General features: G+C 40.5%; 4 protein-coding genes, 1 long non-coding RNA gene and 1 other non-coding gene across 15 annotated transcripts; 3 read left to right on the top strand and 3 right to left on the bottom strand.

Moving 5' to 3' along the window:
- The first annotated feature begins 54,415 nt into the window (after positions 1 to 54,415).
- On the top strand, positions 54,416 to 199,784 carry SRGAP1 (SLIT-ROBO Rho GTPase activating protein 1). Of its 3 annotated transcripts, none has more exons than XM_014888581.2 (22): positions 54,416 to 54,626; positions 128,801 to 128,996; positions 131,420 to 131,582; positions 139,674 to 139,736; positions 149,688 to 149,870; positions 150,256 to 150,384; positions 156,514 to 156,735; positions 157,528 to 157,629; positions 159,210 to 159,407; positions 159,527 to 159,611; positions 163,883 to 163,910; positions 166,881 to 166,914; positions 170,060 to 170,120; positions 170,287 to 170,364; positions 171,868 to 172,002; positions 181,211 to 181,316; positions 184,548 to 184,772; positions 185,844 to 185,923; positions 193,622 to 193,802; positions 194,372 to 194,506; positions 194,631 to 194,976; positions 196,703 to 199,784. In XM_014888581.2, exons 1-22 carry the CDS (start codon positions 54,560 to 54,562, stop codon positions 197,078 to 197,080), a joined length of 3,195 nt encoding a protein of 1,064 aa, XP_014744067.1. In that variant the 5' UTR covers positions 54,416 to 54,559; the 3' UTR covers positions 197,081 to 199,784. The 3 variants fall into 3 exon arrangements, with proteins under 3 accessions (XP_014744067.1, XP_014744066.1, XP_088021783.1); XM_014888580.2 differs by lacking the exon at positions 166,881 to 166,914 and adding an exon at positions 166,265 to 166,367; XM_088165657.1 differs by lacking the exon at positions 54,416 to 54,626 and adding an exon at positions 82,006 to 82,125.
- Positions 189,060 to 228,701, bottom strand: KICS2 (KICSTOR subunit 2). 5 transcript variants are annotated; one of them, XR_015803996.1, is made up of 6 exons: positions 228,433 to 228,701; positions 226,116 to 226,404; positions 220,864 to 221,676; positions 210,141 to 210,300; positions 189,450 to 189,562; positions 189,060 to 189,349 (listed from the first exon to the last, which is right to left on the bottom strand). XR_015803996.1 is itself a non-coding variant. In XM_088165661.1 (4 exons), exons 1-4 carry the CDS (start codon positions 228,665 to 228,667, stop codon positions 189,556 to 189,558), a joined length of 1,344 nt encoding a protein of 447 aa, XP_088021787.1. In that variant the 5' UTR covers positions 228,668 to 228,701; the 3' UTR covers positions 189,060 to 189,555. The 5 variants fall into 5 exon arrangements, 3 of the variants coding, with proteins under 3 accessions (XP_088021787.1, XP_088021788.1, XP_014744071.1); XR_015803994.1 differs by lacking the exon at positions 210,141 to 210,300; XM_088165661.1 differs by lacking the exon at positions 210,141 to 210,300 and having other exon boundaries at positions 189,060 to 189,562.
- LOC106860649 (uncharacterized) lies at positions 228,582 to 230,403 on the top strand. Its single transcript, XR_001403994.2, has 2 exons — positions 228,582 to 228,894; positions 229,095 to 230,403. It is a non-coding gene; the product is annotated as an uncharacterized LOC106860649 (long non-coding RNA).
- Positions 230,404 to 230,546: 143 nt separating this feature from the next.
- Positions 230,547 to 234,131, bottom strand: RPL18A (ribosomal protein L18a). The gene is made up of 5 exons (XM_014888591.2): positions 234,006 to 234,131; positions 233,461 to 233,640; positions 232,746 to 232,875; positions 231,117 to 231,226; positions 230,547 to 230,696 (listed from the first exon to the last, which is right to left on the bottom strand). The coding sequence occupies exons 1-5, from the start codon at positions 234,021 to 234,023 to the stop codon at positions 230,604 to 230,606; spliced, it is 531 nt and encodes a 176-aa protein (XP_014744077.1). The 5' UTR covers positions 234,024 to 234,131; the 3' UTR covers positions 230,547 to 230,603.
- On the bottom strand, positions 232,005 to 232,136 carry LOC148223697 (small nucleolar RNA SNORA68). The gene has a single exon (XR_015804213.1). It is a non-coding gene; the product is annotated as a small nucleolar RNA SNORA68 (small nucleolar RNA).
- Positions 234,132 to 235,194: 1,063 nt separating the features above from the next.
- On the top strand, positions 235,195 to 261,933 carry XPOT (exportin for tRNA). 4 transcript variants are annotated; one of them, XM_014888588.2, is made up of 25 exons: positions 235,195 to 235,357; positions 238,814 to 238,947; positions 240,755 to 240,837; positions 242,480 to 242,536; positions 243,997 to 244,066; positions 245,175 to 245,393; positions 245,966 to 246,150; positions 246,504 to 246,672; positions 247,911 to 248,147; positions 248,443 to 248,481; positions 251,010 to 251,072; positions 252,047 to 252,171; positions 253,040 to 253,184; positions 253,337 to 253,456; positions 253,633 to 253,727; positions 254,499 to 254,568; positions 254,857 to 255,095; positions 255,570 to 255,855; positions 257,090 to 257,279; positions 258,476 to 258,592; positions 258,678 to 258,793; positions 259,285 to 259,332; positions 260,223 to 260,294; positions 260,819 to 260,875; positions 261,355 to 261,933. In XM_014888588.2, the coding sequence occupies exons 2-25, from the start codon at positions 238,888 to 238,890 to the stop codon at positions 261,379 to 261,381; spliced, it is 2,889 nt and encodes a 962-aa protein (XP_014744074.1). In that variant the 5' UTR covers positions 235,195 to 235,357; positions 238,814 to 238,887; the 3' UTR covers positions 261,382 to 261,933. The 4 variants fall into 4 exon arrangements, with proteins under 4 accessions (XP_014744074.1, XP_088021784.1, XP_088021785.1 ...); XM_088165658.1 differs by having other exon boundaries at positions 235,211 to 235,357; positions 242,435 to 242,536; XM_088165659.1 differs by having other exon boundaries at positions 235,211 to 235,357; positions 242,435 to 242,536; positions 245,175 to 245,397; positions 245,970 to 246,150.
- The last annotated feature ends 3,694 nt before the right edge of the window (positions 261,934 to 265,627 follow it).

The raw sequence follows: 265,627 nt of genomic DNA, 5'->3' as shown, positions 1-265,627 counted from the left end.
AAGGGACCTTGGTAAAGAAAGGATGAAACTAAAGGAAGAAAGACAGTGTGGATTGCAAGAAAACGGAGAGGATGTCTTACAGTGGTAGAGGAAACTGGTTAAAACAAGGGAAGTGGTTAAGCCACTGGCAAAAAAAGATGGCATGCTGTTAGGAAGGATGAATTAGGGAAACCTTATAAATACGAGTGCCTAGCAAAAGACTTTGAGAATATGGAAAATATAAGCGAAATAGAAATGATAGCAATTTTCAACTCTGTGGCTGAAAGCAACTAAATGCCTGAAGGCCCCTTTGTTTAGATAATGTTAGATGCTGCGAACACCAAAAAACAAGCAGACATCCTCCCTAGGCATGGCAGGAAGGGTTTGAAAAAAATTTAGATATAAGAAAAGCAGTAAAACATGGTAATATAGTGATTCCTATAGGATGCATGCAAATGTTAGAGAATTTGTATCTTGTATTAGATTGGTTAGTGGAAATTAGAATATTCAACATAAAAGAAGATTTATTGTATTGTAAATGGGAAAATCACTCTCTTTGCTCTTGCTCTCTTGGTCTCTTACTCTCTTGCTCTCTTACTCTCTTACGCTCTCTTCTCTTACTCTTGCTCTATCCCTCTCTCACTGTCCTGCTTTGAGCTGTGGCTGCAGTTCCTAGCAGGGCCTTATATATACCTACGCCTTACGAAATAAACTGCAAACTTCAAGACCAGAATACAGAGAGAGCCTGAGTTTGTCCCGACTGTCCCAATGCAGTAATTCCCACAGCATGCCACATCCACCTAGGAGTAGATAACATCTACTGTCAGTGAGAAGATGATGAATCAAATCAGTTGTTTAATACTGAGAGGAGAATGAATACTCTGGTTTTGCGCTTAGCCCTCAGGTTCAAGACTGGAATCATGAAACATTGTTTTCCAGGCACAGAACAAAGCCTCTTGTAACTGTGCCTGGTGTTCCTTGGAGAGATGCACAGAACCAAGCCTATCTGGGGTCTGAATGCCAACTGTAGCTCCAAATGTTAGACAGATTGCTAATTATGTGGTGTTTTGTATCATGCTTAGATTGGTGTGTGGAGTATATAACTTCACCAGTTTCATTATCAGAAGCATTTCCTGTTGATGAAGATTTCACAAATTAAGCTGAATTGCCTTGCTATAAGAAGAAAGAGATCCAGCTTCTCCCAACCTTAGTCTAACTCTCTTTCCTACATTATTCTGAGCCCACTGAGTGGCTATGAACATATGGCATAAATGGTTTAAAAATCATCTTCTAGAGAGCAGTATGATTCTAAAGAGATATAACCAGTCTTCATAACTGTTTGTAATCCTGTAGATAAGGATGTGGCTTGCAAAGGACCCATCAGCCATTTGCTTACTATTCTTGGATATTTAAGTTGTGATAGTGTATTTCAATTGTTAAGTTTACCATCTTTCCATGGCTGAAACTTACACAGGGGATGATAAAATGGAGAGGTTTCTAGAAGCCTTTCTCACAGCAATTAATAAATTTGAATTAGGATCACTGCATGCCGGAGCACCAGTTCCTCTTTTGGCTTACTGCCCTCACCAAAACACTTGCAAAAACACAGAAATAAATCCTGTTGCTTCTTGGCAAATGCTACATGTTAGTAATAGCCACCAAGAACCGTGCAAACTCAGGAGTAATTTCATACTACTGGGTCCTTAAATAGTTCCAAGAATTCTTCCTACTGTGATCAGAAAAATGAAGGATGAGTGAACAAGATTATGCTTATTTTGGCCTGTTCATAAAGACTGATGTTGGGAGAGGCAAAAGTATTTCAAATGCAGTTCCAACTGTGCTGTCAAAAACTGTTGCTTCCAAGAAAACTGCTAGCATGAGGCACGTTGAGACTGACATTTCCCAATAGCTAAGAAGAGCTTTATGTAGTGCTGTGAATGCTACACAAAGCGTTTTATGAGTAAGATGAAAAGAAGAGCTGACCTGATGAAAATGTGCCTGAAAGGATGGTGTGCAGTTTGCATTGTATCCCAGGACTCCATGTTGGTTGGTTTTTATTGCTTTCTGAGTCCACAAAGTTAAGTTAAATAGTTTGTACTATAAACTCTTCAGGGATCACTCCAAAGTGATGCTATAAAAACTGTGTGGTGCAGTAGAAGTGACAGTGGATCTAAAATCTCATTTAAGCAGTTTACACAGTTAAAAAGAATTACATGGAATTCTTCCCCCTCACCAGTCCATAAATCATAACTCATATTCCTCTTGATAAAGAAACAGCTGCAGAAGGTCATGTTAGCAGTAAATAATTAAACTATTTGGGTGGGTCAAATATCAGGATTTCTTCAATACAAACCAGTAAATGGTTTTCAATATATCTTACCAATGTAAATTCCTTTTGCTGCTAATCTGAGCATGGAGAATTGCTTTGAGTGTTAAAATTTCTCCACATTACTCTAGTTTTAAAGAATATAAAAGCTGAAAGGGCACTAGTGGCAAAATCTGAGGACCAAGAAGAATGCTAAAGAGAAAAAGTTTAATGCTTATATACATTTGGATTTTGGATTTATTTAATTCAAGGATTTAAAGAGAAAATCCATCTTAGACTACATGGCAGTAAGATGGTAAAGCAAAAATTTTCACAGAAGGCTATGTGTACCATTAGCACCCTAGGGTCTGATGGTTCAGTTTGGCTACTTGACTACCATTTCAAGTATCTTGATTCAAAGTCCCATAAAGAGGCCTCAGTCTTCAGAGGAAACGGCTACACATATTAAGAATCAAGAACCTGTTCAAATTGCTGTAGTTTAGTATCCAAAAGCCAGTGCCTGGTGTTCAGAAGCTGGCCACCCAGCCAGGTGGTGGTACAGTACCATCTCTTACCTAATTGTGTGTCCTGGCAGCACAGGTGTTGATATTCACATTTTCTTCCCTGAACACTCTTGGATCCTGAGGGCAAGTCCATGAATGCTGCTATAGTAGAATGCCAGATGTTTCTGATCCATAGTCCCACAACACAGTTGTGTTTAGTCAAGCATGCCATGAAATAACATGACTCTTAGCCACTCTTACACCAGCTTAATCACACAAAGATTGCTTGAGGTAAGAATCCTCAAACTGCTATAATCAGCAGTCCCATTTGACAGTGCAAAATGTCTGGATTTCACATGACAGTATACACCCTTCCTATAGTCTTAATTTTTTCCATCTTCAGGAATATATCATTTGTAGCTTGGGCTGCATTTTAAAACAAACAACTGAACTATTTCACACAGTTTCATTAAATATGTGCTTTCAGAAGATACAAGATGCAAAGCGAATGCATCAAACAGAAATGAGTCATTCACTACGATCCAGATGAAGACACAACCCATTGAAAGACAGCAAGTTGAGCAGGTGGCCACAAATGAAATAAAATAACTCTTGGAATGACTGAAATTAGTCTGATTCATTCAGATTAAGTTTTTCAAACAGCACCAAACTGTTAAATGTCGTATTTTGAGTTTGCTATATCAAAGGGATTTTGTTCAAGGCTCAAAATGTAAGGTTGCTACATAAGTGATTATTTTCATGTTTTTTCCTCTGCAATGGAGTTCTTTGATGAAGAATAAAGCTAGTCTGTGGTCATGAGTGAAGATCCACTTTAAGTAATATTTTCATAGTAGATGCTGAAACATCTTCCTCTGTGGCTGTTTATTTAATTCATTATTGTATTTGTGACAACCCTTGTCAGCAATGGGACTGCCATGGTGCTATATCTTATTGCACAGACTTCTCTAGGATGTGAAGTAATTTTGGTTCAGGCATTCCATCCAGCCTGGATACTGCCGCTGCCCAGCTGCTATTTCAGAAACCCAACCACAAGGAACTTCTGTGTTGAATCTCATTGCTCCTACTTTTGACAGGGGGCTGGGGAGGGGTGGGAGGGGATGGTAATGGGCTCCTGGGGTATTTACCCTCATTCTCACTGAATAGGAAAACGGAGAATTAAGGGCAGATGTTTCCCCCAGGGGAAATGGAGTGTACTGATTAATTGCTGCAGGAATTTAACTGGTGCTTCACACTTCCTTCAAATGCTAGTATAGCTTTAAGACAGCCAGTGATGTGTGTTTTCTAGTATCAGTCTTTAATTCCATATCTTTTTTTGCTGGAGAGTTCAATTTATTAATTTAATAGTGTTTTAGCAATCTCTGTCAATGCAACCCTTTGCTGATGACTGTGGAGCATCATGACTGTTTTACAGTAAAAACTAAATAGTTGTGGGGGTTGAATGCTTCCCTTTTCTTTCTGTGGAATTTCTCCCACTGTTATGGTAAGTAGTTGTGGCTACACCTTAAAACGATAGATAATGTTCTCTCATGGGGGGTGGGTGGAGGGGGAGGGAGGGGGACGGGAAAAGGAAAGGTGGGACGGGGGGTCTGGAGCAGGGGACTCTCTCTCGCTTGGTTCGTGGAGTGGGAGGACGGCCCAGGTTCCGATCTGGCATCTCCTCTGCCATCCCAGCGCTGAGATCCATGCTCCCTGCTGTTGGACATCACTCTGCTGCTCTCCCACCTCACCCTGCTATCTCCGGACACTCTGCCGAGCACCACGACTGACACCGTGAGGGGGGAGTCACTTTCCCATCCTGCTCACCCCTGGGCCACTGCCGCCATCACCCAGCCCTCTTCGACTGCGCAGGACCTGCCCTGCCCCCACAGCACCGCTAACTGAGCACAGGGAGACGGCCTGCGGCCAAAAGGGACTGGAACTGAGTTATACTGTTCTGTTCTGTTCTGTTGTCAATTTTTATAGCTGTAGTTGTTTTCTGCCTTGTTAGATATCAGTAAAGAACTGGTCTCCTTATCCTCACATCTCCTGCCTGAAGGCCTCTGATTTAAAACTAAAATAATTAAAAGGGAGGGGGTTGCATTCTGCATCTCAGGAAGGCGGCTCTTGCCTTTCCTTAGACCATACCTGTCTTTCAAAGCAAGACAGATTTTTGGCGCCCAGAACGTGGGGCATTGCCTGAGGGCATTGAGAGAGGGATAGGAAAGGGGATAACAGTTCTTCAGTTACCCAAGTTTGTGGTAGGTGACACCATGCTGTCCAGCTTACCCTGGATTGGCCTCCAGGTGGTCACTGCTATATCTCTCCCATTTGCAAGCCCTTTTTTAAACATGAGTCTCATAACCAAGGCTATTATCTAGTTCATTTTGTGGGTTGATCAGTTGAGGAATTCATGGATTTTTAATTTTCTCTGGAAGATGGCCACATGGATTCAGAGCTATCGCACTTTCTAAGTGTCTGTTTCTGGGGCTACTTCAATAATGGTACTTACTGTGAAGAAGTGACAGCAGGTGATATTTTCTCCCAACCCATCACGTGGTGTTTGAAGTTCACCCCACCAGTCTTCAAGGGGTTCAAATCCACTCTAAATGCTAATGACATTATACTGTGGCTGGTGTTGCTGATATCCCTGTTAAACCTGTTCTATCTAACATTCAGAGATAAGGGAAGATTGACTTGGATAACAACCCTGATACCTACACCAGGAAATAGTGATGCTGCCCCAGAGCCTGATCCTGTCCAAGAGACTAGGGATATTACCCCAGAATTTGACCCTGCCCCACAGCCCACCTCAGAAAGGAACCACCTGGAGTAGGTGGGGTTTCTAGCTAAGGAGATACATGAGATGAGCCAGATGCTGAAGGAGTACCTCTCCCCAGCTGGTGAGAAACCCTCCCCCTGCCTTAAAGAGGGAGACTCTGATGGTGCAGCAGTGGGACCCACAGACATTACATCTGTCCAGGTTCCAGCTGAACTGCAAGGGCACTCAGCAGCAGCAGTTGCCCCTGTGGAAACTAGGAAGTCTAAGATGAAAACAAGGCACCTCGATAATAAGGGTCAGGAAGGGGGCCCCTCACAACCAGCATGGGAGCCAGAAGTTGAGATCATCACCGAGTCCCTGTCATACGAGAGTCTCCGAAACCTGCCAAAAGACATTGTATGACGGGGCTGTGAGCCTTTTACAACCTGGTTACTGTGGGTCTGGGACCTTATGGGTACAGGTGTGCAACTGGATGGTACTGAGGCAAGGAATTTGGGAGCCTTGACCCAGGACTCAGGTGTGGACCAAGTATTTATAAGGGAGACAGGTCTCCTTTCCCTCTGGGAGCGACTTTTAATGAGTGTGAGAGATTTGTCCACAGGGAAAGAATGCAGGAGTACCACCAGAGAACACATTGGAATACCCTTGAGGAAGGGATCCAACAGATGAAAGAAGTGGCAGTACTGGAGGTGCTCTTTGGGAGGTATGGACAGCATGACAATGACCCTGACAAGGTCAGGTGCACAGGGCAGATGTTGTGGAATCTGGCAAACCTGGGCCCATCTCAATATACCCCCTTTATTGCAATGATTGATGCTGATACCAACCAAGTGACAGTGGGTTCTGTTGCAAACAGGCTCAGGAATTTTCAAAGTATGATGGCTGGCCCAATGCAGGCTCATGTCTCTGCTGTGGTTAAGGACCTCAGAGAGGAGTTTAAGGAGGAGATGAAGGAAATAAGGGAAGACGTGAGGAAGATCAGTGCAGCACCAGTGTGAGGCATGGACCCCAAACTTAGAGCCCAACACCCCCCAGCTAGGGAGAGAGGGTACACCCCACGTGCTGACCTGTGGTTTTTTCTACGTGACCACGGGGAAGACATGAGAAGGTGGGATGGGAAACCCACTTCTGTCCTGGCAGCACGGGTGCACCAACTCAGGGAGGGGAACACTAACAGAGGGAACTCTACTAAAGTGAAGGTAGCCTCAGCCTCCCATGACCAAGCTGCAGGGTATTACAGAAGGGAGGATGATCTGTCAGATCCCCTTGAAGGAACCTCCAGTATGTATGCCCAGGAGAGAAATAATAACAATCAGGACCAGAGGGGCCATGCCTCTAGCCAGGTAGAGGCACGGGAAAACCAGATCTTTTGGACGGTGTGGATCCGATGGCCTGGCACATCAGAGCCACAGGAACACAGAACATTGGTTGACACTGGTTCACAGTGTACATTAAAACCATTGGGACATGCTGGGAAGGAACCTGTTTCAATTGCTGGGGTTACGGGGGGATCTCAGGAATTGACTTTGCTGGAGGCTGAGGTGAGCCTGACTGGGAAAGAGTGGCAGAAACATCCAATTGTGACTGGCCCAGAGGCACCATGTATTCTAGGCATAGACTTCCTCAGGAACGGCTATTACAAAGACCCAAAGGGACTCAGGTGGGCTTTTGGAACAGCTGCTGTGGCGGCAGAGGACATTAAGCAGTTGAACATCCTGCCTGGGCTATCATTCCCATCTGCAGTGGGACTCCTCAGGGTGAAAGAGCAACAGGTGCCAAATGCTACCTCAACAGTGCACTGCTGGCAGTACCGAATGAATCGAGATGCCGTGATCCCCATCCACAAGATGATCCGTGAGCTGGAGAGCCAAGGGGTGGTCAGCAAAACCCACTCACCCTTCAACAGCCCCATCTGGCCTGTGCGTAAATCTGAAGGAGAATGGAGATTGACCGTGGACTATCGTGCATTGAATGAAGTGACTCCACCACTGAGCACTGCTGTGCCAGACATGCTGGAACTCCAGTACGAGCTGGAGTCCAAGGCAGCAAAGTGGTACGCCACCATAGACATGGCCAATGCATTTTTCTCCATTCCTCTAGCAGTAGAGTGCAGGCCTCAGTTTGCTTCACATGGAGGGGTGTGCAATACACGTGGAACTGACTGCCCCAGGGGTGGAAACACAGTCCCACCATCTGTCATGGATTGATCCAGGCTACACTGGAGAAGGATGGAGCTCCAGAACATCTGCAGTACATTGATGACATCATTGTATGGGGGGACACGGAAATGGAGGTATTTCAGAAAAGAGAAAAGATCATTGAGATTCTGCTGGGAGCCGGCTTCGCCATTAAAAAGAGCAAAGTCAAAGGGCCTGCCCAAGAGATCCAGTTCCTGGGAGTAAAGTGGCAAGATGGATGGCACCAGATTCCCAGTGAGGTCATCAATAAGATCACTGCAATGTCTCCACCAACCAGCAAGAAGGAAACACAAGCCTTCCTAGGTGCCATAGGCTTTTGGAGAATGCACATTCCTGAGTACAGCCAGAATGTGAGCCCTCTTAACCTGGTCATCCGCAAGAAGAACAATTTCCACTGGGGCTCTGAGCAGCAGCAAGCCTTTGCCCAGATCAAGCAGGAGATTGCTCATGCGGTAGCCTTTGGCTCAGTCAGGACAGGACCAGATGTGAAGAATGTGCTCTACTCTGCAGCTGGGAACCATGGTCTGTCCAGGAGCCTGTGGCAGAAGGTGCCTGGTGAGATGTGAGGATGACCACTGGGATTCTGGAGTCGAAGTTACAGAGGGTCCGAGGCCAACTATACTCCAATGGAGAGGGAGATCTTGGCCACCTATGAAGGAGTTCAAGCTGTCTCAGAGGTGGTTGGCACAGAAACAAAAGTCCTCCTGGCACCCCGACTGTCAGTGCTGGGGTGGATGTTTAAAGGAACGGTTCCCTCAACCCATCATGCCACTGACGCCACATGGAGTAAATGGATTGCCCTCATCACACAACGCGCCCGTATTGGAAACCCGAATCGCCCTGGGATTTTGGAGATAATTACCAACTGGCCAGAAGGGGAAGACTTTTGCCTTGCCGACCAAGAGGAACAGGAACAAGTCACCTGGGCTGAAGAAGCCCCACCGTATAACCAACTGCCAGCAGATGAAACATGCTATGCTCTTTTCACTGATGGTTCCTGCTGCATCGTGGGGATGAACTGGAAATGGAAAGCAGCCGTATGGAGCCCCACACGACAAGTTGCACAAGCTACCGAAGGAGAAGGTGGATCGAGTCAACTTGCTGAACTCAAAGCTCTTCAGCTGGCCCTGGACATTGCTGAAAGAGAGAAGTGGCCAAAACTCTACCTTTACACTGATTCATGGATGGTAGCCAATGCTCTGTGGGGTTGGCTGGAAAGGTGGAAAAAGGCTGACTGGCAACGTAGGGAAAAACCAATCTGGGCTGCCAATGAATGGAAAGACATTGCCACCAGGGTAGAGAAGCTGCCTGTGAAAGTCTGTCACGTAGATGACCATGTCCCCAAGAGTTGGGCTAATGAGGAACACCGACACAATGAGCAGGTAGATCAGGCGGCACAGATAGAGGTGTCGAAGATAGATTTAGACTGGCACGAGACCGAGGGGTGGATCTAACCATGGACAGTATTTCTCAAGTTATCCATGACTGTGAGATGTGCGCTGCCATCAAGCAAACCAAGCGGGTGAAGCCCCTCTGGTATGGGGGGCGATGGTCCAAATATAAGTATGGAGAGGCCTGGCAGATTGACTACATCACACTGCCTCAAACTCACCAGGGCAAGCGCTACGTAATGACCATGGTGGAAGCCACCACTGGATGGTTAGACACCTACCCTGTGCCTCATGCCACTGCTCGGAACACCATCCTGGGCCTGGAAAAACAAGTTCTTTGGATGCATGGTACCCCTGAGAGAATTGAGTCAGACAACGGGACTCATTTCAACAACAGCCTTATAAACACCTGGGCTAGAGAACAAGGCATTGAGTGGGTGTACCATATCCCCTACCATGCACCAGCTGCAGGAAAAGTTGAACGGTGCAATGGCCTGCTTAAAACCACCTTGAAGGCACTGGGTGGGGGGACTTTCAGGAACTGGGAGATTAATCTACCAAAGGCCACATGGTTAGTGAACACCCGAGGTTCCACTAACCGAGCAGGCCCTGCCCAATCTGAGCCCTTGGGAATATCAGATGGAGATAAGGTTCCAGTGGTACACATGAGAGGTATGCTAGGAAAAACTGTTTGGGTGAATCCTGCCTCCAGCAAAGACAATCACATCCGTGGAGTTGTATTTGCTCAAGGACTGGGCTGCACCTGGTGGGTGATGCAAAAGAATGGAGACCCAATGCATACCCCAAGGAGACCTTGTTTTAGGGTGAAATACCTATAGTACTGTGCCTATATCTCTAACTGCATGTCTGTATATAATGTAACGGTTTAATTTGATATAGCATATTAGTATGGGAGAAATTCAGGGGTGGATAATGTTGGGGGTTGAATGCTTCCCTTTTCTTTCTGTGGAATTTCTCCCACTGTTATGGTAAGTAGTTGTGGCTACACCTTAAAACGATAATGTTCTCTCATGGGGGGGTGGGTGGAGGGGGAGGGGGGAGAATGGGAAAAGGAAGGGTGGGACGGGGGGTCTGGAGCGGGGGACTCTCTCTCACTTGGCTCATGGAGTGGAAGGACGGCCCAGGTTCCGATCTGGCATCTCCCCTGCCATCCCAGCGCTGAGATCCACGCTCCCTGCTGTTGGACATCACTCTGCTGCTCTCCCACCTCACCCTGCTATCTCCGGACACTCTGCCGAGCACCACGACTGACACCGTGAGGGGGGAGTCACTTTCCCATCCTGCTCACCCCTGGGCCACTGCCGCCATCACCCAGCCCTCTTCGACTGCGCGGGACCTGCCCTGCCCCCACAGCACCGCTAACTGAGCACAGGGAGACGGCCTGCGGCCAAAAGGGACTGGAACTGAGTTATACTGTTCTGTTCTGTTCTGTTGTCAATTTTTATAGCTGTAGTTGTTTTCTGCCTTGTTAGATATCAGTAAAGAACTGGTCTCCTTATCCTCACATCTCCTGCCTGAAGGCCTCTGATTTAAAACTAAAATAATTAAAAGGGAGGGGGTTGCATTCTGCATCTCAGGAAGGCGGCTCTTGCCTTTCCTTAGACCATACCTGTCTTTCAAACCAAAACAATAGTCTTACTAATGCTAAAGTTGAAGACAATATTCAATCTGATGAGCACACAAGCAGGGATCTGTACCTTATGCCATTTTGTATGAATTTTGCTTCCTTCCCCTCTGTAATCAGACTCTGACTGTTTCTTCTTCTGTGACTCTTTTCTTTGCTGACCCTCTTCTTACATTGTTATTTTCAGATTAGAGAAAATTGCTTTCTGTCTGGTAGGGATATAATTTCTGTGTATACCCATGGAGAATTTCACTGGGTACCCAGTCTCAGAGTAGATGTAATTAGGCTTTTGCTGAATTCCTACTGTAGCAAAACTCAAGCTATTTCACAGCATGCTGCCAAAATATCTCTCCATAGGATATTATGTCTTCTGAGTGCTTATTTCTTAAACATTTAGTCTGTTGTTTAAGATTTTTGACTGTGTATTAAGAGTTCAGTAAAAAGGATTGTTTGTAGGCGAAAAAAAGAGGACTAACTTCAAATATGTCTTTGTTTTCCATCTTACAGCAAAGAATGCTCCTCATTCCCTGAATGAAACTTCATGTGCAACTATAGATACCTGAACACAGTTTATGGTGCTTGATACCAAAGTCTCAGACACTGGGTCATGACTTTTGGAATCTGAATTCAGTTCCCCACAGCATAAGTCACCAAGGGCCAAATCCACCAGAGGATATTCTCATCCAGGACAAAGTCTAGGGCAGGGCAATTTTGCTTAGATTGAGTGTCCAAAGGACCAATGCTTTCAGCTATTGCTAGACAGCCTGTGGTCCTTGGCCTGCTGGTGAGCTGTGAAACACCACAAAGTAATCCTTAAAACTATTGCTTTTTTTGTTTCTCAATTGCAAATGCATATTCCTCACATGCAGGTAAACAAGAAGTTCCCCAGTCCTTGTGCTATACATTCTGAAACTTGGAGAATTTGAGTGTGCTTTGCTCTCACTGTCTGTATTGGTTTGAAAGTAAAACCAGTGCGAGACTCCAAGTCAGTAATACCATTTAATAGGAGAAAAGAGAAAAAATAAAATACATGGAATAATATAAAAGAAACAACCACCAACACAGTCAGAAACACAACCTGACACCCTGTCAGTCAGGGTGTTGGTAGCAGTCCGTATAAATGGTGGCTGCAGTCCTCCTGGATGACAGATGTGGTTCAGTTGAAGCAGTGCTCCTGTAGAAGGTGCAGTTTTCCTCTGAAGATCCAGCGATGATGTGGAAAAGGTCCGACTTTCCTCTGGGATCCAGTGGAAAGGTCTGCCTTCGCGTCCCAAACCCCAGTTTTTTATCTAGGTAGGAAAGGCCTGGCTCCTGCCCCTGGTTGGGGCATCTCCCAATGGGATGATGTAATCTTATCAGTCACACAATAGGACTTAATGGCCCATTAAGGGAATATATCTTCTGGAGGAAGGATGGGTTGTGAATAGATAACGATGATCATCCCCTGATCTTATCAGATGGCACATCAGCAGAGGATATATCCCACAGAGATAAGGATCACCACCCCTCCCACATTTCAACAGATGGTGATAGAATACACATTTTTGCATTGTACCCCAGGACACTGTCCCAGCAATTTCTACACTTGGTTAGTATTTTCTGATTGTGATTTTATCTATTGTTTACAAAAGCTTTTAAAATATTTTTTCTTAAACAGCTGACGACTGGATATAATACTTTTCTGTTTAATACTTACATCCAGCACTTAACCTGCTTCTGGGTCTATAATCAGGACATTTCTGCTGTATATAGCAACTACCAATCTTACCCTGTTTTTCTATTGACTTTAATGAGAGTATTTCACTTACCAACTGAAGCTCCTTTGAACATTAAATTGTTTTATCAAAGGAGCATAGCTTCTCTCTGTTGAATTCACAACTACCAGTAACACCACCTCCCTCTACCATCTTGATTGCTCTGATCTTTAGAGATCTTTTCTTCTCCTTCAGGGTTTTGACTAACTTTGGTTCCTCAGACTGCAAGACTAATCATCATCATGGCTATCCTTCTGCTACCTTCTGCTACAAATACGAATAGGGGTTACAGATGATCCTGAAGAGAGATGATTTTGTTATGATTTGACATCTTGGAATGGCCACACATCACTGTAATATATCTAGTCTCAATATGAGAAGTATAAATCTTTCAAAAACTTTGTAACAATTTGTCAGCTGTTTAATGCAGCAAGAGTAATGTGATATTCACCTGAAGCTTCTGCTAAATGGTTGACTTAAAACAGTTCAGAGGCAGAGAAGCACTCACTGAATATTATATGAACTTGCAACTACACTTGACAAAGAAACATGTAAGTTACTAAGAAATATATACTACTGCACCAAATTAAATATGAAGTTTTTAATTACCTGCAATCAAATTGCAGTCTGAGTTTTGGTGACCCTTTTTAAAGTTTTTTGTAGGTTGGATTTCACATGGAAGAGTCAAGGAGACAACACTGAAGGAGCGAAAGAAGTACAGAAAACTGAGACTGGAACAGCATGGGAGAAATGAGGTCTGGGAACAGCAGTAGCAATCTTTGCTTCAAACATTTTCAAGCACTGCCCAAGGCAATAGCTTCACTCCTTGCTGTAAGAAACTCAGCAGTGTGATACTTGTACTACTCCCATTAAGTGTATTTCCTGGAGAGCATTGTTTCAATAGTCACCTGTGAAGTGACTCAATAATGTGGTGTAAATGCACTCTTGCTAGAGACAAAAGACTGCCATGGTTTGAGTAGATTTTACCTGGGTTTATCCCAGATGTGCTTCACCTCCTGTGTTGTGCTGGCTGAAAGCTGGGTACATAGGCTCTGAAGGGAGCTCTGCAACCATCTAAAGGCCAAACCATGTCTCAGGTAAGCACTCATCAGCACTCCCAGATACATCTGCATGAAGAAAACTATAGACATAGACAGTTACTGTGTGTTGGCCATGGCCTGCAGCTAAGCGCCCACATATCCTCTCATCAGGACAAGAGAGATAACAGGAGGAGTGAAAGTAAGAACACTCCTAGGTTGAGATGAGAACAGTGTAATAAGTGAAGGAAGGAGGAAAAAACAACTAACACAGCAGCATTCATTCATCACCTCCCACAAGAGAACAAGGCCAAGGTAGTCTCAGAGCAACAAGTGATTTGGAAGGAACCTTTCCCCGCCCTTTCCCCCCTCATTTCTTAATGCTGAGCATGGCATCATCTCACAGGAAATACCCTTATGGCCAGTTTGGGTCAGGCACAGGGTCAGATTTTTTACCCACTCCCATCCTACTCCCTGGGGGGAAGAGGACAGAGTGGAAAAGAGAAGAGCAAAAACACTGTGCAAGCTCATTAAGTGCTCATTAATGGACATAATACTGGTGGTGTCAATTGTTTTAGTCACAAACACAAACCAAATCAGGGGGGCTGTTATGTCAAACATTTACTTTATCTCAGCCATAGCAAATAAATCTTGTGCTGTCTACCTTCCCAAAGCATCCTCCTTTTCTCTAATGGTCAGTGGTTGTTTTTCATGGCTGCCTACTATTCATGTAATTTCAGGTAGAGAGAGTTGAAGAGCTTTTGCTTCAATGTATTTATTATGTGGCTTTCACCTCTGGCAGAAGTGATTTTCAAGATATTCTGAAGAGAAGCTATACAGGAATAATTACAAAAGTGTCTCTCTTCATCACAATAGCAAAAGACTAGCCTTGCCACGTCATCCCGTGCTGTTCAGTGAAAGCTGAATCCACCGAGGCTGCAGTGAACATAATGGCATTTAGAGAAGGACAGTGATCCAGAATAGGCATTATTAACTAATCATAACACCCTATATGCAAGAGCTTTTGACTCAATTCGTGAAGAAGTTCTTCTGCTCCACAGATCCAGTAGCGGGCCTGCTGCAATTTAAACATCCCTGGTAGGTACCTGAAGGACAAACTACACTTGGAACAACAAAGGAAAAGTTAGCCATTTCACGACATGAGATCTTTGTGGTTTAGAGTAATCAGTCCAGATTATCTTTAGGTACATCGACCAGATGGACAGCTGGTCACAGGGGCAGCTCTGTGCACACCACAGGCTTGTATGTCCCTCATAGCAACTCTGAGGGAACAGTGTGACCTCAAAGATGCCAGCTGTGCTACTACATCCATTCCCTGTTCATCATCCAAGCTTCTTTTTCCTGTTGTACTTATGGCTGGTAATTCCAGTCCATGCTTCTCCTGATAAAAGTGGAATCAGAAATGAGGAAAAAGTTTTTAGAGGTTTCTTGTTTGAAAACATATTCAATTTCTTTCATTGAACGTAGATTAACCGCTTACCTTTTCTTACCCTCCCCTGCTGAGTTTTCACAGAACTGCTTTGCTGGAGAAATAGAATCTAAACTGCAGAGAGCAGAGCTGTAACTATTTTTTATTTAAACAATAAAAAAGCAATACTGCAATCCTTAATTTAAGCAAGTTGAGACAACTATGTAGTTAAATTACCTGGTAGAACTCCTTGTATTACAAGAAGAGCTACATTTGTCAAGACAGGAACAATCAGGGAAATATATCTTGTTTCTCTCACAGAATGACTATTACCTCCTGAAAATAGCAGAGTTCTCCATTTTAGGAAGTGCTGTTAGATTTGGCTTCTGAGTCCCCTCTTTGTGCCCCTGAGTAAATGCATGTGGTAATTTTTACACAGGAGTACTCTCAGAAGATGTGGAGCTGGCATCACTGCTTGGTAGCATCTATTCTCCTTCATCACTCCATCCCAGTAAGTTAGCCATGCCAGATAATAAATCACAGCACTGTAGAGGAGTATTGCAAAGGGCACTTGGTGATTACGTGTCACAGTGCAAGCTGGCTTGAACTGAGCAGTTAATCTGACGACAGATAGAAGAAACAGCCTGGCTTAAAAGGCAGGCCCTCAAAGAACAGAGATAGGACAGAATTGGAGACAGACAAGGATTTAATCCTTGTGAGTGAGTTCCAGCCCTGGCTGCAGAGAGCTATTGGTCAGAGGGCTGGGCAGCCTGATCTGTGAACCAATCACAGGCGCTTACCCAGGAACATTGAAAGGCATATATAAAGCGAGGTCGGAAGTGAATAAAGGCTTTTTGTCACATGGATTACAGAGTGTAGCATCTTCTGTCTCAGACACTGCGCTGTCACACTCAACATTTGGTGAGTCCCGATGTGATCCAACATAGCCATACTGCCGCGAGTGGGGGAGACAGGCCGTCCTTGAGATGGGAAAGACACCCAGAGGTGGGAAAAGTGCTGGCCAAAAGCCAGGGCCGTCCTAGAGATGGGTGCTGCCCCAGAGGCAGGGAAGTGCTGGCCAGAGTCAGGAAATTGCACTAGATATAGACTATTGGACTAAAATTGGAGAAGAAATACTAAATGCTGCATTAAAAATGATAAAAATGCAATTAAAGCTTTAAAACCTTGGAAAACTATCTTAAAGTTGATAAAAGAGATAAAAGCTGATTTATCTAGTGACAGCATGGAAGAAAATGTGCTTACTCCATGCAGAGAGACTTTACTGACCGGCAAATCCTAGGTAGCCAGCTCAAAGACCCCTAATCCACCCCAAACCACTATGGGGAAACCCGAGGAAAAACCTCAAGATGGCCGTGACCTCGTGGCTGGGGCAGAGGTCCGGGAACAACCCTAAGATGGTGGAGATCACGTGGTCACGGGCGGGAGAAGACAAACTCAGTCTGGCTCATGCGGTGCATCTCTACCCCTAGCCCAGCCCTGGTGGGACGTGCCTCCCGCTCCGACCACGCCTTGGTGGGAGGTTCCACCTCCTTCAACCCAGCCTTGGTGGGTGGTTCTCACAGTCTAGGCCTAACCTCAGGAAAGCGGGGTCCCGACACAGGGCCAGCCCCAAGCAGGCGTGCATCGACCCTGAGAAGCCCTGCCTCCAGGGGGAGGAGTTTCAGCCCAGCCCAGCCTTTGTAGGGCGTGTCTTCAGCCCGGCAAGAGAACCTGTCACCGCCCCAAGTCGTCATGGAGACCCCCCAAGAAGAGGCACGCTGTGATGACATCACACAAGGAGCGACACACGACAAACCCGGAAGTGCCTTGGGATCGAGAGATACCAACACCAAAGCTCTGAGAACCACTCCAGAACCGAAGTTTAGCCCTGATCCTGCAACACCCACAGCTTCTTCACATCAGAAGCCGAGCCTGGAACAGCTCCAAGAAGCCACTGCACAGAGGAACAGCCAAGACACCCAGGAATGGGACACAAGCCCTCCAGCTACTAGCCTCCAAACAGCAGCTCCAGCCCCACTGATGCTCCAAACAGAAACCATCCCTATTAAAGACCTGGTAAACTTCTGGTTAGAGGTAAAACAAAGGGTGATAGGAGGTGGGGATATAGAAACAGCTGCATTGATTTCTGTGCCAGTGTATTCACCACACCAGAAAACTGGCAACAGGGGGAGGGAACAATTGAAGCTTTCCCAGTTGGTAATGGGATGACACCTAACCAATATGTACCCTTTAATTGGAAAATCCTTTTAGAGCTACGCCAAATGGCTACTAAACATGGGTTTGGATCCCCAGCTACTGCAAAATTGCTTCAGTTTATAGCTTCTAGTGAATTAACCCCTTGTGATATAAAGCAAATTGCAAAATTACTCTGTACTCCACTACAATACATGATATTTGAATCAATCTGGAGAATATATGCAGAGGAGCAAGAGTTACAGAACTCAGGATTATCACGGCAAGATCCGTGCTTTGGGGTGGGTGTCCCCCAACTAAAGGGAGTACGTCCCATGGAGGATCCTCAAACCCAAGGACGCTTAAATTCTGCAATATTAAACCAAGCAAAACAATTAGGGATGAAAGCCCTAAATAAGGTTATAAACATGTCTGTGCCAACCCAAGGATATAGAAACATAAAACAAAGCCCAAATGAACTATATACACAGTTCATAGAGCGATTGCAAGATACCATAGAAAAACAAGTAGGTAATAATGATGCAAAAAATCAAGTATTGCTACAATTAGCACGAGATAATGCAAATGAGGACTGTAGAAAACTCATAAATGCATTCCCCAAAGAAAATCCATCCTTAGAAGAAATGATTAATGCATGTGCTAAAGTCGGAACTGCATCACATAACGTGGAAATGCTAGTTACTCCTATTGCAGCTGCAGTAAGACTGAGAGCACATTGCTTCAATCGGAGACAGCAAGGCCACATGAAGGCAAACTGTCCCGAAAACCTGCCTTACAGAAGAAGCCTCGAGGACAAGGTAACATCAATTCTCCCTGTATTCAAGGTGGAAAAACCAGAACAGTAAAAATGAAGATGAGAAAACTTAACCACTCCAACCAAGGCAATGCAAACAGCAATGTTTACCTTCAGCAGAGCTCAACAGCTGCTTCATCCACCTCCAACTTGACTTTGACAAAGCCTGCATATCTTGCAAGTTTTATTAAGTTAATATTTGCCTTGTTAACCTGTTTTCTTACAGTTGCTAAAGGAATATTTTATCAGAGTTGCAAATATAGTCTACAAATTTTTAAGTGTGTATTGAAGTTCACAGTTGAATGTTTGCTGACTTTATTCATATACGTTGCAATAGCATCATACTCAATCAGCTATCCTGAGAATTGAAAACCTTGCTTACTCTAAGTTCAACAAAACAGATCTCCATGGATCAGTTTAGTAAAAAGTATTTCATTGGCAAATCACAGTTGCAAAATTTCTAAAGTACCTACCTCTTGTCACTTCTGCTTACAATGTTTAAAATTTATTAAAAGTTTGTTTTAAAATATCATAGAAAATTTTGCCTAGTCTAAAGTCTCAACTCTGGCCACGTTGGGATTTTAACTAAGCAAAAGGAAATGTGTATCATCAAAGCCTTTTCAGTCTATTTCAATTGTGGCCAAATTGGAATTTGACTGACAAGGAGAGAAAATTATAAAATTCAGATATTTCTGAGTTTAAAATGGAAAGAAATCATTTTGACTATCTAATCTAGCTTTGCAAAAGCTAAAACTCTTTCCTTTGGGATAAACATGACGAATCTTATCTGGAGAAGATTCTCTTAAGTTATCATTTAAAGGAAAACTCCTCAACAATATTAAACACTAAAATTGGATTGTAACATATCAACAATTATAATTCTCACCACAGTGAAGCAATTAAAAAGTGCAGGTTTTCTTTCTTGTTCTAAATTATAAAAACAAAAAAGGGGGAGAAAGGATAGGTAGAAACGTGTGTTTTTAATTGAAACAGTTTTAAGTTGAATAGTGTATTGTTTTTTAAATAAAACAAAAAAAGGGGAGTAAGGAATAAAGGAAATACATATGTTTTTCTTTGAAATGGTTTTAAGTTAAATGGTTACTTGTTTTTTAAAATGTTAATGAGTTGGAACTAAGTAGTTCTTGTTTAATGTTGAATAGTAACATTGTAGTTATTAAGCACTGAGCCTGTAACATGTCAAGCTAAAAATTATGTTAACAGTTTTATAAATAAAAACACCACAACAATACATCAAGCACATCAACAATTTGGAATACTAAGCTTATAAAACTCAATAACAAAAATTTAAATTTTAAGGAATTATGGCAGTAAATATTGCAAATTTTCTAAAAGATACCATTTGAAACCCAGGCAGCCTGTTAAGCAGGCAAAGTACCTGAGTGAAAATCCCAGTTCATCTATTAGACCTTAAAAGCTCATGTATCGTTAGTTGAGAAGGTAAATGACAGAAATTGCACCTACCTCACAAAGTTATAAAAGACTGAAATAACAGAGTTGTTTGTTTACAAAATGTTTTACTGTTTACAAATTGTTTTGTTAAGTTGGAATTTTGCACAGTTCTAAAACTGAATGTTATATTAAGTATAATTTCAAAAGAAAAGTTTAAAGTTTTATGGTTATAGAGTTAAGTTATATTTCTGTGTTAAGCAGTTAAATTGTTATATGTGAAACCAAAAGTGTTTAATTCACCTGACTGCCCCTGAACAAAAACATTGCAGCTTCTGGTATGTGGAACTCATCACTATCCAAAAAAGCCAAATTTATTAAGCTAGGTAAAACCCCATTCCAATTGAATTTATGCTGTCAATGTCATCTTGCATGCAAAAGGGCCCTTGCAAGCAAGATTACAGAGAACAAGCTACACATTTGTGTTTCAAAATTTTTCTTCAAATTAATAAAAAAGAAATGGGGAATTGTCACAGTGCAAGCTGGCTTGTACTGAGCAGTTAATCTGACGACAGATAGGAGGAGCAGCCTGGTTTAAAAGGCAGGCCCTCAAAGAACAGAGATAGGACAGAATTGGAGACAGACAAGGATTTAATCCTTGTGAGTGAGTTCCAGCCCTGGCTGCAGAGAGCTATTGGTCAGAGGGCTGGGCAGCCTGATCTGTGAACCAATCACAGGCGCTTACCCAGGAACATTGAAAGGGGTATATAAAGTGAGGTCGGAAGTGAATAAAGGCTTTTTGTCACATGGATTACAGAGTGTAGCATCTTCTGTCTCAGACACTGCGCTGTCACACTCAACAATTATGGACTACTATTCTGTGAAGTTACAGGACTGTCTCTCAACCCCTCCTTTGCTCAGCTCTCTTCAGCTCCTTATCCTCCAGGCCATACATGTATGAGTTGCTTCTACACATCAAGGTGTCTTCTGTCTCCACAATGGTAACATATTCTATATCTCAGGTCCATGATCTTTCCTGAACAGCCACTTGCCTATGAATAGGAATGGGACTTGCAGAAGCTCACTCATTTCCTGCTTTGTCCAGAGGTGTTCTCCTGTGATGCCTCCTGTGAGCAGCTGAGACTAATCAGAGCAGTATTATGCTCAGTGAAGCAACACCTTGTGTCCTTAAATGTTGTTTTGTCCTAAAAGAGAATTGAATTTGTCTCTTTTTTATAAGCACAATGCCTTCCTCAAAGCAGCAGGTGACTGGAACCATTTAGTCAGGTATGTAAATTTCCTCTGATGATGACATTTACTAATGTTTAGCTCCTGGGAAGCTAATGAGACACATGGCCATGGTATCAAGAGCATTCTGCCAAAGGCTGGGAGGTATGTTCTCTGCTTTCATGCTTTTAAGGAACACAAGCACATGCCAACCCTGCCAGCTGGATCAGATAGGATAAGGAGAGGCTTATTGCTGGAACCTCTCTAGCTCATGAAGAGTATCTTTAGAACTATTTTATGAATAGAATGTACAAAGTTGAAAACACACATCAGAGAATTTTTTTTTTTTTTTACTAATCATGTCCTTTTGGGAATTCCCATAACTGCTAGGATATTGGACTACAGGTTTTTCCTTATGGGATGAGTAGGAAAGACATATTTTCAGCGGTTACAAACTGGTACCAACTAGTAATATTGAAGCTGGTCTGGGTTTCTTTTTAGATTTTCAAACAGAGCAGTTCCATGATGAATATTTAGAAAAAAAGGTGTGTAGTCAGGCCAGTTTTCATATGGCACCTCTTCATCAGAGGGAAATAGCACCTTCTGATAACGTGCTTTTCAAAGAAAATTTTTAATGTGTCCTTTTCTGCAAGGCCTCTCTCCATGCATATTTTGATGTAAACCTCATTTGTCTTATACATATTTACATAATAAATTCAAGCCTTTTATTTCAGAAGGCTTTTGCAGATATTTGACACATCCATACAGTGGAATAAAAAGATCTGACCAGATCAAATGTAGTAGATCTGATGGGTCTGCTCAATAAGGCCTGAGATTAACTTTCATATCTGAAAACTAAGCAGTTAAATTAAACTAAACAGGAGTAAGGCTGAGTGCTGGATGTATTGCTGACCAGGTATGCTCATGATATGAGACACAATCAGCCATGGGGAGAGGAGAGCAGAGCATCTGCCTTGCCAGATGCACACAGGGTGCCCAGCATGGATACTTGAGCTGGACACTCAATATGGGGCTTGATTGAGGACTGCTGCCAGTCAAGCAGGTGAACTCTACTGGGGTATGTGTTCTGCTAGAAAGAACAAAGCAAATCATCCCATATAAGGTGAGCAGATAGCAAGAGGGTGCTCAGGGGTTCTCAGGGCTGGCTGAGGCAGAGATGAATGTATTTTGAACTGAGAAAGAGTCTGTGCTGGTGGTGTGCTGTGTGCCATGGCCCTTCTGGACAGCCCATGCTTCGGAGGACTGTGGGAAGCAGGGGAATATTGGGACTACTTTGAAGCTTCCTCTGTGCCTCTGTAACCAGAGAAAGATTAAACCCATTTGTAGTTGTGGAAAGGGGTTTTAACCCTTTAAGTGCGGCAGAAAGAAGATACACAGCTACATCGTCGTCTTTCATGATAGAACGAAAGAGACAAGTTTATTCAGAAACACACTTGGTTTTATAGCATGACTCGCAATTCCAAGAGTAGAAAAAAGGTGATTGGTTCAGAGAGAAGACACCCCATTCCCAGGGCCTGGTCACGCACCACAACATGTGTTCTGTCTTTGTTATTAATTCCTTTTTATTTTGACCAAGATATCACCCTGGGAGAAATTCTCCCTAGCTTTGAGCTGGACCATCTTATCAGCTGAGAATAGAGCTGAGAAGCTCCGGCCTGGAATATTTTTCAGGCTGTAATTTTCTTGCTATCTCAATATGTGTCCCTACACCCCCATTCACAGTCAGTCCCTGTGGAATGTAAACTGTTGGTGCAGCACAGCCAGTGCTGGAGACACTCCTGGCTCTTTCCTCCCCTATCCCAGTTTCCACTGCATCCTGGCAAAAAGGTAAAAATTAGCACCAATTTCACCCGAACTCAGGATGTCAAGAACAAGAACTAATCCAAATGCCAAGAAATATAAAGGAAACAAAGAAATAATTTGCAAGACGAATTACAGCTTTAAGAACATAAATTCTAGCTCCTTGGTGTTTTTCAGACATGTAGGATGATTCGGATGGTTAGACTAACAGTGTCCAACAGCCTGCTGAAGAAATACAGAGAAGGCAAAAAGGAAAATTGTGTAGGTCTCTGTATGTCAAACATCAAATCACAGAACCACAGGATATGCTGGGTTGGAAGTGACCTGCAGAGTCATCAAGTTCAACTCTCAGCCCTGCACAGAACATCCCCAAGAGTCACACTATGTGGCTGAGAGCATGTGACCATTTCTTTCCAAGTTACTAACAGCTTGAAAAAAAATCTATGGTTACATCTGCTCTGCGAAGGCAGAAAGAGCCTTGCATGTTGATACTTGCCACAGACCAGTATATCACTTTGGTAAACATGATCACCAGTACATAAACAGCTGTTGGTAACATGCAGGGAGAAAAATCAGGGACACTGTGAGGGGTTTTAACATCAGTAACTTAAACAAAAGATTCACAAAGCCAGAATGAAACGTCCTTGAAATTCTTCAGCACTTTAAATGATGATTTGCTAACTAGCAAAATAGTCTAACCAGTATTGTAGTCTTGTCAAAACTTCATCTTGAAAAGGAGAGGAGAAACATCTGTGCAATAAAAAAGCAATAGTTGTTTAAGTTACACTGACTGTTTGGCCATAAAGAGACTGTTTGCTGTGGAGCATAATCTCAAACAGCTCTGCAGACCTTGGTGACTGCCCCCAGAAAATACTCTCTGGGTTTGAGGGGGTTCTATCACTGCAAGTATTTAAATCAAGATTGGATCTTTTTTGAAAAAACACATTCTGTTTCAATTTGAACTATGAGACCTGAAGCAGCCATTCCTGGTATCTCTGCTTTGTATAATGCAGTAGATCAACCTAGGACATCCACAGTGACTTCTTAGCAACTCAGACTTAATAACTATGACAATTAATGTAGGCAAATGTCATAATTTAATGGTGATGCCATATGCCCAAGCACTCGACATTTTCAGTGGAAATACTATAAGCGAAATTCAGGAATGTAATTTAATTGTAGTGCTCGAAATTTTTATGTACATTTGCCTCTAATAGAAGGTACTCAGTTTACATTTTGCTATATATGCTCCATTTTACTTAGAGAAGACCAATCTTTTTAACACCCAGATGATGTGACATATCATGGCAAAAAAAATTTGTTTTCATATAAGTAAGACTAATGAAATACACAGGTAGTCAATACTCTATTGACAAGTAATCCTAGGGACCATAAGCCATCATATTTACAAAAATAAACAAGGAGCTAGCACGGTGTCAAGCTGCTCTAGAACCTATACTCATCTGTCACTTGCTTTTCATTGTCTTCTTTGACAGCTTTAATTTTTTTATTCCTGGTGAAGACAGAATATCAGGTACCCAGAGATTTAAGCAAACATTTAGAAACTATGTGCTCTGTTAAGCAAAGCAAACAGCTTTAGTCTGACATTGTAAGTTCAGCATTGTGAGGATGAACTAGTTATCATCCTAGTTGAGCACTGAGATGTCCAAGTTCTATAGAAGATCATTCCATCAGCAATATGTGATCTTTACTGTTACAGATGAGTATCACAAGGAGCTTGAAACGTTAGGAGAATTGGTGATTTTGTTCTGCTGGCAAAACAGGTTCCTGTGTCTATCAATCAACCAGGTCAAGTAGTCAAAACTCCAAATGCTCTTTCATTTGTCTGTAACTGTTGAACCATTGTTTTAGAAGATACTATTGTGCAACTTGGTGCAGTCAGAAATACTGCCTTGACTGCTGTACAAACAACACCTATATTTTCCATCAATTCTACTTCCTGATGCATTTTTACCTTAATTCAGTTACAGGGAAAAAAATTTCTATGAAACACTCAGTTTGAGCTGTTTGAAATAAGCAGGAACCTGTTGATAATGGTATAAAGTGAGCTTTAAGCTTTTGTACTCAGATTCAATTCTTGCTCAGGAGGGTCTCTTAAATGCAATTTGTGGGAGGAAAAGCTCAAGTCACCCTGAAATGAAAGAAAAAAGATTATGTCCTTTCTGGAAGAACCTTTTCAGAAGCATTTCTTGTATCTTAGCAACAGTATATTTAACAGTGCACTGACTTTTTAAAACTTTTTTTTTTTTAAATCTTGTTTTCTGCTGGTTTACTAACCGGGCTTAATGGGTGAGATCAGACTGTGCATAGGCAGTTGGAGGAAAAAGATGCTTGCCTTAGCATCTCCAGCCCAGCTGTGGTGCTCACAGCACATTACTCTCAGCCACTAAGGAACCACCACAGTACTTTGCTGTTGTATCTCTACAGAGGAAAAGCTGGCTGAAAAGTCAGTTTATCATTACTATTTTTAAGCTGTATGGGATGATTTTTAAAAAATTGTTTTATTTATGATATTAAGAGCGAAAATCAGTAGATTTCCTCATTTCACAAATATTCCTCATGCTGGGTATTCTTTAGAGATTAATGCTCTAAACCTGCTATAAATTATGACAGGATATGTGTAATCTATCAGTGATGCACTTCAATGCTTGAAAGTCTTTGGCCTCCAGCCTCGGCCATATCAAGGATGAAGCATGTTTCTCTTAGATCATCCTGTTCACTCCCTCATGGCGCACTCCTCGAGAGCCCAAACCTGCCCCCACTGAAATAGAAGGTAAAGCTCCAGCCTTAATCAGTGTTTGCAGAAGTTTAAGCCTTTTGGCAACAGAGACTTTTTTTGTTTTACAAACAAGGTTGAATTAAGCACAGGGAAGTCTTGTAGCTGTTTGTGAGGAAGACTGGGATGATGGAGAAAGACCCATATTTGGCAAGAGTTTGGGGTTCTGCTAAAGGATCTCCATAATTTACTCATACCAAGTACAGCTGTACTACTAATACAAGACTGGGCTGGCTTGTTGTAGCTGTTCAATTGAGAGAGACAGCTGCATCTGAATTTATGTTATAGATGTTGTTCCACAGCACAACTTTCCACATAGCAGGTGGTTTTCTAGCGAGATGACATTTTCTTCCTAATTAATGTATGCAGTTCTTTGCTCAGGATAGGTGATCAAAACAAGCTCTGTCAAGACAAAAGGAAAAAAACAATTCACAGCATAAGCGCTGGGCCAGCTTTCCTATTTCAGACGATTAGTTCTGAAGCTGATGTAAAATGTGTCCTTCCTTTCTGTTCCTCTTATATCTGCTAGATTATGATTATATTGCCTTCTTCATAATTGTGGACAAGTGAGACCACTGGGTGGCAAAGCTGCTCTGGGTGACCTGATATGCCAAGAAGCCTCGCTGTTCTTCCTTTTCTTCCTCAATGAATTTTCATTCTTATATCATGAAAATTATTGATGTACTGCGGCCTATCATCAGAGAACTTACAAGTCCATCCATGGAAAGGAGATTTTGAAAGAGGATAACCTTTCCAAGTGCATGATCCCTCTTGGATGGGAAACCATAAGATAGTAGGTGGCAATAGATGCTGACTAAATTAGCAGAGCTCTGGAAAGCCACTGGAAACAAGGTCTACATAATTTAGAAGCTGGGAAAGTAGAATTGGTGTAACATTTTGCTTACCAAATCCTGGCTTCCACTTCTGACTTTCAGATGATCGCTGCGTGGCTGGGTGATGCCTTAGCACCACTCCTGTATAGCCCAGTGCAGGTTGCTCATCCTAAGCAATAGCTTAATTTTCTTTCCAGGAGTTCAAAGTCCACAAAGCAAGCTAGAAGCGACTATATATGTTCTGGTATATTTTGAAACTGAAGTGAGGATTAGACAGCATGCGTGTAAACAAAGTCATTATTCACATGTGAGCAAGCAAACGTGACTCTGCTACAGCCTCTCTTCAAGCTTGTCAGGAAGGAAACACAAAACACCAGCACAGGACCGGGTATCCTCACACAGCATGAATTCAGCCAGCCCCAGCTGTGCCAGGTACAGTGCGGGCCAGTAAATCATTTGACCCACATTTAGATTTCAGTACAACAAACATGATACAGCCAGGATGACAGGTCCTCAGTCCAGGCAGAAAGCATACAGTGACAGCTTGGTGTCCTCCTGAGGAGGTCAAAGTACTAACTAAAACTGAAGACAGGACTTCTGTGTCTCTGACTGCTGTTCCTAAATGGAGCATTGAAGAATTTGTCTCTTGTCACCAGGCCTCAGCAAGGACCACCACTTAAAGAGCTTCAGAAGCTCAGAAACTGCTTTGGTAAGGGCCCTGTAAATACCACAGACACAAAGTATCGCCGTTCCTCCTTATGTTTAAAGGTTTGTTGCTTCCCCTGAACTGTTTCTCAACTGTGAAGTTTGCATTGATCACCTGGTTAGTGCCATCACTTTCCAGTAAAGACAGAAATCCATGCGCCCCCTGCCCTGCCCTCTGATAAACAAAGCATGTGCCACTCCGCCTCAATGCTTGTAATTCCTAGCCAGACACTTGGAGGATACTTCGGGCATCAGCCTGCAGCTAGCTAAAAGTCCTGCTCCCTATCATGCTCTGCCTCACTCTGTGCCATAAACCAGAGAAAGAGACTGCTGTGACCCTCCCTGCAGCTAAGGTAGCACAGCAGAGAGTGACACTGGCCCCTGGGCTGATGGATGCTCTGGTTCTGCATATTTGTACTTGGCAGAGCCTCGGCACACCAGACTAGCCAGGCCAGCAAAGCAGCACAGCCATGTTGCTCTACTCACAGCTCCTTCACTGCTGAGGCAGGAATGGCAGCTGTTGCAGTGATGGATTCAACTTAGTGCAATTAGCAGGAAACCTCATTTACCCCTGGAAAATGGAAGGTACTTCCTATCTTCCCAAGAGAGGATGGTCCTTTGTAACATGCTGTCCTAGGTTACAATGTAAAGATGTGCCCAAAAGTATGTATTCTATCACCATCTGTTGAAAACAGGTGGGGCAGTGATCCTTATCTCTGTAGGACATACTCTCTGCTAATGGGTCATCTGTTAAAAAACAGGTGGACAGTCATCTTTAGCTTTCCTACAACCCATCCTTCCTCCATGAGGATATCTTCTGTTAATGGGCCATTGAGTCCCACTGCATGACTGATAAAATTACATCATCCTATTGGGAGATGCTCCAGCCAGAAGGAGGAGCCAAGCCTTTCCTACCTAGATAAAAACTGAGATCTGGAACACCAAAGCAGCCTTTTTCCACTGGATCCCAGAGGAAAACCAGACCTTTCCACATCATTACTGGCCCTTCAGAGGAAAACTGCACCCTTCTACAGGACCACTGCTTCAACTGAACCACATCTGTCACTCCAGGAGGACAGCAGCCACCATTTAATCAGACTGCTACCAACACCCTGACTGACAGGGTGTCAGGTTGTATTCTGACTCTGTCAGTGGTTTTCTTTTGTACTATTGCATGTATTTTATTTTTTCTCTTTTTTCTTATTAAATTGTATTTCTGACTTGGAGTCTCTCACTGGTTTTGCTTTCAAACCAGTACACATGCAGTGAATGAAGAGGTCAGGGTAGGTGTGTGGTGGGACAGATATGGGCCAGAAAGAGTCAGAAGAGGAATTGAACTGACTTAACAGACCTGGTGACTTGGGCTTATCACATACCTGGAGAGGTCAAATGGCAGGTGAGTGCCTGTGGAGGCACAAACACCCTGCAAAAGGTAAAATACACAGAGGGGAGGGCAGCATAGGAGAAAGGTGAAGCAAATTCTCGGGATGAAGGGCAACTGTTATTCGTTTAATGCTGCAGCCTTTCCTCAAAGGGTTTTTCTCTTTAATTCCTCACACTACAAAGGAAGTTATTAAAATATTAAAAGATGCTAGAATAAGCCATATTCATCACTGTATGCTCAATTTTTAAAATCTTCACCGATATCCTAATGAACTTTTAGCTAAGGCACTGCAGTCTTTTCTTCTTACCTACTGCTGTGAGGAAATTCACCTTATTTATCCTCAAAGTATGAGTCATCAACAAAAAAGGAGATTATTGCGTGTATTTGCCATAATTAATGACATCCACATAGAATGAGACTTTTTCCCCCTCTGTGAGCTGAAGCTTAACTTGCAGAAGGATCCTTTTGAACACAATGGCACTAAACTTATCAGTGACTGAGTGCAAAGCATTTTCAGCTAGTTTTGAAGCCATTAATGAGGGTCTTGCAGAAAGAGAGAGTAAAGTTACCTTTCTCTCCTATATGCTCCTTCATTACAAACTCCCCAAGGATCATGGAGAAGCAAGAAAATAATGAATAATCATTTCCAAAAGTTCAATTACAGTTGTGCATGATGACTTTCAGCAGATATATGCAAAAGCACACTGGAGACTTTCCTTATTTGTGGTACATAAAGCCAAAATATTAAGAACTCAGAAACTACATGTCTCTCTCTAAATTGAATTACAAGACCTTATTCCTCATCTACATCATGCTTTTATTATCAGAAAACTTTCATCTTGAGAATATTACACGGTACAGTGGACTAAATATAACATGCAATAAGCCTTATAAACTTTTCCATAGGACTATGGGTGGAACTGCCTCTCTTCAATTATTTTTATACCTTGAGAAATTTCTTCTTTAAAGCATATGTGTTGTCTTCTTCATTAAAGTTAGTAACCATGCTGAATCACATATTTTTTGTCATATATTATGCAGAATAGATTTTTTAAAATGTGACTTCTCATTTAATCCCTCATCTGCCTGGCTAGGTTCAGTCCAAGTGTCTGAGCAGTACAGCTTTAATTCTTTGCTTTCTTCTCAAGAAGAAACTCTAGTTTCTTCTTTTTTTTCCTAAAAAAGGGAAAAAAGTACAGATCTTGTATTTTTTACTTTTTTATTACTTTCAGTAATAAAGGACTTTCAATTTTCACTATCTAAGCCACTTTTCATGACACTGCAAAATTTCAGACAAGACAGCATTTTGAGCTGGGCTTCCATGACATGCCTAGTACCACCACCATCTCCTTCAATCTTACCCATGAGGTGGCTTCTCAGGCAATGGAGCATCCTGAAGTCCCCAGCTGGAATCCAGCCACTTGGCATTCTTTGCTCTTCCAGCTCCCAAACAGGCAGGAGCCCTGTTCTTGGCTGATTTGAGGGAAGAGAAGTCTGTGGATATCTTGTGTCAGTGTGACAGGTCCAAGCTACAGGCAGGAATCCAGAAGGATGGTGAGATTCACTGTGGTTTTGTGGTGGGGTAATTTCTTGGGGCACAGTGTGACAGGAAGGTTTAAGGGTAGCGTGATGTTTGCAGAGGTGCAGGAAAGTGGGCACTCTCTCTCCATGGGTCTGACTGCTAAAGCCAAGAGTGGTGGAAATACCACTCCTGGGCTCTGCTCCTCAACGGGGTGGTGTTGGGGGAAGGAAGGGAGATGGATCAGAGTTACAAGAGCTACCTCCTGCCTTCTCTTCTTGGCCACCCCAGGAGCTACATAGCTTTAGCTCCAATGAGGAAGTGTGGTGCTGGGAAGAACTGAACCTATGTCCCTCTCCTTATTTTGTTTCACTCGCCAGGAATTCATCTTGAAAAACAAGAATTAAAAAGGCTTAGTGTTGAGTCTGCTTTAAGATGAAAGGAAAGGCTGCTGTGTAAGAGTAAGACTTTGAAAAATTTGAACAATATGGAGAGCAATATGAAAATTTTAGTATTGTGGCAGGACACAGTGATTGAAAATGAGGTGAGGTCTCAGGTTACTGAACTAAAGTTAAATGTTACAAGGGCCCTGATCCAACAAAGACACTTCACACAGGCACAGCAGCTTCTGTGCTCTGTTCTGAAAATAAGCTTTGGCTCAGATACTGTGATACCATTTATTGTCTGGTTTAATATCTTACTGCATGAGCTACTGATGCCATAGCAGAAGAGGGGAAATATGCTTTTCCTAGCAAAAATAATATGGAATATTGACAAATACAGAACTGCTCTAACCAGAACTTAATTTTCTCTCCTTTGAGGGCCTGCTTTCCATAAAAGGCATTAACTTCACACTGCCTTGGCAAAATCAACCACAACAGACATCCTCAGTTTGAGTTGTGCAATACAGGAACTCTGAAATGTTAATTTTCAGAAGAGTTATTTCATACTCACATTATTATTTCAGTTGCCATGTTAAAAAAGATTAATGAAATTCCTGACAGTGAGAGAAGCATCTAGATAAAATGCTTTCTAAACATTAGATATAGCCTTATTGTATTCCTTTCTAAATAGGAGTATCAAGCCCTTTCTTCCCAGTTCAAGATAAGTTGTAGCCATACATTCAGTGATTTCCTGGGTTGACTCAAGATAACAGAAACTGCTAAAAAGAAAAGTTGTCACAATGCAAACTGGCTTGTACTAGGCAGTTAATTTGGCCACATATGGGAGAAGCAGCCTGGCCTAATAGATAGGCCTCCAGGGAACAGAGATAGGACAGAATTGAAACAGACCGGGATTTGACCCAATGAGTCCCAAGCTCAGCTAAGCTGAGAGGCTAAGCTACAGAGGCTATTGGTCAGAAAGCTGAGCAGCCTGAACTTTCAACCAATCACAGGTGCTTACTTGGGAACATTAAGAGAGGTATTTAAGGTGAAGGGAGAAGAATAAAGTGCTTTTTGTCACATGGATCATAGAGTGCTGTGTCTCTGTGTCAGGCACAGACAATGTCTGTGCCAGACAATGTTACAAAGTGACAGAGGATTTTTTCACTATGTCTGTTTTTTTGAAAGAGCTAATAGAAAACAAGCTGGTTGAGATTCTGTTTGCCTGAGGTAATCAGTTTTTAGATGTGTGAGTAAGGTATGATTTTTTTTTCATCATAGTAAACATAGGGTGAGTAGGACTGTGAGCGTAGGCTTGCAAATTTTCATGACAGGTTTGCATACTGAAATGATACATGTAGTGAAATAATGCTGGAAGTTAATAAAAGAAACAGAGCTTCTCCTGTCATTCCAATGCTCTCCAAGATATGGAATCCTACAGCCTCTTGAAGTCAGTAATTTTATATCAAATGAGTTCAGCAGTTTGGAACATACACATAAAGACCAATTCAAATTCTCCTTCCATGTTGGTACCTGCTCTGCAGGATTACTTATCCAGGGCACTGTTCTAGCAGAAGGTAAGTAAAATACTTGTTTAACACTAAAGATAAATTAATCACTTCTTTGTTTCATTAGCAAATTAATAAAAAGGCAGGAAAAGACAGAGTCTAGCTCTAAATACCAATCTGGACATGTGCCTGCCCTAGAGGAGGACTAAACCATTGGCCAAGTGCCTAACCTTGCTGCATACACACTTGTGCGCCTGCTGATCTCCTCCACTCCTGCTCTTGTACAGAAGTGGTTTGGCCTGTAATTAAAAACAGAAGCTGCATACTCAGAGAAAGAAGAAAACAGAGGGTTTAATTTCTACAATTTACACAATGATCTCAAATTTATGCACTGCAGGGATTAATGTTGGATGTCTGGGACCCATAACAGAGTCCAGGAGCCTCCTACAGCTTCATATTGAATGCCCAGAGTAGGCCATGTATCCTATGCTGGCCTGCTCACACATGAGTTTTATAGCTCTCCAGTCTGATATAATTCATTCTCCACAGGCACAGCTTCTTACCTGTGCAAACTTGAGGGATGCCTGTCACAAGCCTTGGGATTCTGTTTTTGCATCCCAAATACTTCAAGGCCAGTACATTATCTGACTCAGCAGCACTCAAGTCCTCTCTTGTATTCTGCCAAGGCAAGTAGCAGTTTAAATCCATCAAACAGAAAATTGGACCTAAGAAGAGAAAATTTTAACTGCATGGATAGATGTCAGTATGCTATGGGGCCTTTGGGGAAGCTGCAGCTTCTTGATGTTCTTGAGGAGCTGTCAAAAGCTGCTGCTCTGCAAAGTGAACTTGATGTAACTTGTTCCCTGTGGCTCCCAGAACTGAGTCATCCTCTTCAATATGTCCTGCTTTGGTACAAAACCCGTTCATTACATCACCTCCAGATCAACTATGCAAGTAAAGTGGGTCTGACACACATTTTTAACTTGCAATGATTTTTTTTTGCCAACTTTTTCTAATTGGTGCAGATTGTCTCTCTGACCTATTTTCAGGAACTGAGCAGTTCAGTCAAGCCTGATGATAAGAGCCTGTGTTTTTACTTCTACTAAATAATGTAAAGCTCATCTATAACTTTAAGTTTCCCTTTAGGTGCTGCTGTTGCGAAAAACTTAGAGGTACAAAACAGGACACTTATTTTCAAAGGTAAATCTTGAATGTTCTCCAAGTCCTCAGCACTGAAGACCTTTTTAATCAGAGAATCTCTTCTCTAGTTCATCTCCACATTATATCTATAAAGCAGATGTGAATCTCTCACCTCATTCCTTGCCAGTCTTGCTGTAGAGGAAGACGTGCTCTCATTTTCTCTCTTGTGGTCCTGCCTGTTTGCTCTTCAGTGAATCTTATTATCCGTCTTAGAAGCCATACATGTTAAATGACTAGGGCAGAGACTACTTCCCTGTCTGGCTGCTGCCTAGGATCTGGTGTTTCTAGTTACATTCCTGGGCACTAAGAGATGTGGCTGTGAATTCCCTAGTCTATAGCAGGTATGCTTTCTCCAAAACACCCACTCACACACTGGAGAGCTGAGGAGGGATGCCAGGCTTATTACCATTGCCAAGTCTTCTAGCCCACACAAGGCAGCTCCCACACAGCACACTGGATTTCCTGGGCAGTCGCTTCTTCCCACGCACTATGAAAGGGAAGTGGACAGCTAGGACTGCATTTGGCATTAGCCACTGCAGTGCTTGAGTTGTAGGGACTAAAATCTTACACTGAACCAATTTGATGAATACAAAAGAAAACCTCTGAAGTTCACTGATAATCTATTCTTTACAGTTCTCTTTACGAAAAGCAATATAAAGTCCTCCCAGTCTAATACAATTTCAAACCAAAGCAATAAACTCTCCAACCAAAAAAAAAAAAATATTTTGCTAGATGGTTCTATCTTGCTCTGACCTGACTGGCCAGCTGGGAAGTATCAGCTGCTGGTACCTCAGCTCAGTGTGACTGCTTGGAAACTGCCTATCAGGCTATGAATTTAAGGAGGGGTTTTTTCTTTCTGCTCCACAGGCTGAACTTGCCAACTTCTGAGCCATGTCCTATTGCCATGGGTTTGGGTTTTGATACTGATTTTTTTTCTCTATAGGTACTTTCAAGTTAGCTGAGAAGGTCTGGGGGAAGGGAGAGACAGGTAGCAATTGGGTCATCTGATCAGACTCCCTTCACTGTAGATTTCACAGAATTGTAGAATGGTTGAGGTTGTAAGGGACCTCTGGAAGTCATCTGGTCCCAACCCCCCTGCTCCAGCAGGGCCAACTGTAGCTGGTTGCTTGGGACCATGTTCAAGTATCTTCTTATTATCTCTAAGGATGGAAACTCCACAACCTCTCTGGGCAGCCTGTGCCAGTGCTGAGTTTAATAAAGTATATGTTCACACTCATATTATGTTTAGTGCATTTCTTACATTTTGTAAAATTAGGTAAGGACTCCATACACAGAACAAAAAAAATCCAGAAAGTGTAATATGAAACTAAGGTCCAGCATTCTGAGTATGAAGTAACAGTACCTGAGGAAATCTTTGTTCCTATGTAACCATACAGTGAAAAAGCTGTACAGGACTGAGTATGACATGAGCGACTACTCTTAATGCCATCCTCTCTTAGATGATCTGCCAGGGCTATTTGTAAAGGCTGAAAGCCTCTCAGCAGAAGAATCTGCCACTCTCCCCTGGAGGTTATGCCCTCAGGCACTCCCCTGTCATAATGGTTACAAAAAGTTACTCCCAGCATGCCTCCCTGCTTCATATAAATTGCCTGTACCTCATTGGCCCTTCCCCCTTTGTACCGCCCCTGAGCCCTCAGATGATTCGCTAGTTGCTCTACCCCGCCCCCTGGCTTTCCTATAGCAACCCTGCTCCCTCAGACCCCATTGAGCCAGTTCGTCCCTGGACCTTTTCAAGGAAAGAATAAAGCTTCACCTTGGATCACTACATGCGGCTCCTGTCTCTTCCTCCTGCGTTGGCTGAAGCAGAGAGCTCACAAAAGAGCTGCAATCACTCTCCACCTGGGAGTGAACAAGGAGGATGTGCCTGTGCCTTGAGGACGTCCTCCCCAGGATGCTTCTCTAGAAGGTTGCGGCACTCCACCAGTACCCCAGGGCTCGCTGCGACAGCTGATGCCCAAACAAGGACCTCTCTTGAGGGTTTCCTGAAGGAGTGTCTCCTTCAGCCTTGGAATTCCTTGATTACTTGATTCCTGCAGGAATCAAGTAGCTCTCAGGTAGTCGGGTCCCCAAGGAGGGCTCCTCACATTTAAGTGACAGCCATCTGCGGGGTGACCGGGACCTTCAAGCAACACCACAGAAGACTGGTCGACAGCCTGACGAACCCCAGCAGCGTTGCTTTGGCCCAGCAGGCTTCAATAGGCCCAAAGTAAAAAGAGTGAGATTGAGATTTTAGGGCCTTTTCCTTTCAGTTTTCCTTTGACTGCTGGGTGGGAAATAGGAGATTTGAGGATGGGAAACAAATTGAGCCATCCTACACTCAGCCCTCTTCAACGAGACGTATACCACCAAGTTGTGAGCACCCTTCTTCTTAAGTTGTCAAAAGGGGAACTTAAAAGATTTATTCATTGGGTTTTCAAACGTTTTCCTAATCTGGTCATTTGGGTTCTTTTTGGGCTTTCAGTTGCAAAGTTCTTTCCTTTATCTTGTGAATCAAGTGCTTCAGGTTCCTCGTTAAAAACCCCTTCCCCTCTTTCCTCTCCCCATGCTCCTAAACCCTCATCCCTGCCTGAGGGGTGATTGGCGGGTGGTGGTCTCTATGACATACAGGGTTGCCTCCGCTTCTGACACCCCCTGATCCCTTCTCTCCCCTTGCCAGAGTGGCACTGGCCATGCTGCTCTGGATCAATCCCTCAACCTCCCACCTATGCCTACTTACCCAGTTTTGCCCACTGTTAATTTCCCACAAAAAGGCACCAGCAACGCAGCCAGACCCGCCATTTTGCCTCCTTATTATCCAAGTTTTCCTGCTCTTTCACCCCAAAATGGCTGCTTTCCCACCTCTCCTCCACCACTTCCCACACCCTCCATCATGCCTGGCTCCTCCCCTTTCCCTGTGTCTTCAATAGGTGTAACTGTGTCGGGACCCTCCCTCTCCTTCAGGAAACCACTCCCCATTGCAGACCCCATCCACGCCTCCTCCACGGTTGACACCTCCACCATGGCCCAGCCCACTTCTGGTTCCCATGACACTAAGACCGGATGTGGCCCTGACTGGGATAGGAAAGAAGCCATCTTGGCCTCCACTGCCACCCACCACCTGGCATCTTCGGTACACCCGAAAAGGTCTTGCCCTACCATCCAGCGCCCTCCATCCTCTTCGGAGGATGAGAGTAGCAATTTCTCTGACTCAGACTCATACCCTGAGATCAAGGATCACTGGGCGAAGACCCAAAGGGAAGCCACCAGGGAGGGAGACTGGGAACTGGCTGATATTGATGCCTTTAGTTTTAAGTTTTCCTAGTCTCCTTGGATGTGCTTTTCAGATGTGCTAGGGTGATGAAGAAAAAACAGTCCTATTCTAATTAAGAACTCAAGGACAGACTCTCCAAACTTCAGGCCCCAAGCACAAACAACATGGAAATGTGGAGGGTGGGTTCATGCAAATGAACCAAAACCTATAAAAGTGTAAGATTTTGTGACCAACCTCTCCTTTGCTTCCATCTTGGAGCCATCCAGGCAGGGGTCACAACTGTAGCACTCATACTGCTAAGGTGTGGCTTTTGTAGGCCTTTCATAGGCCTCTGAATAAATACCCATTTTATTCCCCTTAACTCTGTGTGTAGCCTCTGTTCCAGCTCCTCAAGGCATCAGAGCTGGTGACTCCACCGGGACAGGGAAGGCATCTGGAAAACCCCTGGACTGAAGCCTGCCAGCAGCCCCGGAAAGGCCCAGCAGAGGTCCAGAGGTCAAAGAGGCCAAGAACCCTGGGGACAGAGGCATGTGAGTGACCAAATAAAAGAGTATTCTGTTTAGCATCTGGGTTAGGTGCTAGGTGAGTTTGTGGATTATAATTTTGTAAATTGTAAATTTGTTTTGGGGAACCTTAGGGTTCCAAGTAGAATTGTTTTGCTCTTTATCTCTCTTCTTAAAGAGCAGGTTTAAATTGCAGCACCACTGACCTAAAGCCAAAAGGTGGCACAGCTCATTAGTTTCTATGCTGAGGCTCTGAGGGTTGTGAGTTCTAATCCTGAGTCTGGAACAACTAGCTGGAGAGGGGAACTTCCAAAAGCCCACCGACCAAGCTCAATTACTACCTGAAATGACACTACAAGTTATTGCCACTGCAGCAAAAACAGCCTTACTCCTCACCCCTGACAATTCCCTCCCTACACAAAACTTTGCTAATATTAAGCAAGGGGCAAAAGAATCTTTCATAGAATTTGTTGATAGATTGAAAATTGTACTTGAAAAACAAATTGAAAGTTCCGAAGGACGAAAAGAAGTGTTAAACAAAATTGCCACGGCAAACGCCAAGCCAGAGTGCACAGCAATCTTAAGGTCTCTACCCCTAGACTTGGAGCCCACCATTGAACAAATGGTTGAAGCCTGCACAAAACATGCCTCCACTGAAAACACCGTGGCGCGGGCAGTATCAAAGGGAATTGCACATGGGGTGACGGGAGCTTTTGCAGTGGGTGCCGCAAAAGACAGTCAAAAATGCTTTCACTGTGGAGAACCCAGTCACTTTCTAAAAGACTGTCCTGAGACAGTAACAATTCAGGACTGTCGTCCCTGGACCCACAGTCGCCCCACCAGTAGCACTCAGGAAACTTCCAGTGGAGTGTGGAATGGCCCTGCGCTACAACAGCAAATCAGAAGCCGTTTCATCCCGCTCTGCCCACCATCCCAGAACATCGGGATAATCAGTCATCTGCTCCAAAGATTCCACTGCACATCCAGAAGACCGTCCATACGGAGCGATTCAGGTGGGAACCCAGCACCAATTGGTAAGCGCTCTGACCATCCACTTTGTTGATGAGTGTGGTTTCAGAATCCCAACAGGGAAATATGGGCCACCAGAAAGTCCTCCGGACATTTTAATCATTGGTGACTCTGTTTGTGGACCAGACAATCTCCACATTCTCCCCGAAGTACAGATGGTAGGCCCTGAGGATGAGATCCTCATCTCTGTCTGCTGTAAGGACCCACCACTCAAACTATACCAGGGAACTCCTGCAGCTGTGGAAAGGGGTTTTAACCCTTTAAGTGAGGTGGAAATAATATGCACAGCTACATGGTCGTCTTTCATGATAGAAAGAAAGAGACAAGTTTATTCAGAAACACACTTGGTTTTATAGCATGACTTGCAATTCCAAGAGTAGAGAAGAGAAGACACATCATTCCCAGGGCTTGGTCACGCACCACAACAGGTGTTCTATCTTGTTACTAATTCCTTTTTATTTTGACCAAATTATCACCCTGGGAGAAATTCTCCCTAGCCTTGAGCTGGACCAGCTTATCGGCTGGGAACAGAGCTGAAAAGCTCCAGTCTGGTATTGGAGTCAGTAAGTCAGGAGTCTCTCTGATTTCTTCAGAGAGAAATCAGAGGGCACGGATTGAATTAAAGTCTTTGAATGGAATGAGTAAGCGAATAGATGGAGTGAATAAGTAAGTAAGTAAACGGAATAAGTTTTAAGTGCTTTTAGTGAGTAAAAGATCTTAGATGCCTGAGAAGTAGTACATGAAGTAGTAGAATGTTCTAGTGAAGGTTGAAAAACATACTAGTGTTTCCTTAGAGGCTCCAAGAACCTAGCTTCAGACATAATAGAGTTAGAGTTAAGAATATTGCTTACATTTTTCAGTTAGAACAAGATAGGCCATGCACATAGTCTATATGTAGCCTGGCGTGCTAAGAAACTAGAATTCCAATAGGTTAAGAAATAGTGGTCTGAGTTTGTGTCTTAGCTAGTTGGAAAGTTTCTATAAAAGAACATGCATTGTGCATTTTGCCATTGCATTTTCTCACTGCAGTTTTGCCATTGCTTTATGCCATTGCTTTGGCCATTGATTTTATGCCATTGCTTTGCTTTGTTTTTGACTTTGAGACTGATGTGCTTCTGTAATAAATAACTTTATAGTAACTATTAACTTGCTTGGCTTTTTAAAGAAGAACATAACCTGGCAGTGTGGGTGCCCCAGAGGCACCCGGAGGTTTTCTTAAACCTCACACCTGGAATATTTTTCAGGCTGTAATTTTCTTACTTTCTCAATATGTGTCCCACAGACTCCAATTGCACAAGTTTTCTTATTGCCAAAAGACTATTCGGAACAGGTTCCTATTAACCCGACAATTATGTGGGTACAGGTTGTGGTCTGCAACTATCATTGAATGTAGTATCTTTTGCAAAGGGGAAAATATCCTCCGCCCAGGGATGATGGACACTGGAGTGGATGTCACCATCATTGCCTGATCCGAGTGGCCATCAAACTGGGAACTCCAACGTGTGGCGGGGATGATTTCAGGGATTGGAGGGGTCACAGTCTCAATACGCAGCAAGAGCAACATCATAGTGGAAGGTCCTGAGGGAAAAATGCCCACCATTCAGCCGTATGTAGTGAGGGCACCTATCACCCTCTGGAGCAGGGACCTCTTGGCCCAATGGGGAGCCTCCATAAAAATCCCCTGTAGGGATTTTTAGTGGGGGCCACTGTTGAGCAGCACTCACCACTTACCACCCCTTGGCTCACCTGGAAGCAAGACCATCCAGTGTGGGTCGATCAGTGGCCCCTTTCCAACCAAAAACTGCCTGCTTTGGAGGCTCTCATGGAGGAGCAGCTTTCCAAGGGCCACATAGTCGAGACCACCAGCCCTTGGAACTCTCCTGTCTTTGTTTTAAAAAAGCCTGGCAAAGACAGATGGAGGCTCCTCCATGACCTTAGAAAAATCAATGATGTCATAGAAGACATGGGTCCCCTGCAGCCTGGTCTGCCCTCACTATTACCCTGAGACTGGAAACTTGTGATCATTGACATAAAAGACTGTTTTTTTAATATCCCCCTCCATCCTCAAGATGCCCCAAGGTTCGCATTTTCTGTACCATCACCCAACAGACAAGCCCCTTTAAAATGTTATCATTGGCTTGTACTGCCACAGGGGATGAGGAACTCGCCCACAATCTGCCAATGGTATGTGGCAAAAATACTGTCACCAATTAGGAGCCTGTTCCCAGACGCCATAATTTTACACTACATGGATGATATACTTGTATGCGCACCGGACTTGACTTACTTGAACTCAACTCTAACTAAAACCATAAAAATCATTGAGTCTTCAGGATTTGAAATCAGTAAAGACAAAATCCAGTTCTCCAGCCCCTGGACTTATCTTGGCCTCTGGATCCAGGAACAAACCGTCATACCTCAGCAACTTGCCATCAAAGACAGCTCCAAGACCCTGCGAGACCTCCACCAACTCTGCGGGTCCATTAACTGGGTGCGTCCGCTCCTGACAATTACGACGGAGGACTTCGCCCCTCTCTTCAATCTTCTATGTGGCAGTGAGGACCTCAACTCATTGCACGCACTCACCCCAGAAGCCCGAGAATCAATCCAAAAAGTTCAGGAAGCCCTGACATTGAGGCAAGCCCACCGCTACGAGCCAAGCCTGCCCTTCCAGATGGCAGTTCTAGGTAAGGCCCCTCGGTTCCATGGGCTCATTTACCAATGGGACAGTCAATTAAGAGACCCTTTAATTATTCTGGAGTGGGTTTTTCTGCACCATCAACCTACAAAACAATAGCAATGCCACAAGAACTAAGAGCCGACATAATAAAGAAGGCTAGGGTTCGCCTCTGCTCTCTTGTGGGGTGTGAGTTCACATGTATAATACTACCATTGGCCACAATTGGAGATTTAGAGCATTTGCTCCAGTCCAATGACAGACTTCAGTTTGCCTTAGACAGCTACCCAGGCCAAATTTCAATCCATTTGCCAGGTCACAAGTTGTTCAAATCAGCTTTCAGTTTGGTCCCAAAATTTATTCAAAGTAAATTACCCCTCAAAGCCCTGACCATTTTCACTGACGGCTCTGGGTCGTCCCACAAGTCAATAATGACATGGAAGGATCCCAAGACACAGAAGTGGGAGTCTGATGTCCAGGTGGTTGAATGGTTGCCACAGATTGCAGAACTAATGGCCGTCATCAGAGCTTTCGAGAGATTTCAAGAACCAATTAATGTGGTCACAGATTCGGCTTATGTTGCCGGTGTAGCTATGAGGGTAGAACATGCACTTTTAAAGGAGGTCTCTAACCCAAATTTATATAAGTTGCTTTCTGAGCTGATCTAGATCATCTCCCACAGAAAGCAATCTTACCACATTTTGTATGTGAGATCACACACCGATCTCCCAGGAGCCATCGCAGAGGGAAACAGGAGAGTGGACGCACTAGCCATGTCTGTGGAAATTACCAACATACCGGATATCTTTGCACAAGCAAAGATGTCCCATGCATTCTATCACCAAAACGTCTCAGCTTTAATAAGAATGTTTAAACTAAAAAGGGAACAGGCTTGAGCCATTGTAGCCACCTGCCCAAATTGTCAATCGTATCAATTGCCATCTTTGGGATCTGGGGTCAACCCCAGAGGTTTAAACAGCTGCCAGATATGGCAGACAGATGCAACACATTTTCCAGCCTTTGGAAGATCCAAATACGTTCATGTATCTGTGGACACATTTTCAGGCACAATGTTTGTTTTGGCCCATGCAGGAGACGATGCTGCGCACACCATCAAGCATCTTCTCCTCACGTTTGTCACCCTGGGAGTCCCCAGAGGGATCAAAACACGTAACGGCCCTGCTTATACCTCCCGAAAGCTAAAAGACTATTTTAATCAATGGAGAGTTAAGCATACCACAGGTATTCCCCACTATCCCACAAGGCAATCAATTGTTGAAAGGACCCACAGCACCATCAAGCAAGTCCTCGATCAACAGCGGGGAGGGACAGAGACCATGTCTCCAGTTGAGAGACTCTGTTAAGTCCTCTATGTGATGAATTTCCTAAATTGCTCCTTTTCGTAGCCAACTCCCCCTGTACTCTGGCACTTCTCCAATTTGGCCCAAGCCAAGCTCAATGAGAAGCTGCCGGTGTTGATTGAGGATCCAGAAACCCAACAAATATCAGGGCCTTTCCCATTAATTACCTGGGGGAGGTGATATGCCTGTGTATCAATACCATCTGGCCCAAAATGGCTCCCAGGGAAATATATAAAGCCATACTCAGGGCCGACAAACACTACCACCATCACCGATAACAAAGTCTCTTCCAAGTTCTAACAAAGCAGGACTACAAGACCAAAAGCGGGCTGCATGGAGGAGAAGATGCTGCAAAGCAACAAACCAGCAGCAACCGAATCACCCCATCACAAGATCCCAGGCAAAAGATACAAAACTAGACACAGCTATGCAACCGTAGGTTAGGCACAACCTAGCCACAACTACCTCATCCCCCATGATCCCCAAATAAACTCTAATGCGTAGCCCTACTTACCTCTATTCTTAACCCTCCTGTTTCTCCTTCCTCCCCAAGTCCCCAAATACCCTTCTCCAACCCTACTTATCTCATTTCCAGTTTTAATTTTAACTGAAATTGATTTTAAGTTCAGTTTAAAATTTTCTGCCATAATGCTGCTTCCACCAGCAGTAGATCGAGCGTCCCTGCTGCGTAAAGCAATCCTGCTGGCAACATCTACCTCAAAGCTCCATCCCAACCCAACAATGAAGACCACCTACCTTGTTGCTGTCGTTGTGACTGTGTAGAAAATTCACCGATAGCTTTAACAATTTTCTTGGACAGTTGGGACTCAAGGAATGGAGGCTTTCCTTAGTTAAAAGCATTTTTTGGATCTTTGTTACTGTTTTTGTTGTGTTGCTTATGTTTTCTTGTCTTATAGGTTGCTTTAAAAAAAAAGGCTGTCAAAAAAGCTTTTTTGATTAAAAAAAGAAAGGGGAGTTGTAGAGGCTGAAAGCCTCTCAGCAAAAGAATCTGCCACTCTCCCCTGGAGGTTATGCCCTCAGGCACTCCCCTGTCATAATGGTTACAAAAAGTTACTCCCAGCATGCCTCCCTGCTTCATGTAAATTGCCTGTACCTCATTGGCCCTTCCCCCTTTGTACTGCCCCTGAGCCCTCAGATGATTCACTAGTTGCTCTACCCCGCCCCCTGGCTCTCCTATAGCAACCCTGCTCCCTCAGACCCCACTGAGCCAGTTTGTCCCTGGACCCCTTCAAGGAAAGAAGAATAAAGCTTCGCCTTGGATCACCACACATGGCTCCCGTCTCTTCCAGCAGAGAGCTCACAAAACAGCTGAAATCACTCTCTGCCTGGCAGCAAGGAGGACGTGCCTGTGCCTTGAGGACGTCCTCCCCAGGATGCTTCTCTAGAAGGTTGCGGCACTCCACCAGTGCCCCAGGGCCTGCCACGACAGCTATTTTCTCAGAAGGAATCATCTAGCACTCAGTTTCTTAATAGATAATGAGATGTTAAAACACAAAAAGAGCACAATCTCAGTCAGCACTTGGGACCATATATAAAAAAAAATCAATATAATAAAATTGGGGTTTGATAGACTATAGAAGTAAGGTAGAACTGAGTACCTATGTACAAGAATTTAATTCAAAGAACACTGAAGCAGCTGGTTAGTAATGATGGAGGCACCCCACCTCACTAGAAATTTGTCCATGCCACTTGAAAATATTTGTTTGGTGTAGCTCAATTTTCCCATGCATCTGGGATTTATTGCCTATATGCAACTAAGTATCTCTTTAAGTCTCTTAAGAGGTCCAGTCCAAATAGCTATCTCAGTTTATTTAAGGCCCTCAAATATGAAGGAGTCCAACTACAAAACGGAGTTGTGAAACTGTGACACCTTTCCTATAACCCACCTTCTGGCTGAGTTATTCACCCCCATAACAGAAGAACTATTCCTAATTCACTTCATCAAAGGGGGTTTGAGAGGTGACTCCCATGTTGCAGGGTGTCCCAAGTAGTGTGCTTCAGGGGATTATTTACTCCTTTCCTACTGAGGTTGGACCTGCAAAGATGGGTGACATTTACAATTTCTTCTCTAGGTATGTTCTTCACAGAGGATAGTACACTGAGGACTGTGGATTAGACCGTGTATCAGCTCCATGACTTTGCAAAGTGTTTTACTAATGTGTTAGTCACTCTTAGTCTTTTTAAAATATAGTGCAGGAATTACAGTTTACAGAAACCTGGGACTATAGTATATATATGGGATCTAGCTTTTCAGGTATACTTAGTTTATCTAAATCCAGCTGAAGGATGTTGTAAATTACTGATATGTGCCAACATAATCTGTATATTAGTGCCTTTCCTTACACAAGATAAAGTCCAAGCCACAGGAGAGCAAAAAAGCCCAAATTTCTTGTCTCTGTGAGCTGAAAGATGTAAGCACATTCCAACAGAGGAAAAAAAAAAAGAAGAAGCAGTAGTCCCTGACTACATGAAGGATGCTTTATAAATTCTATAAATCTTGAACTATTCAAGAAAAAGAAAACAGGTTCTGCATAATTATGCTTAAATTGCAATACTGTAGAGTATGCTTAGGAAAAATGCCAGAAGCACAGAATGCTTGATTGAGGCAAGGCATATTGATGGTTCAGAAAAGGAGTTTTATTTTTCAGTAAATGTAATTTTTAAAGCAATTAGGCAGATTCAGTGTTCTTGATTCTGTAGTCATACAGTATCACAGGAACATAATTAAAAGCAGTTACTTTTCCAAGCCCAGAGACATGCAGTTGCCAGGCAACATATTATATACTTGAGAATATATAACACTGCACATGATTTATGTAGTGCTGTTGTTGTGTCTCCACGTGCTGATACCATTGTATCTAATGTAGATTCTTATAGGCTCAGCCACCACCTATCTATAATCATCATGCTGAATCTATTCCTTGATTTGCCAGCACTATCCATCAGCTGCAAGCCCATTTTTAAACCTACAGCTTGAATCACTACTGAAGAGTCAGTGATGTGAACAGAAATTGGAAAGGAGTAGTAATGAACTGCATTAAATTACTTTCATTACTTTTCTTTTAATATCAAATAATCAATCTAATAATAATAAATCATAAATCTAAAAATTATCAATATATATGTTGGAGTTTAGTGTATTTGTGAAAATTAAAATATTTATAAAATGCTTATGTCACTAGACGTCATCTCCCAAGAAGCTAGAAAGATTTATGGGATATGAAAATCACACAAAAAATTACACTCAGAATCAGAATTATTGGAAATCTCCCAAAATAATTGTTCCGTGTTTTCAGGTTCTTGGAAAGAAAGAGCACATTTCCATTCTGGATCTGTTACTTAGCCCGGACTAGACTTTGTCATTCCCATGGACATGGCTTCATCCACTGCAACACGTGAAAACTCATAAAAGAAGGCATCAGCTCCTGTGAAGGTTCATAAGAACCCACAGTTCATGTTATAAAAACAAACCTACATGGGGTCACATACGTTCAGATGAATAGCATGTCATTTGTGTTGGACTTGTTGCAGTACTTTGATGCTGGAGAATGATAACTTGGAGAATGTAAACATAGGAAACCTTCCTTATCCTACTACACCTTAGATGTTGTGTTTTCATAGGCCATGCCACCCTAATCCAAACGAAAAACTGTATTTACATGGCAGTCAACAGGAAATTAATGGTTTTTTAAAAATGGTTTGAATATTTTCTGTTTGAGGTTTGGAAGCTTTGGGTTGGTGCCTGAAGAATCCTCCTCCTGGAAGTAGCCCGCTGGAGGGAGCTGTGACATCTCAAATACATCAACAGCCTCGGCTGGAGATTGCCCTAGAGGCCCCTAGGAATGATTTTTCACACATCTTTAGTCTTATCACTTTTGAAAACTATGAATCATCTCAAACAGATATTATCTTTGGTCAAAATGAATTTTTGAAGCAGTGGATGTTAACAGAAAGCTTTTCGTTATATGTGTCTGAAAAACAAACTCTATAAAAATAACTTAATTTGGAGACAAGTAACCATGTGCAGTTTGCAACATCTGCACACCCAATTATTGTAACATTTGATGGCTGAACAGAAACAACAAAAGGCAACTATGACTAAGAAATGTTCAATCACATGCCAAAAATGAAAGGAAAAAATTGCTCCTGAACTCCTTACTGATTTTCTTCGTCTTGGACACTGGCACAAAAGCTTAAAAGCTTTACTTTCAAGCCACAGTTGTAAGGCTACGATCATTATATTTTGTCTTTGAGCTACTGTGTGTCTCCTGTTGATGAGAGCCAGCAGCCCAGGTGTACGGAGAGGGACAGCTGCAACCTTAGGATATTACAGAAAACCAGGTTTAACAAAGGACATGGATTCCTTCAAGCACCCAGTGACTCCACACCTCCGCAGCACAGAATTGGGCATTGCGTGAGGAATCATTGGGACCTCAAAATTCACCCAGAGAGGGAGACTGCAGCAAGGAGCATCTTCCCTGTACAAAGTCACACTAGTATGAAATACGTAAAAGAACAATTTTCAAGTTAATCCTTGTCTTTTAAAATCCAGTGGCAGAAGAAGTACATCCTGATGTCTTTTAATACAGGGGGATAGCAGGCCTAGAAACAGGTCTGGATTAAATTCCTTCTGCAGCCTGAAATCATTCCAACGGACATCACCCAGCACACCCTGGAGAGCTCTCGGGCCATGCTAGTGGCTGGGATTTTGAGTGAAGTTCAAGTGGTATTAAGCAAAATGTAAAAATACTGGGTCTCCTCAGACTCAGCTTGGAGCTGGGTATCCCTTCCCACCTCTATTTCACAGTCTAAAATTCAGTTATGTTGGCATTAGCATTTCCATATAGGATTACAGAATATTTTGAGTTGGAAGAGACCTACAAGTATCACTGAGTCCCAAGTATCACCACCTTTAGCCATCTGACACCCCTCCTGCATGAGTCTGTCTTGTCTTTTTCCAATTGTGAAGGCAAAAGTAGCTAATGGAAAAAAAACCACTCAGGAAAGCAGCATCATGCTATCAACAATCAAACGAGAAGATGCTACAGAGATAGCCTTTATTTTTCCACTCTTGCCTCTCTCCACATATGCCTTTCTCTCAAGCAAGGACTCAGCCAGAGGGTAGACCAAGGGCCTTAATCAGAGAAACGAGAACACACTGCACAGACCATTAATAGCCAGGCACTTTTTTAGCCAGATAGACTGCAGTTTCCACCCATCTAGCCACATTAATGAATAAGCAGACTAGCTGGATGCTTCTGAGAAAATGAACAAGGCTGACATTTGAAGTGTCTTTGCTGGGCTTGAAAATTAATGCCCTTTTGGGATAAACGAAGGCAATTCACAGCCTTTATGCTACTGGCACAGACTGAAGCAGCCCAGAAAGCTGAGATTCCTGGATGGGAAATCTGGATGGCCCATGAAGGCCATATAAGGATAGCAAGACTGGCAGTTGTGTTCCCCTATCTAAGTCCTGAGGGTACAATCCAGCAGCCTTATTCATAGAAGCATTCCAGTTAAATTCAGATAACAGCAGCATGATGAAGTACATAGGACTGATTTTTTAAAATGTGATGTTCTTAATTATCTGATGCTGCTTCAAGCAGTTCCTTCTCCTTTTAAACATAACTCAGCTTCTAATGCTCTCCACTCAAAACCATTAGTATGAGAAGGTCAGGAGTAATAAAGTAGCAGAAGTATTTCCTTTTTAGATGAGAATGGATAGAACAAACACAAACAATACAAGTAGAAAATTTAAACCCAAAAGCTGTTTATCAGAGTTGCAATTATCTGCTCATCGAAGACTTTAAATACCACTAACACAGCCCCTTAGGCTCACTTGGAAGAGTTCTTTCAAAATATGCTGGTGTTCCCTTACAAGGCTTAGAAAGAAAAGTCAAACCAAAAACAACCTTCTTGCTTCTCTGGACAATATACTCTTACATATAAGAAGTAAGATAAAGATATAGAATAATGCTAGTGCATGTAAGCTGGCAGGTTTAAGGTATATAAAGCTTACAAATTAGGCATTCAGCTCATTATGTTCAGAAGCAGAATACTAGAGTCTCAAAGGCTACCAACAGAACAAAAGTAGTCCCACAGAGAACACAAACCCTGCAGTGGGGATGTAATTACTTCTATATTTCCACTCCTTCCAAATAGCAAGACTGCCTCAGTGTCTTCTCATTAAGTGAGAAAGTTATTACTTAAAATTTATTCCTCCTTTTAATTACTAATTGGGAAGTGAATAGCAATACCATATAAAAAAGGATAATATTCTTAACAACAGTAGAAGGCATAAAGTAGCCTCATCACTTTCTATATGTTAGTTACGTCACTAGTCCTATTAGCACTGCTCAAAATGAACAAGTTAACAAGAAAACATTAAAATATGCTTCAGAATTGTAAAACCAAATGACTAAATATTAACATGTCAATCACTTCTTTAAGGCTCATTAATTTACTCAAACAAAACAGCAATGAAACTAATGTGGGGAGGTCTGGGTTTGGTGCTTTCCTTTTTGATTTAGAAGAAACACAATGCCTTTTCAGGTCCCAGACTCTCTCAGTCCTGGAGGACTGAGATCTTACCTTATTGAACTACATGATCTCTTAACATTTCAAGTCAGTGATTTCACTTGGAAGATTTTTTTTTCTGCAATGTGAACAAATCTCCACTGGATTCAGATGTATCTCATGCTGAGAGAGCACGCATTTGAACATGGCAAATTTGCTATATGTACACACATATGCACGCACACATATATATAGAAAAGGTTGCCCAGTGGTTGTTTCTTGAATCCTCCTATTGGCCAACAGGATTACTTTCCAATGTGACTGCAATTAGTAAGAGAGAAAATGCAGTCTGCATACCCTTAGCTGAGCATTTTATTCAGCAGCAGAGGATGATAAATATTCCTAATTGTTGTTAAGATTCAGCATATCACTTTCAGGTCTCAGGTTTTGAAAAGGGTATCATTAGTGTCTTATATGACCTCTGCTTATGATACTAAGAAAATGGGAACAAAATCTATACTTAATTGTCTAAAATAAGTGAATTTCAGATGCCCACCTCTCTTGATTGACCTTTGAAGGAGGTTAAATGACTTGGTTGAATAACAGAATCACAGAATAGATACAGTTGGAAGAGACCGCTGGAGGGCATCTAGTCCCACCTCCCTGTTCAGACAGGGTCCCTAGAACATGTTACTGAGGATTGTGTCCAGACAGCTTTTGAATATCTCCAGAGGAGACTCTACAACCTCTCTGGGCAATCTGTTGCAGGATGCAGTCACTTTCACAGTAAAAGCAGCTCTTCCTCATGTTTAAGTACAACTTCCAGAACATCAGTTTCTGCCTGTTGCCTCTTGTCCTATTGCTCATCACCACTAAGCAGAGCCCAGCTCCATTCTCTCGATAACCTCCCTTCATATATTTACAGACACTGATGAGGTTCCCCCTCAGTCATCTCTTCTTGAGGATGAAAAGGCCCAACCCTTATCAACCTTTCCTTGTAAGAGAGATGCCTTAATCATCTTTGTAGTCCTCCACTGGACTTGCTCCTGGAGCTCTGTGTCTCTTTTGTACTGAGAAGCCCGCATTTGAATTGGGCATATGACTTCAGTTGCCTAAATTAGGGTGTGTGAAGCTCACAAAATGGACATTCTGATCATTGTATTCTAAAGAAACTCAGCATAATGGACAAAAAAAAGGTGACCTGAGGGGGTACATAGTAAAGCCTAGGGCTTGAAAATGGTCATGGATCTAGTAGAGCATGAACTTACAACATGTTACCAATTCTACATACTCCACCTGTAGATGCTCTTACTGCAGAAAAAGAATTCATTTTCTTCCAGCTTCTGGAAGAAATTGTGTACACTTGTCCTTACAATCAATATATCCATGCCAATGGGCAGAGTACTATTCTTGGGAACGAAAGGCGAGTGACAGCTTAGCCTTCTGATAGAGAAGGGAAGGGAAAGGTAAGGGAAACATCTCTCCTGAGCTACTAAAGTTTGGGCAGCTCGCAGTCTCATTGTTGTGAAGGTCCAGCTGAATGCTTTGGAGCGACTTTCAGGTCAGCCAGGGTGAAGTCCTGGCTCTTCTGCAGCCTGTAACAAACCCCATAAGCCCAGATTTCATCTCCATGTTTCAGGAGTTTATAAGCACATGGAGCAGCATTAAGCGCTGCAGTGGTTGGGGGCAGGGGAGAGAAAAAAAGCCTCACTGGTTTTGCATCTTAGATAAGCAACTGTATTTGCTAAAATAATCTCATTCCAAAGCAAATGGATTTGATTCTTTAGAAATACGCATCTTATCAGTGACAAACATTTGAACAAGCTCTTTGAATGGTGCCTCTTACTGTTTCATTGTTTCAATTAAAGCTTGATCTTTCACTTAGAGACTTACTGTCCAATTGTAAAATGACTGATTGACTGCAATTATAAAGCAAGATGAATTGTCTTCTTTTCAGACTAAAGAAAATTAGTGTAGGGTTTTATTGTTTAAGGGGGTCAATGTGTTTCATTATGTACTCACAGAGAATAGCTCAATGATACTCCAGCAACGTTATATGGACTATTTTTATTAGCAGCAGAAGAAAGCAAATACTGCACAGCTCATCAAGCTGTGTAAATGAAATGCAATAATGAAGTTCTGAAGCAAGCAGAAACAAGCATGCCTGTGTTGTTCCCGTTTTGCATTAAGTGTATGAAGTATTGCAGGAACTGCTCTCTGTATAAACACATCTCTGTTCTATCATACATAATTCAGGATTTCAAATTCCCAGTGGAGTAGATTATCTAACTCTATACACTGAGGTACAGTCCACAAACCCTGCACCAGAACTGTACCAGTTCTGGTACTGTACAACAGTACTATACTACATTGCATTATTGATACAACTTGGTCTCTTGCAACAACATACATGCTCTCTATCAGCTTTATCCAAATACTTTTTAAATGTCTATAGCATCCTCCCTGCCAAGACCTGGATATGCTCTACAAGAGGTAAATTAGAGTTCACAGAACACTGGATAAACATGACTTCTCAAGCATCATTCATGAGTGCACAGAGATTTATATAACAAGACTTCCACAGCTCCAGCACTTGCTGCTCTCAAAATTCATGGGAACTCTGTGGTGATCTTTGGGAACAGGTCTCAAATGACAGGCATTCTCTTCTGGGTCTTGTAAATTTGCAGAGCCCAGGCAGGATCTGTTCCTGTGCAATCACCATCCTCACAATGAGATTGCGGGCTGTGTAAATCAGTGCAGAATTGAGTCCAGAGACTTGAGCTGCCATGAACATCTTAAAAGAAGATTACACCCATGTAATAACACACAATCCTTTGCCAATCCCTAAAGAGCGGGGCGGAGGAAAGGCGAGGGAGGCAGGGGCAGAACAGGGACAGGGGCCAGTTTCAGATTTCTCAGCCAGCTCAATCCTGGTTGTTCTGGAGTCCAACCCTAACTCAGGGATCCAGAATCTTGGGAGTGCAGCTCTGAGCCTGACACACACGAGCCTGCTGGGTCCCTGGCCCATCCTTCCTCAGTGATCTTGCCATGGACACATGGCCCTGAGCTGAGTGGCAGAATACAGGGAGGTCAGTCTCCAGAGCCCAAAGGTGGTTTCTTCATCTTCTCAAGCAGTAACTTAATCTGTCTGCAGCTTCTGTTTTGGCTCTGTGGAGCCAGGCTGATCCTCTGGATGCAGGATCTAGTGCAGAGGGAATGGATGGCGTAGGCATGGGCATTCAGCCTATCTCTGCACCCTTCTCCTCACAGTCTTTCCAGCACAGGCTCAGTGGTAAGAGAGGGCTGCATCCTTCAGGACTCAGGAAAGGATGCACAGAACATTTCTACACCTTCAAACACATTTGGACATGGTTTGTATGCCCAAGTCCTAGGTAGGGGAGAAAAGACTGGCCTGGCTGGAAGTGCCAGCCTGCATGACCTCACAGAGAGCAGAAGGGGACTTGAGCACTGTTTCCTGTCCTGTTTGCAAAAAACACAGTGCTCTGAAAGGTCAGACAAGACTTAAAACTAATCTCCAGCTAGTGCCTCATGTTCCCAGGGAACATGTCCCACTGTCTTGTAAATCAGGCAGTCCCCAGCCAAACAGATGGACTCCAGGATGAACACCTAGGAGGCAAGATGTTGGCATCAAAGGTTGAGATGAAAATCAAAATGGCTGGGATTACAGAGATGACTGCTCTTTTGAGGCTGGGCTTCTTATTCAAGGGATGTAATTTGACTATCCAACTTAAATTTTTAAATTGGTTTCAGACAATAACCTTCTGTACTAAGACAGTGTTAGGTGATCTGGATTGGGGTCAGAGTGGAAAAAGATTGCACTGGGAGGGCAAGAGGAAGCAATGTAATAAAATTACAGAGAACAAAACATGAAGACGGAAAAGGGAACAGGAATCCTGTTACCCTGATCCCCTAGCAGGAAGAGCATAGTACCTGATGAAAGATGAACTGCAAAGGACACTTACTGCTGAAATGCAGTATGAACATGAGCAACTGTAACACCAATGCAACATGATTATAAGAATTAAATATAAACACAAGCAAGAATCTCGGCATGAGTACAGTTAATTGTGCCACCGCTCTCTGAGCACCAGGTCCTGAAAGCACTCAAGCTCAAATTCAGCCACTGAGTAGCTGAACCTTGAACCTTCCCAATTGCAGATGATCCCACAATTCACTTGTTTGTCCCAAAGAGTCAGGTTTTGGCAGCATCAGAGCTAGCTGTCCAGGACAAGATCTCTGGGAATTTCCACTACACAAATTATACAGCCACTATCTTTGGAAATTCACTGTAAATAGTGTGCATCTATGCTTAATCACTCCTGGACATACCTGACATCAATGGAGCCTTCTGTCTCCAGAATGTCTCCTGCCTGTTTTTAACCTCCTCAGAGCTGACCTCCCTGCAGCTCAAAGTCTGAAGCTGTGTCTTGGTTTGACTTTTGGCTTTGACCCATGAATGACAGACACATACCTTGTTCATCACAAGGCAGCAGTGTTAATCATTCTGCTTTTTCAATTTTTTTTTTCAGAAAGCTCTTCTCTGACAAAAGTAAAGCTTCAGAGCAGCTGGCAGAAAAGTGGGTTGTACAACCTGAGCCACACCTGAGCCCTTCTGCATTTCCAGCCTTACAGCCGGGAACCTTGGAGAAGCGTGGCTATCAGCACTGTGAACCACTGTGCTTGAGTCCTGGCAGGCATGGTCTCACTCCGCCTGCAAAGCTGGTGGCCAGCTCTCATCCTCCACAGTCTCCAAGGGCTGAACCAGGTTCCAGCTCTTCAGGCAGAGGAGGCCATCCCCACTGCAGCTGGAGGCACCGCAGACCAAGGGCATGCCAGGGTCACTTACGCCCTTTTGACAACTTGCCCCATGCTTCAAATTTCAGATATTCCTGCACTTCTGGATGATCTTCTTCCCATTTTCCCAGCCCCAGCTTTGCGGAAAGGGCTGTGCACCACTGCTTGCTGGGCTGGAATCCATGCTTCTAAGGCTGACATTGAACGTGACTGTCAGACATCAGGGCCAGCCTCGATGTGTGCCATGCACAGCAGCCCAAGAGAGCAGCATTTTGAGTGGCCTCCCGCCCACCTTTCCTTGTTTCCCGCAGACGATGTGGGGATTGTCCCACACAGGCATGCCGGCACTCATGCCCTCGAGAACAAGCTACATCCGCAGGGGAACACCGGGCGGACAAGGGCGGTGGAAGCAAGACCTGCTGTGCTGAGGGTGCAACTCTCCCCTTGGGTGCTGCCGCGCTCTGGCCCCCTGGGTCCGGGCCCACAGCGGGCTGCACACCGATGCAGCCGTGCCCTGCCTCCGGAGACACTGGGGAGGCACATGGGGTCCCCAAAGGCCACTTGTCCCATCCGGCTTCGCCCTCCCCGGGCAGCTTGGCGCTGACGGCAGCACGGGACTTTAACTTTCCCCGCCGGATCAAGGGCCTCTGTAACCATACCGCGACCTCACACCCCTGTTCCCCGAGAACATCCGGCCACCATGTGCTCGATGGAGGCGGCGGGGCGGGGATCTCCCTCCTCCCACCCCGGCCCCAGCCCGAGCCCCCCAAGCCTGAGGTGCCCCCGGCTGTGGGGCGGCCGGCAAGCGGGCGCTACACCCACGGGTCCAGCTCGGGGCGGTGAACGGCTGCCGGCAGGGCGGACAAGGCGAACGAAGACCGGAGGCGGGCGTGCAGGCAGGAAGGGAGGAGACAGCTGCGGGAGGGCGGGGAGAAGTTTATTCCCGGAGACACCTCTCCAGGGCGCGGCAGGGGAGCCGCCCCGAGCCAGCGACTGCTCGCTCCGCGAGGTTGGGACATGCGCCGCGGCGCTGCCGCCTGGTGTTAGTCACGGCGGGGCGCCTGCTCCGAGTTCCCACCCAGGCGAGCGCGGCGGCAGCAGTAACCAGTGTCTCTGGCGTACGGACCGAGCGCGGCCGCCTGCCTCCCGCCCACCTCTCTCTCCCTGCTTCCCTTCCCCTCTCCGGGGTGCGTGACGAGAGATAACAATGGTGGGGCGCAGCCGCCGGGCCCCCGCCCTCGCCTAGTGGAAGCGAGTGCCCCGCGGCCGCTGCTCCGCTACCCCGCCCTGCGGCATCCCCGGGCCGTGGACCGCGTTGCTGCCGGCGGCGGTGCCGGGAGGTGATGGTGCCTGCGCCGGGGTTAGTCTGATCGCCGCTCCCCGCCTCCGGTGCCGGCGGCGCTGACGCGGGGCCAGCGCCCGCCGCCTACCCGGCCGCCGCGCTCTCTCGGGCTTGCGGTCGCCTGACACAACTTGGGAGCTCCTCCAGAAAAGCAAAAATAATTAGTGATAATAATTTAGAACAAGGCGGAGAAGTGGAAGAAGCGGGTGGATAATGTCAACCCCGAGCAGATTCAAAAAGGACAAAGAGATAATAGCGGAGTATGAAAGTCAAGTGAAAGGTAAGCGCGGGGAGGCAGCGGGAAAGCCGCCGCGGGGGCCGGGTGTCCTGCCGGCGGGGCGGCCGGTCCCAGTTGCCCGAACTTCGGGGCTGGAGGGAGCGGCGAGAGGGCGGCGGAGGCTTTTCCCCCCCCAGCGCTCCGAGCGGCGCCGGTGGGTCCGAGGGGCCGCAGCCGGAGCCGGACGGCAGTTGCAGCGGCTCTTCCGCAGCCCGGCCCCGGTCGAGCACCTTCCCTTCCTCCACCGGGGGCGGGGGGGAGTGAAGGGGAAAGGGAGTGAAAAAGAAAAAAGCTTTTCAATTGCTGAGGCGAGAGACAATGCTAAGCCATACCCTTTTTTTGAGACACATGGCTGCTGTCTCCCACCCTTCCCTCAGGGCTGTAGTTTCTGTGCTGGGCTGTAGAAGATGGCTAATAAAGAATTACCCTTGACTGCTGAATGAGCCCATTCAGCCATCCCAGGAAGTATTTCAGCCTCGCACCGCCCGGCTGTATCACATTCAACTATTGTGCCAAGGACAGCGCTGGCAGATTCTGGCTTGAGCCACCGGCGCTTCCAGACTCTCGGGTTTCCTCGCCTAGTGTTTCCCCTCTGCCAGTGTCTTAGGTGGAACAGAGATTGGGAAAGTAGCGACATGGCAGTGGGGCGTGGGTCTCTTGGTGTGCATCCTTCTGAGTGCTCTTGGGGAAAATACTGCATAATATAAAAATTATAACAAATCCAGGGATGGATGCGAACCTGAAACACAGCATTCAAAAAGCTGTGCAACACCTGAACTCTGATTTTTAAAATTATGCTGGTGTGCTCTTTGCATAGGTAGGGTGTTGGTGTTCTCTCCTTGATGCTGTCCATAGTCTGCGATGTGCAGATACGGAGCGTGTCATCATGCAGGTCCATGGGCTTCAGGAGCAGCCTTCCTGCTCCATGGAGGCAAGGGCTGGGGACCTGCTTCTGGAACAGGGTGGGAGGGACCACTCCTCAGCTGTTGAAAGATTTATTGACTTTGTGTCCTTGCACAATATATTTTTCGTCTCATTGATCCTATGACATCAATTTTTCAAGGTAATGCTTGTAGTTTTGTTGGGGTTTTTCTTCGTAGAAGTAAAGAGGTAGTTTTTGAGGTTTTTTATTCCTAAGCTTAACTATTTATGAAAAATGCTTGTCACTGTTCAAAGTCTTCTTGTGTCCAGGAAAGGATCTATGCTACCTTCCAGACAGGTGGGCAGTGAGGGGTCTGAGCTGGCAGGTAGGCCACGCTTCAAGTGTCTGCCTGACATGGGCAGGGCCAGGACAGTTCTCACATGGCTGATGTATTCACTGCCATTGAGTCCCTGAAGGGTTGGCACTTTTGCCTCTCTGTGGACATGGTGCAGATTTGTCTTGGTCGCTGAGCATAAAAAATGTTTGAGATCTTAGGCTCATTGCGCAGTGTGCAGACTGTTCTTTGCTTTCTCCTAAAGGCTCAGCCTTTATTTTCTGCTGCTAGTTGCTATATATGCCAGTCTTTTCTTTTGAATAATGAAGAAAAAATGCTATACCCTTCAGCTACATTTATTGTATCATTTCAAAAGACACCAAAGATTAAGGCCTAAAGTACTGTTGATAACCTGGCTCTCCTTTGGTATCATGGTCCCCCATCACAATTGCAGAGAGAGGTGGCATTTGTAGGTACAGCTAAGTAGGAATTTTAACTTGCTTTGCTTCTTTGTGGTGGTCTGGGGTGTGTGCAGTCTGGTCCCACCCAACTGTCTTGCCGGAATTGTTGATTAGCAGCTGTTTGAAAAGGTATGCTAGGCTGGTAATCGTAGTCAGAGATGCTTTTTCTTTAACCAGCATCACTACAATTGTATTTCAGATGACAAGAACTGTCTGTGCTAAGATATAATTCTATTTGACACCAGCTCAGTGATACTATAAAAAAAGCAGTGATACCACCGTGTCATACCTTGAAAATATTTTTGATATTGAGGGTTCAAGGCCTAAAGTACCAGCCCTCATTGGCCAGCAAGGTAGCTTTAAGGGAATGTAAGTTTAGGACTGAAGTCAGATCCCTATGTACTGCTTGGAATTTCTTAGGTTAGGAGAAAGGGTGTGACCAAATAGCTTTTGCTGCCTGTGATTTCTGGTGTTTGCAATGGCTAGGTGATTTCTCACTGCTTGTGTGTTTAGTTGCTGAAGGATGTGGACAACTGGGCAGCCGACTGGCCATTTGAGGTCCTCTGGACAGGCATGTGCACAGGAGTGCAACAGCACGTCTCGTCCATACCTTGTTGTGACATTGCATTGAGCCTGGCTTGCTGAGCATCAGCACTAGTGCTTCATCAGAAGCCGTGCCACTGACGTGTGCATTTGTAAATCCTGCCCTAAGATGTCTGAATACTAATACTGAAGGAAGAGGTGCTTGAACTGTACATGCCCTGTAGGGTATGTATATGGTGCCATATTTGGAAATGAGGATTTGATAGTGCCATTCTTCACATAGCTTTTCTGCTCTTAGCTCCTCAAATAGGAAGCAGTAACAGATGTTAATTGTCGTGTCGGGTTCCTGAGTGGTGTAAACTAACATCTTCTCCTTGGATTTTTAGCAGTATCACTAGATTGGCTATTACTTTAGTAGAGATCATACAGGAACAGCAGGAAGTCCATAAATGTTACCTGTTTGTCAAGCTGAAGTAAACAAGGTCCTTTTCTCTTGTTGGGCAGAGCATTTTATTGCACCTTTTTTTGCAACTTCCTTGTTCTTCAGTCTATCTTCTGTCAAGAACTACCTCAATTGAATCAATGTGTGTTTACTTCCCTGCACGTTGTATAGAAAGCAGAATAATATTTGTTAAGGATATTTTAATACTGAAGTTAGATCTGTCTAGCTGGGTACCTATACCTGTTGTTTTGGGGGTTGTAAGAATATCATGATGGTGTGGGTACCTTATTTTGTAGACATAAAGATGCCTGGAAAATAACATAGCTAATAGAATATTCCTGATCATCCACAGTGTCAGTTGTATCTGTGTTTTTGTGAAGAATGTCGTAATTGTATTTGCACTTTGAAGTCTTTAGAGGTAATTTTACCAACCTTGCAGCTGGGGTGGAGGATACAACTAGAGCTAGAAAGTGGAAGGAACACTTTTTAGATGAGCAACAGACTGGTGGTATACTTATGAGCCAACTTTCTGCTGTATGACCCTATTAGATTTATAAACAGCATGCCTTGAGGCTCAGTTGTCTATAGTAGTCTGTCTTTTTGTGTTTTGAGGACCAGCTGCTCCTTGGTACTGCTGATAATGTCAAGTAGTGTCTATTGATAAAGTTACTGAACAATTCACAGTAGTGAAGAAATACTAGAGCATCCTCTGATGTCTATGGTTGTGTCTTGAGTATGGTAAAGGGTATGCTGGTGAGATCTTGAGTCCCTGGCTCCCTTTGGAAATTTATCCTTCTGAAAAATAAATCTCTCAGTAGCAAGAAGATTAGGGATATACTGCTCTGGAGCTTTTCGATCATTCATGGTTAACTGGCATGTGTGCCTTCTTAGGACTTGTGACTGGCCTTCCATGCACAGGAGAAATGTGCTTGACTAGGTAGGCATTGTATTGACTAATTATCGGGCCTGTCTCTTCAGAGAGATTCTCTGTTATGGTGTGAACTGTTGAGAATCATTGGAGTTTAAGTCTCAGCCTTCTTACACAGCTGCCTCTCCAGCTGAAATGGGCTGAGGGAAGAGCTGCTTAGATCCCTCCTTTTTCCACCTTCATTTTTCATTTGAAAATGACCTAGTGGAAATGCAAGTCCCAAAGCAGTTTGTGGAGGAAGACACTTCCCCAAGATTAATATTTGCATGGCCTTCTTCAGAACAAAGCACTCCTATTTTTCATCAGAAAGAACTAGGTAGCAGTCTGTATTACATTGCCTAACTAATTTTTGTGGAAAATGAAAATTCTGAATTGTGAAACTGAATTTCAACTTCACATTAAAACATTTTCTCTCTGAGAAAAGGCTGAGTTCTGAAGTACAAATTGGGCTGTTGTTTTAGTAAACTGATAGCTAGTTTGAATAGCTAGTTGTAATGAAACGTTTGGTACCTTGGATGATGCCAGAATTCTTGAGGTTTATTTAAAAAAACATCTGATAAATAGATGCCAGTTTTCAAAGTTCAAGTTTATCAAGTGTGGTTTAGCAGAAATTTTTCTAGTCAAAGAACTTGACTACATACAGGACTTTGTCTGATACAGAAAGGATATTGTTCTCCATGCTGTTTTCCAGTTGGAGTTACGTTGTGTAATGAAGTTCCTTTTCTTTTCCCCCATCATTTTCTCCCAGCTCTCTGGTCCTTCCTTTCAGAGTACAAACTCAATTGTCCGGGTAAATGTTAATGAGTTTGTAGTTGACTGTGTAGCTGAAAGCAGTATCTGCAGATTCAGACAGTTCAGTCATGTTTTTTGCTTGGTTTTGGGTTTGGTTGGTTTTGGGTTTTATCTTGTTCTGTTGTTTTGGGGCGCTTTTTTGTGTTAACTAACATATTCAGTACTCTTACTCTTCCACAGCTTTCTTGGAATGAAAACTAAGGAACTTGATTCATTACTGTGCTGTGTACCAAAGCATTTAGGGCATGAGGGAGCCCTACAGAATGCCTGCTTCCCAAAGGTCATGACTGAAGAACTTCAGCGGTTTTGGCTTCTTAGTCTTTCTATATCATTAAAGAAAAAAACCCCACCTTCATGCCTTGTTGAAAATATGACCAAGAGTCAGGAAAGTACACTTTTTTTTTCATGGTTTGACCACACTGTAGCTGCTGTGTTCCTGCACCACAGTGAAGCTGCATTTATTATTTTACTTGAATTTAAAGGTGAATAAAGTCTTGATTACTATCGCACACATGCAAAGGTAGGTAGTGAATTGATGGTCTGAACAGTGTTTCTTTCTGGCAGTATGGCAATCATAATGCATATTTAATGCATATGCCTTGAAGTTAGTCTCTAACATGCTGTTTTAACTTGCCTCTGACTCTGAAGCAATTTGGAAACTTTTTATGATCACTTCTTTAGGGCTTTTATTTTCCTTTCCAAGAATACTTTCTGTGCAGTTTTGCTGTTGCAGAGCAATGCTCTAAATCATGCTAAGGTCATTTAATTTCCTGCCATTATCTTTTATTGGTCACTTTTTCTATGGAGTTCTAGTTACTAATAAAACTAAACGTAGCTTTGAAGTGGCTGCAGTAAGACAGAATGGGATCTGAATTTCTTTCCATTTTCTGCTTCAGACTTAGCTTGTGTTAGGTTTTGCCTTTTGTGGAAACTGGTCTCCTTGTCACTCAGAGGTGATGGATGGTAGTGCTGAAAAAAAGTGGGTCAGTGCTGTTGAGATTGGATAAGAAATCCCCTCCTGACCATTACACAGCCTGCTAGAAATCACTGACCATGACTTGACAGTGCAGCATGTCTGATCTCTGCTTTGGACAGGGATAGACATGGGAGAGAGGACAAATGGAGGAGGGCAGGTGTCAATGCAAGTTTCTGTGGTATTTGTTCTTCTCTTTACCTTTTTTTTTTTTTTCCCCAACCCTTCCTACATCTACCTGTCATGCTATCCCACGTCTAATCTTTCTGGTCTCCCTAGTGGCAATCGCTGCTACCTTAGCTTGTATTAATCCCTATTAGAGTCTAATCTACTCTTACTGCTCGGCTTTCACAGGGCAAGATAGGCTTTGGAGTGTGGGGGTTTGTTTGTGTGTGAGTGATTAGGCTAAGTGTGTAGCAGGGCTGCCTGTACTCGGGGTGCTGCCACCTCTGCTTCCTGCAGAGTTTAGTCTTATGACAGTATTTCCTCTGTGAGTGGCTTCTCCCACCTTGCCATATATGGACCGGACCCGACCTTTCCAGGGATCTGCCCCGTGCTCTCTGCTGTGATCTGTCTGGGCTGATGTGATCGAGTGCTTGCCATCTCTGAGGCAAGGCTGGCTGACCTTGCACCGTGCTGGTCAGTCTGGGAGCTGCAAGTCATGAATGGCATCTTGTTCCCAAAGTTATTTCCATCTTTTCTTTCCCCACTTTTTGTCTCTTGAGCACTGTGCCACACACAGTGAGGTTCAAGAGATTGTGGGGTTATATGTGTAGGTACATACATATGTGCACGTGGAAGAAGAGCAACAGCTGAAAATTGGAGGCGGTGGTTGAAGGTGTAATGACTGGCATCACTGCTTGTGTACAAATACCAGAGATGAGCCTGGTGGGCTGTGCAGTAGCAGATACTTGGGATGAAGCACAGAGGGCCATTGCTGAGAGCATGGATCCATCTCTTGGGTAAGAGACAGAGCTGTCTGCACAGGAAAACTGCTTGCTGTGTATCTTTTACATTACCAAGGCTCTATCTGACACCAAAACTAAAGGAGTTGGTTATCACTGCTTTTTCCTTTGTTTCCGAGACTTAAACAACTGCAGGTTGTTCTGGCAGTTTGTGTGGTGGCTTGGTCCTGTGGGAGTGCTCTAAGACAAACAATTCACTTTGATCTTTTGTAATGGAGCCATAATCCTGAGGCACTACTTCCTCCAGAATCTACTGTTCTCTGCAGCTTGTGGAAGTCATCTTCTAGTAGACATTGAAGTGTGTCACAAGTGAGTTACAGCCACCTAGTAGACTAAAGATGTTTTTACCTATGCTGCGCCTACTAATCCGTCTTGTCCAGGCAAAGTACTCATATTCTCAAGCTATTTTCAGTTAATTTCAGTTTTGTAACTGATCAAGGAAGATCTCTTTAAGAACTCTTTTCCTCTCATTTTTTCGCCTCTGTCACTATTTCTCAGGTGTATATACCTGTGTGAATTTCAAGGTGTGGTATTCAGTCTTGCATTGTACAACCCACTCGAAACCTGAATTTTACCCAGAGGTGACTGATAAATCCTGAGATTGAGATATAATGTCATTATGAAAAATGAAGAGCATTTTGGAAATAACCTGGAGCAAATCTGTTGTTATGTTTCCAAAATCTTGTATGTAGGCATGGCCATGACTTCATGTTATTTTCCTGTCTTCTCTGGAAGGTGTAAATTCTTGGTTTAGTTCATAGTTGGCACAATAAAATAATCCCATCTTTAGACGCATGTTAATGAGGTAGGTGTTGCAGGTAGGAAGGGAAAACCCACTAAAAGCCCTGAGAAAATATTGTGGAGAAAGTGTATGCTTTACGATTTGACTCTTTAATAATCATATCTGTGAAATAAATTAAAAATGGCCTGTGTTATTTACTCCAGACTCTATCCAGTGCAGGACAGTGCTGTTGATCTGTCTTTAATGAAGTCTCTCCTAAGGTATGTAGGCTCTTTATCTGTGTTTACCTTGATCAGAACATATGAGGGGTTGCTTTTAATTAAGATGGTGAGAAGGGAAAATTACTTTTTCTTTGTCTATTTTTCTACTTCAGTAGAAGTGTGATCATGGATTCATCAGTTTGAATATTCCTGTTAACTTTGTTATGTTATCTATTATTGACCAATAAAACATGCTTTAGTTTCAGTTGCAGCCTCCTGAGACTTTCCTTTATAGATGCAAAAGTGACAAACAGACAAGGGAGCTGTATTAGCATATTAACCAAAACATTCTCAAAATAGACTAGACCTCAGTGGTTTTTTTATTGTAAAACAGAAGTTACAAAAAGTATAATTAGAACACTTATGGTGCAGTATTTCTTGTTAGCTATATAGGGAATAAAAAGCAAATGCAGCTGGCTTACCGGATGATGACTTCCAGGAAGTAATGATTGTAACCCTTTACATAATTAGCTGTTGTGGGAAACAAAACTGACTAGAGATTCATGTAAAGTATCCAGACTCCTTAACTGACTCAGTCATCTGAATTACTCTGCATGTAAAATCTGCTAGCAGTTTTTTGATGCTGTCTTTTGTGGGGAGTCTTTGAGATGCTGCTTGTTTCCTCCAGGGTGTCACAAACGGAGTGGTGCACACTTTTGGCTTTGCTCTGTGTGTAAAACTAAATAAGGAGACAGGCTGATCCCCTTTCACTTTGCAGTGTACATTCTTTCATACAGGAAAAGAAAGCAGTCTACTGTTTTAGCCAGTTCCTGAAAATCAGAGGAATCTGTTCATGTTTACAAAGTACAGAGGCTAATAAGATTCAGTGATAGCTCTTGCATGACTGTTCTTTCGACAACCTGTCTTTTTTCAAACCTTGCTGTTCTTTACTTTCCCCTTCTGATTCTTTTTTAAGCAGAGAGAGGATAAACAATTTAAAGCATCAGGTCAGAGGGAAGATAAAATAAGTGTTTATTCAGTACCAATATGAGTAGGCATCTCAACTGAAACTTTCTAACTCAAAAATTAAGGTACTATTTTACATAATAATGGAGAAATTGAAATGATTACAAGTGATTTAATTTAATTTTTAAAATATAGATCAGTATGATCTGTTATGCTGCTTGTTCTACTAAAACCAAGAAAAACCACCCCAGAAAGGCTTTTCCCTTTTGTCATACACTTCAATACTGGTCTCTATGACTAATTGCTGTGATTAGGTTGCTAGGCATAAAGTTACTTTTATTTCTTTGAGAGTATTTATGTAGGCATTCAAAATACATGCTAAAAAGAAAAAAGTTCTTAACCCTTATCATAGGATTCTTACTACACCAAGGTTGCTATAAGTGCTTAGACACAGTACAGCAAGCTCTACCTCTTGCAAATCACTGATTTAACGATGAGTAGAAATAAAAGTGTATAAGCTATTGTCCATAGGTGCCTCGTGTATTTTGCAAATTGATGTCTTAATTCTTGGCTTAAATAATACTAGTTCCTTGAGGAACCAGCTCTGTAGCAGAAAGCTAGCTTTTGTGTGTGTTGTGCATGTAGATAACTTGTATGTTTAAGAACTTGATGACTATGCCGTGCTTGCTGCCTCGCAGACTGCTTGAGGTTTGTTTGTATTATGTACCTTTTTCTGGGGTTGTCTTCATTTGTACCTTCCTAATTTCCAAGTAACAGTGCATAAAATTAGTGATATTCTTAACGTAATGACAGAAAATAGAATCAAAGGGTTAATCTGGTCAGATACTTTAGCATTAAAATCACAACTGTGTGCAGAGTGGGACAAGGTTCCCCTGTGCAGAAGAGATGAGAGAGCCCAGTGCAGATAGCAGGTCCCCACTTGCTAGGTGCTCCTCTCCTCCCAGGGTGCTGTGGAGGAGCCTGGTGGCAACAAGCACCTTTGTGCACGCCCAGCCTCACTTCTTCCCCAGCAGCCTGCAATGAGCAGTCTATGTGCATCTGCAGTTGAGCTCATCAGATTATTGTGGACTGCATTGTAATCCTTTAATTGCCAGCCACTTCTGATGCCATGATATTGTAGTTGTGGGTCAAATCTTGTGCTTCTTAAACAAAATTCCTATTTTACCTCTGGGATGGTGCAATGGACTGTGCCTTGTGAACTTATTGTGTGACCTTAATGAGAAAAAAACCTCACCATTCTTACAGTAAGATTTTCTTCCTTATATCTAATCTAAAGTTACTTTGTTTCGGTTCAAAGCCATTACCCCTTCTATGACTATAAGCCTTTGTAGAAATTCCAGCTCTCTTGTTCCTTTTAGGTACTGGAAGACTGCTCTGAGGTCTCCCCTGAGCCTTCTCTTCTCCAGGCTGAACAGCACCAACTCTCAGGCTGTCCTCATAAGAGAGGTGCTCCAGACCTCTGATCATATTTGTAGCCCTGCTCTGGACTTGCTCCAGCAGGTCCCCACCCTTCTTATGTTGATCACCCCAGAATGGGATGCACCCTTACAGGTGGGGTTTCACTGGTGCAGAGTAGAGGGGAAGCATCATCTCCCTTGGCCCACTGGCCATGTTCCTTTTGATGCAGTCCAGGATATGTTTGGTGTTCTAGGCTGCAAACGCACATTGCCAAATCATGTTGAGCTTCTTGTCAGTCCTTCTCAGGGCTGCTCTCAATGCATTTTCTGCTTAGCCTGTATTTGTCCTTGGGATTATCCTGACCTACATGCAGGACCTCACATTTGGCCTTTTTGAACTTCATGAGGTTTGCAGGGACACATATTTCAAGTCAATCTAGGTACCTCTAGGTGCCACTTCCTTCCAGTGTGTCAACTACACCACACAGCTTGATGTCATTCACAAACTTGCTGAGAGTGCCTTCAATCCCATTGTCTGTGTCACCAATAAAAGAAAAAAAAGGCTTGTCAAAAAGCCCTGGTCCCAGTCAAACTCCTGAGGAACACCACTCAACACCGTTGGCTTCCCTTTGGACATTGAGCCGTTGACCACAATTCTGAGTGAGATTATCTGGCCAATTCCTTACTGATCAAGTGGTCCATCTGTCAAATCCATGTGGCTCCAGGTTAGAGACAAGGATGTTGTGTGGGATAGTGTCAAGTACTTTGCACAAGTCAAGGTGACTTTGCACAAGTCAAGGTGCGTGACATGTTGCTCTTTACTTATCCACTAGTGCTGTAACCCGCATTACAGAAGACCATCAGGCACTTATTAAGTTATGTTCACCAGTTGCAGTGTTTTCCACCTGCCTTAGCATAACTTCCAGGAGGATCTACTGTATGGTCTGGCTAAGCACTGGGGAGAGACTCACATCTCTGGGAAACCTTTCTGGACAACCATAATGTTGAGCAAGAAAAACCCTCTTCTGCATATCAAAAGGGAAAAATCAATGAAAATAAGAGCCGAAGTGTAATTCCTCCAATACATATTCCCTGACAAACAAACTAGTGGGTTGCTGGTGAGAGGGTATGGGTGTTCAGAGGGACTGTTCAATGAGATTGCAAGCACATGCTTTGATGGTGGCTTGCTTGGCAGTTCAGTATAGCTCTGTATTGTTCCCTGGTGGTTCCAAGATGACCTCTGTAATTGTGGGGAGTGGGCTGGGGTCTCTGCTCAGTCCTAAGAGGACAGACTTTCAGGCTACAGTAGCAGTTTTCAGTCTTCCATGAGGGCTCAAAGAGGCTTAGGGTTTAAAATATCCCATGGGATTAAATTAATAAAAGAACTCTAGCTCTTGTGTTTGCCTTTCAGATGCCACGTTTAGTTCCGCTTTGGTTGCTACCTCACTTCTGAGGTGTTGGCATATTTGTGTGACTGCACATACTGGTCTCCATGTTTATTCTGTTAGTATAGTTTGAAATGCAACATCTCTAATATTTATAGACCAGAAACTGCCTTGCCTCCAGTTGGCAGAGACAAAGTGCCAGCCTCATCCATGCTGATGTCATCTATGCTGAGTTGCCACCAGAGCAGACCTAAAAATGTTGCTTTTCCTGCTGAGCCGTGTGAGAATATGTATGAAATTGAGGCATCAGGAATCTGATCAGTGCATCCTTCCTAGGGATCAGAACATTTGCATGAGGAGTTCAGTGTTCCTTATTTTGTTATCTTTATCTTACTCAGAATTGAGTTTTGAGTGTAGATCTCCCACATTGCAAATGATTGCTCTGAGAACTAAGGAACTGAGTATTCTTGGACAAGTCTCCCTGGTTTCTTGTTTGTTGAGGCTCTCAAGCTCTTTCCCAGACTTAATGAATATTTAATTATTTACAGGCTGATTATGAATCCATTGCCTGGTAGTTAGAGCAGGCACCAGAGAGATAGGGTTCTCTATGAATTCCAGCAAGAGTGTGTTCTGCTCTGCTTTTTTAAAGAAATGGAAAAGGAGGAGGACTGTAGGATTGAGGTAATTATGTGACCATTCTAAATTGAGAATACTTTATTAATCTGGATGGGGGAGTGTTCAGAGGATCCCTTATTTATTTATCACAGTATACAGGAAAAAACACAGCTTTGTAATGATTTTTAATCTTAAAGCCCTTTCAGGATTTGCATCAATTTTTGGCAGACTGTCTCCATTTTTGCAAATAATCTGTGAAAGAAATGTTTGCTCAGTTATTTGAAAGGTTCACAGATGAATGTCTGTTTGCTTGAATCTTTGCTTCCGTGACTCTTCCTGCAGCACTCCCTCTATACAGCGTAGTCAGTCCTCTGCCCCATGGCAATTCTGGTCCCCAAGTGCCTGAGCTGCAGATTCACAAACAGCTTCTTTTTTTGCAGCCACCAGAAACTTATTCAGCAAATATTCCTGACTTACTTAATATCTGTGAAGAATAGGGTTTGGGTTTTTTGTTTTATGTGGGGTTTTGGGGGTTTTTTGAGGGCAGAAAAATTACTTCAGCTGATGTTTAAGGAGGAAAGAAGGGCAATTGTCTGCAAATATTACCAAGGCAAACATGCAGTTTTTAGTCAAATAACAGTGAACGTTTTGGGGTTTAGTGACTAGAGGTGAATGATTACTGTGTGTTAGTATAGCCGTAAGGAGGAAAAATGAAGAACTCTTTATCAGTCATGACAGCTGATCAGCTTATTTTCTTTGCAGGACTGTTTTGTAGAGCAGCAGACAGTCCTTCAAGAAGCCAAGCTACTTGTTAACTGATTTGGGGCTTTACTTTGATATATTAATGGGGTTGTTCTTTACTTCTACTGCTGCAGCTATATGCAGTGAGGTCAGGTTGTTTGAACAGCTGTATGCGAAGTTCCATAGCTGAGAATCAGGCAAGAAGATGAAAATGTCTAAATTCTTTAACACTTAATTTAGAAGTGGATTTAAGATGACCCTTCAGGTTTGCTTCTGAACTTGTGGACTGGCGTGCTTTATATTGGAAAGGACAATTTGTTCTTACTTCTGTTCTGCACTCCATTCAATTATCTGATAATTTATATAACTACTCATGTGATGAATAGGTTTTTTTTTAAATTGTAATTGACTGTTGGGTTAAATTAATAGCCAATGCATTATGAATCAGTAGCAGTTCCTACTGAATAAGAGTATGCTTATAAGTGTATTGAAGATGCTGTAAATAACGAGATAGTATATATGTGAAGACTTAATAGGAATTTTAGGTACACTATTTACATATAATCTGTTGGTTTTTTAATTGTAATATTGGACTTGGAAAGCAAGTTTACTGTTTACGTTATATGGCTTTGTTTTTGCTTAGCATTGTTTGTGTTAGGATATTTGAAAATAAATTTAATTTAATTGCTTTTTTTACTTCCATCTCTGAAATCACTTTTTTTCTCAGTTTGTAAAATATCAGTAGTGTGGGAGATCATGGGATTAGCTATGATCACTGAAAACTCCATCTTACTCGTAGGTCTGTAGCAAAATGCTCTGGTAAAGAGCTTCTTAGGCTACAACTTAAACCGTGTGTAGTGCAGTGGGGATTCAGACCTGTTACTAGGATCATACAGGCCATTATTTCTATTACAATGTGTTTATAACCTTGGAATTACCCCTTTGAATCTCATCTGAGGACTCTGTAATTTTGGGAAGGCATACCTCTTGTACAGTTCTTGTGCAAATAAACCCGACTTAGTGGAAAATAAAAAGCTTTTGGTCACTCCTGTGTCAGGACCAAGACTCTGCTCTAACTTAAGCAAAAGGACTTAATTTATAGTGATGAGACATCTTAATTCCAGGTGAGTGAATGGACTGACAAGAGTCTCCTGAAGTGAAGTGTACTTGTACTTGAATCAAAAATGGAGTATCAAGTTCCTTGTTCACAACAGTAAATGAGTATTGATGAAACTGGTGTTTTGCTTTGGTAATTTGTTTTTCCTATAATGGGTATGATTTTTGCCTTAAATTCTTTTTAAATTAAATTCTGGTATTTAGGTGGTTTCCTAAGCAATGATGTGAGTTTTGCTGAAGCAGAGCTGCATGTGGATGGGGTGGAGCTGGTGCTGGTAGATGCTGAGGAAACTTCTCAGTTGTGTAAAGACATGTCAGTGCTCTCTAATGTGCCTTAGCTACAGGAAAAGCTTGAGACCCATTGCAGTAAAATTTCAGTCAGTTAATGGAATAGGCCTTGAATGCATTCAGTGCACTGAATAGTTCCTAACTACTGTAGAGTTGGAGGGATGAATGAAGCGGTACTGCTTTTACAAGCAGAATAGTTGAGATGTGTCCTGTTAGGACAGCCTTGCTTACTTCACACACATCAATTTGTTGACCTCACTAGAGCTCTTAACCTTCCTAGGGCTACTAATCTCCATAATATCTGAAGGATTTGGCTTAATTTTGGCATGGGAATGTGCCAAACAAATTAATCCAACTATGAGTCATCATTTTTGCAGTAGAACATTCAGACCTAATCCCACAGTCAAACGTGTCTGGCTGATACTTTCCTGAGAACTTGCAGGATCTGATCCATGCTTTTGGAATCCTGACTTCTTAAGTGTAGGAGAGACTGTTCTGAAACAAAGGAAATGTAATGCAGAATATACTGAAGCAAAGCAAGAATTGTCACTTGAATCAGATGCAATTCATAACATAAAATTAGCGTAGGTTGTAGACAGGATAATACATACATTACAGAATGTTTCAGTAGTACTCAAGATGCCTTGTGAAAACTGTAGAGGTATAGTTTTCAGTTTACTGACTGTTGCTTCCCTTTTTGCAAATAGCTTAACTAAAACATGGCCCAATAAAGTAAAGTCACTTCTAAAATTTATTGGAGGAAGTGAATTGTGGAGGTAATAGAGAATGATGTGACTGTCACTTTCATGTCTGCACTGTAAAATGCAAAAGCACAAATGTAGTAACAACAAGGCTCTTTTTGATGTTCTAATCTTTTAAACCTTTGAAATGGTGGTGTGCTTGAAAGGGCTTCTAAATCCATTGGTTAGTCTGTGCTGTCCAGTATTGTGTTCAAAATCATAGCAGATAAAGGAAGAGTGATCAGAAAGCTTAATGCAGTCAGAGCGCCACGACCTGTTATGTAAAACAACGTTTGGCAGGGCCTTCCCAGCTGCTGTAAATGAATGTTAACAGCATTTTATCATCTGCTGTCACTGTCTTTATTACATAATCTGAATATTTATGACCCTATTAATATGTTTAGCCTTGAAATTGCAATATTGAAAGAATGAAGGTTCCATAGAATAATGAACAAGAATTATTTTATTTTTTGCCTCGTGAACAAAAGTTGTGTTAATATTAAAAAGCTTTGACTTCATATTTTAAATAAGTTTACTTAATTGCTTTACAGGTATATATTATTTATTCCCTAAATGTGATGTATTTCTCTAAACATTGTCATAAGGATAGTATGTTGGTGACAGAATTGCGTTGCTGAACGTGATTCGTCTGTGTGTATATAAAATACAGAGGTCTAACCAGAAAGTGATGACTTTTGTTACTTGTAACGCAAGTCCTTCAATCAGTTGTGATGATACTCTGTAGCCTTGAACAAACGTGGTCAAACTAGACCAGATCAAGGCTATTAGAATCACCTCCACCAGAGAGCTGCTCTAGGTAGGATTCTGGTGCAAGCTGTGGGCCTAGTTATTACTACAAGGGTTTTGTGTGGGTGGGGTTTTTTTGTTGGTTGGTTGGGGTTTTTTTTTTTGTAAGCAAAATCTTGCTTTCTGCACTTCCTCACAAACATGCATGCCCTCCCTCTGTTGTGAGCTATACTGTTGTCTTATGATCTGAAATGTATATCATGCAATTAGGGTTTGTGTGTACCACATTATGTATCTGGGGATTGGTTGCAGATGCTGTCCCACTACCAAATGTACACTTTCATGTACCCTGATTTTACTTGGAATTACATCTAGGATAGTAATATGCTTGGTCAGAAGATGAACAAGGAGCTGTAATCCATTTCTGTTGGGAACCTCTTGGGTTATATTATGTCCCCAAACAGAACTGAACATCACCATTTCAGTAGTCATGTGCAAACTTCTAACAAAATGGTGTGTTCAGCAAGTGGCTCTCACTGATGGAGTTTACAAGTGATATTGTGGTTCTTTACCATCCTACAGGCTAAATAGCTCAGTTAGCTGCAGGCTCATATTTGCAGCTTGTCTACAAAAATCCAAAGTGAAAAATGAAATTTTGCATCTGAGTGAAATTAAGTTCTTGGTCATCTTGCATCTTTGAGTGCAAAATCTATAGCCTGTCTGGAAGCTGCTGTCCTAAATGTCTTCCTACTGATTGCTAAGGCTAGAGTTTGAGAGGTGCAGGTGTTTTTTGAGGTAGGTCCCTTTTGTTTCTAAAGGTCTCATGGGTATAGTGCAAATCCTGTGGTGTTTTGTGACACTGTACCTAATGAGTGACTCTGACTTGTAATGGTCTGTACTTCCACCCTCTCCATAGTTCAAACCTCATGAACTGGTACAGGAGGCAACAGCACATGACTGTAAGTGTACAAATTCTTAAAAGTTCAAAGATCAGTGATTACAGGGTGTGGAGTGTGGAGTCAGGAAGTAAGTTTAGCTTAACACATATTTTTAAACAGTATTTTATCCCCAAGCAAGGTTCTTATAGTTACTGCAGAACTCCAAATGGACTCTCTTCCCTTGTGGGGATTAGATTTAAATATGTATTGTTCTTCTGGGCAATAGTATTGGGCAGTCAAGTAAGGTTCATAATAGAACGAGGAAACTTTTAATTAGGACAGGAGTTTCAATTGCATTATTTTTTGCTTTGTAAGAAAAACTTGCGTTAAATCAGATAAATGAAACAATGGAGAGGTGAAGGAAGTTTGGAAGAAGCTTATCTGTTGACAAAGTTAAGTGCGGAGTTTACAATAAACGTAGTTTTTATTTGGGAAATTCTTAAAATGTAATTTGCCTTCTCCCAATTCCAGAGCTTCCAAGTCAAGATACTTTGAGATGTTTTTCAGCTTGTTCAGTGGTTTGGGGGTTTCTTGCTGTCTTTGATTTTTCATCCAGGAGATACCTCTATTGCAATGCAAATTTAATTGCGATGTTTACATGGTTAGGTTGGTACATGCATTGTAATTGCATTCTTCCCTTACTCAACTTTGTACTTACTTTGTGTGTCCTAAATACAATGCAGTATTTCCTTTAAAAATAAAGAATGATAATGAGTCTTTCCTGGTGTCTTCTGGGCTGTACATTGCTTTGTGTTGTTCAGGTCTTGAAGTCAGTAACCTTCTCTACAGCCTCAGCAAGTTGCCAGGGTGCAATAAATTATAAAACTGGCACTTTTAAGGAATAATACCTAATAGCTTCAATGGTTTCTTAATTTGTTTCTGACATTAACTCTGGCAAGAAAACCCAAACTAGTCTCCTCTTTCCATCAGACACTGGTAAGAGGAAGCCTAGCAAGTTTGAAGCTGGCTTTCTTTTGCACTGACTTATTTAATGTTTACTGGCATATTATGTGCGATGAGACAATGGAATAATCTGTCTGTTTTTTAAAGGAAAAGCTCAAAAAGATGGTGGTGGTGAATCTGGTCATCTGTCTTATGCCTGTCCTCTGCAGTTTAAATGCTAAATCCAACAATGACAAAAGACTGCCGTTTTCTGGGAAATGATTGATTCTACTCCTTGTTTGGGTAGAAGAGCTCTCAGACATGGCTCAAGGTAGTCCAGTTCCCTATTTACCTGTCTCTTTGGGTATTTTACAGTCTTCTGCTCAGTCCTATCAGGAGAACACTTTGCAGAGCAAAATCCTTGTCCCTTTTAAGGACCTAACCAAATTTGCTAAATTCTGAAGAAGGCAGTTGTTGACTTCATTGGACTTTGGGAAAGGAAGGCCCTTTATGTTAAATAACTGATGTGATCGTCTTTGCTCAAAATTTTATTTTGTGGAATGTTCAAGAAAAATGTTCAGAAGAACTTAAGTGCAGAACAGCATCTCAGTTGTGTAGGTGTGAAGAATATTTCTTAGTAGCAGTATACTTGAAACTTACTGAAGCCTACTGTCCTTACCTTTGTCTTGTATCCCATATGAGTAATTTTTTTGCCAAATAAAGCTATTGTACTCCCTCTCCTTGGAACAACCTCAACTGGCACATGGGATTCTTTACCAGGAAGGAGAGACAGGGACATTGTGTTGGATTTATAGAACGTGCTACTAAAGGTTGCCTGACTTCATCATGACTGGTTCTTGTTTGTCACAAGGATCAGTACAGTAACTAATACAGATGCAGGTATTAATAACCTGAGAGTGGAAATTCAAAAAGGTCTTTTTTCCCCTCTGAATATCAAATAGTGTCTGTTACCTCTTGTTCTTTCAATGGGCATTGCTGAGAAGAGTCTGACTCCCATCATCTCTCTTCCTTCCCCTTGTCTCCCATTAAATATTTTTACTCATTGTTAAGATCCACCTTGAACCTTTTCTTCTTCAGTGCTTTAATCATTTTTGTGGTCCTTTGCTGAACTCACTCTAGTATTCCCATTAGACTGGAGAGCCCAGAATTGGACACAGCAGTGCCGATGATTTGCCAATTTTAAATAAAGGCTAAAAATCTTCCTGTACCTGCTGGCAATGCCTTCCTAGTGCAACCTAGGAGGCTGCTGGCTTTCTTTGCAACAAGGACGCATTGTGGACTCATGTATAACTTGGTGTTCATCAAGACTTTTTTTGTCAAGCTGGTTCCCAGCCTGTACTGTGTAGTGATGCCTGCAGGTGCAGAACTTTGAACTTCCTTTTGGTAAATGTTACAAGGTTCACATCTGTCCATTTCTCCCACCTATTGAGGTCCCTTTGAATTGAAGTTGATTCAACCGTATGCTATATCAACTTGTTCTTCTCAGTTTTGTGTTATATGTAGGCTTGCTGAAGATGTCCTCTGACCAATCATATAGGTCATTAATGAAGATGCTAAAAGAGTAGTGGCCCTAGTATCAACCCCTGGGATATGCCACTATTGACTGGCTGCCAGCTGGACTTCATGTTTCTGGCTGTAAATCTTTGAGATTGACAGTTCAGTCAGCTTTCAGTCCACCCCAGTGTTTGTTCATCTAGCTCATACTTTTATCAGTTTTTCCATGAGTATATCATAGGGAAACAGTGCTGAAAATCAAAACAGGCAAAAATCAGGATAGGCAATATTCTGTGTTCTTCTCTCTGCCAGGGTGTCTTGGTTTGAAAGACAGGTATTTGCTAAAAGAGACAGGGCCCTCTTTTTGAAAGGGAGAGTATAAACCCTCCTCCCTTCACTTTAATTTTCAAAGGGGCTCTCAGGCAAAGATATGGGGGATAGGAATAACAGTTCTTTACTTATATATATAAAGGCAAACAAAACACAACAACAATAATTGCGAGATCAACAGCAACAGAGCAGAAAACCCAGTAAACAGTTTTCCCGGTTGTGGACACCTTTCCTCTGTGGTGCAGTTACCGCTCTGGTGCTGCCTGCCTGCTCTCGTTGAGCAGGGAGGAGATGCGGTGATCCCACGTGGCTGGAGGGGCGCTGCGGTGAATGGCGTCTGTGTCCCAGATGGGAAGAGTGGAGGGGAGACGCTGCTCACGGATCCCAATGCTCCAAAAAGATGTCTGAAGTCGGCAGGAGATGCAGGAGAGAGCGTCCCAGCGGGGAGATTGTGGGATCCCACAGCCAAGGAAGGCAGCTCCCCTGCGTCGGGATGGCAGAGCGGAGTTTCTAGCGACCGTCCTTCTCCGAGCCAGACGAGCGAGAGAGCAGGCTGCTGCCCACCTCTCCTTTTCTGGTGTCTCACCTCTCCTCAACCCCTGCGAGAGAAACTGTTACCTTAGCTATCTGAGCTAGGGTGTAGCCACAAATCCTTAGCATAACAATGGGAAAAATTCCACAGAAAGAAAAGGGAAAAATTCAACCCCCAACACAGGGGAATCATCTAATTGTCGAAGGTTATCAGATTATTCAATCCTGATTTTCTTTCATAATTGCATACTGATTCTTTGAAATCACTTTCTTGTCCTTAACATGTTTGGAAAGTATTTCCAGAATTACTTTCTCTTTTACTTTCGCTGGGGTCCTGGTGAAATTGGCTGAATTTTAGTTCCTGGGTCTTTCTTCTTTTGTCTCTTGAGTATAAGAGTTACCTTTGCTTTTTTTCTTGTCCTGAGGGACCTCTTCAGTAGTTATGACTTTGTGAAGATTCCAGAATTGCCTTGTAATGGCTCTCAGCCTTACATGGATATGTTCCATCAGGTTTGTAGGACTTAGGTTTGTCCAATTTGTGTAAGTGTTTGCTAGATGAATTTACTTGTACCAAAGGTAAGTCATGCTTGCTCCTGACTTTCCCATAGGTTTAAGGAATCTGAGAATGCCAAAGCCATATCTTGCCACTCAGGTCCAAAGCGAAGGTGCCATTGAACATCTCTGCATTTTCTCTGTCCTTCATCACCATGTTCTCTGCTCCATTCAACAGTGGTCCCACATTTTCCCCTCATCTTCCTTTTGTTGTTGATATACTTGCAGGAGCCCTTCTTGTTGTCCTTCATGTCCCTAGCCAGATGCAATATCAGACAGGCTTTGGCTTTCCTAATTTTCTCCTTACACTCTTGAATAGTGTCTTTGTGTTCTTCCTGGCTATCCCTGGGGCCTCCTCTCATATACCTCCTTCTTATGTTTGAGTTTTGCATATGTCAAGAGTTCCTTGTTCATCTGTTTAGCCTTCCTGCCACTCTTGTTTAATGTTCTGCTCACTAGGGCAGACCATTCTTGAACTTGGAGGAGGTGATCCTTGGAAACCAACCAGTTGTCCTGCTGTTAGCAAGTCCCTGAACAGACCAGAATCTGCTCTCCTGAGGTCCAGGGCTGTTGTCCTGCTATTTATTTTGTTCCTTCCTTGTGCCATCCTGAATTCCATCATCTCATGGTCATTGCAGCCATGACTGCTCCAGCTTTCACATTCCTGGCCATTTTTTTTCTCATTTGTAAGTATGAGATCGATCTTCCCTTTTTGGCTCCTTAATCACCCATGTCAGGAGGCTATTATCAGGGTACTCCAGAGACCTCCTGGATTGCTTGTGCTTGCCCGTCTAGCAGTTGCCTGGATGGTTAAATTCTACCGTGACGACTGCAGTCTGCAAGTTCGAGGCTTCTTCCAGGTGTGGAGAAAGCCTCTGTGTTCTACTTCCTCATGGTTGAGTGGTCTATAGTGCACACCCATCACAGTGCTGTCCATGTTGCTCTGCACACTAGTACTGAGCTGTAAGGTCCCACCTGACTTGTTGCCCATCCCAAGATAGAGCTTCATGCATTCCCATCCCTTTCTCATGTAAAAGGAAACTCACTCTCCTCCCTGTCCTGGCCTGTCATTTCCCAAAGGACCTATATCTGTTCATTGTAGTCCAGTTGTGTGAGCCATCCTGTTACATCTCTGTGATTCTGATGAGATTTGTAGCCTTGCAACTGTAGTCAAACTTCTTAATTCCTCTGTTCACCACCCTACAAATGTTAGTGTACAGGTGTGTCAGAAGAAGTATCCCAGTCATGCTGATTTCACAGAGTAGGTAAGAGCTTCCTTGATACCATTCCTGTAGGTACTTTCTTATTTCTCCCTCTTTTGCTGATAAAGGTCTCTCTTCTCCACAATTAGGCTGACCTTTGTTTGTCATCCTGGTCTACTGTTTTCTCACTGTATTGTAGTTTTCTTCCCCCCTCATAATTTCAGTTTAAAAGCTCTCCTTGCCACATTGGACAGAGATCCTTTTTCCACTGTTTTATGTGAGATTTGGATACAGGGATTCTTGTTATGTGGTGGTGGCATTTTGACAGAATCATAGAATGCTTTGGATTGAAAAGGACCTTCAATGATCATCTGGTTTTAATCCCCCTGCCGTGGGCAGAGACACTTTCCACAAGACCTGGTTGCTCAGAGCCACATCCCACCTGGCTTTGAACACTTTCAGGGATGGGGCAGCCACAGCTTCTCTGAGCTACCTGTTCTCATGCTTCACCTCCCTCTCAGTGAAGAATTTCTTCCTTACCTCTAATCTAAAGTTACTTTCAGTTTGGAGCCATTTCCTCTTGTCCTGTCACTACAGGCATTTGTAACAAGCCTCTCTCCATCTTTCTTGTGAGCTCCCTTCAGATACTGGAAGGCCACAGTTAGGTGATCCCAAACCTTTCTCCTTCTCAGGCTGAACAAACCCAACTTTCTCAGCCTTTCTCACAGGAGAGGTGCTCCAGCCCTCTGATCATCTTGGTGGCCTCCTCTGGACTTGATCCAGTGGATCAATGTCCTTCCTGTGCTGGGAACCCCAGAGCTGGATGCAGCACTCCAACTGGGGAGTCACCAGAGTGGAGCAGAGGGGCAGAATCTCCTCCCTGGCCCTGTTGGCCACACTGCTTTGGGTGCAGCCCAGGACACGTTTGGCTCTTTGTGCTGTGAGTGCACATGGCTGGGTCATGTCCAGCCTCTCCTCCAGCAGCACCCCCGAGTCCTGCTCAGCAGGGCTGCTCTGATCTGTTCATCCCCAGCCTGTGTTGATACCAGGGTTTGCCCTCATCCGGGTGCAGCACCTTGCACGTGGTCTTGTTAAACCTCATGATATTCCCACAGTCCCAGTTCTTGAGCTTGTCCAGGTCCCTCTGGATGGCATCCCATCCTTCAGGTGTGTCCACTCAGCTCAGTGTCATCTGCAAATATGCTGACGGTGCACTTGATCCTTTTGTCTCTCTCATTAATTAAGATATTAAGTAGCACTGGTCCCAGCACAGACCCCTGAGGGACACCACGTGTCATTCATGTCCATTGGGACATTACATGCCTTCAGTCTGGACAAGGTTTCTGTGCAAAAATTGCATTGTTTATTCTGCCTACAGGAAGAAAGCTCCTGATGCCCTTCTTTATCCACTGATTTATATTCTGCCAACTTTCCACCTGCTCACCCACTCAGACACAGAAGGTAGTACAGAGAAAGGAGGTGGCTAATTCAGGATAATCAGGAATTGGTTGCTGTCAGGGCTTTCTGTGCTGCTGTTATGGATACATTTTGACAAAGCAGGGCAGTTCTAACATGAGCTGTCCCAGCTGCTATTGGGTAATTTCCCAAACTGCACTATTCAGAAGAAAAGAGAATAATGTGTTGTTTATAAAACTTCTTGTGACTGCTCTTCAAGTAACCTGTGCAAATTAGGAGCTTTTGTTTGGTTGACTGTTTTTCCCTAGCTCCAATATAAATCAGTTTCTCGCCTTGACCCAAATGGGACAGATCACATGGTGGGGTTGCACCAGCAGTGAATGTGTACTTATGATGGATGAATTTCTGGAGCTTATTAACAAAATTTCATACAACTTAGATTACATAATTAAATCAACCAGGAAAATACCAGTATATAGCTATTAAAGCTATATACTGCACTAATACTATGGGTCTTTGGTTAAGCAGTAATTTTGGTTAAGCAGTAATATTCCTGTATAAACTTTTTAAACCTATCTTGCACTGAGTAATTTTAGAATCAATTCTATAGGGTGGATTTAGTGCAAGAATGTCCTAGGTTAGTGACATATGCTGACTGTAGTATTTGCAAGAATTTTTTCTGTAAAAAAAAAAAAGAGGTGCATCTTCCATCTTAATTGAACCCTTGAAATTTATGCCTACAAACCAAATGAAAATGGCAACTAGATGTCTTGTCAGCAAATTGTAAGCTATCAGTCACAGCTTTAGATGAAAGCTAGCATGACCTACATCTGTTGTTTTGATACAGTGGTGTCAGCATTACAGTTTCATTGTTTAGGTTTAGGGTCAAGCCTGTTGAGACCTCTTTTTATTCAGCTTTGAATGTATCCATTTTCATTAAGTTTTTCAAAGCTGTATGAAAGACTCAGCAGGGCAAGATGTGGTGATGCTGAACCTATGTTAGTCTTGCAGCTATCAAACTGTCTCGTAGTCACAGATGGTCACCGATCTACTGCTGGATCTGCTATTGAAAGGGCACAAAACTGATGGTACAAGGGGATGCCTTTTTTCCCGCCAATAAATGAAGTTAGTATTGCTGTGAACTAGCAATGTCGAAGGTTTTGTGCAGGAGAAGAATGGTCGTTGACAAACCAGTTTCTATACTGAAAAAATGCTACTCTTATTCCTAAACTTAGAGATCTTTCCTTGGTTCAGTAACTGCTAATAGCAGAGTGGCATTTTGCAAACTATTTGGATGCTGATTGTACTGGGAAGTCTGGCAGCTGTAAATGTGAGCTTCCTAAAGTAGGCATGCTTTTGTTTCATAACTCCATTAAAATAAAATCTCTTTCACTGTACACCGTTAAAAACATTGGAGGCCTTAATTACTTCATTTCTATGTTTAATCCTCAAATGTTAGTGTCTTTACATTGAAGGAGCTTGGACAGTTGTCTCTTTGAGTGAGGTAACTTGGTTAACCAAGTATCTTGCTTTTTTATGCTATCAAAATGGATAGTTTTGGAGCTAGTAAATAAATCTTCCAAGTCTTTCTTATTGGCAGTGTGAATGTGCTTTTTGTTTTGTCTTTAAACAGAACTGCTTTTCCCATTTCCTACTACCATTTTCCAAGTACCTTTTCTTCCTTTCAGGGTGGGGTGAATGACCTGCCTGTTTGTTAACAGACTGGAGAAGGTTTTTGTGAGTTTAAAACGGTTCTTGCCTGGAAGAACAACAGAAAGCAATAAAGCTGGTTCATATTGTATGGGATCCTTTGTGGCCTCTGATAGATACTTTTACCAGCGGCAAAGGAACCTTTAAAATTCAAGTGACCACAGCGATGAAATGGATGCATGTTCCTGGATAGGAAATATCAAGATTCTGTGGACACCAGTTGAATGATTCACCTGATAACAAAGTACAGAGTAATAACGAAGTACAGTTTAGAAATCGTACTTTAATTACTATAGTATGGGGATTTTGGGATGGGTTTGCCACGCCCCTTATTTCACCGAAGCTGTCCATTGGTTAGCCTCCTGTGCTACAGTGGAGTTTTTTAGCCCACTAAGACCCTGAGTAATTTCGGAGTTGCCTTTTGTCCTTGGAATTTCATAGCTAAGTACATGAATGTTTGCTTGTTTTTTGTGTTTCTTCATCTGGCCTGTCAGTCTGTAGCTACATGAAATGCCTTAGACAGGTATAAGTTACAGAAGAGTACATTTCTACATGCGAGAGGTAAGGAAGCTGGTTAAATTTGCAGTCACGAGAATAAAATACTTCTGTACCAAAGATAGAACTGAAAAAAGAAATACTTTTCCCATAAAAATGAAATCACTTGCAGAGGGATGGATTTGACTGTCACAGAAAGAAACTTCCAACTTCTTTCTGACATGATAATTCTGTTAACAAGGGAATCTAAAGAATGAGACTTTTTGCCAGGAAAGTAATGAATATTGATGGTTTTCAGATTTTGCAAGAACTAAAAGGAATTTGACACTCACCTAAAGCTGAGTCGCTTGTGTGACTAGTACTTCTTAATGACTTCAGTCCATGTGTCCTTGCTTCTGTGATCATGCTTTCTGCTGCCTTGCTTGGTCTCAGCTCTGGTATTATTTTCCCATTTCTGCCTTAAGAATATACTGCATGAAAATAAGTCCTTAAACAAACATGATGTAAATTATTTTAATTTCTCAGTAGTGATTTGCTGGAAGCTGTGTCCTGTTTGAGGCATGATTTCTAGGCTTGTGGTTTCCTTTCTCATAGCTAGTCTGTGTTTATTGTGATGTCAGTGTAACTTATGCTACAGAAGTTTTTCCCTGTTCTTTCTGATGTATCAGGTGCTTAGTAGAATAAGCAACAAATGTGCTTGAACCAAGTAGTACAAGTTTCAGTCAGCCTCTCCAGCCCGTGGACTGTGGAGCTCTGAGGAATGGGAGCAGGGAGTTGTGGTAATGACACTCGGGTGATGGGATCCTATAACCGGGCCCTCCAATGCAAGGTGGAACCAGCCATAGCTGTTCAGCAGCCTCTGTGCCAGCCAGTCCTGGCACACTCTGCACCTACATGATACACAGAAGGGCTTTTCTGACTGTGGTTGGTTCTGGGACCCTACCAACTATGGACAAACAACCTGTCAGTGAACTGGTCAGGTTTAATTACTTACTAGTTTGAGTAATACTGAAAAAGAAATGTTTTGTCCATAGTCACTATCAGAACAGAAATAGCACTTCATCCCCTCTTTTCAGCTTCAGTTTAATGTCACATCCAGAAAGAAACCAAGATCTTGCCCTGTCAAATGCACTGGAGTCAAGCAGAGGATCTTAAAGATAGGTCCATGAGTTATAGTTGTGCCAACACAAATACTTGCCATGTTTCATTTCAAGATATGTTTCATTCAAGCCATGTTTTCTGGCTTTGTAACACAGAGTTGGATTTCTAAGAATAAAGGTAGAGGGAAAAATTTTGAAGTGCAGTGTGCTCTGCTGAAGGAGTAGTTCCTGGTACATCTGGACCAGTTGTACCTTCTTAGTCTGGTTTCCAATGCAGCTGTTAAGTTATATGAAACAAAATCCCAATGAAAGATCTAAAGGGTCAGGTGTTGTTTTGGGGGATGGTGTTTTCTTTTTAGCCTTACATTGGAATTAAAGGAAAATCTATCCAATTAGTTATCTCACAGGTGTTAAGGAATTACATAAATTGTACTGGTGGTATAAGTTATATTGAAGATTAAGATAACAGCAATATCCTGAAAAAATGGAGAGGATTAAGGTTTGGATGCTTGAAGAATTCCTTTGTGAGGAACTACTACTCTGCACTTCAGGGAAAAGCCAGTGTTTACACTGCAAAATTAAACACGTTTACATTGTCCCAGTGCCATAGAAATATTATACCAATTATCTACTTAAGTTCTCAAAAACACTTGGTTTGTACTTCCTTACTAGTGGTTTAAAACGTTGCTTATATGATTCTTATATGATGTAATTTCTTTAAGAAGATGCTTGTAAAATCAGGTATGCAATTCCACACATAGAAGACTTTACTGTAACTATTTTGTAGATTGTAAAATTGCTTCTAGATGTTCATGAACCCCAGAACAGTATAAGACTTTTTACCTTAGTGATGATATAGCTGAAAGCACCTGCATGACCTTTAGAGAGGTATCAAGTTTTATGACAGAGTTAAAACCTGGCAAGTGTTCTATTTGCTGGTTATTACCATTGTGATTTCCTTCATGACACCGATTTCCAATAACTGATCCTGCATTATGGCTTTTCTTCAGAAGAGAAGGAGAGATTCTACCCCAGATAATTGTAATCACCCAGAAAATTTTCATACTGTCTACAAGCCTGAGGGATGTTTTAGCATTCCAGCCTTGTGAGGAGCATACAACATCTGAGACTTCATGAACTTGGGGCTGTAGCTACATGAGAGCTTTCAGTGTGAGGACACTTGGGAGCTCGGCAGCCAGAAAACTACGAAGACAAACCTGTAGGTAATAGGTTTATATTTGTTTCGGTATCTCTTCTGGAAAATACTTGCAGAGTTGCTCAGCTCAAGTGGGATTGAAATGCAGTGCAGCCAGGTACTGCATATCACTGTGTGCCTCAGCCTGCAATTTATTTTAACTGTTAGAACCATTTTTCATTGGTCTTTAATGCTTCCCTTCTTTTATGTTCTCTCCTCTTGCATTCTGTGTCTCAAAGGTGGTTGTTGCTACTCTTTTGCCTGAGGAATGCTGGCAGTCTCACCTCTGAGCTCTTCCACCTCAATTTTTAATCAGAGTCTGCAGCATGAGAACAAGTGTACTGCCTCTGCATCTCCTCTGCCAAGAGCACTGAATTGGTACGTTTGTCTTTCTGTGGTGGATGGACCTTGCCCAGTCTGTGTCTCTCTGGCCACAGAGGGGTTAAATGTCTTAGTTTTAAATGCCTTCCTGTGGTTTTGGGGTGCCTGCTGTTTGGGGTAAACTGTTGTTACTGCGAGTTAGACAAATTGCTGCTACTTTGAAAGCTCCTTTCCCTACATCCCTTAACTTCGTTTCAAAAATATGCAAAAAATAAATGAAAATATTTTGTGTACTGCTGTTGTTATCAATGCAAACCTTTCAAGACGTTCTCTTGAGGGAAATTAGCAACACCTGATTTATCAGTGTACATGATGGTAGTCTCACTGGCACGGGGTATGGGGAGGGGGAAAGTGTTTGCATGTTTTGTAAGTGGTTTATATCAGGAAAAACTGGAATTTGCTTTGAGTCTTTAAGCATATAATTCCTGCATAAATTGCGTATTAAGTTAAATTATAAATAGCAGCTGGAGCATTATATAAAACCGACTAATTGCAGAGAGTAAAAGACTTACAATAATACCTTGAAAGCAGTACATTGCACCTTGAGAATTGTACATTGGAGAGGGAGCTGGAATTGGGCCCCACACTTCCTGAAGTGTCAGCCAAAACTCTGTGCTGTAGTTTTGTCAGCCTTGCTGTGTGGTGCTGTCTGTTTAAAGGAAGTTGAAGTTTGATTTTTAATTTTTTTTTAAGTGGAGTTTAGACTTAAAGTTTGTCAGTACATTAAAAAAAAATATTTTTTGGAAGTGTGTGATGTAAAAATGTCAAAATGAAAAAGCACAAGGGAACTTTTAACTGCTTGAGCTGCATATGCTTAAAGTTTATGAAAAGAGGTATTCAGGGACAGGGTGCAGTGTTGTGTCTCGCATCCTCAACGCAGCTGCTTAGCAGCGATAAGGAAGCAATGCTCTATTCATGCTGACCTTGTTTCCAAAGAAGCCTTGTCCTGAGAACTACTGAAAATAAGGAAGAATTTCCTGTGACATGTTGCTCACGTTGGCTTTTTAAAAGGGAGTAGAATGAAATCTCTGAGCGTGACACATACTGTATCTAACCATACAGGATTTCCTATGCTGGAATGGAAGCTTAGTGGAAGACATGTTTTTCTCTTCCTCTTCATTCATTCATCTCTTCCTCTTCATTCATTCAGCGTCATGAATTGATATGGCTATAGTCACTGTTAAAAGCTAAGATCAGCAATTGCTAATGGATACATTGTGATGCCAAGAGGACTGCAAGGCAGATTTTTTCCCTTTGTCACAATAAGGCCTGTATATATCCTGATTACACTTTTAAACTCTCATAAAAGAAGAGTTGTGCAAATAAAAATTCCATCTCAGTGAAGATGCAAAAATAATGCATATACTGCTTTAGACTTCAGTGTCTTTTGGTAGTATTTTTGCTCTATTCAGAATTAGTTAAGTTACTGATGAATTGGAAAAGACACAGAACAGCAGTTGGATTTTGCCTCTGAAAACACAGAAAATACTTATTTTTCCTGAAATTAAACTTCATTTTATACTACTTTAGTTAAATAAAATTCCCATTGTTTTTCCTGTCTGTTGCTCATTTGCAGCGTTATCTTCCTAGGAGGGTTTCCAGAGCTTCCTGCTACAACCAGAGGGAAGGCTGGAGTTATGCAATGGGTTTTGATAGGATAGAGTGCATAAATTTTTATTCCCATTTAAAATATAATCACCCTGTTTGTGGTAGATCTTCAGAGAGTGAACTAACAGCCTGTGCATAATGGTAAGTCATCTATATGTGTTCACACTGTGTCGTGGTACTATGGAAGCTCACTTTGCTCCAGAGCCAAGCTGACCAAGCAGCCTCCTGACTGTGCTGTGTTAATGGTGAACCCAGAGCTTTCCTGGTACTTCTTGGCTTGGGTTCAGTGCTTTCAAATTATTCAGATAGTTTTATTCTTCCTTTAGTCCAAATAGTGGTCTACTGTCATCATGGAGTATGGGTGTTCACTGACTCATGTTGCTTGTTGTGACTCTATGCTCATCTTCTCCCCAACTACAGCATTCACAATGGAGGCAGATTAATTCCTTTATAGTTTTTACTTCTACTCAGTATCTTATTTGTATTGCTTTAATGTCATGCAGATTTGCTTGGACTCATGCCCATGCTTTTTTTTTTTTTTTTTTTTTTTTTTTTTCTGAGAAGCAAAAGGTTTCTCTACACCTAGAATGGTTCTGCTTCTCTCTAGCAAATCTGAGACATATTACCTTAAAGAGCCTTTTTTCAAAGGGGAAGAAGTCATCTCGTGGCCAACCTACTGTGCTTCTCCTTGGTGGAGTCCCTGTACTTCATCATTTTCTTCCACAGTATTCATAGTCTGGTACTGCAGGGCCTCAATGTCACGAGAGCCAATAAGAGGTATGTGTGAAAGGCCTATATGAATGGACTCAGCCTGTTTTTAAGCACAGTTTTGTTTGCCATACCTTCCTATTACACATACCAACACAGAACTTCAGCTGTTTTTATATGATGTCTCTGCAGTTCAGGCTTTATTTGAGTCAGGATTTACATTTTTATGTTACTGAGGGGATAGTTGGATCTTGTATGTATCATTTAATTGATTGAATATTTTAATATTAAAGCAAAATCATGAGAGGCAAACTATTAAGGAATTTTTGTGTAAGTTTTGCATGAAGACTTCTTTCTCTATTTTACATATATTTTGATTGTGTACTTATGTTGAAAGCAACTCCAGAGTACTGTTCTATTCTGCAGACAGATGGGTATTTAAACAGTTTGCAGAAGCAAATAAAACTTAGAGATCAGAATGTTTCTACTCAACTGGATGATCTGTTAAGTAGGCAGAATTTAAATGCATTTCTAAACAAAATGCAATGTATTTTTTCATCTCTTTTTCCACAATCCCCAGATTCTCCCTTGATAATTATTTGAATAAATGTTCTACTTACTACTGGAGTTGGGTTGTTAAAGAGGGAATTTGGTCTCTTTTGAGTTCACTGTAACATAGATATATACATATACATACATATATATGCAACTATTTGGAGTTGCATAAAGGTTGCATACAGGAAAGATAAGAGGTTTTCAAAGTATATTTTAGTCAAAACACATGGTATCATAGGCTTTTAGAGTAACAGCAACTTAAAAATACTATATATCTTGCAGCATATTTGGTAATTGAGGTAATTTTTCAACTTTGCATCAAAAGTTTGGTTTTCTTATCATACTGCACGTTACAATGAGGGTAGGGTGTCTTCGGTTTGAGTTGCCAATTTAAATAAACTTATTTTTTCTGTTGTGAGACAGAACCAGGAGCGAAAGAACAAGGCAGGCCTAAAACTTAAGAGAGTATAAAAGAAAATTTATTAAACTACACAAACAAAAAGAGAGGAAAAAAAAATTCAGAATAAGATTTTTCAGATCACTCCTTCCCTCCCTCTCCCAATCTTCATAACAACAAAACAAACATATAACAAATACTTCGGTCAGTGCCCAATTTAGTCTTTCTCAGTTCACTTCTGGAGAGAGAAGCCTCTTGTTGAAGTTGTAGGGATTTTTCCCACAAGAAGGAAAAAGACAGTTCTCTTGTGGTTTTATCTTTCACGATTTGCATCCGCCCGGGAACCTGCAACCGTGACGCTCCTCCCAACTCTACAGCTGTTCCAAAGTTGTAGATGTAGGCCATGTCTGTCTCATGGGGTATTCCTTTTAAGAATGAAATGTTTGACAGCAAAGATTCTCTCTGTCTCCTTTCTCTCTGCTCAGGCTTCGTCTTCAGAAAACTGAAATCCCCTTCTTTTCTCAGGGCAGAAATTCTCAACACAGGTGCTTTTTAGTCAAATCATCTATTAAATGGAACATTTCCATCCCCCCATGTCTCTTTCCATGGTTTATAGGAATATTCAGTACATCAGTTCATTCCTACAATTTCACAAAAAGATTTTCAGCCATTTCAGCATCTTCTCATTCTCCTTCCATCTTAAAAACTTAGCTCTTACATCACTGACTTCAGAAATCTTCTTATTCCCTTTCATATTCAAAGGAAAGGCTGGAGGCTTTGCAAATCTTACCTGAACACTAAAGAGTTAAAGTTTAACACAACTACTAAAGTTGGGCCAGGCTCAGGCCGCGCTTGGGGGTGCAGCTGAGGTGTCAATCAGCCTTTCTGGGGCTGGGCTGCAGCCCCACACTGCTCATGGCCACCTGGGCAGGCCCGGCCCGTCCAGCAGCAGCAAGAGTCGGCCTTCCCTCCCACGCCAGAGCCGCAGGCCCGTGGAGGAGGAAGCCGTGAAGGTCTTATCACAGAACCTTTTCTCCCCCCGGCCACTGGGTCCCCTTGTTGGCAAACGGGGCCCAAGCGGCCTCCCGAGCCTCCCCCCCCCGCATGGTGGGGGAGAGCTCGGGTTGATGTTACCTGCTCAGCCGCCGGAAAGACAAAAAGCCTCAGTTCCGGATTACCTTCCTCAAAGTGTGTGTGCAGGAGCGAACTAACTTTCTCTAATTGGCTGTTGCAGGTATCCCAACCCCCACAGAGGAAATTCCCTTAGGAAGAACCTCTTCTGAGTTTCTTCTTCCTAAGTCAACCTATCACATAGGGATAATAGCATACATTGTTCAGCAAGACTGTAGGTGTATTGGCCCAGCAGGAATAGTTTGGCAACTTAGGATAGGTCCTGGAAGTACTTCATTGATAGGAATAAAGTTTTATCAACCCTTCCAAGGGTCTTACTACTTTGGGCACCATTTCCATGCATCCTGTTTCTTTGGTCTCCAAAGGAATCACATGTCCATTCACCAGGTGAATATCCTCCTCTGAATGATATTTATAATTTTGCACAGCACAACTGAAACTAAAATGCAGTGTTTATGAGTCTGCCATGCGCTGCTCCTCAGGCAGTCATTTCTTTTACTTGCTAGTCACCTATAATAATGCAGTTAAACTTCAGTAATAGGTTTTACCTGGTCTGTAGGATAGCACCTAGTGCATTTATGCTGTATTTTCTGAATCTTTCTGTTTTACTAAAACTTAGTCATGCTAAGAAGATGTGAGTAGCCCATGTTTCAATTTATGGCTTCTTGGCTTCTGTTTTGAAATTCTGTGAGCAATGCCAGGTACAACTTGGCATACTCTTATCTGAATTACAATTTGGCCTTAGTGTAAAGTTTTATGATTCTGTACTAAGATAGTGTGATAATTATGCTCTGTACCTGCCTTTAAGGAAGTAAAAGTAGTTTTAAAGTGATAATTTGCTATTAGCAATAATGAGATAACATCCCAGAGTTGATAAAACCTAAAGTGAGATATCTAAAATTACACAGTGTATGTAAACCTGTGTGTGTCGTACTGGCTTAAAGGGAAATTTTACTACTTAAATTGCTTACCACATGCAATAAATTTATGCATAACATCAGTCCTTATTAGTCTGGTCACTGGCCTTCTTTTTAGTGAATGAATAAATGAGTTGTGAAGAATGTCTTTGCATCTGCAGGTTGGAATGAAACACTGGATTGCATATTACTATGGTGGCCTTCCTGTGTGGCATTTGTTTGCTCGGAGACACTGCCCACAATTCCCTTTGATACTTAATTTAAAAACATGCACTCCATTGTGTGTGGAATCAGATATATATATATATATGTATATATATATGTATATGTGAGATTTTTATTATGAGGGTGGCATTTTAAATATATGGTCACTTTTTACTATGTTTATGGTAACCCAGAAAACCATTTAAAAAAATAATCTAGTGTACTTGGGATTCATATGGCAAGCCTGCTGTGTCAGCACTTTTCTTGGCATTATTTGTGTGTGCCTGCTGAGGACTGCGTGCCTGAAGGCTGTGAAGGGGAAAGGTGGGACATGTCCCGACCTTTCTTGGTGTCAGACAGACTGTTACTGGGTGAATATGTTTAATGCTTGCTGTGAAGGTACTGAAGGGCAGGTCTGAACTGAGTATTATTCCAGCTCACCTTCCTTTATGTTTTTCTCTACTTGTTTGAAGCCCAAGATACCAATCGGATAGTTACTCATCTTCTTGCTTGTTAAACAGTTTATTACTGTTGCCCATCTGGGAAAGGTATAGTAGCACTGTTATCTGCTAAAGAAACGCTTATCAACCCTATGGAATAGACACAGTAGAAAGAAGACAGTAAATATTTTAAAAGTAATTTTAAGCCTTTTCAGTTTGAAAATACAAAATCATTGTTTTTACTTTGTAGTAGCAGTGGTTGTTTCATGTTACTTGTAAACAGAAAGATTCAGTAATAAAAATGTCGGTCTACTAGCAACTGCATCTGTGCAGGTACTTACAGATGATTAATGAAAGACAGTAGCATATAGGTATTAGTAAGGACATATTACCAACGTTAAAACTGGAGAATATTTTTTTGAATGATAGATGAAATGAAGAAAGAAGAATCTCTTTGTATATATACTGTGATGCATGTGTGGTGCCGATGCAGAGCAGGAAAAGTTGTATTACTGAATAGGGAATCTTTGATGTAGGAGCATGTGATAAGGATTTAATTACTTCTTTGGGGTAATACTTTGTATTTTCTCTGCGTTTTTACTGAGTTGTTGTTGCTGCATTCAGTGAAAACAATTGCTAATCTGTCTAGAGAGTCGATAGTTTTGATTTGTTTAAGTAGATCAGGGTCAACATTTTATATCTGTTTCCATTTTCATCATTGAATGCTCCCATAAATTCTGCTAGGTCCTACACACATATGCACACACTTGGATAAATAACAAATGGCAGGTGCAGCTGGTCACAGATGTTACTAGATTTGGCTGTCTGGTCGGATTGATGATGAAGCCATGACATGAAATGAAGTGTTCCCTGCACATCTTCAGGGAGCTGGTGCCTGTGAGGTGCCAAAACCTCTTTGGCAAGCTGGAGTCACAAAGTACAGGTAAAGTCACTGGAGAAAATTTTAGTTACATTCAGTTCAGGGACAACAGCATCTTCTGGTACACTGCTTATTTAAAAGAGATATGAAACTTCCTTCTAGAAATGCTCTGGTTTAGGAGAAGTCATTTTAGCAAAGCAATTCTCAGAGTCCATACCTTGTGCATTTCACCTTCTCTTTTGGACCAGGCAGGAGGGTAGGATGGAGACCACAATGAGTCATCACAGATTATGCTGTGGTTCCTTCTGTCCCAGGGGACTTGCTTCCCCTTGGCTGCCACCAGAATGCTGAGGCTCTGACATCATATGCTGAACACACGTCTTATCACATAGGCAGATGCATGTGTGAGACACCTGCATTGGGCGGATGGTAATCACAAGCAACTTCCAGTTCTGTGCCCAGCTGCACCTCCTGCCATGGCTGCTGTGTATCTGGATACAGGAGTACCTGCAAGCTATGGAACTTAACATTTATTTATCTAGAATGTTTTCTTTACTTGAAGAGTATCTAGAGCACCACTACTGTAGGCTAAAAGTTAGAGGTATCCTGGAAATATGTCAGAAATAGCATGGCCAGCAGGACTAGGGCAGAGATTGTCCCCCTCTACTTGGCACTGATGATACTGCACCTTGAATCCTGTGTTTAGTTCTGGGCCCTTTGATACAGGAGGGACATTTTGGTGCTGGTGCAAGCCCAGAGAAGGGCACGGAGGTGGTGAAGGGTCTGAACCACAAGTCTTGTAAAGAGCAGCTGAGGGAGCAGGCATTGTTTGGCCTGGAGAAAATGACACTCAGGGATACTGTTCTCTACAACTACCTGAAAGGAGGGTATAGCGAAATCAGGGTCAGTCTCTTCTCTCAAGTTACAAGCAATAGGACAAGAGGAAACTACTTCCAAGTTGCACCAGGGGAGGTTTAGACTGTATATCAGGAAAAAGGGTTTTCACACATTGGAGCAGGCTTTGGAGGGAAGTGGTGAAATTTCCATCCTTGGAAGTATTCCACCAAAAAATGTGCGGATGTGGCACTTGAGGACATGGTATAGTGGTGAAGATCGCAATGCTGTGTTAATGGTTGGTTTTATGATCTTGAGGTCTTTTCCAACCTTAATAATGCTTTGAAAAAATATTGTTACTCAATTGTTCATTTTCTTTCATTATACATTATTTTGAGCTACATCAATTTTAAGAAACTTTGAAGAACAGAAATCACAAAAGCAATTTCAATATCACTTTGAAATTTCATGTATTTATATATTAATTTATATATATAGGTCATATACAGACCTATAGTAGGCTTTTAATGTATTCTAGCCTTGAATTCTTTTTATCTGTCCTTTAGACTCTTGTCTAGTTTCTCATATTCAAAATTATTAAGGTACCAATTACAGTCTCCGGAAGAAACAGAATCAGGATTAAGAAGCGGGGAGGAGCCCCAGACAAGACAGTGGTAGGAACTTCAACAGATGAGGAAGGTGAAGAGGACCTCCTCTTGAATTTTACTTGAACTCGTGATAGGAAAATACCATTGCATACTGTTGTTCTTAACTTTTTAAAGATAGGATGTGAAGTGTGTTCTCTGTTTTTTGATGAGGACTAAAACTGTAATGACATTCTTCAAAATAGCTGTGTTTGCTTTGTAAATCAGATCATGTGACATAAATCCATCATCTTTGCACTAGAGAAGGAACTGCTCTTTGATATTATTTTATTCATTCTACGTATTACAAGGGTTCATAAAAGTTCTCAAAGTTTTAATTTTATTTTTTTTTTTTTTAGTTCATAAGCACAGTAAGTGTTTAATTATGAATGTAGCAGATCTGGGCATGGTTATTGTTGCCTCCAGCTGAAGAGACAGAGTCTCATATTCAATTATCTGATGAGAATGTCCTCATCATCAGATAAAAGCCTGTTGGGGTGAGAGCCTCCTCTTTGCCTTCCTTCTGGCAGCATTTAGTTTTCCATGGGTTCCTCGTAATTGTTAGAGGGTCTGAGCTAAAGAGAGAAAAACTTTTTAGTGATAGAAACTTTCACTATTCAGTGCAAATTTTTTTCCTAGCCCCTTAGTGGTAAAGAGGGATACATACTTTTTTTTTGCTGAAGACTAGGTATGACTGTCAGACTGTGATCACGGAGGGTTTTTTTCTCCTGATCTCTTGAGACAATCTCTGAACTCAGGCAGCGTCAAAGTGAGGCTTCTCTGTATAGGTTTTGGGACAGACTGTCTCAGTTCTTTCAAATGGAAGAATTTCAACCTAGACTGTGTTATACTTGGTGAATAGACTTCTCAACCGGCTTTTGAATACCGTCTTGTTTTATCTGCCTCTGTCAAGGAAGAGTTAAAAGTTTGAATCCTCTCTCAAAGTGAACACCTGCTGTGTATATCTCAATGCAGGAGCTGATTCTAAGCCTCAGTGCCTGCCAAGTACCTTGGCGGACTACTGTCCTACTACAGCGGAAGGCAAAAGTCTTCATTGAGGAGTCAGAAGCACCGTAATTGTATTTGCATGATACCGTGTGGGAGCAAGTAACTCTTGCTTCTCTACCCAGTCTTCTCTCAACCTAAAGACTTGGAAAACGAAATTAATGCAAGCAAATGTGTGCTTTTGGATGTTGTCTCTTCCATGGTAGAAAATGTCAAAAATTATCTGGTCAGAACACAAGTACTATCAGGAAGAAACAACCTGACAGTCTTATTTAAACAGGGCACATAAAAACAGATAATCAAACCAGCACTCAGTCTGCAAGTGCTTCTATACTAATGTCCAACCCTTACAAGCTATTACAAATGGATTGGAGTGTCTGATTTTTAGTTAGGGTATTTTAACAGTGAATATTCCAGAGTTGAATATTGGTTTATATGTCAGAAAAGCAGCAGGTTGCACCTTTGGAATAATGGCTTTGTGCTTTAAAGACAGTGAAACTGGATAGCATTAATAAGGTGCCTCAGACCATGTGGATAGAAAATAAGTGACTATATAGCCATGATCTTGGAAATATACCAGCAGTTATAACACAGAATGGTGATAATGATGCACAATATAGAGGAAGATGAGGATTGCTGTGATACCAGAAAAGCAATAATGTCCAAAAAATTTAGTTACTTCTCCATATGCAAGGGAGAAGTCACAAAAGGTATGATGTGGAAATAATGATCAAGTACAAATGAGTTTGTTGAAGAACCCACAAGAAAAATTCTGATTTTTTATTGGATATTCATTCACGATTTATACACTGAAGAATTGCAGTAGATGATGTATTTTAATTCCATTTTCTCATTAAATGAAAAGGCCTCCCAAAAACCATGGATTAAGCTATTAAACTATGACTCCAGTTTAATGTGTTCTTTGTAAGTGTTCTAGGTTAATAATATGCTACATATCAGAAAGAGCGTACTATATAAAACCATGGTGCAGAGTTTATTAAATGCTGTATATAATTATAATCTCTCTGTCTTATAACAAAGGTAGCATACTTAAAAACACAGAGGACACATGGAACCACTTGGGTGTGGAGGTGTGTCCTGGGGTACAATGCAAAAATATGTATTGTATCACCATCTGTTAAAAATGTGGGAGGGGTGGTGATCCTTATCTCTCTGGGAGATATCCTCTGCTGATGTGCCATCTGATAAGATCGGGGGATGATCATCGTTATCTTTTCACAACCCATCCTTCCTCCAGAAGATATATTCCGTTAATGGGCCATTAAGTCCTATTGTGTGACTGATAAGATTACATCATCCCATTGGGAGATGCCCCAGCCAGGGGCAGGAGCCAAGCCTTTCCTACCTAGATAAAAAACTGGGGTTTGGGACGTGAAGGCAGACCTTTCCACTGGATCCCAGAAGGAAGTCGGACCATTTCCACATCATCGCTGGATCTACAGAGGAAAACTGCACCTCCTACAGGAGCACTGCTTCAACTGAACCACATCTGTCATCCAGGAGGACTGCAGCCACCATTTATAGGGACTGCTACCAACACCCTGACTGACAGGGTGTCAGGTTGTATTTCTGACTGTGTTGGTGGTTGTTTCTTTTATATTATTGCATGTATTTTATTTTTTCTCTTTTCTCCTATTAAATTGTATTACTGACTTGGAGTCTCACACTGGTTTTACTTTCAAACCAACACAAGGTGATTCCAGATGACCTGGGGAACAAATGGCTGTGGAGGGAGATGGGAAATTATGTATTGCTGAAGTCAAAAATGTAATTAAGATCCTGGATAAGATGGCTAGAATGACTGAAGTGGCAACATTCTGGAACACATTCTTCCTGGAGCCTGTGTAGGACTGGGGAGGAATTAGACAATTATTAGCCTTCATTAGAAGTGTCCAGTGTGAGAGGTGGTGATCTTTAACCTGGAAAGCATCTGACAACCTGCAAGATTTTCAGCTGCCAGTTGAAAGAAATGTGTGTGCCCAGTGAATATGATATAATTCTGACTTGCTGTGTTTAATTTGTTACTAAGAAGAGAATATTCAATTCAAGGATGAAAACAAGTATTTAAGGCTGGAAAACCTTGTACTGTGAGAAATGTCACCTATTCAAAAGCTTAATCTCTTTTGAAGAAAGCATGTTTTCTCAGTCTTTCTGTACTTTGGTAAGGTCACTTGCTGGACATGTTTCTTATATTGACTTTTCTTGGTAGTTGTTAGTATTTCACCAAATTGCCTGCAAATACTGCTTTATAATAGAGATGGAAAGGAGCTGCTTCTGGTCCTCTTTAGGGCAGATCTTCAGGAATCAACTGGGCTTTCCTTTTAACCTTTTTTTTTTCCTTAAACTGGCCTCCATTAGGTAATTTTGCTGCTGTTTGCAGTATATTGGTTGCATACTGGAATAGTAAAATTTAGAACATGTATTACTTAAATATGAATACATTCATATTTTTATTCCTGAAGAATTTTCTTCCTAAAGCCTGAAACTTTCTGCTTACCTTCCTGCACAGACATTTTTCAGGAACAGAGGTAAAGATTTTTACCCTGAGTATTGTTAGGCTGACCTGATTGTGGTTATGTTTTTGGATTACACTTCTTCCGAAAGGTAATACACATAGCAGCATGAGTCCGTGACTGTCGACCTTGTCATACTAAAAATGTTTGAAAGAGCTTTTAAGCTGCCCCAGAGCACATCAAATAAGCATAGTTAACAATCACTGCCTTTAAAGAACTCTTTTTATTCTCTCAGGGATATCTAGATGTCTTCCTGATAAAGGCAAATTGTGTGCACAACAGCATTCAATATTTCTACTTGGACAATTATGTGTCTTATTTCCAAATGTATTTAGTATATTAGTCAATTGAACAAAATCCTTTGTTTAGAGGACTGTCTACAGTCCAAGGAAGAGTTCATCTGACTTTCCTTTATCTGCAATTGTGAAGTTAGATTATTTATTGAGAAGTAGCTGTATGTGAAGAAGTTAATATATTCACTTTGCTCATGAATGTGCAGTTTATCTTTTTAGTCCCTGTATACAATCATGATATATTTAGGTTGGGAGGCATGTCTGGAGGCAATCTAGTCCAGCCTGTTCCAAGCAGCCCCTTAGATGAGGTCACTCAAGGCTGTTTGCACTTGAGCTTTGCATACATACAAGAATGGAGATTTCACTAACTCTGTCTAGGCAACCTGTTCCCTTGTTTGACTGCCGTCACAGAGAAGACCTTTTCCTTGCAGCTAATCAGAATTTTCTGTCATGCAATTTATGTCTGCTGGTTCTCCCTCCATCACACTGCACCTGTGGGAATACCATGGGCTGCCCTCTGTATGTATGCCTTCCCATTCGGCAACTGAGGGCAACACTAGTGTCTTCCCATGTGCTTCAGTCCACAGTTGAAAGTGAAAAAACATTCAAGTTGCCATTTTGTTTTCCTGTAAGAATTGTAACATGAAAGTCTTTTGCCTCAAAAGTCCTCTGTCAGCTGAATATTCTAATTATACAAAGTTTTTCCTCCCCTTTTTAAGGAAGTGTAGGCTAATCGAAGTCAATTGGACAATAGTGGAAAGTATAAAGCACTTGAATTACAGCTCTCTGAGAATTACAGTTCCATTTTGATTCCACATACTTTCAGCTCAAAGTGAGGATGTTTTTCAGGCTTTCTTCCAACAGCATGTCAGAATCTCATGGGTGTAAAACAGTCTCTTATAGGAAAAAATTGAGCTTTGCCATTCAATATAAAATTTGGTTTTCACTAAAGTTTGCCAGAAAGCTTTTAAGCAGATGTTTAATGCATCTTAATATAGATGAATGTGTTTCTGCTGCTGCCAAAGGAATTGTACTCCAGTGTTTTTTGGAAATGATTGCCTGAATCATGGTTTCCCAAGCCTTCTAAAAGTTCATTGATTGTGTATTCTAAGTTGTGTCAGTTTTTTTATGTTCCAACTAATTTTGATTAGGTTTCAGTTGTTGACTCTTTTTAATAATCAGCTAATTTTTCTTTACTACTACACCAGAAAGTATACATAAGTGTAGTTTTCCTGTGCTTTTCGAGTATTAAACTTGAACTTTCTTTGGAATATGCAAAAGATAAAGCAAAACAAAAAGGCCGGAGAAATTGTTTTATTGAGTTGCAGTGTTTGGTTGTGTCAAATCAATTCAAACCGGTTTAATGGCATTAAACAAGATGGTCTATCTTCTAAGGTTTTTAAAGAAGCATTTTGTTTGTTGGTTGGAGGATAATGTGATTTAAAACATAAAGAATGCCACTATTTTTAACCCAGTAAGAAGGAAAAAAAATACAATCCATTGTAGCTTCTCAAACAGTGAAATTCAACTTGTTCATATTAATGAAATAAAACAAAATTCTTAGGGCCCAGTGTTTGAGGCTGATGAACATGACTCCATGGCTGTAATTTGCTTTGCATCACACCTAAATGTGCTTTACCTGACTTGAGCCTTTTAAAAGGACAAGACACCTTCATCTTCTCAAGCTCATTCCCTGGAGGGCAAGTTTTGGAAAAATCTTTTCATCTTGAAAAGTTTTAAAGTGGCTCATTGTGGCAGGAGGAGGCAAACCCTGTCCAGTGCTTGGATTCCCTGCAAAGAACAGAAAGAAAAAGTAGAAGAATTTTCAACTTATTTTTTTATGGGCAACAACATCGATAAAAGTTAATACAGCTAAGGTTAGAAGGACTGTGTGAAAGCAGTGAAAATTTATTTTCAAGTATTTCTCATTACACATACTGAAAGTGCTCATAGCAACTATCACCAGGGAGACCAATGAAATCCTGAAAACCCGTAAGGTCAGATGTGAGCACCAGGAGACACATTCCATCTTGAATAACTGGGCTTTGAACCAAACAATCCCTTTCCCCTATTTCAGTGATTTTTTAAAACAGTTGAAGAACACCATGCCTTAGAATAAAGTAATACTTAATTTCTGAAAAAAGTTACACAGTATTACATACGGCATGGGGCTGGCATTATAATGATGGCAAACCTCAGAGTAAGCTGTCAGGATACCAAATGGCTGTAAAAATTAGCTGTAATGGACGTAGTTAATGCATATTAGGCATGAGTCCACAGTCTAACAGCTTGTAGCTTCCCTGCTTCTGTAATGTATGATGGCCACCTCCTGGAGGTGCTTTTTTTTTTCTTTTCCTTCTTTTTTTTTTTTAACTTAATGGAAAATTTAAAGTAACTTTGGCAAATTTCTGGTTTGGGTACCGTGAGTTGTTAAAAGCAAAGCCTGGAGATATGCCAAAGAATGTGTTTTTTGTGTTTGTTTTATTCTTAGCTTAGAAATTGGAAGGAGGTATTTCACAATACTTTCATGAATATTAAGTAAAAAATTGTATTAGAAATTCAAAATGTGTTATTGGTAAATTCTGAGACAATTTTTCCATGATCCATGCTGGATCCAAATGCCTTTTTGGTTTATAAGCACTTAAATGGTGGGTATGGTGTTCTCAGTGGTGGTTGGGTATTTTACATTTGTTTTATTTTCTTTCGTTGCTTTCTTGAGAGGAAGTGCCTTTGCATCTACTTATTCATATCTCTTAGTTCCCTTCTGTTTTTCGAGTTTATATTGCTTTGTCCAGGGCTTCATTCTCTTTTCATTGCAGTAAGTCTTAATGTATCTTGCTGGCTTGAGGTTTATCTGTAACTTCTGCCAGATTTTTACTTGGGTTCTGGGAAATGTGTAACGATGGACGTGACACCCTGGCTCAGCCTCTCCAGCCAGTCACCGTCCTCCACTCATCTGACACATCTTCTGTTTTGTGGCCTTTTTATTGCTGCTTTTTAAACTGAGAGCATTAAATAGGCCAACTGGCATGGTGAGTGGGGATAGCTGTTTTCTGCTATTGATTAACTTACGCATGACCACATTTTTTAATTTGTGTGGATAAACAAAAACGAAGCAGCCGGTCCAGCAGCTCATTTCTTACATAACTTTGCCAAATGAGTCTCTTTGGGCTGCAGCCTGGATCAGTTGGTCTGGTGTGTATTGATGAAACTTCGCAGTAGTGGAAAGATGTGGCAGCTGTTAGTGCTGTCACTGGCTTCCTGGGTCTGTGGCCTGATGAGCTCTGTGTTAAACAAATGGGTAGAAAAATCACGGGGCTTTGTTCTGTGGTGGGAGTATCCTTTACATTCAGGAACAAATCAGATCTCACTGTAGTGGCTGCTGTATTTAAGTTTCTGCTGAGAGAATCTTCAAGATTGTTTATGCCGATGTTAACAAGAGGTTGCAGACCATGCTGTTTGAATACTTAATGCTGATGCACTTCTGCTGCTGCAGCCTTCTTGATGCCCCTGTAAATGCCCTGACAAGTTGACAGGATTTTGCAGTTTCTGGGGAGCACTTACAAGCAGCTCTGGCTGCAACCCTGCTGCACCCATGGCAGACACTGAGGACAAGGTGCTTTGTACAGAGGTCATCTGTCCAGGTGACACCAGCCCGAGGCAGGAGCAGCAGTGAGGTTGGCAAGATGATGGCAGAGGGGGTAAAGGTCTGTGTAGGAAGAGGTGGCAACTAGTGCTGTGTTCCTAGAGGGCTGGGATATATCTGCTTTCTTTGGAATGGTGGTTGCAAGAAGAAAACATAATAGGAAAGCAGAATGACTTCTTATAGAATGGACCAGATCAAATGTCTGAGTCTTGCATCACTTCTCCAGTGACAGGATGAGGTGTAATGCTAGAGACATTTTTATGCCTGTGATTGCAGGGTTAATAGCGAAGGATTTATGCCACTTTTCACTAGATTTCATGCTTATACATCTAAATTATGCAATTTCTGTGTACCAAAAAAATCAGTGTAGTTCAGAGCCATTAATGTCTACAAGGGATATCTGAGTTTTAAATTAGCAAGCTATCCCTAATATTATAAATTTTCCCTCAAAACATGTAATTAGGTGCCTTTCAAATGCTGCTGGCACCATCATAATTGTGTTGTATGATATCTTTAGCTGCCTTTTGTGTTGATAATGGTTTCAGCTTAGAACAAGGCTGAAACTTCTCACTGAAGTTAATGATACTCTTAAATCTACACTGCCTTAATTCAAGCCTAATAAACAATTGGAAAATTTTCAAGGAAAGAATTGATGTTGTTCCAGAAATCTAGATGGTTTTAATGCTGATTTTTCCATGCTGTGTGAAAGAACAAACTGATTTGGCCTTAATTTTTAATTCATATAAAACTGAAAGAAAAAAAATCTGAATTTTCCATACCTTCTATGTCATTTGTAGAACTTTGGGGTTTGGCTGCTAGGAATGGTTGTTTGGTTTTCCTGGGGATTCATAGTGGAACTGCAAAACACAAGAGTAGGGAATAGCTTTTCATGAGACTTCTGTAAATGCCTCTAATATGCCTTTTGATACCCCTGCCCAGTTCAAGCAAATAAATAGCATGATGTTTGCTGAGAAATATCTTGTACCATCTTTTACCATTTAATATTTTAGCTTTATAACGAAATGCTCATGAAAAGAATGCAAAGTTGCATAAGAATATGTTATTTGTTCTCAATAATGGGAGGAAATGTTTGTGACTTAATAGACGTATTTTATTTTACTAGTAGTGATGGTGGAAGTATGTTCTGTGAGATGATAGTCTTCTCATCCAACAGAGGAAAATAAATCTTCGATTTCACTAACTTGCTCATAGGACATCAATTTACTTGGCAGGGCTATAAGATTCAGGGAATCTAAGATAAAAAGAACTGAGTTGGATGATTAACTCTGCCTTTTAAGTATTTGATTCTTTTCTGCCTTGATTCTTAATGGGGAGGACATTGTAATTTTGCAATTAAAAAGTACTGGGGTGTCAGTGTCACCTTACTGATTAATTTATAAAATTACAAATTGCTTTACTGAATTAGTTGCATAAATTATTTATATGTCTCCAGTTCTGATGGCAACAGGGATGGTTTTGACTTCAGAAGATTGCTTTTGTTTGGATTTACAAGCTGTAGATCCAGCATTCTTCACATTGGTTTACAGTCTAGTCTTGCTTGTTAATTCACCTCCACACTTATTTATAGCAGATTTCATTCTGGTTGTATGCTCATTTTTCTGGCTTCAAGTGGTGCTTTTATGGTTCAGTGACTGCCACAAAATGAGCATCCTGAAAAATCTTGATTACTGGGTGGGCAGCAGCCTGCCTGTGCCTTCCTGGCATCTGCAGTCATGCTCTGTATGAGCAGGAGATCTTGAAACCTCTCCATCTCCAGAAGGAAGCTTGAAACTCTCCCACTCTTAGGCAGGACCCTGAATTTCAGTCTTCTAATGATAGGTTGTGGTTTCCTCACCAAGCCTAATTTATTCCCTAGACAGTGTAATTTTGGTCTTTTTGGAGCAAAAACACTCTGGATTTAGAACAAAACCTGCACTATGTAAGCTTTGGCTTTGAAATCAGTAAAATTATTTAAATGCAGTGCATGTTTACTAAAGGTTTAGCCAGCACTGGATAATCTCAGATCCCTCTTTGGAGCTTCCTTCTTTGCTACATGTCTTGGAGTGCTGACACTCTGCCAGCTCCTCCACTCTTTGCAGCAATGCCCTGTTTATCCTGTCAGGTAAGCCTTTGGTCTGCTTGTGCTAGGTTGTGTAAGGCAACATTGCACCTAACTGGAGATAGAGAAAACGAATTCCTTGAGACTAACAACTTTGTTTTTCCATTGTATTTCCATGTTTGCTCTTCCCACAGCCCCACTGAATTTCGGCTTTAAGGCATACAATAACTGCTCTATTAGACAATGCTGAGTTAGGGAGTCTCAGCAGCCTGGCTTAGGTGCAATGCCTTACCTATTTTTTTGCATAGCAACCTTATTATTCATAGCTTTATTGTGTATCATTTTTGTTTCACAGCTTTTATTATCCGTCTTTTGAATTATGGCTGATATATTGATGTTTGTTACTCCAGGGGCAGAATAGGATCCTGTTATGGCATTTCTATTAACTGTGCTGGACTCAAACAACACAATGTATTTTTCTTTATAACTACTTTGCAAAATTTGTGATACTTCTGTCTTTGTAGAAACAAAGAATGGTCTCTGTGTCTACTGGAATTTTTTGAGACCTATGTCTACTGATAAACTGCTTCCATCATCTCCAATAAAATGGGCATTAATAACCATTGGAAGGAGCCACTCATAATAAAAGCTTAAACACTTGCAGCTACAACAGAACATGACAAAATCACAGTGAAATGTATGATATACTCATGTTATTTACGGAAGAATATAATGAGGCACTTGACCACTTCGGGTTAAACAGTTGGTGACTCCAAAATGACAAATGACTCATTAGTGAGCTACAATTTAAAAAAAAAATAATAAAGGTGGAGGAGGAGATGGAAAGTGGGTTGGCAGGCTGACTACACAAGTGAAAAAGAAGCTAAGGAGATCATATCTTGTAAGAGTAGAGCACTCACTAAGGTAAGACCTCAGTTTCATCCTGCCGTGGCTGGCGATTGTGGTTAAATCTGTTGTATCAGGTCTCTGCTGATCTGGATTTCTTTCTCAGCTCAGCTGTATGGTTTGCAGCATTGTAAAGTAGGGATGGTATGTTGTGATTCTGCTGATGGTAAACTTAAGGAGAATGTTGTGTGTCACTCTGTATTTGCACATCATTTAGCACAGTGGGGTTTCTTCTCAGCTGAAGTTTATGCTTAATGAATAAAATTTTTTTTCTACTTCAATTATTAAACCATGCACATCTTCAGAAAAATGAAGATGACATCTTAAGTTTTCTTGTGCCATGGAAATAATACACTTAGCTTTTGTATTTAAATATACACTTGGTACTGAAGAACGTTAGCCTTGAATGGAAATATCCCACCAAATCTTTTGCACTCAAAGTCTGCTTTGAAAGAGAAAGGGTTTTTAGTCCTCTAATGTGGAAAGAGGTAGGCTATTAAATAATATACTTGAATCTCATTGAAAAAATAACATCAAGATGCTGTCAGTATTGGTGCATTCCCAGAGTATTCACATCAGAGATGTTCTTTGGAGAGGGCACTGGCTAATCAGGTGAGCTATAGTTTTTTCCAACTGACAGAATTAAGCAAAACCTCCTAATTACAGAGTGCAATAGAAATCTAAATCTAGGGATTAAAGTGAAATCAAGCTTCTTTTGAAAGTAACAACATTCTTTAGGGAAAGCCTCTTGCTGATTTGCATCAAGAAACCCCAGTTCTTCCTCTCTATAATAACAGGATATCAAGCTGGTGTGTTGTAAAATACAGCAGAAGTCATGTCTCCTTTATGAGACCACTGTGGTATATTCTCTGCTACCTATTTTTTCAGAGTCGATATTACTGGGAACGTAGTGCAGGTTGGATTAGCTGCTCTGATGAAAGCAACCAGCTTGTCTCCATCACGTTACAGAAATTAAGACAGTCCTCATGCATAATGGCCATTTATAAAATCACAGAACATCCTGATTTGGAAGGGACGCAGTATTCCACACAGGGCAACCTAAAAGTTAAACCATATATCGTTTAAGTGCATTGTCCAAATGCTTCTTGACCCTGACAGGCTTGGGGCTGTGATGATTTCCTTGGAGACCTTTTTAGAGTGCTTGACCACCCTCTGAGTGCAGAACTTGTTCCTAATACCCTACCTGAACCTCCTGTAATGTCCTGATGGTACAGAAGGGAAAGGAACCACGCGTCAGGAAAGAAGATGAACACATTTCCATGAAAACTGGTAATAACTGCAGGACACTCCGAAAAAATAGTCACTGGGATGCAGCTACACAAATTACTCTGTTGATGAAAGACTGTTTATGCCCAAACTCCCTCCTAGAGCTCTCCAGCATTGAACAGAAGGGAGTTAGGATTTAATGGCAGAAGCAAGTACCTGTGCTCAGAGTCACGTATGCCCTTTAACTCCAGTTCTCACAGGGAATGACCATAAAGGTGGCATATTCTGCAGACACAGGAATGACCAACTTTCCTGTAAGGTGGAGACCACCAGTTCCACCCTTTCCACCTATTAAAGGCTGTGTGGCCTACCACAACATTAAAATTGGAATCTACTGTGCTGTTACCTAGCACAATACTTGGAGCTTCTTTGATGGGCTTCATGATTCTCCAGTTATAGCTGAACCCTTTGAAATACGGTGTTTCCTGTGGAAAATCAGCTCCTAGCTGGTAAAAATCATGGAGAGATGTAGAAGCCATTTGAGTCTCTTTCTTCTTTCACTTAAAATGTCTGATTGTATTCAGCAATTGTCCCTGAGGTGCCTGTGGCTGTGCTGCTTCCTCATACGTGAGGTAATAACTTGGATTTGTTGACAGTAAATGTTCAGGTGTTAAGTGTATTCTGTCTTTAGCAAGTTCCAAAGAGCATACTGTTGGTTGATAGTAACTGATGTGTTCACATTTATGATTCTCTATCTCTTTTCTTGTCACTTTTTGCCTTGGAAAAAGAAAGGTAATGACAATTGTAGTGTTGATGGCCAGAGGCAAGACCTAGTTCTGGGTGTTGCTAGACCTTATGGAATTGAACTTGTTTCTCCACCAGATGTGAAGGTGAAGAACCACAAGTGAGGACTTACCTCCTTCAGCAAAGGTGGCAGTAGAACTTCCTTTGGTTTAATTGATGCAAAATTGGATCTTAAGTGAATAGTAGTCTCTTCATTCTTACATGTTTGTCTTGGCTTTAGTTTTCATTATTTTCTGAACTTAAATTTTTTAATGATAATTCACAGAGCTCTTTAAAAACCACAAAATCAAAACATAATGAGAACTGTAACCATCTTTGAAATGTTGGAAGAATAATGCACTGGATTTGTACTGGACTGTCAGTGGTGCCTCTTACAAGACCTGTTGTGTCTCTGAATTGCTTGTCTTGGATCTTAAATGTGTTTCTGCTTACATGAAAACTGAGATGCTTAGGTGATCTCTTGTGAGATTAGCTAAGTCCCAACACAGAAAAAAAATTCCTCTTCCTAAAACTTTCAACAAAAGAAACCATTACCATTTTAATTATTCTGTGTTTATGTACTCTGTTTTTTAATATAAGAATGTCAACACAATGCTGCCTGGGACACTTGGAAGTCTGGCTCTTTGCTCACATTGCATCACACTAACACATAGCTCTGTTAAAATCCAAATTTCTGTTTGCAGTCAGGAGCCCCCTCTTCTTGAACTGGATTTGGGGATCATGGCCTTCTCCTTTTTGTGGGAGTCAGGCTTTCCGGAGTCACTGACCAGCTAAAGAGTGAGTGCATGTTTCACTGGAAGTGCCTGTAGCCTCACTGTGCCAGCATAGCTGTGTTATTCATGTTGGAAATATATGTCTCTTCACGGAGTCGTGACTGTATAAGAAATTTTTATATTGTGTGTGAAAGTTTTTGTTGTGGTAGCTGTCAGTGAGATTTGATGACACCACTGTTATGAGCATCAAAATTAAATTATGATTTAGAAAGTGGACATCACTTTGGCATTGAAGTTCATGCTTGTTTTTCTGACTTTCTCAATATAGTGGAATTCTACAAACACAATTGTGCTGACATAGTAAGAAGCTCTCTTAAAATTTGAAGTTCTTAAATATGCAGAGCTACCCATCAGCATTCCAGTTTGCTTCTCTTCAATCCAGTTTCCATTTTCCTCCTAAAAGCTTCAGATGATGATTTGTTTCCTCTCAGCATAAAAGGAACTTCCATGTTTGTATTCCTTTATGGTTCAGATTTTTATTCTGTTTTCCCAAGTAAAGATGTACCACAAGATCCTGCTGTGTCCGTCTCTTCAGCTGCCTGCCCTCCCCTCTCGAACACCTTTTCTGCCAGCGGGCTGATCTCAAGCCACACAGGCCAGTCTGAGAGACAGGATGCCCCTGAGAGCCTTTGCAATATGCATAGCTGTCTGTAGAAAGGAGGATTTGTTTATTCCTGTTTCAGCTGAGGGATGTACTAATTAGCTCATCTTTCATTAGCTATCAGGAGACAGAAAGCAAACAGATTACATCACTTCTGCTTTTATTTTTCCCTTTCCTCTGCCCATGCCTATACTTTTTGCCATTTGTTTCCCCTCTCTGAGCAATGCCATTCTCTTGGGAGATCCTGTTGTTTGTCATCCTGTTATTTTGACCAATACTCTATCTTTGCTCCACAGCTGATTATCTTTTGAACTTTGCGTGCCTAGAAATTATCTAAGATGCTACAGGGAAACCAGCTAGGAGTCAGAAAAGTCATTGAAGCTGTAAGGTCTGTCAGGAAACAGGAAACCCAGGTTGTACTGTGGAGATTCTCTGCTTCAAGGCTGCAACCAGTGGAAAGTCTAGTGCTGCCATGCTTTACTCAAGTAACTAATCATAGTTTGTATGCTCAGGCTCTCAGTAGCCAGCAGATGCTATCTGTGTCTGTAAAGATTGCTGGACTACGTCCTTATTTTGACAGAAAGATAAATTGTTTCTTGCCTTTGGAACTGCTGTCAGCAGAAGCAGACTGCACACACTGAGAAAAAAGTTGTACTTTGGGGAGCTAATCGCTTGAATGTTCAACACATGGTTAAGTGGTAAACTTTAAGCAGATTGTGTTTCACTGAATTGTTTTCCCTGTTTGGGTTTTTTTTTAACATCAAATATATCACAATGTAATTTATGAAGACATGCCTTCGAGTAGAACCACAAACACTTATAGGGACACTTACTTTAGACAACATGTGGCAAATCCTATGAATTATGCACAGCCAACATACGGAGGATGGAGACAGCCGAAGGAAATGATTAGACCTGTTACTGTAGCAGTGACTGTACATTATTTTCACTTGACTGGGAAAAACGGAGTTTTATTCTAGGTTGGGGCTGAGATTGTTACTGCCAGGTGCAATATATTAACATGCATATGAATATTTAATGGTTTCTAGGAAATGTGGTAACTTAGTTCTCTTCTGTGCTAAACCAGGTGTCTGATGTAGTTGCTACAGTCATATTGCAAGAGCAGCAGCATAAAAATAGATCTCAATTTTTGTAAGTGTATTATTGTAAAATGTAAGTTACACATCAGCAAATATCCCACTCGAGATGGGTGGCTTTCATCACGTTTGCATATACCAGTTCCTGCTTTTCTTGTTCTGAAGAGTAGATTTTATGCTTTTGTACTCAGTTAATTGCATTGTTCCACCAACAAGATTTGTTCATCCTCCAGTGGAAATGCTATTAGTAAAATGCTGATAATGTGACGTTTGGACTCTTCTGGAGTGAAAGGCCCAAAGGTTTTTAATTTAAATTTTGTCACTGCTTCTGAGGGTTATCAGATGTCTTCTATAGCATCTACTTCCTGAAACAAACACCTAAAACTGTCTTTTCACACTACAGCCTAACCCATAGTGCTTCACTGAAACTAAAGGTGACTAGGCACCCTGGACATTTGGCCCAGCTGTAGAAGCCATTCTGGGTGGCCTTGCTGCTCCCAAAATTTCTATTACAGTTAAAAAGAAATCTGGAGGTGACATTTTAAGTTTAGATGGTTCCAGTCTGCATTACGGAAGTGAACACCTTCTGAAGCCTCATCTGTGTGATTCAAGTAATTCAAAACCAAAGAAACAGAATTCATAGAAAAAAATTACTGTCTTTTGCACCTCAGGGTTTCCAGCCAGACCTGATGTACATTGGGAAGCTGGCAGAAGTTTAAGCACCAGACTGCTGCTCTCAAGCCTATCTGGAAAGCACTTGTGCCACCCATTATCACCTCTTTTCTGATAGTGTTAGCCATTTAATTCTTCCCAGATGATGGATACTTAAATTTTCTTCAGGCTCTTAATTAGGTATGTTTCCATTCCACTTTCTCCTAGCTGGCCTCCAGGAAGTGCTGTGTGATGATAATGAGCTAAATCAGAATCCTTACTCTGTGTTAAGTCTTATTTCTTTTGCTTTCAGCGTTCTATATAGTAGAACATATGTTGGATAAAGATAATAAAGTGTCTATTTTTTTACACTGTAAATCCATAAAACTCATATGATTCCATATCAAATGTTGATAATGCCTTCTGGCTTTACGTTTCCTGAAGATACGTGTCAGAGCACAGTATAATAGCTTTCACTATGGAGAATTCACTAATTCTTCACAAAATGTGTATACAAAAAAATTACAGAAAAGCTTTTACCTCTTCTGTGGAGGAAGAAGAGCAAAGGGTGAGAAGTGCCTCAGTCAAATGATGAACATTTAGTTTCAGCAGAGGAAATTTAAAGGTAAATCTTCATGTCCTTGTGTCTAGGTCATATGGTGAAAGGTATTTAACTGATTGATTCTCTTTCTGAAAATTCAGGTCAACTTCCTTTACGAGGAGTTGGAGTGAACATGACTCTTCTCTATATGAAACTATCAAGATTTAGAGCAGTGCTGCCTTTCTCTGTCTAGGTTTATGTTAAGGCATTTGTGCCCATAATGATGTGCGAGACTAACAGATTTGGATTTCACGTCCAGCTGTAGATGATGTAAGTCTTAAAAGATGTTGAATTTATTCAGCGTGATGTCTCTAAAAATTGAGATCTTAGTTTTACTACAAGTCTGGATGTTTTCAGTTTTATTACAAATCCAGAGTCGAGGATCCTGCATGGTTTACTTTCTTGTTCATCATATCAGCATCTGTAGAAATGAATATCCAGGAAGATCAGGCAGTTCTGCCTTTTAGTATATTGAACAAAATCCATGTACAGTCAAAATTCAGCATAACATTTGAAAGATCTAAAATCAGAATAGAATATCTTGATAATGTCTTTTTAAAAGCTCTGACTGAATCAGTCTTCTACCATGTTATGTTTAGTGAGATTTTCTAAGAGATTTTCTAAGAGGAAATGTATTTCAATGTCTTTTCAATCGCCTTCACTTTTGTCTTTTGCTCTGATGCTCCTGCTGAGCTTTGACTACCCTTAGTTCTGGATTTCTTGGCATAGATAAGAGTTTCTAAAATGGAATCATATTAAATACCCTGATTGTTGTAAAAATATATACGAGTTTTAGGATATAAAGATGCAATGAACTTGGAAGTAAGTGAACAGAAGGCTTAATTGTACCATGGCACAATGACCTAGGAACTAACCCTGCAGCACTGCTGCCTGCTACAGTGCAAGTCACCAGATGGGCTTGTAATCACAAAAATTTTACTTTTGAAGGCAATATTTTATTTTACTTTTACTTTTGAAGGCAATATATTTTTCCTCTATGAGAGGTAATGAGTGTAGCACCCTACATTTTAGAGGCACTTTTTAATTGAGAGTCACAGATGGCTTTATTCCTGTGACTCTGAGGATTTGAACTTCAGCTTAGGGATTTTCCACAATACTTTCTCCACTCTGAAAAAGGTAATCACCGTGTTGAGTTTCTTCAGACAAGCTGAAAAGTTTCAGGAGGACAGTTTAATAATAAATCTTATTTGTAAATAAGAATTGTCTTTAACTGCTGCTTTTCATCTCACTTTTATATACACAAACTCTTTTCCAGATCAGACAGCATTTTTCAGACAGGAAGCAGAAAATGCTAAGGCAACTTCTTACTATCCAAAAGTGTCATTTAAATTTCTAGTCAGAATTTTAGACTTGCAGCCAAGATAATACAGAATAGCTACAGCTTCATTTTGGAGTCTTCAAAGATGAGTAAAGTTACAAACAAGCAAATCATACTGTAAATGTAGATGAGTTGAAATACTCCCTCACAATTTACTTCAGATATTTTTACATGACTGTTATCTAGTTGTGTCCTTCCTGTCTGCCTGCCTCCCTGCCTGCCTGCCTGCCTCCCTCCCTCCCTCCCTCTGTCTTTCTTGTTTTCAGGCTATTTGCCATCTGTAATGGAACATCATGCACTCTTCTCAACAGCAGCACTTATTTCCTCCTGTAGCCCTAGCTGCTGGAAGTACATGTAGAGTGCTGTAGGGCTCTCCTGCTGGTGAACTTCGACAATAAACTGCCAGTGACTAACGCAGATGTTTGGTTTGCACACTGAAGGCATCATTACCTTCACACACAATTTCCTCTCTTCGTCCTACAGATGTCTGCATGTTTGAATTGTAGAAATGGGCTTCGTGACACCCAGAACAAAACATTTTCCTTAAGGAGCAGGAGGAAGTTATTAGTATGCAGACTCACAGCACAGCTTTTAAATTAGATGTTTCGAAGGTACTACTAGTTTGCAGGTAAACATGGCTCCTGATTTCTCTGTAATCAAATTGTTCACTCCTCCTGGATTTCTTTTGCCATCAAAACCAGGCATTGTGTTTTTCTGCATGCTATGGAGTCAAGCCTATAGCTCGCAAGAGGAGTTGGTTTGGGTGTCAGAACCACTCTGATGGCTCCTAATGCTGCTACTCTTGTCATTTCTTAAGTGCTGTGCCCTTGATTCCTCTGGTGGGACCTCAGACAAGTCCTCCTCCCCATGCCTGCCTTAGTTCCCTGGGCACTGCACCAGCATACCAGTAGCCTCACTTCATACAGTGCTTTCTTAAAGACAGTGTAGAAGTTCACTGTGGTCTTAACTGTATGCGTTTTAATAAGAGTGGCCTCTGTGAGTTACAGCAGACAGGCAGGAAGAGATGAGATGTGATGTCTAACCCTTCTCCACAACTGTCACCATGCCCAATAGCCTGAGAAAAGCCAAAGGAGGAAAAAATGAGAGGGGACATAAGGGACTGAAAAGTAAGCTTCCAAGATAGACAACCATGTCTTTGTATCATAAAAAAAGAGAGGACATGAGGGATAGAAAGAATGACACAGAGGTAGGATCAGCAGTGTAGCACCACCTGGCACTTGGCTGTTTGGAATATGGTAGATCTGACCTGGGCATCCATCACATGCTCCGCTTTGATGGCCAACAGCCAGTTTGAAGTCATGACAGTCACCTGGAAAGAACAGCAGTGAATCTTTGAGGAAAACACTTAACTCAAAAGATTAGAGGGTGAAATGCTTTTCAGTCTCTTGGCTTTTAATCCAAATCCATGCATTTCTCTCCTAGGTAGTTTTCTCTTTTCATTGACAGCATTGATTCCCCTGGAGTTTTTCATCTTTAGTTGGGGAATATGCTTTTAAATGTCAATAAAACCCTCCAAAACCCATAAAGTTCAAGTCACAGGGTGGCTCCCTCTGATGACTTGGAGATTGACTGAGTTGAAGTTGGTGGTGTTTCTTTAAGATTGAAAATGATGGAGGAAATCAAGCCAGGCCAGCTTAGCTCTGTGGAGAGGCAATTCTGGGAAGATTATCACCCCATTAGAGCTTCTCATTCTGCCTTAGTTATAGGCTTGTCATTACTGTGGTTTTCTAGCTATCATCTTACACGTGGAAAGCATTAACACAGGATTCAGTTCCATGTAGAATCCCCTCAAATGCATTTGTTTGTGGAAGTAAGTTATCTGTTGCATTTGATGTGACATAATAATTATAATTCCATTCTCCTGAGACAACTCCTTGTTTTGCTCTTATGAATGCTTTTTTTTTTCCTTTCTGATATATTTGTTTTATAGTTTTAAGTCCCTTTGAACAAAGGGGATATTTGGTTTTGTTCCTTGTTTAATTACCATAATTAACTATTATGTTTGTAGGCATTCGTAACTTCGTGTTAGCATTCCATCATCTGCACTTGGCATTCCAACATCAGCTAAGTGCCTCTGATCCATAGTAAGTGTTGGCTAGCATCTTCTGTGGAGCTCTTGAGCAGTTGCCTTAGAATGTCAAATATATTGCATTCTGTCCCTAACAGAAGAAAAAACAATTTGGAAAGACCAGTAGCAGTAAGGGAAGTGTTGCTGTAGTCGAAAAAGGTATCCCACTGGTACAGGAGAAGTTGTCTCAAGTCAGCCTGATTTGGTGCACACTTCTTCAGAAAACAGCAGTATGTGTCCCTGTCTAGCATATCTGTAGTAGCTAGCTGATGATCTGGCCAGGCTTCTGCTTGACAAAACCATCCCTTTCATGCATCAATGCATGGGCTAATGTTGTATCCAACCTTTCACTAAAGGGAGAAGCCCCAAGCAATGCCACGGATCAATGTCCTACCTCCCTGAGACTAGCTGTTTCAGAGAGCCAATTCATGTCATGGGAGTATTTTCTTCCTCTTCAAAAAAAGGAATAAAGTATTTCCTTTTCCTCACAGTGAATAACATCCTGACACCTCTGTGCTTCAGGCTTAATGCACACATGAAGAAGCAATTAAATGACAGTTTCCTCCCCACCTTTCTCCGTTATTCAATTGCTTCACATTCCCATGTCCTCTCAGCACTGGCTGATCTGTCCCTTGTCACAGGTGTCCCAGGATCCTCAGGACTGGTAACCTGCACAAAGATGTTGGACAAGGTATTCATTCTGGGAGTTGTAGCTGCTCTGAATTCCCTGCAGGAGGGTTTCTTTTGTGGTTGGCTGCATGAGAAATATTAGGTTCCTGAACTAGGTCCTCCTGTATTTTAGTTACTTGAGTGCCTGCCTTCCAAAGGCATAGAGTCCTGTGGATCGCTGCTCTGTACCGCTGCAAATCCAGTTGTGAGGTGGATGTGTTAAATGATGGTCTGATCCGCAAAACCATAAGGAAATTCTTCCGCAGGAAATACGGTGAAATGTGTGGTTGTTCCTGCTGCAGGCTTTAGGCAAGAGAGTAATTTATCAAAGAGGAAGCTGTATCATCCTTCTTGTTAATGCTTTACACATGCATTTTTGCTCAAGTGCTTGACAATATTCACTGTAGTTTATGGTTGGCAGTAATAGAAGTTGCCCCTGTGCTGTAGGATTTGAACTGGAAGACAGCGAGCCCTTGGCATTAGTGTCATTACTCTTGCCAAGGCATCGGAGTGTCACTTCTAGGGAATGTATCCTTGCAAGTATTTCACCAGGGTGTCTAATGCACAGCTGACAGATAAGACAGTACCTGTGCTTGGCACTGTGAGAAACAGCACAGCACATAATCAGATGACAGTGTATCATGCAGGGCAAACAGGACTTTTCGTATTCTTTTTATCCTTTCTTGCATGATCACATATCTAACTAACTTAGGTGAATTTTTGTCATACACCACTGTGCCTGAGAGCAGTTGTTCTTTCTGCCTCTCCCTGACTCCTTGTATGAGGGGCTTCTGGTTCCTGTGTGAGGTGCTAGAGAGCTGTGAAAATAGATTATACGGAAACTAATGGTTTAGAGTCATCACACCCTTTTGGCAAGGGGGTGCTTTCTCTGGTTTCCTTCTGTCAGCAATGGAGAGAGTAGCAACTCTCCCAGGGAGCAGACCTGAGTGCGAGACACTTGGCTGCTGCTCTGAATCACTGGCTGAAAGAGAAGCAGGGTGGAAGATGAATTCTCCTAGGCCAGAGTGATAATGTAAACCTATCCTAAGGGAACCAGCGTGGATGGAAAACAATCCTTACCTACAATTCCCTCACCTGATTTTTTTTTTTTCTGGTTGGATTCAGGCCTTGGTCTGACAGATCATGCAGCCTCATGTATCTTATCTGATGAGGGGGTAAGCAGCCAGGAAGACGAGGGAAGGTGGGCCCATATATTTCCTTAAGAGCCCACAGTTAATCAGCTAAGAGAGATCAGCCAAAGCTTCAGTCCATCTGCACTTCTGGTCCCATGACTATTGTGGTTTGCAGTAGCCTTCTTAGCCCCCATCATATGTTGCTTTCCTTCTCTCACAGTGGCAGCAGTGTAGTTGCAGTGAGAGCTGATATGAAGGATAATCTTTTTTACCTTGCTAATTTTTAGTGAGATCAACATCCTAAGCATGCATAACACATTAGCACAGATGCACTGCTCTCAATCCAGCTTAGGTCAGTTTACGTTGCACCTCTGCAGTGTGCAAAGGGCAGTCAGATGGAAACTGCTTAACAGCAAGTGCAAAGATAGGCAGCAAGGTTTCTGCTCTCTGATAATACCAAGTTTGCTATAATATTAATAACAATTCTAATTTTGATATTGTCTGCAGTAAACAGGATGCCTGTTGGGTTTTTGTTCTTCTATATTTCCTTCTTCCTCAAGGAACCGCACAGGTCTTGTTTCCAGAGCACAAATGTGTGCTCATCCTCCTCCTTCTTTGCTTTATCTGAATGTCAGAGCTTGGGTTTGCCTCCCTGCTGTTGTCTGAGGTCAGCTGGATTTTAGGCAGTGAGAAGTGGCCCATGATAGAGAAACTGCAGCCAAATACAGTTCTGTCAAACTGGAAGGTTCTGCTTTTATTCACAGCAACCGCTCTTAGACAGCTTCATAGTGAGATAATACTCCTTCATTTAAAAGTGCTTTCTAAAAGAAGTACTTTAGGTCCTTCGTAACAATCAAACTTCCTGTTGGAATGTTGCTTACTAAAAACACTAAGCAACCCACTTCTTTGCTCTTTTTCTCTTCTAAGGAAGTTAAAAACATTTATGGTACAGAAACATTTTGGGTGAATAAATTATGGGGCCTTATTGAACTCTGTCACAGAAGAAGGTAAAACATCTCAGATCAAACGAGAATCTAGCAGAAATTGAGAGTGAAATCCCTATTTCTCAGGTGTTATGTTTGTACCGTCTTCACCCTCACCCAAGCAGCTCTTGTCTTTCCTGCATTAGTTCTGGCATGGAATGCTTAATGCCACACAAAACCCACATTGTTCTTCTATATGCAGCATTTGTCAAACAGAGATTTGATATTTAGATGGACATGTCTGATAGAAAGGTCAGCATTTTGTGCTGCATAAGAATGAGCAGGACTGCATCCAGTCATTTGATCAATACTGCTATTGTTGTGAGCTGTAAATGGCTTTCTAGACCAGACCTTAACAATGGATGTCTCATATTGAAGAGGGTGCAGTATTCTGTATTTTTATGCAGAAAAAGTACAGTTTTCTGAGCTGACCTGGCCTTTACTATATTTCTTCTTAAGCAGCACACCTGTATCGAGATGTTCATCTACAGTCTTTGATAAGGAATGTAATTAATGTCACAAAGTCTTGTTCTGTGTTTGTACAAAAGAGTTTTTCAGTCTTTCAGTTTAATATCTCATTTATTCATCAAAGCAGATTCTTCTGTCCTCTGATGCTCATCCAAACGTTTGCCCTGTAAGCTGCCTGCAATGGAGCAAATGATTCTGCTTCTTCAAATTTATTTTTTAAAAACCTCAAAAACATATGGGCAATACAGAGGGAGCATATGCCTGCGAAGTAAAACATCCTGGTAAATAGAGAGGAGCATCCTCAAACCAGTGTATTGTACACGGCTGTCTGGTGCCTGTGTAAAAAGATACTGGAAGTATTTTATTTTACCCCCAAACAATTAAGGTTCTTGCTATCCATCCCTCCCTGCATTCAGAGAACATCAGCGGAGGTTCTTGAACAACAGCAGCATTTATCAGGATTTCCATATAGGGCAATGGGAATACAGTGAAGGCATCCAAAGACTCATTTTCCAAAGGAGACCTAAAACTGTTACCAAGGTAATTTTGAATTCATTTGCTTGGGGGCACCATCCTGAAGTCACCCATGCAGAGAGGAATCCAGAGGAAGGATACAGGTGGTGGTGAATCCAGCCCAGATCAGAGGCAGATGTATTTGGCATTATAGGAGCAGTGAGTGGCCAGGCAGTGTGTTCTCTTGCATAACTAATTAGTGCAGATTTCTAGTAAGACTGAGTCTGAGACGTGTCACTACACTGAGCTGGTGGAGTATGCCCTGTGTGGCAGCACAAGGAACAAGGATGGCACTTTTTCTTATTATAGCTCAGTGAACAAATGCATAGGTCTGGAGGTGCAAATTGGAAGAAGTCTGGCACTCAGGAGAATGCTGACAGTCTTGTCAAGTATTCCCCTGTCAGATGCAGTCTCTGCAAGGCTGCTTATTCTCCTGGATCCACTATTGTTACATCACTGAAAGCTTTTATTTCTTGCCTTAAATTTCCTTTGGCAGCAGTTGTTTAGATCTTTTTACTTGGAAATTTAAATGATAAAATTTCTGTCTAAATCAAACTGACTAATGACATATTAAAAAAATAATCAGAATTTCTTTAGCGCAGGAAGTGGCAAGGTTTGGAACTTTTGTTTACATCTTAATTACAAGCTTTTTATAAACTAAAAGACTGAAACTTTGCATAGGAGGGAAGTTTTTAATTAAAATCATTAGATATTTTAGAATTGGAATATATTTGTTCTCCTTTATTAAACAGCTTTCTTGATTTGTTTTGATTTTTTTATTTTGAATCACCTCTGCCTGTATGGTGCTTGCATCCTTGTGGGTAAACACATGCTTTGAAAGTATCTTTCCTTTTCCTGCACGACACAGGTGGATCTGCAGCACTAGCAATGGTACTTCCTGCAGGAGTGACTGCAGGAAGTGCTTAGGAGAGGCAGGCTCTCCAGCTTGGTATTCCTAGCAAAATACCTGAGGCAGGTCAAGCTGACACCCTTGATACAGGATGGCAGTGAGGAAATGCTTTGAGAGGAAGGATCTTTTTTGAAAGTTCTAAGTGTCCTACCCTGAAGTGGAACAATGGTACAATACTATCAAAAAGGTGTTTTTATGTCTAGTCTTAGTGATGATTCAAGAAACGACTAACTATTCAGCAGTTAAAATGTTGCAGATGTACTTCTCACTCAAAGGACATGAGATAGGTCTTCAGTTACCATCTAATCACATTGCTTCCGTCAGAGACTACACTAATTCTTGGTGGCTTTTCCGCCCACTCTGAGGAGCTCAAGCAGCTTGTTTGGCTTTGAGTATGAACTGCTTGTAGGTTTGCTGGAAAACGTTTTCCTAGCAAGCTGGCTTACAACTAGCTTTTTCTATTCAGGCTATTGGCTTTTCTGATTTGATTCTCTCCTTGGAGAGTGCCATATACCTGTGTGGCTAGAGGACTCTCTCTATGGCAAGTAGGAAAAGCTTCCTTGGCTCTCTGAGAGGAGGGGGCTGAGCTCAGCAGCCTGACTGGGTACCATGTGCAGTGATCTTCCAGACCAAGGGAGGCTTTTGACTGCTCCTGTCTCTAAAGCAATTTTGTAAATAGATCTCTAGGGGGGAAAAAGAAGTCTAGTTGTAACTCTTTGGTAGATTTCTATATTTGCAAGCAATTTCTATGTAACTGACACAGTTTTGGGCAGGATTGTTTGTTCTCCAAGCAAATTAATTTTGTTTGGAAGTTGGAAGAGGGAGTTCCTGCTGAGTTCAGCTGGATTCATCTGGGTGTTACAGTTCTATTGAGTCTTCTGACAAGCCTTACTTCATGCCTAAAGTTCTTTATTTTCTCAGATTTTGATCTCATTGGTTAAAGCCAATACTAATTTGCAGTGAAACTGGGTTTTATGGACAGGGGAAGAGCCATTACCTGAAACAGTGTATCAGAAAGACTTAACTTGCAGAGTGCTTAAGTAGTGAGCACTTATTGTCTTTGCTTTCCATTCTAGGTAGAGTTCTTTTTTTTTCTTTCTGTCAACATTTTGTTACTTTAAATCAGACAAAAGTAAATGTTACTCAAACCCCTTTCACAGCTACTATCTTATTCCTACTGGCTATCTTATTCTTGTTCTTCATAACCTGAAAGTTTGTGTAAACAAGTAAAAATACATCTCCAAGCTTTTTGATTAGAATTTGTAACTTGCCTTTGGACTCCCGTCATTTGGACCTTGCTATTTGTGTTTAGACATACAGTGTGGGACACCAGGATCATACAGTTTGCAGCCTGTGCAAAGGTGGAATGACATTAATAGTAGTAGTCTTGTACCTTTCTGAGCAGTATTTCTGGACATGCCCACAAACAGGTCATAGCACCTGTGGAATGGGGAGTCACCCCCAGACTGCTGTGGTCTCACCCATTAGCATTTGATGTGTGTTGCCTGCAGTCTCATCTGAACTTGGCACTGTGTTTAGCATTGAGCAGGCATATGGTGATTTGGATGTATAAGCTGGGTTATAGATGACTGTCCTGAGGAAGGTGAAGCTAGTTGTGAAAGGATCGTTGTATAGAGAAGCCACAGATGAGGCCTTTTAGATAATACCTAGCTTGGACATGAGTAATCTACAGTTTCACACTGAGTCAACTGGGATGACTTGAACTTCATGCAAAGGTAGTCTTTTCTTTGTGATTTTCACATGACAGGATTATGACAGATTATCACCAAAGTGACAAAGCAGTAGATTAGCACTAAGATGAAAATGTCTATCTAGGCAGAGAGGACAGGACTGATGCTTCAGTAAGTGCTGTCGCTATTCTTCTACAGATTAGATGCAGAAAGGAAGTTGTGAAAATGCACGTTTTGCACAAACTGGAAAAAATAAATGCTTTTCAGCTGTTTTATCTGTATTTTTGTGCCCTTTAAGGTATGTTGATAGATTTTAAATGGATAGGGAATAGAATAATTTGAGGCAAAGGTCTGCAGGTAACTTGAGGAGAAAGATTGCAGGTAACTTGAAACGGAAGGTCAGCTGGGTTTACATTATCCACTGTCTGTTGATAAGCTTAAGTAATTCCAATGGCTTGTCACGATAGTTTTCTTTTCCAGGAACTGACCTGGTTTCTCCTTATCTCTCTACCGGTCTTTGTTCTATAAATATTTCTGATGAGAACTTCAGTAACTTATTTCATGCAGAAGTAGCAATTTGATTGCCTAGAACACACTGGTATCTCTCTCTGCTCCCCCTGCCCTTTCCAGGAGATGCTCTCCAGCCTTTTGGTCACAGCAGCCACTTTGAGGCAAAGGGGACAGATTCTTGTCAGCAGTTTGGCCATTGCACCTGGGTTCATCCGGCCTGAGTGGGTGTGCACTGCCACACTTGATGACTTTCTAGTCTTTAATTAATCCTTCTGTTTCAACTCTTTACCCAGTACTCCTGACTGACTCTAACTCATCTTTGTTTAAATTTTGAAAAAAGAGTGGCCTTAAGGTAAACAGTTGGAAATTTAGCACTGTTGGAAAACCAGTATCAGGAGTATTCAGAATATTCCTGATTAAGGAAACTTAACCCAGGCTAAAGCCTCGTTTGGCTAATTGTCAGAAACATTTGAGACTCACATTGCTTTCTGGCACATCTGGTTTGTCCTTCCAACTACCCTTGCTTTTTTCCCCAGTGGGTATCCGTGTTTACTGCATTTATTATTTCCAAAAAAGTTTCTGTAGTATTTTGCTTATGATTGCATGATTATCTTCTTACAGCATGGAGATTTCTCCATTGTAGATGTCACATCTTTCATTTCTTCACTAAGTTGTGCACGGCTTTCTATGAATTACAAAATGTTTTTTCCCAGAACAAAAAATAACTATTTTTGCAGGTTACCACTTTGCCATCCAGCTGCTATGGCTGTTAATGTGCTTCTCAGAGCTGGAACTTTATGCTTACAAAACATCAAGATTCAATTTTAGTATACCCAGGGAAAGAGCCTAGGAGCTACAGCTGCTGCCCTGCCCATTGCAATTCTTCTCCTTTACTCACTCCAAGGCAGCTTTTGCCACCAGAATGTCTATTTCCAAATGAAGATGGGCTAAAAACATAGGCAATAATAGGGGTTTTATAACCTTTTTTTATAAAGGAGTTCTGAACTAAGCAGATGAAGCATTCATCCCTTGGCCATTCAGTGAAGGTGCCCTAGGTGGCACATCTGTTTCCTACAGCTGTTTTTGGTGTCTGCTTCTATAGAGCAGTCATCAGACCCTGCTGGAAACTTTAATCACCCATGTATCTGTTGGAGAGAAACATTTGCAGAATACACAAAACAATGAATTAATGCAGTTACTGGGTTCTACAAATCATCAACTTTAAATTTTGTTAGTTCTGATATTTCATCTCATTAAAAAAACAGGAGTGATTTTTTTTTTTTAACTTCTAACAGATTGAAGACTGTTTCCAGGGGACCTAGAAATATGCAAATTATTTTAGTCCGAAGTTCATTTACTAGCAGATACTACTCTTCATTTTACTGTTGGGTGAGTAAGTAACAGTCACCTACAGTCTCACAGGATATTTTTTTCTGTTCCCATTAGCAGGAACCTCGGGTGGTGGGAGCTTTCTTCTCCTGCTGCTGTGACTGAAGATAAATTTAATTAAATGTGCTCCACAATCCAATTTATACTTCCCTGTAGCAGGAAGAATCTGCTCTGTGACACTGAAGGATTTGTTTTTTCCCCAGATGCTGTTAGTGAAATTTGAGGATCTGAGTAATTGGGTTCAAAACCATCCTTTGAGGCAGGCATTTTATTTTCTCACTTAGGCATTACACCTTCTACCAAATCAGAGCAGTACATAGACAAATATATTTGAAGCATGGCAGAATTTATCTAATCTTGTTAAGCGACCTATAAAAATACTTATCTGTTACTACTATTCGTATAATAGTTATAATCTACCAGCATGGTGATTATCTCATTATCTATTTTACATTTATTAGTTCTCTAACAGACAGAATAAGTATTTCCGTCATGATAAGGATTATTCTTTTGTTTAATTAGTAAAAATACAAATTTTCTGTTCAAAGTTTGGCGTACAGAACTTTTTTCTTCCGTTCCCAAAACGTGATGTCCTGTTTCTTAAATCTTCTGTTGAGTCAAATGCTGTATTATTTGCTATGTGAAAATGAGACAAGACACTGAAATTTACTTTTGGATAGTATCATAGTCATTCTCAGAAGACCAGTAATCCCTCACTGGGGCTTTGGTTTTGCAGACTTAGGCCAAGTCTCTACTAGAAAATTATGCAGATCAAGGTCCATCTGACAGACATACTCCTCAGCCAGACTCTCACTTTTACAATTAAATCTGCCCAAGAAGTATGAAGCATGGTGATAGCATTTCATTCAAAGATTGGCTGGGTGGCAGATGCCATCCTTCCCTCAGCACTGAGTGGGTGAGTGAGGAGCTCTGATCCCCGCTGCTGCCTCACCAATGCAGGGCCATCCCTGGTCTGTGCTACTGGAGAGCAGGGTGCTCATGGGCAGGGGCTAATGCTCTGCCCAGGAGTGTGCCAGCATCCAAAGCAGACTCTGCAGCTCTGGCATGTTGCCCAAGACAGTTTCTTTGCCCCACTTGGTTGGCCAGGGTACACAGGGCCTTAAGTAACTACCAGGGTGTACTCAGATGAGTAATTAGCATGGATATGGACATAAAGTTTTAAAACTGGTGTTGGAGGCATCTCAGTGGCATACCTGTTTGTCTCACTGAAGAAGAGGAGCATCATGGATCTGCTGCAGAAAAAAAAAGTACATATTTGTTTTGGAAGAAAAACACAAAGGTGCTCAATGTGTTAGGTTGGGGGGTTGGAGTTAAATGTATCAAAGCTAAATGAGTAACAGTGAAAGTATTTTACTGTATATTAGACAGGCTGGACTGAAAAGTGATATGGGTAAAATGCTGGCACACAGCACAGATTACTGTTTCCTTTTTTGTGGTTAACTTCACTGTTACTTCACCTTAGGATTTAAAGAGCTGTCACTGAAAGTCATGGCTGGGTGAAATGCATGCTTTTATTTATGACATGCAGCAGAGTGTGTGTCATCCTAAAAATGTTTTATTGACCTCCTAAAGATGTGCCATGCATGGAGAGTCATTTTCGCAGGAATAGGGAGGGAATTTTCACTAGTTATTAATTTCTGAGTCTTATCACAGTGATAGTTACCAATGTACAGGAGATGCAGTATCTGATTGATGTGCAGATTCATGCTTTCTTGCTTATCCTGCTGCTTAAGAGTTCCTGGCCTGCACTTCTATCAGCATAACTCTCATCTTAAGAGCTATGTCACCTGCCAGAGGTTCAGAATAATTAATTTTTTTGTCAAGAAAAGGCACAGCTCTCAACATCTCATTTCTAGAAGAAGCCTTCAGATGTTTTCACTTGTCAGCTCTCCACAAGAGATATTAAGAAGGAAGGAAGGGTTTTATCGCAACAAATAAGTAGAGCTTAACAAAATAAAATGGTGCTGGTCTGGATGCAATCTGTACTCACATCTGTATGGTCAGGAGGTTTATTCTTCTCTGGAGATAAAGGATATGTGCCCATACTAAGACTGGAGTAATTTCAGGGTGGTGTTCGTGGATGAGTGATGCAGTATCTGTTGCAGAGTGGATACTGCTGCACTATTCAGAGGCAGCTCCATCCTCAGTCTTGCAGCAGCTGAGGCAGGAATTCAACCTGATTTCACCTAGTTGACAAGTAAGGAAGCTAATTAAGAGTATTAGGTTTTCATTACTGTTTGAATCATGACAAACTGGGTTTTCTTTCCTACTGGACCCCCTGGTTTGCATGGATTTTTTTGTCTCATAGAGTGCTAATGCCAGTCAGGCCTTCCCGACATTGTGCAAAGAGTGTTTCCAAGGAGACCAACGTGTCATTTTTCTGTTCTATTGGCAGTTACATCGTTGATGAGAAGATAATAAAGATTTGGGCATACTGATTTCTTTTTAATTTTCTCATGTGCCCAAAATTTAAGACTGCAAGGAAAGACTCATGGTATCTTTAATAAGCATTAAAAAAAGGATGATCAAAGTGCTTAAGAAGCTTCAGAATAAGTCATTATTCTGTCATAGATCTTGACAGTGTAGATGCCCTAAACGGGTTTTTAGGCACCTACTTTATGATCACCTGTCTGCTTGGCAAACAGAGTCTTTTTTCCTCTCTCCCTCTCCCTCTCTCTGTCTTTCTTTGCAGAGCTGGTTTGCTCATCTATATGTGGAGCAGTTGGATTTACGGAGAGTGTCTGCTCCCACAGCAGGAGATAAAGGCTGATCAGTCTGGTGAAAAGCCTTGAATCAGACTGTTGACGCAGAGGATGCATCTTTCCCTTTGCTCTCTACTCTTCTGGTTGGCAGTGTTTTAAGATGAGCTGAGATTTTACTGTTGAGCAAAATGACGTTCCTTCTCCTCTGAGGAACATAATTTTTTGTCCTCAGTCCCAGCTCCTGTGACTTCAAGGACAGAGTATGCCAGGCTCAAGGTTTGGTAGGACATAGTGCCAGCACTTAGTTATGCGTGCAAAGGAGCAGTTGCTACAGAAGCAATGGCACTCAAAATGTGGTGCAGGCAAACTGCCTGCTTAAATTCATGGTCACTTGGCAGCAGCACTATGGCAAAAGTGTCCTGCCAAGTCATGAGCTGGCATACTGCCCTCCATTTAGACTCAGACTGTAGGCAGCCAAGTGACCAGCAGCTGCGACTGTGAATAGCAGGAGGGCATTAGTCGAAGAACAAGAAGAAAAGCTTCTTCTACATCTAGAGATTTTCTTGGCTCTTCCAGACATGTCTGTCATTTCAAAACGATCTGGAAGGTACAAGGTGCCCTAATGCAGCTGCCCTTTTTCAATCCTGTCCACTGGTATCTCCCAGTTACAGATTCTGCATAGGCACATGTTGTTGCCCAGTCTGTGACTGCAATAGGCAGGAGTGTGTTTGCTTGAATGTATAGAATGAAATCTGCAGCTTCAAGGAAAGGATTCATTGTTTCTCTGCTCCCTTTGTTTGAGGATGGCAATGGAAGTGACCCATAAACAATTGTCTGCATCCTGCAAATGGCTTCTACACCAGCCTTCCTGCTAACGGCTGCACAAGGATTGTTTTTTATCTTTAAGGATGCCAAAGTGCTTGAATGAACGTGGTTTACAGTTTCTGAAGAGGTAGACAGATGTCAACAGGGGCTTCAGATGGCTGACTCTATACAGCCATCATAGCAAGCATGATTCTCACTCCCCATCCATTTCTACACTACAGTCTGAAGATGTGATCTGTCACAGACAACCTCAATCACATCCCCCAAAATCCCCAAACAAACAAAAAATCTGAAATTTATTCTCTGGAAAATAGCACAAAGTCAAACATTAAGTTTAATGCTGGGGTGTGCATGGCAGAGGTCGCACTTCAAGTGGTGACATGTATAAAGCTATGTGCTCAATATACTAAGTGAAATTGGTGGGGGTCAGGGTAGAACAAAATCCACAAAAGCCCTGCCTATAGAAGCTCAAGGGCATCATTGTCTTTGCAGCCACACTTTTTTCATGCTGAACACAGGGAAGTGATTTCCCCATGTCTATCATAGACGGTTAATGTTGTGGTACAGGGTCATGATCTATTTAAAGGCATTTCTGCAGCAGCCTCCAAGATCTTTACCCCAGCATCTCTCATTAGCTGTCAGTCTGGTGGAATTTCCTGGCTTTTGAAGTGGATTTTCCTGCTTGTGGTCAAAGAAAATGTCAACAAGGACCTGGGCAAAAGAGTGAGCCAGACTCCCTGCTGACCACAGAGCTTCCCTCACCATTTGTCATAGAAATACTTAAATAGCTTTCTAGTCAAGTCTCTGAGAAATAAAAACCTTACAGCACTAGCATCTTTATCTTTAGACTGTGTATCTCAGAGATTGGCAGCTGGGTCTAAGCACCCACCATGTATCTGATACCTCTCATCATCTTCTTGTCTGTTGAGAAGAGCAATAATGTCCCTGGGAAGTGTGGGAGCACTGATGGGACACGGCATTAAAGAGTACTAGATGTGCACAGGGACACCTCCAGGCCCTTCTCAGTGATTCCTGCTGCGGTTTCTCTGCTGGCAACATCCTCAGTGGGCTGGAGATAAGTGCTTTCCTCAAACAAAAACGTGGAGATGTTGGCCAGCTGCATGCAGCTGGACCAAAGCTCTGCTCGTCTTGACAAAGAAGCCAAAACCAAGTCCTTACAAAGGCAGTGGTTGGAATGAAACTGAAATGATCAGTCCCCTCCATGCGGCACCCCAACTTCTATCAGCAGGGGTAGACATGAGCAATTCTTCATGCTAAATAACTGGGGCACAATGAGAGGCATATGAGACTCAAGTGTTCTCGAGAAGGAACTGCAAGATTATTAATGCTACAATAGCTGCTTAATTACAAATGCATATTGGTCGCCAGATTATATCTAGGCTGAATTTAAGGTCTGTATCTTTTCCTGTGAAATATGATCTGGATATTATTGGCATGACAATAAGGGGTGTGTTGATAACTCATTGGTTAAAAAAATTGTCTAAGTGTAATGGCTTAGAAATGCAAAGTCTAAGATACCATGTATTGGTTTTAGTGCATTTAATGAGACATTTTTGAGTGTTTTAAAAGTAATCTCTGTCTCTTTTTTTTTTTTTTTTTTTTTTTTTTTTTTTGTGAAGGAGACATTTGGAGACAAGTGATGTGGCTTAGTGTGGTTACCCAAGAGAGAAAACCTGCAAACATAACTATGTCTTGTGTGAGCCTCTGTACTCTCAAAGAGTTCTGCTGAGTTACTTGTTTTTGTGATCTTTTTTTGAAGGGTGAGGCCTCGAGGCTGTTGGTATGATTATCCAGTAATAACACTGGATTAATATCTCTGCATAGTTTGAATATTGTAATCATGACTTAAATATAGCTCCTAGACAGGCAGGGTGAGGCAGCAGGTGGAGGCTTGCAATGCAGCTGAGCTGTGTGACTGGGTAGACACGTCCTGCTCTGTGGCATTTTCCAGAGCTTTCAGCAAACACCACAGCCCATGTGTCTTGGAGTGACTGTATGATGCCTGTATCCCCAAATCGTCTGTTCAGTTGGTGTTGAATATTGAATTCTGCAGCTTTAAGACTGGTTCCAGGAGTGAAGGAAGGGGAAAGAAGAAGTGCAGAGTTTGTTATCAGAGACTGCACTGGCTCCCCCGCGTTGCTGCTCACAAACTGTGTTGTCTGCAGTGGACAGCAGCAGAGAGCTCTCCTTTGTTTTTGATTGGTTTTTCTGGCTAGCTGAGGCAGAGAAGCTCCCTGGACTGTGTTTTTTCTCCTTTTTCTTGGAACAGTTTGAACCTGCTCTGGACTGAAAACCCAGAAGAGCACTGGGAGCTCACACCTGTGGCCCACCAGGCCTGGCCTGGGCCACGGCATTTCCCAGCGCCTGAGGGACTGAGAACAGCCTGAGTGAGCCAGGCAACCCACGGAAAGAACTCTTCTAAATGTGTCATCTCTTTGGAGTGGCGAGAGGTTTTGCTGTTTAGTATTGTTCATTTTTGTGCTAGGAAGTATTTTGGCTGTTAAATAAACAGCTTTTCTTTTTCCACTTTTCTCTGAGGAAATATTTTTCCCCAAAGCAGTTGAGGGAGGGACTGCTTGAATCTGTTTCATAGAGGGACCCCATTCAGAGGTTCCCTCCCAAATTTGCCCTAAACCAGGACACCATATCAGAGCTTCTCTGCAAGCATGAAAGTTAGTTCCACCTAAATGGGAGCTAAGAGTGGCAGGCTGCAGCAGCTCTTGGAGTGGCTTAGGTAGGAAGCATCTTGAGGCAGGTGTTTTCATAGCACCATGAAACATTCTTTAAAGTTGCTTTGCTGGAGAGTTGGTTAGAGAGTTTGTGGTGGTCTGAAAGGTCTCCAGGTTCTGAAAGGCTAGTGCAGCATGGCTGGAGCACTGCTGTACTGCAGGGCAGGGATGGGGTGGGTATTGCAATGGGGAGTTCTGTAGCGGGGCAGCAGTGCTGGTCTGTCCATGGGTCAATTTGGTTAATACTATGTGTTTACAAGTTATGAGCTAGTATGGTGAGGAGGGGGGGGTTTCCTGTGACTTTTTTGGGATGTTTGATGGAGCCTGGTGCTTTTGTGTGTGGAAGCGGAAGTGAAGAACTTTGTTCCATGCTGGTGTATAGCCAGCATAAAGATTCTGTCACATTGTAGTTTATCTCCACAGGTTCACAGGTTCCTTTTGGGGGGGGGGGGGGGGGGGCGGAGGCGGGGCACTGGCCTGTCACTGTGTTCTTCAGGGTAATACAGTGCTATAGCACTGCAGTGATACACAAGTCACTGTTTGTAATACTGTACTGTAATTTGTAATACTAACGAGTTATTTCTGATTATGATTTGAGTGATGTCAGTAGCTCAGCTTCATCTTCTCTGACTTAACTTTCAAAGGAGCTATAATCTTGTCTCTTTTTACTTTTCATGGTGCACAGATTTACCCACTTGTCAAGAAAATAAAGATTTGTTGAAAGGTTAGAGTTATATTTTCAAAACTGGCAAAACCAAAATTAATTTTATATTTAATGCAGTAATTCTAGTGGAGGGTATCTGTGAGGGCATAAATAAAATAAATTTTAACATTAAAATCTTTAGAAATAAAACTTTATTCAGTTTGATTTAATTGCTGTCAAATTAACTGCTTCCTCACTTTGATTGTGTGTGCAAATCTTGGACAAAGTGTAGGGTGGATTTAAATTTTTTTTTCCTAGTTGATGTGATCTCAGTCTGTTCAAACTGCAGTATAAATGGATGGGATTCCTTTTGAGCCAGCCCCTGGCCAGAAAATCAGTGAGCATGACTCAAAGCTGCCAGGAGAAAGGAGGAGAAGGTGCTAACTCATCCAGGGTTTAAACGGGTCTTTTCCTGGCACAAAATAGTCTGGCTATTGGACATCAGCCACTCAGCAGAGAAGAATAGGACAATGTCATTGTCCATTACAAGTGGTATCAATACAATTTCAAATTTAAATGTGCCAGCAAAATAAGAGTAAAGACAGGCACCTTTCTCTTACTTGCTGCACCTGTCTCTGTATCTATGAAGTCTGGACTATACTGATTTTGTTTCTTCAAATACAGTGCAGCAATTTTCCATACCACTCTTCCTGACCCTAGGGAAATCACACATGTGAACTGGTTAGAGAAAATAGCATTGTCTTGGTGCATTTTTCTGTAGCAGTAGGTAATGAGTAGTCTATTATAGTTAATAGTACCTGGCCAGCTGAGATTTTGTCATACACAGCCACTCAGGCCGCCTGCCTGTTTTGCCAGTACTTGTTCTGCAAATTTATTGTTGTTTGTTTTTGGTTTTGTTTTTTTTTTAATCCACTGCTCTCATCAGAAAATGGAAATCACAACATTTTCTGATCTGATTTCTTATTCAGTGCCATTACCTCAGCCTGCCAGTATGGCATTACACATGTTATTAGTAAAAGAAGAATTAAAAAATGAGGAGCAGAATGACATGAAAGACTGGAAGGAGAACTGCTATTGAAGTCACTTCTGGACTGACTGTGGTCAGCCAGCATGAGTGGGATGTACATCTCCCTTTTTTCTCCTCAAGCAGGGGGCCACAGGCTTAGCCTTTTGGAGTCAACATGTTCTTTCTCTTTGCTGAGATTCAAATAAGCAGAAATTACGAATCTTCCTTCATAAAGCTGCAGCCCCCTGAGCCCCAAATTTTACCAACCTTACTCAGAGCTTGTACATCTCCATCAGCTTTCATAGATCATGCTTCAGTTTTGTATTCTAAAATACAAGTTTGAAGAAATCCACTATTGTCCACTAGAAATCCAGACAGCATCAAAAAGCTAAGGCAGTTTCTCATATTTTATCTGTTGTCCCTTATTCATTGTTTCTTGTATTTCTATTCATATATTCCTGTTTCTAAAATCTTTCTCATTCCTGTTGCTATGGTAAAAGCCTGCCTAAAAAAGAAGAATTACAGCAGCAAGATACACTGACCTACAAAATAATAAGAACATAGTTGCTCCATACAAAATGCTGCTTTCAAAGTAACTGCTAGAAAATCTTGAGTGGGAAAGGGAGATAGCCAAAGTATAGGGACCACGTACATGCATCTGGATTTAGTGAAAACTCCAGCTTATGGATAAAATTGCTGCTTCTGACCAGTGAATCTGTACAACTGGATTTCCACATACAGGAATTTTCCATGACTGCAATATTAACAGCAGTAGACACCCAAAAAAGTGGTCTTGAGTGTCTGTTTCTGTTGTTAACCTTCTGGCTCCAATGTGATTTTCTCCTCTGTGTACATGAATGTCATTGATACAGTGTTGTATTACAGTGGCTCATCCTTGCTGGAGGCACAGTTTCTTTTCCAACAAACTGATTTGAAATGAAGTGAAAACCAAACCATGAATGTTTTGGTTCACCTCCCAGACTATAAAAATGGATGGTTTCATTAATGATTAATGCAGCAGCTGGTAGCTCATAGGAGATCTGGAAGGAAATACTGCAATGTCTCCCTCCTCCAGCAAATTTTACAGTTTTCTGTGCATGTAGTACCTTATTTCAGTATACACATTTGAGTCCCAGCAGAGTGGATCTCTGCCTTCATACCTGATCTAAGATCAGAAAGGATGTATTAGATCCTAGTTGCATCAGCTGATTTTTGCGATGTTATTACTACTTAGTGATTTGCAGTTCCATGTGATGTTAGCATGACTTTTAGAATGCTCTTCTATTTCAAACTATGCTGTGGGCTTTGAAGATTTCCAGGATCTTTTTGCCCACAGCATGGTTATGTCATGAAGAATCAAGTAAACTTTCACAACAATCTTGCATTTACATGGACAAAATTTCTGGGTGTTTTGCTATTGATAAATCCTTGTTACTGCATTAAATTGTGTAAAAAATATACACATATATTATTGTCAGAAAGTTTACTCCTCATTTTGCTCCACAGTATTAGAGTACACTGTGCCTGGGCAGGTGACAAAAGTGTAATGAAGTCTAAAGAACTGGAGAGATCTTTTTAGGCTGAGTGTTCTCAGAATGTGTTTAACTGGTTAGCATTCAGGAAATAAAAGTGCTAAAAAATTACCAACCAAAATTAAAAAAAAAAAAATCAAAACCTCAGAAATCTCTAAAATAAAAACCCTATTACATAATAATTTTTTATATGGCAAAAAGTAGTAGGAAATCTGGAGGCTTTTCCCTGTTGCACTAGAAGAGAACTGTGAGCATATATTCTCTTCTAAACTGAGATTCTTTTAAACTGATTTTTTTTAATACTGAAAAATAGAGTATAATCTCTGGAACCTTGTGCAAATTTTCAAATAGTTGTCTCTAAATACAGATACATGTTTTCCTCTGTATTTGCTGTAAAACATTGTTGAATGCATGTATAGTACACCGGTTCCCTCCCTGTTAGAGATAGGGCAGATATGGAAGCTCACCTGCACAGTTACAATGGATAATGCCTCCAGGGTTTATCACAAGGTTGTTTCCATGGTGTACATGTTGATAGAACACCTGACAGCAGGCTGATCCTAGCCCAAAGAGTGCTTGTTTATCCAGCCATTCTTCAGGGCAGCACCACCTTCTGCAAGATCACTCCAAGCTGAATGTTGTGCTAGTGCCAGACACCAGGAAGAGCATGGGAGAGGAAGATGGAAACTCACCTGAGCCCAGCAGAGTCCTGAGTCCCTGCCACAGTTGTTCATGAGACAGACAGCAGGTGGCAGGATGCTGGGCATTAAATGTGTGGTGGCAGAAGTGAGAGCTGCCACTGCTGTGTCCTACTACAGGGGACAGGGGCCACGGGGCCTGAAATCCAGGCCCAGCTGGTGTAGCTGTGAGGCTGAGGTACACTGAAGTATTTGTAATTTTTGTTGGTAACACTCAGTTAATTTGCTTTCACTAACCTGAGTGGATATGCTTTTCTCTCATTAGAGATCCGAGCTCAACTCGTTGAGCAACAGAAATGCCTGGAGCAGCAGACTGAAATGAGAGTGCAGCTTCTTCAGGATCTGCAGGATTTCTTCCGCAAGAAATCAGAGATAGAGATGGAGTATTCCCGAAACCTGGAAAAGCTGGCAGAGAGGTTCATGGCAAAAACAAGAAGTACAAAGGATCATCAGCAGTACAAGTAAGAGAAACCTGCTTGCCCATCACCGCCATGTTGTACCTGTTGCTGGTTCAAAGATCTATTTAAAATTTCCGCCTCTGCTTAGCAGTGTAGCAGCTCTCATTGCAGTTGAAGGTAGATAAGTGCCTAAATACTAGTGCTGATGTTGCTCTACTGATGTGGCAGTTACTCATGTCAGCTTCTGACAAGTCATTTCAGTTTCTTAAAAAGATAAGTTGCACAAATATTATCCCTAATCTACCATATGCATTTTAAACCATCCAGAATGAAGCCAGTATCTAGAAGAGATGCAGAGCCCCAAAGCTTGAAAATCTGTGTGCTTATATCTAGTGGAGTTGATAGGATTTTGAAGTATTTGCATGAAGGCCAGTCGATATTACAACAACAACAAAAAAGAAAATTTTGGCCAAAAAAGACATTAAGAAATAAAACCACTTTGATTTGTTGTTGCATGTGAACTTTGCTGTGTCTTCACCTCTCTGATTCGTGGGAATAAAGATGATGTGAACGTTATGCGTTGTTTACAATTTAATGGCATAATATCTTTTGTGCAAAACAAGTGGTCAGGTAGTATCTGGCATAACATATTGTTTTCTGAAATGCTTCATGTGCATCTCTAGATGACATAGTCTCATACGGTTATTTTCCTGACTTGAGCTGATTAATGAAGGCATGTGTCTGGCCCTGTTATGCTTAGGGATTTAGAACAGTATTTTGTGTTTGTAAAACTAAAAAATAATTTTCCCACTCAATGCTGTGCTAGAGTTACACAGATAGAACTGTTGTTTCAGGACAAAAGTATTTTCCAAATATATCTGGCAAAGGAAAGCTTAATCAAATACAGCTTGCACAGTTCAAAGAGCATGAATGTTTATTTCTTAAAATTTGTTTTAGTGACTCAGTGATTTTCTGAAATAACCGACTTGTGCATATGTCATTACCTCAGAGAGAGCCCTGGCTTATGTTCTGCTTGTGGCAAAATCTTTTTTCCTGTGTGTACAAACATCTTTCCTTGTTCTTAAACATGTTAAATCCAGACTGGCAGCTGTGCATGGGGGTTACAACTTGAGTTCTGCCTTTGGCTTTGTTCTTGCAGTTCTCTGCTTTGAGAAGAGGTTACAGCAAAAGTGGCTTTAGTTGTTGGTCCCCTGAGCTGTTCCCACCATTGCTCCCAGAACAATCAGGAAGGTCTGTGGAATTGGCTTTGGGACAGGCAGAAACAGTGAGGACCAAGTAGTATCAGCTTGGCCCTTCAGGAGTGCTCATGCTGTCTGAACTGGCTGATAAAACCCCTTGCTGCACCGTCAAGATGTCTCTCTGAAACAAATGAAGGAAGTTTTCTTAACTGCTGATTCATAGCAAAGCAAAGCACTGATGATTAAGAAAATACTTTTGTCTGTTAATCATTCCTTGTTGCTTTGATTCTGAGAGTGAGAGCTAAAAGTAGACAATTAGATGGGAATTAAAGGCCGTATTTCTAACAATGAGAATAGCTAATGATTAGAAAAGTTTGCCAAGAGTTGGAGGAGTTTCTCCCTCAATTCATCACCACTTCTGCTTGTTTTATCCTCATGTGCTTTATCCTTTTAACTAAAGGAGAATCCCTGTAAAAGAGGGGAAAAAAAGAGCAGCAAGTTTCGGGAGTTGAAAGGCAAACTTTATAGAAAAATGCCAATAAAATCATAAGACAAATTTTATAAATAAGTTTTTGTTGTCTCTGAAATAGTTGCTGAACTACATGTATTTTTATTTTGCAGTATGTAAAAGAAATGAGAAGTCATCTTTGATTTGACTTTTTGCTACATTAAAGCTGGGAGTGGACCTACATTGCAAAAATGACATTCTGTCATGGAAATTCAGAATTGGATCACTGGAAAAAATCCAGTCCTGCTCTTTATCTTCTATTTGATGCATCTAGGACTAGCAGTAGCAGTGTATTTATGAATGCTATGAATTTATGAGCGATGCTCACAGAATGTGGATGCTTGGGACATTTTCTTCTACTTCATCAGTTGTACAAATCCAATGCAGTGAAACAGCTACAACGGCAATTTTGCTCATGAAGGATTTGGGTTGTGCTTTCAGTACTTGTTTATTCCTAATGTCAAAAATTAATCACTGTTACTCTTCCAGGAGTGACCTTTATTGATTTTGAACATTTACATGTACTCCACCTCTAAGCTTTGTGGCAAGATATTTTTGTACTTTCAGGTGGTTTGCAGAGTACCCATGCCTCACGAAACTTGAATGTGTCTTAAAAGTCATCTGAGGTTTGCCTAACCTGAGTTATTCCAAGAATGGATAGACTGTTCAGAAGCAGCTATTTTTATGTAACAAGTTATGACTGTAAATGTCAGTGTTTCAGTTAATAACATAACCTTTTCATTTCTATACATTATACATGTGCGTTTCTCCTTCCTCAGGAAAGACCAGAACCTCTTGTCACCAGTGAATTGCTGGTACTTACTCCTGAACCAAGTGAGAAGAGAAAGCAAAGACCATGCAACATTGAGTGAGATCTACCTGAACAATGTGATCATGCGATTCATGCAGATAAGTGAGGACTCCACCAGAATGTTCAAGAAGGTAATGCCTCTCCTGCAATCCTCCATCTGGGCTTATAAGATGCATGAGGGAGGCAAAAGTGTCCTAATAGATAGTATGTGAGGAGAAGATTCAGCACACACAGCATAAAATCTGTTTTAGCATATATATAAATTCTTCATAACTGTTCCCTTGAAGCAAATACTTAGTGCTGAAATGCCAGGGATCTTGGTGTATATGCTGGTGACCTTAACAGCTGAATCACAAATATCCAAAAAGCAGGGGAAAAAGCCTGTCCTTCTCTAAAAAGCACACTTGTCTATCCATGCAGAAAGGAAACAGTTTTCTCTTAGGACTCCCAAATAGTAGTGCTGTATTAATGAATTATTTGTGAAAAAGAATTTCATTGTGAATGAAACAGATTGAAGACAAAGCAAAAGTTTGCTTTGTAGTCCCTTTACATAAAGTTGGTAGCATATGGTGCAGTTCTCCTAAAAGTGTTCCTTTTCTTCCTAATATTAAATATGAACACGTACTTCTGATAACAGAAGTATTTCTATTAGATCCTTTAAGTGTTGTCTCTGTACATGTTTGTCCTTGTCCATGACTGTTATGTATTTTCATAACACATGGAATGTGTAAATCCCTCATGTATTAAGCAAGCACTCTAGGCAACCTTAGCTCAAGATCTACATAATGTGTTTGCAGTCGTTGTTGAAATGTTCCAAAAGAAAAATAGATTATAAATGCATATTTGTTAGTCACAGTGAGATGCAGGTAGACAATCAACATACAGAAAGAATTCAAGAAGAGTAAAGGTTAAAAGATATAAATTGTGTGATGAAATGATAGCAACAGTACCCAAGTTAATGTTTTCAAAACAGGAAACTAGTTTCACATATACCCGACCATCATTCTAGATAGCACTGGGGTGGGAAGAATAATCATTTAGAGAGCACATAGGTTGTACTTGGAGGAAATAAAAGTAAAAGCTTAAATCAAACTTCCTGGTATGTATTAAAACCTGTAGCAGGAACAGAGTTGAAGTTTATAGTTTCTCTATCAGTCATGGGTTGTTCATATAATATGTCTGATATGTAAAACTGTAATTAACTAACCACTCAATTTTGTAATATGGAAGATAGTTATAGAAATTGATCCAATAAAGTGATTTGAACAGGCTGTAGTATTGTCTATGTGTGGATATGTCAGAGTTGCAAACCAGTAGAAATTTTTTTTTATTGAATCTGGAATAGTTTTCCAGTTGTTTGTGTCTTTATCTCAGAAATATCTTCTTTAATACACGTGCATTATTAGACAAGCCTGTTTGCTTTCAGCATAGTTCAGTTCTTTGGCACTAGAAATTTTGTTTTTCCTTCCCTTCTGTCCAGGTGGACAGATTGTTGAAGTTTTCATGGAGATGTGTGTGTCCTTTTATATTCGCTCATAATTTATTAATGGAGATTGTTGCAGCTTCTCTCTCAAACAGAAGAAAAAATGTGGATATTTTCAGTGTGTTAACAGGAGGTATATTGTCACATCTCCCTGATAACCTTGTTTCCGTCCTCCATATTGTACCCTGCAGGTGCAACATTTCAAGTTTTCTCTTTCTAGCACTGTTTCTTGAAGAAGAGCAAGCAGCTGCTCTTGCTTTTTATTCCTGACTTGGATTTTCTAAAGGGGAAAGAAGAGCAGGGAAATTGAGATGGTCTTACCATGCATCACTGAAAGCTCACATTAGTAGAGTCCAGATCCTCAGCAGCCCTTTCCTACCTTTCATCAGGGTTTGCCAGCTGACACTCAGAGTGAGGGTGTCATGTCAAACAGCTGTTAGCTGAAGTGGAACATGGGCAGAGTGAGGTAAGCAAAGGCTGTGTACAGGAATCTGAGCCAGTCCCATAATACCAGGGAAAGGGTGGCAGGAAAACATGCAGCACCTCAACATGGCATAAGAGAGCTTCATGGGCACGTGGACTGAATGTAGCAGTGCTTGTTCACCAGTATCAATTCTGAGCACACATTTTTAAGACATTCTGTCATGCTCAGTACTTGTTGCAGAAGGTTGGTCTTTCCACTGAGCCCCAGTGTGCACAGTTCTTGCCGTGGTGCTTGTTGAAAAGTACTGGTGATTTATTTGCTGTTAGTTCCTGGGTGCAGAACTGATGATGAAACTCTTCCAGCCCAAACCCTTCCATGATCCTGTGATAGTTTGTGTCAGATGTGAATGAGCAGTCTAACTTAAGGTACTTACAGAAGTGCATAATGGACATTTACCGGGCAACAAAAAGATCAGATGCAAAACACATGTCCTGTGCTACAGTCCTCTTTGAAGGAAAGAGGTCATGGGGGCAAAGAGAAAGTGCATTTACAGTGAGAAAGGTGACAGCCAACAGTGTCTTCCATCAAAATTGTATTCTCCCTGAAGAAAATGTCATTGATTTTGTTGGAGATTTTTAAACATCAAATAGCATATTTAAGCAATTTCTGTCAATTTTTGTGATTCTGCAGATTACTTTTGAAAAATATGTATTTAGAATAAAATAGTGTCAGAGAAAAGTATAATCAGTCTCAATAGGGGTCATATCCCTGTGAAAGCATATGGAATTTGTTCACTGTTCACAGATTTTGGATTAAAGTAGAGACAAACCATTTCCTACAGATACTTCTACTCTGGAATCTGATCATACTGTTCTGTGAAATATGTACTGTCTCTCTAGGTAATAAATATAAATAACAAGAAAAGCAGCAATATGAAGATTTTAAAAATAGACTAACAAGTGCTTGCTTAGTGTCTTACTATAGTCCACAGTCAAGAGCAGGAAATATCTGTACTCTGTTGACTGTTGCAGTAAGAGCATGTAATGTCTACAATTCTATGATTCTATAATTTGCAAATACCAGTTAGTCAAGCTTCTCTATATTCAATGATTAGATCTTTCAGTTATATATCTTACAGGTTATTCATCTAGTGGTGTTACACATCACTACTTTTATCTTGTTTTAATCTCCACCAGTCTTGCAGCAGCAAGGTGCTTTACTCCATTTCCAAGACTAGAGAGTAAGTACATACACCAAATCCATGACCAGAACAGATCTTCATTGTGCTGCTCTGAAGCCCCAGTCTTCCTGCTGCAGAAAAGTGTCTCAGAATGGTTTTCCCCATTGCCCACAAGCAAGATAAGGGGAGAAAACAGCAAAGTCATAATCACTCAGAACTTCTTGACTCTTTCTACTCCCTTTTTTTTCTCCCCCTTTCTCTTCTCAAGAGGGTGGGACTTCCCATTCTGCTTCTCAATGGTAGATGTTACTGACCTTTTCCATCTTGCTGATGGGCATGTTGGTTCTCAAAACTTCTCCATGAAGTGAGCCCAACATTTTCTTTAGTAGTGTGGCTTGAATTTGTATCTTAAGATTGATTCCAGCTTGAATTGTACTAAAGAAAAGATTGAATAATTTCCTCCTTTTCTGGCCATGCTTACCACTGGAGTATTGTTTTGTTACCCCTCCTATGTGTGATATAGCACAAGCCATAAGTTTGTATAAACCCCTTTTTCTACTTGTTCTGTAAAAGGTGTATGCAATAGCCAATGATGATCTGGTAAAATGTAGTGGTGAGGGTGTCCATGCTCCTTAGCCTTTGTACCTTGTCCTTGTCTCGGTCTCTGTTCTTCATCATTCTGTTTCTCCTTTTGTGTGCATTTATACATCTGTCTGGATATTTTGACTGTTTTGGGGAAATGATCCTTGTTGGCTCTACCTTACATGGTCTGATGGGACTGGATGTGTTGTATTCAGGTACCCAATTGTACATAGCTTTGCTGTCTAGTCTGGCCTCCTTAACATGTCGATATTAATTAATTTTGTTCTCCCAGGAGCTATTTGTCATTCTTTTTTTTCCAGCGGTCACGAACTGGCACCTGTTTAAATGTACTAAATGCAGGACAAAGATAGGATCTAGTACAGAGATTTTGTAGCATTTATTGGAAGACATTATGTCAGGCCGCGTATTTTCAGATAGGCACCTAATCTTTTCTTTTTAGTTGCTGGCATATAAAAGCAGTAAGATTACTGTTGATGCCTGGCCTTTATGGTGCACATAAAATTACAAAAATCAAGTAATGGAGTTCAAACCTTGCATGCTTGCACATTTCTTCAGGCAGATGGGGTAGCTGGCCTCATGGGGACAATTAAAGAATAAAGTAATAAGGAGAAATGTCAAGCAGAAGGGAAAAGTATTATGCAGAATATTTCATGCAGTGATTCTGGTTTCCCCAGCAGTAATAATAAACTGTATAAACACATACTCACAAAATCCTTAAGCAGATTTGTAAATTTATAATTTATAAACATGTATCTTCCTTGGACAGAAATCTACATAAGCTAAGATGAACTATCTTCTAATATTTACAGTAAAAGATGCTGGAGAAACCAAGCACAATAAATATTTTTTTCCTTAATCTGGCTATTAAAAAGGAATATGACTACCTGCTGAATCTGATTGGTGTTATAAAGATTGTGGCACATAGATTTTTTTTGCATCATTTTCTTAAACATTTTAATGTTTAAAAGGATAGCAAAGCTGTTTGTTGGTATAGACAGGCAAATCTGTGAGAAAATTTTGCTGACTTGGCTATGTTAGTGTCACGCAGCTCATGAAGGGTTTGCACTTCACTTCCCAGGGCACCAGCAGCAGACTCATTTAAAAGCAATAGGCACGGAATATTTTTCTTAAATGATGTAACTGAAGAGCATTGTGTATGCTAAATACAGACACTAAAGAGTTCCAGGAAGAACTGGACTGACCCTTAAATTTCAGTTAAAATAAACAAGAGTAAAACTGGAGTGCCAAATGATGCTTTAACTGAAATGGATGGGAAAATTTTAGCAGACTTCAATGAAAATATATTAATGTGGAATAAAATTTTAAGTTTCTCAAACTTTAATCCAGAAATACAGATCTTGATAACATCAGTAGGACCACTGATGTGTTGAAAATTGAGCACATACTGAAAGGAGGATTTAGGTACATTTGTTTGTCTGTTGCACTTGTATGCTGCTATCAGGTGAAAAAAATATACTTCTGTTTCTTAATGCCTTGAACCAGATTAGTAACATATATAATATTTTTAGCAGGAATTTTCATGTGCTCTAACATTTTTATTATATTCTTCGTTCTTTTGGTTAATAGGTACTGGTGCATTTCTCAGGGACACAATGAATAAATAAGCACTTTCAGTGATTGTCAGTTTTTAATAGCCTGATTAGAGCTATCAACTCAGCTCCAGGAAAATGTATACTGCATCTTACATTCTGTTGTTTGGGTACCCTGAGGAAAGGCTCCTAGCGGAGCACACCATTCACACATGCTGAACCCTACTGCAGGGAGTAGGTAGCATAAACAAGAAATAGGAAAGCAATTAACCACTAAAAATAAATTCGCTTCTTAACTGGTGCTCTAGTATGCCATATATTACACACTAAATGCTGTATCACTTGCCACTCAAGTCAGTATTTCTTGATCTTAAATGGTAATGAAAAGTGTGTTGGTTCTTGAAAAATAAATTCATTTTATACTGCTAAGTTTAACCAAATTTCTTGATTTTTTTGGACAATTCCTACAGAATCTTTCATCAGAATTGAAATCGATTAAAATGTTACCAGTCCTCTGAGAGTCGGAGTCCACAGATGAAGTGGTGAAAGGATGACTCCTTTGTGATTGTGTGGCATTGCTTGGTTGTCACTTCCCAATTTTCACTCTTTTTGCTGATCACCTCCCTCCTCCTCTTTTTGCTTTCCAGTTTAAAGCTTATTGTCCTTTTACAACAGCACCTTTCTCTATTGCAATCTCTTCCATTCACTTTCAAGTTTACCATTGATGGGCTGGACTGCTTGTATTTCAGTGCTGGAGAGAGCTCAAAAGGAGCAAAGGGAAGAAATGGGTCCTACTAAATAGTGATCATTCAGTAAATCCTCAGCTCACCTGGTGTTTATTTCCATTAAGGTGGGACTGCATTAAGAGGAGAAAAGAGTGCATCCTTCAATGAACTGCTGTGTACTTTGCTTACAGTAAAATCTCAAGGTGTAAAGAGAAAATTGGTTTGGGGTTTTTTGTCTCACCTTCTCAAATAAACTACCAGGTTAAGGCATCTTGCCTTAGAATTGCTATTGCTGTATTTAGGGCTTGACTTCTCATCAGCCTCAAGATGGCTGCAAGCAACAGTTGAAAGGGATAAATTGCTTGAAGCTGGAGTTCATCTAGTGTTTTCCTCCCACATGGGTATGCTCTTATCTTAATGTCAAACATCTTATTTGTATGTTTTGCCCTTCTTTCTGCTAAAGTAATTTAATAAACCACTCATATTGAGCTATCCAAGAATAAACAGGTGGCCTCCGCTTGTGGCTTTGAGGAGGTGTGTAAGCTGTGTTAGAGCTGTGCTGTTGACTTTTAAAGGCAGAGTGCCAGTGTAAAGCAATGAAAAGCAGCTCAGAATTTTTGCTGAAGATTTTACGGCATTCCCTACAGCAGCTTGCAAATCTGCAGTCCTTTTCTAGTTCTTCATAAGCACTCTGTGTACTGTTAGCATATATGAAATTTTGTCCTTATTAGATTAAAATAATCTGATATTTGCAAAGTAATGGAAGTAGTAAGCCTTGTGTTCTAGATACTTCAGAATTAATGCATACCTCATGAAAATACCAGTCTTTGAAAAGTATAAGCAATAAGGAAAATTTCACAGTAATTCTGTCTACCTCAGCTTCAGGGCAGCTGTCTTGCTGTGCCTTAGCTGCTACAGCTAATGCCCTTGGGAATGCAAGAATCTCACTGAAGTGTTTTTTCTAAACTATGTTCCTTGCTTCTTGCCAGTGTAAAACCATCTTGCATAAAAGGATTAGAGTGAGTACTGATAAGTGATATGACAGGTGCTTTAAAATACTGCCCAGAGTTGAAGTAGTATAGTAGGAGCAGGAGAAAAAAACACACAGAATTTTCTGTTTGAGCTACCCTATGTAACTGTTTCATCCTCACGGAAGACAGTGGATGGGATGTGTGATGTGGTTTCTCCTTATAATGTGGATGTTGTGCTGCAAATTCTCATTCAGAAAACATTATTCCTTCAGATGTTTTAGTGGTGGCCAAGTATGCGTTAGCAGCTTTGGAGATGAGTTGTCCCTGAGGATTTTCCTTTGGCTTCCATACAAATACAAAGTACTTCTCATAGCTAAGGCTGTTATCTGTCATGCAGTTGGGGTTTTTAGAAGCCAGACTAATTGTCAAAGTATTCACAGGAAAAAAAATCTCACATTTCCAGCATGGATGTTAGAATGTTGAGCATCACAGAAGTGTAGCCAGGCTGTTTGCCAAGTCCCATAGGTCTCTTCTGCAGCTGTTTTCCAGAGGCTGTGATACAAATGCCTTCAGCTCTTGCACTGTTGCGACCATTTTCATCAGATTGAACTGCTGTGGAAAACTAACAAACGAATATATTTCAATGAGACTCCAATTAAATACTCTTGTCTTAACATATTTGCTTTGATAATGACTACTGCTAAGCATTTATTTTTTCTTCTGGGTCAGAATGAAAGTAGAGTCACAGTCCAGAAAAACTAAACAAAGCTGGTTCAGCAGCACACTCTGTGGAATATTATGCAGTTGAGTATCTGTTTCAAAGAGGAGCCACAATTATTTATTGCATAAATATTTAGATAGTTGCATGTGCTGAGAAACAAAGACTATCCTAGATGTAATATTGGGCAGGATGTTCCTCTAGAACATCGAATTCTGCATGATTTCGTTTTTGTATATATCATAGCAATGATAAACCAGTACACAGTTTGTTGTATTAAAAACATTAATCTTGAACTTTACCCTTTCTGTTGGCACCTAATTTCCTGATGCTTTTTGGGAAAATATCTTAAATTACTTCTGAGTTTCTTTTTAGAAGTTTTTTGTCCAGATGTTATCTGTCTGCCTCTGCATCCCTGAGACACTCTTTTTAGGGTGCTGTAATTCAGAATGGGTTTTGTGAGCAATGCTGCATTCACTGTCTAGGATGAACAATGAGTATAAATATCAAGAAACAAATGTATGGTGCAGTTTTTCATGCCCTTTTCTAATGATTTTTCTTATTGCAGAGTAAAGAGATTTCATTTCAGCTTCATGAAGACTTAATGAAAGTACTTAACGAGCTTTACACAGTAAGTACAGTTACTTACTTAGCTTATCTTATAAAAATTCTGTATCAGACTACTTTTGTAAGCTTTAAGTGGACTTTCATCAACTAAGTTATCCCCAGTGGAGTTAGTTACTTTTGTCTTTCACACAAGCCTAAATTCTATTTTTGAAAAGACTACTCACTTGTTTAAAATACCTATGCTAATGCTTTCAGGATTGCTCTTTACTTTCAACCCTTCCTTTCGCCCAGAGTCTGGTAAGCCAGTTTATTATAACTTTTGTTGTTTATTAATGAGACGTAACTACTCAGGGCTTACCAGAGTAAACTTCTTTATTTTCTGCCTTGTTTTTGTCGGTGCTGCCATCTGCTAAGTTTGACTTGTGGATTATACTCAGTTAAAAATCATAGGTCTTTGCAGATCCAGTGCTCTGCTGTCTAAATGTTATTTATGTGCCCTTCCCCATCCCTGACGGGGATAAGTAAATAATGAAAAGAAAAACAGAGGGTTTTGTAGACTTTCCATACCATTTAGAGAGGTCAAGAAAAAACCACTGTGAACACTCTGGCAAGCTCCTGCTAATCCATAGGAAAATATGAGAGAATAGGTCTGAACCTATTTGCTTGTTTGAAACCCGTTTACACAACATGTTACTGCAAAACAATGTCTTGTCCACTTGATAACTATTTCCTCAGCTATTTTCTGAATGAGTATGTTGTGAAAAAGAAAAGAAGCAATAATTACCCTTTTTTAAAAACATTGCAGTAGAATTAAGAGGAATTGGTGATATGCATCTCTTATAAAAGCCTGTTGATTCCTGCTCCTTGAGGAAGTTGTCCATTTAAATTCTTTTTTTTTGTCTGGAAGAACTGAAGCATATGCTTCAGTACCCTGCATAATGATCTCTAGACAGCTCTGTTCCCCATCCTCAAGATTTGGAGGATTATAATAAAACCTTACAATATTGGTAGCAAGAAACATTTGTGAAGTTTAGTAAATTTAGGAAGTGATCACTTCTCCACAGGCAGAGCTCAAACATTACTTTTGTGCATCTTCATGATTTTTCTTTTAGCCTAGGAAAAGTGGTGCAGACATCAGTGGATGGGTTGAAGAATATTTGAACTCAAGAACAACTTAGGTGGCAAAAGGGAGATCCAAAGAAAATTAGTCTTGTCTTTCTGCCCTGAGTTCTTTTGAATTTTTATGGACACGGTTTCCCAAGGTCTTCCTAAACCACCACTTTTTTTTTCAATTTGGGATTTTTTGGGGTTTTTTGTCTGAAACTACCACAATTTTGTAGGATGCAATACTGCAAAGCCTTCTTGGCAGAGGCCTGTAGTCAGTGAAGTGTTCTGGGATCAGCTTCTGCAAAGTAGTGATAGCTGCAGACAATTCACACAGCTGAAGGGGATCAGCAACTGCGGAGCCATGGCATAACTGGGACTTCAGGGCTGAATAACCCTGAAGATACAGCCTTGTTTCAATTAAACAGTTGCATAACTCCAGTGTCTGGGGAGGCTTGGGATTAGTGCCTGTGCTCCCAGGGTAGGGAAACAGTGAAGCATGTGCTGAAATACTTTTCTGAAGTACCTGTGAAAATTTGCAGGACTGGACTTAGGTATTTTCACTCCTTTTCTTCACATTAGTGCTATGTCTTCATACTGATAACCATCAGATTTAATCAGGTATTAACTTCCATATTATGACTTCCAGTGCATGCTAATTCCCTTCTCAGAATTTAAGATTTATTTTTTAAATGGGAATATTTTTTATGTCATAAAAATTCTGAATTTTTCCACACTTTGAGTCAGGCTACTGCTGCAAGATGGCTTCTTGGGATAGAATTTACTTCACTTGATTTTCAGACATCTGCAGTGTAGATACAAATACCTTAGCACGCTATCTGGGTTCCAGTTAAAGTCCCAGGAAATCTAATATGGGCAGATGAGACCTCTTTAATCAGATGCAAGAATCTGATTCAGATTAAGTGATCTGTACTGTTAACTTCATTGTCCAGCTTTTCATCGATTGCAAAGGGCTTGATCAGCTGTACATGTCCACATTTAGCTAAATAAAGCCCACACATAATAAAGTGACAATATGGTGCAGAGTAGCATCTGTTTCACTGTGCTTGCATGTTTAGAATGGTCATCATGATATTATATCTCCTCTTGTACATAAAAATAGAACAGAATCTGGACAGATGGGGACCTCATGCACAGGTTTTTAATTCTTTATGACTTCTACTGTGTACAGAATAAGATCATAGTGGCCTTATGAGAACAACTATCAACAGCTTTAATCTCCAGCAGTGACATTTCTCAGTTTCAAAAAGAGGATGTCATTTGCCCCATGATTTATAGAGGGGGAAAAGTTTTTAAAAAAACCAATCATACTATTGTGAGATAAATCATTGAGTCCAAAAAAAAGCAAATTAATTTCAAATCTGTGAGTAATATACTAATACTGAAGTCTCTCCCTGCTACTTAGTTCTGTTTCTTTGAAAGGAAAGGTCTTGTGCTTTCATGAAGTATAACTTAAAATGTGATGTCATATTGGAATTTAAATACCTCTCAAGCCTTTGAGTGAGGGGCAAGTATTGGAGCTTTAATACATATGAAGAAGGTTTAATAATCTGGTTATTTCTTATCATGCTTTATTTTACAACAAAGGTCTGTAAATAAAGGTCTTTGGTTTGTGCTGTCCTCATTAAAACTACACATCAGGTACAGGATTGTTGAAAAAATAAGAACAGAAGCAGGTGAACCACGATTTCAGAAGATGTTTCTGAAGATGTTCTCAGAGCAAAGCAGAAGGCTTATTTTGCTGGAATAATCAGAATTTTGTAAGGGAAACCTTAGTTTCTAATTTTCCATCTCTTCTATGGAAAGGTTTCTTTAAATGTTACATTATATTTTCTACATATTTTATGATTAATAAAAATGCATTTTAAAACTCTATATTTTCAATTTTCAGTATTGTATGCATGGATTTTAAAATTAGAACTGAAAACATCATTCTAAAAACAATTTAATAACTAAGCTTCACTTTGTATCTTTTCAAGTTTAGTAAATTATGACTGGCAAGTACTTATAACTATGCCTGATTTCTCCGTGCCAGACAAATTGGTATTTTCAGGTCTGCAGTAGCCCAGCAGCTGCACTCGTCTCTTACTCCTCTCCTTACCACACCTTCAGCCAGCACAGGCCAGAAATCAGTCCCATGTTTTAGATAAGAATATAAGCTTTAGAAACTACAGTGAGATGAACCTTTTGAGTGAGGGGGGATGGAGAAAGGTGAGCTCAGTTAGTTGTGTGGGGTCACAGACAGGAGTTTTTCCTGGCATTTACAAAAAGAAAAGTTGGTCAAACTGAAAGCTGGGTTGTAGTTTTTTGTGAAGTGATTGATTTAGAAATCTTCTTACACGTTGACTTAGAGACAACAGATTATTGACTTTGCAATAGATCATCTTTGCAATATTGAAAACTCCCCAGTCAAACTCTTCTTCCATTTCTCTGGGAACCTAAAATACCTTACCTTGTCAGATCAAGCACTGGTATAGAGCAATAATATCTGAGTGATGGGGAAGGATAGGAAACAGAAGGTGGGCAGACACTTTCTTGTACTGTAGAGAGGTCTTCACTGGCCTTATTTAGGGGTCAGGACATATTCATGAATGTCCTCTAAAGACATCAGGAACGTCACAATTTTGCTAAAAATACAGAGCTGTTCCAGTACTAAGGCTGAGGACAAATTGTGGAGAAAAGTGATGCACATCATAAAAGTATATCTTCATGTCTCCCACTTGGCTTTCCAGATAAATCCTACATTACATTTCACAAGCAATGCAAATGAAAGCTCTCAGGAAAAGGAAGAAGTAAGGAGAGTCCAAAGCAACTTGAATGTTAAAGAAGACAGGACTGCTGTGCCACTTGCATTTTCCATTCATTTATCTTACTCTTTAAAAATCTTGACTTTTAAATTTCTCTAGGTAGTTGCTGCCAGATTTTCTTTTTTTTTCTTTGCTGAAATAATACAGAATCTTGACTTCTCTTCAAGAAGTTAAGTTCAGTTTACTGTGGCACATCAGAGATCTGAGAAGGTGAAATCCTGTATTGATAGTAATATATAAGTAGCAATTCCTAAAACCACACCAGACTTCAGCTTGGAAATGAGTGAACAGTAATCTGACAACAGCTCATACTGAGCCTGCTTAACTGCTAGAGGCCACTGGTGTGGTAAAATTGGCATAAGATTTTACTTATTTCTTGTGCAAAGCACTAACTAACCCAATTTTATGAAGCCCTTGAGACCCCACCTTCTGAAAAGAACTCACAGCTTAGCAAAGACAATTCTAAAACAATTCAAACATGATAAATGCACAGGGGATGAGTTGCTGTTCCAGGAAATTCCTATTTCCTGAGAAACACTATGAAAAGGCTCTTAATTACACAGTTCTATTATAAAAATAAAGTACATTTTAACACAGTAATTTCAGTATATTTTAACTCTGTAGCTTTCAGTCTTGCCTTGGTTTCAGTTTTCTAGAAAAGAAGTATGCATGTAGAGGAGGAAAGCCAGTCCCCTACTGTGGGAACATTCTTCACTTACAGCCCATAGAAGTACAGCACTAATTACTGTCTTTTTGATGAATTTCCCTAGTTAACAGCTGTGGAGTTAAAATAATTATCTAAGAATGTACGCTAGAGTGCCTTTCCTTGTGATAAATATTATCTTCTGCCTTAAGTCTATTTGCTGAGCTCTTATGAAAGATGCTGAATCTTGGGCACACAAATTGAGAAGTTTATATTACTAAGTGAACAGTCTGTCACCTACAAATGTGAGAGTGCATAGTTAGGGTAGCATAATATTTTTCATCTGCTTGTAGTCTGACTCAGTCATCTGACAGAAATATATATTTTGCTTCACTGGATCAGCAGAATAAACCTGCTAAATTAATAGCAGATAAACTCAATATTTAATTTTATAAAGGTACTAATATGCATTTAAAATGCTGGTTTACTACAGTGGAGAAGTGCAGCAAATATGACAGTTCAGCATCTGCAAAATTACAGCCTTGCTCACTTTTTTCTTGGATGGCTGATCAATAAGCACTTCGGAGACTAAAAGTCAGTTCAGTGATGGATACTCTCACAGGATGGTCTGTCAGTTCAACAATTCAGTGGACATTATTACTTGTTTCATGTTTCATATTTATAGTTTGAATAATAGATCTGCAAATCTTTTGCATGTTCACAGATCGGAAGCCTACAAATCTCAGAACTTTTCACACAATAAGTCTATTTAGGAAAGCCTGTTACTGCATTTAACAATACCTTACAGTCTTAAAAACTCCAAAGCAAAAAGATGACATAGTGCTAAGGGAAAGATTCATATATGCGACTTAGCCTGCAAATTCTAAGCTAATTTGTTGAGGAAGTATGCACTGAAATACTTGGAAGCCAAGTCCCTAGCTTGTTCCCATTTATTTTTCCATACATGTCTCTAATGCTTTCTCAAATTAAGTTCAGCTGCTGCAATATCAGCTCTTAAAAAAGCATTGACACATCATGAAAAAGGCTGAAAAATCATGGAAAAAGTTTTCCCCAAAGGCTTGCAAAATAATGATGTCACTATTGCATGAGATAAGCAGTGCTATCAATATAAAAAACTGGACAGGAGTCACATACATAGGCTGATCGCTGTTCTTTACAGAGTCTGTATTGATTCTTAAGCCAGTGAGGCTTGGGTAGGACTGACTCTGATGTCAAGCCCTGTGAATACAGCGAGAGGGCTTCTTTTTAAGTTTTTGTTACTTAGGAAACCATTTGTACCAAGAACTTGTGCAGAGTTTGTTGTGAGAACATGGATTTCAAGTAGATGTCTTGGTTCCCCATGAAGGCTATGAGTTCCATGTAGTTCTCCCACAAAACTTGCCTTTCAGTCAGAGTGAGACACTCTGGATTTGGTAGCATGTGCTGTAAGCAAGAAGTGAGAGGAAGAAATACTCCTTGGTGATGTGAAGCTAGTGGAGTCACTGCGGAGACATTGGGGAGAACAGTGATACACTTGTACTCCTTCAAGGAGTGCTTCTTTCAATAAGGAGGCTAGCTGAAGTGTTAGCCTCCGCAGAAGAACATTTATGCCTAGTCTGCTAGTCTGTTTAAAACTTCAATACTTACTGCTTTTGACAAGCAGAACAAATCCTTGTTTCACAACTTAGTTGCTTTGAGATGTAGTTAGAAAACTTTGAGATATATTTGATACATAATCACAGAATATCTGAGTTGGAATGGACCCGCAAGGATCATTGAGTTGAGCTCCTGCCCTGCCTAAGACCATCCCCAAGAATGATGTCATGTGCCCAAGAGTGTTGTCCAAACACTTCTTGAACTCTGTCAGGCTTGGTGCTGTGACCACTTCCCTGGGGAGTCTGTTCCAGTGTCTAGCCACCTTCAGGGTAAAGAACCTATTTCTAATACTCAATTTAAAACTTGCCCTGACAAATTCAGGCCATTCCCTCAGGACCTGTCACTGGTCACCATAGAGAAGAAATCAGTGTCTGCCCCTCACGAGGAAGTTGCAGACTGCAGTGAGCTCTCCCCTCAGTCTCCTGTTCTCCAGGCTGAACAGACCAAGTGACCTCAGCTGCACCTCATACAGCTTTTCCTCAAGGCCTTTCACCATCTTTGTTGCTCTCCTTTGGGCACTCTCCAGTAGCTTTAGATCCCTCTTCTATTGTGGCTCCCAAAACTGCACACAATACTTAAGGTGAGGACATCTCCTCCCTTGCCCAGCTGGCCATGCTCTTCCTGATGCCTCCCAGGACACAAGTGGCCCTCCTGGCTGCCAGGGCACTGTTGACTAATATTCAACTTTCCCTTGACCAGGACCCCCAGATCCCTTTCTGTGGCACTGCTCTCCAACCTCTCATTCCCCAGTCTGTCCATTCGTCCAGGGTTGCTTCATCCCAGGTGCAGAGTCCCAACACCTTTCCTTTGATGGTTAGTGATTGCCCAGTTCTCTTAATTTGTCAAGGTCTCTCTCCAGGGCCTCTCCGCTTTGGAGGGAGTCAGCAGCTCCTCCCAGTTTTGTATCACCTGTGAACTTGCCTAGTATCTTTTCCAGTCATGCATCCAAGTCATTAATGAAGATGTTAAAGACCACAGGACCTATGATAGCCCTGCAGAACCTCACCAGTGACACATCAGCAGTCTGATGTCATCCCATTCCCTATAACTGTACCCAACCAATGGACCAGTTGCTCACCAATCACATGATGTGTTTATCCAGCTATGTGCTGGACATTTTATCTAGAAGGATACTCTGAAAGACAGTATTGAAAGATCTACTGAAATCCCAGATTACATCTACTGAATTCCCTTGGTCAGCTAGGTTGGTTACCTTGCCATAAAAGGAAATCAAGTTTGATCCAGCAGACTTCCCTCTCAGGAAGCTGTGCTGGATGTGACCATTGTCTGTGTTGTCTTTCAGGTGTTATTCAGTACCTCCTGGAATAATCTTCTTCATAGCTTTTCCAGGCACTGAAGTGAGATTGACAGACCTTGTAGTGGTTTTTATACAAGCCACTACAGATCTGTAGTTTCCAGGGTCCTCCTTGCACTTCTTAAAAAAACTGGGGCAACATTTGACAACTTCCAGTCAGCCTGGACTTCACCCATTCCCAAGGCTGCTCAAAAACTGAGACAGAGGTTTTGTGATGGCATCAGCCAGGTCTTGGAGAGTTCTTGAGTTAATGTCATCAGGGCCCATAGTTCCCTCCACAGGCAGAGTATAAAAGAAAAGAACTTTTCTAGGTGATATGACACATGAGTTAGTCTTGTCCCACCAACTAAAAAGTCTCTAGAGATGACACAGAACAAAAGATAAAAAATAAAAGCAAACACCTCTAGCCTTACGTAAATAAACACTTAAAAGATTTGAACAGAAAGGCCAAAAGAAAAGGGCACAACCTTGCTTTTAATTTCTTTTCCCTGTCATTTTTAATGAGAGCCATATCACTTTCTGTGCTTCTCTGTTTTATTATATAAACCATTTTTTTTTAAAGTCCACTTCCTCTCATTGCAGTAATACTTTTGTTACCGTGGCTGTATGAGTTAAGCTCCCTGGGTACTGATTATCGACAGCTTTAAGAGTGCCTTTGGAGTAGTGCAGGATGTAGAAGACTAAGCATGCTATTTGGTTAAACTGGGAACCTTGCAGACCTCAGCCCTGTGGGCTTGCCTTCTCTTCCTAACCCAACTTCATCAGTCTCTGGGGGTTTTTTCTGCCTTATCTTGCAGATGTGAACTGGTGAGGCAGTGGCTGTTCCCAGTGTGTGTAGGCAGTATTTGAGCAAGGAGCTCTGCATTCTGCTTGGGCCTTGGAGCACAGTGTGCTATAGAGGAGCAGCAGCAGTAGCACTAAGTCCTGCTCCAGCAGTTTGGTTTTTTCCACCAGAGCTGTAAACATATGTTTCTTAAAATAAAAACAGGGCCACTTTTTAGTGCTTGTCTCCAAGCTTGTTTTACCTTACTACAGGAAGCTGGTGAAGAGTTGCCTGTTTCATTTTTAATATCAGTAGCATCAGTCTTAAGTAGTGGCATACACAGTTATGGTGTATAATATACATTGTTATGCAAAATTGCATCTCTCTGAAATTGCCTGTCTTTCTGTTGCACAGGACTTGAAATAAGCATCAGTTCAGCCACCCACTGGCATGATGTGCAGTTGATTTGCATCCATCCATGTTCTGTACTGAATTTGCGATATCTAGCTGTAGTGTTCTGCCACTCTATGGATACTTCTTGGGTTGGCCTAACTACTCAGTTACAAAAAAAACACTCTCCCAAGGGAATATTTCAAGGCAGCTTCCAAAAACTGTCTGTCTTCTCCATGGGTCACACAAGCAGCTGGTTTGATTCTTGCCTGCCTGTGTGCCCTTCAAAATGTGAATGGTTTGCATGGCCTCCACCCAAAGATAGTATCTGCTGGTGAGATCTCTGGCACCCTTTAGAAGAAGAGAGGAGGCCTCTGGCTGCCTGAGAATGCCTTCCTGCTTTGTTCAGTGGTCTAAACTTAAGACAACAACACAAAGAAACAAACAACAACAACAAAAGACTGGGGAAAGCAGAAAGACACTTCCTTTGGTGTAATTGGGCAGAGACAGCCCTACCCAACAGAAGTGGGGGGTTTATGATTGCTGTCCACTGTGCAGCATTCAGGCTGAGTTTTTTCTTGCTTGAAGAAGGAGAGGACTAGACTAAACCAGTGCCTTTTCCTCTCTGTGGCGTGTATTTGCATACTGGCAACCCAAGCACTCTCATCTGCAGACCCAGCATGTGTGTAGAGGGAAGATGTCTTTGGGTCTCTGGGGAAAACATTTTCATAACTTATATATCAGGCAGCTCCTTCTTCAGTTCTCATCTGGTTTTACATCAGGCCCAGTCTGCTGGCTGTGCGGTGTGCAGACACTTCTTTCCAGGCCATGGACAGCCATCCAGCTATCTGGGGATTTGCTCCCAGACCAAAGCTTCCCATTCCCTCTCCTTCCTTCCCCTTTCCTCAGTGCTGAAGGGATCCTTCTTCTTTCAGATATTCAGTGTCCACAGCCAAGATGTTACTCAGCCCAGAAAATGGTTATATATCAGATAGATTTGGTACTGACACAGATTTAGTTTTGTTGCTCATTATTTTAATTTCCACTTGAAGACAAGAATACTGAAATCTAATAAGAATGGCTTTTGCTCTTTCCTATCAGAAAAATGAAAGAAAAAAATTCCGTATTTGAAATACTGTTAAATGAATCAGAAAAGAAAAATGCAACCAAAAGTTCTCAATCTCCATTGTCAAAGAAACTTACCCAAGATCCATGTTTATAAGTCAACATTTTGCTCAAAGACCCTGTGATTTTTCTGTAGATACCTTTATATTTTTATTTTTCTCCAATTCTCCTTTGACTCTTGCCTTTTGCAGGTCATGAAAACATACCACATGTATCATGCAGAGAGCATCAGTGCAGAAAGCAAACTGAAGGAGGCAGAGAAGCAAGAAGAGAAACAGATTGGGAGGTCAGGAGACCCTGTTTTTCATATTCGACTAGAAGAAAGGCACCAGAGACGGAGCTCTGTGAAAAAGATTGAAAAAATGAAGGAAAAAGTAAATACTCCTTTTATTTAGCTTCATTTGAAATAAATTCAGTGCATTTCTGACATTCCTTGACATTATATTAGAGAGAGAAATCCAGCTGGGAAATAAAATTAAGCAAGGTATACATGATAAACTAGCAGTGGGTTATAGATACCTTGACATAATTTCAGTTCAGGGAGGAGAATACTTCATTCCCAATATAATTCTTACTATAAAGTTTGTCTCATTTGAAATGAAATAATAAGTTTTCACTTTGTGTTATATTTGTTGTATGTATAACTGGCTCTAAATTAAGATGCTTTCTTGTTACTATGTGTGCTTGAACTGTTACCATTTCTGTTGCATACCAAAAATGAAGTAATTAAAATACGTTAATATGCAATGTCTTCCCTAGCGTCAAGCAAAATATTCTGAAAACAAGCTGAAATCTATTAAGGCTCGCAATGAATACCTGCTCACCCTTGAAGCAACTAACGCTTCTGTTTTCAAGTATTATATTCACGACCTTTCAGATTTAATTGATGTAAGTATTGGCACATTTGTACTTATGTTTATTCTGTTCTGGAGTAATACTTTTTTTCAGTTTTAAAGGGAATATATTAGTCATAAGGTTTGCCTACATTACGCTTGTTGTTTATAATATTGTATGATACAATCAGAAGTTTTTCCCTTATTTCCGCAAAATAAAGTGCCAGTAAGATGCTGAACCCATTCCTATAATGTTTGAACATTGTGTTAGCTCCCCATGTGTCAATAGCAAATGCGATGTTTCCATTATGTACAATCTCTGGGGTCTAAATATTTTTTAAACGATAAACTTCTTAAGTGATCATCTAATGGTATTTAATTCAAAAGAAGCAATTTCTTCCATGTTTTCAAAATTCTTTCGTTTCATTCATTTAGCCCTTGAATCATACATACAGTGGTTTCTTACTCTATGCAATTGAAGAACAGACACAATCAATCCTGTGCTCTATACTGTCAACATATTTGTTATTTATTTTCAGTAAGTTTTGTGTATGAGAACATCCTGGAAGAATGAGGTTATACACTAATGTTGACTTGTGCCAGCATTTAGTCGACTATTTTACTGACATTTTTACATGATGCAGAGGGAGCATCCTGCACCCTTATCACGTCTCACCCTCTTTATAAGCTGACTTTACATGTGATGGAGAAAATAGACACAGCGAACACAAGCCCCAGAACATTCATTCACTAACAATGTAGGGTTAAATAGCTTAATGGGTCTGCCTCTGTGGCCCATTTGAAATTCTAAATATTTGAATATGCTTGCTACTGCAACAGTGTAGTGTATGTTACGTAAAATAGTAAACAACATTCATATACAGCTCTGGTTTCTAATATAGAATAAATTAATACAGAATTTGACAAGTGTCTCATTTCTACTGACTGGAGAAGCAAAGCTTCACAGAGAAAGGGGAAAATGCTTTCTTGAAATTAATGGACTGAAATAGCTGCATATACGTGTTTTATTATCTGTCATCTAAATACTGATAGGTTTTTTTTGTTGTTTCTAGTTTTTCTATAATTTATAAAATCTTGCCTGATTTTGTTAAAACCTTTCCCTTTTAAATGGTTTTGTTTCATTTCTTTCTTGCTTTCCTATAAAAGATGGCAATGAATCTTTTTTGCGTTTTCAGTATTTTTTTCTGTCACTATTTCAGCATCTTTTATTCCTTTCCTAGTTGCTACTGCATGTTTACTCCTGATTTCTTCTAGTTTATTCTGCAGCCTGTCCTTGTCTAATCTGTATCCATCCACATGCACAACCTGCTCCACCATCTAGGCTGCCCAGGCAATGAAAGCATTTACCAAGACCTATAGGTGGATAATTAGGGCAGAAAATAAAGGACAAAGTGTGTACTACTGGGATACCCCCCAAGTGAGAAGTTGACCCTACCTAACGGATGATTTTCCTGCTACTGCTTAAAGAATGACAGATTTTTGGTCAGTAGTTAGGACATGTGTCATACAATTAAACTTCATTAATTCTTCTTGGCTTCTGGAAGGAAGGAAAGGTCCCTTTCTTTTTGTTTCCAGCGCCCTCACCTCTTCAGAAGCTGGATAGATGCTCATTTTGTCACCTCTCCTACCTTCCCATTCAGAGAATGTCTCCAATGTGTGTTTCTATTTGGTCAAAACTTTATAAGGTTGGAAAATGCGTCTGATTCTTACCTGCTTCAGTGATGTCCACAGAGGTTTCTGTAGCAGTGAAAAACGAGGGGAGGAGCCACAAGCCTGGAGCTTTGCAAAGAATTGTGAGGGCAAGAGAAGTTAAGCTTTCTGTCCATGCACACACAGAGCCAGCACATTGGAGTTAGTGTATGTAAAGGTATTTACATAACCATGAAGACTAGAGCTTCCTAACTGCTAGTCTTTAATAAAAATATATATTCTATAATATTTACTCATGCAGAAAAATTGTATCTACTCAGGCCTGTCTTTTTGAAGCCCATGGACCAATGCACACAATAACATTCTTTTGGCAAAATGGCTTGAGAAATTACTCTTCCCTAAGGAATTTAAATCGAAAGTCTAGCTGCCCTTTGATCGCTGTATTGTAAGCATAGGCTGTAAACATGTGCAACCAGAATTTGCTTCAGAGCTAATTTAATCCACTTGTGAGCTTGTTTAAATGAAGTGTCTTTCAGACATTTGTATTTAATCAGAATATGCTGTGAAAGCATTGGTATTTAGCCAGAGTGTTTGCCACTTGACAAAAGAAACTCTTTTTGTAAATGCAAGAGTCTTGGCAAGGCTTTGGAGTTATATCATTGGAATGTGAGACATGGTTCCCAGTGGCCATATGTTGCAACAGTCCAGACTACCTCATTCTGTAAATCTGTTAATATCATGGTACAATTTGGAGTTTTCAGAGCAGTGGTGGCGATTTCATTCTTTGCCCTCTCTATTTTGTCCTGCTTTGCTAACCTGACTTCTATGCTTCCTTGAACTCTTTCTCATTGCCTATACAGAAGGGGATTACTCTGTGTCTGAATTCCAGTTAACATGGAAGAATTTACATCTCCCCAAGCTATTGGTGTTGCCCATAAATGAAACTGAATGTTTTCCTATGTTAGTGAAAAATATGTCTAATGAAAAAGGGATAAATACATGCAACCATGTAGTAAACTACTCCGTAAATTTTTTTCTAACAAGATTGGGGAGGATAGTGGAACTACTTATTAAAAAAAACAAAACCAAAAAACTACTTTTCATTTAGATTTCACTGCATTTTCCATATATGAGTCTTATATGGAAAATCCTAAATTACTGTTCCCCATCTGAATTCTGTCTGAACTGTTCAACGCTGTCATTTCATTAACAGAGCTCAGGGCTTCTGACTTAAAATTATGATGTGTTGCTCATTTTAAGGTCACGTGATAAAAGCTTGATGTCTATGTCTATAATATGTGGTATTGCTGGAGTCTTAGCTGGATGATTTAATGCATTTAGTGAGCTGAAGGATGAGACCAATATTTGCAAAGAAGCAGAGAGAAACAGCATTTGGATATGCACAGTGTATTTCTGTCCCCTACATATTGTACTAGAGGAATTTGAATTTTCTGTTTAATATTTCTTCTCTGCTGACTAGAGTGGGATCTAGTTCAAGTGGAGGACAGAATTAATTATTTTCTTTATTTGTACCTGTAAAAAACCAGTAAAGATTAGCTGAATTAAATAAACTGTACCTAGCATGTAGAATTTTTTTTTAAGATTTTGAGGAACAGAGGAACAACAGACTACACTGCTGCTAAGCTGGCTGTTAGTGTCAGCATCTATGGCACATACTTTTACTCATTTCCATTCATTAAATCTGTCTGAGTATAAGAGGAAGGTAAGAACCCTTCTTCAGATTTATTGTGCATTTTTCTGATCTGAAGATAAATACTAGGAAATGGTGATCAAAACAACTTTACTGGAGTTCTGCTGCTGAAATAAATAAAATATTAATGTGTTGGTCTTTCTTAAATGGAGTTTCTGAATCTCTAATTGCAGTATGCATGCTTTGGATCGTTTAGAAGTTAAGGAACATTTCGCTATTGTGAATTTAATTTATTCTGTAAAGGTTCTTTATTAATAATTCATAAAATCAAGTTTAAAACTAGGGTAAAATGTGAGCAGTTCATAATCTTAATTACATAAGTTCTCATAAATATGGTATGTACCCTTAGATACCTTTGATTTGAATGTGAATATCCGTGTAACAGAATACTTAGAAACTGCCTTATTTAGAGATTAAGGCTTTTTAAATTAATTCCTCTCTCCATTGACATTAGTATTTTATTGCTATTCCTGAAAAAAAATTAAATTAATTAAGAGCAGCTTGGTGTGGTTGAAGCTCTGTACTAAGCCCTACAGTTTGTTTTGTTCAAGCCTAAATATACTCTGGGGTACAATAAAGGCAGTAAAACGCTCTTGAGACTGCTTCAGATTTAATTTCAAATAAGAATAAAATGCAAATTACAAAATTAATTTTTCATATCCCAACTGCCTCCCTCATCTCCCTTCATTTTGCCCAACCAAAAGTCTTTATGAATCCAGAAATGCAAACAAATTCATAGTCTCTGACTTCATTCTGTTATTTTTCATCTACTTGTCTTACTGCACCAAGTGCCATCTCATCTCTCTAGCCCATCAATAGGTAGCAGATCCGTAGGTAGATAATCACCTTGGCTGTACCCTCGGTATGCTGACAAGTGAACCTCTAAGACTCATATTTATTTCAGCTAACAGTGTGGTTGCTCACTTGAACTGTAGAAGTCTTTCACAAGATTTTTCCTGAAAATCGTGCAAATACATGTGTGTGTCTATCTGCATACATAAATACCTTTTTGCAACACCAGAAAGATTGATGGTTAATTTTTCCATGCATGGTCAGAGGCAACGTGGTCCTGGTAGCAGTTCAGTGGAAATACATCAAACTTCTGACCTCAGTAATGATCAAATACCAGAAGTGCTGTCCCCATTATAGACAACTCTCTTACCTAAACCATCTTTACAGCAGATTAAAACAGTACATTTCTTTCTGGTTAGCCAAGAGTTGATAGTATGACAGAGCTGTGTCCCAGTTATGAGTGTCCAGATTTTGGGGAAAGTGGGCTATGGTCTGGCAGAAGTAAGAGTTGTGATATCTGAGTGTTTAGTTCTGCTTTTAAAAAATAACTTCCCTCATACAAGTTCTATTTATACAAAAGTAATTGAAGCAAAATTTCAAATTCAGATGATTTTAATTCTATTCAAAGAGATACTTGTGATAAGTTCAGGATCCGCATTTAATTTTTGTTTTCTCTGCTGGCACTGGCATTGCAAGTAAATGCCTTAGCCTGGCAGGATATTCTGCTTCACTTGAAAAATCCTCTTCTTGTCTGAGAGGCCGTGTTTGTTGCCTTGCTCAGCTGCCATCACTTGCCAAAGATGATCATGGTCATAGTGACTGAGTAGATTAAGGGTTAAACAATGAAGTTGTGTCACAGCATGAAGGCTGCAATCTTTCAATTCCAGTTTGCAAAAAAGCTGCATCAGAAACCCACACAGCTCTAATTGCAAATCAATAAGCTTTCTAGTAATACTCAGATTAATCCACTAGAGCCAAAATTCAGGCTGTAGTTTTATAACGCATGGGTAGTTGGCAATGCTGAGCAGAATGCTCTGACTGCTCTGGCCAGGTGTTGGCCTCTGCTTGGGGCAGATCTCACCCTTAGAGCACTGCTTTGTATGCAGCTGTTAATACTGATGTGCCACTGTTGAGGTGACATCTCCCCTTACCTGGAGGCTCACTTAGCAGAAAATGACGGTATTTACTCTACAGTGTAAGGAAACCATCAGTTGGTATGGTACTGCTGTGACATTTTAAAAATATATTCAGCTGTTCTCTGAAATATTAATGAAACATGAATAATGCAACTGAAGGTGTTTAAAATTCAAGAACAAACACAACTTTATGTTTTACCAATTAGGTTTCAATTACATTCCATTTCATTTAAAAAAAAGCCATAAATTATAACTTTCTTCATTTAGTAATATGAGGTACATTGCTGAATCTATATGAACATGGGAAAAAAAGTGTTTACATTAAATACATTTTCATGATCAGGGGAAAAAGATGTTAAACCCTTCCTGTTGTATCAAAAAGTATTTTAGATGGATTGTTTATGCTCAAGGTATTTGTGGAAGTTTTTGTTTGGGCACAGGCATGGTAAGCAGGAATTACTTCAAGTTTACTTTGCTGCTGTCATTAACCTAGATGATAGTTACATATTTAAATAGGTGATTCAGGGTTTACAGATGCTATTGATACTGAAAAGCCCAGTTGTGTGTGGAATCCTAGACTATTGATATAAATACAATGCCTGCACTTCCGTATCTGATAAGCAAACTGTCTCACATGTATACTTGATCTCTTTTCTAAAGAGATCTATTAATCTTTGCAACAGATTGAGGATACTAAATTCTTATTGTCTTGACCCCAGTAGTGCATTTTAATTTAGAAGATATTTTGTTAAATACTTCAAAGATAGAAGAATTTCAGGATGGAGAATTTTAGTGACAGTTTCAGGATTGTGATATTGGAATGGTGTTCCTCCTTTTAAATTTGTTTTGTTTTCCTTTCTTGTTGTTTTTTCAGTGTTGTGATCTTGGATACCATGCTAGTCTGAACAGAGCCCTAAGAACATACCTTTCTGCAGAGTATAACCTTGAAACTTCCAGGCATGAGGGACTAGACATCATTGAAAATGCAGTTGACAGCTTGGAGCCACGCAGTGACAAGCAGAGATTCATGGAAATGTACCCCACTGCTTTTTGTCCACCAATGAAATTTGAGTTCCAGTCTCATATGGGTGATGAGGTCTGTACACTGACAAGTATCCCCACAGTGACTGTTTCTGTATACCAGGATAGATAATTTATCATTTACCAAACCCTTTTTCAAAGAGTTTGGTAAAAGCTACCCAAAAGTCAGTGGACCAGCAATAACATTTTGCAAAACTTGCAGCACTGTCTGTTGCTTCAAAGTTCTCATGTAAAAAGTGTAAAATGTTACTATATTCTGTATCACTCATACATTGCTATAAATTTGCTGGCCCACCTGTGCTCAGCCCAGCACCAGTGTAAACAGTGACTTTATGTCTTTACTACCTGCATCACTCAGAGTTTGCGGGTGTTACTTGAGAGCAACTACAGAGCCACTCCAAATCATTCAAGCTGCAATGCAGTCTTTTCCCCTTCTTCTTCCCCCATTTTATCATCTGGAGATTTCAAGCATACTGGGTACCCCAGCTTTGCCATGTTCAACTACACCAAAGACCAGTAGTAGAGCAGAATTCGAAATCACCCATGTACCTCTTTTTTTCTGAAGGTAGCTCCAGGCTTTGCATTTCTGTGTGGTACAAAAGCAACAAAAAGCAAACATACAAAAAGGCTGTGCTCTTTATTCGTAAGCTGTAGTGCATACTTCCACACCTTATAGCACATAAATATTTTAAATTTAGATGGGCACATTTTATTGTCTGCTTTATTAAGTTTTAATAGCTTTGGTAGGAATTCACCTAGTTTTAAGAAGAACAGCCAAAGACTGTTGACTTTTTTTTTTTTATTACTTGCATCTTTTAGCTCTTTGCTCTTTTTGATTCTTTGCTAGGTTTGCCAGGTTACTGCCCAGCAAACTGTGCAAGCAGAGCTTATGCTGAGATATCAACAACTACAGTCACGATTGGCTACACTCAAAATTGAAAATGAGGAGGTAAGACCTATGTCTACAAGGGCTAAACATTGAAGGTAATTTTCAAGAAGGTGCAGTGTTTTGTACCTTGCCAAAAGCATGTAAATGACCCTGAAGTGACTCCAATCTGTATAAGCGGTTTTAATTTTAAAAATCGAATAGTGGCACATATGCTAAGGTAGATCCTCACCTGCTTTACAGAGGTTTGGAAACTTTGTCTTTTACCTGTCCATACATTAACATTACCAAGTTCCATGTTTTGCAAATGCAAACTTGTTAAATTTGTGTAAACTTGTTAGAGCACATATTTTTACATTAATGTGAACAGAAGGCCACTGAGAACAGTTATTGTCTTCTGTGACCACACTCTGTCCAGTCCTCAACTCTCTATTTCTGTAGTACAAAGGAAATTGAACTGTCTTTTGTGGTAGCCGAGTCAAGATCTCTTATGCTCTCAGCTACACCTATTTATAAACATGACTAATGAATGCCTGTGATGGGAACAGTTCACCTAGCAAAATAAAATGCTGGGTTTTGGTAAAATATGGAAAAAACAATGCTGTTCTCTTTCCCCTGCTCTGGCAGAGGATATAAAATGCACTTTTATCACAGCTAAGGCAATGTTAAAGGTCTTCAGTTTACATGAGAATCTGTTCCTAAAAGAAAACATAGACATAATTTTATTTTTTCATGTATTTTGCTGATAAGTTTCCAGGATGCCAGTTTTTCTCATTCTCGTTTGTATGTTGAATGTCTAAAACAAAGTATTAATGTCCATGAGACATGTCTTAAAAAATCCAAAAACACTTGCATTCAGAAAGTCTCTCAAGGTAACAAAGATGGAAGGAGAAAGATCTTTTCTTTCAGTGAAATGAAGTACAAGGGCATGGGGGGAGAAATCATGTTTGACAGGCATGGAAGGGATATTTGCCTATATTGGAGGTATATGTAAAAGTGTCCATAATTTGGTTGACCCTACTAGAGACTCTATTTGAAGCAGAACTGGGAAGTAAATCACATCCTTGTGAATCTTACCAGTTACTTTATTGCACTGTGGAAACTGCATCCCTTGTCCACAGCATCCATGCCCAGGTTTCCACTATGAGCAGTGGTGTTCCTTAGGGCATAGGAGGGGCTGGCAATCTGGTGTAAATTGTTCTTTCTTGTGCCCTCTCTGTCAACAATGTGTTCTACTTCTGCAGTCTAAACATCACTGTGTCCCTCATCATAACACAGTACAGAGTCACAGATTTTTTTCTTGGAAGATCTCATTTTTCTGGCCAGATCCAGACCCTGGATGTACATATTCAGTATAACACGTTGACTACATTTAGGAGAGGTGGACCCCCAGAATACTGTATCATCTCTATTGCCTCCCAGATTAAGGACCTTAATCAACAAAGCCATCACAAGGGTACATCTGTATTTGTGTTAGACCATGATAAAGCAGAGAACTAGATAGGATACCTGTTACATAGATACCTGCTATAACACACCTAGCTTTTCACATTTACACACCAGTTTGGGGGAAGTGTGCCATTATATATATATATATAATATATATTATCTAGCATTTGGCAAACTCTGCTTTTTAATACCAGGTTAAGAAAACAACAGAGGCTACCCTGCAGACAATACAAGATATGGTCACCATTGAAGATTATGATGTGTCAGAGTGTTTCCAGCACAGTCGCTCAACAGAGTCTGTGAAGTCAACAGTCTCTGAGACATACCTGAGTAAGCCTAGCATTGCAAAAAGAAGAGCTAACCAGCAGGAAACAGAGCAATTCTATTTCATGGTATGTTGGTTGCTTCCTCATTCATGTGATGCAGACCGAACACCTGAAGTAAACATTATCCAGAAGTTCCTAGAATTTATGTGTCACGCATAGTAATTGATTCATCTGTATCTCTACAGAAATTCAGAGAATATCTGGAAGGTAGCAATCTCATCACAAAACTTCAAGCAAAACATGACTTGCTGAAGAGGACACTTGGAGAAGGTAAATATCACACAATAAACTGAACAGTGATTCCAAACTATACAGTGAACCTCCTGAAATGCCAAAGATATGCAGGAAAAAATTACAAAACTTAAAATTTAATTAATTGTCCAGTAAACACAGATTTGATTTTTACCAGTCACAGTTTTGGGGCAGTGGTAAGAGCACACACAGTACATTGATTTTATTTCTTCAACACATACTTATTTCCACTGCACATATGTTTAGACAAATTACTCTATTTGGCAACAGAACTATTGAATGAAAAATCTCATGTCTGCAAGGAGAGCGACACAGTCAGTGCAGGTTGATTTAAGAGCTATGACAAATGTACTGTTTCTACATCCTAACAACTTCTGTTGACTTGAGGGTTTTTAAGACTTGGGATAGAGTGATCTTTTTAAAGCATACAGAATTATCCAGGATGAGTCTCATACGATGTACTCACTAGTGCAGCATTTCTAACACATGAACACTAACATCCTTCTTGCAGCCTAAGATATCAGTGGAATATTTACCAAAAGTAAAAGATTAAATCCTCACCTCACTAATGTCAGTAGTGAGTTTCTTACAGACTTAATTTAGTGTCTTTTTTACAAAGTATTTGCATATTGTAAACTTAAGTGAATGAAAACTGCATGAATAGCTCTATACCTGTTGATTATCATTATTGCACATAAAATTATTCCATTATAAATTACAATAGCAAAGAATTATCCATTTTCCTGAACACTTTCCAATTTTTAAAAAGTACATCTTAAAATCTAAACCAAGTCAGCAGAAGTAAAGATCAAATTAAGTTAAAACTAAATTAAGGCAGCAATGAATCACACACTATGCACAGCTCCAGCCTATCTCTTAACCAGCCCTCCCAACACTTCCTCATGCACTGAAGGGAAAAGGGTAAGTGCAGTACAGACCTTGAGCACTAGACACACAGAGTGGATCCGACTTGAGAGGAAGTGAGATTACACCACAAATAATAAAAATCCTCTGCTGGAGGTTAAAGAATGTGATTCAAAGTTTAGACTCAAGAAAGAAAACCTGTTTGCTAAAAGAATGACTCTAAAAAATGTGGCAATTTATTTTCTTTTTACTGCCAAGTATCTGTTGTTAATCACATCTCTTCTTGCTTTTAATACAAAAGCCCAGTTCCCAAATCACATGGAGGTGTCTGAACAGCTATTAGCAGTTCACTGGCTATAACCCAAACAAAGCTCCTGTCCAGGGAGTGACTAAGGTTGGGTATAGCATATAAGCGGCATTTTCTTTCAAAACTGAACTGTAGAAGATGGTAGCTGTTTTTAGACAGCTACATATGTTATCTTCTTTCTCATGGGAGTTTTCATTTAATAGATTTTTGTTCTGAATGTGTGTGGTGAACAGTTTATTCACAGAGAACAGTGTGCAGCTGACTTTAGTCAAAAAAAGAGGACATTTTTCTTCGGGAAGCTCATTGAAAATGTATTTGGAAAAATACAGTGAAAGGTAGGGAGATAAAAGGCAGCAGAATCTGCTGTATAAACCATGTTGGAAAAAAGTAAGGAAAGAATTGTTTGAAAGGAAACCTAAAGAAAAACTTCTCAGCAGGGTGACCAAAATGATAAATTGCCATTGGGCACTGGGCCATTCTGCGATGCTGAGGCATGCTTAGACTATTCTGTTTGAAGAGTTCCTTCTACACACCATCTTTAATCCCCACGTTGTTAATCTGTGTTGCCCACAGTGGTTTTGCACATATTTGTTGTCCCAGCAGCATAGCATGGCACATACAAATACTACCTCAAATACACACATTTACATTCAAAGCTGATATTTGGATTGAAACCCATCATTTTTACAGGTTAAAAAGTTCTGTTTATTGCAGGACATGCCCCTTTAGTTGAGGCATATCCTGCATTAAAATGCCCATGCCTGGCATGGAGGACCTGGGTTCTGAAAGTTTCTTGAATGGAGAGGATTGAAAGGATTGAATTACAGTGGAATTATGAATGTTATTGCTGTAGCTAATATAGAAATTAATTTGTAGGACATGAACCGCTCTCCTGCTCCCCTCAAACTGCCTTTTCTGGAAACCTTCATGTCAGCAAGACTGCAGACAAATAACAGTGTGCTGTGTTAAATAAAGCTAGGGAGAATGCAGGGAGAAGGAGAGTATTGTCTCAACTTCAAGTTTTCTTTTGGCATTCTTTCTTGCTTTTATTCAAAACTATACAGTGTAAGGATGTAGGCTGAATAGATTCAGGTTCCCATCTGGTGTCCACAGTGTTAACAGCATTTGCCTTCTATTCTGGTTCATCACCTGCCTACTATAGTCTTGCAGTTTATTAACACTGCAGATACATATTCATGATCTGCATGGGGAAGAAAGATGAAGTGCTCTGTGTTGAATCTGCATCTACAAACTTGGAAAGTAAATAAGAAACACTCATATGAAATTGATGCTAAACGAAGGAAGCACACTGATGCTTATATTAGTCCTGATCCAAAGGTCATCTATTGAAAGAAGAAATTAACAAAGCAAAGGGAAATGCAAGAAAGAAAACAAGGAGTTGTAGAAGAAATTGCCCTTGAGGCCCAGACACCTTTTGCCCTGAACTGTGAAATACCAGATATGTGTTTAAAATCCCCCAGACACAGCATTTGTAACATCTTCTGTTTTACTAACATTTATTATTGGGATTCTTAGTCTCAGTGAATTTCTTGAGTAACCTGAATAGGGAGAAGTCCCTGGCTTACTCTTATTCTTTCATAGGTTATTTTTCATAGTCTTTGATCTCTCTTTTTCACCTATCTAAAATAGATGCCAACAAGATTCATATATCTTACTGTCAGAGATTATTCCCAGAGCTTTTTTTTTGTGCCGCTTTGAGGGGATCCACACTCTTCAAGTACTACAAAATATATTTTCGGACTAGGGTCTTCAGTACTGTACAGTGCTTTGCGTGCATGTGAGCACTGGCACGTAATACTATGTTTTTCATATCGCTGTTATTCATTCTTCCTGGAGTCTGAAAAGCTGGTTTGGTGTGACTTTCGAATTGGGAAGCTTCACCTAGCCCAAGCGAAGCTCAGAGTGATTTTCAGAGGTCGTATCCATAGTTCTGTTCACTGGCATAGGTGTTTAATTCTTCCCTAATACCTTATTTGAACCTGTTAATAGTGAATTTTGTTTCCACTGTGTGTCACTTAACCCATTTAAAGGGCTTCATAGTTTTGTCAGGATTTGATACAAAAGTATGTCAGTCATCTGTACAGGCTCCTTAGCTGCTGTGATCTCTCCAGATATTAATAGCATGCCTTATGGATTGCATAAATGGTCCTAATGGAAAGGCTTGAGTAAATGGGTGTTACATTTCTTGCCATGATGAAAAAACACCATTATAAGTCCACTGGGTTTTCCTTTTCTTCACTAGTTTTTGATCAGTGAGAATATTTTGCCACTCTATCCATGGCTGTTTAGTTTCTTTAGTCACCTCCTGTGAAGAAAGTTACCAGTGGCTTTTGAAAGCTTAAGTTAATTAATTGGGCTGATTCTTTGTTATCCAGTATTTTACTGACATGTTCAAAGATTTTAAATAAATTAATAGGGCACAGTCTCCCTTTGGCAATGCTGGGCTCATTGGAACTTACCATACCATGACCTTTGTCCTGTTTCATTATTTTGCTTTTCATTATGATGAGTCAGTCATGCCTGATTTACTGGTCTGTTCATCTGCAAAGGATCCTTTCTGGAATATGATATTTGCTTCTTTACAATTCCGTGCAGTTCTCTGTGGTGTTTCTCAGTGATAGTGTTGTACTTTTTTCCTGCAATACACAGAAAAGAGAGTAAGGAGCCTTCTAATAACTGCTTGTGTCTAGAGTCCTGCATTTTCAGCATTGAACAGGTTTAGGCACAAGGCACAGGGGGAGATGTAATCTAATCTTGGCACAGCTCTATTTCCATACTGATTTAGCCACTGAAACATATGAGCAACAACAATAGACATTGTTTGGAATTTCACTTGAAATTATTTACGGTATCAAGTGACTCTATATCTTTGGGTAGGCTTCTTAAAAGTTGTTCCATAACATGGGTTTTGTTTGTATTTTAAGTGGTACTGTGGAGATAGTAGGTAACTACAGTGCCCTGTTTATTGTATAGTTGTATAACTTTTGCTGGTAGTATGAAAGTGAGGGCTAAAAATAATTTGCTAAGTATAATTTAGGTACAAAAAATTCAACCTAAAACCTACAAATCATTGTTTCCTGTTTATTGAACTTTCTAGGTCACAGGGCTGAATACATGACAACAAGGTAAGATATTTTTATCTGACTTGGTTTAGAGTTAAAAAATAGGTAAAATCATAGATTTTACAAATTTTAGAACAAGTTTGTAAGGCGTGTTGCTGTTGTTACATAAATTATGTACAGACGCTGTGTGTTTTAACATTCAGCATTTCTGTTTCAGCATGCTGATGAGTAAAGGATCACACCGTTCATCTTCCTCATTTTTGTGAGCTGCTTTGGCCAGTGTCAAGGGTGGACAAGCTGGGAGATCCTTAAAAATATTTATGAATCAGAATCACATATCAAATTTGGAAGTTGCAGGGGGCCCTTTAGTGCTCGAAAAGTTGTCAGAGATACCTTGACTTGCATAGTTCGTAATTCACTTGGTCAGGATACACAGTTGAAACGAACCTGGTAGGAAGATCAGTTTGCAATGGGCTGTGTCTTTGATAACCTATCTCTGGACACAAATACCTGCCTCCCCCAGCATCCATGTGTTCCATATGTAAATGCCTCTTTATATCCACAGAAGAGAAGGGATTCAGTGTTAGATCTCCCAGCTTTGTGCTGCACGTACTTTTTCAGTTGTGTAATGACACATCTTTGAAGCTGCCTCCAGATATAAACCCTGATAAGCTCTGCAGCCCTCAGAGACTAGGAGTGGGCAATGGCAGCTGCTTGGATTTGCAGCTGCCACTTGTATTTATCACTTCCACAGGCAGCGTGCTCTGCTAAAGCAGGAACATCCATCCCAGATTTCTTGGTCTCACTCTGCCCTTCCCTTTCCATGCAATACATCCTTGCCCAATGCCTCCAAGTACAATCTTTCCTGGTCCCAGTGTTCCCAGGACATCTCTACAGAGTTTACACCAGATTTTTCCCACCACTCCATGTTCTTTTCTAACTCTGTAAAGTTGGACTTACTCAACTATTTTCCTTACATGACCTCAGTTGAAAAGTGGTTACAAATCAGAGCATTCTTCCCAATTGCTGAAATGAATTCTGACAACTCTACCTTTAACTCTGCCTCCAGGTGCCACCGTTCTGGGAATGCATGGAAATCAACAAGTTTATGTCTAATGAGAGAAACTTCCTTTCTTGACTCCAATACAGGCGACTCACCAGGCTCACATCATCCTAAGTTCCCTGCTTTGTAAACTGCTAAAAGGAAATGGTGGATTTAGGCAATGATATTACCTTAGTAAAGTGGGGAGCAGTGAAGCTATATTACCTCATATCTTCTCACAGCTAGTCACTTAGAGAAAAATATTCAGAGGAGATGGGCCTGCCCATCTGTTCCTCAGCACCAGCTCCTGGGCTTTGGCTGCACCCTGCCTGTTGCCTCAAGGTTCAGTTATGTTTCCGGACTGTGAGACATGTAAACAGAAGTGTTGTTTAAGGTCAAAGTTAAATTGTAGAAGGGAAAAGGATATCTTTAAATATGAGTTTAAAATAGCAGATAGTACTCAAACAAACTAAAGTCCCACTGCTGAATGCTCTATGCCTTATTGTTTCTCACTGATTCCCCAAAAACATTTGATTTTTTGCTAAGTCCAAAAAAACCTATAGAAACTGCTGGTGCATGGGAACTAAGGAAGCTCGTGGCATGTAGCTGTTGGCATGATATTCACAAGGTAGTTTGTGACCTAAATAACGGTGTTTATTTCCTGTAATCTCTTTCAGTTGTCACCATGTGTAACACATTAGGTAAAATTTTGCAGACCAAAGTTTCTTGTGTGTTCTTCCTTTACTTCTTTATGTGTTATGCTGATTTTATATATTTGTTCAAGCTGATATACTTTTAATTCCATTAGCTAATTAGTAAGGTGCTGCTTTTCGAGTGTGAAGTTGTTGATAGTTGGATGTGCAAGGCTAAAACTGTTTAACCTTCCTGGCTCTAGTTGAATATGCAGACAGTTTGGTTTTGAAGCATCTTAGGAGTGTGCTGAGCAGCTTTAATTTGCATTTGATGTTTCTCCAACATGAAGCAACTTTTATGCTTGATAAGAGATGTGTCGAGTGGTCTATGTTCAGCCGTGGCTGGCAGGATGAATTCCAGTGGTTGCTGAACATTTTATGCATAGCCACAATAAGAAAGGCCATTCCAATTGTGCAGTGTTTGGAATAAGTTTATATGGTAAAGCTGCAAAACAGGGATTCATAAAGAATGTCATTATTTATCCATAAGTAATTTTTAATGGGGGAATTCTCCACTCTTTAATGTGTTACACTTAAATTTGATGGAAAGTCTTTATTTGATAAGTATTGTTTTTATTGCTCCCTTTACAATGTTCTGTTGTTTTGCCATGAGCTTACAGACATATCATTTTATTGCATTACTTAATTCCACCTTGCTCAGTAATCATATTCCCTTCCCTTAGGCCTCCAAATCTTCCCCCTAAGCCCCAGAAACACAGGAAACCCAGGCCCCAATCACAGTGTAGTACTAAGTTGTTTAATGGTGATTTGGAGTCATTCATCAAGGTACTCACTGGCACCAGCCACCCCAGTGGCTGATCTCAACACTTTTTACAATAATGGTCACCACCTCACAAAAGCTGAGGCAGATCATTATGTTTAAGTCTGTCTGGGCACTCTTCTTTCTCGGTTGATCAATATAATACTTCCTGAAGTCAAAGGGAAGGAGGGGGATTCGTTTCTTACATTAGCCTCCCTACAGTTGTGTTAATCAAATAGGAATAGTATTGTCAGCCTGCTTTTAATAGGAAACTTAGCTTCATGTAGAAGATAGGATGTAGTGGTGCATCCCACAACTTAACCACAGTTTCCTGCTGTCTATTTTCACAACATTTAGTATTCAAAGTCTGTGGAGAAGCAGTGTTTCCCTGGGTTTGGTATCCAGATTTTGATTTCCTATGACTTTAGGAATTTATTATATTGTGTGAAATTGTGATCACTGCTATTCTGGGTCCTGTATCTTTGCTGTATTTACTATCTTCTTCTTTCTCATACTTTTATTTCTAATAATGCTTCTAGCCGAGGCCGAAGGAACTCTCACACGAGACATCAGGTATGGTTCTGGTGACAAGAGAACCAGCTCTGCCTCACTCTCGGGTTCTATTTCTGCCTAGCTCAAAATAAGTTCTTTCAAAGACCTGGAGGGAGAAGTTTGCATTAAGAAATGAGTGTACAAATATAGCAGGCAAAACTAAACCAGAGCAGAACTCTGGAGGGATTATAGTCTTAAATGATGGATATTTTCTTACGTATTTTCAAGGACCCGCCAGTATCGCAGTTGGTGCCTCTGGATGCTAGCTGACACAGCTACAGGAAAGAAATCTTTAAAAATTTGTAAAAATACATTTATAAATGCAGTGAGTAAAATTCTTGACTGCAAGCTCTGTGAATTGGATTTGAATGTTTCAGGGATTTTTTTTTCTTGTTCAGTATAGCTAGTGGCAAACATTTTGCAGAACAAATTCTGTGCTCAGTGGCACTGTACTGATTTAGCTGTCTTTGAGTCAAGCTTTCAGTCATCCTCAGTGCACCTAACGGGAAAATCGTTATTATTATTTTTATTGTTACATGGGAGGTGCTGTGAAATGCAAAGACTTTGAGAAATCATCACATAAGAAAATAGATGAGTTTCATGAGCAGTTTCTTGCTTAAGGGTGAAAGTAAGCAAGGAAGCAGAAATTCTCACAATGTAAGCCCCTAGGCTAAAGAAGGACAAAGCAAATCAGAAGAAATGGTACCCATCATCATTTTCCCTCACAGAGAAAAGGGTTATAATATATGGCAGTGTGGCTGACAGGGCTTACTTGCAAGTGGGGAGTCCTACACAATTAGTCTTTCAAAAGGGAAGAGGTAAAAAAAGCTGGTAGCCTTATGACAAATTTGCTAATGTGGGAGCTACCTTAGGACAGCATCTCTGCCCAAAGACCATGTCATTCTTGATAGGGATGAGTCATTTTGACAGGCATAGCTAGTGAAATACAGTATCACACCAAACTGCTTTTTGTTAGAGTTTTGCATCATAAGAAATTATAACTAGTCACAAACATACATTCACTGACTACACATCAGATTAAATTCACAGTAGCAGTAGGGTCACTGTTCTTGACACTCACCAACACAGATTGTTACTTCAAATTATTTTCCTTTGATTAGATCCAAAAGGCAAAATTGTTAGTTTAGATTATTTCAGGCTATTACTTAAGTACAACATTTTGTGTGGTTCTGAACAGATTCTCCAAAACCAGGTTATGAAAGTGATTTGGGTTTTGGGGTTTTTTTGTCATTTCTTACTGCAAACACTGTCTTTTCCTAGGCTTTACATTCTTTGCATGAACCAGTGTACTAACAGGAGACGTGGGTGCATGTTGTGCATTTTATTATAATACTTTGCTTTTCTGGAGAGCCAGGCTGCTCAGTGTTGGTGAAGATGACGATGTTCCTGGGTTTAACAACTGACCTGTTCCAAGGAGTTTTTTATTTAGCTGTTACCAAACCATGATACAAGTCAAAGAGGAAATGCTAATCCAATCACTACTGTTGTTGGCTAGCCAGTCTTTGCTAGGTTTTAAATTAGAAGACAAATGAGCCACAATTTAAATTGCATAATTTGTGATAACAGTCTTTTGTAAGCCCCACTAAAACAGTGCAGAATACACGTAAGATTAGGGGGTTAGTTTACCTCAGGAAGTGCAATGTTTCATTGCCTTACTGTGTGTTATTTTTCAAACTTTTTTAATTGTTTTTTCAACTTGAGCTTATTTAATAAACTTCCCATTAGTGTAGCTTAGCATGAAAACAAAGTACTAATTTGTAAGAGAAAGTGTGTGTTCTAAGTTACAAGCTGCTTTTGAATTAATGATTTTCTAATTCAGATTGATTTTATATTAAACTTCCAAATGAATTAGTCAATTGTCTGAACACTTGCATATTGGAAATTGATTTGGTAAGAAAAATTACAGCTTGCAAGACAAGAAATTCTAAGATTATTTATGAAACAGTAATTTCTGCAGCATAAGGACCAACTTTTCCAAATAATTTTTAATCATATCATTTATGTCTTTAATCTATATTTGATAACTTGCGGTCACTAGTGTGCTTGGGTTAAAATATCCCTTTCTTAAAGCGCAGAAACAAAAGGTTTCCAATGGTTCTTTTGGAAAATAAGCAGTTTAAAAGAAAAAGACAACTCACTGAAAATTAGTGTATAGTCATCTTCTTCCTCTCCCATCACAAATGCTTTTTACCCTTTTTTAAAACACTTTTGTGTAACTGAAAATGTAGCTCCAGACTTACTGCTGTATCACTGCTGAGATCAGGAGCTGTGATTCCTGAGCTCTGCCAGTGGCAGTTGGAGAGATACAGGCTGTGACCTTCCTTTTCCCAGTAACCTTATGTGTAGAGACGAAGCAGCTGAACCACATGCTCAGCTCAAAGTAGCTGCAATTCACTACCCAGGCATTATCAGCCATTTAGAGCAGCCAGAAACAACCTGCCAGGCCATAATCTGCCCCGTGGTAGGGCATACAAACCAGCAGAGCCCATAGCAGTGCTCTCCATCAGGAGGGAGACATTGTGGTATCCCATGCAACGTCATTTGGTGGCTCTGCTCCAAGAATGTTTCTGATAGTCCAGAAAATCCAGAAAAGCCTTGTAAATTGTGATAAACTTCTTCTTACAAAAAAAAAACCTGAACCCTACCAAACAACAAAAAACCCTACACTGGGAAATTGGGTCCTGTGTAATTAGATCCATGTGGGATTTTCTTCACCAGGAAGAGAAAGGTCAGTTAAATGGATGCAGAGGGATCATCTTCATCACGAATTATTATTCTTTATAATAATATTTTTAAAAGGCAAATGTACTGCTTTAACTAATTTTGTTTCAAAAATCTAAAATGCATGCATGAGCTTAGATGTAACATACAGTGTTAGACAGATACGGTGACAGAGGTAGAGAACTGACTTTCCTGATTAAATAATTTTAAGAACCATAATCCTTTTCTTTGCCTGTTCTTTTTCCTCCCTTCCTGAATGGGGAGAGAACTCTGTTGGAAGTGGTATTTTTTCTTAGGTGTTTTTTTGCCATCACTGTGTGTCCATCTAGATTGACCAAGAAAGTGCATTTTCACATGGAGGTCATAGCAGGGAGGTTTCCTCTTTCTGATCTGCAGCTCACTCATTCTGCTCTTGTTTTTGCAGGATTCAGGGCAAATCATTCCTCTTATTGTGGAAAGCTGTATCAGATTTATAAATTTATATGGTAAGCTCTGAAAAAAACCTGTAATTTCATTATTGCCCTTTTTTGTATATCTTTTACATTACTCATTTAGCACTACAGCTTTGTTTTTAAAATACAGATTCAAAGTATCTTAAAAAATAAATTATTTTTTTACAACTCTCTCCCATCTTTTCTCTCTTTTCTCTAGGTCTTCAGCATCAGGGAATTTTTAGAGTGTCCGGTTCCCAGGTGGAAGTCAATGATATTAAAAATTCATTTGAGAGAGGTAATTGGATTTTCATTTATTGGAGCACCTTAATATCTGACATTTTAAAATCTTTAAATTCTAATCATTTTGTTGGCTGTTTAGTCAGATTATCTGTACTGTGTGTACTGCACCTAAAACTTTGCACCATCACGTGCTTAAACGTGAAGTACAATGATGACATGTGCATGTTTTCCCCCCATTATGTCCTAGGAGCTCTAGGATTTTTCTCATTTTGTTTAGACAAGACATATGACTCTTCAATCAACTGTAAACATTAGGTTTTTGTTAATGGTAAATTGCAAATAATAGTTTTTGTATATTTTATTTTAAAGATCCTCAGATAAGAAAGGTAAGGGGTTTAATTTGATTCAAGAGACTACTTAATGAAATTTGTAAGTTCTGTTGTTTGATTGACTGGAATACAAGTGCTCTTTCTGCTCCTTCCCTAAAGTTGCATCACGATCCAGGAAAATAGGGGGGGAAAAAAAGAGTCATTCCATTTTTAATTCCCAAAGGAAACTTCAGCCCCAGAGGAGGAATTAAATGAAAAATGCCGGGAAGTAAAACCAGCTTTTTCAATATCAGTCGCTTGCAACACCCAGCCTACGATTGCTCTGCTAGGACCCAGCCATCCTCCAACTGTGTTAAAGCAATCTTCGTTACAATTTTTTTAAGTCTTACATTCCTTTTTTCTTGAGTCTTAAAAGCTGGGTTGTTTTAATTTCTACAGAAAATTAAAACTTCTGCAGATCATCTGCTAATGACAAAACCCTTGTAGCAAGAAGTTTTGTGACTAAAACCATGAAAAAATATGCAAGGTTTTGCTCCCCGGTATTAGTTATATATGTCTTGTTAAACCTGATCTTTTCTTTGACACGATACATAAAGCAGCTGTTTTCACTAACTGAGTGAATCCACATCCCTCCATTCTGCAGCTTTTATATCTGCTTATTCTTAACTCCTCCTTCTAGGTAGTGTTTTCCTTTAAGATCCATACATAAAGTGTTTCAAAATAAAGATTAAACCTTTAAAATTACATAAATAAAATAGTGCAGTCATGGCTGAGGTTTTGGTTACGTTTTCAACAAAACGGTTGCATGTATTCCTGATGTTTTAACCTTTTAGAATGAAGACACCTTTTCAATTCAATGAGTGATCTAACTCCATTTGTTTTATGTAGGGCTCCAAAGAAAAGTCTGCAAAACTCTCTTCAATTAAGAGCATTTGGCTTTTTTATTTTACTAACTGTAAATCACAACATGTCCATAAATACCTAGCTGGAAGTTCAGGACCTGAGAGATCACTAGATTATGTAATTTTAAGGAATCTTTATTTAGGCTGCCTTTTTTTAGTTTAATCATAGCCTGGGATTTCTAAATCAGTGTTTATTATCTTACTTGAATGCTTGCATTGCCAACTCCCACACACTAAAAACAAAAACCACCGAAAATGTCACTCAAAAATGTTCCATGCAAGAATGCTCCTGGATGTGTGTTTCATTCACTTTATTTACTTTTTAAGGTGAAAATCCTTTGGCAGATGACCAAAGTAACCATGACATTAACTCAGTTGCTGGAGTACTGAAGCTCTATTTCCGAGGGCTGGAAAATCCTGTCTTTCCTAAGGAAAGATTTAATGATCTTATTTCTTGTATCAGTAAGTAGAAATTTCTGTTTTTTCTCAATAGAATTTTACTTTCAGCTACACAGTAGTAGCCTGAAAAAAAAGCTGACTTCACAGATTTTCCTGAGATTATTTATTTGCTGGGTGTAGCAGTCTGGCTCAGTTGTTAGTCATACTCACAGCTGTGGTTGTTCCCTTTTTCCATTAATATACAGTACAATTCTTTGTTTAAGAGGGCAGGAAGAATATCTTTTAGTATACAAGGCATAGTTAAATTTAAATGCATTATTATTTTCCTCTGTGCACTGAGGCAGACAGAAGCGAATGAAGTCATGGACATGCAAACAGATTGTGTTACTTTCCAAGGTTTTCATGTCCCACATCTTGTGGTCAGCACTGGTGAATAAGTAACTAACTGCTCAACATTGTATGATTCTGGACCTTTATTGTGCTCAGCTGAAAACCACCGATCCAACACAAAAAACTCTTGGTTGCAAGGATGGAGGGGAACAGCTGAGTGTTGTCTGCAGGAGAGCCTGCTCTGCCTTCACACACACAAGTTGTAATGGGATGCGTGATTTGTGCACTGCTGGTGCTCATGGCCAGAAACAGAGAGGTTGTAGTAATTTGAAAAGTTGTCAGTGAATGAGTGAATTGCTCTGACATGTGCAAAACCTCTTCCAGTTCACTGACCCCTGCAGGTGTTGAGAGGTGAGGCCAACCCAGCCATCAGTAGAGTTGCTGTTCCCTATGGGCACAGTGGTCAGAGGAGCTAGCTTTGAGGAAGAATTTGCTTTCTACCCTTCCTTTATAACTTGCCTCCTTCAACTGAATGAAGAAAGAAGCAGTTTCACAGGTAATGAGAGCCAGTCCTTTGGGATATTAATTAGGTCAGGCTCTCCAAACAGTTATTTTGGCAGAGGCCTCAGCCCATCAGGCAGGGCCACCAACTGATGGGTGCACAGTGTCCCAGGCTGGCAATCAGATGTGGTTTTTAGCTCCCTATTTGGGGGACGCAGTGTGTGTGGTTTGCTTCCCACAGCGGGAGGATTGCAGTAACTCCTCCTGGAGGTTACAAATTCGTGGATCACTGTGACCACATCTATGTGCAGTGTTTTGTGTTTCATATTTTTTTGCAGAATCTTCTGCAACTGTTGCTATTTACAGACTTGGTGGCACTGAGGAGTCCTAAAGACCTGAAAACCATAGTTTAGGAGTGTGATCCCTGATGCTGGGGGGGGCAGTGTCTTTTTAGGAAGCATAGTGCTGGTTCTGCTTCAGTTCAGCTTTAACTGACTGCAGTGCCCCAGCCCAGAAAATCTCTGCAAGTCATAGAAATTGAAATCTAAAAAAGGATCATTTTGACTGAGTGATCTTCTGCATGACAGGGATGATAGAATTTTATGTAATAACCCTGCACCGGTTTCCATAAACTTCTGAATGAATCAAAGCATATCTGCTGGAAAAATTTGTTGATTTAGTGGCTTTGATTGGTAGAAAATCTATTACATTCTTGGGTAAGCTGTTCAAATGAATAATCACTTTTTCTTTCTTTTTACTATTTTTCTTTCTCAAAGTTTCTGCTGTCAGATTCTGCCCATTTGATCTCTTTATGTCCACATTATTTTGACTAAGCATTAAGAAAAATATGAATGGTGGTTCTTACGTGTGAAGATGTTACTGCAGTCTTCTCTGTTGAAGAGTTTTAAATCCAATTGTAAACTAAATTGTAAAATACCATGAATGAGAGCTCAGTTTACAGAGATTATACAAGTGAATGCTCAGGAGATGCAAAGATACTTGCCCAAAACAGCCTTTTAAATGTGTTCCAAGAAGAGGAGCGTGGATGGTTTCAGAGTTCTCATTCACTGTTGAAAGTGTTGAAGAGGGAATGGGGTACACGGAAAGAGGAGAAGTTCAATGGACTGAGCAGATGTGGCACCTGCACAGGCAAGAGAGATTCACCAGCCTTTCAGAGCATCACTGTCTGAGAGGGTTTCAGTTCAGCTATCCTGGAAAATGTATTTATTTTATTGGTAAGAACTTCAAGAAAAATGGCTGTGAATACTAGATCCTTAGTGCTAGATCTTGTTTTCCATAAAGAATGTCCAACTGTTCCATGTTACTAGAAGGCGATGAATTATTTTCTTGTGAAAGGGTTGGCAACCTTTTATTTAAATAATGGTATCATTCAGCAGAACTGAAATCAGTAACAACAATAGTCTGGAACAAAGTCATTGCTTTTCACAACAACATTTTTAAATGTTTATTGAGAAAGAGGTGTTGCCATGTGATCCTGGTTTAGACTGAGTGTTCTCTGAGTGTTCATGTATCTAGATTGTCATCTCTGTGACAGTTTGTCAAAACATGATTTAATGACTGAGTAGTTCTGCTAGCTTTGACTTCTGCTAATGCTGTTGTCTGAGATCTATTTTCTTATAGATCTTCTTTGGGAGAAGCTTGCGGAGGATGGTTTTGTTGTTTGGTTTGGTTTTCATAAGATTATCGTTATGGGCATGCTGAAATGGCATATCAATGCCTTCAGCACAGGGAGGAGAGTTGCATGTGGATGAAGGTGGGACAAAGGGGGTTTTCTCTTTGAGCACACCGGGGTGAGTTTGCTTTGTGTTGTCACAGTGCGGGGGAGTTTGAATGAAATATGAGGAAAGAAACAGCTCTTGTGCCTTGCACCCAGAACCAGTCCCAGAACCATATGCTGAAAACAAGGGGATGTGTGGCTGCATCTTCTGGTTATCTGAGAAGCCCGAGGTGGAGTTTTTTACAGCTGTATACTATTCTATGTGCTTTGTTAAATGGTGCACCACTTCCAAGGAATAAGAATGCTTTGTGAGGAAAAAAAAGCCCAAAATAAACCAGCATTTCAAAATACACTGTGTTACACCTACATGGTACATACTGTCCATAGATTGTGGGTCTGAAACACCATTTCCATTGCTATATTTTAACCTTAACTCTGGGTATCTTGCAAAAAGGAGAAACGTCTAGGCACAATTTCTCTTTCATTTCAGACTTTGAATCAGTCATAACTCCATTAGGCTTTTTTCTGGCCTCACATGTATCTTGGTCTTCCTACTAATGGGAGCAGGGCCAGACTCCCTTTCTCTGTGAGAACTTAAGTTACTGTAGTTTCTTTAGATCACAATTGATACATAAAATTTAGAAAACTTTCACATGTTTAATTAAGCATTTTTAAATACTCTTAATTCATATTGCATTCATAATCTGAAAAACAGTGGGGAAAGGAATAAACATTCTTTTCAAATAGTTTTTCAAGATAAATGTCAGTGTGTTTTCTTAATCGTTGGCAGAAACTGTTACAGAAGGGGAGAGGGAGAAAGCAAATTTGTAACGTTAATGTTCACATAAAACTGTAAAAGGGCAGAATGTCACACATTTTATGTGGAAATGTAATGTTGCCAGTGAAAAAAGCCTTGAAACTCAAGTATTTAGTTATGGATGTCAGGCATAATTGAGGCTACAGCTGCAAAATGAACCTTTCCTCAGCCACCGAGAAATTCCTTTACATTTATGCATATATTTCCAAATGAAATAGAGCTTTGTGAGTTAATGCTTTCCATGTTGTAAATATAGGGGAAACAATGTGAAATTACTGTGATTTTTATGGCAATTTGTATTAATTACACTCATGAGAACAGTGTTATTTTATTTGGGCTTATGATCTAATTTAGATAAAATTTGGGCCAAGTTCCATGTGCTGGGCTAGAGCAAGCATGAAAGGTAGAACAGAACATAAAGAATCCATCTGATTATGAACCATAATTGTTTATTCTCATCTTAAGGAGTGACTACTCTTGGTCCTAGCAGCATTCTGTAATCCAGAGGACAATCCAAGGTTGGGGTGGGAAGGAGGAGAGTCGCAGTGCGCTTATTTCTCCCCCTTTGTAGAAATAGATTGGGCCAAAGACAAGAAAAGTATTTGTAACAGGAGCTATATGGAGGCAGAAAGTGCAGTAGCTGAGCTCAGTAAGGCTGACTGTAATTCACTGGGGGACTGCAGTTTGTCCTGATGTGAGCTCTTACATACATGACTTACTTAAGTCCACATTTACATAGATAGCTGTGCCATGCAGCAACAGGCACACCTTAGCTATTCAGACTGCCTAATGTCTGCTCAGAGCATTAGTTCTTCATGGTTTCATCTCCCTTGCTTTAAATTTCATAGACAAAAATGGCAAGATGAATGAAAACCTACATCTTTTTTCCTTCTGATTTTTATCATTTTAGTCCCTTGCCACCAGCAGTGCATGTTTACCTAAAGACATAAATGTCATGAAAGCAAATTATTTTTCTGCTTTTCCAGACTATTGCCCGTTACTTAAAAATAAAAAAACTGCTCTGAATTGTCAACTCTCCGTGGAGAAATTTCAACAATATGGGAAATGTTTTCTTTCCTAAATGACAGTGGAGACTGCTGTGTTTGTCCTTCTGTAATGCCTTTTTAAATAGATCTGAAAGAGCTGTAAGTGGCATTGCTGAGTTAGTATATACATATCTTTGAGCTGGATCGGACTCATCTACCAAAATGAAAAGGGGCACAAAATTGTTAACTTCAGCACTAATACATATTCATGTAGATAACTTGTCAGCTGCAAATTGACCATAAAAATTGCATCTGCAATTGTCACTCAGTCCCATTTGACATTCACAAAGTGTGTAAAATATGCATTAGGCATTCACTCTGTTACTAGTAGGCACCACATCAAGTGGAAATAGCAAGTAACTCCCCCCCAAAGAGATATTCCATTGGATTTTATCCTTCAAAGCTCTGGTCCTAATGTAGAGAGGTATCTTACATTGCCATTGTTTGCTTCCTCCTTTGCGCTACCATTGCTAGCGAAATATGCTAACCTTGCACAGCACTGGATGATAATTGTAACACAATTCATTAGTTGCTGACACCAGGTTTCTCCTTCCATATGTTTTGATCAATAATATCTTCCCTTTGCCAAATGTTTGCAATCATATTGTTCGTACTGAGATTGACCCCTGGACGCTGGCTCTTAAGAGAGACTGGTTGAACATTCACAATCCAGAACTGATGTTTCTAAGCTCTGCCTGCTCCCAGGCTGAACCTTTTCAGCTGGATAACCATGTCTCACCTCCAGTGCAGGAGAGGCTATGTGTACGACCAAGTACAATGCTTCATTTACTTCTTTAAATTAAAAAACCAGAGTAGTATCCAATTGGCCCAAAATACTTTGGAACCACCAGCAATTGCTTTCTTGCAAAAGACTTGTGTTCTGCATCACTGCATCGATATATTTGAGTATATTGCCTTTTACATGCTCCGCTGCCTCAGAGTTATTGTTTAATTAAATTTTAATTTACATTTTCCTAATGTTATTTGGGATGAATATACCCCTGTTTTCATTTCTAATTTCATTTTTGTTTATCTGTATTTAGGGGCTCCTGTTAGTAATTGTGTTTTCTCCCCTCTCAGGTTTCCTTTACTCTTCTGTGGTAGATTTTTCACTTCTGATCTGTTTCACTTTAGAGTTACCTTTGCAAAAACCTCATTGTGAGTGACTAGGTGGTTAAAACTGTTATTTCTCCTGGAAGAGAAAAGTAGAGATTCATTGTTTCAGTATGTCTCTGCAGTAAGTGAAGGTGACAGTGCCTCTCCAGAAGAGGTTCCAGTGTTCTTGGAGATTGAAGATCACACTTTTCAAGACTTGAGTGCCTAGGATTTATGTCTATCTGATATGATTGAGAGCCAGTCCTTAGTGTGTGGCTGACAGAGAGGCAGCTGGCTGATAAATACATGCAATGACATTAATTTCATCTGGATTCGTTCATCCAGATCAAGGACATGGAGCATTTGCAGAGTAAGTCCATGTGAGATCAGTAAATAAAATATTTTTCCAAGAGCAATGCACCTCAACAGATTTTCTTGTGGAGCTTGTGATCTGCCTTTTTGGAGGATTTTATGAACAAGTTGAACAGACATCTCTCAGAGGGGATTAAAGTGAAGTCAGAGGCTAAGACTGTAGATTTAAATGACCTCTGAGCTCTCTGTTTTTCATTTTTTTGTAGTAACTGGTGGAGGCTTCTTAGATCCAAAACACCTCAGAAACTTAGATAGTACTATGGATACACAGAAGATCAAATTCCTTGTATTATTAGGATACTTCCTTCCACTCTTGTCTGATGAAAATACATTAATAGTTCTGGGCTCAGGTGCCTGGCTCTTCTACAAAGTGCTACAGTCATGGAACTCCAGAAGATGGCTCCTTCCCCTCCTCTTGTTTCACCCTACAAGTATCTCCTGTGCTCTGCTTTGATAGAAGCACAGTGTTGCCACACCAAACAGCTGCTCATTTTGCTGACAGGAAGCTCTCCTGCTTGTGGGTTTGATCCCCATGGCAGAGATGGGTCTGGTAGGCAGATCTGTCAGACCAGAGCTTCAAAAGTTTTGCTTTGCTCTGAAAACTGGAAACTGGAAAGTAATAACCATTTCACTGTATGATATTTACTTGACATTAGTCTTGATTTGTAGTTGATATTCCCGTGTCCTTCATAGAGATCTCTCTTCCCTGTCTCTCTCCACAGTCAGAAAAAATACATTAGTTCTCAGTGTATTTGGCCTTGCCAGAGGCTTGTCCTCTTGCTTATCTTTGGGAATATGAATCTCATCATATCATTAGAGTAATAAACCAGTTTTCAAATCTCTTGATTTCTAGTTCAGCTCAGCACTTAAATTGCCTTACTAGGACAAATCATGTGATATCAAGCACTTCTGTTTTCTTAGCTGAGAAATGGGTAATGCCCTACCAGGCATTCAGGTAAAAAAAAATCAGAGTAATGAAAAAAGCATCTCCAACAGAAGTACTGTGAGAGGGGAGACGTGTCCAGCTTTCTCCAGCATTGAGCTTGCAGCAACTGGGTCATAGGTTGGATGGCCCTTCTGCCCTGAGGCTCTCTTTAGCAAAGCCAATGGAGGCAAAGCAGTGCTTTAGCTTTTCTCTGCATGGGAAGCAGCAGAGCTGCAAATTCTTTTTGCTTGCATGTAAAAAGATAGCTCTGTATTAATTCCATCTTTCCTGAGTACCCAAACACTCATGTACTGCATGCACTCAAGCAATGATGAAATTCAGCTCCACATTTAAAAGCAACATGCAAACACATTACATCATTACCTAGCTCCTTTAAACCAAATCAGTGCTGGGAAATAAGAGCCTCTTGAAATAATGTGGAAAGCACATAAATTTACCACTTGACAGTAGTTTGGATTTTCAATAAAGGGACTTTCAATGGAAACTGGGTTACCAGGAAAGTACTGGAAACACACACGTCTCATTCAAGCATGCATGGCTTGTATGGCATGTATGGCATGCTTCAGCATGTAGTTCAGGTCACTTCTAGTACTTAGTATTGATCATGCTCCTGGTAGGACAGCTGGGATAGTTCAACACATGATTACACAGCCAGAACCTCTGTACCTACTCTGCCATCTCTGCGCTGCCTACTGGGACTGGTTCCTGACTCATGCATCCTGTCAAGCTTGTCTAGGAATTGCTTGGAAGAATTGTAGTCAGCAGGGTCCACAAGGACACTGGAGAGTGTGATAACTACTGAGTCGTAGTTGCCTGCCAGTATGCCCCATCCTGGTTTAGCTCTCTAGTTTAGATAGAGCTAATGCTGCCATACAGGCAACACACTGCTGGAAGGAGCTGCTGAGCCCACTTTGGGTCCCAGCCCAGTGCATTTCTCAGGTCAGATTTGAAGTCACCAATGACTGAACCTGGCCCAGGGCCAGTCTCCAGAATTATCTGGAGAAGGCAGGACTGTAGCACAAGGCATTAGCCAGGAAAGGCTGTAATGCAGAAGGCAAGTCCTGGTGTTGCATCAAAACTCCACTCCAGCTTCCCACATGCAGCACACAGTGCTGCTGAAGTAGGAATGTTGGAAGATGTATTGGGATGGGAAAGGAGAGCTGTAGTTGCTCTGTGGATCCTCACTGTGCAGGCAGCTCCCAGACTTACGATGTCCCTGCCATGGACACCAGTTCTTAACCAGTAACCAGAAATACTTCTTGACTCATGCAATCCATGTTTACAAGAAACATAAAAATAAGTTTCAGGTCCTATGCTCCACTTGAGACGGCTTGAACTGATTTCCAGCTAGTGTTTGGGTTCAGAGTGACTCATTAGGTCATCAATTGCACAGCTTGTCAACAGTCCTTTCTCCTACTAGCTCTGCAGCAGCTCCCCAGGGACACTGTCCAGCCTTCAGGGTCTCTGCTGGGGAATACATTTTTACTTCCTGCCAAAGTTTTGCTATTCTGCTCCTGCAATAGATACCATAATCCAAATGGACTTCCTTTATGCAAGCAGTGGTAGACTGTTGTCCTTTTGCAGCAACTCTGATGTTTAGTGCCACTGGGCAGGATTTCTCATCTTAGTCTGCTAAGATTTCCCCTAGAAGTTGTTAATTGCAGCATACTTTCTTGGCTCACTTAAAAAGCATTACTGAAATTTGAGGTTGTTTCCAACAGTGTCATTTGCTGTGGACTCAGAAAAAACACTGAGTTAAAAATTGAGATACTGCTTATTCTGAAAAACAGTTCAAGCTTTTATCCCTTCATTGCTCCACTTGCAGCCACATAGTTTTTCTGACCAACATAGAAGATAGTGCATCCTTGTTAGAAGACATTAGGAACTGATGCTTTTATCAGATGATTTTTCCCACTTGAGAAGAATTTTCATGGACTGCTATAAAAGCATTTGAGAAAAATGCAATCTTTGGGTTTCTTGGCTCCATACCAAAAAAATTAAGGCCTTTTTTGCCTATTTTGCCACTAAGAGAGTTACAGCTCTAAAGAAGCTAAGTGATTATATATCTGTTGTGAACATTCAAATAAAGAAAATGCATCTGTATTTGAAAGGTATGGCCAACATCTTTCCTTGGTTCCTTCACGTTATTGATGTACTGGTTTTGTGAGCTGTCAAGCTCAGCAAGTGACCAGCGTTTGACTTAGGCAGATTTGTATCTTCTTTATAAACTGTTATTTTTAAGCTGTGTTGTTTTAATGAGAAGAAGATGAACTTCTAGATCTCATTTTTTCTAACAGGCCAAAATTAGACAATACTGACTAGAGGCATGTGATGATAAAGATTCAAAGTAAACTGAGTAAATTGACTGAATGCTCTTTTAGACAATCATATACAAGGGAGCATAAAATACTTTCATCTGTTTGCAGGAATAGACAATCTCTATGAGAGGGCTCTTCACATCCGCAAACTCCTCCTTACTTTGCCCAGGTCGGTCCTTATAGTGATGAGATACCTCTTCGCCTTCCTCAATCAGTAAGTACTTACTGGTACTGCATCTTTATCTGCCTTCTTTTGCTGCTATTGAAATTCCTTGGGTTTGCTCATACTCATATAGAATTCACATTTAAGCTCCATTTAACACAAAAGATGAACTTCTAATTGGCAGTGAAAATAGAATGAAAACGCTGGATTCTATTCAAGTTAAAATTCCATTTGTCCAAAATTGAACAAGACAGATTAAAGTGTTGTCTGAAATGGGGAGTGCAGTCTACAGCATTAAAGCTGGCAGCAAAATAAGCCAATAGGAAAAATAATAAATACAAGACTGTAGCTACATTAAAACTACTTTATGCAATTTAAAAATGCATTTCTTTTCCTTATCTCCTGATTTCTCCTGATGGGAAAAAAACCCAAATATATTTAAGCAGCACAGGCACTACAAGCTATCTGTTTGATGCTAGGCACTGCCAGGGTGACACTTTGTCTTGCTGCTTCTGTTTTCTGATAATAGGGGTATGAATATAGAGAAGACACATCCCCTGTGTATGCTTTGATGTACAGTAGTTTGGTTCTCACATTGCAAACACAGGCTGGAAGGAAGGTTGTGTGAGCGGGAAGTGGTGTTCATGTCTTCATGATCCCAGAAAAAACTTCTTTCTGTAAGTGTAAATAAAAGACAGGTTGGGCAATTGAACTGTGTTTTTTCCTCCAGTCCTTCATGGCCCTCTCTGGTTTTGCTGACCCCAACGGTTTCACAGAAAATTTTGCTTATGTGCACTTTGCCCTGATTCTAACTTTTCTCTTTCTACTGTCAATTTGTCTGTTTCCTGTTATATCTGTTTTCATATCACCTTTTTCCTCTTTTTTCCTAAATTTGCCCTTTGCTGATTCATTCTGTCTTTGTGACCTTCCCCATTTCATCCAGCCTGTCTGTTCCTATAGAAACCGGGTCTTTTGCAGCCAGGTTATTTGTTCATGCCTGTAGTCACAGCTGTTCCTGTTTCCTTTATTCTAGCAATTTCTGAACCACTCTCAAGCAGTATGTAAGAGAGGGGCAGACATCTAAAGTTTTATGAAAATAACCATTCTTTGAAACTGAATCCTTCCCCCAGAAATGACACCATGTAAATGTCTTAAAAGCTCACATCACAGCTTCTCCTCTGCAGAGACATACAGATGAACCAGAGCTTTATGGAGTTGTACTTGTTATGTGGTCATGTTAGCTACATCTGTGCTCTTCACAGGAATGCAGTTTGGAAAGCAGATTAAATACCTTACTGCCTCCAAATTGCTCCTGATGCATCCACAGGAAATGTATTCCCATTATTTGACTTCCTACAAATCCCATTCTACTTTTTGCATATGCAGTTATGCCTGCTTGGCCACATGAAATCATCAGGTCTCATGGCAGACCTAACCTGATGTAGCCTCCCACTCAAAGCTCCAAAGTTAGATCAAGTTGCTCAAGGCATTTGCCGTCAAGAACCTCAAAGGGCAGCAACTCCACAGCCTCTCCAGGCAGTCAGTCCCAGTACTTGGTCACTCTTACAGTAAAGAAATTGTTTCCTGCTTTCATTGGAATATCCCTTGCTGTGTCTATTGCCTCTCACCTATTTGCACCTGTGTCTGTCTTGCTCTTGTTAATAATTTTATATATAGTAGGAGGTTGTACCTAAATTCTCCAGTAACCTTCTTGTCTAAAGGCTGAACAAACCCAGTGGTCTCTGCTTTAGATTATAATTCATATGCTTCACCTCCCCAGCCGTCTCCATAGTAGTCCTTTCCTGGGCTTGTACCAGTTTGTCAGTCTCTCAAAGCTAGCCACAGACACTCATGTGCAACTTCACAAGTACCAGTTGGGAAAGGAATAATTAATTCCCTTAACCTGCTGGCTTTTCTCTTCCTAATACAGCCACAAATGCCGTGGAACAACTTCCATCCCATGAGCAGGACTTTGCATTCATCCTTGTTGAACTTGATTGAATTCCCATTTCTCCATTTCTCCATCTTGTCAAGGTCCTTCTAAATGGTAGCCCTGTGTCTGACCTTTGGCACATTTACTGCCCCCTTCCCAGCGTGGTGTCATCTGTAAGTTGGCTGAGCGTGCACTCCATCCCTTTGTCTAGGTCTTTCATTGAGATGCTAAACAGCACCAGCCTTGCTATTGAGCCCTGAGGAGCACTGCATATTAACAGCCATCAGCAGAACTTCACATTTCATGATGATAGTTACAATCTTTTTTTACAGTTTTGCATTTATGAGGTCTGAACCACCTGATAAATCAGAAGAACAAGATGTCTCCAATTAACACACAGGACAGGATAGTAAATCATGGCATAAGAAAGGGGCGAACATGATTAATTTTAAAAAGTAGTTATGAAAGTAGTAATTTAGAATGTTTGCCATGCATATGTATTGTTTATATGTGGAAAATACTCTCTTCCCTTTCTAGAGGGAGAATGGTTTTGTATTTGAACACAACCAGACATCAGAATTCCTATGCTGCTTCAGAGTGCAGGACAGCACAGTATAGGACATCCCAGCACTTCAGGTTCTGCTTGACTGGCCCCACATGGAACCATTCAAAAGCCAGCTTTTCCAGCAAAAATGCCAATGCTTTTAAACAAGGGAATAGATAGCATCTTCTCATTCAAAATTGTAAACTAGTGACATTGCATTTTCTGGAAGAAAGGAGAGCTTGCAAAAGTTGATTCATAAGAACAATGAAAGCCTTTTGTTTGGACATTTCCATAAGTTATTGTGGGAGTTTGTGGGCAGAAGGCAAGGTGCTTAGGAATTTTAAGCTGTATGGTAAAAACAGAAACCAAAAGTCACAAGAGCCTTTGCAAGATCCAGGAACTTAATTGCCTTCAGAAAAAAATTCATCGTGGTTGTGTAGCCAGCTTTCAAAGAGATGCAATAAGATTCAATGAGAAATGTTTATCCACTTTACATCCAGTTCACTCGTGAGATAGAAGCAGCAGCAGTTGATGTTAGGCCATTAAGTCAGTATACACTCAATGTGGCAGCTTGGGAACACATACATATGCATAAATATATATGTGGTATAAACTCACTTTATAGTCTATATAACCTATTGAAGAAATGTTTTTTAGTTCCATTACTTCATGTGTGATTGTCAAACAGGAAACATCCTAACAGGAAATATCCTAAGTTGTGATTAAAAAAAGTTTTCTACAGTTTTCAGAATAAGATTAGTCACCATGGAAAAGTCAATTTTTCTTGATTTTTCTGTTATAACAGCCTTTCACAGTACAGTGATGAAAACATGATGGATCCATACAACTTGGCCATTTGTTTTGGGCCAACCCTGATGCCTGTTCCAGACATACAAGACCAGGTGTCTTGTCAGGCACACGTGAATGAGATAATCAAAACTATCATCATCCATCATGAGGCTATTTTTCCAGATGTGAAAGAACTTGATGGACCAGTGTACGAAAAATGCATGGCTGGAGATGACTATTGGTAAGTCAGAATATTATCCTTCTGTGTTCTAAACAAAATCATTAGGCTGGTTAGAAGTATGAAGATAAATGAGAAGAGCATTTAGGTCCACACAGTAAAGTGTTAAGTATAAATAGGTGAAGCAAAGGCAATTATGATGATATTTCCTATAACATTTTGTGGAGGAAGCTGCTTTGTGTTCAGCCAGAGATAGAATTCTAGGTATACAGAGCACACAGGCAGGTGTAGGAAAATGTTTCTTTGACTGTGAATCACCTTATAAAATTTCCGCTTATGATGCCTGCTTTTATTCTTTGTTGTGCTTTAACTGGGCAGGTAGCAAAATACCACACAGCCATTCACTCACTCTCCCCACAGTGGGATGGGGAAGAGAATTGGGAAAAAAAAAGTAAAATTCATGTGTTGAAATGAATACAATTTAATATGACAGAAAAGAAAGGGCAAATAACAATAATTAGAATATGCAAAACAAGATACACAGTGCAGTTGCTCATCTTCACTGACAGGTGCCCAGCCAGTGGCCAGGCAGCAGCCCCTGACCAGCTTTCTCTCAAGTTTATATACTGAGTATGACACCATGTGATCTGGAATATTCATTTGGTTGTTTGGGGTCAGATGTCCTGGCTACGTCTCCTTCCAGCTTCTTGTGCCCCCCAGTCTACTTGCAAGCGTATTGGGATGTTCAGTGTAAACTCTGCTCAGGAGCAACTAAAACATCAATGTATTATCAACATTATTCTCATCCTAAATACAAAACACAGCACTCTACCAGCTACTTGGAAGAAAATTAACTCTATTCCAGCCAAAACCAGGACACTCCCTTGACAGCAAATGCACGGACTTTTTATTTATAAAGGAATCAAATGTTCTGAGGGCTTCTTAATGTCTGAATTTTGTTTCAAGGAAATGTATATGGGCTTCTTTATTAATTATGTATTCATAGAACACTAAGATAATTATGTTGCACATAACTTTGTAACATTTAAGAATAATTTTAAATAATCTCATGGAGGTGGCATATTTTTGATATATATGGTTCGTCTCTCTGCTCAACCTTCTGCTTGCCTGCAGTGACAGCCCATACAGTGAACATGGTACTCTAGAGGAGGTGGACCAGGATGCCAGTACAGAGCCCCACACCAGTGAGGACGGTGAGTCTATTACTTTACTGTGCCTTTGATGGTAGTAGGTTCTACAGGTGTGCCAGGCAGGAGACCTTCTTCCTTTCCTAATTGTGTCTTATTTGAAAGAAGGAAATTTCAGTCCTGGTGTTCTGTAGCAAATCTTTAATCTCTGTTTATGTGCTTTTGCACTCTTGATTCATCTGTGTTTGACCAGCTGTTTCCTTGTTCTCTCCTGATTTGCCCAGTCACAGGAAGGGCAAGAGAGAAACTATTTCAGTCAGCACATATTATATTCTGACATAATGTTACATTTTTAGTTACTCTTTTGTCTACAAAATCTAAACTTTTCAAAAGTGTGCCTTTAAACATTGCAGCTAAAGGATATTTGTCTTTCAGGTTCTATTTTTATATGAATTTAAAAGCTGCTCTCTCTAAAGTACTTATAACAACTGAAAAATATATGTGTACCCATCACAGTGAAACTTTTGAACACTAATAATTCTCTGTAAATATCAATCACATATACTTCTGGGTATGAGAGGTATTCATGAAAAAAATGATGCAACTCTACTATATTTATTCTTTTTATCCAGGTAAAAAATGTGTATTTAACTGTGACAGTTCGACCATCCTTCAGATGTCACTTACAGTAACTTCTGCCAAGTTTCAAGCAAATTTAACAGATTGAAAAAGATTCTTAAAATTGTTACATAACTACTATTTTTGTGAGGATTAGTAGCCCATTAGAGATGAAGGATTCAAAACAGCACTCCATGTAGAGAAGAGTAGCAGTGTGAGCTTGCTGCCTGTCTGGCCAGCAGGCAACCCAGACAGAGCAACCAGCACACATGCACTTAGCAGCAGTAGAAACAAAAGCTTCCCCTTGTCCCTTTTAGAGGATGTGTGGACCAAGGAAAAGACAGAGCAGAGGAAAGGGGAGGAAAAGAGCTACAACAGAAAAGGATTTGTTGTTTGGTTGGTTTTTTTTAATAATGTCGTAAGGGATACTGCAGGGAAGGGAAACCGGAAGGTGTATGTATAGGAAACCTGGCTACACTGGTCCCGTTGCACACAGAGCAAAGTAAACAATAGTTCCACTCTGGCTGTACCCGTCTGCTTTGTCACGTACACAAGCTGTCAGTGACAGATTGTCTGTCTCTTCCTGTCTGTCTCTTCCCCTTTGCCAAGGTGACGAGGGGCAGGCAGTCTGTCACTGCAGCTGTTTGGAGAGGAGGGACATTTGGATGGGCAGACATTACAGAAGGGGGAGAAACTGAGAGTAGGAGAGAAATCTTGGTCTTCTGCCTGGGTGTATAGCCATGCCTGTGCAGCAGGGAGGATCAGCAGCTCTATGAGACAGGCTGTGCATGGGTTCCTCTTGACCAGCTCTGTACAACTAAACCCACTATCTTTCTACAACACATCTCTTCTAAGCAGTGTGAACAAACTCATAATTGCACCTTATTTTTCCAAGACAGTATAGCTATACTTTAGAAGAACTTCTTCCACTGGAGATATGAAGCAAGAGTGGAAGCTGAGGAAGTCTACCTGTCCCTCATTTAGAGCACAAATGAAGTGTAGATGACACACCAGTTTCAATATGTTGGGGCCAACTTCAGGGTCCCATGACCAAACTAAGAGACAAAGACACAAGTGGACATGGAGAAGAAGTGCAGCTTTTCAACAGCCATCAAAAGCAGTTACTTCAGAGCCATGCCTAGGAAAGATGAAAACATCAGCAGGATACAGAGGAGCTGGACTGTGGCATCGCATGATGCATCTTTTGTGCCTCGATCATCATGGGCTCTACTCCACCACTGCGTTGTTACACCAGTTTTACATTCCTGTCATAGTATTACTTGTGTTGTGACTGTGTCACTGGGGAAGACAAATCCTGAAGAGAATACCCGTCAACAGGACAAAGTTCTGTTAAAAGATTTATCTGCTCAAGACATGGGTTTTTGTTCACCAGATCACCCAGTAGTTAATTTTAGTTGCCTCATCACACCTTTTTAATTAATTCAGTGCCAAAAGGAAGCAGACATTTGTGTTTACAGAGAAATGTTAGCACAAAAATATTTGTAAGCTAGATAAATATTGCTGCAAAGCTGAAGATCAACAAGCCTGAATCTCACACAAAAACTGTTGGTTTTCAATTCCCAACCTGCAAGCTCTAATCCATTTTTTTCCATGAAAATGGCTTTCTGTTGTAATAACACATTTTTCTAATGTGGGTTACAGACTATAAATTAAATGCACTCATTCTCTCTTGGCACATATATTCATGTTAGTGCCCTGGACAATTCCTTTTAAAAAATATTATTTACACCAGATATGAGAACAGGCGAGAATTTTTCAGTTTGTTTATTGAACTTCATGAGAGTCACTGATTGACACATGGTGGATAACAAAAACCCTTCTACTAAACAGTCTGGAGCATTTTGGGGGTGTAATGTGATTAGTTCATTGATTATAAAATGGCTGCATCACCGCCAGCTGGACGTGGAGAGAGAGAGAGAAAGGGAGGTGCTGCATTGCTGCTGTATTGATTGAACACGTAGTACTTACATGGTTCCCTCTGTTAGGACATGGAAGAAGCAGATTCTGTAAGTGCTAAAGGGTTTTATTTCACGTTGAAAATCTGATTGGTTTTATGCTAAAATTTTGTATACATATGTAAGACCCACAGGAATTACAGGGTCATTGAAACATAATCCAGAGGTTATGATCAAAATCAAAAGGATTTATTTTACTTACTGTTGCTATAAACTGCAAGTGGCTCTCTCTGTGCCTACTAGGAAAAACCCATCTGTAGAGGCTGTGTCAGTAGTGCTAGAAATGTTCATTACTATTTAGAAAACAACAAGACTTTAAAAATGGAAAATTTAATTATGTCCACAGAGGTAAAATACAGTAGACTGAGGGGAGAAAAGTCTAGCACATAAAAATGAGCGTATAAACACTTCATAACTGCTTTATTTTAAGCATATAAATTGTTGTGGGTCTTTTCCCCCAAGTTTACAGGTGTTCATGTATTTCAGTTGATCACTGGAAAGGGAAGCAGGAAAGAAAAGGAGCTGCATTTTACTGTGGTGTTTTCAGGCTTTTTTAGATATACAGAAAGTATCCTTATAACAGAAACATACAAGTTTTTCCATTCTCCTAGATCTGGAAATGAAATTTAATTTGTGAAATTCAGAACATTTGTACTCAGGCTAAGAGACAAAAAAAATCTATCTGTAATTTTGCTGCAGACAAACCTTTACCTGAAAATGTATCTGCAGTAAAGATTCAAAGGACATTGTTCATGTTTTACTGAAACAGCTGTTAGAATATTTCCTTTACCTTCAAATTGATGGATTTTTTATTCTTGTTGGAGTCATATCGTAAAGAGTGACTAGATCTGTTTGCAAAGGAAGTAAACATTTCCTCAGGAAGTTAGATGGAGTACTCCTAGGAAAACATACATAAAATTAATACCATACTCTTCATAGATATCTCATAAAATTTGGATAAAACTTTAGATGGTATTTATGCTGAAAACAAAACTTACAGGGACATGTCAGACTGTGAGTTGTTGTTGTGTTCCCAATGCATAGTCATTTTCTTGCTCTTCAGTAGTGCATGCTATGATCAACTCTTTGCCAAAATATGTTTTGTCAACACCTTACAACAAAAAAACCACAAAAAAGTTATTTGCTTTTGCTCTTCCCAGTCTGCTGTCCTGAGGACAGGACTTTGGAATTGTAAAACCACTCTATTCTCTTATGGGATGCAGAAGATAAAGAAATAGGGAGATAGCATCTTCCTGAGGAGTTCAAGGACATACTTTATTCCCAACAGACAGGGTACACCTGGGAAAACTGAGGAAAACAGAGCAGAGGAAAAGCAACTCCCGTAGAAAAAGTGCAGGGATGGTGCTCCTGGTGCCCTGAGACATAGAGAGTGGCCCAGGGCCAATTCAGTGCCATCACCTCTGTAGGGAGGTTAGGTCTACATCTGGCACTCCAATCCCAAAACTAAAACTAATATGTAAAACTAATATGTTTCTTCTGCCCTTTCTGCTCTCCCAAGCAGCAGAAGTTTTTCCCACAGTTCTTCAATTTGTCCTAATTTTTCACTTCCATAACATTGCCTCATTCACTAGAGGTGATAGCTGGTGAGATCCTGTATGCCATCAAATACTTCTTGATATTTTAGCTGAACGCCTGCAGGTATGGACAGAGCAGTGCAATTACACTTCCCTCTGAGCTGTCAATTTTACTGTTAGACATTCAGTACCATACAGAATTTGAGTTACAGATCCCAAATTTAGCTTTCATTGCCTTAGCTTTTTGGAAATACTCATCTGTAATTCAGTAACCTTGATATTAAATGGCTTAACTTTTCAAAATGCATTTATGTCTTGGAGTAACTGTCATGGTACTTTGGTTTTCACTATTAAAGCTTGACCTGTAACAAGGTGAATTACTATTTAAGTGCAGTCTCAGTACTGTTTGCTGTAGGAGAGTTATCTCTCTGTATAAAGAAACGAAAACACTTCTTCCACAGTAGGAAAACCTGTCTGAACTAAGTTTTTGTCCTCTTCAAGATATCTGTGTGAGATCTACTGGACACTCTTCCCTGAGGAGGTGGGATTTGTTACCCAGGCAATCTGATGTATGTGTCTCAAAAGCCACATCCATTATGGGTACATTAATAATTCATACAGCTGGTTCCAGTGGGACAACATCATTCAGACCTAGGAGAAAATATGTGAGTCTTGCAGGTGGTAGAAAGACACAATAAACAGGATTCTCATTGCACACCACACTTAGATGAGCATAATTCCACTGAGCAAGGTAGAACTATTTCTAGTTTATTCCTCTAATTTGTAAATAAAAAGACATATATACTCAGCTTCAAGATACTGTACAGTCTGTTGAAATGAGCAAAGAACAGGAAATTCCGTAGCTCATCAGTGTAGGGGTTTGTCCATCAATCCAGTGCTCATTACCAGTTAACTGCGGAGAATGTTTAAGGAAAATATGTGCAGGAAATTTGGGATTTTATGATTTACTGTAAAACTTTTTTGTTTGGTTGACTTAATTTTTTTTTACATTTTAAACTATTGCCTGTTAGTGAGTGACTGGCTCTCCAAAGCCTGGCAGGTTTTTCTAAATTCTTGACCAACTACCATAACCCATAAATTACCTGTAATCTGAGAAGAGAATGTTCATACAAATGGCTGTTCCTTTTCAATCCTACCTGATTCCAGTATTTCCTTCTTATAACAAATTCCATGAGCAATGCACATGATAGAAGAACTGTGTTCTTTTGTGAGTGTTACATTATTGCTTTTCATATTGTCATTTCATATTGCCCTCTCAAAGAGGGCAATAAAAAGAGATGCAAGATAAACAGGCATGTTTGGTTTTATCTCTTCTCATTTTCTGTGCCTTACAGTTGCTTCTGCAACTGGCATCTGCATTTTCTGTTAGAGAGAATGTAGGAATGACAACAGGGTAGCATACCATATCACACCACCATTAGAGGTTTCCGAGTTTTCCAGAATGTTTTTTTCTATGTCAACTTTGTATTTTCTTTGCTTAAAAATATAAAACCAAGAAACCCTTCAGCCCCACCCACCAGGGAATGCCGGTGAGTGAGAGGTCCACATCAGGCTGAACAAAGACATTGGACACATCAAGGAACTCTTATGTTTTATTTTACAGTCACCATAATTTTGGCCACCAGCCCAATACTTAGACTAAAAAGGTATTGGCTAACACACCCTTAAATTTCTTACAACAGACTTCCAGAAGAGTGGAGGTGAACAAGCCCTTAATTTTGTACAGTACAGTTCAGTAAGTTCTCAGCTCCCACAATGCACAACCAAAGGTGCTGACTCACAAGTCACAGTACATTTGATATTCAAAGGTGTTGTCTCACAAGCTCTTCCCTCCCACAACAAACTTCAAAGCACAGTATGGAGTAGAATATGATAGCTGTGCTTTGCCCAGGTAAGGAAAGGGAAGAAAACAAAAAATAACACCAGTGATTAGATCCCACTTTTTTGCTGCCATATCAATGGTCCAGAGCAGGGGCTGCGAGACAAAAAAATCAAGAAAGAAAGAGAGGAAAAAGACAAAGAACAAAAAAGAGAATATGGTCCTCTACAGCCATCCAGTACGGATGCATTTTCAGGAATGAATACCATTATTGCTAAGTTCATATTTATATAATTGAAATATTTTCTGCAGCCATAATTACTTTTGTGTTTGTTACAGTGAATTCCCCATATCTCTGTATTCCATCTCAGTAAAGTTTCTGAGTTTGTAACTTCTAAACACACTGCAGTTTGTCACTGACAGGAATGCTTATACGTGACTGCAGAAGCAGCAAACCACAAGAGAGTGTTCTGCAGGCTGGGCAATTTATTTAAAAAAAATGAGCTGCAAACTATAACCTCAATAAAGGTGCTGTCATTATGTTTTTACACTGTAGAACGAAGTTAATTTTAAAAAGACATTCCTGTGCAAAATGTTGTCATAAAGGGACAGTGGCTTTCATTACCAGCCTGGTTCTTTGGGGAATTACAACCTCAGCAATTTTAATTTGCACCAGGCAGAAAGTTGCTATGCTAGTCATTACCCAGTTATTAATTTCCATCTAAATATTGCTCTAATTATGTAAAGAAATTAGTCATTTCAGGGACCCTTGAGTTACTGGAATCATCAGAATATGTGATTTTTAGACCTGTATTTTGCAGTTTTTTCTTAATGTTTTGAGAGCTTTCATCTGTTAGAGCTCAGGTGCTTTTGGTTTTATGCAGACAAAATAAGAACTTGTCAAAATCACAGCTTTTTGCAGGATGCCTGAGCACAGTTCTGGCCATACCTGCAGGGCCCCTTTGCTGACATCAGTAGGTCTCCATCCCGGTGCAGGTTACAGGATGGAGCCCATTTCCAGCCTAAGGCTGAATTTACCAGCATTCTGACAGAGGATTACAATAGGACTGTTGTAGCCAGTGTTTGCTTCCAGAAAACACCAGCCTCTTCTGCAGAAACCAGGGCAGCTTGGGATTTTGAAGCAGGCAGAGCTGCCTTAAGCAACTTGAGGCCACAGAGGGACTGTCCCTGTGGTCTGGAGCCATTTTGTCTCACTCCAAAAGGGCGTTAAGGAAGTGGATTAAAAAGCACGATGCTTTGGTGCTGTGTAAAACATTAGGCTTCAGTAGGTCTGCATTCTCATCACGTAAAAGACAGGAATTCCATGGCCCAGTTAGGCAGAGTATCCCTACTCATGCATAGGCTAATCTTGCTTTCCTTCCTTTGCCACTGCAGATGGCAAAAGCACTTCTATTTACTTTTCCCTTATCACACTGGTTCCTTGGACCTTGATTATTCATCTGAGTTTGTTCTTTTTATTTTCAGAAGTCTTTATTGCCTGGCCTCCATCCCACTCTCCAGCCACACAGGAGCTCTTCCAGCAGGAGGCAGAGGCCTCTCTCCCAAAGGCAGTTGTAACATTTGAGTATGCTGCTGTTTTCTGCAGCTCCTGAAGCAACCCAGATGCTTCACACCTGGGACACAGATTGATTATGTTTCTTTGTAAGGGGTACATTGTAACCACTGCCTTCAGCTGATCTCTGTCAGAATGAGCATTGAGAAAATGCAAAAAATGGGGTTTATTAAACCAAAATGAGTGATATGGAATCTGATATTTGTTGTTCTTCCCACCCAGAGTGTGAGCCCATAGAAGCTATTGCCAAGTTTGACTATGTTGGAAGATCTGCACGAGAACTCTCTTTCAAGAAAGGAGCTTCTCTTCTGCTCTACCACCGAGCATCTGAAGACTGGTGGGAAGGAAGGCACAATGGAATTGATGGCCTTGTCCCTCACCAGTACATAGTGGTGCAGGATATGTAAGCAGTTTCTGGTGTGACTGGATTCTTGAGGGGGTGTAAAGTCTAAAGCGCTTAGCAGTATTTTCCAAATGGGTCAGTGGTTTGAAGGGTCAGATAGATTAAACATTTGCCTTCTACACAGGATACCTGTCTTTATTGCCTTGAATTGAAAGCTACATCAAAAACTAAGGCTAGGCTAAGCTACTTCTATGGATACATTCCCAGTACATTAAGAGACAGATACTGCTGTACCTATTTTAATTTGACTATCTTTTTGTAGCTGTTGCTGGCTTTTAACTTCAGAATAGCAAGAGCTGGGGAAACGCAGCCCTTAACTCTAGTTTTGCAGTATTAGGCATGTGCTTTGCCAAGATTGACAAAATTTTTTACAGTAAGGTTACATACACTCAAAGGGTAAAGAGCTCAGTAAATAGAAGGATTATGAACAATTCTGGGAGATGCGCAAGGGCTGCAGTGCATTTATAACATGCCTGCTTTTCTTTAGGGGATTAAAATCTGAGAGTGCCAAAGTGCTCTGTCACACTTCACTCACTGACTTCTCATCTCATTACCTGTGTTCTGTTCAGGGATGATACTTTCTCAGATACACTGAGCCAAAAAGCAGACAGTGAGGCCAGCAGTGGACCCATAACTGAGGATAAGTCATCATCAAAGGATATGAACTCTCCTACTGACCGTCACTCAGATGTATATCTAGGAAGGTAAGCTTCAGTATAACATGTTTTCAGTAGTTCTGCTCACAGCTCAGCTAACAGTAATTACTTCTCCACATGCTTATGCTGGGTCAGTACAACTTGTTCTACCACCACTTCTCCACTGGTGCAGGCAAAGAAAGAGATCGGAACCTCCACCTCCCTTAAGACGCCCAGGCAGGAGCAGTGACGGCCACTGCCCAGTACACCCACCTCACCCTCTCTCCAACTCAGCCATGGAGCTGGGCTCCACCAGCCTGGCAACTCACTGCAGTCCCAGAGCCCTCCTTCAGAATCGCAACCTCAATGCCGACAGCCCTGAACGGCGGCGCAGGCCCGGCCATGGCAGCCTCACCAACATCAGCAGGCACGATTCGCTGAAGAAGATTGATAGCCCTCCCATTAGAAGGTCTACATCTTCTGGGCAGTACACAGGTTTCAATGACCATAAACCAGTGGACCCAGAGTCAATAGCTCAGGTTTGTGTCTGTTTTATTTTTGGGCACTGTCTGATTTTCTGAGCAGCAAATCTCATTGAATAGCACAGCATAGAGCACATGCTCTGGTGGGAAGGTGTGTGCAGGGGAATATCCTACTTGGCTTTCCAAACAGAGTGTGTGTGAAAGAAGATACATTAAGCAATCCTGAATAGAAGAAGCAGAAAGGGGAGTAAACACTGCAGAAGCAATAAAAAGAAATTATTTCCCATTACACTGTAATGAAATTGCCTCTGCTATAAGAACACTAGGACAGTATTGCAACAGCTACATAGATCGCTGTGCTCTGTTGAAGACTGGCCTATTCTTACTTGCATGTAATTAATGTTCAATTATGTATCAGTATTGTGGTAAGCAGAAAAGTGCTCTGACTGGCTAGTAGTGACCATTGCCACTCAAAGTAGAGATTTACAGTCCAGGGTCTTGTGGATTTTATAGTTTTCATACAATTCATACTGTGTGTTGATTTGATGTGTGTAGTAGAACCTGATGTGCAAGATGTTGCAGCTGCATAAAGTGTGGGCCATCTTAAGCCTGTGTGAACAGTCACCAGTCCCATTCCTGACAGTGAAGAGGTAAAGAGAATGGAGTAGGAAGCACCCTGATCATCAAATTGGTCTGTTGTACAGAGCTGTTAACAGCTCTTGAGTAAATAGCTGTTTTCAGAACTCACATTTTGTCTAGGTAGGATAATGTGATTACTAGGAGCACCCTGAGGGTGTTATATGATTGCAAACGCATTTTACAATAACACTGGCACTCATGTTTTAAAACTTAATGTACTGATAATGCTTGCTTTCAAACTCTGCTTCCAGTGAGGAATAGAAGAGACTGGCATGCTAAGGTCAGAACCCTTGTATTAGGGCTAGAAAGTGCAAGTGTTTTTACTGTTTTATTTTATTCTAAACTATTAATTTACTTTCCTGGGACAGCACTGTTTGGCTTAAGATATCTCTTTTTTGTGCCTAGACTGGTGATCATCGGGCAGTGAGAGAACCCAAATTTTGATTAAGCTATGCAAAAGTCAGTATGAGCAGGCAGGGAACACAAGATATTTTAAGCTTAGTTATATCTCGATACCACTGAAAAGCAGTAAACTAGTATCTTGGTACATTATTTTAGCCTTCAGCCAGAAATCCTGATGAAGAAAATAGTTTTTCTTAGGTATGCATACTGACCAATATCTTACAGACTTTTTTCTGTTAAAGATTTAACTCGGTGAAACAAGAAGAGAGAAGAGCTGATAGGCACACAAACTTTATTTCCTTAGAAAACTAGTGAGGGAGTACAGATCCTGAACACCTGAGGCTTTCGATGAGCAGAGCAGATGAGAGAGCAAATGGACCAAAATCTTTACAGTTGTCAGTACCCAAGAGATGACAGAAATCTTCATCACTAAAAGACTGCTAAGCAAACATGAATTGTCCTGACAATCACTTCATAAATGGCTTGCAGATTTTGGTGTAACACTTTTTTTTGATTCTCTCATATGAACAAGGTTAAATGTTTGTAATGTCCAGCCAAAGCTGCCATGCTGTCCATCGTAATGTCTTTCAAATAAATCTGGTGGAAACTGATTTTAGCACTATCATAACTGTTAGAAGATGGTTGGTGAATCAGTTAATGCATTTCCTTCCCCCTCCCCTTGTTCCTCTGGCATTCAGTAGCAAGGTGAATAACATGCTGCTCTCTCTGTGCTCTGATCCAGGACATCGAGGAGACGATGAACACAGCACTGAACGAGCTCCGTGAGCTGGAGCGTCAGAGCTCGGCCAAACACGCCCCTGATGTCGTGTTGGACACCTTGGAGCAAATGAAAAACACCCCCACCCCTGCCACCTCAACAGAGTCGCTCAGCCCTCTCCACAGCGTTGTTTTGAGGAGCTCTGAGCCTCAGATTCGCCGTAGCACGAGTTCTTCCAGTGACACCATGAGTACTTTCAAGCCCATGGTGGCCCCTAGAATGGGAGTGCAGCTGAAACCTCCTGCTCTTAGGCCAAAACCTATTGTTCTTCCAAAAACAAATCCTAGCATAGGGCCTACTCCTCCTTCCCAGGGTCCAGCTGACAAATCTTGCACAATGTAGGCAGCTTAGCCACCCACAGTGCCCAGCTCGGGTGTGCTAGGGAAAGGGATAGATTAACAATAGAAGTCAGGGCTCCGTAACATCATTTGTTCATGTTTGTAACTAGAGAGGCTTTGTTTTTCAGTGTTTTTGAATGTATTGTCTGAAAGTAGCTACATTAACATGGGCATTTGTATTTTGTATGGTTTCGATTAAATGAAAAACTGGACAATTGTGCTTAGTTTTAAAAAACAAACATAGACTTGAAAACTTGATGCTGCACCATTTATAATAAAACCAACACAGATCACAAACAGCTTGCCACATTGTACCATACTTCACAGTCTTACTGTAGCTATATAATATAATACATAACAGATCCTGCACAAAACTAAGGGGTGGGAGGGGGTTCAGAGGACATGGAGCCTCTCATTTCTGGGTCACCAAACCAAATCTCAGGCAGGTTAGTAAGAACTGAAATTTAGCATGTGAGGATTAAGTGTCTGTGGAATGTCTAAGTCATCTCAGGCCACATTTCTTATTTAAGACACACCAAAAAAAATCACCAAATCCTCACAACTCATAATTGGCACCAAGTTTTAGCTTTCTTCTTGGCAGTCTCACTAGAGGCAAGTGCTGGATGGAGCTGGAGATCACATTGCTCTCACTAATACAAAGCAGCATTCCAGTACACAGCTAAGGCACGTCTCCAGGATAGTATCTAGAAGCTCCTTTGCTGCCCTCTGTAATAGTGTACCTTTTCCCATGAAGCTAGACCTTCATTCCCCGATACCACATTTTTTACAAAAGCTGAATTTGTTTGAAGTTCACAGAAGCCAGGTTCTGGGGAGTGTGTGAACCTGTTGGTCCATTAGGGAGCATGAGTGGCTATTAAGGGGATCAACTACACAGTAATTCAGAAAAGTATCCTATTGACTTTATTGCTCAGTGTCCAATTAAGGACGTGATTTGGGTTGCAATAGTCCGAGTTTCGAGCTGACCCAGCTGTCTTGACTGCCTTGCACAGTGCAAACACTCAGTTGTGCTGACAGCACAACTCTGAAGAGGGACTACCCCTTGCCAGTGGTGCAGGAGTCACTCACAGGACAGGCAGCTGAGTTTCTACTGCCTAAAGTTGACTAAAGTTTTCTGTAACCCCTTTCCTCTCCACTTCCCCTTTTTTTTAATAACAGAAACCAGTCCTTTCTTATGTCTGTGTGAGTGGCAACTGTCATCTTTGCTTAGCACTCGGTTGTTAAACTTTGTTAGGCATGAGCTAAACCTACAGCTGTTTTGCACATTGCAACAGTAAGCCATAATATTATTTCTGTGAACATATTCTCAAATATCCAATCCATAAAAGAAGTTTCAATGAATGACATTGGGGAAAAAATCACTTGTGATCCACCTACAGAAGTACAACTGACTGTAATTAAGATCTGTCTTTCCACATATTCTGTATGATCTCAGTTTTGGAAACCTTGAAGTTATACAACTCAGTATACATAAACAATTGAGTTTGGGAGGAGAAGAGTAGAGACAAAATTTGATAGACGTAATTGCTAGGGTGACAGGAGTCATTTCCTATTGTTTAGGAGCAATTTATTCCTGCTCTGGTTTACACCTTCTAGACAAGTGATGCAATGTGAAGCTCCAGATGGGAGAAATACCCCATGAACTGCCTCTGAGCCCCAAACTATTGCTGTATTTGCAAACGCTTTTCAATCCAGTCACAGACTTCACACACATCTAGATTAGAGGCAAAGTCTTAATCCACCACAGGGGGCTGTGCAGCATGGGTCAGCAAACCTCCATCCTTGTCAACTGTACTGCCTGGTCCTAATGCCAGGGCCAGAGCCCAAGCCAGGCCAGCTACAGCTGCAGACCAGTGCTGGTCTATAGGGTCTGCTCACTTGTCTGAGACCAGAGATATTTTCAAGTAGTTCCCCTGTTTACTAGACTCAGTGGAACAAAACTGGAATTTCAGCTTTCATTTACATATAGTTTATGTCTAGCATTTTAAAATTAACCCACCTGGCACAATTGAGATGGATACTTGTATCTTTAAATTGCATAGGGAATTTTGTATGTTTAAATAACTGTATTGGACTCCATAATGCTTTTATTAGAAATTGTTTAGCAAAAGAAAATATTAAAAACAGTGCATTTAGTGAATGCATCCACTTAGTGCATTCACACAGTTAATGTGTAGTTTGATGGTTATTATAGATACTTTAAAGCATAGTAAGTGGATATGTAACAGGAAAGACTGCTACATCTACAGGCATACTAAAGGGTAACTCCTGCACACCTAATCCAATCAGTATTGTCCTTTACTGTCAAGTTCGATGAATTGCAGTACTGGTAGCTTCCTGCTTGTTGACTGTTACCTACTTGTGTCAATGTACATCTGTAGTATGTACATGTGAAAGTGCCTTTAAATTTTAGAGGAGCTTTAGCTTTGCTCTTGTACTGTTGCATTTCCATTGCATCCTTTCCTGTTCATGTATGGCTGCATTCCCATTGCATTCCTTCCACTCTTGAAGATCAAATAAAAACATGGAAAATCCACAGTTCTGGAAGAGAAATGTACTGTTAATCTGTTGTGACAATGCACTTTTATGTATAGTACTGTACATTTTTGGCATGTACCATTACAAGCTTCAGTATACATTCAAGTTTGTTCCTCATAGTGTATCTTTATAATAAAGAAGATAGTTCTGTCTGTGTGTGTGTAGTTTTGCTGGGGAAACCACTGTATCTTCCAACATGGATTGACAATCTACTTCCCACATAAGGGAGCATCCAGCACACCAGCATCCCCCAGCTACCCACACCCGACACTGCACCAAGAGCTATCACCCTCTTGGCCTGAAGAAGCACTTGTTCCCGGAAAGTTCCTTGCCTAACTTATAAGTCCCTCTGTATCTGAAAACCCCTCACAGAGAGCCATCAGCTTCACATAGCTCTGCCTGAGCACCCATCAAGAGTAGTCAATTGTGCTCACACTGGCTGAGGAAATCCCCTGCCTCCCACTTGGCCAAACACTCTGCCACCCCATCTCCTGCTCCCCACAGGAAAAATGGGGTGAGGAAAATACTCCAGCTTACATATTTTTAAAAGAGAGTGAAAATAATTTTAAAAGGGACATTTCTTAAAATGGGGATATTTATTGGAACAAAAGAAGAGATGCTGTCAGGCTGGGAGGGACTGGGGGGAGTGCTACAGTTAAGAGTTATCTTCAATGACCTTATGCCTGAGAAATGGTGGCAATATACACCCTCTCAGCTGGCTCCAGGAACCAGGGGGGTCTCTGATTGTCAGGCTGATAGCTGCAGAGACATGTTCTGCCATACATGGATCAGATACCATCAAGGACAATTCCTGGGCTTGGACTACAGCTGCCCAAATAGGCTTGCCATGCTGCCCAATTTTGATGTTTAGGGGAGAAGAGCTATTTGGAAATGCATTCTCAATCCTTGATAGAAAAACCCCAAACCAGTTATCCCTGGTTGTTGTTGAGGACCACTATGTGCCTGAAGAAGACAAATGCCCCATTCCTGGAAGTGTTCCAGGCCAGGCTGGATGGAGCTTTAAGCAATCTGGTCTTAAGGTGGAAGGTGTGCCTGCCTATGGCAGGGGGTTGGAACTGGATGGTCTTTAAGGTGCCTTGCAACCCAAAGGAGTGGTGTGGGGGATGGGGCAGCAGCCACCCCGGCTGAGAGCAGGGCTGTCCTCTCCCTAAGAAAGCTGCTGTAATGTGACTGCTCATCAATCAGCCCATGTCAGCAGCCTTTGCACCACAGCGTCCAGCGACCTACTTCGGGCATTTCTTCTTGTCCCCTACTGCACAAAAGCTGACTAAGACACACAGGAAAGGACAGCAGAGGTCATTCTTCATTCAAGGTCCTACATTGCCCAGAAGATGCATAACCCACTTTCCACAGTCAGCTCATTCACTGGTGGGGGGAGGGACTTATGTGGTGGCTTTTAATCTGTTTTAAAATAAATGAGAAAACACAAGAAGAGGAGTCTCGTCCTATTTTATAACATGAAGTTTCAGTGTTGCACAGTGCTGACTTCCTAACTTCCTTCCAGCTTTTGTAGTGGAAAGAAGCCCAGCTCTCATGGGAGACAGCCAAAGCTTTTGGCAGGTGGTGGAGGAACTGCTGACTCTACTAGTGCTCTACTGCCCCAGCCTGCACGAACACCTCCTCAGACAGCATAAAGAAACCACGGAGGATCCACCCAGGTTTTAAGCTCTCCTTGGCAGGGGCACACAGTTTGTTTCTTACTCTGTGGCTCACATGGACTTACCCTGAGCAGAAGGATCTACAGTTGCTCTGTTGAGTCACTACTACCCTGTGGAGCAAGCCGTGACATTAGTCTGGATGGAATTGATACATGGGGAGCAACAGAAACGGGAAAAGTATTAACTCGAGATGGTACCAGATGAAGACACCATTCTTGTACATAGGAATATTGGTTTTGCCATGAACTTGCCTCTTGAGGGAAAAAAACTCCCACTATAATATTTGAAAGCCTAAACAGATCAACAATTTAGCATCCTAAAAACCAGTTAGCTGAACCAGCTCAATTATTGTTTGTAAAGAAACAAACAAACCCCTCATTCAGACATGCCACTGGAACTGCAGCTACTCCGTCTCTGCATTTTCCACTAGGGCATTTGCAGATCACACAGCTGGCAGCACCAGTCTCTGCCAGCACTCTGGCTCCAGCAGACCCAGCCAGAGCAAGTTTTTCCTGCTGGGAGCCCTTGTGGCTCACAGGTGTCACTCACTCTCCACCGCAGTGCTGCAGCTCACCTGGACTGCAGAAACCTTGGCTTCAACCCTGGGTCCTGCCACCCCCAGCCGTTTCCTGGCAGTCAGCCCCACTGGATACTCACCTCCCCCTGGCCCCAGCGGGGCTTCGGCCCTAGCACAGTGTTTTGGTTCCTCTCACCCAGCCGTCCCACTGATCAGCAAGGCTAAAAGCCGTGGAAAGGAAAACAGAAAATGGCAGGCCTTGGAGCAGCCCGCCTGATGCACCTTCCCCACCAGATGCAAGAAAAAAACTTGGCATGGCACTAAGCTGGAATCAAGAGAGAGAAGAGCTCTCTATTTCTTTACCTTCTTACACAGCGGGTACAGTGAGAGCTGACAGGCCCAAGGGCTGGAAGGAGACATGAACAATTTGATGCTGACTGAGAGATTAAATAGAATTAGATGAATGACTTGATCTGGGTCTGGCTGAATTGGACAGGCAGCAGGTTTTCTCTTACCTTTCTCAATATATATATGCAAATTAAAAATGCAGGAATATACTTTTTACTGTAACTCTGTGGTCAGCTGAGCCTCTGCCCCACAGCTGCACAAGTAGTGTGCCCCATGTCTGTCTCTTCTCCTGAGTAATGAGTGATAAGCCAAGAGGAAATGGCCTCAAGTCGAATCACAGGACGTTTAGATTGGATGTCAAGAAAAATTTCTTCACTGGAAGTTGTCAAACACAGAAAAAGGCTGCCCAGGGAAGTGGTTGAGTCACCATCCCTGGAGGTACTTAAAAGCCATATAGATGTGGCGCTTGTGGACATGGTTTGAGGGTGGACGTGGCAGTGCTGGATTGACAATTGGACTTGATGATCTGAAAATTCTTTTCCAACCTAAACAGTTCTATGATTCTATGATCCCCAGTTGTGTCACTGCCATCTAACAGCAGGGTCAGGCCACACTGGTCACTGCAGACACATGAGAGCAGCTTAGTGATTCATGGTTGGAGGCTGAGGATTTCCCTTTTTTTAATTAACAAACTGCATTGATGTTTTTTTCAAGTAGCATACTAATGGAATATGAATATTAATTACAAGGCAAAAAAAATTCAGCTGTAAAATATAGACAAGTTGCACTGTACAAAGGAGGTCAAACACTTGTGGGATCAAAATCAGTAACAGCTGCACTGAGTGCAGCACTGTGAATAAACCAAAACTAAACCCTGCCTGTTCTCATCTCTGTGAAGCACATTGATTCCTCCCTTAATATCTGCCATGTGCCTTTTCAGTAGTGTACACTGACATCTATAAAACCTGACCAACCAACGTAAAATAGTGATTTACATTTATTTGAATGAATTATGCTCCAGGAGGGACAAATCACTGAGTCCAGCACTCCTCTAGAGGTGAATGAGACACTCATTTAAATAGTCAGGCTTCTGGCAGTGAGTTTTTGATTGCAAAGAAATTGCATTAACATGGATGTTGGTACCAGAGTCATGAGTAGAGAATTTAAATGTGTTAAAGATGGAAAATGCCTAAAATCCTTCATGACTTCATCCTAGAATTGCTGAGTATCTTAAAAGAACTCACTGCAACATATATTTTAATTGGGTTTTTACCTGCCTACAATCTTTTCTGAGACAGACATTACAGTAGCACCCCAGCACCCCTGGCAAACAGCATCAAGGTGAATACAACAGTATTATCCATCAATACACACATTTAAGCTAAATTTCACCTGGACAGTTTTCTAAGCTATTTACTTTTTTTTTTTCCTGAAAGCTACTACAAGAATATGTCAAAAATTAATTTCAGACCTAATGTGGAGATCGTTTTTAAATTTGTCATACACATCACAAGGCTTATTTTATTATTAAATCAAAGTTATTCTGGACAAAATCAGTTTATGTACAATTTTACAGAGATAGAAATGTGGGTAATCTGGGGCTGCTAAATCACTTAGTAATTATAAAATCTCCTCTGTACCCTTCCCAAAATTACAAATCAAAACCAAATAAATATATATGTATGCATATATCATTTCTTGAAGGTATTAGACCAGGTACATTGCAAAATTCCTGCTGCATGTTTTATTTCTGATTAAGAAAACACAGTAATATGGTTTGTTTTGGAGGGGAGAAGCCCTCCATCCCTGGGCAGCATGTGGGGAACACTAGGCACCCTGACTGGAGGGGCCCCCATTTTCATACCCCCACAGGACCATCCTTCTCCTGCACCCCAGGCTGGCAGCACAGCAGGTTCTGCTCTGCTCTCTCCAACCAGACCCTGGGCTGTCACTGCACCTCAAGCCTTCAAAATTCTCCCAGTATTAAAAATTAATTTTGTCAAACCCTGGAAGTTCAAAGCTAATATAATTTCTTACATACTGTAGATCTAAATGCCATTTGTATTCACGTACATCCATGAGTTGTGCACATGAGTTGTGCATCTTCAGTGAAGCAGCAGCTGATTTACAAGCTTTTATGTAAAAACTTGAGTTTCTTCTGTACCTGTATTGTAATATTGGGTCTCTGCTTTGGCCTCTATAGAAACAACTTGATATTCTGCTTACATGCCATTGGTTTGTGTGTTTTCCATTTCAATGTTTTAATTTATTTCCTGCTTTATAGGCATACCAGCAGGCTCCAGCATTTCAACATGATTTCTGTGTGCACTACAGTTCCATCTCCAGTTCCAGGTACAATTATTATTACCTCAAAGCAAACTCAATGTTTTTAGAGATCTATTTGTAACACTAGTCATAGAATAATTCAGTTATGCTTAATGTACCTCTCAATTCTTAGTTAATAAAATCAATGGGAAGGCAGTTCCTGAAGATAATTTAACTTTTCCCAATGTTTCCTTTTCTTGGTGAAAAAAACAAAGAGTTTTGCTTGTGCCTTACAAATTTAGCAGAACCTGCTCCAGATACCAGCTATGGAAGGAGCCTGTTTGAGGGTGCCAGTGCAGCACTACCCTGGTCCCTGCACTGCAAACTCCAGGGTCACCTCATCACAACATCAGTGGGACATTTTTCCCTCTGCTAACCTGAATGAGACTAAGCATGAGAGCATTCAAATCTATACAATTCTTCTAATACACCCTGAATCCCATGTGTCATGGTCAAAGTAAAGCAGCACTCAAATGCAGTAGGAGACAGAACATACCTTGCTCTCTTGGAGGAGGACTGGAGGTAAATATGTCACCTGTGCCATCCCTACAAGGCTACTGAGTGTCACACATCATCCCTGAGGCTCTTTGCCCTCTGTGGATCAGTTTCCCCACTGCATCCACTTTTCAAAGCGCTAGAAACAGTCATGTCTCCTCTGACTAAAGGAAGGATTCCAGTATCAAATGAAACACATCAGGCAGGGGAAAAAAAACACTTGTATGTGGCAGAAACGCTAGTAGAATTACTAATGCTGGTAGAATTAGGTGCTGCAATTCTGCAAAAGGAAATACAAATCACTTTGAGGTTATGCTTATGTGCAGGAATATTTTCCAGTGTCGCCTGCAGTACTCTGAATAAGAGTGAGAGATAATCAGGTTTGTCCATAACTATCTCTGTCGAGATAGTGCTGAAGTGGGACAGGTGCTCTTCTCTCCAGGGCTTTTGTAATTCACTCCTGTCTCTGGGAAATGCTGCCCAGCACCTCTGGTGTCCAACTCCACTGCGGGCAGGGTTTGACAAGGTCAGGACAGAGTCAGGACACCTTAGTGTGAGGTGCTCTTAAACAGGGCAGAAGATGATTCTGTGCTGGAGTGGCAAAAATATGGGACAACAGATTCAGGCAGAGAGGCAATGAGCTGGGTCTCATGTACCCAGGTGTTGGGAGATATTTTGCTGCAGGGTATCCTCACTGCCACGACAAGGTGTGCAGGGAAAGGAAGCAGTTGGGCCTGGGGGAAGTTTCAGATGTTTCAACACTTAGAAGACTGGGGAGGAAGAAAAAAGGTCACTGTAATTCAAGTGAAAAGTGACGCTTAAATTCCTGTCAAGCTTCCTATCCACCACAAGTCATTTTGTGTCCCCTGTCATGTTGCTGAAGGCACGAGTGGCAGCCCACGCTGAGCTGGCCACTGAGGCTGTGCAAGGAGCGTGGATCATGCAGGAGGTGAGACACTAGGCACGGACAGGCAATGAAAGGCACCACCAGATTTTGTGCCTACACACCGATCTGATACAATTCTGTCTCTAGAATGATTGTTTGTAAAACTGTCCAGTTTAATCCAAAGCAGAAAGTACTTTGAAAACTTCATTCCCCTTCATGTATTGTTGCACGCACCGCTCAGAGTATGAAATATAAAACAATTTATTTTAAGCTCTAGCTTGTACCTCAGGGTAACTGAATATTAAAAATTCATGGTTCCGTTCATAACAGTTTCTTGTAATTTGTGTGGGTTTTCCATGGGGTTTACCTTTTAAGGGGAGCTGAATGCACATCTCATGGTGGGAGCATTGGCATTTGGCCTCGAGCAAAATCCCAGTCCCCAGCAAGTTAACCTATACAGGAACATAAGACTTATTCTATTGGCTTGTACTGCAAAATATACTGTCTGAATTTTTTAAAGGAAAAATCCTCCAAGAGGCCTAAACCAAACTATCCAACAGCCCTTGAGTAGCTTCTGTTTAAATCTGACTATTTTATGAGTGACATGCTCTCTTCCAGATCCAAACACCAAACCAGAAAGTCCTGCTGTCTTTTAAGAGAGTCAAGAGTTAAATTCAACTGCATCTCTCATTTCTATTCTCATGTATAGGATATTAACTCTACATTTCATCTTAGTGAAGTATTGAAGTAGCAAAGTATTGTATACCTAAGTTATAAATATAAAAAGCTTGGACTGTAAAGATATCATACAGAATATAAGTTTAAGAAATCAAAAAGTCAACCACAAACTGAGAAAAATGTTATTTCTTGCACAGCTGAACACCTCATTAATACAAGACAAACCAAAGCAAAGCAGCACAGAGAGGAAACAAAGCCAGCTTTAATAGGATTTCCCCTTTCAAAGCAAATTCTGCAAGCTTAAATATATTTTCCATAATAAAAATGGACAAAAGAACCTCTGTAACTTCTTCATAAAGAAATATTTTATTGAAATGCTTTGCTGCATTTTTCATGCTTATAGGATAAATGCATTTCATTGTAAAATCTTATATAAAACAACTCTGCTTTAACATAAGAAAAATTCTGTTTTGTTTGATTGTTTTGCTCTTTTTGGAATGAAACATTGCTGTGAAGTACGTCTTCGGGAAATAGCCTGAGCTTCACAAAGTAACATTTCCTGATGGCACAATGACTTACTAGAAAATTCCAGGTCAGTTCTGGCAAACAGCTTTGGGATGTCTCAGCTCCCTCAGCAGAGAAAGCCCCAAGGGCACACAGAGAAAACTCAAAGTACAAGTCAGGGTGCTGGGGACCAAATACTGCTATTAAAATAGTAATACTTAAGAATGCAAAGGAAAAGTTGTCAGACTAAGAAGTTCTATTTGAGAGAGACAGATGAAAAATTTAGTAGCCTTGTGTTTTATTTAAGGAGTTCAGCTCAGCAATCTGAGGACACTGAAACCCTACTGCTCTTCCTCCCTCTAGCAGTACATGCTGCCCATGGCTTAGCAGGACCCAAGGAGGAGTTCAGGTATATTTATAAGTTATATAATTTGAGGTTTTCCTAACACCCTTATAAGTGGCAAGTCTTTCCCCATACTTACGAGTCTCAGCTCTTACCTACCTAAAGATCCTTCCTATGCATTTCCTTCAGTTGTGAGCACCACAGGAAGGGATGGGAATTTGCCACCTTTTAAACTCCATCTGTTAATCATTTATGGTTTGAAAATATCCTGCAGCCACTGACTTTTCAGAAATTTTATCTTTTTGAGACTCCTTCCTTTTAAATGTACCTGATAACATCAAGTATCCTTTGATGAGATTTTAGAGTGTTTTATAGAGAAATAATCCCCCTCTTTTTTTTAAGAAACCACTTGATTAAACTGCTACATCATTTTTCATTTCTCCCACTTGTTGTGCAACCAACTACTTCTGGATCTCTACAAGGACAAAATCAATACCTCTTGGTTTCTGTTTCCAGTCTCCATTACACACACATATGAACACACACATGCAAACAGGTTTCACACCTCTGTCCCAAATCTGGAAGATGGGTGTTTCCCACTCCCAAGGCTTTTGCAAATTTCCCTAATACCTTTCCTAAGCTGACAGACCCACCAAACAGGGATAACATTCCTCAAGTATTTTATGAATATATATGTATTTTCATATTTGGGAAGACTAAAGGGGACAATATCCCATATTGAAATCATCTTTGATGCAAATGCATGTGCTTTCCACCATCAAAATCCATTCATGAACATCCCTGTTTCCTTCACATGGATGCCAACTTCTCCTCCCTCCTGGACTTTGCATTTTAACAAGCAGTATTCTGCAGTCCATTCATGGCAGAGCATCAAGAGCCTATCATCTCTTGTTTGCCTTTGTTCAAAGAAGGAAAAAGGGTGGGCCACACTAGGCCAATTTCTTTTGGTAGTTCTTTGTAGCGTGCTGCAACATCTCATTAACACTCCCTGACATGTAAAGAAGCAGTTAATGTACATCAGAGGAGTTTCACTTCTGTTTAAAATTGTCTCTACTAAATTACTAACTGCAATAGTTTGTATTGTAAACATCTTTTAAAAATCTCTAGGACAACCATTCCCTCATCAGAACTTCCTATTAAAATATTTCAGCAGTATTCCTTATGGCAAGAGAACAAATTTCTGAACCAATGCTGTCCATGTAAATGAACACTTTCCCCAAAGACAAAGGGTTTAACAGTATGTAGTAGAGTTAGTTTAACATCACTGAAAAGTTTCCTCAGAGCTCATAAAACCCAAATTTACTCATTAGTGGACTTGCACGTCCTCTAATCTTGTGAGCAGTCTCTAGTTGTGTGACTTCCAATAGTATCCTTCATCTCATCGAGCTTCAAAGTTTTTCAGCAGCTGAACACATTTAAATCCACCTCTCTCAAAATACAGTGACAGAAACTATGTCTTTTACTTGGGAGAAAGACGGGTGGGAGCAATCAACAAGTCTGGGCATAAATCTTCTAATCTGTATCAGTGTAATGCAAGAGTCACTCATGATTTCAGAAGCCAGTTTTTTTTTATCATCAGAAAGACTGATAAGGTAGAAAAAAATCACACTTTGGTGTGAGATTCTTGAGATCACTTGCCAAAAATCATATACAGTATTATACCTGCAGAACAATAGCACAGCTTACAAATCTTTATGCACTGGCATCATCCAATCTGGGACACAGCTGCACTGACATCACAGTTTATGCCTGACTAGATATCCAAATAAAGATCCTATGAAGTCTTTCATACTTCATTTATTTGTAATTGCCCCATGACTACATACTTGCATTAACCCAAACAAAAGTAAACTGAGTAGACCCTAGTAGATAGCAGGGACTATCTGAAGAGGCTTTGAAAGGCTTCCAGAGCTGATGCAGCATCAGGAGAATAGGATGGGCACTGCACCCCCCTCCTTTATGATTATTTTTTAGTGTCAATGGGACAACCCAAGGACACACTGGATTTAAGTCCAGTATTTGAAAGATTCAAGTGAGCAAAAACCTGGAATATTTTGTATGAAAAGGAAACAAATGGTAGTACAATAAGATGATACAACAGAGCACACTTGCCCGAATTTTAATGAGATGGAACAACATTTTCCCAATATTTTACACAGCTCCTTGTAAAACTAATGGCTCTGAGAAGCCTAATAAGTTGATCAAGGAGGGCTGCACCAGGTCCATGTAGCTCTGTACCTAATCAACAACAGGGACTCTTAGATATATCAAGGGTATTTTGGAAAACCAGAACCAGCATGCAGAGGTAGCTCAATAACGTGTACCTTAGAGTCTACTTCACTGAGATGCCTCACTCTCTTTTTTCTTTGGTTTTTTAGGGGTTTGTTGTTGTTGTTGTTTTCTTTTTCTTAAATTAGTACATGGAAACCACACAACTCAGTGAATTTCTGAAAATTTGGTTATTTGGGTTAAGGAGTTTAACATCATTTACTGGAGTAACTATAAAGATCCAAACAAGGGGAAAAAGAAAAAAAACCAAACCCTGGCTTCCATAGATGTCAACAGTGGTGCTGTAAGAGTTGGATTTTGCTTAGAGGAACTAGAACAAGTACTCCAGGACATATAGCCAGTGGTGCTCCTCATGTCAGTGGACTGCTGAAGCACACAGTAATCACAGTAAGCTTTTTAAAGAAAAAAGGACTTAAGACATACCTGTGATTACTTTCATAAATCCAAAGTGACACAGCTTCCAGCATAGCCTAGATTCCTACCCAGCACTATACAGGTCCAAATCCCAAGATGCTTCTGAGCTAATACTGTTCCAATGCTCCGTGGCAGTTAATACAGTTCTGCTGGCACACCCAAAACTTACCTGCAAAAAAGCACAGGACAAAATGAAATTGGAGACACTTATGAAATATTGGTGAAAATTAGGTTATACAACCCAAATTCCTATTCTCCCTTTCCTAGACTTCCTGGTACTTACAGAAACTTAAGAAACTTACATGGGGTGAAGGATTTAGGGATTTTTAATAGTAGCTAATGAACAGAATATTATGTTCTTTTAAAATAGACATCATCCTGAGTCAAGTTGAATGCATTTTTATCCTTACAAAATCAAATTGCTGAATGTGCTCTGCAGTCTAGGAGGTTGCTTTCTTGCACAACTGCAGAAACACAGATGATAAGTATGCTTTTGGTTCCTACAGGGGTAAAATAGGCATTACACCCGATCTCCTAAAGAAAGAACATTGAAAGCAATATAATTTACATACAGTGCACTGGTCCCGTTGATCACCTATAAGAAAAAGGCCCTGACAAGGAGGAATTCATGCCTAGCTCATGAGTAAGGGAAAAAGACAGTGTATTGCTCTTAAAGCCCAAGGAGTAAGAGAAAGCAAAGGCAATTAAATAAAACTGCAAAAATTATGCATTTCCAAGGCAGAATATACATTTTTTTCTGTCTTAAATGGGAGTATTTGAAGCAAATCAGTTTAAAATTACTTTTCTCAAATGGGTGCCTAATCCCCAGTTGAGTTGTGTCATTGGCAGACACAGAGGTGAAGAGCACACACAGAATGTTAGGAACAGCCCCACTGCCAGAACTATGTTTTATTAACACATATTGTATAATGATAGTGCACATAATTAGATTTGGCTTAGCAATTTATGGCTTGTTAGAGTGTTCTTAACTTTATAAATGTGAAAGAAAAATGTAGCATCAGGACATGGAAAACCAGGTAATGACACTGGAAGGGCATGTTCACTGACTGCAGCAGGTGGAAGTGTTTTTGTGCATATGAGGTGAATGGTTCAGAGCCTCCCAGAATGGCATCCATCACCTTCCTGGAGGAACGTGATAAAAAATTCTGTTCCATCACCATGGCAACTCATGCCACACCATTGCTATAGTAACTGGCTGAACAATATTAGTTTTTAACCACACACTCAGTGGCCAGCCTGCAAATGAGGAGGAGCCATGAGGGCACTTAGCTCTGCTCTGCTGCTGCTCCCACCCCAACCTGTCTTTTTGCAGTGTAATCCAACCTCCTTCCATGTTTCCCCAGCCCCACACTGTCAGCCAAGCTCCCCACTACTGCCAGCTCTCCAAACCCAAGTCTATCTCATCATCAGAGCACTAATATCATGTATTTTACTGTTAGATTTGTGGTTTCCCCCCACTCCGATTTATCAAGCTAAGATTAAATGCAAGGAGGAAATTTAATTTTCCCAGTGATTCATTGAAAATCTGTTCTATTAATCCAGCACACCACAGGGTGGCTTTGCATGCTGCGTTTGCATCCTACGCACACAGTCTCAGTATCAGTTCGAAAGCCCCCAAAGAGCCAGGATTTCAACATTGTCATAGTGCAGGAATGCATTTACTGCACCACCAAATCCTATGTGATCATCATTTTAATACTCCAGCACAGGTTGCAACGCTGCCCCGGGCAGCATAGTTGTTGTGTGCAGTGATGTAAAACAGCAGCAGGGAAGCACACATTAATGCTTCTCAGATCACATCAAAGCCCAAAGGGCTGTGGTTAGACAATGCCTTACACCCAGCTACCTTCCAAAACCAAAGAAGGAAAAATAAATACAATAATTACTGGGGTTTGACCCAGTCTGGGGGCAGAGGATGAAGCACAAGCTCGGCTGTCATCACAAAAGGATGCAACAGGTTGGGAGGAGTTTGTTCCTGTCTGGGGAGACCATCCCCACCTGACCCCTAGGCACAGCAAGCCCACACCCCCAGGTGCTGTAGGTGGATCAATTATGCCGAGAGAGCCATGAAATTGGCTTGCTCTCCACTTGCAGGACAGATGGGAGAAGAGAAGGTCCTGCTGGCTTCTCCTTTGACCCTTGTGTTCCTTCCAATTTCCCTCCTCCTCTGCCTCCTGCAGGTTCTCTTTAGGGCTGGTGCAAGCACTTGACCACTGCCCTCGTGCCCAAGCACAAACCCATCTTGTCGGGCTTGTGAAAGGTATCTGCCCATGGAAGGGGCTTGGAACCAGATGATCTTTAATGTCCCTCCCAGTCCAAAATCCCAAACCATTCTGTGATTTTATGACAACCCAAAGAAGCACAAGGACATGGGGCCCCAGAGCCTGAGCCACCCAACCCCTGCATTGCCCCGTCCCTGCCCCTCAGCCTCCACTGCCTAGTGGTCTGGCCATACTTCAGCTGGGAAAATACAACTATTTATCAGATGTATATGGTGATACATATACACATACAGCACTCCATACACACACACATATATACACACACTGATATGATGTATATATTTATACTTACATACCACAGTAGCTCTTCCCATAGAAGACTGTCAAAATCCTATTACTTTGCATTAGGCTTGAACTCTAGCCTGATGCTCCCTATGAGGCTTTTAACAGATCATATTGCACAGCCTTGGTAAACAATTTTTTTTTTCATTTTTTCACTGTCTAAGAAGAAAAAAAAAAAAAAGAAAGATCCTACTCCATCTTTTCTAAACTGGAATGCAAGTTTAAGTGAATGGGTAGTTTTTAAGAGAAAAAAAAATCATAAAAGCTTTTTTACAGCTTTTTTTGGCAATTGATAAAAAAGTTTCTTGCAGAGAAGATGAAACATCATTTTAGTATTCATATATACGTTAAGATATGAAACTAGACACCTGCTATTGCTGTTTACAGCTAAAATAGAACACAAATCACTCTATGAGGAAAAGAGCCAGCAAGACTCAAATCTGACTAGAATAGTAAAATCTATCCCATGTTTATAAATGTGTGGAAGGAGAGTATAAATTATTTTATTCTGGAAAGAGATTCCTAATTACTTTTTTCTTTTTGTAATAATACTACCCTCTAGTGGCACTTCTTCTGCTTTACTGAAGCAAAAATGTGGTTTAACATATCAATCATATGCATTAAGAAATGGTACAAAAATTGCAAATAGGAATCTATTGACCTGCACTGAATTTCAAGCCCACACTCTGCAGTCACTGAATCTCCACAGCTTTGGAAAAAGCTGTATCTGGCTCATTTCAAACATAGCTTATAAAACTAAGTGCTTAAGAAAATGCTACCATGAAAAGCATAAAATAATAAAGTCCCTTTAATACACATTTGCAGACTAACATTCCAGATAGATGAATTCCTCAGTGTTTGATGAGTAAATTATACTCTGAAGTATGAGCCTTATAGTTTCAATCTATTATTATCTTAGGCCCCTGAAGATATTTTCCTTGACAGCTTTAAAGGTAGATGTAGCAAGAGGTTGTAACTGCTCCATCTCTTGACTTGCACAACCTTTTTGAACATAGTAAAATTCATCAATAAGGTGGTGGTGGGATTTTTTAACTGCTCTCTGACAATATCAGATGATTCAGATCAGAATGAGCGATTCCTAACTTAGAAGCCATTGTTTTAACAAATCAGTCCTAAACAGAGGTGGGTCTGAGGCACCCAAAGCATATTTACATATTGAGAGCCTTACATTTTCTGGGATAAGGACTTGGGATACCATTTCAGTCTACAGGGATAGCAAGAAAAATTGGGTAGTGACACAAATCCCACAAGGTTGGAGCAAGATTTATACCCATTTATTTTTATACTTGATAGAGAATAACACACGACTTCAGAAATTTGCCTCCTGGTTTTCTTGCTGCAAGGTACAGTCAGCAGGTCAGCCAGCTTAAGGCAACTCCTGTGCTGGGAAAACTCAGTGTACAAAATTTTGAAGTCCTGCAAGCAAAGCCAGGCTTAGCATGTAACTTCATTGTGGAAATGGCTGAGTGGCTATACCCAATTCTATTGAATTTGCAAGCAAAACTGTAGATAAATTGTGTAGGAGGGTGAGGTGGAGACTTGATACCTTGCACTAATTCCCTCCTTCTATAACAATAAATAAGGATCAGGTTTTTCCCAAAAAGCTATTATCCAATGACACTTGAAAGTAACTTGCTCTTGCTCTTTCTAGACAGGGATTCATGATGGGAAAGGAAAGGCAGTTTTTATTTGGCTTACACATCTTGCTTTCAGCAGAGCTCCAGGCACTTTACTCAGAGATGAGCTCTACACCTAGAATGGGACTTAATCTGTCAACTTTTCAAAATAGTTTGGGCAGATTTGCATCATGGGATTAAAAGCAAAAAGCTAAACATGTTAGTACTCCCAATCTCTCACCCCATTCCCCCTGACAAGTGCTGGCATCTCTTAGACTGCTGGAGGCAAAAGCAGCCTCAGCTCTCCCACTACAAGTGTAAATGCAGAACCCTCACATGAAAGGCATGGTATTATAACCCAAGTTTTCCCTCTTCAAGTGTTGTCTTCCTAGACTTTTATCTCTAGGTGATAGGGACGTCTCAGGCAGTCATAGGCAGTCCTTGGTGAAGCATCACTCCCAGTCCCTGAAGAACCAGATCCAGTAACTGCACTGGGAGAACCTGTAGCTTCAGGCTGCAGCAGCCACTGCTGACCTGCTGAAAGTGGGGTGGCCCTTTGGCTACTGTTCAGTGTTCACAGTGATGGCTGTGAACCAGTTCTGGGCTGCACCTACCCAGAAAGCAGATGAGCTTCTCCTCTTCAGACAATTTAACCTCTCCTCCCCCATTTGCCAAGAGAATTATCCAGGGCCAAGGACAAGAAGCTTATTCCTCACCTGAGAAAGCAGAGGAAATACCTGGAGGCTTTGCTGATTATCTGCATAAGCACACAGAAGAGGGAGAAGTTGACTTGAATTCCCCTGGTCAAAGCCAGCATTGATATTGGGTATGACATTTTACTAAATACGTGTTTAAGAGACCATTAGGCTGTTCCATACTGTGGGAGGCAATTCCTTCTGCCTGGGTTCCCTGAGAGAACTAACTCCAAGACAAAATCAAAGGCTGGGAATTCACTGTAATGGGGGCACCCCCAGCCTAACCTCAGCATCTCTCATTGGCCCTCATTTTGCCAAGGATCACATCATCTTACAATTCTTGGTTCAAGGTTGTGCATCCCAGTACAGGACCATGGTGACTTTGGCTCCTTATGGCTCTGATCTGAGGAATCCAACACGCATGCACTAAAAAGCCTCTCAATGCCTTTACAGCAAATGATGCATACATCAGAGCCAAAAACTTAGTGCCACTAAATATTTTATCAGCAGTGAGCTGCACAAATGAAGCACAGCATTTCACTGCTCTAAAGCTTCCGATGTTAGCTTGTAGCATTGTAGCAGCATATCCCAGCTAATAACAGGATACCACAAAGCTTTTCTTAATCATCTGCCCAAAATCAGCTGCTTTGCCAAGACTGCTGGTACCTAAAGATGGAACACCACCCTTCTAGAAAGGCTATACCTATTTTATAGTAGTCACATAAATCAAGCAGCTGCAACTACAGGTGGGGTCTAGCACAGCTTTTTCAGCACATAAAATTTATATAGATTCCTGTGAAATTAGGCCAGCAATGCAGAGAGGCCAACAAATATCTTCTGCTCATGGTCCATCTGCAATGCCGCCCTCTGTGTCTCTTTTCTCCCTGCCTGTCTTTCCCAGAGCTGTCCTCTGCCCTAGCCCATCTTGTAGTGACTTGTCTCCCCTTCTCTTGCGTTTTGCTCTTCTTGCCACTGCCCTGTGCAGCTGGGGCAAAGCCAGGCCCCAACTGCAAGGTGGAGAACTCTGCTACTCTACCACAAACCCAGAGACTGTAACACCAGGTTGAAAGTTAAGAGGGAACTGTACTCAAGCAGGCAGACTCCCCCAGAAAAGCTCCATAGCAATGACCAAAATAAGTCAGGCCATGTATTGAGTGCATGCGTACACCAGAGAGGGAAAGAAGCAGTTCCTAGAGAAAATTATTGAGTACTTACAGCAATTTCATGGCAAAAACCTGTTACCTCTATCCTCCAAAGGAGACTTCATGTTTAAACCAGTCCTTTGCTAACATTAAATCAGAGTCCAGTTCCATCTTGCATTTGACCTCTATATTGTTTTTGCCAGGTCTAATAATTTGACAGTATAATGCAAAGCATTATATTATCGCTGTATTTCATCAGCATTCTAATTTCCAGAGCCTCTTCTGCTTTTCCCAATAAACAGCTCCCACCTTTGCACTATTACAGCCCAAAGGCCATCCCTGCTGTGCCACTCAATAGTTGTTCCTGTGGGCACAACACTGACCCACTGCTTTTGAGGCTCAGGCAGAGCCCAAGCAAATAAGCAGTGCTTGGCCTCCGCTGCACCCACCTGAGCATGGCTGGCTTACATCTCTGCGAGTCTGAAAACAGGAGCAAAAAGGAGCAAACAGAGCAGAAACACCAAACTTTTCAGCCAACTAAGTCAGCTTAGTGCCAGCACTTCTAGAAGCAACCACAGAGCTCACCAGAAGCCCAGGAGCAGCCACACTGTGTGATATCCTGCTTTCTGCAAGATGAGGGGTTGTAGGCAGTGGGCCAGAAAAACAGGACTTGAGGAATGAAGTATAGCACACTGCTGATTTTCTCAAGCAAAACTTGGTTATGAAAAGACGAGGACCCAGTGCAGTCAAAGGTGGCAGCAAGCCAACCTGAAGCACATACACAAAGAGCCCTCAGATAAATGATGTCAAAGAGCTACCACTAAAATGATCACAAATGTCTCAAAAGACTCATATATGAAGAGCGGACAAGAGCAGTGATAAACTGTGTCAGTGCCATAAAATTACTTTCTGCTATAGTGCAAATAATTTTTTTTAAGTGGATTAGATAAACACTAGGTGTTAGCACTCAAACAGATACCAGGAGCTTCCGTTACTTTTAGATCATTAAAGCCTGAATGTTATGTGCATTATACATATGTTGCAATCCTTCGCAGCACAATACAAAATATATTAGTTTCCATTCCGTGCACCGTCTTTATGCAAAAGGAGGAAAAATAAAATAATGTCTTATTCATGAAAAAACCTAAATACCACATGCAAAAGAAAACAGCTTAAAAGACATCAATATAAAATATTAAAGACTTCTTAGAATACATTTGCTGTCAAAATCACCCTGCAGGCAAAGGATAATAAATTAAATATTCCCCCAGTAACCTCATGGACCCAAGCAAGTGATGAGGTACATGAAATTTGCTACAAGATAAGCTTCAACACTGCTATTCTAAGCAATCTAAATGGCACTGAGAATATAAAATCTCAGTATCTATTTAAAAAATATTTAAATATGTCTGGAAGCAATAGCTTTCAGTATGCTATCATAAGTATCTTTACATCCTGCATTTTAAAGCAGTAATTTATACATGACTTTCAACGTACATTAGCACATTTAATCTTAGCTAAATTTGTGTAGAGGAAAAGCTGATAGATGGGGTATCAACCAGTTCAGCAAAAGACTATTTGTTTGCCAGTTCTTATAGTAAAGACAATGATCAAGCTTTCTAGTACTGAAGTTAGTAATGAATATATTTTTTTCCAGTTACTGACTTTCTGGTCACCTTTACCTACTCCACAGGTATGTTCCTCCCCTTGCTTAATTATGCAAGTTTTCATTTCTGGCCTAGCCAGTTTTACATCGTAGATACAGAATCACAGAACAGTTGGGGCTGACAGGGATCTTAAAGACCATCTACATTGAAGCCCCTGCCGGGGCTGGAGAAACCACAGCTTCTCTGGACAGCCTGTTCCAATGTCTCACTATGTTCTAGCAAAGAATTTCTTTTGTATATCTAATCTTCCAGTTTGAACCCAATGCAGTCTCCCCATAACCTCATGTGTAATTTAAAACATAACTCCTTAAACATCAAATAAGAAACTGTGCCATGAGTTTACAGACCTTACAAATCTATATTCACTCATTCCACATGCTCACACTCCCCACACTTTGTTTTTGGCCACAGCACACCTCAATTCTGCAACAGTTTCATATTGATTGTATGTCACCTCTCTTCAGCTTTACCGGTCATCATCCAAGCCACGCCCTATGGCCTGAGTTCGCCCCCCATGTTATATTAATTTAAGGCTGAGATCTTACAAGGAGAGCCACAAGGACAGGACTCAGAGACAGCCCCACAAGTTTCTCTAGCACCCAATTCTTTCTACCCTTTGCCTGCAAATGTCTCCCATTCCCTCCCATCACACACCACAAGAGTAATGATTATGGCTCCCTTTAGTTCTTCATCAATGGAAATACTCACAAATTCTTACCCACGAGTCACAAGACTCCTGTGATTGCTTCCCCAAGATCCTCTGAAGAAAAAACTGCAGCAAAACACCTCCTCTTGCACAGAAACATCACTCAGCATCCCTTCCCTTCCGAGACACTATTTGCCAAGAACAACGACAGGAGCTATCAAGTCTGCTGAACAGTCACCTCCCTGGGAACAGCCTCTAGCGAATTCAGCAACTGGTAAAAGCTGCTGGTCTGCTTCAAAGGGCAGCAGATTTCCCTTCACCTCTTCAAACTCCTCCCTTGCAACTCAGAAATGAAGTTTTTATCACACACAGTTTCTTCCCCCAGTTTTCTCTCCCCTTTCCCACAGATACTATCACAGGGAAGTAATGTACAGGCAGACAGATTTTGTACAACACTTTATTTACACTGCTGAAGACTGGGAATCAGTTCTGGCAACAGTTTCTTTCGTGTTACTCAGGCTGAGGAAGTCAAAAGTACATGTTATTACAAGGTCATTGTCCCACAGAGGGAAGCAAATAAACTCTCTGAGTACTGTAATTTGCAAGTTTGTCCTGTTAAAATGCAATTCAAGCAGCAAAGGGTAACACTCTTAAAAAACCAGGTGCCCTCCGGCTTCTGGTATATTTGCAATCCCTGTTAACTTCTAGTGGGAAAGAGCAGACTGAGATTTTTCAAGTGTCGCTGCAGTCAGACCAAGACTTCAGGTAAAAAGCAGTAGCACAGAAATTCAAAACAGGCTACACACAGTTACAGCAAAGCATGGAAGGTTCCATTTAGCACAGAGTCGAAAGTCAAAGCTTGTACTTCAAGAACAGAACGTGCTTATATGGTTGTAAAAAGTCAGCATTTGCAGAGAGGCAAGACAAGTTACCACAACCTTCTGTGGGAAAGAAAGGGAATCAGTAAAAGACACATTCGCAAAAGTACCTTTTATAGTTCAATCTTAACAGAAACTAAGGTTTTGACTTAAATTCCCTTTTAAAACCAACCTATGTTATTATACATGACATAGTGTCAACTAATAACCTTACTTTACTACATTTCTATATACATCAGTTTTCCTGAGCCCCCGTGAAAGTGCATGCACAACTGCATAGCTAACAGTCAGAAGAATCCTGCAATGTAAGGCTAGAGGCACAGCCAAACTGACCCCTTTATAGTATTTGAAAACCCTGATTTCCAAATTGAAGCACTTTCAGGGTAACCAGAAAACATACTTTTTCCAACCCTGCAGCCTAGAAGTGGTGAAAGAATGAGGTAAACGTACTGCATAGGCTATATATTTCATTCCAAATTCCCAAAGTGTTTTGGCTTAATTATGAAATTATTTCAAACTGAACAGAGAGAAAAAATAGTTATAAAAACCTGAAAACAAATCTAGGTTGACACTAACAGCGTTACTAGACAATAAATGATTTAGAAAGGGCATTTTTTACTGCCATTTTTTTTTCTTAGGTTAGCCAGACAAAAGCACAAATGGAAGAGAGCCTTGGTGCTTTTTCCATGGAGCTTTCTTTCTAGAACACCTGCCCAAATTCAGCTTGTCTGCTTCAGTTAGTCTGAGCCAAGACTGGGCCCACACTGTCACAGCACTGCAGAGAATACCAGCATTCCCAGCAATGCTGCAGCTTTTCTTGTCCCCACCCAAGTCCTGAAGCAATGACCAAGCTTTATGAAACAGGGCCTTTAGAACAGATTACCAGTGATTAACAGAGTGTCAGAGACCCCAATAATAATTTTAAACTATTTGGAAACTAATTTATAATTAACAATAGTGACTTTTCTGATTCTCATCTTTTTATTTAAAATGTGTCTTTGCAGGTTCACTTTTTTTAATATTCCCTTGCATCAGTGTTTAATTCCCAGAAATCATTCCTGTCAGACAATACAGTTTTCTGAAAAGATAGATCTTCCATCCTCACCACATTTTCAATAAACTCTGTAGAAGACAGTCAATGATCAGACTATGATAAAGTGCATATATTCCTTTCTGATACTGGCAACAAAACTGTGGACTAAAAAAATAAATCATACTGGAAATTGAAAACCACATTAAAAAAACCCCATGGTGACCCTTTACCACCCCACAATTAAGTGGCCCCACTGAGTACTGCCCAAAAATATTTTTCTTCAAGTGTCTGTTAGCTTTAAAAAAAAAACCAAAAAACTTACAACATTTAAAAAAATGGTTCCTTTACAATTAGACTCTGAGAATCACAAATTTATGTAACTTTGAAAACTACAGCTCCCTCAAGGCTGGCATAGCGCCTTGACAACTTTTTAGTAGTTTGTACTTTACCCTTTGGATCCAGGTTTCAAGCTGGCAAAAGCTTTGGAGTTCTTAAGGGAATGTGAAATTTCATTGAGAAAAGAAATAAAATGATAGTCCCTTTCTGACTTCTTGGACTCAAAAATAACTACAATGGTAAAGTGAGGTTCAGGGCGAGTCAGAAAGTAGGTGCTTTGGACTTTGTCATCGTAGAAGTGAACAACCTTCTCCAAACTGTTGAGGTCAGAGGTTCTATCAGTCATAATCATGATTACATTGGGCCAGTGCATAACAGGCCTGTCACTGGGCAGAGACACCACTGCAGGATACTGATCCACTCCTTTGGGGGCTTCCCTGTATGAATGGGGATGATGATAACCATGTCCCTGAAAACTCTCTGATCCACGATTGTCAAAAATTAAGGAAACATTGACAGCATCATACTTCCGGATGAAGCTGGAAATTTTTCCAAAGTAATCAGGATTTGTTTTAGCCGTCAAAGTTTTCATTTCAGATGCTGTTGTCTGTCGACTAAGGGCCTCATGAAAGTAAAAGCTAAACTTGGCAAGGAGAATGTTTTTGAGCTTCATCAGCCAGAGGAAGAGGTGTGGAGGTTGTACAGCCTTCTGAGACTGCCCTCCAAACAGGTGCTTCTTGGTCTCCCGCTGTTTTTCGAAAATTTGGCCCCAAGTTTGTAGCTTTGTGTGTGCACTGTGCAAGCTGACCAGGGATGGAAGGAACTTCCACTCCGAGATCTGAGCCTGAGCCTTTAAGAGGTGTAAAAGCACATCTACTTCCAGCTGGAAACTGCTTTCAAGAGGACTGAGGATTGGATGATGAAATCTAGAAAACATAACATTAGTCAAGACATGAGATCTGCCGTACACAACGGTGAAATAATTAGACAGTATTTGCCAGTTAACAGACAAAAGATCAAACATCAAAGCAGAGCAAAGTTTAAACAAAAACATTCTTAATTTAAATAACAGGGTTTTTTAAAATAATTAGGGTAAATATTTTCATGAACAAACAGTGCTTCACATGTGACAAAAAAAACCAAAAAACCGTCAGACATTTCTCTATCAAAGTAAAGGAGTTATATGTCATCAGTTCAAGAACAATCACAGTTTATCTTAATCCATGAACTACTATAACACCATTTCTTCTTAAATTCAGGTGATCTTGTTCCAATTTAAAATCTCTTCTGGCAGGAATATATGTCTTGATGATTCTGGAATAGTAGTAAGACATTAAATTAAATCAAAGGAATTATGTTATAAATCTTTTGTTCAAATAGGAGAGCTATAAGAAAGCCACGCTGAGCTTAGTTTTGCTTTTTGGAGCCATAATTAACTCCTTCTCTTCTCACTTCTTTTTCCAGATGTTTAGAAAAATACAGTTGCAGTCTCTCTTCCCATGATAGACAAATTATTTGCAAATTTATAGCATCATCAACAACATACTTAATGGAAAGAGTGAAAAACTAATGTAAAATACAACTTTAGAAAGAAGTGGCCTTTTTACTAAATGTATTCCTTCATTGGCATTTAGGATTCAGAGAGGTCTCTAATAAAGAACAATGACTTTGAACAGTGAATGTTCAAAGACAAGATTTTATAAGGTTTGCATTTAAATAAAGACAGATTTCTCTTCTAACTTCAGAAAAATATTTGGGTCCTATTACTGGTTTAAAACAATAAAGTTTATACAGAATTTTTCCAACTTTTAGAACTAAAGCAATGTCATTATTCCTGTCAGCTTCTAGGACAAAACAAGTACAACTGGTTTTGGAAACAGTGGATCAAGACCAAAACACTTTATTTTGTTGTAGACCAGAAGAGAGAATGAAAACATCAGGCTTTTCATCCCCTCTCCACTACTTTTCCTTTGGCTTGTGAGAAATATCTGACTATTTTATCACTGATCTGTAAGCATCTCTTTTTTTTTGGAAGCCACAATTTGTATCTTGCAAGGATTTGTTATTAAGATGCAAGTCCAAATTTATTTGAAGAAAATTAAATTAAGAATATCATAAGCCAGTTGATGCATCACGTTGGGCAACCCAGCCTGGGTAGGTGACCAGGCACCTTCTGCACGCAGCACATATCAGCAACCCTCAGGTCGACCTGCTACAGCAGAGATCCAGTGTTTACTGGCCACTTTGGCAGGCTGAGAAGTCCAGAGCATATTTACATTTCTTTGAACAATCAAGAGTCAACTAAAAATAGTTTCTAACAGTCAACATTAAATACCTCCAATGGTTTTGGTATACACCAGAAAAACAGTTTTGTTGCCATGTATTTTAAGAGCAAAGCATTATGCAATATTATTTGTTGCAGTCTGATTAAATGACACACAGCACAGTGGTTAAAACACATTTGCAGTCAGACCAAGATAATTTTCTTCAATCTTAAATTAAAGATTTATTAATTTTTATTTATTTTTAAGGCAGCACTGTCAAAGTCTCCTGGATTAACATTCTGATGCACAGCTTCCCCTTCTACTTTGCTTCATGGCTTTCTTAATGTTTCACTGTCCAGCAGGATTTGCTAAACTGTTTTAATCCAAAAATACACACCTCAGCCACAGCTGAGAAGCTTGATACGGTTGCAGAATAAACGGATAAGTTATGTACTAAGTATATCTGTCTATATCTTTATATATATATATATATATATATATATATATATATAAGATAAATATATATTATATATATATATCTTATATATATATCTGCTGTAATAGAGTTTTGTAACATAGAAGCATCCAACTGAGCTCAGTCTCATGTAAAACATACAACTTTTTACAATATTTCATAAGCCAGAGTGTCAAAAACTTAAAAACAAATTGGAAATTTGATTTTTTTTTTCCTAATCATTCCTGAAAGCAGAGGAATGGTAGTTTTGTTTTGCAGACTGTGAAGAAGCCACATTTTCTTTTTATCTCCTTCCAGAGATCACATGTTCATGCAGATATTACACAATACTACTATTGTGATAAAAAACATTAAACATTTAAATATTATTACATCACAATAGGTATTATAGTTACTTATTCATTTTATACTAAGCTTTTAAAGGATCCTGCTTCTGATGCTGCTTTAATTATTTAAGATCCCACCCAAACCAACCAACAGTTAAAAATTTCAGAAGTTACTTCTCCAGATGTATTCTAGAGAAAAACGAAAGGGAAAATGTTGAGTACTGGCCATGCACAAGTCAGCAAGAAGTAGCAGAATAACAAAATAACAAAATAGCTTTAAACTGTTCAGGAATTAATGTTATTTCAGATACAAACAACATGTCTTGTTAATAGCTAATCCTGCTGTTTCTTTACCAGCAAGCAGCTATTTCCTCTACATTATCTGACCAGCTATTTTCACATGTAAAGGAAAGAAATCAAGTCCAGAACCTATTTAAAAAATGCACATCCTGTCCAGCCTTAGCACAGCTGGCTAAAATAATGGCACACATCCTCAATTACAAGCGAGGATTACACTGACAGAGGGAAGAGGCTGGATAAGGATGAGTTTATTTGATCTTTCACCTATAAAGCAGAAATGCCTTGCAGCCAGTATATAGCAACCTAACACATCCGAGAAACTGATCTGAGATACAAAGAAACTAAAGGGAAGGACTAAAGGGATATATCATTATACCCACTTTTTTTCAGAAATATTCTGTACATCACTGGGAAGGAGCACACTGCAGCTACTTTATTAGCTCTGACAGCATCTTAAGACTGTCTCCATCTTAAAGACTGCTTGTTAACCCAAAGCAAGATCATCAGTATTTTTTCCAGGGAGACATTACTTATTTTTTTTTAAGATGTTATAATAGATATAGTTACATAATATGTATTATATAAACATATTATGTAACATATAATGCCTTAGAAGTACAAATGAAATTTACTTATATAGCATAATAAAACATTTCATATGCATCTCATATGCAGGTATAGTCTCCAATCACTTTATCAAAGTAAAAATTTCTGTTCTCAGATTTTCAACAGTGGTGTTGATTCAGCACATGCTTAGATCAGATGGCAGTTGTTAGTGAACAAGAGAAATCAACTTTTCAAAAAAAACCCAACTAAACAAAAAAATACCAACAACAAAAACACCCAAAACCTTAAACTTACTTCCCTTTATGCCTTAAAGTTTATCACACCACAGAAAATATATCTAAGTTTCAGGTTTTTATTGGACCAACAGCCCTGATATTTTAAGTGATCACAAGCCAAGAATTGCAAAACATCACTACTAAGATCATATACACTAGTTTTGATTTTCAAATGGCAAAATTATATAGCACTTTGCCAAAGGCATCCTCCAAAAAACAAGGGGATCAGCTGCAGTGCTTCAATTTGAATATCAGAAAGCACTTAATTATTTTAATTTTTCCTAGGTGAACACTACAAAAATCTAACTGAAAAAAGTAAGACCTATGAGTATTCTCCCCAAAAGTCTTCTTAGACACTATTTCACTAACAACAATTTAAAGAAATTCAACCACATCTGACAATTAACTTCCTACAATGGCTATCTTTTTTAGTTTAAAATGAAGAAGCAGAATTTGAGTGTGTTGACAAGCATTCAAAAATTCACTTTTAAACTGCCATCACTTCCAAGCCAGATAAGTTAGATGTGGAATACCTATCCTACCCTCATTTAAAACATCTCACAGGATTTTTGTGGCAGGAACTATTAAATCTTAACTTCAAGAAACCATATCGGCAAGGACAAAAGTCTCAGAGGTGCTGCTCCTACTGGCTCCAAGACCTCTGGAAAAAAGCCCTCCCAGCTAGGCCAAATAGTTGTGGTGTAGCTTTTAGACCTAAGCAGACATAAATTCTCAATTAAAAGTAAGATTGTCACACAAATATTTGCTTTATTTATGTCACCTACACTGAAGTCCACATGAAATTGAGGCTTGTTTCCTGTCCCCTACCAAAGAAAAAGTTCAAGAAGCCTTGCATCTTATAAAAGGAAAATCACTCTTCCTCTCTCCTGAAAATGAACATGCTGAGCATTAATTAAGGCATAGGGAGGAAGGCTCCTAGTACACCACGAGCAGACTCCCTTCGTTATTTTTTTCTTTCGAAGAATCTTCGTGCATCTAATGCTGCTGGCCAACACAAACTTTACACATGAACTTGTGAAGGGACTGTGCTATTCAGCAGTCAAAGGACAGCAAAGTCTTTAGGTTCGCTTTGAACTTCAACATCAGGTATTACAGATCACGTGTCTCAGTACGTACTGCCAGCAAAGAAGCACTGACCTTGAACTGTATTTCTTTAAGATGGATTCCAAAATGTTTACCAGTTCCTCAGAGTTAATGAACTTTTGGGTGCTGAGCGTGTACATTTTTTCATAGAAGTCAGCAATTTCCATCCGAGCCTGAACAAAAAAACAGAGCTGTTCAGACAGGTGAGAAAGCAGCTCTTCCAAGTGAGGAGCTGTTCCTCCTAGTGCATTGTGACCCGTCGCCACCACCTTCTTCAGCTCATTATGCAGAGATGTGTAGATGGTTCGGATGGAGTCCTTTCGGCTGAAGAATGACTGACCACCTGTTCAGATAAATATGGAGGTATTACCAAAATCCAGGGAGAGCAAAGATAAACAGCAACACTGGAAAATTCTTGTAATTATATATCTAGTTGTTTTCAACTATTGTTTAATTACAGAACTTCTTTTAACAAAGAATCAAAATTCAGTGTTTTATTCTGCAAGTAACTGAATCACAGAGCATATGCTCAGAGGACTTTATGTAATTCCATGCAAGCTACACTTGTCCCACTTGATGTCTCAGCAGCCAATGGCTGCTGCAAAACAGTAACTCCTTCACAGTTGCCTCAGTTATAACATGACTTTTAAGAAATCCACGGTTCAGTTAAATTTGCTACTATGATACATGACCTGGAAATACTATTATCTATGGAAGTCAGAAGAATTAAGTCATCATGACTTGAGTGATCAAATTTTAACAGCCTTCACTCCTATTAATAACTCTAGATGTTTTCCAGAAATTCCTTTAACAATCCCTCTTCAATCATTAAGCACTCAAATTCATGAAGCAACCTTTAAATGGGAACCGTGTGTTCAATCTGTGTGTACAAATCAAATGCTTCTAGTCCCTACACAATCCCAACATAAACCAGAATTCAAAGACAAAACAATCACACTTTATACCAGTGAGACCACAGTGCAAGCTAATCCATAACTAAAACTTGGAGGGCAGGTGGGAGAACAAGAAATCATCTGTGCTCACTTCTACCAGCTCAACCCTATGAGGAATTTAAAAAAGAAAAGACAGGAGTAAAGGGTCAAAGTAAAATATACTTAACTTTGATATTACAAAAACACTGTACGAATGTACTAGCCTTATTTCATAGTTTCTATTTACAGAATACTTAGTGTGCCATTCTGGCAGTCAACAGCTGCAGCACAGCAAAGACCACAGGGATTGAGTCTGAATCTTTTAAAGATTCCAAATTTAGCTGCCACTTTGAAACTGCTTATAAATTTTGTAATGCTGGATAGCTCTTTCCACTTTCCTTTTACACATATAATGTTTAAAGGTGACATTTGAGGTAGAAAGATAGAGAATTGGCTATCATAGTGAAAATGTTCCCATTGTAACACATGCGTAGCCTCCTGAGCATAGGCAGCAGGAAGAATCATTTACTCCAGTTGTATGAAGTAAATAAATAGACAAAACTTTTCCCCTTCTGTTGTCACCTTTATCCTTTCTGCAAGCACCATATGCACTCTTTAGAGTCAGCCTTACAGATAGAGTTTTGGCTGTAAAAACCTTCTTATAAATAGTTCTAAGTCACCACTTAGATAACAAAGCCGAATTTTCTTGATGGTTTAATGCGCCATACATCAGACTCATATCCTTTGATCCATTTTCCATACCCATCTGCAGTTCAAAAAGAAAGTTAGCAGCTTTGTAGCACCACAAAAGCTCATCCTGTGCCAGTCTGGGATTTTTCTACTTAAGCACTGACAAAACACGAAGCGGCTGAGATGGTAGCCAAAGCTTCTTGAGATTCTGCAGTATCTGCATGGGTAACAACTTCTAGGATGCTATCTCCAGCCCCGAGTGCTTACACATACACACCTGTAATACAAGGTGAAAAAGCTTTAACGCTCTGGTCATCCCAATAAGCTCATCTTCGCCTACATCTCAACCAGAGATCTCAACACAGAAACGCCTCTAATCCCTGGGAAGGGCGGGTAGGTACCCTGCCGGCCCGTGAAGAGATGCAGCGACTGGCACAACAGCCAGTGTGCCACCTGCACAGCACCTGTCCTCTCGCTCACGCTTTAAGGGCAGCACGAATGGCACAGCCGATTTCTCAGCGGGCACACGGACACTCACTAACTCAGCACTTGTCTTTCAGACGCACACACCCGCACGCACCCACCGAAACAGGGCACCCGGGTACGCAGCACTGTGCAAACACCGGCTGCCAAGGGACCTCCCGGCCGCCCGCTCCGCACTTGCAGAGCCAGGCGCGGGGCAAGCCCCCAGGCTGAGGCCGGCGCAGCGCGGGTTGGGAGAGCCGGTCCCTCCCTCCCCGGAGCGGTACCTAGCTTCTGTCCCAGGAAGGTCATGCTGTGATAGGCCTTCTCGGCCGCCGCCAGGTGCGCCAGCCCGGCCAGCAGCGCCAGCCAGCTGGACCCCGCGCTCTTGTTGGCCTCCCGCTCCTTTTCCACATTGTCCTTGGCCTTGTCGTAGGAGAAGATGCCCAGGTGGGAGAAGAAGGTCTCCAGAACGGCCTGCTCCACCGGCACCGGAGCTCCCAGCGGGATCGACTCCCCCATCCCGCCCAGCGCCTCCGCAGCGGCCACGACTTCCGGGTCCGGCGCCCGCCCGCCCGACGGGACACGTGAGCAGCTGGCTCGGGGTCACGTGACGGGCTGGGGCTCGCGCGGCTGGGCAACGGAAGCACCCGGGAGCGCCGAGGCCCCGGTGCGCGCGCAGTGAGCGTTCCTAGGCCCGGGCTTCTGCTGGCCGCTCGCCTCTGCCTTGCTGTCCTGCGTTTCATGCTGTAAGCGTAAAGGGAAGCACGCTTTCCTGCTAAATTGTTCGTTCAGTTAAAAAGGTTCTAAACCTCAAGTTCTTTCTGAGGCCCTTATTCTCACCTCTTTAACTCCCACAGGGCCCTCCAACTACTTTGGGTTTATTGTTTTTTCCTCCCTTGCGACTGGGGAGATTGTGGATTGCCCACACTAATCTCATTTTCTTCAGTTCGTGTTTCAGACAGAAGAGCTGCCGGAACTGATTCTCCGTGCAGGCGATGAGGAGCACAAGGCTGAGTCACGGGACCAGGCTGCAGAAGGGAAGCTCGCTGTGGCCACACTGACTGGTCCCAGCTACGCAGAGCAACTACCCGCCCTTGCACTGACAACCAGCACCTCTCCAGACTGAGTGGCAGCTATCCAGCTAATCTAGAAAGGACACATTTCCAATTTCCTCTCTGCAGGGTATTTCCCAGCATCTGCAGCTGCTTTTAAGCTGACATCTGGACAAAACACAGCATCAGTTCTCTAACACTGGTATGACCCATGTATTAATTTAAGTAGCTGACTGCCTATTGTTCAGGAAACATCACCACTGAAAATGAGCACCAGATGCATGATGCACCAGTACCACCTTTAGGTATGGAGCCTTTTAAATAAACCTCAACTACATAGTATCTACAAGCTTCCTACTGTACACAAAGTAGCCTAAGAATTTGAGTTTGGATATAAAAATTGTCATTGGTCTAATATAAAAGATAAATCTGCAAAGCCCTTCGTCACTTTTCTTTTCTAGGTACAGGCACTCCTGTACACATCCTTGAGCTTACTCAGAGTGGTGTATAACATCCCTGAAAAGGTTCCAGTTAGAACTAAAATTCTGGCTTCAAATGCTTATATTTGAAGCAGCTTAACTGCAGTTAGGAAGTTTTTATTATTACAGCTGACAAGTCTGAGTTCAGCATGCACCAAAAGCTGCCTTCTTCCTGAACTCAACTGTTCACTTAGTGCGCCAAAGGGACAAAATGGATGTAGGATTTTACTTCTCTGACCTGTAAAGTAGGTTATTAAAATCTTATTTATTGATGGGATATCTTGGTAATTTAAGTCAGCACCTGAAACACTCACCTGTTTGTTGAGGTTGGGGTGGTTGTTGAGGTGGTACAGGTAAAGAAGGAGGAAGGGCCTTTGTAGGGGTTTTACAATGTTTATTTCAGCCACAGATGTGCACAGCCCAGCATCCAGTCTGCAAAGGCAGAGGGGCTGGTGTGAGGGCCTAGGTTAAATACATGGGATGAGCAGGGAGGGAGAAGCATCATCAAAGACCAATTACCAGGGGGCATGGGGGTGTCACAAGGGTGGGGTTAGGGCATGGGGGCCAACAAGGAAACAGAGTGGGAGTGACCAAAAGGCTGATGGTAGGGAAAGAGCAGGGGCCTGATTCAAGGAACAGAACAGGGGTTGTCTTGACCTAATTGAACAGGATTCCTTATCAAAAGGAGACAGTTGAGAGAGAGGCCTTTCGTGTCTTTCTAACCGCGAGTGCCCTTCAAGGTCTCCACACCTGGTCAAGGCAATCGCAGCTGTGAACAGTAGGCTGTCAATGGTTTACAGTAAAAAAAAGAGTAGGAATGGGGACTCCTAGATAATCAGTATACAGTCTCCAAAAGACAACTGGGAGTGAAAGGTTCCAATAAGATTTTTATTGCAACACAGAGTTGACAACATGTTTTTATATCTAGTAGAAAGTATTGGGTCTCTTGGTGGTGAAACGTGGTTTGTGCTGGCGACGCAGAACTCTGTGTGGCAGCGGGAATTTGATTTTAGAATCCTGCAAGAAAAATGTTTCTATGTTAATTGAGGTATCAGATGAACAACAGAAAATATTGTGGAATAAATAGCCAAGTAACTAACTCATACTTTGAAAAGCAATCTATCCACAAATTAAGAAACACGTCACAGAACTTAAGAAACTACTTAAGTTTTGCATTCTTTTTTTCAAAGTAATGCCAGTCAGAGGCATGTTTTCTGCACCATAACATGTATTTGCTTTATTGTGACTTTCTTCCAAATAATTGTAGCAGTAGAAGTCTTGATCATAATATACCATGATCATGAACATATGCACCCAAGTTTGGTTCCTGCCCTATTTTTGGATGCAAAGCAAACCTGTACCACACAAGAAAAATCTTGTCTTCCAGTCCAACGTTAGACAACGACCCAACAGCTACTGCAGTGTTGGCTCACTTACATGGAACTGCTTGACTGCTGGTCTGCGGCACTTGTTGGCAGCAATTTCCTCAACCTTCATGATCTGGATAGAGTGAGCACGGGCACGATGACGGGCTCCCATATCACGGTCTGGAACAACATAACTCATTAAAAATAAATTTTTCTACATTTTCAATTCAAGAATCTTACAGCCTTTTGTCCAATGAATGCTCATAGTGCCATCTACAACTTATAAAATTTCTGATCAGCTACAATTAAAATCACCATTTCTATTATGTAAAGCGATGGCACAAACATCACAAAACCAACAAGCATTAGCAAATTCTTCCTCTAAGTTCTAAGCAAGCTCCTCGATAGGAAGAGCCGTCTTACTCTTCTTGTCCTATTTCAAGAAAGTATGCATGGACACAAGTAATATACCTAGGACTACTTTCTCTCTTGCAAGAGAAAAATCCTGTGATTCAGAATCAACACTGAAATACCATTACTGGAAAGACATATGAACTTCAAAGCACGTTCCCTTCCAAAAGGAAAGTGCAAGTAAAAGTGGGACCTGAGGATATCTTTACTTTTATTGAAATTGACCAGCATTAGAACCATGAATTGATTTTCATCCCACATAATCAGGCTTTCTGAATATGAGGAAGCATCTCACTTGGGCTACCTGAAAACTCCTCTATTCAGCAGTCTTCACTGGCTTCAAATCAAATCCATAGCCAGGTACACAAGGTATGCCTGCTGAAATACTACTGTTTCCCATGAAGATCTAACACATCTATTAAAAACTTACCAGTCACAACTATTATTGACCATAAAGTACCAGTCATTTTTATCATGAAACATGAGGTTCCTGGGCCTCTTAAGCAATTCTGCGGTATGCTCATGAACAGGGATTATTATTGTACGTTAATGTAGAACCTTAAATTTCACTTTCAACAGCACTTCAGCTTTTGAAAGGCGACAAGATACATTTAATATTTGCACACATGACAAGAATATCATTATCAAGAACAATATTCTTTGGGTTTTTATGTGCAATCTGTAGTGCTTGTAACACTCTGGAGTCAACTATCAGCTACACTGATAGATGGAAGTATAGGAACCAGGAAAATAGTCTATCCCTCAAGTACTTCACAAAACACACTGAAATCGAGACAACTGTTAATTCTCCCTGAAACGAGGCAATGAGATCTTGGAGTAATAAATAGAGTTTTTTTTCCTGAGATTTTTTTTTTTTACTTACTCCATAAAGGGCAGATGCTAGTATATTCCACATGATCTCTGAAATACTCTCTTCACAAGACTTGGGAAGATATATTAAATTATCCTAAAACAACACAGTGCAGGAAATACACACAGCACCTGAAAATTACTTCTCAGTTTTGTATAACATAGAACTGTAGAAAGACACACCAAAAAGAAGTGGGAATCAGTTTTCCAGTCAGAGAAACTGTATAAAGAGAGGTAACAAGTCAGATACCACGTGTATAATAGATAAACATCTATGGAATATCTCCTTTAATTTTCCAGTGTTTCAGTTATTTTACCATGGATTAAGTCAGCATGCCTTATTCCCAGTTTGAGATTTAATCTTCTGCTTGTACACTCATCCTACTATTTTACATCTCAAACAGTTACATATACTTACAGCACTGAGTGACAGCACCCGCAGTGGTCAAATCTCTGTACTCCCTGTACATGTTGTGGGTTCCACTACGAGAATCATAGCGCAACCAAATACCAAAATTTTTTACCCGCAGAGGGGACTTCTCATACACCTGGAATTATAAAAGAATATGGAAGTGGTTAGAAATTATGTACTATCACCATTTTACAATTTTAAGAATAAATATCTCAGAACTCTAACGAAACCACTGCTTTGTTAAAAAACAACTCTTTGCTATCTTTTCCCTTACCAACATAGCTACATTTATGTCGTGATAATTCAGAGTAGAAAACTTTATTAATTCAAAGAAAAATACAAGATTTCAGCTCTAAAGATTGTTCTTGAAGTATCAAGGTAGAGGAATGTAAGCATACAAACATTCACTTTCTCAAGGTTATGAATGTCCAAATGCGTCTTAAAACGTGTATCACACAATGAACCTAGTCTAAGAACAAGAGAGCAACACTAAGCAACACATAGTTCATAACTTTAAACCCGTAAGTAAATTCCTATTCAGTTTGTAGGAAATATACCACTACGTTAAAAAACCAAACTTGTCACTCCTTTTCATAGCAACTGAAAGATTAACGGATATCAACCTCACACCCCATAACTGTGACTCCTATAAAATCCTTCCACATACACCTTCTAGGATTCCGTAAGAACCTCCCACGTTTTTAGGTTTTCAATCCTTCACCTGGCCACAATACACAATTTCTCCAGAAGACTTCTTCATTTTCTTCAGCTGAGAAACGAAGTACCAGAATCGGGACTTAGCGACGACATGGTTCGGAGCAAAGATCCGCATACGATACAGAGGAGGGGTCGTGCATTTCGGTGTGGGCAGGCAACGGCCAACCACCTTGTACTCTCGCAGCTAGAAGGACACGAAGAACAGGCGGACCGCAGAGTGAGCGAGCCGCGGAGCCACCGCCGCGCCCGCCCCGCGGCTCCTCAAAGGAATAACGCGACGAGAGCAGCTCGATCCAGAAGTGGAAAAGCCCCTTGCACCGGCTGAGTCGATCTCCCGCGGTGCCGCCCACCTATCTAGGTCCACACCAGGCGGGAGCGACAGCGCCGCCGCCATGTTGGCCGCTAGCCGCCTCAAGGGCCAGGCTGTGCCGTTTGGGCACTCATGGGCCACTCTCGAGCGCTACAGCCCGCCACCACCGCCCTCCCGACGGCCACGTCGGCCGCATTCCCGGCCCCAGCTGCGCCCGCCAGGCCCCAGCCCATACTCACGGTGCCCGACGCCTTCATGGCGCTCCTCCACCGCGGCTCACAGGAAAGAAAAGGGACGGCCGCGTGCGCCGCCGCCTCACGTCAGTAACCCAGCCCCGCCCCCGCGCGGCGATTGACTGCGAGCAGAGCGCGATTGGAGCACGGAGCTGTCAGTCTCCGCGAGCGGCCTTGGCTTCCGGCCTGGCGGCGCCGCGTGGCCTAGCCCGACAGGCCCTACTTTATGCTCTACAGGCAAGCCTACTCCGGCCACGGCCCCCTGTTCCCATCACTGAGGCCGCGGGCCTGCATGGTGCCAATACAAGAAGACCTAGCTGTGCGTGACTCCGTCTCCTGCCCGCCCTGCTGGCGTTGGCATGAAGGACGTGACAGGGAGGCTCCAGGCGGAGGCACGACAATCCCCTCGGGGCAATAGCCGGGAGTGGAGGGCTGTCGGGGAAACCTCTCTCGCTCGTCATCCTCTGGGAGAGCGAGATCACTGGCTACCGTGAGGTTGCCCCTGCGGATCGCCCCCACGCACTCAGTTCCATGGGATGCCTCTCTTTTGCGTCTGGTCCCGCCGAGCGCTCGTTCCTCCATGCACCATGAGCGACCAGCGGTTCTGCTGGCAGGACAAGCAAGTCTCCTTCGAGCTTTGGGCGCCTCACGCCTTTTGAGAGCTGTGCTGCCGTAGCCATAGGACAGGAGTGGGTTTTGCCTTGAAAGATACCGTAACAGCAGCGAGGCTGGGACGGGTTTGTAATGCAGTTGCTCGTGTCTAGGTCGGTTTTAAGTCTGGCCCGACGGCCACGCGGGCGTGCGGTGACGCCCTGCATTGCAGAGCCCCGTGCGCAGGAGCCCAGTGCCACATGTGCAGACACAGCTGGATCGCTCCTTATGGACAAGCCCACGCCTGCCCGGGCCCTGCCCTGTGCGCGTCCCCAAGCAGGTCGGTCCGGCCGCTACTGCGAAGCTCGCACCGGCGGCCCAGGCCAAGCCAGCCCTGCCCCGCCGCCGCTGACACAGCACGATTTGCAGAGACTGGAGGCAGTTCGGGGGGCGAGCCGGAACTGCCCTGGTTCACTCCTCCAGTGTGATTCGTTTTACAGCGGTGCTAGCGGTACTGAGGTGGGGGGCTGGACTACGGTTCCCAGGTTGTCCTGCGGCCGGAGCGCATCCCGGTGTGCCCCGCGGCCGGCCGGCTTGGCGGAGAGGGGCGGTCCTGTTTCTCTTCCTCCTCCTCTCGCTGCTAGCCGAGGCGGCACGGCACGGCCCGGCCCGGCCCGCTCCGGCCCGCTCCGCTCCCTGTGCTCGTGGCTGCTGCGGAGGCGTGGGGTTGGGCGGGAGCCGGTGGCGATGGAGCACGGACCGGGAAGGTACGGGTGGAGGGGCGCAGGCAGGACGCGACATGTGGAGCGGGTGACGCAGCCCGGGGGTGAAGGAGTAGTGTGGGTGAGCTGGCGGCGCCTGCGGGCTCCTGTGAGTCCCCCAGTCGGTTTCCTCAGCCCAGGTTCGCCTTCCTAGCAGCCGAGAGGCTATGGGGAAGGAGGGGAGGCATCGCTGCATCCGCCTAGTCCCGCTGCTGGGGAGCAGCGGGGGCTGCAGGCGGCCGGGCCCCGCCGGTCTCGCCTTGCGGATGCCACGAAAAATATCTGTGTTTTTCTCTTACTAATACACGCTGTAGTCTGCGGTGCGGTTCTGTTCGCGGGAGCTACTGCCTCGGTGGCTATCCATCCACTATAGTTCCGGTGGGGGAAGGAAGAAATCGTAGGACGGCGGCATGAAGGGAGGGAGGGACCTCCCCGCACCTCCATATTCCGCTGGTTACGGCGTGGTCGGAGCGGTGGTTCCCCGCCGTGGGCGGTGGGGCTGAGTCACTCCCACCGGCCCGGGACGGCGCTAGGGAGGTTTAAGAAGCCGATGGCTGTGCGCGGAGCTGGGTGCGGGAGACTGTGAATTCGTGAGCGCCCGGCCCAGCTGCGCTGTGGAGTGGTGTCGGCTCTTCCCAGCCTCAGGAGACGGGGCTCTGACCGAGTCTGAGGCGGGGGCAAGAGGCCTTACTCCTTACCGGGAATTTCTGCCAGTAAAATTGTGCCTGAAACTAAGACTTAATGCCAATTCCAGAAAGAAAAACTTTTCTATTCATGTTGAAAAATTGGCGAAGTAGTAGTAGTTACACAGCTGTTGGCTTTTAATCGCGTGTTAGGTCAAAATAAAGGGTCTAGAGCCCAAAGAGGCTGTAAATATGCCCAAGGTTTGCAGCAAGCAAAACTGCAAAAAAGACTGTAAAAGATTAATTTTAATTGCTTTGTTTTGTTAGAAAACTTGAGGAAATTCAAATGAGGCGCACCACTGGCTCCCCCGTGTTATCAGTTCTTGTTAATACTTAGAACGACTGCTGAACATGAAGTTTTTATAATTGCTGATTGTTCCCGTGGTTAGCATCTGTAGTTAAAATGCTTTGAATGCTTTCATTATTGGGGTATATCTGGATCGAAGTTTCACACTTTAACCACCTGTGTATTGTTAATTGGGCAGTCTTCCCCACTTGAAGTGGGTTGAATTTTTTTTGTGTTCCTCCTCCTTTACACTATGAAAACAACGTTTACTATCAAATGCATTTTTAAGTATTTAATAGGGGAAAAAGAGAAATGTTTTTGATGGGACACACCTGTATGACTTCACTGGTAAGGAACTACATCCTTCTAATTACTGTAAGATGAGTTTGCCACCTGACATGGTGTACTGCTTAACAAAAAAAAAAATCTAAATAAATTAGACAATAGTTTCTGCATAGTAGCTATTATTAGCTATTAATGTTATAAGTTGTTTTTATAAATAAAACTTGCATTAATGATATACTTGATGTTATAGCCAAGTGCATTTTGCGGTGGATTTTGTGAATTATTAGTACTATTAAAATCACCGTTCACTTTTGCTTTTGAAGTATAACTGGCTGGTTAAATTCATGGTAGAAAAGCTACCTTCTTAAGTAAAACCATGAGGCATGCAAAATTATTTTATTAGTTTTCTCAAGAGGCTCATTCAAGTATTTTATCTCATTAATTGTCTTTTAGAGTTGGCTAGTCAAGATGAAACTGAGAAAAGGCTACATGATAGAAGTTGAAATTTTAAGTACACTCATGAGGCATTTAGAAAATTAGCAAAATTGATTGGCATTGCTGTTAGCATTAACAAGTGAAGAGAATATATATTTGAGTCACATTACTTTTATTAGCAAAATTTGTCACCCAAGTATAAGTCATTTGCCCAAAAGATAGTAATATACTGATATCAGCAGGTAAATATGTAGAAAAAATGCCTTTGTATATTAAATAGTTGTGTAACTCTGGACCAGACCCTAATCAAAAGATGCTATTTAAAAAAAAAAAAAAAAAAAAAAAACAAACAAAAAAAACCATTTTCCCTGCAGCATTTTGCGGTTTTTTAATCTGGCTCTTCTGGATGTTGATTAGGGGGAAAACAGATTGGGGGCTGGGGATGCAGGATGCAGAGGGAGAGGACTCAGCACAGCAAGTTTAATCCCTAAAGATTCTGCCCTTGAGTGGGATCACTGTGACTGAGGCAGTCTGTGAGGTTTCTTTTGCCAGGAGCCATTGCTTTGTTCCAGACTTTCTGTTTTCTGTACTGCCAAAACCTGCAATTTTTTTTTGTACTAACTCAGTTTTACTTATTAAAATGCTTTTCATTATGCACTTTGGCATAGTGTATTCTGTCTTGACTTTTTTATAAAATTCTGTTACCACGTCAGATTTTGGGCTCTCCTTTTCAGTTCTGCTTGCCACCTTTCAGTCACTGTGCCACCTTTCTTCCCGTGGGGAAGGGTGAACAGTAGACCATGCACGAGACACAATACTAAGAAGTTAGAAGTTCTGCCTATGGATATGTGGGCAGCTTCAAACCACAGCTCCTTGTATTGCATCTCTTCCTTTTGTCTCTGCCTTTCCCCTACCTCCTACGTACTTATGTAACAACGCCTGATTTCAGGGCTAATTAACTATGTTACCCTAGGAGGGGGGAGGCGGGGCAGAGATCTGAAAGACAGATCGGTTTTCGTCCTCCCTTGCTATTTAACAACATCCTAGTATTTGACAGAGAGATCTTAATTTTTTTTTCAATTTTCTGTGTTTTACTAGAGCATTGCAGAACAGCCTGTAGAGGCAAGCCATCTTTAAAACATTTGTCCGGCTCACTTGTTAATTTTACACTGAATTCTCTGAATAAAAATCGTTGCTAGTAAATCAGCACCCATCAGTAGGAGCAGAAAACTTTTGTTAACAACTCAGTGTGGTGTATTTTGTGGTTAATTTCTAAGACACTTGTATGTGCTTGCTTTAGAGGAAAGACCTCCTAATAATATTTTGTCCCCACCATGCAAAATACTTTATAAGTGAGTGTGAAGTTTTTGGGTTTTTTTGGTAGTTAAGTTTGTGGTGGGGGGAAAAAAACAGTGGCCTTTCATTTAAGGAGCAGATTTATGCTTATGTCATGTCTTGCTGGAACTTCTGCATGCTTAAAATTTGAATTTAAGCCTTTCAGCTGAATACTATACATAATGCCATCTTTCTATTAACCAAGTTCTCTTTTCAAGAGTACTGAAATATATACTTAAAAATTTCCTTATTCAGTACGAAATACAGTACTGTGAAAAGTTGATTAAAGGACTTAGAATTCTGGTGTCTGTATTGGAAGTGTGTGCATTGGAGTACGTTACTTGAGGTTTGTGGACCAACTTGTGTCATTGTTGCTGTCCTGGTTTTAATTTTTCTTGTTCTGCTGAGCAAATAAGATTTCTCTTTCTCTATCTGCAGATGATCGTATTTTCCCCTCTAGAAGAATTGGGCAAAGCAGTTAGGAACAGGAAACAACGAATATAGCAATAGAGATGGATGAACAAGCCCTTTTAGGGCTCAACCCAAACGCCGATGCAGAGTTCAGACAACGAGTATGTAATGAATTTCCTCTTCTCTGTAATAACTGGAGGTAGTATTGCAGTACAAAAATCTCATGTTTTCATGGCCTGCGAGGTTCGTTGAGTTTGTTTTGTGAGCCAATGTGTAGGGTTTGTGGTGGCAAGTACAAAACAAAGTCATATTGCAAACATGTAAGCTAAGGGGTGTGTATTATCAATTCTGTGACACTTTAGTTCAATTGCACTTAATGTGCATAGAATTTATTTTTCTGGACTGACTGTTTAAGTTTTTTCACTTCTTTGTACTTGTTGCTAAACTCCCTACATAATCTCACAGAATGAAAATCAGCCACAGAAAACAATTTGCTTGAAATTAGCCTGTTGATTCCTAGGTGGTGTTTAACTATCATTTTAATGGATTACCTAGGTTTAGTGTCTTTTTATTGAAATGTGCGGGTTTAATTGTAGTGAAGTTTGTGTTATTGTAAAGTAGGTTAAGAAAGTTATAATGGTATGTGGATAACATTTACTGCATAAGAGATGCTCCTATGAAAAGACACTGTTATTTATGTATCTATGGAGTAATTATCTCTGCTAACTGATTACCATGTTGATTTAACTGTCTGCAGGATAACTTCTAGTAAAATCTTTCGGGAATGAGGATGTTAATACCATGGCTTGTGTCTGTAAAACGCATCTTGGAATGTTTAAAACAGTTAAAAATGTGGTTTGATTTGCTAAGTAGTGTGTTAAATATGTTGGTTCTGGATATTTGTCCTTTTTAAAAAGATGGATATAGCTAATCTTTAGTGATCTGTCAACAGAATATTACTAAAATTGGAAGCTTTTATAGTTGACCTTTTAACTATGCAGGCTGCCCGGTTTTGAAATATTTCGTTACAGAAGGAGACATACCTTTTCCACTATCGTGTAAGACCTAACATAAGGGAGGTGTCAAACCATTTCTAGTAAAGCAATATATTAAGTATAAGAAAATCATTAGTACTAACTACAGGAAGTGAATTCTTACTTTGCATCTTCGTGCTGAATAATTACTTTGGGAGATGACCTCGGTAAATGGAAACATTTATGAAGTAATGCAAAAAGCAGCCCCTAAAAATATCCAACTGCCAAACCACCGCCTTGAAATACATGCATTCAGAGTATTAAAACAATGTTGTTCATCTAATCTTTGGTTCAAAACTTGCTTTACTATTCTGTATTACAGACCGCATGGAGTCCTAAAGCAATTAAATCAAATTAACTGTTGTCAAATACTGTTTAGAAGTTCTGATAAGTAACGTGGTTATTTAAAACTTGGTAGAGATTTTCTCAATTTCTGTAGAAGATTCATAAACTGACAATTGTCCAGGGGGTCAGAGTTTGAATGTTTTTTGAGCTTGGGATGTTGAATATAAGCAAAGTAGTGCAACAAAAACAGTGAGTTGTTTTCAGTGAAAAATCTAAATTACCACTTCTTTAGAACTTACAGAAGGAATTTTAACTTGGATGTGAACTTCCACCTAAAAGGAAAGGCTCTGAGCAAGCTGATCTAGTCAGCTATTCTGGTGGTTCCATCTAACCTCAACACTTCTGATTCTATGACTTAGTATTCAAGTAACAAAGATCTTTGTATTGAATATGAAGTGGAAATGGGTACCTGTGATATTAGCATTTGCAAAAAAACCTGCTCAGTGTTAAGGTGATTAGGGAGTCACTGGAATGTATCCAAATAGTGTTGTTTTTTTGAAGAAGAGCTGTTAAATACAAGGGAAAGTGTGAATGAGATGTATTGCTATGTGCTTTGGTCTTTAAGTGAAACTTACCTCGATTTTTACAGGCACTAGCCTACTTTGAGCAGCTCAAGATATCTCAGGATGCTTGGCAAGTCTGTGCAGAAGCATTAGCTCAGAGTATATACAGGTAATGTAACTAAAAATGTCTTACTTCCATTAGTAATATGTGTGTGTCTGATTTAGCTGTGCAGCATAATAGGCAAACTAAATTGTTGAAAGTTAGTATGTGTGTTGGTTTGAAAGCAAAACCAATGCGAGACTCTAAGTCAGTAATACAATTTAATACGAAAAAAAGAGAAAAAATAAAATACATGCAATAATACAAAAGAAAAACCACCGACAGAGTCAGAATACAACCTGACACCCTGTCAGTCAGGGTGTTGGTAGCAGTCCATATAAATGGTGGCTGCAGTCCTCCTGGGTGACAGATGTGGTTCAGTTGAAGCAGTGCTCCTGTAGAAGGTGCAGTTTTCCTCCAAAGATCCAGCGATGATGGAAAAGGTCCGACTTTCCTCTGGGATCCAGTGGAAAGGGCTGCCTTCGCTTCCCAAACTCCAGTTTTTTATCGAGGTAGGAAAGGCGTGTCTCCTCCCCCTGGCTGGAGCATCTCCCCATGGGATGATGTAATCTTATCAGTCACACAATAGGACTTAATGGCCCATTAACAGAATATATCTTCTGAAGGAAGAATGGGTTGTGAAAAGATAACAATAATCATTCCCCTGATTTTATCAGATGGCACATCAGCAGAGGATATCTCCCACAGAGATAAGGATCACCACCCCTCCCACGTTACAACAGATGGTGATAGAATACACATTTTTGCATTGTACTCCAGGACAGTATGGTCTACTGTTTTTACTGTATGGTACTGTTTTTAGTATCATAGTTGATCTGTGGCCTCGCAGGCCTGCTCAAGGACGAGCAATTTATGAATTAAACTCCGTATTTATTTAGTAGCCTAAAGACTGCTGGTTTTTGAAATCTAGGGGAAAAGAAGTGCTGAGAATTGCCCACTGTGAGACTATAGATTTTATATGCAGTAATCTCATAAGTAGTTCCTTGCCCCTGTTGTATGGAGTAGACTGTCCCATAATCACCACTCTTTTTGCACATAGGTGTGTTTTTACATCAAAAATACTAGGTTGTCACTGTTTTACAAAATAATTCAGTTTAGTAGGAAATTGAAGGGTGCATATCTCCTGAATAACAACAGTAGTTTATAGTGAATGCTTTTTTGTAAATGATTTATCAAAACTACGGACTCGATCAGAAATTACTATCTTTAAAAAATATATTATGGTTGTTGCAAGTTTTAGATAATGAGATGAAAAAGCGGTATAGAGAACAGAACATGTAGAACGTTTAAGCTTAAGCTATACCTCAGTTTGTCTTTACCTTTGATTTTTAAGATGCAGAGTACAACGTGCGCCTCAAACATACTATTGAAGCCTGACAGATTTTTGTAAGGGCAGGATACAAGAAGTATTGAAGTTTTGTTTGTTCAATACTGAAATCAAACCATAACAAATAGGTGACTGTAGAAAAAAATATTAGTATCAGACATAAATACTAGTTTAACAGTTACTCATTTCTACCAGATTAACTGCTCCACTATTTGTAATTTTTACTTTGAATTAACAGTAACGGCATATTTGGTTTTTTTCTGTTGCTAATGGGGCAATCTGATTGTAATATTTGAGGATTTTTTTTTTTTTTCACAGAAATGTGTACCATACTGCTTCCAGTAACACAGTTTTCTTTTCTAGTGATGATCACATCAAGTTCTTCTGCTTTCAAGTTCTGGAACATCAAGTTAAGTTCAAGTGAGTAATTTTTCTTGATATCATCCATATAATTTTCCCTTTTTATTCTGCTTGCAAATAAACTTAAAATGGTATCTGTTGCCTAGTTGTGGTTGATGAGCTGTAGTCTAGTGCAGAGAGCTGTCTTGTATTTCTTTGCCTTTTCCTTGGAGAGGTTTTGAGCAGCATGCTCTGCTCTCAGCTAGTGTGACACCTGTGTATGGCCCAATGCAGACCCAGTTAGCAAGGACTGCTTGAAACTTAGCTATTCCTGTTTGGAGATTCTGGCCTTATTCTGTACTCTCACTGATTTTTGCAGCCGTGCTCTGTACAGAGTCCTGGACTTCAGACAGAGCCCTATTCAATCAATAACCATGGCAGAGATGTTGAGAAATCAGTCTTTTCACTGAGTGGTAGTTTCATAATTCCAGGGAAAAATACTTCTTAATAATGTGAATGTCATTGCACAGAAATATATTTTTTTTCTCACTTTAGGCTCCCTTCGTCAGGAATTGAGTATTATGGAATCTTTGAATATCATTGTGTTTGCTTGTAATACACTGAACGGGTCAGGAGTTTAGATAGGAATAAGATGTGTTTTGTGACTAATTTTTACAGTTTGGTATGAGTGCAAATGTTAAAGACTTTATTTACCTAATTTTACCTCACTGCCCACTTTTCTCTGCTTGTTTCATTCCTGTCACCTGCTTCCTGCAGTATGTTTTCTCTAGTTTCCTGCTACTTATTTTCTTGAAGCGTTTTCAGTGGGGTGGGTTTTTTAATCTCATTAATAAATAATTGGCTGTGACAGGAAGACTGGAGTCCCATTCAGCAGTCATTCCTATTAAGGACTCTACAAGCCTATAGCTAACTCTTCTTGTAATCGAGTATTCTCAGTTTCACTAGTCCTGGCAGAGGTATGGCATGTAGTTGAGGTGGGCTAGATGTAATGTCACAGTTTTCCAGGACTATATGTATGACATAAAGCAGAATTATTTCCTTGGGTTTTTTGACATAAGTCTGATAATAAATGTAGTGTAGGTCAGATCAGTGAAGGACTTCTTGTACTCAGTAGTGATAGTCTTCAATGTGTAGTAAACAAGTTCAAGCATATACAGCTGTGTCTTCCTTCTCCCCTTGGCCTATGGTCAAATATGTATTTTATCTGGGTCATAAGTCCTGTCTCTGATGGACGAGCTTTCCTGCAAAATTTCAAGCGTCTACTCCCAGTATAGGTGGCAGTAATGCCTCAACATGTGATCCAATACTACGGATAAAATGTTTTTTAATATTTTTGCCTTGGAGTCAAAATTATAACATGCAAATGGCTTTGTAAATTGCTGTCCTAGAAACTTTTCGTTTACGTTAATGTGGAGCATTATATACCATATCAGTAAAGCAAATAGAATTTTTGCTTTACTGAGTGTTGGTGCTTGTCATGAAGCACAGTTGTATTTTGACCTCAACATTTTTTGTTTCAGATACTCCGAACTTACTGAAGTCCAGCAGCAGGTAATTAGGGAAACACTCATAACATGGCTGCAAGCACAGGTATGTATGTCCTTCACAGCAATCTTACATGTTAGGCTTTTAGGCTAACATAGGGCATTGAGTCTGGACTAAATGTTTAATCTGTTCTTCAAGCTTAAAGATGGCTTGCTAGAGATCTTTGGTATCTGATTGTTAAAGGTTTGTAAGATTTTTTTTAAATTGAGTGTTGTAAAGAAGTCTATGCCTGAACTTATTACTAAATGTGTAGCTCTTGTATCAGATAATGATTGTGGTTTAATCAATTATGTATGAAATAAGGTGTATTAAAAGTTCCCCTTTAGAGAGGTATAGTACAGATTCCTGATGTTCTTGAATGTCTGGAGGAGGAGCCTGCTACTTCTTTTTCTAAGACCTACTGATTGAACTCTTACCTATTTAAAATGCTGGCAGATGTTTATCACTCCTTTGTTAGTACCATGACAGAGTAAGGACTATACTTTCTTGAATTAGTTACTGTAGCTGAACTTATAGTATCAGCCTTATCCAAGAGTTTGCAGTCAGCAGAACCATCCACTGGTTTGCCCATAGCTGCCGTTATATAGCTGTAATTCTGCTTCTGCACTGAAGATTAACATAGTTGTTGTGTAGAAAATTTAACAGTAGGAAATGGAATATAATGCAACTTTTAAAAGATCAGATCATTATGAAGTGGATTAAATTGCTTTTGTCTTTGTGGCGAACTGTTCCATTTAGGAGTTTATAAAAGGGAAAGGGGAGAAGAGGAGATTGGAAGTAACAGATTTTTAAATTTTTTTTCCCTTAGATTTAGGAACTTCTCTTACTATTCTCAGCACTAATATTTAACACAGGCACAAGCTAGCTACAGGAGGACTGTAACTTTCACCAGACTGACTTTTTAGTCTTTGAGTAGTGCATTTCATGTCTTGGTACTGAATGAAAGGCTTAGGGCTGTATCACCCGTAGAAAACATTCTCCCTGTAGCATGACAATTTAGCCATTTTTTCTTCAAATTCCTAGGAAATGTAATTTGTTGGTCTCAGCCATGAAGAGGGTTAGTACATTAACTACTACAGAGAGCTCAACAAACTCATAAGATTCTTCTCTAATTTATTAAGAATATACAGATGAAATGTCTTGTTTCTGCCAGATGCTGAATCCCCAGCCTGAGAAGACTTTTATTCGCAACAAAGCAGCACAAGTCTTTGCGTTGCTTTTTGTTACTGAGTATCTCACAAAATGGCCCAAGTTTTTTTTTGACATCCTGTCAGTAGTTGACCTTAATCCACGAGGTGTGGATATGTACCTCAGAATCCTGATGGCTGTCGATGCTGAGCTGGTGGACCGGGATGTTGTTCATACATCAGAGGCAAGTTATTATTTTGCATTAACACTTGTTTTAGGATTTTAAGAAGTTCTCTTACTTTAATTAGAGCAGGAGGTTTTTAAATGTGCTTTCTTCCTGTGGCAGTTCTGCCTTAGACACATTAGGTGGTGTAAATTATTACATTTAGCTTTGTTGTTTAATGCTTTTTATGATTCCATGCTTTTCAGCTATTTTTTTTTTCTTGAAAGCTTGCAAACAAAAATTAATCAACCAAATTTGCCAGTATAATGCTAGACTGAGACTCATTTTAAAATAACATTTTTTTCTAGTGCACCTTTTAAGGGGTCCTAACATCAAAAGTCCATTTAATGATTTAGAGAACTGCTCTTCTTTTTCTGCCTTTTTTTTTCTCAGTATTTGGGCATTCTGGATAATCAAAGGGAAAACTTAGGATATTTTGGTTTTATTTGTTGGAAAGGAACAAACATTCTCTTTGGGTTTCTGATTTATTTATCTTGCTATGACACGTCTGACAGTAGATATAAAAATGCTACTAATTTGACAAGATGCTAATCTGTGATGAGACTGATTATATCCTTTTTCTCTATTGATAGGAAGCTCGTAGGAACACCTTATTAAAAGATACTATGAGGGAACAGTGCATTCCAAGTTTGGTGGAATCATGGTACCAAATATTACAAAATTATCAGTATAATAACTCAGAGTTGACATGCCAGTGCCTTGAAGTAGTTGGAGCTTATGTATCCTGGATAGATTTGAGCCTGATAGCCAATGAAAGGTAAGAAGGTTTTCATGGAAAGTGTTTGCAAAATTCATCTTGGTAGTGTGCTGACTGATATATAAGTGAAATGAAATATATATAAGTCCTTCAAAGATGATTTTTAGTTCTATTTTTGGAGTTTTGGTAATTTTAGGAGAGTGTTTTTGCAAGCCAAGACGATATAATGGCCAAACTAAGCACTACTCAGTTTGCTGTATTGTCTTTAAAATGTATAAAATGTTGAGTTTTGTCAGTACAATACAAAAAGAAGAATTGTAAAAAGAAATCATTGTAAATACGCACACAAATATTATAAAGCTTCTCTACAATGTTACTTTGTACATATAAAACTAAACTTTTTTTCTCTGAAGGTTTATAAATATGCTGCTAGGTCACATGTCTGTGGAAGTTCTCCGGGAAGAAGCCTGTGATTGTTTGTTTGAAATTGTAAATAAGGGAATGGACCCAATTGATAAAACAAAACTGGTTGAGTCTTTATGTCAAGTATTGCAATCTGCTGGACTCTTCAGTATTGATCAGGTTTGTGTATTGATTTTTAAAATCGGTATGAGTCATAGGTCGCTGACAGATCTTAAATCAGATGCACAGAAAATTATAGAACAGTCCATAGATTAGAGGGAAGTAGTTTTGCTTCTGCATCAAAGCTGATCACTTCTTACAGTTTCTTATACTTAAATTTAAGAGCTTGTTATTAATGTTCATTATTCATTTGAACATACAGGATTTCATTCTAGAAGCAAGGTACTGTGTAACTCCTCTGTTCCTCTCCTAAAGCAAGTTGTGCTTTCTGTTAATACTGTGTTTCCTTGTCTTGAATCTTCGTTCCTGAATGATTCTGTAATAGGTATGTAGCCAAGATAGCTGATCTAATATCTCACCCTAAAAAATTATATGCATAATTAGATAGGGGAAAGAGCTTTCTTAAGGACGTATGCTGTTTTGCGTGTGTGTACCATTAAACATGAGGCTTGAAATGCTTATCTGCAAGCTGGAAAACTATACCTACTAACTAAACACACATTGCCTGGCAATTGCCATGTTTAAGGAACAGCTCTTTGCTATCTGCTGTGGAGAGAGAGCAACCAGTTTTTATGAAGCTGTAGTTCTTAGATTGCAAGGCTTTTACCTGTTACTTTTGAAACCTTTGTCATATTTGTATTCCTACTAATAAACATCTTATCTCAGTCTTTCTTAGGTAGACTTGTTATTCCTTCACTTTTGTACAGTTATGGCAGAGACAAAAACGTTTCTTTGAGTGGCTGCTTTAGGGGTATTTCTCGATTCTGATCAATATTTTTCTGCAAAGCAAGCCAGAAGCATTTAATATTAACTCACTCTTACAGGCAGTACTGAAAGGTACTTGTCAGTATTTCTGAAGTAAACTGCAGCTGGTATAATTCTTTCAAGTTTTTCCATAAAAAGGCTTTCCTGTTTTACGGCCTAAAATTTATGGTAGGCATGTGCTGCTGCTTTTATTTTGAGCCTGCTTATTGCAGTAAAGGGAGAAACAAACAAACCTGAGTGATGAAGCAAGCTGCTGTTGTAATGGAGGATAGCCAAATCTGGCATTGCTTTAACTTTTTTCTCTCTCCATTCCCAGGGGGAAAAGAATCCATTGTAGGCAATTGGAAGTTTCCAGCTAGGAGACAAGTGTTGATTTAATTCTACCTACTAGACATAGATAGTACAGTCTGTAATCTCACGTTATTTAAACATAAGATCTGTTAGTATTTTTAATCAGGTGTCTTTTCTTGCAGGAGGATGATGTGGATTTTCTGGCCAGATTTTCTAAGCTGATCAATGGGATGGGGCAAGCATTAATAGCTAGTTGGACTAAACTGATAAAAAATGGTGATATGAAGAGTGCTCAAGACACTCTACAAGCTATTGAAGCAAAAGTGGCCCTGATGTTGCAACTTTTAATTCATGAAGATGATGACATCTCTTCTAACATCATTGGCTTTTGTTACGATTACCTTCACATCCTGAAACAAGTAAGTATGTCTGGCTTCAATTTAACACAAATTCTGACATGATTTCATTTGATTTTTGTATGAATGTCTCATACTTTGTGCAAACTGACTTGCAAAATAGGTTTTTTGACTAATTAGCATTCTGTTTCTTTAATGCCTGTGCTCATGCTATTTCTGTAGTGTTGTTTAGAGATCTGAAGGAGTAGAATTAAATCTTTTCATAAGGGGAAAGGCTGTTAAAAAAGCAAGTCTTTCTCTTAGACAGTAATGAAGGAGTTAGAATACAAAAAAATAACACTTGAATTTTATTTTCCAGCTTTCTGCGCTTTCAGACCAACAAAAAGCTAATGTAGAGGTAAGTATTTATTTTTTACTACAGGTTCTATACTTCAAGGACATGTTAGATCAGAATATTTAATTTTGCTGGAACAAATCATATTTCATTTATATGCCTCAATGTGTATGTGACAGTAATTAAAAGTGAAGACTTAAAAGTAAGGACAGTGTGTTCAATCTTTTGCTAAGTAACTACAGTTGTTTCTTTAAATAGTAAACCTATATTGAATTGTGTATGAAGATGAAAGCTATTTTAGAGCTGGTCTTCCCAAACAGCCCTTAAGCATGCGTTGGCAAGCTCCTCTGCTGGCTATACCGTTCAAATAATATTCTTAAATCAACATGGAAGGATTGTTTCCTTGAAGTTTTTATTTTTATTGAAACCTGCCCTAATTCCAAAGGGTTGGAAGAAGTCTAGAAGGATTGTCATAAATATAACTCTTAATAATGTAAGCTAAACTTAAGAAAGAAGCAACAGTTGAGCGATTACGGTTGTAATTATGAGCAGTTATATCTTAAACGTTACAATAAATAAACATTAAGCTCAAGTAGATAAGTTTATATATAAAATGTAAAGTTTATGTCCGGTTTTGGAAGTAGTAAACTTGTACGGATTTTTCAGCCCAGTCGGCACCAATGTAGATGTACTGATTTGGATATTGAACTGGTTAGATTGGTGCTGTTATGTCGTAAGTTCTTGCAGCTAACAGGTGTGATTACTTTTCCTTTACAAAGAAACACTGAATTCTGTACCTGTTCTGACATGAAAAGTTGAGTTTGGATAACTGTGGTATAGAGTATCTTGATCTCCTTTTGTCTAATGTCTGTTTAAATTGGATTAGGTGACAGAAAGAAAGAACTTTGATAATAAAAATGAATCTTCTTATTTTTGTGACTGTCTTTTGTTGTTACAGCTAGATTAAATTATTACTGCAACACACTTAAGATATTAAAAGTTTGGAACATGTTACTATCTTGAAATATGTTGATTTGAGTTGCTTTCATACTGGAGATTTTCATGTTGCAAATATTTCTTAATTTTACTGAGCACTTGTCGAGGATTTGTGTTAAACTGAGAAATAATTGTGACAATTTTTTTTCTTTCATCCAACTCATAATAAGAAAGTAATGGGAAATGGTCTAAATCTTACTGTTGTTTGTCTTAAGCTTTAAATTTTGTGATTAGCAGCATTCCTTTAAAATTTTGCACTTTAAAGTTTGCACTTCGGACTTGTTCGTTATTTGAACAGGAAAAAAGGGGGCTTTTTTCTTGTGCCTCTGAAGTTCCAAAGTTTTTTCTTATCAGCAGGATCACATTTTTTAATTCTGAGAATGACAGGTCTTTCTAAGCATTTTTGGCTATAAGTGTATTGCATTAATGTCTTGCAATTATTTTTTTCTTAAATATCACTCTTTACAGAGAAGCAGACTCTTCTCATAGGTTATGGTGACGCTGTCAAAGTATCTATTTCTGCATAATGACCAAGAATTTCAACTCAGCAACCTAGGTTTAATTCATTGGGCTGTTTTTGTGTTGATGAATTTCAGGTTTTGCAGTTAAAATAAAAAATAGTAATCATGGTTTATTTGTCAAAAGGCTTTTTGTTTCATTTGGTTTCATTCAGGCTTAAGTAAAGCTAAGGTCGAGCCTTTATAGCTGTTTTAGTATGTACCAATAGTCCCTGCTAAGGTTATATTGCACTTCATTGCTTTAATTGATCTGACAACTTGCTACTGTAAGTTATGGACAAGGTGTAGAGAGACTCTCCCATTGAGTGACAATGTACAGAAAGGGCCTGCTTGCTTTCTGAACTTCTCAGAGAGGAGTCTAGGTGCAGCTGGATCAAGTCCTTCTCCCAGACTTATGTATAAAGGATTGTATAGGTGTAATTGAAGCTTTTTGCAACTTTGTTCTGCAAGATTAAGGATGGCAAACCAAATATATAAACGATGTATTCTATTGATGCTGATGATAATAGTTAGACTACATGACAAATCAGAAGTATTTACCACATGCAATGGATAGTAGTTATAGGTACTATAATATAGTGCACTGTTTCTTGAAGCAATGTTTGGACAACAGTATTCAAGATGTCAAAAGATTGATGATGCGCACACCAATTACTATGAGCTATTGGAGAAGTTTATGTTACAGCTAAGCTGACTTATCCCTTTAAAATAGTATATTGGACAGCCTGTTTAGTTTCCTCCGCCTAGTTCAGTCATCTTGATTGTTTTCAATGTGAACTGAACAGCACAAATTATAAGCAGGAAATAAAGTTAAACAATACTACCAGAGACTGAGAGCTCCAAAACATCTGTGCTGTCTGTCTGGAATAGCATCTGTGTATTGTTTGGATATATCTGTTTTGATTTGGACTGTTAACTTCTGCTAAAACTCTGAAAATAATAGTTCAAAAGGGATTAAAATTGTTTGTAACCAACATAACATTAGCTTCAATGTTTTCTTTACTTGTAGTATTTTTAACAGTTGTTTCTTCTAACTTGTCTGCTTCTATGCTTACTTAAGTTCTGTTTTTATTCTAGGCAATCATGTTGGCTGTTATGAAGAAGTTGACATATGATGAAGAATATAATTTTGAAAATGAGGTATTGTGTTGTAGGAATAAACAAACACATGCAACGTAATTGTATGTAATAAAGCTTGCTCACACTTAAAAATAAAAAAAATCAGTCTATGGACCCTTGCTTCCTACGTTTAAATCTTATTTATGAAAAACACAGATTTTATTTTTTTTTCCAATACGGAAGGCTTCTAGGTATGTTTACATAGGACAAAACAACATAGTAAAGGTATATCCAAGTCGGCTGAGTTAACAATATTTATGGCTGTGTTTGTACATAGCTATTCCTAGGCAAATAAGCTGTGCTGTTAACTAAACGTAGCTGTTGAGGTGGCTAGTTCAGTACAAATTTGCATATTTCTGCACATCACTTCTGCCTTGCAAAAATACTTGAGAAATATTGTATAATGAAACTGAAAAGACATGCTGCTTGAGCTACTGGAGATGGCAAAAAATGAGCTAAAGGTGAGGTAAGGTCTTTGATTTAGTTCTTCTTCCATGCTTAACATCTATCAGCCAACAGTAATGATTATGTGAGACAGACTTATTTTGTCCCAGGCTGTTCAGACAGCTATAGTCTGAAAATGGTTGATTTAAACTGTATCCAGTCCATCATAAGTGTTGTCAGTCCAATTTTAAAACTAAGCTAGATGCCAAGAAGGAATGGCTTTGAGGTGTGAGTCAATTTTTAAGAATTGGATCAATAAGGCTTTGCCAAGAGTATTTTGTTTCTTATACTTTTGGCTGGTTTTCATTTTGGAAAGCCTTTTTAGTATGTTTCTGGACTGAATGCAGTGGATCTCAACATATTATATCCAGCCATAAAAAAAGCCTGCTATTACGTTGCAAGAGCACTGGATGAGCATTGTTGAATTCTCTGAGTGTGCTATACTGGTTTTGTATATACATATTTTTGCTTTAGATGTAATTGTCTAAAATGGTTGTGGACGAATATAAACATGAAAATAAGGATTTTACTGATGTGAATTTTTTTGGTAGGGTGAAGATGAAGCAATGTTTGTGGAGTACAGAAAACAGTTGAAACTGTTGCTGGACAGACTTGCTCAGGTTTCACCAGAATTACTGTTGGCATCTGTCCGCAGAGTTTTTAACACTACACTTCAGTAAGTTGGGGTTTATAGCTTGTTTGTATGATGCCTTTTTGGAGTTTGGTTTTTGTTTTCCTTTTGTAAACCAGCAGTCTGTCGTTGAAAGTGTGATGCAGCAAGGTGAAGTCAGTTGACAGAATGAGCTCATTACAACTTAATGATAAATATCACTTTGTATAATCTGTTACTCAGCTCCTTAGAAAGAAAAAGCTTTTTGTTACTTTAAATGGCAGCTTTTCTTTCCTAGAGATGTTTCTTTGTCACTCACCAACCCAGCACCAGCCATTTGGAGAGGTATGCACTTTGCTACATCTCATAAGAGTTTCCTTGAGGTGTAAATATTATGCATTACTTTTATCAGAAAAATAAGGTTGAATGGGGAGAAAAAAATCTAAGTGAAGTATTTTTGTTAAAAAACCACCAAGTTGTAGATCTAATCCTGGCAACTGCGCACAAGTAAAGAAACATTACTAGTTCCTCGGCTAGGAGGAGAGTTGTGTATACAAATAGATACTCAATATTGTTTGTGGCTACCTTGTACCTTAACTGAGCCTCTTCTTACGTGAAGCTGACCGGCTGGTCCTCATGTCATAGTAGGTGGGTTTGTATCTAAATAAGCACAGTAGAAATCCGCAGCTTTCAAGCTGAAACTGGCAAAATAAAGTCGGTGGTGATCTGATGAGGAGGTGGTATTTTAGAGGATAAAGTCTCTCAGAAGCATCCTGTATAACTTCCTTGGCCTTCCAGTGTTTTTCTTAGTTTAAATCTGTTCTTTTTGTGCTGTGCATCTGAAGAAGGCTCAAAAGAAAATATTAACATGGTATAATTGTGATTATTACATAAGGTACTAAAGACTAACATGATCTTCTTATTCTTTCTCTAGGAACTGGCAGACTACACGATTTATGGAAGTAGAAGTGGCAATAAGGCTGCTCTATATGTTGGCTGAGGCTCTTCCCGTATCTCATGGTGCTCACTTCACTGGTGATATTACTAAAGCTACAGCCTTACAAGACATGATGAGAACGGTAAGTATGTCTTGAGAGCTATTTTAAAGTGCCACTAAAGACTAGAATGTTTCAGTTCAGATGGCTCATTTTAATTACCAGCATGTCACTTATGTTGCAGTTAGGTTTTATAAGCATATAAAATACTGACTTGCTAATGCTTATATTTGTAGCTGGTGACTTCTGGTGTTAGTGCCTATCAACACACATCAGTGACCCTGGAATTTTTTGAAACAGTGGTTAGATATGAAAAATTCTTTGCTGTTGAACCTCAGCACATTCCAACTGTACTAGTAAGTTTCATCTCATTTACATTTTTAACTAGGTGAGACTAAATAAGTTCTTTAGACTTAGGAAACTTTCCTATTCTCTGAAGGTCCCTAAGGAAGCTGGGTTACTTGTTGGATAATTAGATTTTTGTCCTGCCTTGTTTAGGCATTCTAAGACTGAGATGCTTTATTGATTGCAGATGGCATTTTTAGATCATCGTGGTCTTCGTCATACAAGTCCCAAAGTACGGAGTCGAACGGCTTACCTTTTTTCCAGATTTGTCAAGTCTCTTAAGTGAGTAAATAAATGTATCCAAATGGCACTTAATTTACTACACACAACACTTCTATATGTCCCATTTGTTATTGGAACAGGCTGGGCTTCAGGTGGAGTGCAGTGAAGTAAAATACCAAAACAGGGTCTAGCAGGATTGTTCTACTGTGTAATACTAAAGTAGCAGTGGAAATAATTGTCGCAGAACAATGAAGTGGAATACATATGCCTAGTTTATTTTGGTTAGATGTTAAAGCTGACCAACAATATAAATGCCTTTTCTTTTTCTCAGTAAGCAGAGCTGAGTGTGAGTGGATCTGGAGACTTTCAAAAGTAATTCTTCTCTGTCCCTAACTAAATTTTGAATAGTAATAGTTTTGGAATTTATACTGATGAAGTTTACTCAGTGTATGAGTCCTTTGAACAGTCCTGTCGGTCTTATTTCACAGGCATGTATTTCATTTAGAGGCAGAAGAAGCTCAGAGATGGCTCAGATTTCAGCATGCTTTTATTTTTCAACTGTTTAAAATGCTTCACTGAAATGATGCATATTTTATAAAAATTAGGGAAATAAAAACATTATTTCCCACAATGCAATGCATTTATTTGGCCTACCACTGGCATCATACCCATGAGCCAGATTTTTCTGCAGCAGTGCTTTGGTGTTTAACAGGGATTCCTATATGGAGAAGGTAGTTTAGCATCTAACATCACAGCTTAAATAAAATATCTTGAAACCTGTAAAAATGAATGTATTTCTAAGTAGTATTATGTACTTGTGTTTTACTTCAGTAAGCAAATGAATCCCTTTATTGAAGATGTTCTGAACAGAATACAAGACCTGATGGAACTGTCTCCTCCTGTAAGTATTAGCCATAGGTTTCTGTAATGAGCGAGGCTTGCACTTACCAGTGTACCTGAGTACTTGCTGAATCATAAGCATAACATGCAGATATTTAAGCACAAATAATTATCCTACTTTTTTGGTGCGAGATCACTTGCACATCTTACTAATTGTAATAATCTTGCTTTTGTGGGTTTTTGGGAGTATAGAGTAGAGATGCATATATATATAGAAGGGTATAAATTTTGAGAAGGCAGCCTTGAGAGAGGACACTTAGTGAATTATGCCTGTTACCTTTTGTTTTAGGAAAATGGCTACCAGGCACTATTAAGCAGTGATGATCAACTTTTCATTTATGAAACAGCTGGAGTGTTAATAGTTAACAGCGAATACTCTGCAGAAAGAAAACAGGTTCTGATGAGGAATTTGTTGACTCCGCTGATGGAGAAGTTCAAAGTACTGTTAGAAAAACTGATGATGGCACAAGATGAGGACAGACAGATGGCACTGGCTGACTGCCTCAATCATGCTGTTGGGTTTGCTAGGTAGGTACAGCACAGTATGTTTCTGGTTTGAGTAAAAGGGAAATACAAAGATTTACTGGGAGGAGAGACTGAGATTTCTACTTTATTGACCTAGAAAATCATGAGTGGTTGTAAAATTTCTTGTGATAGCTGAGAAAATAAGTTAAGTCCCCTTAAAGTCTGCTTTGAATGTATATATGGAGAACATTGAGCAAGTTCATAATGAATCAGCATCTATTTCTTTGTTTAAATAATTGTATGGCACTAATTTAATCATGTGTTGTTGGTAAATTGTTAGAATTCTCAGAAACTGCCAAAGTGATGCTACTTCATATGAAAATATTCTGTTCATTACTTCCACTATCTGGCTCCCATGTCATGAAATGGAGTATTGTAGTTTAGTGCCTGGGTTGGAAAGCATTTGTTCTCAGTGTTGCTACTTCTTCATTGTACTGGAACGTGAGCTTATGTAAAACTTGATGTGTGCTTTTACAGCCGAACCAGCAAGGCTTTCAGCAATAAGCAAACTGTAAAACAGTGTGGATGCTCAGAGGTTTATTTGGACTGCTTACAAACATTTCTGCCAGCTCTCAGCTGTCCATTACAAAAGGAAGTTCTGAGAAGTGGTGTCCGCACTTTCCTTCACCGCATGATTATTTGCCTAGAGGAAGAAGTTCTTCCGTTCATTCCTTCTGCCTCTGAACACATGCTTAAAGATTGTGAAGCAAAAGATCTTCAAGAATTCATTCCTCTTATAAACCAAATAACAGCTAAGTTTAAGGTATGGTATTGCATAAGCTTTTGAGGGTCAAACTGTTGCTGAAATACCTCCTTTTCTAGTTCCAGGAAAACAGTTATGTGTTAGAACCCTCCCTAAAAATTAATAAATAAGTGTATTTTGAAGGCTGCTATTGGGAAACATTCTTTGATCACAGTTATACATTGCTGGACTTAGTGATTAAATTATTGATTTTTTTCCTTTGATTACTCTTAGATGTTTATATTGTGTTTAATTTTTTTGGATTTGATATTTTAAAATACTACTTGCAGCACAGATTTGTTTTATTGACACAGTTAGCTTTATGCCCTCCACTGAAGTTTTAAGCTAATGTTACAAGTTAGCTTACAAATACACAAGCTTTGAAGTGAATTCTCATCTAATGAGATTTCCAGAAGATAGAGATACAGAAATATCAAATATGTGTATAAGGAGGAATATAGATTCACATCGGAGACGACAGTAGATAACTGAAAATAGTCTGTGAAAGATGAGGAAGGTAAAAGAAAAAAGTCACAGGAGCAAGATGGGACAAATACCATGTTCCGGTGTAATGTTTAAGTTTGTATGCTACAGTACTATTCTTATTAGAGCATGGTAAAATAAAGATCCTGTCTTTTATAGTCTCAGCTTGAATACTTTAAAGGCATAGTAAAGAGATGATAAAAGATAACTTCCTAATGCTTAAGCGAGATTTTAACATATCAGTTGCCTCTTTGTGGAATTCTGAAATGACTGAATAGCACACACCTTCAGTTTTTCAATTCATAATTAACTTAGTGCCCTTAAATATATTTCTCACAAAAAAGTATTGTAAGTGACAAGTTTATTCTGTAATGTCAGTCGGAAAACCTTTTCTTTAGTAGTCCTTAGAGAAAAGTTCTATAAAAGCTGGCCTTTTGCCAGTTTTAATGGCTTGGAGATGGTATTTCAGGAAATTCGAAATTTTCTGTCTGAATAGAAAGATAAAAAATTCTGAAAAACCTTTTTCTACACAAAATGGGGCTAGACAGAACTAATTATTTTTGTGCAAAAAGCTTAAAATAGGTGGCATGTAAGTCAAGATGCATTAATGTTCATGGTGACCCTGATGCAACTTGCTGTGTTATAAGTAATTACATGAAATTACTAACATTAAAAGTGAATCCAAGCTGAGAATTCTAACGAGCCTTCAAGTTTTAACTTCTAAATGTTCCATTTCTCTTTTTGAGCTGACACCCTCTTGTGGTCTTCACAGACACAGGTTTCACCTTTCCTGCAACAGATGTTTATGCCACTACTTCATGCTATTTTTGAGGTGTTGCTCCTTCCAGCAGAAGAAAACGACCAGTCTGCTGCTTTAGAAAAACAAATGTTACGGAGGAGTTACTTTGCTTTTCTGCAGACAGTAACTGGCAGTGGAATGAGTGAAGTCATAGCTAATCAAGGTAAGGAATTCAGTTGCTCAAAAGATAGTACTATGGTTATTCTCACATTTTGTCTAAGTAAATTATTAGCCTATCCTGGCAAGTATTATTAACTATCTTACAGTAGAATGGATTAATGGAAATACTGTCTTCAGCTCGCCTGGTTCAAATTACCTGCTGTACAGGAATTTGGGGTTGTGAAATCCAGCTATAATAGGCGTTTTCTTCCTATTGATCTTTTCAACTTAATGTGATCGGACAAGAACAGTGTATCCGTCCTCATGTATCATTGTATTTGTCTGGTGAATTGGAGATCATACAACATATACCAATGTATAGCATGATTCAGACTGCTGGGCAAGACCACTCACAGCTGCCACTATTCATGGCATCTATTTTTGGAAGAACACATCAGTAAATCCTGTAAACTTTTATTACTGTTGCCTGATCTTGTTATCTATGGTAGAAGGTATCATGTGACTGAGTATATATGTAGTTACCAGGTTTTCCTCAGCTTTACTGGCCAGATGCAAATTAGTTCTTTTTCATGGTGGGAATTTGAAGTCAGACATCTAGTTGCTTGATATTTTAAGTGATTCTTTCTATTTTAATTCCATCAAAATGGCTAGGGACTTAATAAAGTTCAAAATGACTCACCTGATAAGTGAAATCAGAATTCCTTTCCTCTGTTCTAAAATGGTGGTAATACAGCTGGGAAAGGAAAAAGTACCATTAAGGTACTGAGAGCTCTCTTGAAAGAGGCACTTGGTAGTTGCGATGGGCCAAGAAATTTTTAAACTAATCAAACAAATAAGTATAGATGCAGCACAGAAGTTTTAAATGTGTGAAAAATACCTTGTCATATGTTGCAAGATAAGCTAACTACTTCAGTGCTGCTGAGTTTTAATTAACTCTCCCAAGTTTAGGTAGAGAGCACAAAATTTGTAAACAGATCAAAGTACTGTCCTCACCTGAGTGTGTTAAAGGCCAGAAGAGCAATTTAAATCTCCAAACTTAAAAAAAAATTTATAACCTAAATAAGAGTTGTCTTGCATCGTAGGGGAAACTTCCCAAAAATATTTGAGATTTGTGCAAAAAAGAGCTATTTTGAAGTTGAAGCATGTCTTCCAGGTCAGTATTTATATAAAATAGTGTATGAGTACCAAAACATTTTAGGCTGCAATTTGATGTGACAAGTTCATTTTAATGTGTTTAAGGTGCAGAGAATGTGGAACGTGTGTTGTTCACTGTCATTCAAGGAGCAGTGGATTACCCAGATCCTATTGCACAGAAGACTTGCTTTATTATTCTTTCTAAGTTGGTGGAGCTCTGGGGTAAGAATGTCTTTCCAGAATTCCTTTCCATTTGCTGGTACCCATGAAGCAATAATAGAACTTGAAATATTATTTTTCTTTTTAGGAGGTAAAGATGGACCAGTAGGTTTTGCAGACTTTGTCTACAAGCACATTGTTCCTGCATGTTTCTTAGCACCTTTGAAGCAAACGTTTGACTTAGCAGATGCTCAGACAGTACTGGTGTGTATTATGGATGTTTTTTTTCCATTCATTCCTGTGGAGAGACTCAAGCTAAAAAACTTAAAATAGCTATGGGGTATTAAAGATGATCATCTCAGAAATAAAATCCCATAGGTTTTGTGGGATTTTTTTACATTAAGGTATCTGTATGATTAATTATTGAATATTGTGATAGTGTATCCTGTAGTTTACCTAGGCTCAAAATCAATTGGAGATCTAAGTATTTAACATTGACCTTGCATTACTTATTAACTAATGTTCAGTGAAAGCGAACACACAGAGTTGCCTGTTCGCTAGTTTATTTTAGATTCAGCTGTGCAGAAGTTTTTCTAATTAGAGTGGAACAAAACCTGGAAGGTCAAGACGTGGCATTGTGTGAGGGGAAAATGAAGGGATAATGGCATGAACTAGCCCTTGTTTTGGGCCTCATTAGGTTCTTTAGCTTTGAATAGTAGACCAATGCAAGTCTAACGCTCTGTATTACATTGCAGGCTTTATCAGAATGTGCAGTGACGTTGAAAACAATTCATCTCAAAAGGGTAAGCTTCATGATACTTCACAGGGAGTAACTGTCACAGGTTTATTTCTAGTGGTTTTATCAATTTCTAAAAGCTAGGTACTTACTAAGATTAATTCCTACTGTAATATAACAAGATGATCATAATGCTTTGTATGAATACAGGATCCAGTAGTTCTACCTCTCGATAAATTAATGCAAAATACTGATTCTTCATTAAGGAGAAAAATCTGCTCACTTTGTTGCTGTTCTAGTTCCAGGTAACTTACGTGAATTAGTAAAGCTGATTCACTTTCCCTTGGTACATCTATTGGGTTATGTTTGTATTCTGCCAGCTTGTGCAGTAATCCCTCCTGTGCTGAAAGTTATCTGATAAATATAGGTAAAGAAAACAAAAACTGAACTGTTAATCAAAATGTTTGTTTTGCTCAAAGGTTTGGACATTTCATTTTATTATTGCTTAGTTTACTGCAGATTGCATAGTCAATTTTACAAGAGGAGAAATACTGTGTTCATCTGCACTTGCTACTGAATTTTGCAATGGTAAAGCAGTAGGCAGATGCTAATACCCAATTATTTTATTTCTTCCAAATGTCAGATAGTTAATTATGGAGGCAGCTCTAATTTCATTATCTCTTGCAGTTGACATGTAACAAACTATTTGGCTCTACTGTAATTCTTACTTCAGTGCAATTTTTAGTGCATTTCTCTTCTGTGTAACAAAAGATACCAAATTGTTGTAGAACCTTTAATGCTAAGATTGAGAAATCTTTTTATTTGCTAACAGCTGAGAATAACTTAAACATTTGAAAAACATTCCTTTTCTGTAAAATGGTGTTGTAGACCACCAAACATACAGTATGGTGCTATGATTTTTCCATATGTAAAAAAATGTGTACTGGTTTTCTTTAGGGTCCTGAGTGCATTCAGTATCTTCAGCAAGAGTATTTGCCTTCTTTGCAAGTAGCTCCTGAGATAATCCAGGTAGGAGTTCCTTAAAAAATATTTGGAAAACTCTTTAACAATCATAAATGTTAAATAGGAAGAAATGGACATTTACGAAGTTAAGACCCTTTCATCTCACAGTAAAATCTACTCAGTTATTGCATATGAGAATGGGATTAATTTATCATAAGGAGTAAAGATACTGCAAGGGTACCTTGCAAAAAGAAAAAAGAAAGTCCAGTACATGTAACTGTCTAAGCAATCGTCCTACGTTAATTCTAATTTTGACTTGAAGATATCCTTGTAGATATTCCTGTTCCTGTCTCCTCAGCTAAAAGTGAATCAGATCCCTGTATTTGAAGAAAACCCCCAACCAAACAAGTAGTTTTTCACCCTAGAATGCATTTGGACTATCATAGCCTTTTACAAGATTTTATCCATAACATGCTTTTCTTCAGTTCTAGATTAGGGAAAATACAAGTGAATATCAATGGCTTTACATATTAATGTATCTCAGGTTGTTTTGTTGCTTCATTTAGTTATTTCTTTGTTCTCTCTTACAGGAATTCTGTCAAGCACTTCAGCAGCCTGATGCTAAAGTTTTTAAAAATTACTTAAAGGTATAAAGATTTTTTTTCTTTCAATAGCTTTTAGTTCCATTTGAATTTTACCATACCATTCAGTCACAGTAGTGACTTGAAGTAAAATCAAAATACTGAATTATTTAGTAATTTCTAAGCTATTGGGAATCTCCAAATAGTAAAGCAGTTAATTGGAAAGACAGAGCAAACAACAACAAACCTACATGTATAAAATTGTCACTCATTCTTAGCACCTTGCCATCTTAGTAGTTTGATATTCTTGTGGCTTTTGTTTCATAGCTGAGAAATGTGAAGCTATAATTGCAGAGAGTGTCAGAATACGTAATTTTTGAGGATGTGAGCATAAACAAATAGCACAAGTCACACCCTTAAACATAATGTGTTGACCAGTGTGTTAACCACAAAAATGAGCTCTGTCAGATGAATTCTTTTATACCTCAAGAATTCCATGTCTTACAATTATTTTGTTTTAATTTTTAAAAAATAATTTTTCACAGGTTTTTTTCCAGCGAGCCAAGCCCTAAGGAAAGTACTGGAATCTCATGTACCTGTTTCCATAATGCACAACTCTGGTTTTTAATTTATAAAAATGCTAACTCTTGTGCCATTCAAACTGGTTTTGTTTTTAAGAAATGTTGCTTTGTGCTCACATCAATATGTACTTTAACCTTCGGCAAAAAAGAAACGAAAATTCCTCACCTGTGTCTCAGACATGAAGGTATGTGACAACATGAAAAATTATCTGTATACATAAACTCTTATTATGTATAGCATGATTTAAGCTTACACTGTAACACATACAGCAAGGAAATTACACTTATTTTTTAAAATAAATGAATTAAATGTAAAAATACCTTCAGACCATAGCAATGGTTATTAAAATGTGTACATTTTTGATACGGAGTAAAATGTTTTAATAAGACATAAAATTCATTTGTTCATGTATGGTGACATGAAAATAAAACAATCAAACCCTTCTTGTAGATAGTAATTTTATTGAAGTTGTCTTAATGATAAAATATATATATACCTCCTATAAAACAGATAGGTATAATAAATGATTTCACTTAAAAGTAGCATCTGGTTCTATCTTTTTTTTATAAAAACAATAAAATTTGATCCAGTGAAATGTCTAAGTCACTCTGAATCATTTTAGCTGAATCTTTAGAAGCTACAGCATTCTTGAATCTTCTGGCTGTTATATCTGAGTAGAACCTGGAAATTTTTCTGGTGCTTAGGTAATAAATTATATTGCTCCCTTACATGTTGGAAGATACTGGCAGAAAGAATTGCATTCACTGCAATATTTCAGTATCATCAGTGGTCTAGACAGTGAGTTTTAGTAGAATGCTACTACTTTTATTTTCTTAATTCTGTAACATGACAGGTTTTTATAGGGGTAGGGGAACGTTCAAATCTTGCCATGCATGGGATTTATAATACTTCCCTCATGAACTAATAGCCATAGTAAAAAGCTGACTTACCTCTAGTGTAATGAGATGAGCATTTTTCCTAGACTCCGTGGTGCTGTGTTCTTCATTCACTTTAATTGAAAAATAAATGGGAAGATGGGTCAGAAGCCGCATCCAGGATCAGAGTGTGATGTTTTGAGTATACTGCCATTTTAATTTTTTACTGAGGGAAGAAAGTACCTTTACTACCTTCAATAGGACAGTATCACTTTTGTAAGATTTAGATATGTTTAATCAAAAGTTTATTATTTGATTTCTTGTATCACAGATGAGTGCTTGTGGTGCTTTACATATTTCTTAGTTTCACAGTACTGTTTACCTCCCTTTGCTGCCATACCAATGCTCCATTTCATTTTCTCCCATAGCACTAGAAGCCTTCCCTCTCTGACTTGGTGCTTTCCAGGTGTTGCCATTCGCCTGCATCTCCCCAGCACGAAGGCTACACCTCTGACACTGCAGCTGTAGCTGAGCATTTGCTGTCAGTTTTCTGTCTGTCTTGGCCTCCCTTCTCCCACAGGTTTGGAAGCTTTACCACACCGAGGGAAGAGCTTTCACTAGGCAGATAATGAAATGAACAATAAAGCTTCCATCTTTAGCAAAGCTTTTTGGGTTTGAATCACTATTAGTTTTTATATATGAATTAGGGTTTTGCCTTCTCAAGTAAGGGCAGTACTGCTAAGAGGAGGATTTAGCTGTTACGAAATTAGACCCTCATGAGGAAAGTTTTTAAACTGGCCTCTGTGAAAAGAGGCCTTCCTCAACCCCACCATCCTTCACCCCTCTTCCACTTCCCTTTGTGCCAAATCTGGAGCTTATCTGTGCCCCGTATCAGCTATCCAGGAAGCCAAAGCAGCAGAAACACTTCCTTCTCACAGTACGTTGCCTGCTGTGGTGGTGGCAGGTGAGAATGGATATAAAGCAGAGCACGCCAAGTGTAGGGATGAGCTGCATGTGGCACCCAATATGTGGGTGTGCCTCTATTATAAACTTGTGCCCTGCACTCCCATCCATCACTGAATGAGTGTCCTGTAGGAGTAGTCTGGGTCTTCAGAAAATGTAAGTTGGTTCAGCCTGAAGAATTAAAAAAGGACTGTTTACTTTTGTATGCTTTGACTCTGTTCAGTCAGCATACTGTCCTGTTGGGGCTTATGCAATGCGAGCTGTAAAGCAGCACCTGTGGGATAGTTTCTGTATCTTCAGCCTAACATGTAATTACTGATTCTGACTACAAGTAGGGGGTTGTTTGTTTGTATTTTCCTTCAGTGGTGCAGAGGCAGGTCTGCAGCTGTTCTATAACAGTTGGGGTTTGTGATGGGTATGCAGCACCTAGTAACGTTCTTTGCAAAGAATCAAGATTTAGGAAGGCAGTTGCTGAGTTTCTACATCTTTACTTTGAAGAAGTGGGTTCCTGCTGTGCATATTTTTTTTTAACATCCGGACCTCGTTCACGATTCTACCCCCAAAGGGAAATCTAGTGATGCACCTCATAATCAAGAGTGCGAACTGGATTCTTCAGGCAGTGTTTAGATACTTCATATATGAAAACTACTCAAGCACATGGTGTGATTCTCAGGAATGATCTTGTGCAGAACCAGAAGTTTAACTCAATGATCCTTGGTAGGTCCCTTCCAACTTAGCATATTCTATGACTCTGTGATATTTCTTGTGGGGTAGAAGGCAAAGGTAAGAGATAAATGACACCACTCCATGGAGCGAGTAGCTTGATAATCACAATTTATCCCTTTCCAGACAAATATTAACAGTCTCATTTAAAGGCTGCACCTAAACACTACTACCTGCGGCTTTCCTGTATGACTTAACATTGTTGTGGTCAAAATGCCCCTATATTTAGACTGAAGATGTTAAAAATCATCACGGTGGTAACTCCTCTAGTGTCTAAGGTGAATTTCCTCTTGTGAGGAGTATTTAAATGGGAAACGAAACTGCAAGCCATAATTAAAGATGAGGTGTTTTTTCTAGAGCAATGGTACCTTTTATTTACAAGCTAGCATAATGGCTAAAGACTGATAAGCTTTCACGCCTTCACACGTTTTTCCTGGTGTGAAGTACAACGGGTTTCATGCAAGCTGATAAAGGGGGACAAGTTTGGGAGGCAATTGTATTTGTAATTTGTCTTGGGGTGTTGTACACAGTGTTTCTGACTTACTATGAGGTGGGTACCTGTGGGGGAGGTGAATTACACATAGAGTATGACAGTCACAGAATCATTTAGATTGGAAAAGAGCTCTGTCTCAGTTTGAAAGACAGATATTTGTAAGAAAAGGCAAGAGCCCTTTCCCTGAGATGGAGAGGGCAACTCTCTCCCCTCTAGTTATTATAATTTTGGAATCGGGGTTTTGGGCAAAAGATATGGGGATAGGAATAACAGTTCTTTACTAATACATCTAAGGAAAACAAAAGAAACAACCACAGCTATAAAAATTGACAACAGAATAGTATAGCTCAGTTCCAGTCCCTTTTGGCCACAGGCCTTCTCTCCTTGCGCTCAGTTCCCGGTGCTGTGGGGGCAGGGCAGGTCCCGCACAGTCGAAGAGGGCTGGGTGATGGCGGCAGCGGCCCAGGGGTGAGAGGGATGGAGGAGCCACTCCCCCCTCACGGTGTCGGTCGTGGTGCTCGGCAGAGTGCCCGGAGGTAGTAGGATGAAGCAGGAAGGCAGCAGAGCGATGTCCAACGGCAGAGAATGTGGCTCCCGGCGTTGGGATGGTGGGGAGGGTGGTAGGTAGAAACACCGGCCACCTTCTTCCGACTCCATGACCGAGCAAGTGAGCAGGCCCCTGTCCCACCTTTCCTTTTCCAGTGTTCCCCTTTTTTCCCCACCCCCTTCGAGGAAACTGTTTCTAGCTAGGGTGTAGCCAAAAATACTTAGCACAACGATGGGAAAAATTCAACCCCCAACAATCTCTAAAACCATCACGTCCAATCACTAACCCAGAGGGTGCCAAGAAAAAGATTAGAAGAACATACTATATTTTGCCTGTTTCAGAGCCTTCAGCTCTGATTGACTATGTTTGGCTTGACTTTTGTTTGTTTCCCTAGCATTTTTTCCTTTTTTGAGTTCTGGCATTCACAGCTACAAGTGTGAAGACTGCAACATGCCAGCTTTAGCTGCAATTCCCACAGCCATATTGTTAGGATGTAGAGTTCAAATAGCATATAGCTACAGACTCAGGAATTTATGAACATGGATGAGAATCCGAATACAAGAGAGGTGAGGAATAATAAAAGTTTTCATTATATGTTAAAAAGAAATGGAAGCAAGCAAAGTAAAAAAAATTTA

Source organism: Sturnus vulgaris, chromosome 5 (assembly GCF_052056855.1).
Source record: "Sturnus vulgaris isolate bStuVul1 chromosome 5, bStuVul1.hap1, whole genome shotgun sequence".
Taxonomy (NCBI): Eukaryota; Metazoa; Chordata; class Aves; order Passeriformes; family Sturnidae; genus Sturnus; species Sturnus vulgaris.
Note: the sequence above shows the minus strand (reverse complement) of the source record. Positions and strands in the feature narration are given on the sequence as shown.

What these genes read in the sequence shown, in the direction of transcription:
- SRGAP1 (XM_014888580.2), top strand. Translation starts at nt 54,560, where the DNA reads ATGTCAACCCCGAGCAGATTCAAAAAGGACAAAGAGATAATAGCGGAG. An exon ending in CAGAGCAATTCTATTTCATG is followed by an intron (nt 159,408 to 159,526) that starts GTATGTTGGTTG and finishes GTATCTCTACAG; the next exon opens with AAATTCAGAGAATATCTGGA. An exon ending in TAAAAATTCATTTGAGAGAG is followed by an intron (nt 170,365 to 171,867) that starts GTAATTGGATTT and finishes TTACTTTTTAAG; the next exon opens with GTGAAAATCCTTTGGCAGAT.
- KICS2 (XM_088165661.1), bottom strand. Translation starts at nt 228,667, where the DNA reads ATGGGGGAGTCGATCCCGCTGGGAGCTCCGGTGCCGGTGGAGCAGGCC. An exon ending in CTTCCTGGGACAGAAGCTAG is followed by an intron (nt 226,405 to 228,432) that starts GTACCGCTCCGG and finishes TTATCTGAACAG; the next exon opens with GTGGTCAGTCATTCTTCAGC. An exon ending in TTAAAGAAATACAGTTCAAG is followed by an intron (nt 221,677 to 226,115) that starts GTCAGTGCTTCT and finishes TATGTTTTCTAG; the next exon opens with ATTTCATCATCCAATCCTCA.
- RPL18A (XM_014888591.2), bottom strand. An exon ending in GGGTGCTGTCACTCAGTGCT is followed by an intron (nt 231,227 to 232,745) that starts GTAAGTATATGT and finishes ATGTTGTTCCAG; the next exon opens with ACCGTGATATGGGAGCCCGT. An exon ending in CAGCAGTCAAGCAGTTCCAT is followed by an intron (nt 230,697 to 231,116) that starts GTAAGTGAGCCA and finishes TTTTTCTTGCAG; the next exon opens with GATTCTAAAATCAAATTCCC.
- XPOT (XM_088165658.1), top strand. Translation starts at nt 238,888, where the DNA reads ATGGATGAACAAGCCCTTTTAGGGCTCAACCCAAACGCCGATGCAGAG. An exon ending in TTAGCTCAGAGTATATACAG is followed by an intron (nt 240,838 to 242,434) that starts GTAATGTAACTA and finishes TTTTTTTCACAG; the next exon opens with AAATGTGTACCATACTGCTT. An exon ending in TAAGTTGGTGGAGCTCTGGG is followed by an intron (nt 258,593 to 258,677) that starts GTAAGAATGTCT and finishes TTTTCTTTTTAG; the next exon opens with GAGGTAAAGATGGACCAGTA.